Source organism: Osmerus mordax, chromosome 22 (assembly GCF_038355195.1).
Source record: "Osmerus mordax isolate fOsmMor3 chromosome 22, fOsmMor3.pri, whole genome shotgun sequence".
In the NCBI taxonomy this organism is placed as follows: domain Eukaryota; kingdom Metazoa; phylum Chordata; class Actinopteri; order Osmeriformes; family Osmeridae; genus Osmerus; species Osmerus mordax.
In genome coordinates, this window is record NC_090071.1 from 13013193 (window position 1) to 13301550 (window position 288358).

Sequence of the window (288358 nt, forward strand, 5' to 3'; positions counted from 1 at the left end):
GATTATCTTTGGAAGATATTGGGAGCTCACAAAATATTAAATTAGGAATTTGGCCATCTCAATGGAGAAAGAAATTGCTTTTCATAAAAGAAAAACTGAATGTAGAATTACAAAATAAATCATAAAGCTTTCCAGCAAAGGGAATTTAACTTCCCAAGAATTACTAAAACTTTCTTCATTACAAACAAAGTTAGACAGTATGAAGAGAAAGCAAAAGGGGCATTTATAAGATCAAGGCATATATGGCTAGAACAAGGGGAAAAGAATACTAAATCTTTTTTTATTTAGAAAAGAAATGTAGAGTTGTCTTCAGTAAACAAACTGCACATAAACGATACAGTATCGGAGGATCCTAAGGAGGTTACACAATGTTACACAATTAAAAAAAATATATGTATTTTAATTAACTGATTTGAATACGTTTTTGGGAAGTGTTATGGGGAGAGCAAAACATTAACAATGATTTAAAACTATTTTGTGATGAGGAAATAAAATTGGGAGAAATTAAGGACTGTATTTATAAAGATAACCAAACAAAAATATTCTTCACTTAGAAAACTGGAGACCTATTAGTCTTTTATGGTGCTAAAGTGTGCTCATATATTTTCTAAAAGACTGAAACAAGGATAAGATGACATTATCCATGACAGACTGGTTTCATGCAAGGACGACATATAAATGACAACATTAGATTGATACGGGATATGGTAGACTATAATGACTACATACTGGATAATAGTTTTATCTTATTCATTGATTTCCATAAGGCATTTGACACCATAGAACATGCATTTTTTTTTAAGCATGAATGAGTAAATCAGTCCTTTTTTCTTTGAAAAGCTGTAATTTAACAGATAAATGCAACATTCCAGTCAAAAGCATTGTGACCTATCTTTGGAATAATTGTATGCAAAGATTTGAATAAGCGCAGTGATTTAAACTTTGACCCAATCATAAAAAAACCAATACTAGATTTAATATGTGGTTGCAGAGGGATTTGTCGTTACAAGGGAGGATTCTTCTATCCAAGGCTGAAGGTATCTCAAGATCGGTTTAAGACAAAATGTGGAACGCCTTCCCCAACTTTATGTTTAAATGAGTACGTGACCTTGATTTCTTATTAAAGTGTAAGTATTCTTTTGACAAAATTCCAGTGAAACTTGCAAAATGTCATCATCAAACCCTCTTGGAGTGGACATTAGCTTATAACTGTAGCTTATAAAAATCCTCGAAGATGCTTTATTTGGAATAATAAATACATTTTAGACATGCATAAATCAAATTTTTTAATATCTGGTTTGAAAATAACATTATCTTAGTCAGTCAGGTAATGAATAGTGATGGATGTGTGTTATCATACACAGAATTTCTTAAGTTTAAAATCCCTATTAGGCCCAAGGAATTTGCAATTGTGATGGATGCTATACCAAAAAATATATTATTTCTTCTTAGGAATGATTGTAGTGACAACCTTAACCTTGATTAAATAAGAAGTACAATTTTTATTGGAAATGTTAACATCCTTAAATAAAAAGTTTAGAATAATTACATTAGACATGTAATACATAATGTTTAATATCCCCCAGCTAGATTCTTCTGGTCATCCATATTTGGGTATTTAATTGGCGCAATCTTGGCGAATAGCTGATAATTTTTTTATTCATAACAAAATAAAATACGTTTTGTATAAAATTATGCAACGAATTTATCCTGTGAAACACGTATTGGAACGTTTGAAATTGAATATTGATTACTCTTGTGAATTCTGCCATAGTGAGAAAGAAACTATTTTCCATCTTTTTTTTCATTGCATCTACACAAAGATATTTTGGGTTGAGATTGAACATTTTATTAAAAAGAAACTTGATATAGTTGTTAAATTGGGTGGGGCCGATATGATTTATGTTGATGACTATGGATTACAAAAAGATAGAGCATATATCGTTCAACTGTCAGTTTCACTTGGAAAACTTCATATACACAAGATGAAATGGTCTTGTGGAAAATCACATTTCTTTCATTTTATTTTAATGGTAATTTGGCAATTTTTATGTTAGTGGTTACTTTTCCTTTCTATTTGTACCACTGAGAAGAGTTGTGCACTGTTGATTGTTTGTTACTTTCTCATGTTGTTACATTTGTATTATGTTAATATAATACAAATAAAGTAGTTCTAGGCTTTCATGGTTGCCATGTAGCAGGCCAGCTAGTTTCTTCTAAATGTACTACATTGTAATGATATTCGAAATATGATAAACAATGAAAGACTTGTTAACATCCATTTCCTCCTCTTACCATTCTAACATAAACTTGCCTAACATTTCAGTATTTCTGCTTCGAATGTATAGCCGATCTGTTTACTGGATGCAAATTCCGAGGATTACCTTAGTGTGTGTGTGTGTTCTTAGTGACATAGCAAACGCTAATCCACTTTAAACCAGGGGCGGAGAGAGGATATCCATTAGTGTAATGGCCATCCGATCTCTCCTCTGCCTCACTCACCTCACCCTGACAATTCCTGTAGAGCAAATCAAAACATTAGAAACACTTTTAAATACGGAACCATTTGTGTAATTATGTATTTTAAAAAGTCACCTTAAGATAATAGTCACTTTACAAAGACAATTTAAATTGTTATCATCAATAAATAAATGTTTTGTTCTACAGTCTTTTAGTTTTTATTGGCATTTTCCATATTATTTTACAACGATGGCCACAGACTGGAAAGATATGTGTGTGAACATAAAAGATAGAGTGGCACTATTGCAAAAACTGTAATTTATCTCCTCAATATCAGGCTCAGCCCTATGTACCGAACATGCAATGGGGCTCATAGATCTACATACCTATTTATTATTCATAAGATGCTCATTCCTATGAGCTGGTTGGTCATGCCTAATTACACTCACAAGTTTCTATACCAACAGGATAAAAACATCAGTTCAGTCATACTGTATGCTAAAATGTCAACGGTAGTTTGCTAGACATCTCATTATTGATTGGTGTTTGATCTGTTGTTGTTGTTGCTGCTGCACCCACAGCCCAGTCAGGATTCATTTTTAAACAGATTGATTCTTAACTGTTAGTGACAATACAGTCAAGTCAGTCATGATGTAGACATAACTGGAGTAGCCAACAGTATTGTGGTGCTCCCAATACTGAAGTTATAGTTAACAGCATCAACAGATATTGAACAGAGATGGTCAATTAAATACATCAGTAATACCAGTGGTAGTTGCAGTGCCCTAGTGTATTGTTTATGGCTAGTAGAGTATTAGTAGTTGTAGTAGTAATAGTAGCAGTGGTAGTAGTGAAGATTGCAAAGTGAAAGGTCACAGAGTTCAGAGCTGCTGTGATTTCTCTCATCAAGTATCACATCAACAACTATACAGAGCTGCAATGTGTTCTACATGGACAACATTGGAACACTGACTACATCACAGAGAAGCATTCCTGCTGCGTGTCTGACAAGATGTACATACAATTTATGTCAAACCCACATATTATTATTATAACCTTTATTTAACCAGATAAAAAGCCCATTGAGATCAAGACCTCTTTCACAAGGGTGACCTAGATATAAAAAAAGACTAAATGAGAGAAAGAGAAAGAAAGCAAGAGATAGAGGGAGGGAGAAAAGTATAGAAAGAGAGAACACAAATTATCTAATGCCATTCAATTAGCACTATTTACAACTCTTGACAAGACAAACAAAGGGATGAAGAGGAGGGCACCATCATTTAACAGGACTGGAATTCAATAAGAACCTGAGACAGACAAATACACAAAACTACATTTTACTACTGGAGGAAGAGGAGGAGGGAGAGGAAGAGAACAGTTTGATTTGTGCAAACCTAATGTGTTAGTACCATGACAAAAGCATGTCTGCACTGCCTCAATACTATGTTGTGGAGCTGGGGGTTCAGGGAGCATAGGTAGTGAAGTGTGGTGGAGGGGGCCGTGGGGGGGGGGAGCTGTTTAGCCACTGCCCAGCATTTTTGTGGCACGCTGGTTGGCTTCGTCAATCCTGGTCTTGTTGGAGTCGGCCTGTGAGGAAGGAAGAGGAGTATCGGTGGTGTGGCATCATACCAGTCTGGTTCTGCATATTTCAGCCAGCTTGTGCTTAATGACTGAGGCATGAGAAGAGAATACAGTTGGCCAATATATTCTAGATATGAACTATTTGGGTTCTACAACTCCTATTAATAATATGTAATACTACTTCCTCTGTCACTAGGGGTATACAGTTGTACAGTATTCAATGTGGAGACATTTGTCATTTTGGACACACATTAAGGATTCTGTTGTTAGTCAGAGTTGTGACTTTTTACATTTGTGGATCAGTTGACACTGTTAGCATCCTGTTATTAAAGTACCCATTTTTAGTTAAGTTTGCTGATGTCTGCCAGGAAATACTCAACCTTTGAACCATTAACTACAACAATCTTTTTTTGCTAGCAATAGATCACTTAAGGTATCTATAAATATGACGTGTAACTTCAGTTTTGTTTCAATGTTTGCAATGTGTCCACTTTTGTTGTTTATTGCCACTTTCTCTGCCGTTGGTCCATACCTTGTCCATGATCCTGTCAATCTGCCGGTTCTGAGTGTCGATCTCCTGGCCCATGTCCAGAGCCATGTGGCGCAGGTTTCCTATGATCCCACCCACCTGCTCCAGGTTTTCATCCATCTCATTCTCCCTGGCATCGTCTGTTACCCTAGAGACACAGAGGGGGAGAGGAAGGGGCTCAAAATGGGACGGGAACAGAGTATGCAGATAGAGACATGCACATTAGCACACACAATATATACACCTTACAAACCTGACATGACACAACCATGCACAAGCTCAATCACAACTACAAAACAATTCCAGAGACATATACAGTACAAACACACCGTGTCACACACACACACATAACCACACACTTACCTGCGGATAAAGCCCCCACTGATGGCCATCTGTTCACGCTCGTCCATGACACGGGCTCCAGGCTGACTGTTCACCACTCCGTCTGTGTTGCTGCCCCATGCCTGGCCCCCTCCCTTTATCCTGCAAGCCAAGACATATCCGTCAGTGTGTGTGTGTGCGATCCATAATCTACATGGTGTAATAAAAGCTGTGTAGGAATATTAGACTGTGTTCGTGTGTGTGTTTGTGTGTGAGAGCAAACATGAAAAATACATAAAGATAATCCAGAAAGATAAGATGCAGTGCAGAGCATGAAGCCATGCAGCCTACTGAAACCACATGCCAACAATATGTTGCAGTTACAAACACGCAGATCAGATCTACAAATAATAAATAATAATTGATATTTTCTAATGATCAATTCCATACTAGTAAGTAAAAACTATGTGCGGTGATAGTGTGTCAGAGGTGCTCACTCCTGGACAGACAAGCAATAGCAACACAAACACACATAGACAAACACACACACCACGGGTATCAATCCAGACACAGAGGAGGACACTTAGTACACAGACACACATACAGAGATATAGACAGACATTCACACAAAGGGACACAGAGAGATACACAGGGAGGTTCAAACACTAATTCTCCATTCCATCAGATGACTGAAGAAAATCTCATGGTTAGATCACATGCAATATCAAAAATTAATGCACTGCTGTGCTAGTTACAGTTCTCTTAGCTCTTCGTTTTGTTAGTGACCACACTCCCAAAACCACAGGATGGAACCCTTGATAACAATAGAAAAACCCTCTTAAAAATGTTTCATATTAAGTATAAAATATATACTGTATACATATATACGGGTCAGGTGGCTGAGCGGTGAGGAAGTCGGGCTAGTAATCTGAAGGTTGCCAGTTCGCTTCCCGGCTGTGCAAAATGACGTTGTGTCCTTGGGCAAGGCACTTCACCCTACTTGCCTCGGGGGGAATGTCCCTGTACTTACTGTAAGTCGCTCTGGATAAAAGTGTCTGCTAAATGACTAAATGTAAATGTAAATATACTGAATATATTGTGGCAACCCTGGAGCTCGGGTCAGGTGATCCAGGGGAAGTACCACAGATACCCACTCCCTGGCAGGCTAATGATGGCGAGCCACTGGATAAAAGCTGACCAACAGGGGAGCAAGGAAAGAGGAAGCAACCATGGTGAGAGCTGCAGTGGACGACTAACACACCTTATCTTTTTTCATCAGGCCTAGAGTCACCAGCGAGACGGGGCCTGGCCGTGGACCTTTCCCTCCAGCGAGAAAGTATTTTTGTTTTGTTTGAACTTAAATTATGTGTTTATTTGCTTAATAAATGCCCAACCTGGGATGAACCTGTCCCTGGTTATGCTGTTCATGGTTCATACGAGGTCAAAGCCCAAGTGAGCTTCCTGGTTACCACAATATACAGTATATTTATATACACATAAATACTGTATATATATTTATTACATGTTTATATATATGTATATATATATATATATATCATATGTATATGTGTGAGTTCCAGAAAGAACGCTTTCAACTGATATGAAAGAAGTTCTAAATCGATTTATTTTTCATTTACATTGTTAAAGGGGTGATTGTGATGTTTTTTACATTACATTTTACATTTAGTCATTTAGCAGACGCTCTTATCCAGAGCGACTTACAGTAAGTACAGGGACATTCCCCCGAGGCAAGTAGGGTGAAGTGCCTTGCCCAAGGACACAACGTCAGTTGGCATGACCGGAAATCGAACTGGCAAACTTCGGATTACTAGCCCGACTGCCTCACCGCTCAGCCACCTGACCCCCTTTTTGGGGGGTATTTCACACTGTTCGGTCTCCAAATAGGGTATGTAACATTAGTTTGGCTGAAAATGGCCCGGGTGCTGTTCTATGCCCCCTGATACATCCAGTGAAATTTTCCCGGGAAAAAACGCTAGCTTTTATGGTATGCTCATGAATATATAGATGATTGGTTGGTTTACAACGAGTGAAGCTGCGGAGCAAAGACTCAACACGGCCAACAGCACTCACTGAAACAACGAAGGTGGAGACTTGAAATAAAAACGAACAAATAAATCTATTGTGTCTACACAACACTGTTTTCAACAGATTGACTAGATATCATTTGAAATGATTACGTTAGTTGTTTCCACTTCTGTTGTCGAAGCAAACAGGATGCCTTAGGTGGGTAACGTTAGCACTACAGCTTAGCAAACAAACTATCGTGATTCAACTCAGCTTCAGTTAGCTCTAGCTATCTTGCTGAAAAATAGATCTGGACAAACATGCATCTTGAATTGTAGATTTACTTGACAACACAGGTTTCTTATTTGAATGAAACACAGTCAGGAACATGAAATAACGTTATCCCCATTGCCAATAAATTAGGCTAAATCATCACACATTCTACCTATGCTCTTGCATTAGCAAGCTTAGCTAACTAGTTTACATGCCTACAGTTAACCCTACAGTGTTTTCGCTATCTAGCTGTTCTTGCATTCCTTGCAAATCAGTGTTAATAAAAAGCAGATGAGCTAGAGTCTAGCTAACATTGACGAGACGGGCATGGCTGATGTTTGTCTAGCGTAGAAGATCCCTGTGCAGTTCGACCCTCGAAACATTTGGGCGAACCATTTCACCAAGGACGGTTTTGAATACCTGGGACAATGTAAAGCAGGATTTGCTATGAAGCTGTAATAGAGAGCGTTCCGACCTTACGTTCATCACAACCGCAAGCTGTAGTATGATTTTGTCAGTAACAGTTATTAGCAATGCTAACGTATCCTGTATCTAGCACCTGCCTTTCTCCAGTTCTTTCAAATATATAATCTGGACAGGCGTTAGCAATAGGCTAGACTGCTATTAGTTTTCTGGAAGCTTCCCTTCTAATGCCGACTACAGCTAGTCTACCTAGAGTCTGGTGCCTTGGGAAGATTATGAAAAGTGTCAGCATTCCCAGTAGCCTGGAACACTGCATTTACGATGGTCCATTTTCAATATACTTTAAAAACTTTCAAACTTTCTCCTTTGTTGTTCGTGTGGAAGTACACAGAGCAGCGCGCTGCTAAACTATTGTCTAAGATCCTGGGCCAGAACACCAGAGGGTTGATCTGTATGTAAATGTTGGGGCGTGACAAAGGTGATGCTATATTTGTGACGTCACAAATACAGCTTTTTCAAAACCGATCGTTTTACAGCTGCAGTTTCAAGTTGTGAGATTTAGATAGGAAAGAGGTGTCAATGGACTTTGAGGTTCACTGTATGCCCATTTTACCCGTTATTCAACTATGACAAGGTAAAATCGGTTTCGCAATCAATGACCCCTTTAAAAAAGTTCCTTTGTACAGAAGATTATTTCTGTTTTAGAGTGTACAACTAATGTGCACAGTATACAGTAGCTGTGACAAAGAATAACATAAGCAAAAACAAACAAACCGCAACATGTTGTGTGTGCAAGGAGAGGGAGGGGGTTGCTAATAAGTGGCAGGAATGCAAATATTACATGTCATTTAGCAGACGCTCTTATCCAGAGCGACTTACAGTAAGTACAGGGACATTCCCCCGAGGCAAGTAGGGTGAAGTGCCCTTAAAAGTAGTTGTGGGTTTGACTAACCGTTTGAATTTTATAAGCAAGATAGGGTTTATGTATCGTCATTATGGCTGACCAGCATGTGACCTTACAGAACTCAACATCCCACAATGCCTCTGAGTCTTTGTTGATATTCACAATCACCTTACACATAATGCAGACAACAGAGTCTTAGGGACGCAATCTGTGTTAGGATTCAAACATCACCTCTCACTGTCAGGGTATAATTAGGCACTTCTTGTTGCAGACTATACAATACCAAGGGCCTGTGTGTGCATTTGTGTATGTCTATGTGTGTGTAGAGGAGGTATCCAGGAGCAAAAAGAAGAGAGCACAATGTGAACTAGAAGCCTAAAGAGTAACCTGCAGTTTACTAGAGAGTGGTGTCAAGAAGAATAGAATTTGGAATGGTTCTTTAAAGTCACAAAATATGTCAGATCAGTACTTCCATCTCTCTGTCTTTTAGTCACACACAAACACACAAAAACATACACATACGCGCATGTAAATACACAATCTTTCTCAAACACAAACATACACACATGCACAGGGTGACCCTGGTTTGATTTGGTGCCTTAATGGCCAGAGAGATCTTCACCATGCTCTGCAGCTATAAGGCTGAAGCAGGCCGAAAGACAGACATAAGTACAAGCAGAAAGGCACATGGTAAGGCAGGCAGTGAGACAGGCAGTAAGGCAGGCACACATGCAGTCAGGATGGGGCAGGCAGCACCTACTTGTTACAGGGACATGAACATAGACCACAGAACTGTCCTAGATTGTTCAAATTCTTTTCAGCATCCTTCATGTCCTTATTGATCTGTTCCATCCCCTCCTCAATGCGCTCCAGTTGTTCTGATTACCAACACACAGTCATTTATCCCCCCAAAGAACGTAAGCACATGAGAAAGAGAGAAAGAAAGGTGGATTGGAAGGTCGGGTTGGGGGGTAGGGGGGCACAGAGGAAGGGGGAGAGGGACGACAAAGAAAGGGGAGGAGACAAAAAGAGACATTGACTGTGACAAGAGAGACAGACATTGGACAGCAACAGCGACACACAGGCTGAAGCCTCACGGCCCCTGGCCGGTACCTACTTGGCCAAACATGGGCATATGAGGCCACAACACTGTCCTACATCTTTTAAATTTCTCTCCGCTTCCTTCAGGTCCTGGTTGACCCTGTTCATGCCATCCTCCATACGCTCCAGTTGTTCTGGTAGAGACAAAGGCATGAAAGCAGTGAAATGATATTTGTTTGGCTCGTCAATGACTGAGCTCTGAAGCGACTAGCCTATCAAACACAACCACAATGCAATGCAAAAGAAGGTTAGCAGCTCAGACAAGGAGCACAAGGAGGGTAGAGGTTAATAAAGTTAGAGTGCCTAAGTGTGTACTTGTGTGTGTGTGTGTGTGTTTATTTCAGTGGCATTACTTTGGGCATTATTAGAGACCTCCTTTTTTCTTAATAGTATGGGATCAGTTCATTTAGCAGCTATTTGTGTGTGCCTTTCTAGTAAGTATGATGAAGATATGTGTTGATGTTAACTGCATCATTGATTGAACCAGTACTTCTGAATTACCAGCCAGACTCTAACGACTCATAATGAAGCAAGTGTGATAGAGGGACACAGAGAGATCGAGAGAGAAATCAAGAGGGAAAAAGAGAGGGAGACATAGAGAGAAAAACAGAGGGAGATATAGACAGCTACAAAAAGCATTATGCGGATGGAGTGAATGAGCTATGTTAACCAATTAAAGGACAGCAGAAGAAGGTGAAAAGCACTATAGGAGGATGAGGTACACAAGCACAATGATTAGGTGCAGATTTGGGTACCGCCCTTTCCTCTCACCTCATTGGTCGAGAGAACAACAGAAGGTTCGGATTTGGTGAAGAGTAATCTGACTGATCATTGGCTAGGGGCACTGAACAGGTGGAAGGAAAAGTGTTTAGCATAAGCGAAGCAGTGGGGTGGGCGAGAGGGGGCATTTGTACAATCCCTGGGTTAAGGCAATGTGGAGAAAACCGTGTTGTCGAAAGATGCCATGTCAGGAATGGACACAGCAGCACCACGACAGAGACAGAGAAAGCTGGGGATAACATAAGTCTACATAGTCGCTACCTGCTTCTCTCTCCTGACCCTCCTCGTTGCCCTCACAGTTTATAAGCCACTCCGCCCTGACACCCTTCCCCCCACCCGGTCACCACCTTGTCTCTACCTTCCCTCACCGCTAATAGGCCTTTCCAGCTAATCCCCGGGAGAATAAAGGGGCTGGATGGCTGAGTGGTTAGGGAGTCGGGCTATTAATCAGAAGGTTTTTTGTTCGATTCCCGGCCGTGCTAAATGACGTTTTGTCCTTGGGCAAGGCACTTCACCCTACTTGCCTTGGGGAGAATGTCCCTGTACTTGTACTCCCCCCACCCCAGCCGAAACAAAGTTCTAACCCAATATTTCGGAGCAGGTTAATGTAATAGCTAATGTAATATTGCATATATTTTCGTCCTATTTCCCCTAAAGCCATAAAGTTAGGCTACTTAAAGACAACTTACACTCATAAAGTATGTTCTAAATGGCATAAATGCTGCCAATTAATAATTGACGTAACAACTTATTGTAAATGGTCAGTAGCCTAGCCTATCGATTAAGGTAGGCCACTCGGAAGCATGTACACTGTCTGCTTCATTTGATCTTGGTAGGCTAAGCATTCTGTAGCAAATAATAACAATAAACCCACTATTTATAAATTAAAACTACTTCAGCATAATAATGTACTGAAAATACAAACGTGAGCAAGGGCAGCAATCGCTATCGAATCAACAGACATGTGCAATTTAGCTAGCAGGGGAAGAATACAAACAACGAAAATCACCAGTTAACTTATGTTAAATTTGCAAGAACTATAGACTAATACAATAACAGGCTTAAATGAAATGAGGGCCGCAAAATCAACATAGAGGAAACACTGAGATGGGGTACATTTTACATTTAGTCATTTAGCAGACGCTCTTATCCAGAATGACTTACAGTAAGTACAGGGACATTCCCCCGAGGCAAGTAGGGTGAAGTGCCTTGCCCAAGGACACAACATAATTTTGCATGGCCAGGAATCCATAAGTGAGGGGTTGTTTAGGTCAACATTTTTGTAGAGGTATAGCTCAAAACTAGGCCTACCTTTAAACATAATTCATTAAATGCAAGGTATCACATCAGGGATGGTGAGCCATCACCATAACAGACTGTGGTTTGTGTGCGCATGTGTGTGAATGTGGGAATTGATTACTCAGGGAGTGATGTTAATACACGGAAAGTCTGAGTGGTAAGAGAGGTGATGATGTTACTCTGACAGGCCAATTAGGTCTCTCCATGATGCACTTCACAGAGGAACACATAACTGACAGAGGCCAGTGGAACGTGTTCCTCCTCTTTCATTCTCTCCTTTCCACTCCGCCTCTCCTCTTTTTCTCTCTATCTTTCTTCTCTCCACTTCCCCTCTTTATTCTCCTAATTTCATCCTCACCACACTGTGAAGAGAGCACCTCCATTTCAGACTGAACACTACAATAAACTGTCCATCTAGTTGCCTAACAAATAGGGCCCAAAACAGTGAATTCATCCAGAAATAATGTTCCCATGTGAAGTATATGTAAACCACGGAGACACATGAACCTATACCAAAGCCAAATCTTCCTTGTATCCCCTTCAAGAGCAGCCTCAGCACAGGCCATAGAGAGAGTAGTCCTTGACCCAGGGATCTTACACAGGCCCACAGGGAGGTTTCCACACAGGACCAGAAGTAGGAATGGAGGCGTGGATGAGATGTATTTGTCGTTACCAGTCAAACCACCGTGTCCCCAGGAAGAGGAAGGGGTGGGGATGAAGTCTACTAGCTAATCCCTGACCCTCAGAGGTTGCCCTCTGACCAGCCAACAGGGCCAATAGCAACCTACAGCTCTGGTGATATCATATCCAATGAACAAGGAGTCATAACTCCAGGTAATTTTTACATCTTACTATACAAGAATAAGTTGAAATACACTTCAATGGAATAACATAACAAAGTATAGTACAGAATAGTATAGTACAGTACAGTTGTATATAGTATAGCTAATTTATTACACAGAATAGAATAGAACAAACATATCCATATGATTGCATTTCTCCGGCTGACTTACCTCCCTGTTCATCCAACATGACCAGTGTCCTAATACCTGCATCTTTACTCTACAGCACGGGGAGGGAAAAAGGGAGAAAGGGAGAGTAAGAAATAAAGAGAGAGCGGAAGAGAAAGCAAAAGACGGGGACAAAACAAGAAGACCAAAAAGGGAAGACAAAAGTAAAGAAGACACAAGAAGACAATTAAAGAAACAAATAAATTAAGAAAAAAAACTGAAGAGAGAATGTAAACCAGATTATGAATAAGCAGGTAGGCTAGGGCAAAGGTTATTGCGAGTACATTTCATCGTTTTCAATGATGAATAGAATGAATGCAATGCCCTTTCTGGTTCACTGGAAAGACACTTACAGAGCCACAATGGAGTTAAGCCATGTTCCCCCCCCGAATTCGCTTTGCGTTACTTGCGCAATTGACCGCGGGAAGGTTTATGTTTATTGGCGCGATTCGCCTTTCTCTTTTTTTCCGTTGTCAACCATGTCCGAAATTACCACTATAAACAAGTACGTCACGCAGACGTACTTGTTTATAGCGAAAGAGGCGATAGATGCAAATAACGCGTTCATTGCGTCATTCGCACTGCCCGGTGCAAATTCATGTGTTAGCATTGACTTTATACGTAATCTCGCCATGCGAAATATTCACTTCGCTTTTGGTGTGAACACAGCATTAGACTAGCTAATCAGTTTGTAATTGTAAGGCTGCATTCCCACCGAAAGCTAAGCTAAGTTTTTTGAATGTCAAGATATATTGATTTGCGTTACTCGTGCGTTTATTCACGTGAATAGCCTTTCTCGAAGGCGAATCACGTGAATAAACGCATGATATATATATATATAACTACAAGGTTAAAAAAAACATGCATATAAGTGGTATCACACATGCCATGTCCCAGCTAGCAGCCTAAATAATTCAATGTACAAATACAAGCATCTCAATCTCAAACATATTTACTGTCTTATTTTCTAGTGTTGACTATATCTACAATCTTGCAATAATAGGCCAACAGCTTTCCAAGACCATGTTTGCAATATCATGAGTCTCAAATATTGGCCACAAATGACATTGTGACAAATGACAAACACATAAGTAATGAACACCCCATGTCTTCAACATGGAATCATTGTTTCTGACATGAATAATCAACTCTACTTTAATTGATGGTTGATCAATTATACTTATTATGAGTGTAAGATATGTCAGATGACTCAAATCAGTTTAATTGACATACAGACCCGTCCATTAGGAGTCAGGTGGCTGAGCGGTGAGGGAATCGGGCTAGTAATCCGAAGGTTGCCAGTTCGATTCCCGGTCATGCCAACTGACGTTGTGTCCTTGGGCAAGGCACTTCACCCTACTTGCCTCGGGGGAATGTCCCTGTACTTACTGTAAGTCGCTCTGGATAAGAGCGTCTGCTAAATGACTAAATGTAAATGTAAATTACATTCTCACGGTATATAAAGGAGAGGTCTAGCCTACTTCTCAAACGGAACATGGCTGCAATACAGCAAATAATATGTTTGAGAGAGGGAGAGTGACGGTGGCGGCGGCCCAGAAGTAGGCTGGTCAGACTCAATGCCTTTGTAAGGACTACTTATGAGTCCACTGGACATCCTGGATGATTCTGCCATTCTCCATAAATACCGGCTGAGGAGGACTGATATCATGATGCTCCTGAACCTGGTAGAAGCAGACCTACAGATCTTAACAAGGAGGTCCTTTGCACTGACCCCTGCAACCCAGCTCCTGGCAGTGTTAAGCTTCTATGCCACTGGCGTTTTCTGGAGGTTCTTGGAGATGGACATGGGCTCTCCAAGGCCTCACGGTCCGTGTCCACTACAGCGGAGCGGGCGGCGCGGTGCGTCGGCTTCCAATTCATTTCCAATGAAACCAGGCGTTGACGCTCGCGTAGGGCATTGTGGGAAGGCGAGTGGAGCGTTGCAAGTTAGATTTTCTCGACTTTATGTAAATGAGGAGCGTTAAAACGCTAGCGTTGGCCAATCGGATTGGTTTCTTGTTTCTTGTAATGTAGCAACTGTTGGTCATGGTAAACATTTCTATGTTTTACAATTTCAAGATGGAGGAGAAACTTATCGTATGTGTCTGCACACCCAGTTCTGTTCAGAACAAAGTTACGTAATGTGACAAGCCTGAATTTAAAGATTACATTAAACTAATAATGCATGGTGCAGGGTTGCCGACGTTGTCAGTGTCCTTAGTGTGTTTTTATACTTTTAAATTCAGTCTCGTCACATTATGTGACTGTTCTGTGCCTTTGCTAGCTTGCTAGCCCAGCCTACAAACGACTGGCTGAGTGACCTGTGGCGTAACATGTATTCTACTGTAATCTTGCACTCGTAAAAAATCTGTAATTTTACACAAATGTTGTGTAAAAGTGGTATTTTGATTGATATTGTGAGTACATGAACCCAAGTCTGCACGCTTGGCCATGACTACAAAAGTGACCTTAGAGAACTACAACTCTGTATTAACTTGTCTAACACGCCCCCGAGCGTGGTGTACTGTGGGAAGGCGATCGGTGCAGAGCGTTAAAAAACGCTGTAGTGGACACGTACCGTTAGTGTCAAGATCCGTGCAGGCTGTCACAACTGCGTTAATTCGCCATATCCTGGACCACATCCAATTCCCCACAACCAGAGGGGACAAGTATGCTTTTTTTTGTATCCCCCAAGTCATTGGGGTAATTGATGGCACCCTCATTCCCATTATCACCCCTTCCAATGAGGGCCATGTATATTTTTGTAGGAAAAGCTATGCTGCCATCAATTGCCAGGTTGTCTGTGACCATCAGGGGCTCATCACTGATCTTGTGGCGAGATGGCCTGGCAGCAGCCATGACTCTTTTTTTTTAACTCCTCTGTTGGCCAGGAGGCACAAGCTTCCAGGGATGGATGTCTGCTTCTCGAGGACAGTGGGTATCCATTAAGACCCTACCTTTTTACTCCTGTCGCCAACCCCCACAACGAGGCTGATGAGAAGTACAATGAAGCTCACCATGTGGCCAGGAGTATCATTGAGATGGAAAATAAGATTCCGAGTCTGCTGGAGGTCTTCTGTTTCACCCATCTAAATGTTGTGCAGTTATTGCAGTAACTGCAATGCTCCACAACATAGCTGTGAGAGCTACAGCACCTTTGGGTCCTCATGAAGAGCAGTTTGAGGAAGACGGTGAGGAAGAATTAGATGGGCCTCCCCTGCAGAACCCCGATCCCCGGCATGTCCAGTATGTTGCTGGCTTGGAATCACGGCAACATGTCATCAATGACTTTTTTGTGTAGGCCATCTTCAATGGCTTTTATGATTTTTGTATGAGTTTTCACTCCCTCCCAGCCAGTGGCGGCTGGTAGCATTTATTTCCAGGGGGGGCTATATTGTGCTCCGAGATCCTAGCCTTGCTCGGGGGGTCCGGGGGCATGGCCCCCCGGGGAAAAAAATGCTATCTCAACACCAGAAAGCAGTATTTTGATGCATTCCTAAATGTATTTACTAATTTGTAAATTGTAGTGCTGAAATTGCACATACTGTGTAAATGATAGTGTGTCTGACCACGCTCCTCATGTCAAACATTACAGGAATAATACACAATGTAACGGTTTTAAATAAAGTGAAAAGGTCTTTATTCTGTATAATTCTGTTGTGAAACACAACAATGTAAGTGTCTAGATAATTGGGTGTGCTCAAGGCTTCGGCGAGAGCACAACCTTTGTTCTCTCACATATATATAATTATTATTATTATTCTTTTTGCCCCCCTAAAACTCAGTCAATATTTGGCCTACATAGACAACGTAGGTGTCAAAAGTTTCGTCTTGGTAGCGATTGAGTTGCTTCTATTGGAATTTACGTTCCGTTGCATGGTTTGGGCTTAAGTTAAGTTTTTGTGGCGAAAAGTGAAGCTAACGGTGGCTAATTTGCTAGCCACAGTCACTGACGTTACTAACGTCACTGCGTCACTAACGTCACGAAAACACGCGTGACTACCTTTGGCAGAACATTCGTTTCGCATCTGTTAACTTGGGGGATAGCTAGGCTAACTATAGCTTTACTGCAAGGCAGCTGCAGAAACGCCACAAGAAAAGAGGCCAGGGTGATAACTATTTACTCATTTTACTTTGTGATATGACACACAATTGTGATGTGTAATGTACAATATAAGCTGATATTATTAAGGAAGTACATCTACTTTCGGAAACAGTAGTCTACTATTTCACTGAAGTATTAGCATCATGACATTAGCCTGTGTTGCCCGGGCAACACATACTACAGTGGTCTATGATGTAGCGTTATCTGTTTTCAATCGTTAAAATAAACATTCCTCACATATACATTTTTGTTGTAGGATTTATTCTGACATTAGTAAACGATTTGTTGGTGAAATTACCATTACCTGTGGTTTCAAACCAGTGTAGCTCACTGCAACGCTGTCGCTTACGCGAGACACACTACAAAAACATCTACAGTACACAGCTGTTTAGGAAGTCAAACGGCGACAGAACATGTTCGGCACTCCCCTTACTTAAATCAAAAGTCTATATAACTACTAACCTGAACTTCATTGCCACAGCCTAAACGTTGTCAATCTGTTCATGAAAATAATTAATTTAAGCTTAAACCGTACAACGGAACGTTAAATCCAATTCAACCAACGCAATCGCTACCAAGACGAACACAGCAGTAGTCTACTACTGTACCGTAGTAGTACAATTTACCGGGGCAGCTTCTCCACACAGGGCTATATCGCATTTTGCGTTGTTACTGACAATGATCGCTACCAGTGAGCTTTTTATGAATGAGCGATTTTCCACTAAATAAATGTCAAGCTTATGTACGTTTTTGGGGGCATATTTTCAGTTAGCAGATGGTACTGTTTGAATCGCGATTCCATCTTCTACTGCCGGTAACGTCCTTGAATAGTCTTCAAAGGGGGTTCTTTATTAATGAATGAATGCAATATGAGTAGGCTAAATGCCTGAAAATATCACGAGAAGGGAAAAACATAAAAAGGACGTTTAAGTCATAGAGATTAGGTCAATTTTTACTGCCAAATTTATTCGTTTTGATTCAGCTATGAGGCTGCCTCTTGCAGGGGAAATGAGAAGACATCTATTTCATTCTACGCTTCACTCGTATTTTGAGTTGTAAATGAGCAGCAAGAAAAAAGATGCTTTTAAATCTATGTAATCTTTATAAATAATAAGTATGCATTTTTATATAAAATACACAGGTTATATCAATATCAGTACACAATATCAGTTGTAAAAATGTAATTAAAAAACTGACCCCTGTGCAACCGACGCAAGCAAGCACACCCTACAATTTCCCCAGAAATTGTACTCTCTTTAGTTGTGAATGAAATCTGACAACACAAAACCCTGAGACAATAAACCTATGAACTTGAAATTATGAACACAGTAAGGCATAATAGAAAACAATTTTAGAAATTAAATATATACAAATTCAAATGTTATGTAAACTGACTCTGACCCATATGACAGCCAACTCGTCTTGCTATAGCAGGTCCTTGAAAACTACCTAGTGTATTGTCTTCCCCTGTCATTCGACTGTTGCTGAATTAATATGTCAGGCCAATCAGGTCCAAGCTCCTTGACTTTGAGCTTCTCTTGAAAATTTATTTTTTCAAAGGGCGTATTTTTTAGCGACTTGACTGAATTGCAAGTTTCCATCATGACGTTAACTAGCTAGCTAGCTTTATAACGTTAGAGCTAGATCGGTAGCTACAAGTTCAGTTCTGAGAGAACACCATGACAACGTAAATAAACAACTTCTTAAATGTGTTGAGTGATGTGATTGGATGTGACAGGCCCTCTAGTAAATCAGCAGTTGGGGCGCAGGTGTTCTGCGCCCCGGCAGAACACCTGCACACAGTTCGCTCCTCTCTTGCATTGAGAGGAGCAAACTACGCATGTACAACTTATAACGACAGTCAATGGGGCTCCTTGGGGGCAAGTAACTTGCGCCCAGCCGGAAATACGTAGCCTATCAGCTAACTTTAGACAACGTAGATTTTTTTTCTTCCACATTTTATTGCAGATTCAACATTCTATTAGCTATATAATATTGACTTTACTCATTAGACATGTTTTTCTTTCTTTTTAAGTCTTATTCAATTAAGTTTCAGGTCGGAATGTGATGCAGCAGTGGTGGGGCGGCGCCCTAGCGCCCTCTATGAGCCGGCCGGTGCTGCTCCCAGCCCCTTAACCCTGTGTGACTTCCCAGTCAACCCTGTGGAGTCCTTCCATTTCCTGGGAGCTACCAGCCTCTACAACATCAGGCTCGGCTCTGCCACCAGCCTCTTCATCCACCGGGCTTGGCGTGCTACCAGCCCTATAATTCTAATAAACATCTTCAATGTTCAATTGTTGTTGTGTTATTGCATTGGTAAAAGCTTTTCCTTAACGCACTTCTAGTTACTATTGCACATTACAACAGCTATATTTCAATTTCATTGTATTTTTAATTGTTTGCTAATACCTTTGTTTATTGCATGCACCAACCCACCAAATCAAAATTTACTTGAGCATAAAACGGATTCAGAAATTTATTTGGCACTAAAACTTGTATGGTTCACTAACAAATATCCCAGTTACAGCGTAACTGCTATAAAAAGAAAATTATCTTATTTTCCATCTGAAGTAGGCCTACCTTTCAGCATTAGCCAATATAGTTTTCATTGTCGTCGGCCTACGTGTGTCTCCAATGAGTCTCATTGCTTAAGAAGCACTTGGCGATCTACGACTGATCTCGTTAATCTACAGGCATTTCTCTATTACATCCGCTACGATGGATTAGGGAAACGGCCCGTAAAACTAAGATCCATCGTACAACGGATTCTACGATCAATTTAGGCTTATGATGCTTCTCTTTGAAAAGCCCCTGGCTGCAGCTTTCCCTGGCTGCAGCTTTCCCGCGGGTGAATTCAACTTTTCACGCTACCACTACCAGGCAGAGGCCGTTTATGAAGAACGTTGTTGTTGACATGTGTAGCTAACGTTATAATGGAAAGCAAGCTTGTCGGCTAGTTGGCTTGTCAGCTAACGTAAGATCAGCGAATTGTGTTGTTAGCCTAGTTCAATGTGAAGGATTTTGGCGAAGGGGTCCGTGTACGGTCCGTGTACTTTGCGGCCAATGGATTTTTGTTTGTAAATGAGAAAACCGAAATTGGGAAACAAGCTGTTTTATGGGCTCAAAACGGGGCCAAAAGTATTGCAAATGCGTATAGGACAATCCACAAATGTAAAACGTGTTCCGCAAATGTAAAACGTGTTCCGCAAATGTGAAACGTGTTCCGCAAATGTGAAACGTGTTTCGCAAATGTGAAACGTGTTCCGCAAATGTAAAACGTGTTCCGCAAATGTAAAACGTGTTCCGCAAATGTAAAACGTGTTCCGCAAATGTAAATTGCTTTCCACAAATGTAAATCAAGATCCACAAATGTGATTAACTGTCCACAAACAATCACATTTAGATTTGCCTTTGAGATTTTTTCTAACTACATATTTGCAAGACATTTTCAAGGGGATTGCGTAAAATTGGTGCCATAAAGCTTCGCAAATAGGGCATTAAAAAGCTGAACTTAGATCATGTGACTTTTGTCACCGATTTGACGCACGTGACTTTTGGCCCCGATTTTACGCTAGAGTCAAAACGGGGCCAAAAGTATTGCAAATGCGTATGACGATCCACAAATGTAAAACGCGATCCACAAATATAAAACGTGATCCACAAATGTAAAACTGGTTCCGCAAATGTGAAAGACATTCCGCAAATGTAAAACACGTTCCACAAATGTAAAATGCGATCCACAAATGTAAAACGGGATCCACAAATGTAAAACTGGTTCCGCAAATGTGAAACACATTCCGCAAATGTAAAACACGTTCCACAAATGTAAAATCGTTTTCACACATGTAGTAAATCGCACTGGACACCCGTGATGTAGCAATGTAGGTTCTATGTGCTGTACCCGGACTGTTAAAGGGGTGACACCGGGAGCTGAGTGCACCAGCTGGGCGTACGCCTGAGTGTAAAGGCCGAAATATGCTCCTGCGTCTCTGTTTACGGATGGGCGGGCGCACAGATACGCACGGATACGGACGGATAGACTTCGTTTATGGTTCTCCGTAGGCTGTGGGTGCTGAAAACAATTCACCGCCAGAAGAGTAGGTGGCGCAACGGTTTTTTGTAAGTTGTCGTGGAGTGTTTATTTACCTAGGTTATCGAGAAGTCGGAGCAAATTTACAAATTAGCAGTTTCATCAATAAAATATGCACATTTTCAGCAACTACACTGCCCATTTCTCGTCACATTTCAATTCAGATGCTGATTTACATGTACCGTTTAGCTAAAATATGAATTGTAAAAACTTACAGCAATGGCGGTCAAAGGATTCTGTTCGTCCTGTTTATCCCGGCAACCCCACCCCTGACGCAAGCGGTTCTTAATACTGACCAATCACAGCCTCCGTCTCCGTAGCTCTCCGTCGCTCTCTGAAATTACGACGGATAATTAGAAAATTCAGGAGGTGCACGTCGAGCTCTCCGGGGCTCTTCGAGGGCTGACGGAGAGCTCGTAGAGGGCGTTCCACGGAGACGAGGGGGTTCCCATGTGTCCATTTTTCGAAAAACGCAGAAGCATATATCGGCCTTAACGCTACGTCCGATGTAGAACTGAAAGTTACGACTAACTTAAAGTTACGACTAGTGCACCAGTTAGACTTAAGCCCTTTATGTGCTGCACCTGGGTGTACATTTTACGCCTAGTGGGGAGCAGGCGTAAGTTGGAAAATCGGACTAATATCCATGGTAATTATAATGTACAACAGTTTGATCGCACATGCAGCGCGTCTTGTTTATAGGCAACATATGGAAAGGGCATTAAGGCGAGAAAAAGTCGTCCGTGATCGCACAAATCCACAGTTTTTTATTGGTGATCGATTTCCAAGCTGATTGTTTCTGTTTGTTTGTGTTGATATTATAAAATTTCCCCGTGAGCACGCTTCTATTCTGAGTAAACAACTCTAGAAGTTTTCTAATTTCTCTATCAGTAAAATGTTTTTTCCTTTTCTTTTTTTTCTTTTTTAAATCATGGCTTGTTTTGAAGGGAGATAGGCTAACTAAGTGCGCTTTGGATAGGCTCTTAAATGTGTTGCTTGGCAACAATCGACGCTTTGCATTTTCACAAGGACGCGCATCTTAAAACCAGGCGTAGCTACGACCGTGGTCTGTCAAGCTTGGTGCACTCGGTGTAAATTCAAATCACAAAGTCGGACGTAGCTAAGACCGACGTAGGAGTTAAGACCAACTTTTTTACGCCCAGCTGGTGCACTCGACTCCTGGAGTTGTAGGAGCGTCTTTAGGCTGAAGCGCACCACTGACTCGGAGTCTCATTATTCACTTATTGCTTCATTAATGTAAAGTATATTTAGAACGAGATCGTGAATACAAGCGGCCGAAATGAGTTTTCTCCGCAGGGTGTCCAGGCTCTCCCTTAGAGATAGGGTGAGAAGCTCGGTCATCCGGGAGGGGCTCAGAGTAGAACTGCTGCTCCTCCGCGTCAAGAGGGGCCAGTTGAGGTGGCTCGGGCATCTGATAAGGATGCCTCCTGGACGCCTCCCTGGTGAGGTGTTCTGGGCACGTTCCACTGGGAAGAGGCCCCGGGGAAGACCCAGGACACGCTGGAGGGACTATGTCTCTCGGCTGGCCTGGGAACGCCTCGGGGTCCCCCAGGAAGAGCTGGTGGAAGTGGCCGGCGAGAGGAAAGTCTGGGCCTCCCTGCTAGGTTGCTGCCCCCGCGACCCGACCCCAGGACAAGCGGAAGATGATGGATGGATGGAACGTGTTCTACATTTGCGGAATGTGTTTCACATTTGCGGAACCAGTTTTACATTTGTGGATCACGTTTTATATTTGTGGATCGCGTTTTACATTTGTGGATCGCCATACGCATTTGCAATACTTTTGGCCCCGTTTTGACTCTAGCGTCAAATCAGGGCCAAATGTCATGTGTGTCAAATCGGTGACAAAAGTCACATGATCACATTAAAGTTCAGCTTTGTAATGCCCTATTTGCGAAGCTTTATGGCACCAATTTTACGCAATCCCCTTGAAAATGTCTTGCAAATATGTAGTTAGAAAAAAACTCAAATCAAAATTTGATTGTTTGTGGACAGTTAATCACATTTGTGGATCTTGATTTACATTTGTGGACAGCAATTTACATTTGGGGAACACGTTTTACATTTGGGGAACACGTTTTACATTTGCGGAACACGTTTTACATTTGCGGAACACGTTTTACATTTGTGGATTGTCCTATACGCATTTACATTTAGTCATTTAGCAGACGCTCTTATCCAGAGCGACTTGCAGTAAGTACAGGGACATTCCCCCCGAGGCAAGTAGGGTGAAGTGCTTTGCCCAAGGACACACAATCATTTGGCACAGCCAGGAATCGAACTGGCAACCTTCTGATTACCAGCCCGATTCCCTAATCAGTATTGCATTTGCAATACTTTTGGCCCCGTTTTGAGCCCATACTGTTTCCCGACTACCATTTAGAAGTAGGAAAACAAAAAACGTAAAACGAACCATTTTCCGTTTTTTGTTTTGATAACAGAAAACGGAAAACGAAAAAAACGACCCGTTATCTGATTTTCTTTGATGTGCTTAAACATGGAAATCGGGAACTAAAATAGTGTGTGGAAATCTTCTTTCTCAATTTTGCATAGATTTTTGTGTTGTGACCCGGAAGTTACTCCCACGAGCTTGACAGTCACATATTCAGGATGTCAGCAGAGGGCGCACTTCCATTTGTATGGAAGCTAATCAGTAACATGTTTTGAATTTTAAAAGTCATTGAATACTTAATATTGAAATTTAAACAACAACGAATTCACATATGAATATATATTTCAATGTAAAAAAAAAATCTGACCCAAAAATTCAAGGCTCGGAAATTCAGGTTGCTCAAATTCGAGCCCCCCCCAAAAACATTGAGCTTAAAAATGTCGAGCCTATACAAATTCAAGCCTAAAAATGTCTATCTTAAAAGATTTGAGCCTTATGGAACAATAGGGTCATCAATAGGAAATCGTTGTTTAAATATGATTGGTATGAAAAGGGCGTGTGTTTGTGAATGATGTTATAGATGATAATGGTAACCTTTTGGAATATAAAGCTTTCTTAGACAAATATAATTTAAACTGTACTTATAGAGAATACAACAAGATCTGTAAAGCAATACCTATACTAGTTAGTTCAAAGCACATTGTTATATGCAAGAATAAAACCCTTACCAACTTTACCAAATGTTGTTATTAATGATTGTACTTTATTTAACATTAAATGTAATAATACATATATTAGTGATGCTTTGAAATCTAAATATTTTTTTGATAACAGAGGATTGTGTGTACAGGTTCCGAATATGGTTGCATTGTCCATATTTTAAATTCATTAAATGGCCCATTTCCCCAAAAGTCAAAGAGACACACTTAATACAACAAACACAAATAATATACCCGTTTGCTGACTTGCTTAGAAAAATATTCAAATTTGGTGTAGAACCTTCTTTTTTGTGAGGTGACTGATGAGACTCTGGAACCATGCTTCAGTGAGTCCGATGTAATCAAATTTAGCATTGAGGCTCGATTTCTCTGCGAGCAATTGTATTGTTCATCTTCTCTGCTATGCGCCCTCTGCTGACATCCTGAATGCAAGCCCCCACTCCTCGCCTTGAAGCAACGGCCCCGGTGGATGTAGGTGGTATTGCATTTCTTGTTAGACTTCCGGCTCTTCCGGTCGTTTTTATTCTATTAACTCCAGTCAACATTTACAAAACTATTTCCCCCAATAATGTTTGTTCGATTCTCGAACCTGGCTCATACTACTAGCTTTTTCATAGAATAATTTTTCCAGATTTTTGATAAGTTTGAAACCATTCCGAAATGGGTAAACTAGCACCCAATTTATTTGCTTACGTCAATAAAAGTTGCCTGCAAATGTGCTCGAGGACAGGGCACGAGCACAAAAGTTCACATTGGCCGATAGCCGATTTACCTGGAGCTGAATGAGCCATATTGAATGAGCACAGGGAGAAATGGGTTGAGTTGCCTGCCCTGTTGTAAGAAGTTTAGCAAATGGTTATCACACATACATGAAATGTTGTTAATATAGTTTATTCCCGTTATTTTAAAACAGATTAGATTTTTCTGTCAAAAACGTTTTTATGTTCATGACATGATGGCAAATATTATATTATGTTAAACGTGAGCATAGATTGTTGACATGTCTATCTGGAGCAAAGACGAACATTAATACTTTCAGTCAGATGGCTGAGTGGTGAGGGAATTGGGCTAGTAATCAGAAGGTTGCTAGTTCGATTCCCGGCTATGCCAACCAAATGACGTTGTGTCCTTGGGCAAGGCATTTCACCCTACTTGCCTCGGGGGGAATGTCCCTGTACTTACTGTAAGTCGCTCTGGATAAGAGCGTCTGCTAAATGACTAAATGTAAATGTAAATACTTTAACTGATAACCACAATAAGAAATGATATAAATATGATTAGTCTTGCCTTCAGAAGCGTTTGTTAAACACACCCATTATTCTTTTTTTTAATCGTGTCATCAAGCCAGACTGCTTTTGTGGGACAATGAAGGTCCTCAGTGACTATGTTTCACCCCCACTTATATCTGATGGAAACGTCTTGTATATAGGCCTAGTTCTGTTAATATGCCCCTTTCAAAGGCAAATGTTAAATAAAGTATATTTTAGACACACTTCTCAAGCTTTTATTTATTACATTATTCCCAAGTCTTATTAGATCACGTTATATCCATTAATAGGTGTTTGGTTTTGTAGGTTGAACATATAAAACACAGGCCACATTTCTACACTGATATGTAAATTGACGGCAGTATGAATTTCGTGGCATTTCGTTTGAATATACAGTTGACAGTAAGCTATGGTAAGTCTGCATTATGGAAGATTTCTGTTACCAAAATAACTATTACGCTTTCTTTGCCTGGCGAGAACAACGACGGAGCTAGGTGTTCATGTTAACAGTTTATTTAATCCGATACAATGCGTTGGAAATCATACTCAAATCACAAGAAAAAAAGCAACATATGTGATAAGTTCCATCTAGAATAGCCCTATATGTAGCCCTATAGCCTATTTCTAAAAACCAAGTGAAAGGAATACTATACAGTGACACCATACATTTCCGTAAAGTTTGCGTCATGTCTCTGATTCTTATCGGACTTGTACCCCATTCTGCCACTGCAATGCCTTAGCTCACACGCTCGCCACCATATAAATCTATGCTCGCGACTGGTTGTCTCAAAGTATGACGTGTACAGCTAGTTGCAAGCGTGCACGAGGTCTCGGAGCTATGGAAAAAAAGAGCCACTGTTTAAAGCTAGACCGGAAGAATCGGAAGTGGAAAGATGGCGCGGTCCAGTTTCGTGCTCTCGCTTGCCTCACTGCGCCACTGAGCACTTTTCATAGAAATGAAAGACATTTTGGAAGACAAAAATTGCTTCCTCTAGTAATATTAACTCTATGCCTGAATGTGACTGTCAAGCTCGTGGGAGCAACTTCCGGGTCACAACACAAAAATCTAGGCAAAATTGAGAAATAAGTTTTCCACACACTATTTTAATTCCCGATTTCCATGTTTAAGCACATCAAAGAAAATCAGATAACGGGTCATTTTTTCAAATGACGGAAAATGGGTCGTTTTTTGTTTTCCTATTTCTAAATGGTAGTCGGGAAACAGCTTGTTTCCTGATTTTGGTTTTCTAATTTCAAAACAAAAATCCATTGGCCGCAAAGTACACGGACCCGAAGGCTATCTCCTCCACTGCATTAGTATTGTTATCAGATTTTTTATGTAGGCTATAGCTTGTCATAAGATATGAGCGAAATGAAAACGAACACGTAATGAAACAAGACCCATCGGTTTCTGGTTTAACGTTAATGAGGGATCGAAACACCTGCCCAGGCCAAAAGAGTATATAAGAGATTAGTATTTTTTATTCCCCACTCGACTAGTTTTAAGGTTGTTTTGTGCGGTGTTAATACATGTATTTGTTTTTTTTAATAATTGTATTTATTTATTATTACTTATTTTCTGAGGGGGGGGGGGGGGGGCTGTATAAAATGTGTCACCTTTTTCAGCCCTTCTGAGTTTGCATGTAACCATGTAGAAACAGAAATGAGGGAGTCAGGTGGCTGAGCGGTGAGGGAGTCGGGTTAGTAATCCGAAGGTTGCCAGTTCGATTCCCGGTCATGCCAACTGACGTTGTGTCCTTGGGCAAGGCACTTCACCCTACTTGCCTCGGGGGAATGTCCCTGTACTTACTGTAAGTCGCTCTGGATAAGAGCGTCTGCTAAATGACTAAATGTAAATGTAAATGACATGTCGTCGTGTAAATAAGATAAATAACAAGGCCATTTCGTTTGTTTAATAAAAGAGCAGGCTATAAACCTGTTTTATAGGAAAAGTAACCTTAAATGACCTTTTGTGATCGGGCGCAATATATATATACAAAAAAAACTTCCAGGGGGGGGGCGTTAACGAGGTAACTTCAGGTTCAACCCAGGGTTTTCTGTATCACGACGGTGGATCACTTGTTACTGGGGTAGATCGCCATGGTAACACATCTTTTGGTCTTATTTGTGCCTTTGGTAACATGTATATTAAGGATCAGAATAAATTGCAACGAATAGTCAAAACAGCCAGTAAGATCATTGGAGTTGATCAGGTATCTGTAGCCCAATTGTACAACGACCCTAGTCTTAAAAAGACAGAACAAATTATAAATGATTAAACCCACCCTCTTCATCAGAATTTCTTAAGAAGCAACAGGTCAAGTGGCAGACTACTGCAAAGGAAAATTAGGACCACAAGGTACAGCAATTATTTTGTGCCTATAGCAATTAGACTGTACAACAATCAGCTAGCATTCAGCTAGTTTATTTTTTTATATATTACATATGTTATAATGTTAACTGTTTTGTTTGTCTTGTCCTTGTTTTTCTTTTTCTTAAATGTTTCTTAAATGTTTTTGTATCTAATGCTTTTGTATTTATGTTTTTATGTGTATGCAGCAGGCTATTTAACAATGGAGCGTGTAATGGTGACCACATGAATTTCCTACTTGTGGATAATAAAGTTTACCTTGACCTTGACATGCTGAACGCCTAACCTGGTCGGGAGCAGTATAAGTTGGAGATCAGAGATCAACCGGTATAAAAGCACCAACCACTAACTCATTTTTGAGGATAATGACGTCACCGTTCATAGAAGATCCTGTGGAGCTTGGTGCGCGGATAGTGAGAGGTGCGCTCAGAAGAGCCAGAACATTTAGAGACCGACAAATCCCTTTGGCATTCCCTGATGAGTATCTTAATGAAAGATATAGATTCTCAGCTGAGGGAATTACGTATCTTTGCCAGCTTCTTGAGCCGTATGTTGCCATTGCAACACATCGAAGCCGTGCGCCCCCAGTCCCACAGACTGTAGGGCCTCTGCATAGCATTGCGTTATTTTGCTACGGGTACTTGTAGTGTCATGTTGATATGTTATTCCTATTCACTGGGTGTCTCCCCTTAACCCCTTCTGTTGTCCTTGGGTTGCTTTGACCCATTTTCTAATTATTTCCATATCAGAAATGTGGGTTTCCTTCAACAAAAACATTTCAAACCAAAAAGAACAATGTGTATGGTACCGTACAATGCTCTTCACAAGTTAAATAAATGATAATTTCACTACTTTCATTGAATTAGGATGTTTCATTCACTTTTATAGCATTTAAAAAAAATTGGACATTGAAAGAAAGAAATGGTGAAACCCCCCACAAAAGACTCAAAAGGCACAACAAAAAAGCCACAAAAAGGTATAAAAAGACCAAACCGTAGAAAAAAGTTTTACAAATACATCCTCATTGTTCTCCCTTTCCCAGAAACACAGAAAAAGAATGTCAGTGTAACTAAGTTTAGTGTCATTCTTTCAGTCATGTACTATCTCTTCTCATATTCCAGTTTTTCTATCTCCAGCCTTGTTTTTTTTATTAAAAGCCTCTTATACTCTATATCGAGCTCCAGGGTTCTTTTATACAGGGCCCTCACATTGTCTGCTCTAATCTGAAACAAATAATATCCCCTTTGCCCACTTGGAGAAAGCTGAAGGTGTCCATTTGACTACTATGTTTCAAGGTTCATTGCTTATACCTTGTGTCTTTGTCTTGGTCTTGAAGTGGAGGCCCTAGGCTCAGGGGGAGGAAGAAGTTCCTCTTCCTGCTGAGTTTAACACCAAGGCAATTTAATCAATTGAGTCATATTTGAAATTAGCACTTTAAGGACTTTTGTCTCATATTCAGACCACCACCAGAGGAAAATAAACTAGAAAAGAGCTCTCAAAAATGTCTCAAATGTCTCGTAGACAACAATGAGGTATGTATGATTTTCTCAAGTTGTGTGCCTCTTTTTGATCTCAGGCAGTGATATCAGAGAGCTCTCTTTATAATCTCAATCTATTCACATCCTAGTCTAATTCATGCATCTCATGCTGAGCCAGGGGCCGACTGGGGGAAAAAAGTGGCCCGGGAGTTACTGTCAGACCGGCCCAGTCAATACACGGCGCGCGGCCCACTCAGTACAAGGCGCGTTGCCCACTCAATACACGGCGCGTTGCCCACTCAATGCATCGCAGGTATCGACCAATCAGTGGCCTACTTAAAATACCCATACACTTAACATCATTTTGGATGATTACAAAGAAATTACATCATATATATTTTTTCTTACGTTGAACGTCCGAAGTCCGTAAGAACACATTTCAGAAGACACTTAAGAACATTTTCGAAAAATAGGCACCATGAGTGTTAATACAGATCGTGAGGAGGAGTATAAAACTCAGTCAGTGATTTTAAACGGGCTTACAGCAAATTATACGTGTTCAAGCTGTGTAATATGGAAAATAGTTTGAGGTGCTGGCGATGTCAGAGGGAGGGCCGGTTGGTTATGGAAGTGGGCCAGTATTTTGGACCATCCCAACCCTGTCGGCCCACCGGGGATTCCCCCGGTATCCCCGATGGCCAGTCCGCCCCTGTGCTGAGCTCAGATAGAGCAAACAAAGAGCTCTCAACAAGCACTCTCTGAATTCTCATCCATATTTATTGTTTTCTTAAAACATTTACTCAACTAGCCCATTGTAATGTTGTTTATATGCTTGTCCATGATGAAAAACAAATTCCCATGACATTTTAAACTGATTTTTAGATATTTACATGGCGAAAATTGGGGTTTAATGCAGACAAAAGCAAATGTATCAATATTTTTTCACTTTATATTTCAAAATAAATAATCTATCAATATTACTTGAACTTAAATAGGACAAATAGAAATGGAAAACAGCCCATTAGTAGAGAGGATGATAACCAATCACACTGAAAAGAAAATCCGTAATTTTAACGGTGAAAGGCATATGACTCATATATTGCCATTAGTGAGACTGAGCAAGTTATCTCCATCAAGTCTCAACTATAACTCCTGATAATATTGCTCTGTCTCACCTATTGCTCCTAGTGAATTTTAGGAGCAACACTTGAGAAATGGTTCAGACAAAATTGAAATTAAAATGATGCTGAACTGAGAGTCACAGTTTTGTCTCCTGCCTGTAGAATAGCAACCTTTGAGCAATAAATGTTTTCTCTGGGCAGTGTTGGGGTAACGCGTTACAAAGTACTCCTACAATATTCATAAATAATTGTTGAATGAACATGGTCACATAAATTACTTGAAACATACATATGCCTGGGTTTCCGAGCTGCTGCCACCAGGGTCTGAAGAAATGCCCCCTTCCACTCCTTCCATCATGGGGCGACCCTAATAGCTGGAGAGGGCCAGCTCCTCAGCAGGAGTGAAGTCCTGTGGAGGAGGGCCCCCTCCAGTTTTCTTTGCCTAATTTTTCTTCCTGTTGGCTGCAAGCGATTACATTTTTCTATAGGCCCTTTGTATACCAATATCCTACAAAAGGGACTGACTCAGGCAATTCAGCCTTGTACTTGTTAAAATATGTGCAAGTATTGCCTACTGCTAATTACTGTTTTGAATTATGTTTTTATATTTATTTTTTATTTTCTCCCACGATCGTTTGCCACTGCCAGGGTTGCAACTAAAATAATACAGCAACAAAAGTTTAACGTTATGGAATGCACAAGTGTAATTATGGTCACATCTTGTGTCTGGGGCAGTGATATCAATAAGTCATGTAGCTTACGCATTTACAGCGTCTGCTATTTTCTTCCAGCTTGGCAGCAGCGACTTTGTTGATTTTTGCCTGTATTATATGTCTGTATTCCTGATATGTTTGTATTACAATATTTCACGCAGGAGGAGTAGACAAAGTTTGTAAGATTATTGTCTGCTCCTCCTGCGTGAAATATACGGCTCTTGTTTTGTCCATGTTTGCGATTGGACATACGGTGCAAACACCGGCCCTTTATGTGAACGCGCACGTCTCTAGATTGGATTGAGTTAGAGAGTTGATAGCCGCCATTGTGATACCGCTTATCGTGATTGCGATTGTTACGCCTGGGACACACTGCCTGCGATTAGCTGCGATCTGCTGCGAAGCACCTGGAAGCGCCGCCTTTTTTCTTTCTGCGCCCATGTTATCAAATGGGACCGACCACACTGGCTGCGAAGCGCTGAGAAGCGCTGCCAAGCGCCGCGATTGCCTGCGATCGTTTCTAGTTTCTAGGCAGATAGTCAAATTTTTTCGCGAGACGCTTGCGAAATCGGCTGCAGGATGATAAAATACACCATATTAGTTGATATACTTGAATAAAAAAACATGTTATTAAGATTTTACTACATTAATTGTAGACTACGGTGAACATTCATAAAGTTGTAGACTTTATCATTATTTTTTTTATATTACTTTGGAGGCCTACGTACAATATTTTCTATATAAAACCTAACTACACAATGTTGGTAACAAACGGCCGTTCCATGTGGTTACCCTGATAAAAACGAATGAAAATGAACTGATTTATCTGTTGAGCCAGCATGCCCGTAGTTGTTTTGAAAACTAGCCACCACATTTGTTTGAGAGAAACGAGTTGTCACGCATTGCACACCACACACACGCGTGCAGACATAGTCTACCGAGAGAGAACACCCGAGAGAGAACCCCCAAGTGGATTTTGAATATCAGCGAGACGATGGACGACATCAAATTAATTCTTGAAGTTGAAAAACACAGGGAGTTGTATGACCCCCAACACCAATTTTACAAGGACAACCTAGAGAAGGATCAATGTTGGGATGCTGTTGGGGCGGCTGTTGGAATAACACGTTTCCTAAATATAGCCTATGACATGTTTATGTACAATGTCAGTGAAAAAGGAAAGCTCAGAGTAGCTGAAAGGCTTGGTGACCGGCGCGGAGAAATGTGCATCTGGTGTGAACAGCTTTTGCTCAGTTGTAGCCGATTGCGGCGCTTCGCCGGTGTGACAGTATGTTTTGTGGTGGAAGAATTCTGAAGACACTGTACGCTCAAATAATCAGGATGCCGGAATAAGACAAAATTATTTTTTCAGTACCGTAAAGTACTTAACAGAGCGCTCTGTGACCTATCCGCTGGAGGACACATAACGCAAGTGTTGTTCAGCCGAGTGATACCAACCCTAAAACATACCATGTCTTATAAAGACTCACAACATCTGGTCATCCTAAACAACAGTTAATCAATACATTATTCTCTATAATGGATTGTAAACAATAAATGTCTTAACAGGAAAAGGTTAAACAGCTGTTCAATAGCACATATTCTGAGTCTCCAACTGACCCTTTCAAGTATTTCCCCCTTAGGTCATAAGTCTTAATTGGGAGGATGTAGAAATGCCCACCCCCAAGGGTAAGTTGCCCCACAGGGAAATCAAAAGCCTCAGGACAGACAAACACTCCCTTTCGTCCTCCACCTGTTGGCCTAACTCCTTTCATGTCACAGTATGTGTCTTTAACAATGGACATAAAACCCTCGTAATTAAAATCACTCTTACATCAACATTTGTACAACCTCAAGGATCAATTTGATGGCCCTTACTCTTTAGCCTCCAGGGTTGGAGGTCGTTACGGAAGGCCCTGACTGAAAGCCCACGGTACGCTAATGGGAACACGTATATGTGAGGATGCTGTTTATTGACTACAGCTCAGCATTCAACACCATCATCCCCTCCAGACTGGTCTCCAAGCTTGTGGACCTGGGACTAAGCGCCTCCCTCTGTAAGTGGATCCTTAGTGGAACTTCCTAATGGGAAGGCCTCAGGTTCCTAGGGGTGAACATCGGCAATGACCTCACCTGATCTGCTCACACGGACAAGGCGGTCAAAGCGCCTTGAGGAGACTGAAGAAGTTTGTCATGGACTCGGTCATCCTCACTAACTTTTACAGATGCACTATAGAGAACATTCTGACTGGTTGCATCACAGTGTGGTATGGGAGCTGCACAGACAGGGACCACAAGGCCCTACGTAGTGTAGTCAGGTCTGCTGAGTTCATCATCGACAGGAAGCTCCATGCCCTACAGAACACCTACCACACACGATGCTTCAGGAAAGCTGGCAGGATTCTAAGAGACTGTAACCACCCATCCTTCAGTCTTTTTAACCCGTTGCCTTCTGGCAGGCGCTACCGTAGCATTCGGTCTCGCACCAGCAGACTGGACAATAGTTTTTATCCAAGGGTCATGAGGCTTCTGAATGGACATTGATATGGACATTGATACACTTCTCACTCGTCACTTTACATTGATACATATCTTACTAGTCACTTTACACACTGTCACTTTCAGCTCAACATTGCACTATTGCACTAACTGTACCCTACTTGTCTTAGGTTAGTATAGGTCTTGTCTTAGGTTAGTATAGGTCTGTAAGGTTAGTATAGAGAATGCAAAGTTACGTCACTGTAGGTTAACGATACACCACGCCGTGTTGCATGTTTGGATGTCGCCGCCACCTTTGCAGGTAAACGCCCTTTCCAGCTGGCCAGTCCAAATATGGGAACTTAAATTCCCATGGCTCCTGCCCTAATATCTTTGCCGTCCAATCACAAATTTTATATCTGAAAACTGCCAGATACTCATGACAACATAAGCTAAAAGCACATCTAATTTGGTTAAGGGGTTAATGGGCGTGAATTAATAAATGTATCATTATCCATCTTTTGCCTAAGCAGTAAGAGAGAATACCATGGCATGGGAGATGTCCTACAGTGTTAGATGTACTGCTTCAAATTGAAAACTGAGGCAATATTTCAAGTACACATTGCTTAATTTGACTCCTGTTAAATGTGCCTAAAAACGCCTAAACAGCATACCCAAAGTAAATTGGAAGCTGTTCTTGAACTATTTGGAGAACATGCATGTAAATGATCTCTTTTGAAAGCTGACACTCTGAAGTTATGTCCCCTGTTGTCAGGACCCCTGTCAGTCCTACTAGTGTTGAGTAATAGAAGCTTGAACACAAGGAAAGTGAAAATTTCTATTTCCGCCTAGATTTTGTTTTGAAAACAGAGGCCTGAAGAGGCCTAGAGGTGGTAGGTATTATCTGGAAGACTAAATTGGACCACAGGTTGAAGCCTTACCCAATTCAAATCAAAAGTCAAACATAATACCACAATATATTCATATTTGACACATGTTTTTATAAGAGTACATCCAGGCAGGACGCACAGACCTAGTTGGCTTTAGAGGGCTGTCAACGGGGCATGGAAGCTCCTATTGGGTCAAACAAGGTGTCAATCAAAAGGGGAGGGTTCAACGGACATTTTGATGCCTTCATATTGTAAATACTCCGTTGCTAACCGGAGAAAAGAACACTTTTATGTGAACAAGTTGTTTCTTCTGTGGGCTAACTTGCATAATGAAACAAAGGATAATGGATATTCATGAACGTAAAACATTGTATTTGGACGAATTACTTTACATGGTTAGATAATTTGAACCCTTGGGACTGTAAGCAGATCAAGTTTTGATGGCATGATTTGCACACCTGGACCTATTTGAACCACTTACGGTGAGTAAAACTTTTTTCTTTGGCATTGTTGAAGGAATGTTCACCGGAAAAAGACGTTGACTTTGCTTGCTATTGCGACTTGATCTTGAATTGGTTTATTTCAATGGAAGCACAAGAATCGTAGCTTTCCAATGATGTATAACATGTGTAGCGTCTAAAAAATATATTTGTTAGAATTTAGTGCGTCGTAACTGAGGAAGGGGGGGGGCAGCATTTTTGTAACGCGGGCGAAACAGGAGCGTAAACATATGTTGTCAATTTTGTAAATTAAAAACCTAAACGTTTTTGTTTCTGCGTTTGTGACAGGCAGCTACTGACCGTAGTAGCCTTTATGCCTCGTTGTTTGCAAATTTCTGTGAAACCTGCTAGCTACACTATGTAGGCTATCCTTTAAGCTAAATATCTATAACTTGTTTGGACAATTGGATTGTCAAAGAAAGTCAAATCTTTTTAGTTATGGAGAATTCCGGTTTATCCACTGATCACTACAAGGGTCATATCTTTCTAACCAAATAATATATTTATAATCTGTGTGCTGTTCTACATAACATTGCCAACAATTATGTATATTTCATATGCACAAAGTTGTCCTCTATCTTGTAATAAAAGTGGTTGAAAATGAAGCTGTAGCCTACGGACGGAGATTATTGTAAACATTGATGCATGAAATGTTCTTGTTTTCTCATGATTTCCCTTAAATGTCCCATGACATGAAATGTTCACTTTAGGAGGTTATTTAACATTAATATTAGTTCCCCTAGCCTGCCTTTGGTCCCCCAGTGGCTAGAAATTTCGATAGGTGTAAACCAAGCCCTGGGTAATCATCTCCGCCTTTGATCAAATGAAAGCTGAAATGCTCGGTTTTGAAAATGCTGGTTTTATGACTTCATAAGAGCGAAGGTTACCTCCCCTTTCTCTGCTTTGCCCGCACAGAGAATTTGGCCCACTAATGAGAAAATGAGCTACGACCGTGCGAGCGCTATATTGGTTTTCCTCGAGACATCCTGGCTTGCAAACGACCGAAGCATGGCAGTTAGCCCCGCCTCTTTCTTCCTCATAGCATTTAAAGCTACAGAAACAGCATGTCATGAGGAAAGCTCATTGTGGGACTGCTCGTAGTGGTTGTAATTCTGCACCAAGGCTGAATTTTGGGAAAGACACTTCGGATACAGTATTAGGGGACCACTAAGGCCTATATAAAAGCATCCAAAAACAGCATGTCATGGGATCTTTAAATATTAATACATATGGGCTCTACTACAGTCGCACGGGTGCGAGAAAGTTTTAACAATAGACATACAGTCTATGGTTTTAACCTATTGCAGCTGTCAGTTACGTAAAAAGAGGTGGTGGAACTCGAAAATACTCAAACCATTATTTGCAATGGGAAACGTTTATTCCTTTCAACTAGCAATAATCGTGACTTGGATAAACCTCATACTCATAGGCTGCATCCTGCGATAGTCTACTGCATCTGCCCTGCGCTGTAACAGCCTGGCTAGCGATCTAGCTAGCTAACCTTAACCCTCAGGGCCTCATTTACTAACATTGCGACCGCAGCTTAATCTTAACCTTTGCCCAACCGCAAATAGCGCACAGTGTATTTCCGCATTTTGCGTGGTATTTATCAAACCAGATCCTCGTCGGGCAATCAGCGCCTTACGCCGCCCTTTAGTGTTAATTAGCGTGCCGTTAAAAGACGGGAGAAATCGCCTGCATGTTACTGCCACCATGGGTGATACGAGGAAAAGAAAAAGAAGGTTCAGCGAACAGGAGATATAAATATTGGTTCACGAAGTTACATCTAACATAAACATGTTACAAGGAAGAAATAGACCTCTCCTCCCATCTCTTTGCGGCAGACACCCACTTTCCCTTATACCCTCCCAGCAGTGGTAATCTGCATTTTTACTCAAGTGCGCTGCCTTAGTCAATACGGTTTTATGTCTTTACTCGCTATTGTACGCCTGAAATGGGAGCAATCCTGTTAGTAAATGAGGCCCTCAGTGTGAACAATCGAACTAAGCAAACTAACATCCAACATTACACATATCAAAATAAACACAAGAGTTCAACAATAGAAACTTAATCAATGCTGAATAAAATTAACCCCTCAACTAAGTCCCCTTCTGTCTGCCGCAAGGCATGCTGAAAACCAAGAGCGCCCACCGTTGCGAATACAACATAAAAACTACATTTTCCATTAACGAGTAGTTTGAACCATTGACTCTAAAAACAAGGTTTGAACCCATCCACCACCGATGACCTCATTCGGATCAGTACAGAGGGGCCCTCCCTGGAAATGTTTGATGCCTCTAAATGTGCTGATCAAGACGCCCACTGATGTATGTTGTATGTCCGTTGTGTTGTCCGTTGACCTTACAAGATGGCGCCCAAACAAAACGGTTTTGCCATTTACCCAGAATTCAACGCGGCGTGACATCAACTTCGCATTCTCTATAGGTCATTATGTGTATTGAGGTCTAGTATATTGCATACTATTTTTGTATATTAGGTTTATTATTATTATATTTTTTATTTTATTTTATCTTATCATAGATGTAATCTATGCTCTTAGTACTTATATGTTATGTTATGCTAGGTTGCTTTGCGTTGTCTTGTCCCAAGAATTTCAGTGCCCAGTCTGACCTTTTGGCCTTTTAGGCAGGCAAATATATAGGCCTCTCATTAATACAATGTTTTCCAGTAGCTTATTTTTTAATACTAAGTGAGTTTTGTAATGTATATACTTGTAATGCAAATTTATTTGCCTGCCATTTATTGTAAAATTTGGAATTTATTTTATTCCCTTAATTTACTATTTTATTTTTGTTTGTATAGCATTTTGTGTTTCCTATGATGTAGTATTCATTCATGCTATGTGTGTGCTTTGTAATATGTTGGCACTTCACATTCTCCAGGAGAGTGCTCGTCTCATTTCAGAGAGGTCAAGGAAGAATTTTTACAGTTCTCCTATATTGGCCCAAATGGGTGATCGTGTTTTTTGCTTCCCTCTGGAAAATTTGTTGTCAAACGTAAGTGATTGTATTCCCCTCCCCTCTCCCTTCTGTGAAGCGCATTGTGTTGCCTTCTGGTATAAATATATAAATATATTTATATATATAAATAAAGTTTCAAGTTTAGTCCTCTAACGAGACACACAGCTGTGGCTGTATAAACATAATTAAAAAATACCTCTTCTGCATCCTGTCAAATAAAATAAAAAAACGCCTGAATAAGGCATACCCAAAGTACATTGAAAGCTGTTCTTGAACCATTTGGCGTACATGCATGGTTGTGGTCGCTTTTGAAAGGTGACACTGAAGTTATTCCCCTGTTGTCAGGACCCCTGTAAGTCCTACTGGTTTTGAGTAATAGAAGCTTGAACACAATGAAATTGAAAGTCTTTATTTCAGCCTAGATTTTGTTTAGCAAACAGAGGCCTGAAGAGGCCTATAGGTTGGAGGTATTAGTTGGAAGACACAATGGGACCATAGCATGAAGCCTTACCTAATCCAAGTCAAAAGTCGAATATAATACCACATTATATTCATATTTGACACACGATGTTCTAAGAGTATATCCAGGCGTTTTCTTTTGAAGACTTCATAACTGTTGTCTCTAATAAAAGGTGGTACTTAGAACTATCATATCTCATAGCTAAATCCCCCATTAGTATTGCTGAAACACTAGAACTGAAGCATGAACACATTAGAGTGCTTTATCTGATTCACCAGTATTGACGCAGAAAAAACTCTGCTTCTGTCAGCCATTTTGCGCCTGGACTTTTACTTTGAAAGTTCCAAAGTTACCCCTAATGTTGCCTATTGGCGTCTGCAGAATTTCAACACGCATTTCAACCAGTTCACACACTCACACGCCACACCTTGTACTTATCACACTGAGAAGGCAACGGCAACCAAGTTGTCCTGCTAACGTTGTATACATTAATGGACGAGGCGCAGGCACACGGAGTGAAGTTTCCTGCCGCCAGCACGTATCGTTTTCCCCTGTGTTAAACAGTCTCGGCCACCGTGCGTTCGTTACTAGGCAACATAGATGCGCGAACACACGGAACAGTCTCGGCCACCGTACGTTCGTTACTAGGTAAGCAACATAGACGCACGAACACACGTGACGGAGAAGGTAAGTTGGAAGAAAGCTCGTCTAACATTTTTTATATTTTCCCCAGACAGGCTAGAACGTTTGTTAATATAGCCCATTTTTGGCTAAATTATTATTGATAAAGGGGAGGCACGGAAGGATGCAAGGCAAGGAAGTGAACTTGTTGCTCTTGTGGTTAGTGGTAACTGATTTAAATTTTTGGTTCTCGCTGTGATATATTGTTTTATTACTGTTGCTTGCTTTTTCCCACAGGTACATTTGCACTTATAGCTGTTCATGTTGTTTGGTTGTGACTTGTTTAACTACATGCTCTTATGGTTCTTCCCTTTGGCACTTACTTTGGTTGTTCACAATGTGTGCTTCATGTTTTGGCTACTCGCGATGTTTTTTGGCTATCTTGTTGTTATGATCAGTGACCTATGCACTTTGTAAAGCTCTCTCTTGGAAGTCGCTTTGGATAAAAGCGTCTGCTAAATGAATAAATGTAAATGTAAATGTAAGGAAGTGGCGGCACATAACAGGTGTAGAAAAACCCGGAGGGCAGACACCAACACAAAAGTGAAAAACTGGTGATGAAACCGAAAATGAAGAGGAGACAAAGAAAAAGAAAAGACTGTTCAATGAAAATTGAATGAAATTGCTGAGTGGCTTGTAACTTTGGAAAACCACTAGCCACAGTAGCTGGTGAGCAAAAATGTTAATGTCAAGCGCTGGCTATAAGGCTAACAAGCTCATTTGTGAACCAGCTGAAGCGTATTTCAGTTTTGTACCAAAGAAAGAGTTGGGGGGGGGGGGGGGGGGGGGCTATGGACAAGGCATGGAAGATCCTATTGACACCAAGATTTCATGAGTATTCCGAAACGAACCCGAGTTATGGCCGATTGAATGTGAGTGACTGGTCTCTTCAGTTGGCAAAATCAGAATGATGCAACAAGAGTTCATTTATGGATGGAAAACATGGTTTTCGATTAAATACTTTACTTAGTTAGATAGTTTGGACCTTTGTGAATGTAACCAGACCATTTTGGTTGGGATGTTTTGCATAACTGGATAACTCTGAGCCTTGTTAGGTGAGTAGTCTCTGTTTACTTTCACGTTGTTGACAAGTTTGAGATCGGACAAAGACGTTGATTGTACCTGCTGTTGCAACTCGATCTTGAAATGGTTTACATCAATAGAATCACAAGACTCTTTCCAATGATGTATGGCATGTGTGACAGAATACAATTATATTTTAAGAATTTAGTGGGGAAGAGGGGGTGCAGCGTTTCACGGGCCTGAGGTCGTCCTGAGATCGGCAAGAGGTTGAATACTTAAATAGACAGTAATGATGTCCCACTTTGACCGTATAAGTGTCCCACATTACCAATATCACCAAGTTTGTTTAATTTTTTTAATACATTTGCTAAAATTAAGAACAAAAATATGTACATAAGTATTCACAGCCTTTGCTCAATACTGAGTTGAAGCACCTTTGGCAACAATTACAGCCTCAAGTCTTTTTGAGTATGATGCTACATGCTTGGCACATCTATTTTGGGGCAGTTTCTCCCATTCTTCAGTTTCTCCCATGACCTCTCAAGCTCCATCAGGTTGGATGGGTAGCATAGGTGCACAGCCATTTTCAGATCTCTACAGAAATGTTAAATCGGGTTCAAGTCTGGGCTCTGGCTGGGCCACTCAAGGACATTCACAGAGTTGTCCCGAAGCCACTCCTTTGATATCTTGGCTGTGTGCTTAGGGTCGTTGTCCTGTTGGAAGATGAACCTTTGCTCCAGTCTGAGGTCAAGAGTGCTCTGGAGCAGGTTTTCATCTTTCCCTCAATCCTGACAAGTCTCCCAGTTCCTGCCGCTTAAAACCATACCCACAGCATGATGCTGCCACCATCATGCTTCACTTTAGGGATGGTATTGGCCAGGTGATGAGTGGGGCTTGGTTTCTTCCTGACATGATGTTTGGCACTCACTCAGTTTGGCTGGGCAGCCAACTCTAGGAAGAGTCCTGGTGGTTCCAAACTTCTTCCATTTATGGATGATGGAGGCCACTGTGCACCTTGGGGCCTTCAATGCTGCAGATTTGTTTTTGTACCCTTCCCAGATCTATGCCTCAATACAATCCTGTCTCAGAGGTCTGTGCTCTGACATGCACTGTCAACTGTGGGACCTTATATAGACAGGTATGTACCTTTCCAAATCATGTCCAATCAACTGAATTTACCACAGGTCGACTCCGATCAAGTTGTAGAAACATCACAAAGATGATCAATGGAAACAGGACGCACCTGAGCTCAATTTTGAGTGTCATGGCAAAGGCAGTGAATACTTAAGTACATGTGATTTATTCGTTTTTTATTTTTAATAGATTTGCAAAAATGTAAAATGTTATCCATTTTGGAATACGGCTGTAACATAACAACAGGTGGAAAAAGTGAAGCGCTGTGAATACTTTCCGGATGCACTTACAGAGAGGATGCATAAATCTGAGTGTGTTCATGAATATTGAGACCTCTCCTAACAGGGGTCATAAAATGTCACTACACACCACTTACTGACAAGGCACAATTGAGCCTGAGCCTTTTTCTATCCTGAAGGTCTTTGTTGAAGAGAAAAGGTATCCTCTCTGAGCTCTGTGGGTTAATTTCTGTAGTGTGTGAAGGATGTGCGTGTGTACATGCATCATGCGCATTGTTTTCCACAGAATGTGATTATATTTGTGGCGGTAGGCAGGGGCGGAGCCAGACGTTGTAGAAATGTGGGGCTCAGCCCAAACCTATGTCCTAGTATCGGTTAGATGTGAGTGTAGATGGGGACTTCAACAAGTAATGCGAGAGAGAAATGTATTTGCATTCATTTGAGTGCTTTATATATTAATTTTTATATAATTTAACTTGAATATGTCGTTTGGACACATTTGTGCAGAGAATTATGATACTAACTGTTCGTAAACTGACGATTCTTTGAAGAAACTGTTCGTCCCGCGCATTGAGGAGTCAGGTGGCTGAGCGGTTAGGGAATCAGGCTAGTAATCTGAAGGTTGCTAGTTCGATTCCCGGCCATGTCAAATGACGTTGTGTCCTTGGGCAAGGCACTTCACCCTACTTGCCTCGGGGGGAATTGTCCCTGTACTTACTGTAATTCGCTCTGGATAAGAGCGTCTGCTAAATGACTAAATGTAAATGTAAATTGAGCGTGCACGGAGAGGGGGGCTATTCAAAGACGGGTCCGTTGTAGTGAGAGAACGCGAGCGGGGCAAGAAGGGGCTGAGCGAATCAATGCACTGCGAGCAGCACTACAATCAGATTTTTTTTTTTTTTAAACAGTATTTAAAAAAAACAAAAAATTACATTGTGGCAGTCAATTTTTTATTGTGGCGGGCTGCCACAAATAAATCTATGTATGGGAAACACTGATGCGTGTGTGTCTCTGTGTGCTGGTGTCCACCGTGTGACGTCTTACCTCCTCGACCATAGCCAGCATGCGCCGAGTGCTCTCCAGTGACTGGGTTAGAAAATACGAAAGAAAGACAGGAAAAAGAAAGCAGAACAGAAGAGAACGTTTTCAGATAAAGATCTGCATTAAATAAACTTATGCAATGGCAAACTGAAGGGGTTGGGGTTATCCTGGGTGGACTCCTTGTAGGATTAAGCTGAAATAGTGACAGTTGATGTACTACTATAAATGACCCTTATAGAACAAAGACTAATTCAGTTAATCAATATTGATTGTCCCACTCTGTTTCACACTGCTTTCCTTTTCTTTTCATTCTCTTCCTTCCTCCACCCCTTTTCTCTCTATCCCCCACTCTCCTACTTACTATCCCTCTACCTATCCCTCCTAAATGTCTTTATCTGTAGCACTATATCTTCCCTCCATGCCCTCCCCTCTCTACCTCCATCACTCGCTCCCCCTTCAATCTCTACCTACATCCCTCTGCCCTTTTCTCTCTTCCCTCCATCCTGTCTCCCCTCTCCTCCCTATGTCCCTCTCTCTAGAGCCTGTCTGAATTACATTATTTCCTCATGAATAGTTAATGGAATCATTTGGGCTGGTGCATTATTCTGGGATGTGAAGTTATGTCTCTGCCTCAGTTAATTATGGAAGTCAGGGTCATGCTGAGTGCCCTGACAGCCATATACAGCTCCACCTCTCCAGGTAAACCACCAGGCATCTTACTAGACATGGTTACAATTTGCAGATATTGCCAGATACATGGGTGTGCTTGATTTATTCAGTATCCTGTGCAATGCAACGGAGAAACTGATCTCATTAGTGACAACTGTGAGACCAATGAAATGCACCTGGCTTGGATTTGTGTGTGCATGTGTGTGTATCTGTGTGTCTTTGTGTGTGTATATATACTGTATGTGTGCCTTGCTTGTCAGTGTGTGTTTGCCAGTGTTTGAGTGCGAGTCTCAGTGTGTGTAGGCCTAAATGTGTGTATATATTTGTGTGCATGTACTGCATGTTTCAGGCTTACATAACAGTCTAGAATATGTCACACTGCATGTCTGTGTGTGTGTTGCTGTACCTCATCGGCTATCTGGTCGCCCCGTGTCTGCAGGTCAGCCAGCTCATTGCGCATGTCTGCTTCGTCTGCCATAGCTTGGTAACGAGGAGGGCGTTGGCCTCTGAGAGCGAAGACTGGATACTACTGAAAAGCCTGTAGACACAGTGAGAGAGTGAGACAGTGAGAGAGAGTGAGACAGAGGGAGAAAGATGGAGACAGAGAGGAAGACTGGGGAGGAGGGGGTAGAAGAGTTGGTGAGGCGGATTTATGCAGTGGAGAGAGATTGAGAATATCCATTATAAAGAATGTACTTTATATAAAAATGCTTAGTAGAGTGAATACAGCACTTGAGTACTGTTACGCTAATTATAGATGCAGTGCCAGTGATGCAGCTGGTGATGACAGTTCTTCTCAGTGGCTTTGATTCCTATACTTCTCAGATCACAATTGAAAGTCTCTGTCATCTCTGAAATACTTGTTCAACCTCCACATCCATCTATTCTAGTAACTTATTCATGTCATAAAAGCAATTTCTCATTATTTTAAACAAATTGCCAATGCTCTGGTACATTGTACACATGTATCCTAAGTTTGCTATGTTTATATTATCACATTCTCATAAATATGACACGACAACTGACCGAGGAGACTCAATTTGTACAAACACTGTTCCTGTCGCTATATCCATGCCTTAAGAATCTGACCAAGGAGGCTAAAGTGGTAGGAATAGTGCCCATGTCCGTGATGCGTGCTGGTGATTATAATGTCGTAGTTGATTTGGCGTTGAGAGTTTTGTGTGCAGGTAGTTTTGACATCAGTAAACACGTTAATTTATGTAACAAAATTCACTGATCTATACTAAAAGTATCCACTTTATATTGTTGTTATATGTATATACATATATATATACTGTTAGCTAGCCAGCATTTCATCCATAATGGAAACCCTTTGAAAGCAGCTGATTAAAGCAGTCAGCACTGCAAACTAATTGTAGCTAATAACCTTCCAGCTATAGGCCTACCTACTGAAAGAACCCATCCACTTTAAATATTGTATTTTTCTTAGTTAGCTAGCCAGTATTTCATCAGTAAAATAGTCTTGGATTTTCTGTATCACACTGACAAATACTATTGTTCTTGTGCCTATTTTTGGCTCGCTATATCCATATAGTTGTCTCGCGAGAGCTAGCTCAGTCAACTCAACGTGGCCGAGAGTTGAGAGCAAAAACTGGCAGCGATTTTCTTTTTTTTATGTCGAAATGCTTATTCAAACAAAGTCAATTGGGGCACTGCACAGTTGGATTATTAAAAAGGACACCTGAAAAATATGAACTTTGCAGAGTGCCCGAAATCCCATACACACAGATACACAGACAGGCAGATACACAGACACACAGAGATTCCTGGCATTATTAGGGAGATCATCCCATTTATTTGGCCATTTTGCCTACAAAATAAGTTTGATAAATTTGCATCAATGCTTTTTTTTAAAGTGAATTTCGAACTTCTGCCTAGTTGTAGCGAACAAGCCACTTTGAAGGTGCCATGCTTCATCTCTGGTGCCCTCTAATATTAATTTCCTTGAAAACAGCAACAATTCATTCATTGTGGACAATACACACTGGCAAGGGTGTAAAGTTTAGATGCTAGGGACACGTCCCTACCAAAGCCACGGAAAAACGAATCCCTACCAAACTTTGCAAGGTGAAATATAATGTTTAGGCTATTACATAAAGCTCAAACAACAGTTTTGTGCTCAAATGAGTGCTCTGCATGCTCTATTAATGTCCCTACCAAACCTGAAATCAAACCTACACCCTTACACACCGGTGTTTACAGAAATCTGTGACCTATCAAAAACTGTGACCAGGAGTCGCTGTTTTAATACTTTTCAAATATGTTCAAGCCTAACAGTGCGTGTCCACTGCAGCGACGCGATGCGAGCGACATGTTTTCCATTCATTTTCAATGGAGCCAGGCGAATCGCTTGCGTGGTGCATTGTGGGTAGCGACGCGACGCGACCGAGTTGAGATTTTCTCAACTTTATGCAAATGAGGAGCGATTTTCGTATTCATGGTAAACATTTCTAGCTTTCTAGGTTTCAAGGTGGAGGAGAAACTAATCGTTTGTGTGGCTGCTTACCCAGTCCTGTACGATACATAGTATTTGTACAGAGATGCTAATAATAAAAAAACGATGCATGGCGCAAGGTTGCTGAAGTTGTTGGTGCTTGTACTTTCTAATTCAGTCTAGTGACATTACGTAACTTCGTTCTGTAGTAACTAGCTAGCTAGCTAGCCCGGCTGGAACTCACTATCGTATCGACAGATTAGCAGAGACTGAGGAATATAGTAAAACGTTTTTTACACATGTCAACGTGTATGTCTATTAAGCAGTTTTGTATTTTGTATACAAGTTGTATTTTGATCGATGTTGCAACTACGTAACCCCAAGTCTCCACACTTGGCCATGAGAACTACAACAGTGATTTTAGAGAACTACATTCTACATTCATCTGTTTGAAACGCCCTTGAGCGTGGTGAACTGTGGGAAGGCGAGCGATGGCAAGCGATTCGCATCGCTGCAGTGGACACGCACTGTTAACCCCAATCTTTAACCCTAACATTTGCTGAACAGTATGGCGAGGCGTTAGAACAGTGAACCCTTGGTCACAGTTTTTGATAGGTCACCGATTTCGGTACAATACCGGCTTTGCAATAAGGGAAACAGGTTGGATGAATACAGTTATCGTCTATTCTTATTTGTATGCTCTATTTTTGTTGGTAACTTTTCTCTTCAGACTTTTTGAAAGTAAAAATGTTCTCTTGCCATCTAGCTTAACGGTGGTTTGTAGCATGTAGCTAACTTCACTCTGCATGCAACTTAATGGTGTACCTCCAGCAGGCAAACAATCCGGCAGCTGCCTAAGCAGGTCCAACAAGACACTAACATGGTGTTGCATTTTCCAGTGGCATTTTTTAATAAATACATTTTAAAAATTAGCCTTAAATTATGTTCTGGCCCGGCATGTAATGGCTTGGAAAATAAATTAGAAATTGGCCTGAGGCCAAACTTCCACCTTACAGCCTCCTCGGGGGTCCTCTCCTAACAGCCTCCCAGTTAATGTCAGTTTCCATACAACTCAGTCAGTTGCTATACAACTCTCTTCCCTCTAGTCTGCAATCCCCAAGCCCACAGGATCTCCTGACCCAAGAACCTTTTAGATTACATAACTCATATAGAACATAATGGACCGCTTTTACTTCAGTTAGATCATAATCTTCACCTACATAATAATTTTAGACACTGAAAGCACAGATAAACATGATATAATTTGTATCTAGCCTATATCTTATTTATATATGTACACAACTCCTTTCCTGTTAACTGCAGTGCCCATGGTAACAGACTGTATGACAGACAGGTGTGTGAATACTTTTAGGAACATGGTAAAATATGGTAAAACATGGCACACAAAACACGATCAAACAAAGTTTTGAACCATTCTATCTTGGTTTTAAGGAGGACCATCAGTGAAGACAGACACAGTCCAAATAAAATCCAACAAACTTTGAGCAGAGCGGGTAAATCGCACTAGTGTGATCCATGTCAGTTTTTTCTGTGCTTGATTTTTTGTGTTATTTATCAGACAGAATTTGAATGAAATGGTATTTAAAATAATAAATACCCTATTCTACGGTCCATTAACTTCATAAGTGGTTTATATATACAGTATATGGAATGCTTCTGTTCCTTCTGTCACACTTGAGAGTATAGCTGAAATTTGGCAATGAGTAGGTCACAGAGGATTTTGATATAAAGACCTGCACTAAAAAGTATGCCAGAGCAGAGAGGACCTATTGTCATCTGTTTGGAAGTGAGCTGAGTTTAACTTGACGCTTCTTCGATAAAGTGGATTCAAAGAAGAGCAGCTGACCTCTGAATGTCTCTATACACAAGGCGGGTCAGGTGACATCATGTTTGGATGTCAGATGAAGCCGTCCTGCTCGATCTCTCCTTCTATCAGCTTCTCCATATCTCAATATCTCTGCATTAACCCCCCACCCCACCTCTATTCAACAACCCACTCATCTTATCTTTCACTTGCCCCCTCCCTCTTTCCCTGTATCTGATCTCTCTCTTCCATTTAATAGCTCTCCCCCCCCACGTTCACTCGTTGTTCCGTGAGTCCTAGGTGTGTTGTGAATAATTGAGGGTGTGCCAGGAAAGTAGTCTATAGCTACAGTAAACAATGTATTTTAAATGCCTCTCATTTCTTTTCATCCCTTTCTTCTGTCATTTAATTTCTCTATTAGAAGTCATCTCTCTCTTTACATTCTCTTATTTTTCTGCACCCGTTAGCTCTTTTTATGCCTCCATTATTCATTCAAATCCATTTACTCTATTCTTTTCATGATCATTTAATTTCTCTCCACTTCTCTGCCCTCTTTTCTTTTCCTTCTTCACCTTTCTTGCTCCCTCTCTCTTTTTACATGCTTCTTTTACTATAGCGTCAATGCAGTACCACAGTTTGCATGGGTTGCATGGGTTAGGGTTAACCCTAACCCTAGATCTGCTGCAGAGTATGCAAACTAAAACCCAAGAGAGCAGAGGCACAGCATGCTGGGAACCAGACAAATCTGTGAGCTCTTTATTTACTCTGGCAGATGCATTTGGCCACCTACCAGTTCAGACAGATTTCCTGCTTTCACTTGGGACACACTGGCTGTGAAGCACCGCAAAGCGCCACGATCGGCCACAAATGGCCTCTGAGCTTTCCTTTTTCACATTTAAAGCTGACATGGTACAGGCTATATTTAGGCAACTTGTTAATCCAACTGCCGTCGCAACTGCATCCCAACATAGCGTAGCAACTTTTTTGCCGTAGTCTTTGTAAAATACGTGCTGTGGGTCATACAGCTCCATGTAGCTCTATAGGCTACTTCTCAACTTCGATGGTTAACTTTGTGTCGTCAATCTTCCCAAATTTCTCACAGCTTTTCTTACAGACAACTATAGTACCATAGGTAGATAGTAAGTAGATACAATTGCTAACTTGATGTGGAGTAAGTTGCGATGGACTTGGATAATTGGGTGCACGGTTTAGGTTACAACGTTTTTGTGGCAAAAAGTGCCTTAAGTCAACAAAGGGTACTCAGTGCTAGCTACGTCACCACGTCAGCACACGTTAGCAACGACGCATAGATTGATGTGCAGTTGCACAGCGAGTATCGTGCTGTGGTTTACTAGCAGCACATGTACATTTAGGCAAATCAAGACTTGAATGTACGGTAAGTAATGTCACATTAAATAATGTATTTAAACTCAAGCTTGTGTGCTGCGTCGCTGTCTTCAAGGCCACAGCCTAAACTTTATGTCAAAAGAAACATTCTCATTTCTGGCGCTTTCAAACAATCCCCTCAGTGACGTTTGGCTAGCAACAGCAGCTAGCTTGCTAGTAGCAAACTTCTTTTGAATTAGCCATTTCCCCCTAAATGAATGTCAAACTTGTTTAAGTTTTGGGGGGTATATTTTCAGTTAGCAGACGATACTGTTTGAATTGCGATTCCATCTGAAATACTGCCGGTGACAACGTTGTTACAGTAGCTTGTTTCAAAGGGGGTTCTTAAGGGGATGGACCCACCTGCAACCGACGCAAGCGAGCACACCCTACAATTTCCCCAGAAATTGTACCCTCTGAAGTTATTGTTTATTTTCGCAGCTAAGCCTTCGTCAATATTTGGACTACATAGACAACCTAGGTGTCAAAAGTTTCATCTTGGTAGCGATTGAGTTGCTTGTATTTTTATTTACGTTCCGTTGCACGGTTTAAGTAGAAATTAAGTTTTGGTGGCGAAAAGTGAAGCTAACGGTGGCTAACTTGCTAGCCACAGTCAATGACGCTACTTACGTCACAAACGTCATGAAAACTCGCGTGACTACCTCTAGCAGAGCATTAGTTTAGCAGCTCGTTAACTTCTGTGAGATAGCTAGGCTAACTGCTTTACTGCAGGGCAGCTGCAGAAACGCCACAAGCAAAGAGGCCAGGGTGATAACTATTTACTCATTGGGTGTGCTCAAGCCTTCGGCGAGAGCACAACCTTTGTTCTCTCACATATATATTATTATTATTTTTTTTATTATTTCTTTTTGCCCCCCTAAAACTCAGTCAATATTTGGCCTACATAGACAACGTAGGTGTCAAAAGTTTCGTCTTGGTAGCGATTGAGTTGCTTCTATTGGAATTTACGTTCCATTGCATGGTTTAAGCTTCAGTTAAGTTTTTCTGGCGAAAAGTGAAGCTAACGGTGGGTAATTTGCTAGCCACAGTCACTGACGTTACTAACGTCACTGCGTCACTAACGTCACGAAAACACGCGTGACTACCTTTGCCAGAACATTCGTTTAGCATCTGTTAACTTGGGGGATAGCTAGGCTAACTATAGCTTTACTGCAAGGCAGCTGCAGAAACGCCACAAGAAAAGAGGCCAGGGTGATAACTATTTACTCATTTTACTTTGTGATATGACACACAATTGTGATGTGTAATGTACAATATAACCTGATATTATTAAGGAAGTACATCTACTTTCGGAAACAGTAGTCTACTATTTCACTGAAGTATTAGCATCATGACATTAGCCTGTGTTTCCCGGGCAACACATACTACAGTGGTCTATGATGTAGCGTTATCTGTTTTCAATCCTTAAAATAAACATTCCTCACATATACATTTTCGTTGTAGGATTTATTCTGACATTAGAAAACGATTTGTTGGTGAAATTACCATTACCTGTGGTTTCAAACCAGTGTAGCTCACTGCAACGCTGTAGCTTACGCGAGACACACTACAAAAACATCTAGCTACAGTACACAGCTGTTTAGGAAGTCAAACGGCGACAGAAAATGTTCGGCACTCCCCTTACTTAAATCAAAAGTCTATCTAACGACTAACCTGAACTTCATTGCCACAGCCTAAACGTTGTCAATCTGTTCATGAAAATAATTAATTTCAGCCTAAACCGTACAACGGAACGTTAAATCCAATTCAACCAACGCAATCGCTACCAAGACGAACACAGCAGTAGTCTAGTACTGTAGTAGTACAATTTACCGGGGCAGCTTCTCCACACAGGGCTATATCGCATTTTGCGTTGTTACTGACAATGATCGCTACCAGTGAGCTTTTTATGGATGAGCAATTTTCCACTAAATAAATGTCAAGCTTATTTACGTTTTGGGGGGCATATTTTCAGTTAGCAGATGGTACCGTTTGAATCGCGATTCCATCTTCTACTGCCGGGTAACGTCATAGAATAATCTTCAAAGGGGTTGTTTATTCATGAATGAATGCAATATGAGTAGGCTTAATGCCTGAAAATATCATGAGAAGGGAAAAACTTAAAATGACGTTTAAATCATAGAGATTAGGTCAATTTTTACACCGGTCTGCACTAATGTCACGAAAACACGCGTGACTACCTTTGGCAGAACATTCGTTTCGCATCTGTTAACTTGGGGGATAGCTAGGCTAACTATAGCTTTACTGCAAGGCAGCTGCAGAAACGCCACAAGAAAAGAGGCCAGGGTGATAACTATTTACTCATTTTACTTTGTGATATGACACACAATTGTGATGTGTAATGTACAATATAAGATGATATTATTAAGGAAGTACATCTACTTTCGGAAACAGTAGTCTACTATTTCACTGAAGTATTAGCATCATGACATTAGCCTGTGTTGCCCGGGCAACACATACTACAGTGGTCTATGATGTATCTGTTTTCAATCGTTAAAATAAACATTCCTCACATATACATTTTCGTTATATGATTTATTCTGACATTAGTAAACGATTTGTTGGTGAAATTACCATTACCTGTGGTTTCAAACCAGTGTAGCTCACTGCAACGCTGTAGCCTACCCGAGACACTAGTGTGAGTAGCTAACAAAAACTCCTCAGCTGTTCAAGTCAAACGGTGACAGAACATGTTCGGCACTCCCCTTACTCAAAAGTCTTTCAATAGCTGAAACAATCTGACTACTAACCTGAACTTCATTGCCACAGCCTAAACTTTGTCAATCTGTTTATGAAAATAATTAATTTCAGCCTAAACCGTACAATGGAACGTTAAATCGAATTCAACCAACGCAATCGCTACCAAGACGAACACAGCAGTAGTCTAGTACTGTACTGTAGTAGTACAATTTACCGGGGCAGCTTCTCCACACAGGGCTATATCGCATTTTGCGTTGTTACTGACAATGATCGCTACCAGTGAGCTTTTTATGAATGAGCGATTTTCCACTAAATAAATGTCAAGCTTATTTACGTTTTTGGGGGCATATTTTCAGTTAGCAGATGGTACTGTTTGAATCGCGATTCTATCTTCTGCCGGTAAAGTCGTAGAATAATCTTCAAAGGGGGTTCTTTATTAATGAATGAATGCAATATGAGTAGGCTAAATGCCTGAAAATATCACGAGAAGGGACAACTTAAAAGGACGTTTAAGTCATAGAGATTAGGTCAATTTTTACACCGGTCTGCCAAATTCGTTTTGATTCAGCCTGTCAGCTGCCTCTTGCAGGGGAAATGAGAAGACATCATATTTCATTCGACACTTCACTCGTATTTTGAGTTGTAAATGAGCAGCAAAAAAAAGATGCTTTTAAATCTATGTAATCTTTATAAATAATAAGTAGGCCCGATGCATTTTTATATAAAATATACAGACCCCTGTGCAACCGACGCAAGCAAGCACACCCTACAATTTCCCCAGAAATTGTATCCTCTCTAGTTTTACTTTGTGATATGACACACAATTGTGATGTGTAATGTACAATATAAGCTGATATTATTAAGGAAGTACATCTACTTTCGGGAAACAGTAGTCTACTATTTCACTGAAGTATTAGCATCATGACATTAGCCTCTGTTGCCCGGGCAACACATACTACAGTGGTCTATGATGCATCTGTTTTAAATCGTTAAAATAAACATTCCTCACAAATAAATTTTTGTTGTAGGATTTATTATGACATTAGATTTAAAGTAAACGATTTGTTGGTGAAATTATCATTACTACTATCTGTGGTTTCAAACCAGTGTAGCTCACTGCAACTCTGTAGCCTACGCGAGACACACTAGTAGCTAACAAAAACATCTCCACAGCTGTTTAGGAAGTCAAACGGCGACAGAACATGTTCGGCACTCCCCATACTTAAATCAAGTCTTTCAATAGTTGAAACTATCTGACTACTAACCTGAACTTCATTGCCACAGCCTAAACTTTGTCAATCTGTTCATGAAAATAAGTAATTTCAGCCTAAACCGTACAAAGGAACGTTAAATCCAATTCAACCAAGCAATCGCTACCTAGACGAACACAGCAGTAGGGAGCTTTTCCAAAAAGTTGCGATGAAATTGCGGGAGCAAGTGAACGTTGCGATAAAAAGTTGCGAATTTCCCTCTTTGTAATTTTTATTGAGTTATTGGTTGAAAATTTAGTAATTAACAAACATTCATCAAAGAATAAAACCATTGGGAAATGGTCCCCTAAATAACCTTACCAACATGCCAATTTTCATCATATCCCATTTTTAATCCTTATCCAACCAGGATTTACATTTGCATGCATTGAAGGGAGGAATCTCCCTTTTTTAACAAAAAAGATTGAAATCTCTATCTGTCTGCAATACCGCTCTCGGCCTCTACGCAACTCGGCGCTCTCACGCTTGCCAGGCATAGACAGTAGAAGAAAGCACACGCAGCAATTGACTGGTTGGGCAACCCTGGATACAGGACTGTTAACGGTGTGTTTTTCGCCTGGAAGTCTCTAGAAATCTGGCACCTTATTGAACGAAATTAAATAGAGTGAAAGAGTTCACAGACACCAGAATGAATGCGTTCACAGTATCGTTCATCAGGCAGTAATACAGTACGTTCAGTTCACGTTCACCAAAATTATCAACAAGTTCATGAACTTTCGTTCAATGAACGTGTTCAGGCGCAACACTGGATTTAACCCCTACTGGAGAGAGTTGTGGGAGACAACGATGATTGGTCAAAGTTGCGGAAAAATTGCGGAGATTGGTTAAAATTGCAACGTCGCGCTGAATTCGCGGGGAATCGTTGAATTCGCGTGCATTGGTGGGATCGCAACATCGCGAATTCCTGGAGGGTCTGTCTAGTACTGTACTGGAGTAGTACAATTTACCGGGGCAGCTTCTCCACACAGGGCTATATCGCATTTTGCGTTGTTACTGACAATGATCGCTGCCAGTGAGCTTTTTATGAATGAGCGATTTTCCAATAAATAAATGTCGAGCTTATTTACGTTTTTGGGGGCATATTTTCAGTTAAATGAAATCAAATGTATTTGTATAGCCCTTTTTACACGCAAGCATGTCACAGAGGGCTTCACATATGCCCATAGAACTGCCCCTCAACCAACCTAAACCCTCAAGGAAGACAAGGAAAAACTCCCAAAAAACTCTCAACAGGAGAAAAATGGAAGAAACCTTGGGAGGAGCAATTCAGAGAGGGATCCCCTCCTCCAGAGACGGTTGGTGAGAGAGAGGAGCAGAACACAGGCTAAACATAGTCATACAGTGTCGGTGGGTTTTTAAAACACCAAAATCCATTGTTCAACTTTATAGATGTAGGACAGGACCGGGAGACTCGCGACCAGGTCCAGCGTTGGCTGACCGACGACCAAGCAGGTGCTGACAACTCAAACCCCCCACACCACAAGGGATGTGTGTGGGGGGGGACAGAGAGAGGAGAGCAGGGATTAGAGGATGCCAGGAGCAGATAACAGTTACAGTCATAATAGAATGAGATCCCCACCGGTCAAGTGTGGACTGGTGCAGCAATTTAACAGAGCAAAAAAGGGGAATTTGATGCAACCCCACACACCAAGACAGCGACAGCCCCCCCCCATTTGGAACATGAAATCTGTTCCAGGGGAAGAGAACTCTAAAATAAGTTATACTTATAGAATAAGGATGGAAGCAACCCGTCCCCCATTGCCTCCAACCAGGCAGTTAGCAGATGGTACTTGGTTCTACTGCCGGTAACGTTGTAGAATAATCTTCAAAGGGGGTTCTTTATTAATGAATGGATGCAATATGAGTAGGCTAAATGCCTGAAAATATCACAAGAAGGGAAAAACTTAAAAGGACGTTTAAGTCATAGAGATTAGGTACATTTTTACACCGGTCTGCCAAATGTATTCGTTTTGATTCAACTATGAGGCTGCCTCTTGCAGGGGAAATGAGAAGACATCTATTTCATTCTACACTTCACTCGTATTTTGAGTTGTAAATGAGCAGCAAAATAAATATGCTTTTAAATCTATGTAATCTTTATAAATAATAAGTATGCATTTTTATATAAAATATAAAGAAATATCAGTTGTAAAAATCATGTCATTAAAAAACGGACCCCTGTGCAACCGACGCAAACAAGCACACCCTACAATTTCTGGGGAAATTGTATCCTCTCTAGTTTATATATGTTTTCACTTTTTAATGATACAGCACTATTTTACAATTTTATAATTTATTGCAAATTATTTCACGGACCCCCTGGCGATCGTTCGCGCCAGGGGGCCAAAAATGTTGTCTTTTGACCTGCTTAGCCCCCTCATTGCTGCTTGCAGCTATATTTGTTTTAATATTTTTAGATATGTTTTATATTTCGTTTTTTTGGCAGAGTATACAGAGTATACACTACGCAGTGATTTGGAAGTTCACAGACACACACAATCAAGGATCAGAAGAGCATAGTTCTAACAGTGGTCAGAATCAAGGAACGCCCTGTATTTATCATGCGCAGTGCAAAATAACCACATCTCAGCTACCAGGCACAGCGCAACAGTAACATAACTACAATATTACACAATATAACATCAGTGCAGTGCAGCAGTCAATTCAATCTACCTCTATTTAAATTAGGCCGCCTGCATATGCAGTGGATTTGCAATCAATTGACATATCGCTTAGTCCTGCCCCTCTTAGTTGCTAGTTGCTATAATACTGTAGTGTTCTTTAAGACATTGGGTCAACAAACAAAATTAAGGCAACATTTCCACACAATGTTTTAAGTATGGTGAATTAGCTTTTAAGAGACTTTTTTACCAGGAACGTAAAACATCAGCACAAGCATTTAAGTCGATTCAACGCAATGTTTTAAGCATTGTGAATTAGATTTCAAAGTAACATGATGAACATATAAAGGAAAAGACGCCACAGAGTGAGTATGACTATGTCTATGAGTATGTCAATCCCACAGTGTTCCCACCCATGGTGACATAAAAAAAACGCAAAACATTCTACACAATAACCACATTATAATAACCAACCATATAATCACAAACACACCTGTATGAACACTACTGAATTACGTACTAGCTTACTAGCTTGATCCTTACTATTATAATCTAAAAAACATTTAGTTCACAGTCAACCGCACAGCAGAGGTAAACAACATAGGCCACTCTAATTCTCATTCACTAGTACTTAAAACATTGTTTTTTGAGTTGGCTTAACTCAAAAAGTCTAGTGGAAAACGTTGCCTTTTGGTTTTACTTTGACCTAATGTCTTATCTTTTCATGTTGACAGGAAAATTCAAATGCGTGTCGGACAAAAATGTGAAGATGTCAAACTAATTTTATTCAGTAAACAGAACTTGAATTTAGTTATTGATGAAGTCAAGATTGTAAGCTTGGGTTAGTCAAGTGTTTCCCATACATTTATTTGTTTTTTTAACAGTTTAACATGGAAAAAATAATTATAATTGTAGAGCTGTGCACAGCGCATTGATTCGCTAAGCCCATTCTTGCCCCGCTTGCATTCCTTCTCTCTCACTACAACGGACCAGTCTGTGAATAGCCCCTTCTCTCCGTGTACGCTCTGAATCAATGTGCGGGACGAACGGCTTTTTCCCCTCAAAGTCGAGAAGACGGACGGAAAGGCCTAATCCCAATGTCCACTAGTGATGGGAAGTTCGGATCATTTTACTGACTCGGTTCTTTGAATCTCGTTCAGTGAAATGAAACAATCTTTCTTCGAGTCATTCGTTCATTTCAACGGGGGGGAGGGGGGTGCTCAACATTTACATTTGATAGACAATTCCCTGGCCTGAATACATCAGCTGCAAACATTTACCATATTCTCATATATATCTTAGTGCATCTAAACCAGCCAAGATTACACAATTGTGGCAGATAAAAAAAAAAAAACTCCCGCATTAAATACAATACATCTTGACAATTTGTATGATTTGAAATGGTCATTTATTATCACACTAGCATTTAATTATCACGGCAAACAATTACACTGCACTGAACTAAGTAAAGTACAAAAAAGTTAAAATAACGAAACCTGTTATTATTACTTGTGAACGAATACCATTCACGTCTTACGTGAATTATATTCTGTCATAGCAGTGATGGCAGTCACAGTGATAGCAGTTACACGAAAGTGAATGAGGTAAACAAATCCTTTCTGTTTTCTCTTCAGAGCCTATGCAGGTCACGTGAAAAATTATCCAAAGACTCGAATGAACAAACGATTCGTTCACCTCCCAACCATGTCTTCGGGTAAAAGATTTGTTTATCTTCTGACTGAGTTTTCCGGTAAAAGATTTGTTCATCTGCCGACCGTGTCTTCGGGTAACGGATTCGTTCATCTGCCGACTGTGTCTTCGGGTAAAGGATTTGTTCATCTCCTGACTGTTTCTTCAGGTACGAGTCTTAAGCTCAGTACTACAGTAGTTGAGGAAATAGAAAGGATTTGTTCATTTCCCAACCGTGTCTTCGGGTACGAGTCTTCGGAGGATTTTTCACGTGATCTGCATAGGTTCAGAAGAGGAAACAGAAAGTATTTGTTTACCTCATTCTTTCGCGTGACTGCTAGGATTAGTATAGTAAGACGAAATGAGATTTGTTCACAAGTGATAATTACAGGTTTTGTTATTGTAACTAATTTTTACCAACTTTTTTTTACTTTACTTACAGTTCAGAGCAGTGTTATTGTTTGCCGTGATAATTCAATGCTAGTGTGATAAATGACCATTTAAAATCATACAAACTGTAATGTATTTAATGCGGGACTTTTTCTTAAAAAAATATTATCTGTCACACAAATGTGCAATTCCCTTCTATCCCACACACACTCGTACCCGAAGACACAGTCGGGAGATGACTCGAATAACTGTTTCCTCTACTGAGCCGCAACAGTCCCCATTTGCGGCCACAAGAAAATGAACAAATCGTTCACGAATAACACCTCACTAATGTCCACCCTCACAGACTTTGAGGCGCGTTCTCGCTATGTCTGTGAGGACTTAGGGCTGTCCCACCGTCAAATCGTCAAGTGCGCGAGGGCTCTTTCACAGACATTTTGAGCCCTTTTTGTTAGTCCTAATTTTTGCAGACTTTAGCTAGCCACAATTCACAGCGTTGTGACGTGAAACACGCGGGTTACCAGGGGAAGCCTGGAAGCGAGAAAAAAATTACGGCAAACCCGCCTCATAAAACAAGAATAATAGCGGTAAACAAACAAGCATGCATGGAAGGAGCAACCAACCCTGATGTAAACATAGTTAGAAAAATAAAAATTCAAACACAAAGCTCACTGATGGTTAATATAGCCAGAACTGTGTGTATCCTTTGATGATACATTCTAAATATGCTTTAATCAGATTTGATCCCAAAAACATCACTATTTTGCCGATAATGCAGCAATGTTCTGTCCCATTCCAATTTATAGTATTTTGAGCCTGTGCAGCCTCTTGCACTCAATCACTTACTAGGTGACGTCAAGTAAGTCTGTGAGGGTTCAGAGTTTAGGGTTTAGGCGGGACATTGGGATTAGGCCTTAGTATCATATTTCTCAAAACAAATTTGTCCAAAACTGATACATTCAAATTCAAGTTCAATATAATAATATTCATAGTTAAATACATTCGGCAAACATAACAATACGAGTCCAACAATGTTAATATTACATAAAGCAAAAAAAAACTATTTTGCAATCAAATTAATGCAAAAAATAAATAATGCTTTCACGCTCCGCTTGCATTGCTTGTCGAAGCCCCTATCTACACTCACATCAAGACGATGCTAGGACCTAGATTTGGGCTAAGCCCATAATGTTTACAACATCTGGCTCCGCCCCTGCCTACCACGAATCAAATTATGTGGGAAACACTGTAGTCGTTATATTATGCTGAAGCGATAGTCATTCTTTTTTTATACATAACGTAATTTTTTTTTTTACTCACAATTAAATATTTATTTAAGTACTATGGCTAAAGGTAATCTGAACAAGTTTTAACCTAAATTGTTTATTTTCTTAGGGGCGTATTATTTGAAAATGTTAAAAATGAACAAAACAGTTAACCGGAACTTTGAACCGGAAACTATGATTTTGGATTAGACCAATGTAAAAAGGCCACTTTAAACAAATGAAACGGTCGTTTCACTTTTTTCAGTGGAGGATTCCTAGAAGCTAGGCCTATAAGGTCAGCTGAAATGGTCAGCGTTATCCCTGAATTAATCTTGAAACAGGCCCTAAATGTTTATGCTAGGTCTTATCAAATATATTTTGAGCACAACAATGGGTGTCCATTCTATTCAGGGCTATCTTTCATACCCAAAATACATGGTATTGGTCACAGAAGGAACACAATTATGTGAATGATTAACAGAACAGGGTACATCATGAACAGATAATAATGTGTTAGCGGATCTACTGATTGTGATTAACATTATCACATCAAAATTCAAGATTTCCTCCACAGTATGCTCACTGCATTTTACAATGAATGGTCACCATCAACACTTATGCATTACAATGTCTGTGTGAGTGTGCGTATACCCACACACACTTGTTATGCCCATGTACTGAATGACTAAAGGCCTACACTCATTTAAGTTGCCAGGTAAATTACAGCAAGATGACAGCAAAAACACAGAACCAGGCCCTCTATGAATGAGATAAGCAACTCTTCAGGTGTGTCTGTGTATGATTGTGTTTGTGTATTTGTATGTCTGTGTATTTGTATGTCTGTGTGTGCCTATATCTACTGCTCCATGGGTCATGGGGCCATCTGGTCCCTATCCGCCCACACAGACACAAACACACACTGTCGTGTAAACCCTGGGGATCCAGCACATGCCTCTGGCTTATCCCGACAAAGCTTTACAAGGACCTGCACACACAGACACACACACACATATACACCCCCCCCCACACACACACACACACACACACACCACTCTCAAGCCAAATGCCTGCACATGCTCATTTATTCCCACATTCACAACCTGCAGACAGTAAACTGACCATGGAGATCAGCTCACAGCCTACAGCCAGAGTGAGATGGTCTACCTACTCCACACACACATGGCCACACACCATCAAGAGGTAACCGTACAAGCCAATCTTCCACCTCTGGAGAATATAGTAATATAGACAGCAACACAGTGACAGTCGCTGCCTGTCTGAGTGCATGGTAAGTCTCTGAGCCGCTGTCACTGTTGGTTGCAGTTGTTAAAGAGGAAGTGGGCTACAATGCATATACTATTAAATATTAGCCTGAGTGTTCTATTCCATATGTATACGTTGTACTTACATCGTCTTTGCTGGAGTAGGGCTGGGGCAAATCCGAGTATCCAGGGACATTGTGGACATGCATAGTAGCTTAATCTGTCCTTGGATTTTTTACGTTTTTTTTTGCAGACACCTTAGTTACAAAAGCAGTTTTGTGTTTTTCATGATATACATAGCATTCATCTTTTTGTGGATGGCAATCATTGATATTATGTGAGGAATTAGCTAGCATCATTGACAGGTCTTTAAATTTGCCAATGACTTGAATGCCTCACCGTTCATACCAGACCCCCGCCCCTCGGATTGAGGCAACGGCCCCGGTGGATGTAGGTGGTATTGCATTTCCGATTTGCTACCTGACTCGTCCGGTCGTTTTTATTCTATTAACTCCAGTCAACATATCTAAAACTATCTCCCCCAAAAAAAATTGTTCGATTCTTGAACCTGGCTCATACTGCTAGCTTTTTCATAGAAAATGTTTTCCTGATTTTTGCTCAATTTGAAACCAATCCGAAATGGGTAAACTAGCACCCCATTTATTTACTTACATCAAGAAAAGTTGCCTGGAAACGTGCTCGCGGATACGAACAGGGGACGAGCACAAAAGGGAACATCAGCAAATCGCTGATTTACCAGAGCTGAATGAGAACAAGGAGAAAGGATTTGATAATGTACAGTTGCCTGCCTTTATTGTAGCAAGTTTTATAAATGTTTGCACACACACATGTATGTGTGCAAACATTTGTGACGGTTGTTTGTAGAGTTTATTTCCGTTATTTTAAAGCAGATTTAACCATTTTGTAATGAACACTATTATGCTCATAGCATGACAAACGTAATTATAGTGTAATATAATTAGTTATAATATTATAGTGTAATATAATGAGTTATAATATCGTGGCATGTTATTGCAGAAAATTATAGATTGTTGACATGTTATTCTGGAGCAAAGACGAAGATGTATAGCTAAATCATGTCTGATAACCACAATATTGTTACGGTCGTTATAACGAATATATTCTTAGAACTTTATGTCAGTTAACACCACTACGATGGCATTAACAATAAGCTTGTAATAGTAAGCAACATCATCATCATTATAATAGTAACATATGTAGGCTTAATTTAGCTTGCTTTGCCGAGCTAGAACAACAACGTATGGAAGCAAATCGTTACCAAAATTCAAATGCAAATGCATTTCCAGAAATGCATTTGCATTTTAAGAATGTGGCTGCATTATTTGACTCAAATGAAATTAGTAATCAAACATCCTATTTGCATTTAAATTTTCTTCTTCAAGAGAGCTCAATCTTTCACTTAATTAAAATGAAAAAGAAATAGACATTTGAGATTTAATTTTCAAAACATGCCCCAGCAAATAGATAGCAAAATTCAATTTGAAATGTAAAATTTGAAAATTAAAATGCATTTCCAGAAATGTATTTTTATTTTAAGAACGTGGCTGCAAAATCGTGACGACAATTCAAATTCAAATGCATTTCCAGAAATGCATTTTCATTTTAAGAACGTGGCTGCAAAATCGTGACCACAATTGAAATTCAAATGCATTTCCAAAAATGCATTTTCATTTTAAGAACGTGGCTGTAAAATCGTGACCACAATTCAAATTCAAATGCATTTGCAGAAATGCAAAATGAACGAAAAAGCATTCTGAGCGGCGCAGCAGAGTGACGTCAGTAGCCGCTCTTCTTCAGCTCCCTGCTGACCGAGCTACCCATCTTGTTCGGTAGGGAGCGGTGTGCACATCTGCATTGCATTACATTGCAAATGTGCCGGGAAATTGATTGAATTGCCGGGTCTTTAGAGGATGCATCACAGACTGAGCAACTTGATGTCAAACAATGACTAAAACAGTGGCAGAGCTACTATTAATGTGTAAATCTGTGACGGCAGAGTATGCAGCCAAGCTCTCTATGACTTGTTCTACTCGGACACGGGCATCAGACTCAGATATATTATTAGATTCTACCTGTTCAGCTAATTCTAACAGTGTTTGCACAATTTGAGGGAGCGCCATGGTCTGTGATGCGTCCTCTAAAGCAGAGGTCCCCAACCTTTTTTGCGCCACGGACCGCTTTCATGTAAGACATATTTTCACAGACCGGCAGGACGGACTGGGAGGAAAGATAGGCCCTGGACAGCTGCGCTGCTAATGCATGCACATTCTGGGTTTTATGTGATCCTAGTTAGTGACTTCCAAACCTAATGCGAGCGCGCAGGGCGCGCAAGAAAAATAGTTTAGCTGATTTGAGCAAAAAATTGTTATTGGAGTTTTATGTAAAATAAACTGCCGTTTTTTCAATTGACCCATCTTTAAGTTTCTTAGCCTGGTTTTCCATCGTTATATTGTTACTAGCTAGCTTTAGATATGTCAGTCCCACTGTTGTGTGTGACTATAAGCTACGACAGTGACACCCGAATTGCGTTCCTTATATCCAGTTCAGGCCTATTCCATAATTTTGTTTGATTGCTGTCACGGCAGAAAATCCCGCTTGATGTTGGAAATGGAAGCAGGGTTTTCAGTGCTTTAGTGGCGATCTCAGGATAGCCTTCATCCAAAACACCGATAGAGTTGTTGTCTCAAACAGGCTTCATTGAGTGGTAACTATCACTTGTCATGTGTCAAGTGGAAGAGACGCGCATGACACTGTTCAATAAAGCCCACAAACTTGCTAAAAAAATTAGTAAACACACGTCTTTGCAGAGCTTTTTTGCTCAGGGGAAAAGGCCCGTGGAGAAGGAGAGAATTAGGTCATTTTTCAGAATAAAACGTCTTTCAGACTCTGATAATCAATTAAAAGGAAAAAATGTTATTAATTCTATTTTGTGCGGCCCGGTACGAAATGACCCACGGACCGGTACCGGTCCGCGGACCGGTGGGCACCGGTTGGGGAACGCTGCTCTAAAGACCCGGCAATTCAATCAATTTCCCGGCACATGCAATGTAATGCAATGCAGATGTGCACACCGCCCCCTACCGAACAAGATGGATAGCTCGGTCAGCAGGGAGCTGAAGAAGAGCGGCTACTGACGTCACTCTACTGCGCCGCTCAGAATGATTTTTCGTTCATTTTGCATTTCAGCAAATGCATTTGAATTTGAATTGTGGTCACGATTTTACAGCCACGTTCTTAAAATGAAAATGCATTTCTGGAAATGCATTTGAATTTCAATTGTGGTCACGATTTTGCAGCCACGTTCTTAAAATGCAAATGCATTTCTGGAAATGCATTTGAATTTGAATTGTGGTCCCGATTTTGCAGCCACGTTCTTAAAATGAAAATGCATTTCTGGAAATGCATTTTAATTTTCAAATTTTACATTTCAAATTGAATTTTGCTATCTATTTGCTGGGGCATGTTTTGAAAATTAAATCTCAAATGTCTATTTCTTTTTCATTTTAATTAAGTGAAAGATTGAGCACTCTTGAAGAAGAAAATTAAAATGCAAATAGGATGATTGATTACTAATTTCATTTATGAGTCAAATAATGCAGCCACATTCTTAAAATGCAAATGCATTTCTGGAAATGCATTCGCATTTGAATTTTGGTAACGATTTGCTTCCATAACGACGGAGCCATATATTCAAGTTTACAGTTTCTTAGTCCGACACAAAACTTAAGCAGTCCAACTAAAAACACGAAGCAAAAAGAGCAACGTATAGGCCCTGGACGTATAATACTACAGTACTAATAGTATTGATTTTCACATGTATCTGCTTCTTGATCGGACTTGTACCACATTCTGACAGTTTTCTGCAATGCCTTAGCTCCAGCTCACAAGCTCGCGACTTGTTTTCGCAAAGTATGACGCGTACAGCTAGTTGCAAGCATGCACGAGTTTCGGAGCTAGGAACAAGCTTCTGCACAAGACCGGACGAGTCAGTCTGGAAAGATGGCGCAGTCCATTTCGCGCTCTCGCTTGCCTCACTGCGCCACTGAGCACTTTTCATAGAAATGAATGGGGACGCCATCTTGGAAAAAAAATCTTGCTTGGAGATTGACATTTAGTCATTTAGCAGACGCTCTTATCCAGAGCGATTTACAGTAAGTACAGGGACATTCCCCCGAGGCAAGTAGGGTGAAGTGTCTTGCCCAAGGACACAGCGTCAGTTGGCATGACCGGGAATCGAACTGGCAACCTTCGGATTACTAGCCCGATTCCCTAACCGCTCAGCCACCTGACTCCCTCTACTGAGGAGATATGCAATGATCATTGAAATTCCTATAGGAACTAAAGTTTAAGAACATGTTTCACAGCCATAAAATAGATGTGAAAATAGTCTATCTGCCCTCAAATTGGCTGTCACTTAACTCTGTTGTGGCTACATCTCAACTTGTTTCCTTCTAACCAGTTTTTTCTTCTGTCCTGTTCTTGTTCCCACCCCTACCTTGCCTTCACCCCTACTTCTCCTGGCCTCAACTAGTAGTCACGCATCATCACCCCCATTTCTCCACCCTCTCCCGCTGCACCCACCCTCCAACAACCCTCTCCAGACTCCCCCAGCATGTTTTGTGCTAAATATTTGAAGATGTCTGAAAATGTGCGAGAACAGGGAGCCGTTAGTGAGGCCAAAGACCATAAAACAGGTGCTGACAACAGCGTGCAGCAAAACCCCATCTAACGCTGCAAACACAGTCAGGGACAGAACATTTGAATGTTTTATTTCTGTTTTCTCTTCTTAACCCTTGTGCTGCCTTCGGGTCACATGACCCAAAGGTTCACAACGAACCATCGTTGTCTTTACCCAATTTTACCCAATACAAAAACAAATAAATAGCATTTTCTTTTAACCTTCGCAATGTGGGCGGTCTGAGACAGCCCTCACTTTGTTTTTGTATGCGGTAAAGTTGTCACAATATGACGGTGGGTCACAATGACTGATGAGTCAGAATGACCCGAAGATGACACAAGGGTTAACCTTGTACTAATTCACTGACTTACTCTCTCTTTATGCATGTCTCTCCAAATGAGCTTCTTTATTTGAAATGACTATTCAGTAAAGACCTGTGGAGAGCAGGTATGACCAATATAGACTTATATTGGTGTATATAGATGTCTTTGTGTCAGTATGTGATCTCAATTTCGCTCTACTGTTTCTATCTCTTTACCTTTTTATTATCTACCTCTTTATCATCCCATCTCTCTACTGTACCTCTCTACCCCCTGGCTTTACTATTTTCTACCTCTGTCTCCTTCATTCTGTTCTACTTCTCAACTTTTCTGTCTATTTCTCCACACACTAACCACCTTTGCCGTCACATCATGTCAGGAGAAGTGAAGGAGAAAGCAGGTCAAATGAGATTAACTGCTTTTTGTAATGCTGTTTTGGGAGACGGTATGTGAAACACATTTGTAAGAATAATTTTCAACTGCTCTGATTGATAAGATAAACTCTTGTTTGGTAGTTTTATTGATCCCCATCACCATAGAGAGGTGAGGTCAGTGTGACACATCACATTTTATATAACATCCAGGATAGCAGAGTAGTGTTGTAGTGTGTGTTCGTGAGTGCATGTGTGTGTGTGCATGCGTGTTTGTGTGTGTTTGTCTCAGTGTGTGAGGAGGGTGGTGCTATAGGCCGGTCTTGGTGATGCAGTATTCAGGAGATTCAAAGCAATCATCTTTCCCAGAGGGGATTAGTGGGCTAAAGCCAGTGTCCCATTCACTAGAGGATGAAGCCCGTAGCATTAATCTACTGAAGTAGGCCTGTGCAAAACACATATTGCCTCTCCCTCTTTCTCTCTCTCAATTTCTCTTTCCCTCTCGTCTCTCATTGTTTTCTATTTCCTCCCTCCCTCTCTCTTTCTCTCTTGTATATTCTCTGTTACCAGAGCAAAGCAACAGTGCACAACTTTCATAACACTGCTTCTCTCCACATCCATGGAGTTTCAAATACAGACCATTTTTCCTTCCCTCCCTCCATCTTTCAATCGCTCCCTCCATTCCCCCTACCTGCTGTACAACACCATACATTATATGACAAAAGCTGCAGACACTTCCTTGAAGTACTAGTGTAACATATTAACCCAACTCATTGTAGTACAGTAAATAACTGTGCTTATCATACACTCAATGACACAACCATACATCCACACACAACTATTACATAGCATAGCATTCAACTCTCCTGTCAACTGCACTTGACATTCCTGATTGGCATTCCTGCACTTGGCATTTCAAGCAGCATGTCTGTGTTAAAACAAGACTAGACAAGACCCAACTCCACCCGTTCACATGGCCTAGCACCACCCGCAACCCAAACTCCCCAGCCCCGGTGTCGGGTGACTCCAGGTCTGCCTGCACATGCTAATCGATGAGGCAGCTGCATATCAGACACTGAGAGGTTAAGACTCATCTACCCGTCTGTTATAGAACAATGCGGCACAAATCATGTATCCAAAGTTGACCACAGTACAGGAGGATGTGTAGTATGACAGACCCACTGTGTAGGTGCTTGCACTGTGTTAGAAACAATTGTTAGACAGTGACTTAATTTCAGTCTTCAAGTCACAGAAAATAAGACTAAGTTGAGAATTTATATTCTTCTTTTTAAAAGGAAAAATATGACAATGACAAGCAAACATCATAGAAAATCAAAGTGATTATATATACTATATATTCTGTATGATATGTAAAACGATGTGTGTATTAAATGGTGGCTCTTAACAGATCTCTGCCTTCTTACGTTTTCCTCAATTGCTAAATACTTTTAATGTAACTGGGATCCACTTGCTTTTTGCTAAACATCAAGTCTTTTTCACATTGCTCTCACACAGACATCAATGCACACACACTATAAAACCAAAGTTGAGGAAATCGTGTCAAACTAAATTAAACTAGAGAGGGTTACAATTTCTGGGGAAATTGTAGGGTGTGCTTGCTTGCGTCGGTTGCACAGGGGTCCGTTTTTGAATGAAATGTTTACAACTGATTTATGTATATTTTATATGAAAATGCATACTTATTATTTATAAAGATTAAATAGATTTAAAGGCATTTTTTTTGCTGCTCATTTACAACTGAAAATATGAGTGTAGTGTAGAATGAAATAGATGTCTTCTCATTTCCCCTGCAAGAGGCAGCCTCATCGTTGAATCAAAACGAATAAATTTGGCAGACCGGTGTAAAAATTGACCTAATCTCTATGACTTAAACGTCATTTTAAGTTTTTCCCTTCTCGTGATATTTTCAGGCATGTAGCCTACTCATTGCATTCATTCATTAATAAAGAACCCCCTTTGAAGATTATTCTACGACGTTACCCGGCAGTAGAAGATGGAATCGCGATTCAGACAGTCCCATCTGCTAACTGAAAATATGCCCCCCAAAACGTAAATAAGCTTGACATTTATTTAGTGGAAAATCGCTCATTCATAAAAAGCTCACTGGTAGCGATCATTGTCAGTAACAACGCAAAATGCGATATAGCCCTGTGTGGAGAAGCTGCCCCGGTAAATTGTACTACTACGGTACAGTACTAGTAGACTACTGCTGTGTTCGTCTTGGTAGCGATTGCGTTGGTTGAATTGGATTTAACGTTCCATTGTACGGTTTAGGCTGAAATTAATTATTTTCATGAACAGATTGGCAACGTTTAGGCTGTGGCAATGAAGTTCAGGTTAGTAGTTAGATAGACTTTTGATTAAGTAAGGGGAGTGCCGAACATGTTCTGTCGCCGTTTGACTTCCTACAGCTGTGTAGATGTTTTTGTAGCGTCTCGCGTAGGCTACAGCATTGCAGTGAGCAACACTGGTTTGAAACCACAGGTAATGATAATTTCACCCACAAATCGTTTACTTGTAATGTAATGTCATAATAAATCCTACAACGAAAATGTATTTGTGAGGAATGTTTATTTTAAAGATTGAAAACAGATGCATCATAGACCACTGTAGTATGTGTTGCCCGGGCAACAGAGGCTAATGTCATGATGCTAATGCTTCAGTGAAATAGTAGACTACCGTTTCCAAAAGTAGATGTGGGCCTACTTCCTTAATAATATCAGCTAATATTGTACATTACATTTCATAATTGTGTTTCACATCACAAAGTAAAATGAGTAAATAGTTATCACCCTGGCCTCTTTGCTTGTGGCGTTCCTGCAGCTGCCTTGCAGTAAAGCTATAGTTAGCCTAGCTATCCCCCAAGTTAACAGATGTGAAACGAATGTTCTGCTACAGGTAGTCACGCGTGTTTTCGTGACGTTAGTGACGTAGTGACGTTAGTAACGTCAGTAACTGTGGCTAGCAAATTAGCCACCGTTAGCTTCACTTTTCACCACAAAAACGCAATTTCTACTTAAACCATGCAACGGAACGTAAATAAAAATACAACCAACGCAATCGCTACCAAGACGAACCTTTTGACACCGCCGTTGTGTATGTAGTCCAAATATATCCTTAGGGGGGCGAAAATAAATAATAATAAATAAATAAATAAATATATATGTGAGAGAACAAAGGTTGTGCTCTCGCCGAAGGCTTGAGCACACCCAATAATATGATACTTCTGACAGCATTGAAAACTTTGCACCAATTGTTCAATCAGCAATCTGTACTGATTAAAGCATAAAAGGTAGCCTAAATCTTGAAATGTACAATGTAAGGAAATATTTTCCTTACTGCATTGCGATGGAAAACATCCAGTGTGATGCTAACGAAAACATAAAGCCTGATTAACAAGAATGAATGGAGTGAATGTAGTGTGTCCTGTATTTGCGTTCTTTTCCTGTCATTGCTTGTTTTTACTGTGTTGACAGTTCATTTAAAAAGCCTTTCATTTCTGGATATTCATCTTTGGGAAATGATTTAGGGCAACAAATACAGCCCATATTGTGACATGTTTACTTTTCTTTTCTGGTATATACTATAATTAAATGAGCTACATGTAGAAAAGAGTGAGAACTATGTCAGGTTACGTGGATAGCTGTACATTTTATGTATTCGGCCATTGTGTACTGATTTGAAAAACTTGAAAGAGGTATCAAGTTGTTTATTTTAATTGAGGTAATACATTGTTGGGTATGTTTTTTTTTGGAGAGTATGTGTTCCAGTTTGGGGCAGTGTGTTTGGAAAAATGTGATCAAATAATCACAAAAAATTTACTGAGCTTTCAAACACTTGTACTTGATCTGTGTTATTGAGAATGTGTTATGTGGAGGGGGTTCCTCTTGATGAGTGTGTTGTAATGACGCTGACCCTTTTCCATTCAGTCCTGATCCTGGACAAGCCTCCCTAAGCCACCTGGATCCCTGTGGGACAACCTGAGGCGTGCCAACACACACTTCATGTCACACACACACTTACTGACACTCAAACATAACACATTGGCTATACATCAAAGTGTTTTGATCAGAAAAATCCCCACTCAACTGAAAATGATTTTGAATCTTCTGGCCACGTCAGAGAAGAGTTGGAAACTCATCTAGGCTTCACTCATACTGGGAACAACAGTAGGCTACTCACACTTATAATAACACATAGTAACAATGTTTGTGCTTGCATTAGTAAATTGGACAGTCACGTTCTAGACGCGCTTCTCACAACGTAGAAGAGCTGTCCATGGTACTGGCCGTGTCTTATTGCGCGTTCACGCGGACAGGCAACAAGCGGCAAATCCCGTTCGGTTTAGTCACGAGGAAATTAAAATGGAGTGTTTCACGTAGCAAATACGTTTCTCAGCGATTTGTAATGGAAATGATTGCTACGTTTACAGCAATTATTTATCTACAGCAATGAATACGATTCCAAATCGGGGCTTCAACTCTTTTTTGAAACAAACTGTTTCAAAGCAAACGGAATCAGGGTTGTCCGCGACCAACGCTATTTCACACTAAGCATCAAACTGCTCAATCAAGACGAATTAAGTTTGTATGCATGAATAGTTTCCTGTAACTGAAGCGAACCTACCTAAAGTAGTTTTACGGCGGAGCTTCGTCGGGTCGGAAATGATAGTCTTCTGGACGATCCCCCCTCCTTTCTTCTGCCTGGCAACAAACTGATTGATCTCGGAGTAGGCTATAGCCTCCTGAACCGCCCGGAACCGACAGCCTCCGCCCTCGTCAAAATGGCCGCGCCCTCTGTCGTCATCGTCTCATAAAGGTGAGTCTGCTAGAGGGTTAAGAAGATCTGTAGGATTGATGTGCAGTGTTACGTGTCATAACATGATTCTCTACCAAAAATTTATTTCTTTCATGCCAATTAGGCCTACTGTCTAATTTCCAAGTGTCCTAAACAAGGACAGCCTATTGACACACCAAAAATATGGCAAGCCGTTTTAACATTTATTAGCTAGACTGGATATTCATTGCAGATATGTGCAACATTATTTTGCCTAGTGAAAACTCTAATTCAAGATAGACCCTATCTGTAATTACATTTTGACAATTAAGATTCAAACTACTTTTGCCATTCATGTGTATGAGGTTTGTCATTACAGATATCTACAATTCAGTTGATGTCTGTAATTAAATTGTGGATATCTACAACTGAATTGTAGATATCAGTAATGACAAACCTCATACACATGAATGGCAAAAGTAGTTTTTTTCTATTTTTTTTTCATTTATTTTGCAGGGACAATGCACACCAATCAACAGCAAAACTGTAAGTGAGCTAGAGTTAGCCAGAGAGGCTAATTTTCATCTGCTGTCCCCGACCAGATGTTGGAAGACAGCCTAAAATTAAAAAATTTCAAATAACGATGAGACTAAAATGAGTTGATAAACAGACAGTAACGTATAGACAAAACCAATTCACATATCAAGAAAAGTGTACCTGCAGTACAAGCACATATAACACTGAGGCACATAACATATATCAACACTTAACAAGACAAATGCACATATAGGCAAACAAGCAGGACATACATTACATTAATGCTTGCAAACCTGATTGGAAACAAGCCATTCCTTAAGGCTATGTTTGAGTGTTTTGTACATGTCTTTTGTGAATATGTGTGATGGCAGAGCATTCCACATGTGTGCTGAATTCACAGAAAATGCAGATTTGCTAAAAGAGATTGACCAATGTGAAATGACACAATCACCTCTTTAAGCAAATCTAGTTTGTCTGATACTTTGAGTGCGTTGTTTAATAAAATCACTAAGCGGAGGTGGGGCAATACCATGTACAATTTTAAAAACCAGACACACATCAGTGAATTTAATGAGGTTCTCCCAACTCAAGATATGGTGTTTGATGAGGATATTGCAGTGATGGTGACTTTTGGTTTTTTATCAAGTGTTTTTAGAGCTTCTTTATGGAGAATATGGATAGATTTTAATGTTGTGCTGCTGGCTTGTGCCCAGCTGGTTAAGCAGTAGGTCAGATGGGGGATAATCATTGCATTAAATGCAGCTTGCATGGTTAGACTGTTTCTTTATATGTCTAAAATAAAAATAAACAGTTTTTTAAACGAGAGATTAGAATCAATAACAATTCCTACCGTATTTTTGTAAAGTCACACTTTTTTCCATAGTTTGGCTCGTCCTGCGACTTATAGTCAGGTGCGACTTATATATAAAAATATGTATAATTTAACATGTTTTTAAATGTTAATTCATACTGACTGACATTAACCAACAAGTTCAACGGATTCAGTGATGTGGAGATAGGGAGCTTGGTGGACTAGCTTACCGGTAACTTGCTTGTTGGACTCGCTAGCTTGTTATGTTAATTTAGCCTATTCAGCCTCCCAGGTATGTTCTTTATGCAGTGTAGCTAGCTGAATAACTGTTAATGTGTTACGTTAACATACCTGACACATATTCAGCCTGTTGTTCTGTTTGCTATTGTGTAGTTGAATAATTTGCCTTTCCAGATTAAATGTCTGTTCTTGGTCTTGGATTTTGTGAAATACTGTAGCGACAATGCTCTTGGCACACAGAACGCACCGCGGCAGGCAGAAAAGCTAAGAAGTATAAGGTTTTAGCTTAGTTAGATAAGCATTGTTTAGAGTTCTGTTGTTGTGTTCGTTCTGTTTTGATGTGTGTGATGTGATGATCTGTGGTTTGGATGGTTTGAGTGTTCACCCTGATTGTGACTGTTGGCTAGTTAGATGGCTTTACAAGCTTTCCGATGTAAAAATGTGCCTGTAATAATAAAGAGTTGTGAGCAATATTCCTTCTAAATTCTTGAACGCTAGCCAGCGCTACACAGAAGATGGAACATCCACAGTCCGGTCCTGCAAGCGAGGATCGGCGCCAGGAGAGTCCGCCCAACGCTACAACCGGAGTAGCTCGCTGCGGCGAGAGAGGAGCGGAAGAAGATCCGGGGCGGGAGAGTCTGCTCCCTGCTACAGCTTGGATGCATTACTGGGGGCACAGGCCAGCAAAGTTTTTCTACCCTGCCGTTCAAAGAGCCCCAATGGGCACGCTCCACTGCAGAGGCAGAAGACTATGCCCAGCCTCTTCATGACGGTGCAACAGCCAGTAACCCGTGGCCAAAGATGGGTTTTAAACTTCCGCGGTATGCTGGCACAGCCTCCCCTGAGCCCTACCTCGTCCAAGTCTCGTCCGTCCACTGAAGAGACAGCTGGTCATGTAGCCCTGGCTGTAGAGAGTAAGGCACTGTAGGTGCTGCTGGGCCTGACGCCAGCTGAACAAAGGAACTTCATGGCTTTGGCAACAGCCTTAGAGCGAAGGTTTGGGCAACGAACCTCGACGCAAGGTATGCAGAACCAGAGCTGGCACTAAATGCCTTTATCCAGTGGCTTGCTCCGGAGCGGCTAAGAGAACATTCCACATCCTGGCCCCTGCAACCCTCAACGCCGCGTTGGAAGAAGCCGAGAGAGTCGAGGCTGTGCTGTCCACATCACCTTTACCCCAGCCTCGAATCCGTCAAGCGGATATTGGCGACAACGAGGGCGACTACGAGACTGCCTGTCTGGCTCGACAGCAACCACCATAACGATCCCAGAGGCATCGACAATCTGAGTCCTGCTACCGCTGTGGAGAACCAGGGTGGAGAACCAGGGCACATCGCACAAGAATGTCCTGCCCCGGCGCCACGCCAACTCAACGTTCCCCACTCTGGATTAAAGAGCGGCGTGGCACTGCGGGGAGAATGCCACCCACAAGATTAATTCTAGTCCCCAACAACTGCACTGCTAAAATTGGCAGATTGGGCCATGCTCATGGGCTTTACCTTCCCTGTTCCCTTGATGGTTTTCCCTGCCGGGCTCTGGTGGACACTGGGGTCACCATCCCTCTTGTGCGCCCTTGGGTGCTGCCGGAGCGGATGGCCAACAGTTGCCAGGGTGGACCCCTACTGACTGTAAAATCCGGACAGTGATTGGGGGACTCGCAGGGATGCAGGGTAAACGACTTTTGAGGGTGCAGACTGGGACCGCTACCACTGTGAACCATGAGTTTTGGTTGGCTGACATCCAAGAACCCTGTATCATTGGGTTAGACCTCCTGATTCGTTTGAAGGCCCGGGTGGATGTGCTGAAGAATGTCATCCACCTTGACACAGAGACTGTGTATGACCAAGCTCAGCCGGTGGCCCTGGTTGTCGTGCCACCCCGGGAACCTACAGCGGAAGCTACTTGCCACCAATCAGACACTCACTGGTTCTGCCGCACCAATTAGGGCTCATCGGCTAGCACTAGCCAAGCGTGAGGCAGCCGAGCTAAAAATCAGAGAGATGGCGGCAGCAGGTGTGATCGAACCCTCCAGCAGCCCTTGGGCCGCCCCAGCCGTCCTAGTCCGGAAGAAGGACGACACGTGGCAGTTCTGCGTCGACTATCGGAGGTTGAACGCCTTGACTCGCAAAGACTCCTACCCTCTGCCCCGTATTGACGAGGCTCTGGACTGCATCGCTGGATCACGGTGGTTCAGCTCACTGGATCTCCGGAGTGGTTATTGGCAGATAGAGTTGGCACCCGATAACAAGCCTAAGACGGCATTCACCATTGGCCAGGGGCTCTGGCAGTTCCGGGTCATGCCCTTTGGCCTCTGCAATGCCCCTGCCACTTTCGAGAGGTTAATGGAGCGGCTCCTGACAGATGTTCCCCGGAGCCAGTGTGTGGTCTACCTCAACGACTTGCTGGTCCACGCCACTGACTTTGGGGGGGCCTTGGAGAACCTCCACCGGGTCTTCAAAGAGATCCGGGCAGTGAAGTGTGACCTTCTGCGGTGGGAGGTCAAGTTTTTGGGCCATGTAGTCAGGGAGGAGGGTGTGGCCACCAACCCAGCAAAGGTGGAAGCAGTGAGAAACTGGCCGGTACCTCGACACGTCGGAGAGGTGCGCAGCTTCCTGGGGCCCGCCTCGTACTACATATGTTTTGTCCAGGGGTTCGCATCCATCGCCAGTCCCCTCCACCGCCTCACTGACAAGGGGCGGGAATTCATCTGGGACGATGATTGTGCGCTGGCTTTTGGTTTGGATGGTTTGAGTGTTCACCCTGATTGTGACTGTTGGCTAGTTAGATGGCTATACAAGCTTTCCCATCTAAAAGTGTGCCTGTAATAATAAAGAGTCGTGAGCAATATTCCTTCTCAATTCTTGAACACTAGCCGGCGCTACAATACATTTCTAAATAAATGCGATTTATAGTCCAGTGCGACTTATTTATGTTTTTTTCCTCTTCATTACACATTTTTTGACTTGTACTACGGAGCGATTTACAGTCCGAAAAATATGGTAAATATTTAAAATGTGATACTACCTGTAGCCTCTTACCATCTAAGAATACAACAATTTAAATATAAAATAAAATATAGCTGCAAGCAGCGATGCGGGTTCCTCCGCAAAATGGCAAAATATTATAAACATGTACACTGTAGAAGATCGAGACTTGGACAACAAGAGAGCAAAACTACTTCATGTTTGGCCAACAACAATAGGCTGAACGGGGATTTGAACTCATGAGCATAAGGTTACTAGTCAGTCTCTCTAGCCTCTCTGCTACACACCAACTGCTGAGATTACATGATTAGTAAGGGCTGAGTATTAACTTTTTATAGGATACTGAAACTTTTTGCGTTGATCTCTTTCCAGACTCTCAATGCACAACTAACAAAAGTCATGTGGGCAACTGGGCTAGGGCAGCGCTCATAATCAGCTCCTTGCGAGAATAGCCTGTGACAGTACAGCAGCCGACTCTCTGGTCCCATTAAACTACACAACATGCACAATCAGGGTGACCAACAAGATTATATTAACTAACAAACAATAACATTACAAACATCTAACTGAACGAACACAACAACTGAAATCCCTCGCACGGCTGTTGTAACCAAACTATTTTCCACAAGTCTTTCCGTTTTTTGACATGCCGCACTGCATGCTGGGTACCCAAGGGTGCTGACGCTGATTATCTAGCTGTGCTCCGACTGTGTGATATGAGTATTAGTTTTTGGTCAGCTTTGGGACAAAGGTTAAGAAACGGTTGACATTTCAAGGTGAGATTGCATGAAATTGCGCATGGTATTTCAGAATGATGTCTGCCTGTTTAACTAAACAAGTAATCAAAATTATGACAGGCCTAACGACTGTGCCTGGATTCAAACCTGTGACTTGCACTTTGTAGGACACCGTTTCAACCCATTGAGCTACCCTGAAGGATGAGAATATGTGGTCAGTTACTGTACAAAAAAAAGAAGCCGTTTCTCCTGTAGCACGGATTGTTCGATTCGGCCAGCTGTAATTCAATGATCTTTTGACATATCAAGGTGAAATTGCGCTTGGTACTTCAGAACGATGTCATCCTGTTTAACTAAACAGATATTCAGATTTAAGACAGGCTCAACCACTGTGGTGGGGTTCGAACCTACGACCTTATACTTAGCAGGTCACCGTCCCAGCCCATTGAGCTGTTCTCTGTGTTGAATACTGTCATGTTCAGTTACTGTATGAAAAAGTAAGCTGTTTCTCCTATGGTAAGCGTTGTTAGATTCAGCCAAGGTTGAAACAGCTCTAATTCAATGATATTTTGACATATCAAGGTGAAATTGCGCATGGTACTTCAGAACGATGTCATTTACATTTACATTTATTCATTTAGCAGACGCTTTTATCCAAAGCAACTTCCAAGAGAGAGCTTTACAAAGTGCATAGGTCACTGATCATAACAACAAGATTGCCAAAAAACATCGCGAGTAGCCAAAACATGAAGCACACATTGTGAACAACCAAAGTAAGTGCCAAAGGGTAGAACCATAAGAGCATGTAGTTAAACAAGTTACAATTAAACAACATGAACCGCTATAAGTGCAAGTGTACCTGTGGAAAAAAGCAAGCAACAATAATAAAAACACTATATCACAGCGAGTACAAAAATTTTAAGTCAGTTACCACTAACCACACAAGAGCAACAAGTCTCTAAGCTAAGTGTTAAGTATGCCACACACCACAAACAATATAAAATCAGACTAGATAGTCAATTCATTGGTTGTTGGGGTTAATTAGATGTGATTTCCCAAATCACATTTAAGTGCACTTGCTAACCTGTCCCATAGGCCGAAAGACATTGGTAGGGATAGTATGCTATAGGAAGTTCTCATTAGAAATAGTGTGCCTTGGGAGAAATAAGTGTGGGTTACACTGTATGATGCTACATGAGGAATATCAGATTGCCAGATATTCCTTGAAGAAAACATCTGGATCTTCATAAACCGTACTATGTTCCGAGGGAATTCTCTCACATGGTCGCCATTGTTGTTTACATCCAGTCACGGGCTGCGCCGGCAGTGGCATGTGATGTCATCCACGAGACTGTTGCGAGAGTACAGACCCAGCACCCTGATGCAGCCATTGTGATCTCTGGAGACTTTAATCACGTTAGTCTCTCCTCCCATCTAACTGGCTTTGCGCAGTATGTATACTGTCCCACCAGGGAAAATAAGATCCTTGATCTACTGTACGCCAATGTAAAGGAGGCATACACAGCTACAGCCCTCCCACCACTCGGCAGATCAGATCACAACCTGGTCCTCCTCCAGCCCTCCTACAAACCCTGTGTTATGAGGCAGCCTGTCACCACCAGGACATTCAGGAAGTGGACACCATAGGCCAAAGAAGCTCTGCGGGCCTGCTATGAATGCACAGACTGGAATGTACTGCAAGACACAGAGGGAAATAGGGGAGTCACGGAAGTCGACAGGAGGGTTGAATGCTACACTGGCTACATGACATTCTGCAGGGACATGATTGTACCAGCGAGGACTGTGCGCTGTTTTCCAAACAATAAACCCTGGATCACCTGTGACATCAAGAGGCTCCTGAATCAGAAAAAGGCAGCTTACAGAGAGGGTGACACGGAGAAGGGAGCTGAAGAGGAGCCTGAAACAGGCCAAGGAGGAATATAGAAAGAAGGTGGAAAGGAAGCTGCAGCACAACAACACCAGAGAGGTGTGGAGGAGAATGAAGACCATCACGGGCTACAAGCAGAAGGGCATTTCCGGTTAGGTACCTGGCTCGTCCGGTCGTTTTTATTCTATTAACTCCAGTCAACCTTTCCAAAATTATCTCCCCCAATAACTTCTGTTCGATTCTCGAACCTGGCTCATACTTCTAGCTTTTCATAGAATAATTTTTCCTGATTTTTGCTAATTTTCAAACCAATCCAAAATGGGTAAACTAGCACCCCATTTATTTGCTTATGTCAAGAAAAGTTTCCTGGAAATGTGCTTGCGGATACGAACAGGGCACGAGCACAAAAGTGAACATTAGCCAATCGCTGATTTACCTGAGCTGAATGAGCACAAGGAGAAAGGGCTTCATAATCTACAGTTGCCTGACTTAGCTGTAGCCAGTTTTACAAATGTTTGCACACATACATGACGGTTGTTTGTAGAGTTTATTTCCGTTATTTTAAAGCAGATTTAACCATTTTGTATTGAACGTTATTATGTTCATGGCATGACAAATGTAACTAGAGGATACAATTTCTGGGGAAATTGTAGGGTGTGCTTGCTTGCATCGGTTGCAGATGGGTCCGTTTATGAACTGCTATTTCTGTATATTTTATATAAAAATACCTACTTATTATTTATGAAGATTGCATAGATTTAAAAGCATAGCCTACATTTGTTGCTGCTCATGTACAATTCAAAATACAAAAAGTGAAGTGTAGATCCCTGTACTTACTGTAAGCCGCTATGGACGTCACTCATATTGTATCATTAAGAACCCCCTTTGAAACAAGCTGAACCCCCTTGAAACAAGCTATTCTAAGTAACATAGGAACATTGTCACCGGCAGAAGTAGATGGAATCGCGATTGAAACGGTACCATCTGCTAACTGAAAATATGCCCTCCAAAAAACGTAAATAAGCTTGACTTTTATTTAGAGGGAAATGGCTAATTCAAAAGAAGTTTCCTGGAAGCGATCATTGTCAGTAACAATGCCAAATGCGACCATTTGATCTCAGTCTAGAGCCCTGCACGGTGGAGAAGCTGACCTCGGTAAATTGTGCTACGAGCAAGCTAGCCTAGCTGCTGTTGCTAGCCAAAATTCACTGAGGGATTGTTTGAATGCGCCGGAAATGAAAAACGTTTCTTTTGACATCAAGTTTAGGCTGTGGCACGGAAAACAGCGACACACCAAACAAGCTTGAGTTTAAATACATTATTTAATGTGACATTACTTACTGTACATGCAAGTCTTGAATTGCTTATGTATGATGCTGCCAGTACTGTGCGCAGTCTTACTAGTACATCTATGCACGTCGTATTTATGAGTCATTGTTGACGTGGGCTGACGTTGTGACTTTAGGCTTGTACTGATTCCCTTTGCCGACAAAAGGCACTTTTTGCCACAAAAACTTAATTCAAACCTAAACCGTGCAACAGAACGTAAATAAAAATACAAGCAGCTCAATCGCTACCAAGACGAAACTTTTGACACCGACGTTGTCTATGTAGTCCAAATATTGACGGATCCTTAGGGGGGCAAAAATAAATAATAATAAATATATATGTGAGAGAACAATGGTTGTGCTCGCCGAAGGCGTGAGCACACCCAATGGCAAACGTTCAATATTCCAGTAAGCCTGTGCAGGTAAATCACTTCGGAACCGGGAGTGGGGTCATGCTCTCACCAGAGGCATCTAGGCAGCCTATGTTGACCACCACGCACAGCCTATGACAGTCCTCAAGGAGGAAGGTTGATTTCGGATCCGTTGATGAAGGCGCGCCCTCTGTTGAAGTAGGCCGCTTTCCCTTCCTTTCGTGCTTTTTCCACAATTGGCCACAATTTCATTCTCCTCTCTCTGTCTGCTTTCGAGAGGTCTTCAGCAAATCGTAGATTGTTATCGCGTAAGAACGTAGATTTCTTGGCTGCTCTCCAAATGGCATCCCTATAAAACCGTGATGTGAACTGGAGAATGACACCTCTAGGCTTGGAGTCAACCTGCCGTCTCGTGCTAAGGCAATGTACAGTGTCGACAACATCCGCTAGCTTAGACTTCTCAGCAGGTAGGATAACTTGGCAGACTTTGATTGCCTCTTGCCGCATGTTCTCCCCATCAGCTTCGGGAACTCCATACGGTCTCAGGTTCCACCGTCTGGAGTAGCTTTCAAGTTCCGCAAGTCTTCTTTGGCACAAGTCCACCTATCCTTCTTCCACTTCGACACGCTTTTCGATGTGGGCTACCTTTAACTTAACATCCTTGATTCCCAAGAATACAAAGTCAACAGTTTTTTTTAAGCCCTCGATTTTCATTGCGTTGTCGTTAACCATTTTCTCTATGGAATCGGACCTTGCATTGATGAGTCTGGAAAGAGTGGTGATAACATCATCATTGGCAGTGATATCTGGGCCCAATTCAAACATATCTTTCTTGGAAGCTGGAGGTTTGCTGGGGGTTATAGGCAAAGAAGGAAAATCTTTGTCGGACACGGTAAGTGGCATAGACTCTGTCAGCCCAGTATAGTCGTGGCAATTGTCAATTAAAGCGTTTGCTACCGGTCTAGCGACATTGGGTGATGCCACATTGCTAGCCGAGGATTTAGCCACAAGATTTCTCTTTCTGTCAGCACGCTGTGACATTTTGGGAAATATAATTTTAAATAATCAAAAACCTGGTTGTTGTAAAATGGTGCGGCTCCTTTAAGAACAGCACGTACAGCGTGGGTGTGGCAGAGCGAGGGAGCGGGAGCGAGTGAAAGAGGTGATGCTAAAAACGTGTTCTGAATGTAGCGACCAGAGCAAACGTATCTGCTGTAACAGTATTTGAGTGTGAAAATAATAAATCATAGGGAAAGAATACAGTGGGCATTCATTTGCTAACCAGCAGCAGAAGGGAATTAACCCCGAAGTTATGCACTGTTACAGTTTTTCTCCATTGCTTTGGCTCAATTCTTGAAACAGAAATTACATTCTCACAGCTCTAAGTGCATTGGGCAATATAGCCTATATGGTTCAGCACAACTACATAGATCACCTTCAAAAGGTCATAACTGTAGATCTTTTTACTAACTGTAGATCTTTTTACTCGCCACGAGAGTTTGCATCATTCATTCTGGTTGGCGTCTACATGCCTCCGCAGGCTAGCGTCAACGAGGCTCAACGTGTGCTCGCCAGCCAGATACTGAGTGTGGAGCATGAAAATCCGGATTCCTTGGTTATTGTGCTAGGCGACTTTAACAAAGGCAATCTCACTCAAGAACTCCCAAAATATAGACAATTCATCAAATGCCCTACCAGAGAAGGAAACACCTTGGATCACTGCTACTCTACAATCAGCAAAGCATACCATGCGGTCCCCCGAGCAGCACTGGGTCACTCTGACCATGCCATGGTCCACCTGATTCCTGCATACAGGCAGAAGCTAAAGCGCTGTAAGCCTGCTGTGAGGACATCAAAACAGTGGACCAGTGAAGCTATGGAGGATCTGCGGGCGTGCTTGGACTGCACTGACTGGGACATGTTCACGACTGCTACCAATAGTCTGGATGAGCTCACAGAGGCTGTGACATCATACATCAGCTTCTGTGAGGACTGCTGTATACCAACACGCACCAGGGTAAGCTACAACAACGACAAACCCTGGTTTACAGCTAAACTCACAAGGTTGAGGTCAGAGAAAGAGGCCGCGTTTAGGAGTGGGGACAAAGACAGTTTCAAGGAGTCGAAGAACAGGTTTAGCAAGGCGGTGAGGGAGGCTAAACGACTGTACTCAGAGAGACTAAAGCACCAATTCTCTGCAAACGACTCTGCTTCTGTCTGGAAAGGGCTCAGGCAGATTACCAACTACAAGCCCAGAGCCCCCCACTCCACTAACGACTCCCGCCTGGCCAACGACCTGAATGAGTTCTACTGCAGATTTGAAAGACAATTGGACAGTCCTGAACTACCCCTTCCCACCCAGGAGGCCTCCCACCTCCCCCCCTCTACAGTGACGACTCTCTCCATTCAGGAGGGTGAAGTTAACAGACTTTTCAAGAGGCAGAGTCCCCCCAAAGCAGCTGGGCCGGACTCTGTCTCTCCAGCCACCCTCAAGCACTGTGCTGACCAGCTGTCTCCGGTGTTTACCTACATCTTTAACACCTCCCTTGAGACATGCCATGTGCCAGCCTGTCTCAAGTCCTCCACCATCATCCCTGTGCCCAAAAAGCCAAGGCCAACAGGACATAATGACTACAGACCCGTCGCCCTGACCTCTGTGGTAATGAAGTCTTTCGAGCGCCTGGTGCTGGCACACCTTAAATCCATCACTGACCCTCTACTGGACCCCCTGCAGTTTGCCTACAGAGCCAACAGGTCTGTGGACGATGCAGTTAACATGGCCCTCCACTTCACCCTACAGCACCTGGACTCCCCAGCATCCTATGCCAGGATCCTGTTTGTGGACTTCAGCTCTGCCTTCAATACCATCATCCCCGCCCTGCTTCAGGACAAGCTCTCCCAGCTGAACGTGCCTGATTCCACCTGCAGGTGGATCACAGACTTCCTGTCTGACAGGAAGCAGTGCGTTAAGCTGGGAACACAAGTCTCTGACTCCCGGTCCATCAGCACCGGATCACCTCAGGGCTGCGTCCTTTCTCCTCTGCTCTTCTCCCTGTACACCAACAGTTGCACCTCCAGTCATCCGTCCGTCAAACTCCTGAAGTTTGCGGACGACACCACCCTTATTGGGCTCATCTCTGGTGGAGACGAGTCTGATTATAGGTGGGAAGCGGCCAACCTGGTGACCTGGTGCAGCCAGAACAACTTAGAGCTCAATGCTCTTAAGACAGTGGAGATGGTTGTGGACTTCAGGAGGAACACAGCCCCACTCACCCCCATCACGCTGTGTGACTCCCCAGTCAACACTGTGGAGTCCTTCCGCTTCCTGGCCACTATCCTCTCCCAGGACCTCAAGTGGGAACTGAACATCAGCTCCCTCATCAAGAAAGCACAACAGAGGATGTACTTCCTTCGGCAGCTGAAGAAGTTCAACCTGCCAAAGACAATGATGGTGCACTTCTACTCAGCCATCATTGAGTCCATCCTCACCTCCTCCATCACCGTCTGGTACGCTGCTGCCACTGCCAAGGACAAGAGCAGACTGCAGCGTATCATCCGCACTGCTGAGAAGGTGATTGGCTGCAAGCTGCCTACCCTCGAGGACCTGCACACCTCGAGGACCCTGAGGCGAGCGAGGAAGATTGTGGCCGACTCCTCCCACCCTGGACACTCCCTGTTTCAGTCACTCCCCTCCGGCAGAAGGCTGCGGTCCATCAGGACCAATACCTCACGCCACAGGAACAGTTTCTTCCCTTCCGCTGTTGGCCTCTTCAACAAGGCCAAGGGACCACACTGACTCTAATGACTCTTGCTTAAAACACACTGCTTTTTGCACTGCATTACAATAATGGTATCTTGTACATTTGTATTTTTTGTAATATTTGTATTTTTGTATTTTTATATTGTAATTTACGGCAACTTATATTTTATTTCATTGTATATTTAATTATATTCTAATCCCACTTAGTACTGCTAGTTTATGTACCCTTAGTATAGATAGTCCACATATTTAAATTTTAGGTATATGTTTATTGTATGCACCTTCCTGCCAAAGCAAATTCCTTGTCTGTGCAAACTTTCATGGCGAATAAATCCCATTCTGATTCTGATTCTGATCTCATCCAAAACAGTTAACTCATGCTTCAAAACCAAATCATTTTCTCATATAAATAGTCAGTGCCCCCAAAATGAAAAGTTCCTTCTCGATTGCTTTGACTCATCTCTCAAGAAAAAAGAGGACATTCTCAAAGCTTTAAATACATTTGCCAAAATAACCTAGATGGTTCAGCAAAACACCATGGCACACCTACAAAGGGTCATCTCTCTCCTAAAACAGACAACTCATCAGTCAAAACTAAATCCTTTTCTCATACAAATAGTCAGTGCCCCCAAAATGAAAAGTCCCTTTGGCATTGTGTAAACACTGCAGGTCAAAATGTTTAGATGTTTTGTCAGTATGGCAGTGGACCTTAGAAATATCCCTTGTGCACTGTGCTACAGTTACTGTAGTAGATGTTTTCTTTCCAGAATACTATGTGTCTTCAATCTACCCAGACGCTCCCATGTTACCCCGCTCCTCATCTCTCTCCACTGGCTTCCCATCACGGCCCGTATCAGATTCAAGACCCTGGTACTGACCTTCCGAGCGGTGAACGGGACTGCACCCTCCTCTAGCCTTACACCCCCACCCGATTCTGTGCATTCTATGTTTGAACATGTCCAGATACTGTATTTAGGCACTCTTGTAAGAGAGAGTCTTCACTCATGCTAGCCACTCTGTTGTGGATTGGTGGCATGATCCGACGTTGAGCTAATAAAACCGAGTCAACCCTTTTTATAATTGTTGTGACTCTTTCCGGCCTGCCTGCTGAGATATCTCATCCTTACAGGGAGTACAACGGTACTTAGGATTGATTTGCTGGACCTGATGTTAGTTTCCTCCAGGAACACAATGACACTTATTGAGGGACTTGTTGCTCTTGTTGGTTAGTTCTAACTGATTTACTGTAACTTGTTGTACTCGCTGTGAATTATATTACGTATTGTTGCTTGCTTTCCTACAGGTACACTCTTGCACTTGTGAGGTTCATGTTGCTTACATATACTTGTAACTTGTTTAGTAACTACATGCTCTTATGTTTCTTCCCATTGGCACTTATTTGCTTTTCACAATGTATGCTTCATGTTTTGGCTACCCACAATGTTTTTTGGGCTGACTCGTTGTTTATGATCATTGACCTATGCACTTTTGTAAAGCTCTCTCTTGGAAGTCACTTTGGATAAAAGCGTCACATACAGTAAGAAAGTAAAGCAAAGCTGGAATTTCACTAGTTGTCGTCCTCACTCCTGCAACAGGGGAAGAATCGTTGTGCATGCTGCAACCATCCCCTACACTGATCTGCTGTGACATCATCACAAGCAGCATCCATTGCCTGGAGCAGGGACCTCTGGTTTTGAGCCCGATGCTCATAGACCCTCCACCTCCATACAAAAAAAAACGTCTCGATAGGATTGAGGAATGGGGAGTAAGGTGATAAGAGCACCATCAGCATTCTTGGATGGGCAGTGAACCCTGATGAGTGGGCCACGGTGGAAGCTTACATTGTCCCACACAATGACAAGTGTAAGCAAGTGAGGCCCTACCAAACCCCTCTTATGTAGAGGGATAAGATCGGAGTGCAGGCGGTCCAAGAACACCAGGTGCTTCTGGGTATTGTATGGGCCAAGACTGGGAATGTGGGTGACTACACCTTTCTCTGAAAGCATGGCAGCACACATGGTGATGTTGCCCCCGAGCTGGCCTGGGACAAGCTCTATATATTTGATGGCTGCATTTATACTCCTGGATAGCTCCTGTCAGCTAACTAAACTTACTGTGTGATTGGTGATCGGATGTGTCTCCTTGTTTAGTAAAGTTCTAGTTGCACCTGACAAAGACTGTAAGCAGATGATCCAAGAGATCCATATTACAGTATATACTATGATGTTTTTCATGGTATTATGTGCCTGAAAGATTTTGACAGTGGAGTGAACTATTGTGCAGGTGATGATGTACACAAGGAAATTATGCCAACATGTTTTGCAGAGAATAACCACTTGACTGAGAAGCAACAGTCAGTTTAAACCAGCAAGATATATTCAATTGGTAATTGGCCTAACTGAAGGCAATTGTACAATTTGATTAAAGGAATGAAAAATTCCAATCGGTTGTGAACAAGTGCCCAGTGGTTTGGAGGTTTGCACGTGTTGTTTTGAGAATGTCATTTCTGAGTCAATGAGCCAAAGCAATGGGGAAAAACTGTAATACTTCGGCCCTGGAGCGTTGAACACAGTCTCCCCTGCAATCTCTAACTACGGTCAGAGACAGACAGAGCATGAAAGGTTAACATGGTGTTCTAGCAAGAAGAGTATTAGTTTGGCAGTTCAGAAAAAAGATATTTTCACCATCTATCAAAAGTTGGTATGCAGAGCTTGGTAGGAAGCGTGCGTTCAAGCGGCCATCTTGGCAACTCCCCCCCTAGTAGTGATGTGTCGTTCGTGAATGATTCGTTCATTTTGAACAAATCCTTACAAGGACTCGGGAGTAACGAGTCCCCTCAAAGAGTGATTCGCTAATTTTCTCGTGGCCGCACATCAAGACTGTTGCATAGGCTCGTCCAAGTAAACAGAAATGATTCGTTCATTTCCCGACTCGGTCTTCGGGTACGAGTCTTTGGATCATTTTTCACGTGACCTGCATAGGCTCTGTACTGGTAGCTAGAGGAAACAAAATATTCGTTCATTTCCCGACTCGGTCTTTCTACGAGTCTTTGGATCCTTTTTTCACGTGACCCGCATTATATGTTTTAGTATTGGCATTGCAGAAAACTGTCAGAATGTGGTACATTTTACATTACATTCAGTCATTTAGCAGACGCTCTTATCCAGAGCGACTTACAGTAAGTACAGGGACATTCCCCCGAGGCAAGTAGGGTGAAGTGCCTTGCCCAAGGACACAACGTTGGCACAGCCGGGAATCGAACTGGCAACCTTATGATTACTAGCCCGATTCCCTCACCGCTCAGCCACCTGACTCCCGGTACTCTCGGTACAAGTCCGATCAAGAAGCAGATACATGTGAACTTTACAAAAATCAATACTATTAGTACTGTAGTATTATACGTGCAGGGCCTATACGTTGCTCTTTTTGCTTCGTGTTTTTAGTTGGACTGCTTAAGTTTTGTGTCGGATTAAAGAAACCGTAAACTTGAATATCTGGCTCCGTCGTTGTTCTAGCTTGGCAAAGCAAGCTAAACTAGAGAGGGTACAATTTCTGGGGAAATTGTAGGGTGTGCTTGCTTGCGTTGGTTGCACAGGGGTCCGTTTTTTTATGCCATTTTTACAAGTGATATTTCTGTATATTTTATATAAAAATGCATACTTATTATTTATAAAGATTACATATATTTAAAAGCATCTTTTTTCTTCTCATTTACAACTCAAAATACGAGTGAAGTGTAGAATGAAATAGATGTCTTCTCATTTCCCCTGCAAGAGGCAGCCTCAAAATGAATACATTTGGCAGACCGGTGTAAAAATAGACCTAATCCCTATGACTTGAATGTCCTTTTAAGTTTTTCCCTTCTCGTGATATTTTCAGGCATTTAGCCTACTCCTATTGCATTCATTCATTAACCCACTGCTACGCTGACGACACGCAGCTGTACCTGTCGTTCCCCCTGACCGATCCGGGGATCTCAGCTAGGATTGAGGCCTGCCTCACAGACATCTCCGCCTGGATGACCGAGCACCACCTCCAGCTGAACCTCGCCAAAACAGAACTTCTCGTCATCCCGGCTAAACCCTCCATCTCCCACGATCTCTCAATCACCCTGGGATCTGCGACGGTGACCCCTTCATCCTCTGCCAGGAACCTTGGGGTTACCATGGACGACGAGCTCTCCCTCACGGCCCACATTGCTGCGGTCTCCCGGTCGTGTAGATTCACCCTCTACAACATCCGGAAGATCAGGAGATACTTGTCTGAGCACTCCACCCAGCTGCTAGTCCAAGCACTTGTCCTCTCCAAGTTGGACTATTGCAACTCGCTGCTCGCTGGTCTCCCAGCATGTGCAACCCGCCCTCTTCAGAGGATTCAGAACGCAGCGGCCCGCCTGGTCTACAATCTACCCAGACGCTCCCATGTTACCCCGCTCCTCATCTCTCTCCACTGGCTACTTATCATGGCCCGTATCAGACTCAAGACCCTGGTATTGACCTTCCGAGCAGTGAACGGGACTGCACCCGTCTACATCAAGTCTGTCCTGCAGCCTTACACCCCCACCCGTCACCTACGGTCTTCTTCAGACAACCGCCTGGTGGTCCCACCGCTCAAGACCGCCCGGTCCCAACACAAGCTCTTCTCCTGTCTGGCCCCCCAGTGGTGGAATCAACTCCCCACCTCCATCAGAGATACTGACTGTCTCTCCACCTTCAAGAAAAGGCTCAAGACGCACTTGTTCCGGGAGTACAACGGTACCTAGGAATGGTTCGCTTGACCCGATGTTAGTTTCCTCAAGGATCACAATGACTCGCTTAGAGACTTGTTGCTCTTGTGGTTAGTGGTAACTGATTTAAATTTTAGTTCTCGCTGTGATATATTGTTTTTATTACTGTTGCTTGCTTTTTTCCACAGGTACACTTGCACTTATAGCGGTTCATGTTGTTTAATTGTAACTTGTTTAACTACATGCTCTTATGGTTCTTCCCTTTGGCACTTACTTTGGTTGTTCACAATGTGTGTTTCATGTTTTGGCTACTCGCGATGTTTTTTGGCTATCTTGTTGTTATGATCAGTGACCTATGCACTTTGTAAAGCTCAGAATTTCAGCATTTGCTCTCAAACTGTCAGAACAAATACACAAAACAACTAATGGTTAATTTGGAGTGTGGATTGCTTACATAGCACTATAACAGTACATTTCATTAATAATAATCACCCAACAGTCATATTTTGATGAATTAGAATGTATGAAAAAATAAAAAAGGATCAATATTATAAAAACAGAATGAAAACTTCAAAGACCACGGGGTCCATTGTTCACGTGCAATGGTAGTCCCAAAAGCAGTTCCTTTCCTCTGAAAAGCAGAGACGGAGATTGCACTTTCTGCAGAGCTTTCTAGAATATCCTTTTATGCAGTGTCTGCAGCGTCCTCTCGTTGTCTTCACAGGAAATGTGCGACCATGTCCCTGCGCACATCGGTTGGTGGTTCACATGCCCTCTTGGCTGGGACCCCATTTGGTGGACCCCATTACCTGAGGATGGTCTCTTCTGAGCAGTCACAGGTCTCTGAGGTGTCACAGTTATCGATGTCAAAGGTAGGTCTAGCTAGTATCTAACATAAGCAACACTTTTACTGAAGCTAGCTAGAGAGCATGTGTATCATAACCAGAAGTCAGTTGGCTTATAGTCTGTCAAATTAGTTCTAATTATTGGTGTTCGTTGGCATACAAAGTAAGTCTTCTATATATAGCTCTTTTTAGCCTAGTTAGTAGAGCTAGCAACAATGAATTGCAGACTAAGGGGTCCGAAGCAAGTTAGCTGGTAAATTCACGAAAATTCTGCATTTTTTCATATTTCGACCACCACATATCAATTGTTATTAGTAGTATTTTATATAGCCAGCTTTAGTTAAAGTTTATCGTAAGCTTGTTAGATTCTAAATGCAGTTGGAGCTAGACTGTAGGTCTACGTAAGCAACACTGTAACTCTAGCTAGCTGTAGGCCTACATGTATCATATCCAGAAGATCACCACAAACAAAAGGAGTGGAAGAACACTGGACATATTGTACAATAAAATGTTTTATTGAATGCAGTTGGTTGCCTTGTTTATTCTGTTCTATTTACCAAACTCCTTTCTTGTCTTAAATTGAGCAGTTGCTGGTGATAATGGTTAGATTCAACTTGCATCAAGTACTACAAATATAAGTGTTGTTAATGTGGTAAATTGTAAGTGGGCTGATGAATAAAAAGTCCCATTTACTTCAACAGTCGAAGGTTAAACGTTAAGTGGAACAATATAGTTAGTCCTCATAAGGCTACTGTTTGGTATGTACAGTATGGTACAGTACAATTGGTACCGTATGGTAACTAGCATAGCCATTTCTAGATCTGCTTCACAATATTGCGTTATGTATTATAAGTTCATGTAATACATACATGTTAATAAAGTATCAGACATACATGATACAACACACCAGTACCCAATTGACATTGGCCGGGTTTCCCAGATTCGTTAAGAGCGGCTCCTAAGAAGCTCTTGGCGTTAAGAGCTTCTTAACGAATCTGGGAAACCCGGCCATTATGTGTTAATATACCGAAAATGTCCGTGAATCGAGATGGTGCTGCTGTCTGTCCCGCCGAAAACCATTCAAACAGGTTGACAGCAGTGGGGGTTTTGTTTAACTACAGCGAGCTACCGGAACCATGTGACAAAAAAGCTCTAGCTTTTTTCCTGTGTTTCACTGGCAGTGAGTGTTCACAATGTTGTATTTCACTCCATTCTACACCAAACACGTCAGGGAGGACTGCCTTTTGTAGATACAAGTCTGCTGAAGATAGCCAGAATATCAGATTTATTTAACCGAGCCTGTTCATCATTTATTTTTATTTATTTTATTTTAGTCATTTAGCAGACGCTCTTATCCAGAGCGACTTACATTAAGTACAGGGACATTCCCCCCGAGGCAAGTAAGGTGAAGTGCCTTGCCCAAGGACACAACGTCATTTTGCACAGCCGGAGAATCGAACTGGCAACCTTCAGATTACTAGCCTGCTTCCCTAACCGCTCAGCCACCTGACTCCCCATTTGCCTGAGAAAGCGACTTCCGTTGGCCAGCTTCATTGAAATCCATTCAAACCGGTAGACAGCAGTGGGTTTTTTTGGAACTACAGCGAGCTACATGAACCACGTGATCACGTGTCGGCGAGATCAAAGCGTGTCGCAACTCTCTTTTTCTATGGCTCTGGGTGGGGCTACCGGCTCTCAGCCCCACTTGGCATCAAATTTGTGTGATCCACATTTCATTACATTCTGAGCATGCGTATTAATACTTTCCCACGTCCAATGTACATTGCATTGTGAGAGAGGGGCTAGCCCCACCAGAGCCCAACCTTCACGATTAGCCTATGGCCGACTACTACTCGAATCGGCAGAACGCAGTCTGAAGCAGCAAGGCAGGGACCAATAAATATTAAATAAAATAATAACACAAATGAATGATATGCAATTCAGGAAGATGCTATATTCATAGATAAGAAATTATACGAAGTAATCTTCGAGAAATAAAAAATAACATAATTGGGTGTGCTCAAGCCTTCGGCGAGAGCACAACCTTTGTTGTCTCACATATATATTATTATTATTATTTTTTTTATTTCTTTTTGCCCCCCTAAAACTCAGTAAATACTTGGCCTACATAGACAACGTAGGTGTCAAAAGTTTCGTCTTGGTAGCGATTGAGTTGCTTCTATTGGAATTTACGTTCCGTTGCATGGTTTAAGCGTAAGTTAAGTTTTTGTGGCGAAAAGTGAAGCTAACGTGGCTAATTTGCTAGCCACAGTCACTGACGTTACTAACGTCACTGCGTCACTAACGTCACGAAAACACGCGTGACTACCTTTGCCAGAACATTCGTTTCACATCTGTTAACTTGGGGGATAGCTAGGCTAACTATAGCTTTACTGCAAGGCAGCTGCAGAAACGCCACAAGAAAAGAGGCCAGGGTGATAACTATTTACTCATTTTACTTTGTGATATGACACACAATTGTGATGTGTAATGTACAATATAAGCTGATATTATTAAGGAAGTACATCTACTTTCGGAAACAGTAGTCTACTATTTCACTGAAGTATTAGCATCATGACATTAGCCTGTGTTTCCCGGGCAACACATACTACAGTGGTCTATGATGTAGCGTTATCTGTTTTCAATCGTTAAAATAAACATTCCTCACATATACATTTTCGTTGTAGGATTTATTCTGACATTAGAAAACGATTTGTTGGTGAAATTACCATTACCTGTGGTTTCAAACCAGTGTAGCTCACTGCAACGCTGTAGCTTACGCGAGACACACTACAAAAACATCTAGCTACAGTACACAGCTGTTTAGGAAGTCAAACGGTGACAGAAAATGTTCGGCACTCCCCTTACTTAAATCAAAAGTCTATCTAACTACTAACCTGAACTTCATTGCCACAGCCTAAACGTTGTCAATCTGTTCATGAAAATAATTAATTTCAGCCTAAACCGTACAACGGAACGTTAAATCCAATTCAACCAACGCAATCGCTACCAAGACGAACACAGCAGTAGTCTAGTACTGTACTGTAGTAGTACAATTTACCGGGGCAGCTTCTCAACACAGGGCTATATCGCATTTTGCGTTGTTACTGACAATGATCGCTACCAGTGAGCTTTTTATGAATGAGCAATTTTCCACTAAATAAATGTCAAGCTTATTTACGTTTTGGCGGGCATATTTTCAGTTAGCAGATGGTACCGTTTGAATTGCGATTCCATCTTCTACTGCCGGGTAACGTCGTAGAATAATCTTCAAAGGGGTTGTTTATTCATGAATGAATGCAATATGAGTAGGCTAAATGCCTGAAAATATCATGAGAAGAGAAAAACTTAAAATGACGTTTAAATCATAGAGATTAGGTCAATTTTTACACCGGTCTGCAATAATGTCACGAAAACACGCGTGACTACCTTTGGCAGAACATTCGTTTCGCATCTGTTAACTTGGGGGATAGCTAGGCTAACTATAGCTTTACTGCAAGGCAGCTGCAGAAACGCCACAAGCAAAGAGGCCAGGGTGATAAATATTTACTCATTTTACTTTGTGATATGACACACAATTGTGATGTGTAATGTACAATATAAGCTGATATTATTAAGGAAGTACATCTACTTTCGGAAACAGTAGTCTACTATTTCACTGACATATTAGCATCATGACATTAGCCTGTGTTGCCGGGGCAACACATACTACAGTGGTCTATGATGTATCTGTTTTCAATCGTTAAAATAAACATTCCTCACATATACATTTTCGTTGTAGGATTTATTCTGACATTAGTAAACGATTTGTTGGTGAAATTACCATTACCTGTGGTTTCAAACCAGTGTAGCTCACTGCAACGCTGTAGCCTACTGTACCCGAGACACTAGTGTGAGTAGCTAACAACAACTCCTCAGCTGTTTAAGTCAAACGGCAACAGAACATGTTCGGCACTCCCCTTACTCAAAAGTCTTTCAGTAGGGAAACTATCTGACTACTAACCTGAACTTCATTGCCACAGCCTAAACTTTGTCAATCTGTTCATGAAAATAATTAATTTCAGCCTAAACCGTACAACGGAACGTTTAATCGAATTCAACCAACGCAATCGCTATCAAGACGAACACAGCAGTAGTCTAGTACTGTACTGTAGTAGTAGAATTTACCGGGGCAGCTTCTCCACACAGGGCTATATCGCATTTTGAGTAGTTACTGACAATGATCGCTACCAGTGAGCTTTTTATGAATTAGCTATTTTCCACTAAATAAATGTCAAGCTTATTTACGTTTTTGGGGGCATATTTTCAGTTAGCAGATGGTACTGTTTGAATCGCGATTCTATCTTCTGCCGGTAAAGTCGTAGAATAATCTTAAAAGGGGGTTCTTTATTAATGAATGAATGCAATATGAGTAGTCTAAATGCCTGAAAATATCACGAGAAGGGACAACTTAAAAGGACGTTTAAGTCATAGAGATTAGGTCCATTTGTACACCGGTCTGCCAAATGTATTCGTTTTGATTCAGCCTGTCAGCTGCCTCTTGCAGGGGAAATGAGAAGACATCATATTTCATTCTACACTTCACTCATATTTTGAGTTGTAAATGAGCAGCAAAAAAAAGATGCTTTTAAATCTATGTAATCTTTATAAATAATAAGTAGGCCCGATGCATTTTTATATAAAATATACAGACCCCTGTGCAAACGACGCAAGCAAGCACACCCTACAATTTCCCCAGAAATTGTATCCTCTCTAGTTTTGTTCCAGTTCTTTCTCTTGACAACAGATGGGGCACCTGCCCCTAATGACCAGTCGCATACTCCTATTCTATAAAAAAATTATTCATAAGTATGCAGTGGCATAACGACATGTCTGACGTTGATAACAAACCAAACCGTTTAAAAATAGGTTGAAAATTGAGCAAGTTATGGTCATTTAAAAAGTACATGTAGCACCAACACAATGTTATGGGTGAGCGAGTTGACCGTAGCAAGATGGCCGCCATGCGCGGACGTTCTAGACTCTGCCGTAAGACATCTAGCCTTCATATATATCTATGGTCGCCACATTCGCCCTGCAAATGAGACACACGCAGCTTTCTTTCACAGTAGTAAAAAATGACTCGTCCTCCCATTCACTGTGAAAATACTAAGTTTTCTTTCTTTTTCTGCCATGTTTTTAGGGTAAGAAACCGCATTCAGCTCCCCATCTTCGCTGCTCCACGAATGCTAAAGTGTTGTCATGCGCACAATACTGGTTTTAACTTTTATCAATAAAAGCATTTTTATATTGTCATTTTCAAATATATATAAATGCAAGTGTGATTAAAAAAGAATAGCAACAGAATAAAATTAAATTTTTGACGCAGCTCACTGGTGAGTTGTGCTATTTTTAGAACAGGCCTGCGACTCATGTGGTCCTTGGGGGCGACCTGGTGCCCGCGGGCACCGTGTTGGTGACCCCTGTGCTAGACAGTAGGGATGGGACGTCTGGCACTGATGCATCGATGCTTGTGTCGCAAAACCAATACCCACAGTTTCGCAAAAGTGGTTTGGAGCTTGTGTCAAATTACGATGTCACGTGATTGATGACGTTCAATGCTTCAGACGTCACGAACTGGTTCAAAGTTGTGGCGCACTTCTAAACAACAACAAACAAGTAACAAATCATGTTCCTGAATAAGAACTTATAAATGTTATCAAATAAGACTGTTGCACAAACACATTCCCCCGAACCCCGTTATGGTACACTGCCTTTTCATATTGCACAAGCACATCCCCACTGTCCGAAGTATTCCCCTGATTCACAATACATATCACAAAATGTAAGGAAAGAGACAGCTATATAAGCAGAGTGGTCGTGTAGGCTACTACTCTGTATCAGCGGTCATTTAATACTTCCATACACTTAAGCATTCTACCGCCCTTATACTGTTTGCTGAACATTACAAAGTGTGGTGTAGACATTTATTCATTTAGCAGACGCTTTTATCCAAAGCGTCTGCTAAATGCTAAATGAATAAATGTAGACTAGTTGAACATCACAGTAAAACATATTTATTGTATGAAAATTACACAGTTCTAAAATACACATGTATGGTTTTAATGAATGAACACGAATATTAGACCATCACGTAGCCTTACAAAAATGAACGACATTGAATAATTAACAGGCGAAGTACCGTCAGAAACTACTGCTACATCTCATTCAGTTAGTTTAAACGGCTGCTATAATTTTATCTGACCACTAGATGTCACTGTGCTCTCCAATTTCAATGCGCCAATAGTTCGGCTCTTTGGTTCGGCACAATCCGGAAGAAACCACCAAAGCTTCACAAGGCATCGTTTGCCCATCCCTACTAGACAGTAGTCCAGGGGTAGCCTATGCGCATGGAAGAGTGAAAATCTGCGATTGTCAGTTGATTAATGTGCACTGCTTTAAAAAAAAAAACTATTTACAAAAATGCGTAGTGTTTACTGCTTCCTCTATCGTAACCCGGAAGTCGTGTTGCTGTGAAGAAAATCGGGAGATCACGGTCCACTTGGCTGTTTCTTTCAGATTCCTTTGCCAAGCTCAGAAAGTTTGAGAGAATGAGAGAGTACATGAGCATGTCCGGAACCTCTGAGGCGGGAAAGGAGATGCCAACGAAAAAACAAAAATTAAGTAGTGACGAGAATAGTAATCCTGACCTTTCCGGGGATGAAAATGTGAGTGAAATGAATTATTACAGTTCTATAGAGTTATTAGATAATTAGCGTTATATGGAAACTTTTCTGTTCGTTCATCTAGCTACTGTCTGTAGCTAGCTAATGCTAGCGAATTGGGAACTTTAGGCATCAAGGGAAAACCAAACATACATTTAAATAAATGTGATATAGTATGGTAGCTAACATTGTAGTCCGAACTACGTACTGTTTATGAATCCAAAAGTAATTGCCTACTTCTGTCTTAAATATTAGCTCTAGAGCTAGCTAAACTGCCTCTCTTACACCTTTGGTATACTCCAGTGTCCACTTTTCAGTGTAAACACATGTAATACACATTAATATCGTGTGAACTGCAGGAAACATTAGTCTATGCGACTCGTTCTAAAAAATAATTTAAAAAAGAGCATTATTTGCTCCCTTTTGTCCATGGCGCGTGGGACACGCTGGTTAACGCGGTTAACAAGCTTTAAATGCATGCTACCATTGTTCTTCGTCATGAACGTAAATTTGGAGAAGGGATAACAACAGTAGCATAGGCCTACTAGCCAAATGAGTGGTCTAACAATATAAATTGATGGTTAGATTACACCTTGGGTTATATTTCATCAACGCATAGGTTCCCAAATTCTGCTAACGAGATAATCAGCCAGCTAGCTACAGTTCTAGCTCTGGACGGAAAAAGGAACAAATATTAAACCAGCTCCACATCAGTTCTGACAGAACAGCAGGCCATTGAAGCTGAACTGAACAACTACTCGCAGACAGTGAGACAAATCTTCTGGCATGGTGGAAGATCCATGGAACATTCTTTCTCAGTTAGCTGCCTGGCAAAGTGCCACCTTTGCATGCCTACCACCAATTTCCCCGCAGAGCATGCTTTTCGCACAAGTGGTAACATTGTGACCTGCCATAGGGCAGCTTTTAAAGCCTGAGACAGTTGACAGATTACTCTTTCTTGCCAAAAAAACAAAACATGTATTGAAGTTTATAAGAATGTGACATATTGAAATAATTAGCTGTAGAATAATCATCCTCAACATTTAAGCTTTAATTAGATTTTCTAAAATCAATAGTCGGTATACTCCATCATTTTATGTGATTGTGTCTGTTGAGCGCTGTACAATGAGGCTTCAGCAGGGCTTGAAATTGCTCCCAAAATTGTCAGCAAATTATAAATATATTTGGGAGCATTTACATTGTCATTTTGCAGACACTCTTATCCAGAGCAACTTACAGTAAGTACAGGGACATTCCCCCGAGGCAAGTAGGGGGAAGTGCCTTGCCCAAGGACACAACGTCATTGGCACGGCCGGAATCGAACCGGCAACCTTATGATTAATAGCCCCATTCCCTAACCGCTCAGCCACCTGACACCAGCATTAGCATTTGTGCAAATGTTTATGGTGCAACCTGTTTTAATTTCTTTGCTTGCTAATTGGCCTATTGCACAGGATCTGCTGTGGCCAGTCCACAGTTCTATCCAACATTACATAATCAATTAAACTTCATCTTTACATTCTTAACTTTAATACAGATTTTAGATTGACGGCTAATATTAACCAATCACTTGTCACTACACTCCGTCATGTGACAGGGAACCATCTTCCGCGATAGCTAGTTAAATAGCTAGATAACTCGCTAGCTCGATGCTTCAGCCTCATTGAAGAGATTGATGGAGGAGGGACAGAGAGCCAGAAGACCACATTTCAAACCCTAGCGGCAGGATGTGTAAAGCCCCAGTGCAGGGCTCCAGACTAACTTTTTTTTACTAGGAGCACAGTAGCCCCTGACTGAAAAATTTAGGAGCACAAGCAGAAAATTTAGGGGCACACCTTATATTAACCTGCAATGCAATTATTAATGTCACTGGAGAGGGTACAATTCAGTGGCAATTTTAGACCCTTTTTAGGGGTCGCCAAGCACCCCTAAACAGCGACGCACCACATACGTTTGAGTTTAAATACATTATTTAATGTGACATTACGTACTGCAAGTCTTAGCTAAATGACTTAAATGTATGATGTGCTTTTCGATCAGTCCTCCGACACCACGACACGATACTTGCTGAGTATAACAGCGCAACAGCGCAAACACAGTCAGGGATACAGTAGCAACGGTAGTGCTAATAAGTATTTAGCTGCTCAGCTCCATGACGCTGGGTAAGAAGGGCTTGTGAAACTGCTCACCAAACGAAGGGTAACCCACTTGTCTGGCAGATTAAGACTAGCTACGATACTAATGCTGAGGACTCGCTGATATCGCTGTCTTACTAGAACGTCGTATCTATGCGTCGTTGCTAATGTGTGCTGACGTGTGCACACCCAATAAATCCGAAATTTGTAGGTTGCATATGCGCGAGTGCAATCCTATACAAGGCTCTTGTCAGAGCAAACCCAGGGCTTGACAATAACAATGGCCCGGGCCCAGTCAAAAGTAACGTTGGGACAGTTAAACTAGCAACTCACTGGCCCGATCGGGCCACTGCAAATTATTGATTGAAAAAAAAATTTGCATTGTAAAACTTAACATCCTTCATATGTTTTGCTATCTGCTAAATGCATAAATAACTTTGCAGCTCGTGCGGGGTGCACAGTTGGCAAATCAAGAGTTGAGTAGTGAGTGACGAGTGGTTGTCAAATTGGAATTCTCTAATCTCGATAAATTTTTTAACAACTGGTGCGAGACTGGCGCGAGACAATAAGGTGAAGATGGCAGCAAAGTAGAGCTACAAGCTCAAACGGAAGCAACTTTTTTTATGGAACGAAGATGCACTGTGTCGTCTGTCGTATGTTCCCGTCTAAAGCGGACAAAAGTGTATCTTTTTACACAGGCACCAACAATTTTCGAAAACAATCCTAGAGCCATGCTAGCAGACAGCACCTGGTTTGCATGACAGCTAAGCGGATGGTTGACAATCCATCTTCCAGGCCGATGACCATGCTGGTCAGAAATTTAAATGTAGATGCCCATCGTGTTATTGCACGACTTATAACAACGGCATATCAGTCAGGTGGCTGAGCGGTTAGGGAAGCGGGCTAGTAATCAGAAGGTTGCCAGTTTGATTCCCGGCCGTACCCAAATGACGTTGTGTCCTTGGGCAAGACACTTCACCCTACTTGCCTCGGGGAGAATGTCCCTGTACTTACTGTAAGTCGCTCTGGATAAGAGCGTCTGCTAAATGACTAAATGTAAATATCACGTAATTAAGAAGGGCCCGCCGTTCGTCTCGTTCCCCCAGGCTATTGAACTGCAGCAGAAGAATGGTGTCGACTTGGGTACTTAGTATGGAAGCTTTTATATATTAGCATTGAGGGACCAGAGGTTTCAGTTTCAGCCTGACAGAGCTGTGCAGAGATGGCTGTCAGCAGGGAAGAGAGCACGTCATGTTTGAGGTTAAAAGTCAATTGTTTGGCTGACTATTACCTTTTAATTTTTTATCACTAGAAATGTGATCTGTGAGAATTGTTCTTTTTATATCCAGGATGTGTTTAATAAATGGTTAAACATGTTAACAGAATAACACAACTTAGAAGTCTTTGGTTTTGTTGTAACAATTATAAATTACAACTTTTGGAGGGGGGGCCAGTAAAAATTGTCTTGGGGCCAGTAAGTTTCAAACCCACTCAGTGGGGCCAGTGCCAACATTTTTTCATGTTGAGCCCTGTAACAACATTTCTTACGTTAAACATTGATGGGGACAAGTCCCTCATGCAAATTGTATTATTAAAATAATTCCAAAAATGTTATGTTATTTAGAGCTTTGAAATGATTAAACATTTTAATTAAATTAATCACAGGTTTCTGTGGATTAATCGCGATTACCGATTTTCTTGCTCTTCTGTTTTCATGCACGTTAGTGTAAACGACTTGAACTTACCTTCATCGGTAGGGGTGTAACAATATATTGTGGAAGAATATATTGCAATACAAAAATGTTACAATATGTATCGTAGAGTTATGGCAATATTTTTACAATATGAAGTCCGTTTGATCCTATTGGTTGAGCTACCAGCACAAAACCTACTCTGCACCTGCGTCATGCGTGCATTCACAGAAATCGCTTGGAACTGATTGAACTCGAGTGTATGTACAACAAAGAAAATTATTGTCAAATGTTTTAATGTTTTGGAAAAAATCTGTTAATTGAATTTGTTTAATAAAAAATGGTGTTCAAAATATTGTGATACGTATTGTATCGTACACCCAGTATTGTGATATGTATCGAATCGTGAGCTGAGTGTATCGTTACACCCCTATTCATCGTTGATTAGATGTACACCCAGGTAGTTATTGTTACTCACAGACGTCCAGTGATCCCTTGTCAGCGCCACATGTTTCGTAGCAGCCAAGTAATTTTCCATAATTTTTTTCAGCTTCATACAGCTCGTGAATTTTTCATTATTGTGCGTCTTTGCGGTGCTTTGCTCGAGTCAAAGACTCCAAAAAGTTACGAGTACGAGCGTTCCGATTGGCTAATGCGCAGTCATGCCATCCGCGTGGTGATCTACACACAGCTCAATACGGATCCGTAATGCCCTCCGACGAAAATGTCTAAATAAGCGAAAGCGATCAGTCTGAGTTTTACTATCCATATCTAACTTTGGTTTCGGCGTATCAACCTTGTTACAGCTCGGTCGATATGTTAAAGCCTCAGTTTTATATTTCCCGGCATTGGTTACCTGCAGAATGGGTCATCAAATATGTAATTAATTGGCATCGGCATGAATGTGGTCCGCTTAGGCAAAATACACTCCGTTCCGTCAGACCAACGCAAATGTGCTTCATGGTCAAAAGAAAATAGCAAATCAAATAAAAGTTAAACTACAATTCTAAATATCGCAAGAATGCGATTTATATGATGGCTTATATACAATACAACAACCAGACATTTAATTGACACGTGTAATACAAAAATATAGTATAAAAGTATATCGCGGTTGAAACGGTATAGCCAAATCTCTACCCCTTGATCAAAATGGGTATTGGGACAGCCCATACTCTCACATGAACGCGCAAAACATAGGGGTAGGGGTAAGACAGAGAATTGGGATTCGGCCTTAGTGAGGGGCCTATGCTGTTCAGTGAGGGTGGTTTGGCGCATTCCACTTGAACTCCCCTCACCGACCAACGCATGCTTGAGGTGGTACTTTAGGCTGGTATTGCTTCGGTGAAACGATAATGTCGTCCCGCAAAGTGTGCACATCACTTTGGTTTTATTGAATGTTCCATTTTTGTTTATTTTGGAAGACGAACTTCCCATCCAGAAGGTCCTCAGGTTCATCAGAATTATCCATGTTGTTGGTTTGTTTGGATAGCAGCTGCCGTCTGACTGCATTAGAGCGGCGACTAGTGCAGATTAGGTGGAATTGTGGGTATATTACGTTAAATGTGTAAAAAAAACAAAGCTAGTTAATCCTGTAATTTAATCATAACTTGTTAACGAGTTATTTTTCACAGCTGTAGTTATAAACCACAATGAACCTTCAGGTTTCTTTTGGGTTCTGTCCTAAGGAGAATACTCTTAAAGGTCCCATGACATGAAATCTTCACTTTAGAAGGTTATTTAACATTACTATGAGTTCCCCTAGCCTGCCTTTGGTCCCCCAGTGGCTCGATATTTCGATAGGTGTAAACCAAGCCCTGGGTATTCTTTTGAGAGGTTTTGAAAATCCCTATATTGTGACGTCACAATAGGGGGTTACCTCCCCTTTCTCTGCTTTGCCCACCAATGAAAAAATTATCTACGACCGTGCAAGCGCGACATTGGTTTTTCCTCGAGACATCATGGCTTGCAAACGACCGAAGCATGGCAGTTAGCCATGCCTCTTTCTTCCTGATAGCATTTAAAACTACAGACACAGAAACGGCCAATCCTGAGGAAAGCTCATTGTGGGACTGCTCGTTGTGGCTGTAATTCTGCACCAAGGCTGAATTTCGGGAAAGAGACTTCAGATACAGTATTAGGGGACCACTAAGGCCTATGTAAAAGCATCCAAATTCGTCAGCATGTCATGGGATCTTTAACTGTAAGTTCAGCATTATTACAATAAAATATATTGTGATTATTAACATTGATGAATAAAACATTGTGATAAAAACACCCAACAACATTGTGATAAAAGTATATACTTTGGCTATCGCCAAACCCTACATTGACACTTCTCGCCAACTGTACATGGTCGTATCCAGATAACGATAGCAAACTTGACACACTGGCTGTTTATCAATCCTAAGAACGCTCAGAACGTACTTGTGTTCTTGAGAAGAATGTTCTTGCCAAGTGTTCTTGTGAGAATGGTCTTGCAAGACCGTGAGGACGGAGAACACACCTATCTAGATTGAGATGCGTACTTGGCTAATTGTGCAGACTCAACTCTTTGATGCAGTGGTATGACAACACTGGCATTATAAGCTCAATAAACATTTACTGCATAGTGTTTGTGTATTACATTTGTATCTAATGTAGGCTCATACTTAAAACTAGTCTTTCCCTCATCTGTTCCTATTTTTGTGCCGGAAGTTGAGAGATGGTTGCGGCCAGCTTCATTAGTTAAATAATGAATGGCAGTTTTTCAAAGCTCAGAATGTATAACAGGTAGGGGTGGGGACAAAGATCGATTCACATTTGAATCGCAATTCAGTCTTCTAGCGATTCACATCGTTTCAAAAATGTAAAAAAATCATTTTTTTTGTAATGTTATTTTCTTTTTTCTTTAATAAAAAATCGAGTCTCAAATTCAGAACTTTAAATTTAAGGCCTTAAAACGTCTTAAAAACTGACAGATTTTCATCTGAGGTCTTAAATTTAGTCAGGTCTAAAAAAGGTTTTACCCTTGTTCATTTCCAGAAACGCTGGCCGCAGAAAGTTATTACAAAGTAGCAAAAAAGTATTGAGTCGCAGCCTACAAAGCGGAGCTCACTGTCCTCAAAACGTTGGTTCGGAGGGTTGTAGTTCTTTCTTGGGGATATTGGTGTTGGTACGTATGCGGTGATAAAACTACAAATCCCGTGATAAATGCAATACCTGCCCGCGAAATACGTCTGCGTCTCCTCAGAGTTTGTTAAAGTTCGGTTACGTGTGGAAAATGGGAAAGTGTATTTTCAACGAGACATGGCTAGATCACAGCGATTTCCGCTGTTGGTTATAAGTGGTACCCAGCTCCAGGTACGAGGCTCGTTGCAAACTTTGCCCAAAAAATATTCAATTAGGTTACTAATGTGAATTCATTGAAATATATATTTTTCTCCAGATTTTCTTTGATTTGAATATTTTTTTGTTAATGTGTTGTGTAGGTCTTACTTTTCAATCTTTATGGTCTTAAAATGTCTTAAGGTGTTAAATTTGACTTACTGAAAACTGCAAGAACCCTGTTTCAACTTTAGACTATAAAAACATCATATAAAAGGCTATAGTTAAAATCAGTTAACCCCTTAAATTTTTTCTGCATTTCGGAGATAAGGATTAAAGTGCAAAGAAAGCTAGCTACTGTAGCTCACACCAGCAACTGCTCAATTTAAGACAAGGGGTTTGGTAAATAGAACAGAATATACAAGGCAACCAATTGCATTCAATGAAACATTTTATTATAGAATATGCAGTGTTTCCTCTGTTGATTATGGCGGCCCGCCACGGCTACATTTCTGCCGCCACGGTATCAGAAATAGGGCTGTACAAAATTTTAGGACGTCTATCAGTGATTGTTAGAGTGCATGTCGGAAAATAGCACGGACACGCACTTCACACTGCAGTTGAGATTGCGTGTGTGCGTCCTTGAGAACTGTAAGTCGTATAACATATGTTGTCAGTTCAAGGCATTTGCAATGAAATGAAACTAAGCGTAGTAAGAAATTGTATAATTCTGTTTAGTTATTTAGAAGAGAATTCGCTTTTACGACCGATATTCAGCTGCTTTCAAAGGCGCTGGCTAGCTAACAGAATGACAATATTAAGTGGATATACTCAGCATAGATCAGTGAATTTTGTTACAGAAATTAATGTGTTTACTGATGTCAAAACTGCCAGCACATTGCAAATGTACAAGCGCTGTATGGTGAATTAGGCCTACAATTATGGCCCAACCATTGTGCATGTAATGACTTCTGTTATGACCTAAATGTTTAGATGTTTGTTGTGGTAAGACAATATAACAGAGAACCAATACAGTAATGTTTTATCAACATAACTTATTTATAGGGGTGTAACGATACACTCAGCTCACGATTCGATACGTATCACGATACTGGGTGTACAATAGGGCTGTCCCCACTCAGTCGACTAGTCGATTTTCTGGTCGATATGCTCTTGGTCGAGTACATTTACATTTTACATTTAGTCATTTAGCAGACACTCTTATCCAGAGCGACTTACAGTAAGTACAGGGACATTCCCCCCAGGCAAGTAGGGTGAAGTGCCTTGCCCAAGGACACAACGTCAGTTGGCATGACCGGGAATCGAACTGGCAACCTTCGGATTACTAACCCGACTCCCTCACCGCTCAGCCACCTGACTCCTAAGTAAGATTTTTTTTAGTCAAGCTGCCGTAAGGCAGTGTGAGATCTGATTCCCGCTTGTGTCATCATTGCTGAATTAACGAAATGTTCTACAGAAATTGTAGATTATATTATTAAGGACAAATAAAGCAACTCTAAAAATATATCATTTAAAAGAAAAGGTTTTACTGTTTTACATTTACATTTATTCATTTAGCAGACGCTTTTATCCAAAGCGACTTCCAAGAGAAGTTTTCCCTTTCGTTAATCTGCGCTTTGTTTTGTTTTGGTATTTTGCACACAGCACGAGCACAATTGGCTGCCGAACTACAAACTCTGCCATAGCCTACTTTTTCAGTGTAGTCAGAATGGCAAAGAAATCTGTGGTATGGCAGCATTTCATTAAAGTACATTTACATTTACAAAGTATACCGGGTGACTCGAAAAACATGCAAACTCGCCATGCCAACAACGGTTTATTTTTCATAGTTCAACGTCGAATATGATGTAGCCTACCACCTGAAAAACGTAAGTTGGCCTAGCCCTACTTCGCTCATGCTAACGCGCTGGGTTGAAAAATGAATATGCCTATTTTAAGAATCACATCCAAATCGAATGACATTATCTTCTCCGGCCAAGACAACAAAATCTTTCTCTGTTGCACCGTTCCCCACTCAGCTTCTACGTAAGTTCGCATGCTGCAAGTTTTCAGGCAGTGATAAGCGCGCTCTGATGATTTGCATGTTAAACAAACAATATTTTTAATTTGTAGTACATTGTAAGAGATACTAAATACCATCGGCATTTGGTTACAACAGGACTGGTGATACGAGTCTTATTATTAGTAGGCTATTATTAGCGGCTGAATCGGCAATGTCCAGCAGCCATTGAGTCAGATTTGGAAAATGTTTGTACGTTCTTTTTGTGTGAAAAAAAAAAAAGCGTTTTAAATTTCGATTAGTCGATTTTCAGACGTTTTAGTCGAGTCTTGGTCGACCAAAGAAAATCTTTGTCGGGGACAGCCCTAGTGTACAATACAATATGTATCACAATATTTTGAACAACATTTTAAAGATGCTGTAAAGTTGTATGTGTTAATTACTTTGTCTTTGCATCGTACCAGCTGAGGAACAGAATGCAACTGTCTGTGATCTGATGTAGATAGGTCGCTGTGACGTAGATAGGTTGGGTTTTTGCCCCGCCTATACAAAACCTGAGCTGAAAACGTGAGAGAAACTGTTAAACGGTCTAACTCAGTGCGACAAAGTTTTCGCGCTTTGCACATTCTTTCAGGAACTCATTTCACATGTATATAATGGACTGAGAAGCAAATCATGGAATTTGCTTTACAGCATCTTTAAATAAAACTGAAATTTAATTAACAGATTATTTCCAAAACATTTAATTTTGGAATTTTAATTCCAAATTATTTCAATAATTTTCTTTGTTGTAGAATTTTGTTAACTTGGTTAGCAATTTCTGTGAATGCAATGAATGCACGCATGACGCAAGTGCAGAGTAGGTTGCGTGTTGGTAGCTCAACCAATAGGATCAAATGGACGTCATATTGTAAAAATATTGCCATAACTCTACGATACATATTGTAAAAAATGTGTATTGCGATATATTGTCCCACGATATATTGTTACACCCCTAGTTATTTATAGTAGGAAACAGACAAGTGAAGGCTTCATAATCATTTGCATTAAGGTAAGCTACCACAGCATTGGCAATTTGACTAGTATAGATGTGGAGGTTTAACAAGTACTTCAGAGATGACAGAGAATTTCAATTGTGATCTGAGAAATATAGGTACCAAAACCACTAAGAAATTTAATTACCTGCTGCATCCCGGGCACTGCTTTATTTATAATTCCAGAAACCTGTTTGTGTCAGACATCGTGGGCACTGTGCCCTATCTATAATTCCAGGAATCTGTGTGTGTGTGTCACCAATTTTATCATGGGCACGATGCACTGGTGTATCTAATTATGGCTAATCGCAAATCAGCTCATATATTTGCTTTTCAAAATGTACGGACATTCTGTAGTACTACTTTGCCGTTTCCAGTTTCCATCTCGCAGAACGTCAGAGGATCTTTCCCACAATTTCTGTTGGCATTCAACTTGCATATGCATGCACTTCATTAAGGGATTCCTTAGGAGACGTGCAATAAACTACATACAAAACGAATGCAGGATGCGTGTGGCAGCCATTATTCCCTTCATCAATAAATAAGTTAAAAATCTTCTGTCATGACTTCTGACGGTTAACAAAAGAAACGATTAAGAAAAAAAAAAGCCCTAATATAATTTTTCCATGTGAATTTTTTCCCTAACCCTATTTTTATGTGTAGGATGATGCAGTCAGCATTGAGAGTGGGACAAATGTGGAGCGTCCAGACACACCCACCAATACAGCCAATGCTCCAGGGAGAAAGAGCTGGGGAAAGGGCAAGTGGAAGTCTAAGAAATGCAAATATTCTTTCAAGTGTGTTAATAGTCTTAAGGTGAGTATCAAGATTTCTTGCAGTGTAGCTTACTCATATAGTCATTGTCCTGTACCACATTCAGTTTTATATTATCTGTAAAGAGTATAGTCATTCAGTATTAACACCTTGAAAGTTCACCTTTTTGACCCCAAAATCTTACTGCATTGCTTAGTGTAATATTGCTAGTGTCAATAAAGCCACATGACTTGTCATATTTAGCTGTACTGCATTAATTATCATCACATAAAATATTACAAGACAAAAAACCTTTCCAGGAGGACCATGGCCAGCCACTGTTTGGAGTCCAATTCAACTGGCACAGTAAAGAGGGGGACCCTCTGGTTTTTGCAACAGTGGGAAGCAATAGAGTAAGTTACTCACTACATATAGTTCTTTGAATGACTTTGGACAGTTTGCTTTTACTGTTTCAAGATGAGGATAAATACAAGGCTGCCAAATTTGACAGAATATTCAATATCTGTTCTCTGTTTAATTTAACCCTGTCTTACAACCAATGTTGGTTACAGATGTTACTCATTAGTGATGCGTGGGTACGGTACTCTACCACTGACAAAGTGTCAGAGAGATTGGTAATGACCCTAACGTTTCATAAACTACACTACGCAGAGGGCACTAACACTACGTGACTTACCTCAGATCTTGACGAATCACGTAAAGGCAAGCAGTCGGCCCACCCTATCAGAAGTTCGCATCTCCACGGACGCTAGTTCCAAAAAGCTGTCTGATGCCTGCGTAAGTGCGTAACAGAATTTTCACTGCTGAAAACGTAGAAACTAAAAAAGTGTGTAGAGTTTCGGAGTTTCTAAGTCGTTATGTTAGCCTGGCTTCAGAAAGGTACTAAAAGAACGCGTGTGCCAGAGCCAGGCACGTCAACAAAGGTCCAAGTCCAACCCAGAAACATCAGGTACGAATCATGAGCTTCAAACTTGTTTAAATAAATACATACATATGCATGGCCGCGGGAACTAGGGGTGCTGAGGGTGCTGCAGCACCCCCTGACAGCACGAGAATTTAAAATGATATGACTTGAAAATCCACCACCACGGCACAGCCCCGCAGTAGCGGACTGGCCACCAGAAGAAGAATAACTATGGAAAACCAGGCTAAGAAACGTAAGGGTGGGGCTGAAAAATTAAGGGACAAAAAGACATCACCTTCAAAAGGTTTAACTGTGTTATGTTTATTTTACATAAAGCTCCAAAAACTATTTAGGGCTCAAATAAAGGCCCAAAACGTTGGCTCGCGCGCCATCAAATAAATAATAACGATAGGAAAATGTTATATTTGCAAACACCCGTTTTCATATAATTTGGGTTGCGATGGTTTGTCATTTTGAAAATGTGTGTCAGCGAAAAAAAGTTTGAAAACCACTGTTCTAGATGATGCCACAGGTTCAGGCAAAAAGTAAAACAGCAGTGTTTTGAGTAAGTAGATAATTTACATAAAATGTGTAACTTTTAGTCCACCTTCTCTTCCCTTGTATTTTTACTCTTAAACACACACACATGCATGTGTCTGAGTGTTGAGGCTTCACCTACAATTTTTTCCATAGAAAGTGGTATTGGTGGCTTTTGGTTACACCACCTGTACCAAAATTCTTGGTCAGAAAGGGGCTACCACTAACCATATGGCTTACCTTATCAGAGAAAAGCAAAAAATCTGAGATGCTAAGGTGTAAGTACGGTGTGAGCAATGCTTGACAACTTTTTAGCTTACCAGCTGCTGTGCCGAGTGTTTTTCCAAAGTTACTAGCCACTGAGAAGTTTTCTCAGTGGCTAGTAACTTGTGTAAAAGTAGCTTGTGTGCCGCCACTTTGTAGCCTTGTTCACACTGTTAGTCACTGGCGTGCAGGCAAAGGAAATAGGCCTACATGTACCAGAATCAAACACTGTATGCAGGTAGTGTTCATGGGAGTTGTAGAATCGTACCTGTAGTGTATGGGATGACAAGGTTGAAATAGTTTGAAAGCTTTACATCTAAAGCCGGCTGCAAATTTTAAATAGTACTTTGAGACTGTTGCTTGTCAGCCTGTACGAACATCAGTGTTTCCCATACATTGATTTATTTGTGGCGGCCACAAATTGAATTTGTTTTCATGGCAAAAAAAAAATCATGGTAGATCTGCACACAGCGTATTGATTCTCAGATCCTTCTTGCCCCACTGGCCTTCTCTCTCTCTCTCTCTCTCACTACAAAGGACCCGTCTGTGAAGAGCCCCCTTTCTCCGTGCACGCTCTGAATCAATGCGCGAGACGAACGTCTTTTTCCCTCAGAAAAGACGTCCAGAGAATCAATCTGGAGTTTACAAACGGTTAGGCCCAATCCCAATGTCCACCCTCACAGACTTTGAGGGTGCATTCTTGCTAAGTCTGTAAGGGCTTAGGGCTGTCCCACTGTTTTAATTGTCAAGTGCGTGAGGGCTCTTTCGCAGACATTTTGAGCCCTTTATGCACCCTTTTCGTGAGTGCATTTTTGCAGACTTTAGCTGAGGGAATTGCCCACAATTCACAGCGTTGTGACATGAAACACGAGGGTTACCAGGGAAAGCCCAGAAGCAAGAATCCTGGTGTTTCGATGATGCATTTTGATGCTTTCATCAGATTTAAATGACTATTTATCCGATAATTCAGAAAAGTTCTGTGCCAGGAGCAGCTAACAGTTACAGTCATTTAGAATGAGATCCCCATCGGTCAAGTGTGGACTAGTGCAGCAATTTAGCAGAGCAAAAAAGGGTATTTGATGCAGCCCTAGACACTAAGACAGAGCCAGCCCCCCTTCGGTTGGAACATGAAATCGGAATCGAACTGGCAACCTTCAGATTACTAGCCTGCTTCCCTAACCGCTCAGCCACCTGACTCCCTATAAAAACTATGCCTCTGACTGGTTTTGAACCTACATCCCTTCGCTTACAAGCACAACATCTTAGCCTATTAAGCCATTCACAGACCTGAGATTTAAGTGTCCTTGTGGGACTGACCAGAGAGGTAAAGTGGTGCCAATCCATGCAGAGATTTGTAGGTTAGTAATAGAACTTTGAAATCAGCTCTGGCTTGGATAGGGAGCCAGTGTAAAGAGACGAGAGTAGATGTTATGTGATCAAACTTTCTGGTTCTAGTCAGTATTCGAGCAGCAGCATTTTGCACCCGCTGTAAATTATCTAATGTGTATATTACAGTGTTTCCCCTAGGTTTACAGCTTTTGGGGGGGGGGGGGGGGGGGGGAGGGGCGATGGCAACCGTGTAGAAACAGTAATGACATACCGTCGTGTAAATAATAAGATAAATAACATAAGGCTATTTAGTTTGTTTAATAAAAGAGAAAGCTATAGACCTGTTTTATAGGAAAGGTAACCTTAAATGACTTATTTTGTGATCGGACGCTATATATATATATACATACACAGTTAGGTCCATAAGTATTTGGACATTGACACAATTTTCATCATTTTGGCTCTGTATACCACCACAATGGATTTGAAATGAAACAATCAAGATGTGTTTTAAGTGCAGACTTTCAGCTTTAATTTCAGGGTATTTACATCCAAATCAGGTGAACGGTGTAGGAATTACAACCCATTTTATATGTGGCCCCCCCCTTTTAAAGGGACCAAAAATAATTGGACAAACTAACATAATCATAAATCTAATTGTCACTTTTAATACTTGGTTGCAAATCCTTTGCAGTCAATGACAGCCTCAAGTCTGGAACCCATAGACATCACCAGACGCTGGGTTTCGTCCCTGGTGATGCTCTGCCAGGCCTCTACTGCAACTGTCTTCAGTTCCTGCTTGTTCTTGGGGCATTTTCCCTTCAGTTTTGTCTTTAGCAAGTGAAATGCATGCTCAATTGGATTTAGGTCAGGTGATTGACTTGGCCATTGCAGAACATTCCACTTCTTTGACTTAAAAAACTCTTTGGTTGCTTTCGCAGTATGCTTCGGGTCATTGTCCATCTGCACTGTGAAGCGCCGTCCTATGAGTTCTGAAGCATTTGGCTGAATCTGAGCAGATAATATTGCCCGAAACACTTCAGAATTCATCCTACTGCTTTTGTCAGCAGTCACATCATCGATAAATACAAGGGAACCAGTTCCATTGGCAGTCATACATGCCCACGCCATAACACTACCTCCACCATGCTTCACTGATGAGGTGGTATGCTTTGGATCATGAGCAGTTCCTTCCCTTCTCCATACTCTTCTCTTCCCATCATTCTGGTACAAGTTGATCTTGGTCTCATCTGTCCATAGGATGTTGTTCCAGAACTGTACAGGCTCTTTTAGATGTTTTTTGGCAAACTCTAATCTGGTCTTCCTGTTTTTGAGACTCACCAGTGGTTTACATGTTGTGGTGAACCCTCTGTATTTACTCTGGTGAAGTCTTCTCTTAATTGTTGACTTTGACACAGATACGCCTACCTCCTGGAGAGTGTTCTTGATCTGGCCAACTGTTGTGAAGGGGTTTTTCTTCACCAGGGAAAGAATTCTTTTGTCATCCACCACAGTTGTTTTCCGTGGTCTTCCGGGTCTTTTGGTGTTGCTGAGCTCACCAGTGCGTTCTTTCTTTTTAAGAATGTACCAAACAGTTGATTTGGCCACACCTAATGTTTTTGCTATCTCTCTGATAGGTTTGTTTTGATTTTTCAGCCTAACGATGGCTTGGACTTCATATTGAGAGTTGACAGCAACAGATTCCAAACACAATTACCATACTTGAAATGAACTCTAGACCTTTTATCTGCTCCTTGTCAATGAAATAACAAACTCCCTTTATGAGGGAATAACATACACCTGGCCATGGAACAGCTGAGCAGCCAATTGTCCAATTACTTTTAGTCCCTTAAAAAGGGGGGGGCCACATATAAAATGTATTGTAATTCCTACACCGTTCACCTGATTTGGATGTAAATACCCTGAAATTAAAGCTGAAAGTCTGCACTTAAAGCACATCTTGATTGTTTCATTTCAAATTCATTGTGGTGGTATACAGAGCCAAAATGATGAAAATGGTGTCAATGTCCAAATACTTATGGACCTAACTGTATATATATATAATATATAATATATATAATAATAATAATCAAATGATTAACTTGACCTTCCAGGGGGGGGCGGGGGAGGGGGAGCCGTTAGGGGGGGCGGGGCACCACCCTAATATAATGGTAGGGGAAACACTGTATTACATAAACAGGGCTTAAAGTATTCCGGCACCGTGCCGGATGTCCGGCGTGCGGCCATGGGAAAAAAAAGTTTGGGAACTTGCATGCGGTTTAATATTTGAGTCAATTGATTTCACCTACCTATCATATGAGAGGAACGCAGCTATAACTAACGTTACAATCAGAAGCAGAGCAGGGTGGGTCCTGGCAACACAGTGTGAATGAGATCCATACATCATGTTAGCTTTGTCGGTGAAAGCATGGAGCGCAAATTCATGAAGCCTGGGGATGATGTCCTACCCATATCTATGACAACTTTTTTTATGAAAAGGTTTTGTCTGAGACTGACAGGTTTTTCTGACGCCGTTTGGTTTGATGCCGCTTGGTTTGATGCCGTTTTAGCTGATGCCGTTTCGCCTGAGACTGACAACCTTTGGTCCGAGGCCGTTATTTCCGAGACTTAATGCTGTTTTGTCTGAAGATGACAGAGGTTTTTCTGAGACTCACTGACTTTTAGGCTACTCTGATGCCATTTCACCTGAGACTTACAACTTTTGGTCCGAGACCTGATGCCTTTTCGTTTGAGTCTGACACTTGAGTTTAGGTTTGGGCTAAGCCCCTAATATTCAGTCTCGACACGAAAAACGGACGCATGGAAGAAGACGGTACAGTTTTACAATATTAATCCATGACACTTTCAGTGACAGTGAGCCGCATTCACCCTCAAATTTATAATGGTAGTTGCCAGCAAACAAAAACAAAAGGCCTATGTAGAGTTCATTTTATTGGTCTAAGTTTATCTTCTTGCTGTACAGTCCACCTGGCTCTTTTCTACATTTTCACCTGTTTGTTGTCGCATCAGGTTCTGCATTCCTATTGGTTTTTGATTTGACAATCATTGTTGGAGGAAAAAATCTTCTGACACTGCCAGAATTTAATCTGATGCTAAATTTGATTGCAACTGTCATTAATCGGGGGTCGGGGAACATGTAAAACTAGCAATCAAAGACTAGGATTTTAGCCTAGGATTATAGGAATATACCATCTGCAAATTTCTGCAAAATATGCTCCCAACAACGTAAATAAGCTTTACATCTATTTAGGGAGAAATGGCTAATTCAAAAGAAGTTTTCTACGAGCAAGCTAGTTGCGGTGGCTAGACAAACTTCACTGAGTGAGGGGATTGTTTGAAACCGCCGGAAATGAGAATGTTTGTTTTGACATAAAGTTTAGGCTGTGGCACTGAAGCCAGCGACGCACCACACAAGCTTGAGTTTAAACTTTACATACATTCTTTCATGTGACATTACTTACTGTACATGCAAGTCTTGATTTGCTTAAATGTACCAGGGCTCCAGACTAACTTGTTGCACTGGTGCGCCTAACTTTTTTATTTAGGTGCACCAGCACAAAATTTAGGTGCACCCAAATTTTTCCTTGCGTCGCCACAATTTCAAGGTCACCTTTTTATCACGCTCCATATACATTCATATATATTATGTAAATGATCTTAAACAAGAATAAGGTGTAGGTAAATATTTTTTTTTTTTGAAGCACAATCATACTGTATATATATATAAAAACATTATTTTAAGTGCTTCACTGAGCTACCAAACTAAAACATTTTAAGCAAAATAAAACATTTCAAAATAGAAAGTGCTACTGTTTAAAAGTGCTTCCCTGAACTAAGACCTAACATTTCATGGCTCAAAGTCTTATAGCGGGTCCCACCTTGCTGTCGCATGCCCTTCAGATGGCCAACACCTGTAATTTGGCCTTCTTGCCCTATGGCCTTGGCTAAATCATCTTGCCACACTCTCCCTAGCATCAAAATCCTAGCTCCATGGGTTAGCTCCATGGCCCAGCTTCGTAACTCAGGGGTCCGCAATTCATTTTTACAAGGGGCTACATGAGAAACCTGAAATGTGTTGTAGGGCCTCATCAATTTGCTCACTATTCATTTTCTCCCATTGTAAAAAGCAGTAAAGTATATATTTTGATTAGCTGCTACTGGTTATCAGAAGAATAAGGACATTCTGTAAATATTTATATAAATGTTTTGGATTTTGCTGTAGGTCAAATAGGAAAGATTATAGAAGTAATAAACAGTATAAACAACAACAAGTGTTTCATTTTATTTGTAACCAGTTAATCTTCACAAACACTGAAAAGTTGTTTTGCAGTATGTTAAAGATGTGGAATTGATCAACTTTATACAAAAAGCAATACGTTTTTTCAGTTCATTTTGTTATGTGAGAGGAATCCAGTGGGCTTGAACAAGTGCATCGAAATCTGGCTGAATGTCTGAGGTGGATATGCGAAGGACAGCTGACAGGTAATGATCAGGGTCTGCAGTTCAACTAGCAAACCATCAGCCCGCGCCCACTGAATCAGTCAAGTTCTTATTATGTCCGCGTTAGTTATTTTTCTTCACAGCTTTCACTTTGACATCAGTAAACAGATACTTAGAAGTCCATGTCTTGTTAAAAGTTAATCAGTGGCAAAGTTTTTCATTTTCGAGGGCTAACCAACAGCTAACTCTCCTGTCGGTGAGGTTGCGCAAGCGCACATATGTAAATCGCCTGATCACTGTAGTCTTTCAGGACTACATATTTACTACCGCTCAACACATTTATTTATTTTACATTTTTGATTTACCTCACGCGGGCCGGATTGAGACAGCCTGTGGCCGGTTATGGCCCGCGGGCCATACAATGCCCAGGTCTGCTAAACTGACTCTGGTGCTCAGGTCGTAATTTCAATCACACAGCACGGAGCTACAGGAATATCTGGACCACAGACAATCAGAGGCAAAGACCCGCCCCATCTCTGTCTCTGATTGGTTTAGACCACGATATGATCCAACCATGAGTGTCAGTTTCGTCTTAGGATAACAAACGCTTCGTTTGTGGCGAGACAGCGGATGCAAGGAGGTTAGGTGCACCGGTGCGACCTAGGAAAAAATGTAGTCGCACCCGTACACATTTTGGTTGCATAGAGTGCGACCAAATTGGTCGCACTCTAGAGCCCTGTGTAAATGTATCATGCTGCTAGTAGTAGCAAAGAGTCAATATAAGTTCTTTGGTAGTAGTACACCACGGCACGATACGATACTCGCTGTGCAACAGCACATCAATCCATGCGTCGTTGCTAACGTGTGCTGACGTGGTGATGTAGATAGCACTGAGTACCCTTCGTCGACTAAAGGCACTTTTTTTGCCACAAAAACGTTGTAACCTCCTAAACCGTGCAACGGAACGTAAATTAAAATACAAGCAACGCAATCGAGACCAAGACAAACATTTTGACACAGGCATTGCTGAAGGCAAAGCACACCCAATAATAATAATAAGAAAAGAGACCAAGACAAACATTTTGAGACAGGCGTTGCCGAAGGCAAAGCACACCCAATAATAATAATAAGAAAAGGTAGAAACACTAAAGGTGGCTTCGCCACTTCGCGGCTTGGCCACCAACTATGGCTTTGAAATGCAGTGACATGTGGAAGCACTTTGACAAAATTGTTTACAAAAATACAGTGCAAGTTATATAGTGCAAAGCTGCCATATAACTACTACTAGTACTATGCACCATCCCACACTAGTCCAATGTGGGGTTCAATAGCCTAATGTTCATGTTCAGGAAAATACTGTTTAATAATAATTTTTATTGGTCCAAATTACATTGTGTTATCTTAACCTTTAACCCACCAGGTTACACTGTACGAGTGTCATTCCCAAGGAGAGATACGACTTCTTCAGTCTTATGTGGATGCAGATGTATCCTTTACACTTTTTCCAAATGTGTAATTTTTTGTTCATATTTTGGGAGTAACTTACATTTACTTTACATTTAGTCATTTAGCAGACACTCTTAACCTGAGCCAAACAGCTTCAGTGTCTAGCGTTTTTGATATGCAGACTTCCCCCTCCCCCAATGACCCCAAACCAACAGGCACACCAACCCAACAGTTAAAAATTGTTGTGCTTGACTGATGTTGCATTAAGGCAGACGAGAATTTCTACACTTGTGCTTGGACATTTGACACAAGTACAAGTCATCCCCTCTTGGCAGTGGCTGGATCACGTGGAATCATTAGAGTGATCAACCACATCACCATGCAATGCATCAAGGTGAGTCTTCACATATCAAAGATCTCAATTTAACTGAGTAGCCTATATTGTTATAATTCTATACATGGACAAGTGGAAAAAACAAGTAATTGTAATAAAAAAAGTAATCAAATACAGCCATGAGCATTTTAATGTTGGAATTAACCCAGAATTGCATATTGCACATAATTTCTGTAAATGGTCAGTGGTAGAAATGGGGGAGAAACCATTGAAGATATTGGTCACACACATTGTGGAAAACGTTATACCATGGTGTTTTTAAAATGCCTTTAATTCTTACCACTGTTGTCTCTTTTTCAATGCAGCATTATGTGGGACACGGGAATGCCATAAATGAACTGAAGTTTCACCCGAGGGACCCAAACCTCTTGCTATCTGTCAGCAAAGGTAATCTTGCTGTAGTTATTTTATCCTGTGTTCCAGTGACTAATATCTTTTATTAGGCAATTGTTTATAAGCCTTTCAATTATAGAATGTCTGTAATAAAAGCTTGTTTGGACTACATTCTACATCACAAGTGAACTTTTAGAGAACATGCTCCACCCTTTGAAGGTTGGATGTCGTGTTAGCAGTTGTTTCCACATAAATTCCCATAGCACTCTTCCCCATCAGTGTTTTGACTCTTCACAAAATCTATCCACCTCTTCCTGATCTCATCATTCTTGGGAAATTTAAATATGGAGACTATTTTGTAAATTCTCGCATCCAGGGAATATGCATTTGGAGCATAGCTAGCTAGCAAACTGTAGGCTGTAGTAACATTAACTAACAGTAATGACAGTAACTCACTCACGATTGAGCAGGCAAAATTCAAAGGGAAAACCTAAAACACAAGTAAAACAATGTATTCTTCCGTACACAAACAAAATTACTAAAATACACACATTTCACAAATGCCAAGGTTATAAATGACAAATATCATTCTGTATTAAGCTCCGACCCTCATTACATATTTAATGCACAGTCAACTGATCAGCCCTATGTTGTCACTTGTCAGTCAGCTATGCCTGCCCCATAGGTAATGCCTTCTTTGAGTTGTAATGGTGGTGGTTAACTTTTTTTTAACGAGTCAGTGGACTTTTGCTTATGTTTTACATGCACCTTGCAACAATGTCTATAACAAGTATCTGTTGTGCACAAGTGTCTTTTCTTTATCTTTTTACATTCATACCGTAAGCAGGGTTTCCCGCTGAAATTTTTTTAGTTAAGGTGGTGGGGTGGGGTTTGCTGTCAGACTGGGGGGGGGGTCCTCTATCGCTTGTTGCGGGGTTTATTAGTCTATCGCTTCGCTTGTTTGTGCGATAGACTAATGCGTTCTGCAGAGAAGGGAGACTGGCGTTGGTCACGGTTTGGAATGAAAGGGAGAAAATGAATATATATATCATAATATTTTTACGACGTAGTTAAGGCGGCAGGCGTGTGTTGCTTAGGCGGCCGCCTTAGCTGCAAAGTGCTGAAGGGAAACCCTGTTAAGAAACTGTATTATTCAGATACATACTGTAAATGAATTGTGACATGTTCTCAATCATTTATTACAATTTTGAGTGCAGAAATGTTTATGATCAGAAGATGTCAAATAAACTAGTTAATAGGGGTGGGCGGTATACAGGTATGGACGTGAATACCGGTATGGCGTTGTGCCATGATATGGGTTTTGCCATATCATGGATATCACGGTATATTAATAAATGTATTAAGTAAAGTGTTTCTGTTTGGTATAAAATCAAGTGATACAGCCTAGTGGGCTAGTTCAAACTTGTTGGCTATCTTTTATTTTAAAAAAACATTTAAGCAAACGCAGCACGCATTGTGCCAGCCAATGAAAGTCAACAAACAAGCTAGCGCACCTCTAGCAAACATTCGTAAGGGATAATGCCCGTCGAGGTGTCGAATATCACCTGATAATGGACGATGCGGAGGCGTGAACCGTCCGACGCGCATTATCCCGCTTATACCATGGTCACTTGCCAACATTTATTTTATTTTTTACAAACATTAATTTGTTTTCAGGCGTTTTGCAAAATAAATTGAACGTTAGCCAACTCTGATATTTTATAGTCAACACCTAGAGATGCTCCGATCAGTATCTGCCGATCCGATAATACCGATCACCGATCACGGTGTCGATTGAAGCATTCTATTTATTGTCTAACATTATTTATAAAATTTATTATTCTTAACAACATTGGTATTGTATTTTAAGTATGTAAATTACGAGACGAGAGAGTATCATGAATTGACAACCATCCGTTCTATTGCAGGGAACGTGCAACATTCCAGTGTAGAAGCTCTCTCGCTTACTATAAAATGTGTAAATAATAATAAATATTAAAATAATAAAAATATAAATCTTTAAATAAAAATCACAACAATAGAATCACATGTGCAACATTCCACTCTCTAGAGGCTCTCAAGAGAACTTGGAGCTTATACAGTAGCTTTCCTGTGGAAAAATAATAGAAACTTAACTGCAACATAAACAGGCTATAGCCAAATATCCGGTGTCAGTTTCAAGTCAATTTGTCTGCATTTAGGAGGAGATAAGACAGAATAAAGATACAAGGTGCAGAGGAAGTCAGCAATTAAACAAAAAAACAAAACATGTAAATCTATCTGTATAGTGTCTCACTCACTCACTCTCACATCCTTTACTCACTCTCTCACTTCACGCACGCACACTCACTCGGAGAGGGGCATACTAGAGTATTCAAACCTTACTTCTGATTAAGCAGCATCACTGGAAGATTTGCCTTGATAAATATAAGCATATCAGCATTTTTAGGAGTCAACCTGTTCCTCTTCTCATCTAAAATATGTCCTGCTGTGCTGAAAAGTCGCTCGCTATCTACACTTGTACAAGGTGCGGAGAGGAAGACTCGTGCTGCTTGTGCGAGAGCAGGAAAGAGGTCTTTATTGGCCTTCCAAAAAGCAGTGGTTGTCCGTGACTGTTTTCGTTCGAATGCGGGTCTCAGAGTAACGTCGCACATGTGCGATTCTGAAAATTCCAACCGACTATTTTCCGATAGGCAAAAACTATGACAAACGCTATAGTATGGCTTCAAAATGAACAATAAGAGGCTAACAAGTAACACTAGCAGGTAGTAGCATTGCTACGAGTATTATGCTAGGTTGCTAGGTAACGGAAGCTAACTAAAGCTAGCTAGCTTCCGTTTTGGAAAACAAACTCTGGTGGAAGCGTCGGAAATATTTAGAACTCACGCATCTAAAGTTTAAATAATCATTTCTTACCATTGGCGGCCTGAAATGCCTATCTAACGTTTTATTGAAACGTCTCTGATAGTAGTTCTCGCAGATTTTATGTCATCTGATCGGCCATGTTTGATCGGCCGTTTTGAGAACGCCGATCAAAACCGATAATGGGAATATCGGCCGATATGGATCGGCGCCGATCAGATCGGAGCATCCCTACCAACACCGGCTTTCCCTTGGCTGAGCTATTAGCCCGAAAGCTAACGTTATGCTAGCAAGATTCAGAGGCAATAACATTGTGTACGGTTGACAAACAGTAAATATAATTTTACAGTATGTTTGACAATAAGATTTGCTAGCTAACCAGCCATGTCACTGTCCCAAAATCAAACAAAGTATCGGCCATACTAGTACTAGGCTACAGTACGGCCGCAGCCTGTGGAGCGAGTTGAATAGCAAATGGATGTGAGATGACCGCATCAAAGTTGACATTTTCGGCAAACAGTAATTATAATTTGACAGTATGTTTAACAACATGACTAGCCAGCTATCTAGCCATGTCATTGTCCCCAAATAGAATCAAGATTTTTAAGAATAATCGGCCATGTGTAGAGTTCCTGCTACTGTCGTGTTGGCCGCAGCCTGTCTGCAGTAGATTGACTAGCGAGCGGTTACGTGACACTGACGCACTACATTCAGAAAAGTCACTCATTGTTGTAAATACAAGTTAGCTTGTTAAAGTCTTTCAAAATTGTAAATAGAGGCTTTGACTCCGTCCCTGTTGTTATGGTTACTTATTCCAGACACTTTGTACAGGCTTATACTATGTAGCCAGCGGAATAATTTAGAACGGTGAAAATACAGTTTTGCTGCAATTACGTAGTAGGTGTCCGTTATCGGGTGATAACGGACACCCCTGCAGCCAATCAGAATCGAGTATTCACCCAGACCATGGTATAAATTGGAGTAAACTGCTTTTGTAGGCAAGTGTAAGCAAGCGTTAATGATGTCTGAAAATAACGCCAGTGGGGTTGATTTGCCGGACGAAGAAGAATTGCTAAAAAAGGGAGCCTCTTCTGTCGTTTGGAAATGGTTTGGTCTCAAGTTATCCAACATCGACCAACAAACAGCCTACTCTGTAAGTTGTCGTAGAATTGTGCTAGTCAAAGGGGGAAACACTAGCAATCTTTTTCACCACCTGAAAGCCATGCATGTGCGCGAATATGAACAATCTACCAGAATGCGTTTAACAAATCCAATGCCAGGTTGGTTAGAATTGTGAAATGTTTATTGTAGGCCAACAGAATTGAGTATTCAGCTATATAATAATTGTTTATAGCTAACTCACTACAAATATTTAAGATATCTTGCGATCCCATAAACGTTTGCTACTGTTTAACGCTAAAGTCGCTCTTCCGTGGCAAAGCACTGCAAAAGTTGGAAAATTCAACTCATGCGACACACCGGAGTTACCCAATCCAAATCCGTCCAAGTGCGGTAGATTAGCCGCTGCGGTGCGGATTTCATTGTCATGACATTTTAAGAATAACTAATATATCGTGATATATACCGTTACCGTCAGTGCTTAGGAATTATACCGTGAAACATTTTAGGCCATACCGCCCAGCCCTACTAGTTAGCATCTTAAAATCAACAGACTTACGTTTTTTATTTTATGCCGATAGCTAGTTTTGCTTAACAAAGCAAAGCTGAATACATTACCATGATGGGATGTAACATTAATTTAGGAACTTTCATGAAATCGAACTGGCTTGAATCCAAAATACACAATATTCACCTGTATGAACAACCATGAAATATCAGGGTGCTGCCTGACATGTTCTAGGAAAAAAATAGAAGCCCCTTTCTTCCTCTGGCAGTTTTGGCAGAGCTGTTCCTGGTGCACTGTGCTTATTACAATACAGCGCCACCACATTGGCGTAATGCTGCAATTGCAGTTATAAACGACAGAAATCCACCAATAGCAACGCTTATTAGCCAGCTAGCAATTATATGGCCCGCTGGCGGGTTGTAGCTTGTTAAGTTGTCTAAATCGCCCTCCCCACCAAAATAATATTTTTGACTGCTACACATGCCATATATTGTTGGAAAGCTACGATTCTTGTGATTCTATGGATATAAACCATTTCAAGATCGAGTCGCAACAGCAAGTAAAATCAATGTCTTTGTCCGACCACCAACATGTAAACAAAGCGAAAGCAAACAGCGACTACTCACCTAACAAGGTTCAGAGTTGTCCAGTTATGCAAAACATTCCAACAAAAATGGTCTGTTTACATTCCCAAAGGTCCAAACTATCTAACCAAGTACTCCGTCCAAAACAATGTATTACATCCATAAATAGCCATGATCTCTTGTTGCATCATTCTGACTTTGCCAACTGAAAAGACCAGCCTTTCACGCACAATTGGTCATAACTACAAATCACATACAGCTCAACCTAGCAACAGGAGAAAACGTTATTGTTTTGCGCGCACGTTCGGAAGGGGGAACAGGGGAACTGAATTCTCAGAACATCGGCTGCATGTAGCAGAGCACAGGCGTGACATCACACACAGGTCTGCTTTTCTTGACGACACAGTAGCCGACAGCTTTTATCGCTGTGGTTCAACTGCCTTTTTGGGCGCATAAAAGTTATGTTTTTTTCTTAATGCCAGTATCGTACTGTTCCTAAAAAGCCAGTACCTCCATACGGTACCAGTATACCGTGCAAAACACTTGTATATTAATATTAAGCTACATTTTAAAAAGTTGAACTACCACCACCACAAATGCTATAGATGCATGTTACTTCAGACAAAAGTGCAAGAAGGGTACACAATTATAAAGCAATATAATTAGGTGTGCATGCTCTCAGCCAGGGGCAAATCTTCTGGGGTGGCATGGGGTGGCAACTGCCACCCCAAGCAATTATCTATTAATGACTCAGAATAATTAGAAAAGTGCAGGGCTAACGGAGTTGCAACGTTAGTTTTCCTGTTGAATTGAGGTTAATAACGTTAACTCATGAATCCTTTGGGAAAGCAACAACAAAGATGACCGTGGTAAAGTTAGTTTGAAGTTCGACTTTCAACAGATATTCGGACACACAGTATTGTGTTATTTTAACCGGTTTTTAGCACCGCTGCGACCGGACGCTTATCCAATGCTTTTGGCTGCCTAAACAATGCGTATATTTAGGGACCATCAACAAATTACAAATTTCAAAAGCTTTTGAACAACATGAACTAGGAGCGTCAAAATAATGTAAAATTTTTGAAGATGTATGCATTCATGCTGCACAGACTTTATTTTGTTCATTTTCATCTCAGGTTGTTAAAAATAGATTTTTTTATTCAAAATAAATCTTCAAACTTCAATAGCTTTTTGGTCATGTGACCTATAATCCTCAAATTCATTTCAGAGTGTTCACTGACTATGCATACGTGTTGCACAGCCTTTAGTTTTTTCATTTTTATCTCACACACTTCTGCCACGGGGTGCCACCCCTCAAAATATCCTGCCACCCTCTTGCCACTCCATGAATATTTTTCTAGATCTGCACCTGCTCTCAGCAAGACACCCTTTTGTCGTGTCACGTGTATACTAGGGTTGGGAATCTTTTGGTACCTCATGATTCAAATTGATTCTTGGGGTCATGATTCGATAAAAAAACGATTCACGATTTTTCCGAGATTAATAAATAAATAAATGAATAACATCGTAATTTTTTTTTGATTCGCATCAATCTAAACCGTAACAGACTGAATTGTGATTCAAATGTGAATCGATTTTTTCCCCCACCCCTAGTGTATACAGTGCTTTGTATCTTGCCGTTTTTCCTATTTTGTTGCATTCCAGTGCCTTAAGGATTCCAGTTAAGGTTTTGATGAACTTTTTCTGTCATTAATTGTTTAAAAGCAGTGTTTATTTAAATAATTGTTAAGTTAGCCATAAATTTGTTAGAAAGATAACCAAGAGGTGTGCCAAGGTTGGTTAACTAGGCATTCATGTAATATGTATTTTCATTCATATAGTAGATCAGTAATGCTAGTCATCAAACTGTGAGTTATGAGTTATGTGACAGGGACGCACACAATATTGATATTGTTGTCTGAATACATTCGATAATTCCATAAATTTGGTCTTCTCAGTCTTAAATCAAATCAGATTTTATTTGTAAAACCATTTTTAGAAGCAATGTCACAGAGGGCTTCACATATGCCCATAGAACTATTTCTAATGATAATTTCACATGCTTCTATGTGAGACAGGTCACGAGGACTTACAGACTGGAAAGATGCTTGCATCAATGGCACTTACAAGACATTTACATTACGTTTTATTCTATCACAAAACAAACTGTCTCTGCTGTCTCCGGCAGAGACAATAAAAAAGCATGGGACAATAAAAGGAAAAACAAGATACAGATAACTTTATTAATACCAGGTAGGCAAATGTGGTCGATCTGGATTTTCCCTAGCTTTTGTGTTGCCGATGTTCCTTAGGTCACAGTACAGTACCCCTCGAACTTTCGTACTTATAACACTTATAGTCTAACATTCTCACCTATTCCGTGTAGGCCAGAAACAAAAGGGTTCTTCATTAAAAAATACACAATGTTTGGTAGGGTTAGTCATTCGGGAGGAGAAAAATGCTTGGTCTCGCACACGCAGCTAGCTACTAGCTGCTACTGATGATGGCAATGCAAGTTTAAAACAGTAACTGAACACATTCAAATTTCTAAAACCATTTATATACTTCCTCAGTCTCCTGTAACACAAAATACCTCATTTGAATTGAATAATATTACTAAAATACTCAACTATCACTCTCTCAGTCTCTATTAAACATCAAACATCGCAAATATTGTCAACACATGGATAACACCCAGAGACACTGAAGAGTCTTTCACCCCCAATAATGCTCTTTGGATTAGCTGAACAGCATGTCAGTTCATACTGCAAAAGCTTTGATTAGTGGGAGGGCGTCCTCCGGAGTAGTAAGTAGTATTATTTACCAGCATTAAGTCAATGCAGCCAGAGGAGGATGGAGGCTTGCTGTCCTCCTAATGTACCATAGTTTTATCACAGAGAGTGCTGTTGAGTTCCCGTGGACCTTCAGTTCAATATTGTGTATTTTTTTTAAACTTTTTTGGGTGACATATTCATATATTTGTAGTAGTTATTTGTAGTTTTATCTCAAATGTGTAACTTTTTAAGTTTCACAATTTGTAATTTTAAGAAATTTCACTGAGGAGGACGATCCTTCCCTGAATAGCCTCCACTGATACATGTGTGTATATATTAGTGGTGGGCCGTTATCGGCGTTAACGCGCTGCGACTCTTATCGGCGATAAAAAAAATATCGCTGTTAATCTATTCTCAAAGTTGGGTTGGGAGCTGGGTCTATACTACGCAAGCTATGCTGACTTTCACCTTGATATTTTAGCGCGGATGTATACCTAGCCGAATTGCACTGTAGGGGGCGAGAACGAGTCTTCGAACCTGTGTGTGTATGCCTTGTGTATGAAATTATCACATCAAACGTGACGTGCTAACATGGATGCAGCTATGAAGCCGCCTGGTTTGCTTCAGGGAAAATGTATTTTTAAGAAGCTTCCCAATTGAAACCCCGACAAGACTAAGGTTGTTTGCACCTTGTGCTATACGGAATTAGTTTACTGTAAGAGTTCTTCCAGTCTCAAATAGCACCGAAACGCAAAGCATCCCTTAGCTAATGCGGAAGATGCCGGGCCAATCACTGATGTAGCGCAGGGGAAGAGTCGTCGTCAAACTACAATGTTTGAGTGCAGCACAGCTCTATCAGCCAAGCTAACTAATCTAATAAACAGTTAATAAACACAAGTACATCTTATTGAACATAATTTATTTTCATCACCAATTATCATAGTAGAACAGCTTTCTCAAGCAGTTTGTGATGCATTTTGGAAACAGGAGATGAGCTCCTGGTCTAATGCCTCACCTGGCTTGAGAAACCCGTTCTCAAAGACTTACTTTCAGTCATTATTTGGGTAGCACACATATTCTGAATGCCTTCGGCGGAATTCAAATGAGCCATTTTAATCTAGATTAATCTAGATTAATGCCAAGATTACAGTGAGATTAATCTAGATTAAAAAAAAAAATCTATGCCCACCACTAGTATATATGTATATTCCAATAGTTTAATTACATTGAAGGGTACTTTTAATTAGGTTGGTAGTACACTTCTAAGGAGATAAAAAATACTTTAAATATACAGAACTGTTGACTTGTATTTCATGTCATCAAAATATCTCATGCCTAATATATTATACCATTTTGTGATATGAATAACTTATGGATATGCCATTTTAGATCATGCCCTTCGTCTCTGGAACATCCAGACTGATACACTGGTGGCCATATTTGGTGGTGTAGAAGGTCATCGGGATGAGGTCCTCAGTGCAGTGAGTATGTTCGGGTTTTCTTGGTAAAATAAATGTTTCATGTGAAAAATGGCTTACTGTACCTTTCCCTCAAGGATTTTGATCTTCTGGGAGAAAAAATTATGTCGTGTGGAATGGACCATTCTCTGAAGCTTTGGAGGATCAACTCTGAAAGGATGCAGAGAGCTATTCATGGTTCCTATGAGTATAACCCTTCAAAGACTAACAGGTAAAAAATAATTCTGATCACTACTAGGGATGCACCGATCCAACTTTTTCAGTACCGATGCCTGGGCTTTGTGTATCTGTCGATACTAAATACCAATCCGATACCGTTGTTGAATTAATAATAAACTGTATACTTTCCACTTTCCTTCCACAAACCTTTTTAAGAAATCTTTTTTTCACCACGTAATTAAGGCGGCAGGCGTGTGTTGCTTAGGCGGCCGCCTTAACTGAAAAGTGGGTTACACTGTGGGTCTCACAGTGTAACATCGCATATATGCGATTTCGAACATTCCAACGGAATATTTTCCGATAGACAAAAACAATGCAACAAACGCTTTATGGCTTCAAAATATTCTCACGAGAAGGCTAACAGGTAACACTAGCATGGTAGTAGCGATGATACGAGTATTATGCCAGCTAACTAAAGCTAGTTAGCTACCATTTTGGAAAAATAACTTGCGCTGTGGGGACCGTCGGAAATATTTAGAACTCACGCATCTAAAGGTTCGGTTAACTCATGCTGCTGACGAATGACGTAGGATGTGCTGCGACAGAGAAAAAACAAAACAAAACCGGATCGGCCCGTGGATCTGTAAATTTTTTCGATCCCCAATCCAGCTATCGGGGCGCCCCGATAGCTGGATTTTTGGCACTCGCAAACGACATGCTTATGATAAGTGTGCTGTAGCAGGCATATAGGGCAAACACTGGAATGGATATACTGTGTGTGTGTGTATATATATATATATATATATATATATATATATATTTTTTTTTTTTTTTTTTTTTTACAAAAGCAAACTAAGCAGGTTGAAACGGACTCTATCCTACTGTACTTTTAAATGCATTTTGCAGTTTATAAACATCTATACAAAAGAAAAAAATGACGTAAATGTGTTTACCTTGCTAGGCTGCTTCCTCATATCGAGTTCTTTTTATTAAAGTAACATGTGATCTTACCTTTTCTCTAGTCCATGATCTGTCAATGACAAACACAATTACCTATTCACAAATTTGTTGGCTAGTACGTTTTGTATTATTGTGGCAGTTAGCAGCTTAATGTCATTAAACTAAATGCTATTGATCGGCGTATCTGTTTCAGTTTCCTCTGTCTCTGAAAGGTAGCGTTACTTTTGGGTTGGTCTTCTTTGTCTTCCACGGCTATTGCGTATAATGTAACGATAGTCTAGCGCTGCACGATTTCCGCTAGTTTGCTTCGGCAGGGTGAGAAAAACCTCAGGCGGGCCTCCTAAGCCTTTTAAATACAGGAAAACCCCTGATATGGTTGTTGAGTACAAGTCAGATTTCCATCCTTCCCTTTAATTTAATTTCATTCATAAGCTCTAGTATGGATGACTACTTTGTAGTCATCTATAAACTCTTAATATTTTTCACAACTTTTGCAAACCATATAGACTTGCCCTGTGTTTTACTCAACGTTTGGGAAACAGTTGGATATAGTGTCCCATCTTCAATTGATTGTAGGGGAATTAAATTGGTTGCATCAAAGCATTTTATTATCACTGTCAGTCTTACTTGCTTGCCATCCAACTCTAACAATAAAGGACAACATATTCTAACTAGAGGGTAACATTTTGGGGGAAATTGTGAAATGTGCTTGTGCACAGTTTGTCACCTTTAAATTAATATCAAATGTCCAAATATTTGGAGACAATGTTTTCATGGGGTGTATGTACAGTATAAATAAGTATGTATAGTATATTATTATTTATAAAGATTGCATGTATAAAAAATATACAAAATTTGTGGCTTCTTGTTTACGCTTCAAAATACTGAGTGAAAGTATAGAATAAAACAAGGGTCTCTTCACATCTCCTCTGTATCATCGGGAGGTGTGTTCGTTTGAGAATATACAGTACCACTCAAAAGTTTAGACACATTTTCCCATTCAAAATGTGTCCAAACTTTTGACTGCTACTGTATATACTAATTTATTATCAAGTATTGAGTTAGAGGGGCACCACCTTGATATTGGTTTAGGCATTTAATATGTTGAATCAGTTTTCTGAAGTATTGAATTTGTTTTTAAGTGTAGAGCAGATCATAATAACGGTGAACACGCACACATAAAAATATTTTTTCAAAGAATTTCTTAGTAAGGTACAAATTATATTTTGAATTTGATTTGAGATGGATTGATTTCAGTGAAGAGAATAACTAAAAACTCTAACTTAAAAGAAGAAAGAAATAGGCTTGAGTCAACATAAGAGTTCAATCTAGTAATGGAATCTAAATTCAGAATACATACAATGATTACTTCTTTTCAAATCATAAACATGGGTCACTCCAATGCTATGGGGAGAAAAGATTGTTTGCCATAGTTATGTTTGATCAGGGTTTAACAATGTGAGGTATAGGCCTGTTTGTCCGAGGGATCATTTGAAAAAGGGCTTTAGTCAAAGCGCGGCTGCGCGGCTGATTTCAGTCCAAGTTTGCAATGAATTCTGTATTCGATACTTTCCGCGCCATTGTCGTGGCATAGCTGGATTTCATTGTTTGAGGAAACTGGTTTGCAGTGTGTTGGGGAGCTCCTTTGGAATGCCAGTCTTGGCGGCGCTTGCCGCTAGTGTTGTCACGATACCCAAATTTTGACTTTGATACCAATTCAAAGTTTTGTATCACGATGCACGATACCGAAACGATACTTGAAACTGAAACGATACTAGATACCTAATAGGTCACAAACAGACAGTACACAAGGGTTGATCACATTTTCGAATTAACAGCCAAAACGACTATGATTCTATCAACAGGCCATTTCCACTTAAACTTTACTCCAGCAACCCAACCGTTTTTTTTTGCCAGGGTCATTATGTTAACTATAGTATAGGCAATGCTATGTTTGCTAAATTTACGATGGGAGTGTGTCTTTTTTATTGGCTGTTCTGTATGAGCCACCTTACATGTAGCTAGATCATAGCTCTACTATGCTATTAAGCTAGTGACTGTAGCTTAATAAATTTGTCGTGTCATGTTTTCTAATTTGTTTTCTTGTCATGCCATTTACGATACAGTAGGGTAGGCCTGACATAAGCTATGTATTTCATTATACCAGCTGGCTAGCCAACTAGCTTATTCACTAACCTGTTGTAGTCGGCGTGTACATATGTCACTGAGGTGCTTGGCGAGATTAGAAGCATTTCCTCCCTTGCACGACACTGTTTTATAGCAGCTTTTACAAATAGGCTTCGTAATGTCTGTGCGTTAGCCATCAGCATCGACAAAGTAGTCCCACAGTAGACTTCGGAAGCCCGTTTGACCTACGTACCCAACATTTGGAATGCAAATCCTGATGGCATTTACCACGCCCTTCGTTGGTATCAATCAATTGTGGATTGTTATCTCCAGAGTTTTTAGACAGTTCAGAGAACAGGAGTCCTGTCTTTTAGGTCAGAAAATGGTTGGTGAAGCTGGGTTCTCAACTCCCCCATTTCTTCACACCTACAACAGGTGTGACCTGGTTTTAGGCTGGTATTCAATTATGGCTGGGGGCATCTTTGTACAGTTACAAAAAGTAGTTGAATGAAAGTTTTACCAAGGATGACTTGGTCATCTTGCAGGAATAAGTAGTTACTAAAGCAACACTAAAGTGTAAACAACATTTAACCTTTTAAGGAGTGAGTTCTAAATATTACCGACGCTTCCAACAGAGTTATTTTTCCAAAACGGAAACTAGCTAGTTTTAGTTAGCTTCCGTTACCTAGCAACCTAGCATAATACTCGTAGCAATGCTACTACCTGCTAGTGTTACTTGTTAGCCTCCTAATTGTAAATTTTGAAGCCATACTATAGCGTTTTTCATATAGTTTTTGTCTATCGGAAAATAGTCGGTTGGAATGTTCCGAATCACACGTGTGACGGTACTCTGGGGCCTGCTTTCGAACGATCACATATGTGTGACGCTACTCCTTAACGGGTTAAAAGAAAGTAGCAAACATCACACACAAGCTACTCTCATAATTATCCACCTTCTATTCATAAAGGACTAAAGTATTACAGTTCTGGCAAGGTATGTTCCTTGTTTGAATTCCCGCAACAAACTGGGAGAACAAACGGTGGCTGGGGATGATTTGTCTTGGGTAAAACCCGTTTGAAGTGCCTTTTCAGAAATAAGACGCCATTCCACATAGTGGAGAGGTCCCCCACTCCATTGTTCCGTTTGTATCAACATTTGGTGGGTAATAAGCATAAGGGTGTCAAGAAGGCTGATTATGTTGTTCACAGTACATTTATGTTTTCATGATCAGTATTATGATATTAAAACCATGATTAACATATACAGTGAGGTGAAAAAAGTATTTGATCCCCTGCTGATTTTGTATGTTTGCCCACTGACAAAGAAATGATCAGTCTATAATTTTAATGGTAGGTTTAATTGAACCGTGAGAGATTTAAGTTTTTGACTCCTCTGCAAAACATGACTTAGTACTTGGTGGCAAAACCCTTGTTGGCAATTACAGAGGTCAGACGTTTCTTGTCGTTGGCCACCAGGTTTGCACACATCTCAGGAGGGTTTTTGTCCCAGTCCTCTTTGCAGATCTTCTCCAAGTCATTGAGGTTTTGAGGCTGACGTTTGGCAACTCGAACCTTCAGCTCCCTCCACAGGGATCCAGGACCTTAATGTGCTTCTTCTTGAGCCACTCCTTTGTTGCCTTGGCCATGTGGTTTGGTCATTGTCATGCTGGAATACCCATCCACGAACCATTTTCCAATGCCCTGGCTGAGGCAAAGAGGTTTTCACCCAAGATTTGACTGTACATGGCCCTGTCCATCGTCCCTTTGATGTGGTGAAGTGTCCTGTCCCCTTAGCAGAAAAACGCCCCCAAAGCATAAAGTTTCCACCTCCGTGTTTGACGGTGGGGATGGCGTTCTTGGGGTCATCGGCAGCATTCCTCCACCTCCAAACACGGCGAGTTGAGTTGATGCCAAAGTGCTTGATTTTGGTCTGATCTGACCACAACACTTTTACCCAGTTCTCCTCTGAATCATTCATATGTTCGTTGGCAAACTTCAGACGGCCTGTACATATGCTTTCTTGAGCAGGGGGACCTTGCGAACGCTGCAGAATTTCAGTCCTTCATGGCGTAGTGTGTTACCAAATGTTTCTTGGTGACCATGGTCCCAGCTGCCTTGACATAATTGACAAGATCCTCCCATGTAGTTCTGGGCTGTTTCCTCACCGTTCTCATGATCATTGTAACTGAGATCTTGCATGGAGCCCCAGACCGAGGGAGATTGACAGTTATTTTGTGTTTCTTCCATTTGCATATAATCGCACCAACTGTTGTCACTCTCTCACCAAGCTGCTTGGCGATGGTCTTGTAGCCTATTCCAGGCTTGTGTAGGTCTACAATCTTGTCCCTGACATCCTTGGACAGCTCTTTGGTCTTGGCCATGGTGGAGAGTTTGGAATCTGATTGATTGCTTCTGTGGACAGGTGTCTTTTATACAGGTAACAAACTGAAATTAGGAGCATTCCCTTTTAAGTATGTGCTCCTTATCTCAGCTTGTTACCTGTATAAAAGACACTTGGGTGCCAGAAATCTTTTTGATTGAGACAGGGTCAAATACTTATTTCACTCATTAAAATGCAAATCAATTGATAAAAATGTTGACATGCGTGTTTTTCAGGATTTTGTTGGTGTTATTCTGTCTCTCACTGTTCAAATAAACAGGGTTCCCGCGGGGTCTTAAAAAGTCTAAAATTCGGAACTTTAAATTTAAGGCCTTAAAACGTCTTAAAAACTGCCTTATTTTCATCCGAGGTCTTAAATTTCATTTAGTCAGGTCTAAAAAAGGTTTTACCCTCGTTCATTTCCAGAACTGCTGGCCGCCGAAAGTTATGACAAAGTAGCAAAAAAGTATTGCGTCGCAGCCTACAAAGCGGAGCTCTACAAACAAAACCAGCAGAACGCTGCCATCAGAACGTTGGTTCGGTGTGTTGTAGTTCTTTCTGGGGGATATTGGTGTTGGTGTGTACACGGTGATCCTGTTATAAATGCAATACCTGCCCGCGAAATACGTCTTCGCTTCCTCAGAGTTGGTTAAAGTTCGGCTATGTGTGGAAAATGGGAAAGTGTACTTTCAACGAGACATGGCTAGATCACAGCGATTTCCGCTGTTGGTTACAAGCGGTACCCAGCTCCAGGTACAAGGCTCGCTGCAAACTTTGCCCAAAAAATAAAAAAAAATTACTAATGTGATTTAAAAGTGAGGACTTCATCTATAAACTGTTGGGTGATGGATCAGTGGAAAAAGGCATGACTTATGAACTGGAGCCTACTCTGATCTGTAAACTAGGGCTGCAACTAATGATTATTTTAATAATCGATTAATCTGTCGATTGTTTTTTCGATTAATCGATGAATCGGATAAAAATTGGGCTCAAGCCTTCGGCGACACAACCATTGTTCTCTCATATATATTTATGATTATTATTTTCCCACCCCTAATGATCCCTCAATATTTGGACCACATAGACAACGTCGGTGTCAAAATGTTCGTCTTGGTCCAGATTGCGTTGCTTGTATAGGGATTTACGTTCCGTTGCACGGTTTAGGCTGAAATTAAGTTTTTATGGCAAAGTGCATTGTGTGGCAGAAGGGACCTCAGTGCTAGCCTAATCTCACCACGTTAGCAACGACGCATATACGCCGTTCTAGTAAGACAGACAGCTATATCAGCGAGCCCTCTGCATTAGTACCATAGCTAAAAGTCTAGGAAAGTTCTGCGTCATGGAGCCGACCAGCTAAATACTTATTTAGCACTAGTGTTGCTACCTGCATATACCTACAGCTGTGCTCCATTTTGCTCCTGGATTCAGACATAACCCCGGTAAATTGTAGAGCTAACACTACACTTCTGTTGTGTGGTAATCGCAGCAGCTAACCAGTCGAAAGGCATACAAAAATACAGGAGCACACCCCCAATTTCCCCAGAAATTGTACCCTCTCTAGTTTAGTGTGAAATGCTCCCACACCTTGGATGACTTAGGTTATACTGATTTCTCTGTCTCCGCCATGTGTTTCAGAACAACGTTACGGGTCTCTTCGATGGTCTTTCCTCTACCTCCGCGCTCAACTCATTTTTTTTTTTTTTATATATACTCAAACATCTCCGACTTATTGAGTGGCGTAATAGTTGTGCAACACAACAAATCGATAATTAAATTTGTTGCCAACTCTTTTAATAATCACATTTTATAAATATATTCTTTGTTGCAGCCCTACTGTAAACCAAACGGATTTCTCATTTGTACCTTTCTTGACGGTAAATATACATATGTTCCAAATTAACTAATAAACTTGTTAATAGAAAACTACTGTGTAACGACAAGGTAATTCTTCAACAAAAAAATTCAACGTATAGATACTCTATGATCAACCACGATAACTAAGCAAATGCTTGTTGGGGGAGGACAGTGGGAAGGATAAAGCTGACAAACTATTTCATAGTCGTCAAATAGTCACCGAACACTCACCTTTGGCCCGGAAAAGGCTTATTGGCATCGTCTTGGTCCTCCGCTGCTGGTCTCCCTTCTAACCATACTTCGTTTTGCTCCTCCGCTTCCAATCCAGCTTCCATGCCCTGTCCTCCACCAAGACGTGCCCTGGCTCTCATACCAACGGCATACATAGGCTAGCTCGCTACACAGGCGGCGCCGCCAATCAGAGCTTCAGAGCTGAAGCGGGGCTACAGATTTAGGTACAAGAACACGAGTATCTAACAGTAGTTCCGCATTACATTAATTAATTTGCACGCAAGTTTGATTTATTTTTATACTGTGTATTCTCCGTGTAAATTCATGCACAGAACCGTGACGCCCGTACCATTTCGGTTCAATACGAATATGTGTACCGTTCCACCCCTAGTAGGTCTTATTTAGTCCTATATTTCTGTGTTTCATGCAGAACCATGGTTCTGGAGGAATGGTGCAGTTGGTTTTCCCTAGGCTACTGATAGCATGTGGGTCAATGGTCCCCTTATGATCGCTAGATGGCGCTTCTTGCATGCAGCGAAGGCAAGGTCGGAAACTGAAGTGGCCTTCGTCAATCTGTCATTTCCGTGTTGATAGTCGGTGACTAAATCATTAGAAAGATTGTTGTCTAGCCCTTCAATCATTAAGCAAAATGACATTTATTATAAAGGATGTCACACACGTTGATAGTTAGACTGCAGTTGGTCTATAAATGATGACATTATCAACATTCTATTGTCGGTTGACAATGATCGTCGTTGTTCCAAGTCAAACATATAAACACACAGGGACATCATAAACATTGAATGGTCTGATAGATCCTGTTATCCTGGCAAAGCATTTATTGTTCTTCATTTATTGTTAGGGCACAGCACAAGTATTGCAAATGTGAGAAGCAAGTGTAAGTTATTCAAAAATTTCTTCAGAAATTAGATTTATTTATTACGGTAAAATTGGGACTCCAGGTCCCTGTGTGGATCTCGAGTTACCGTATTTTACGGAAAATAAGCCGTGGCTTGTACTCCGATTTTACAGTTTTCTTGTGCGGCTTATATTTCGAAGCGGCTTTAAGTCCGGTTTTAGAACAAAAAAGTGGCTTCTCTCAAGATTTTAGGCTCAACACTTGAACGGGGGCTTATTACTTGAAAGAGGAATTATTTACTGTTTTCTCAGTTACACTATCAGGGCTTGCAAATACAGTGACTTGCTAAAGTAGGCAAATGGCTAGTAGAACATAACATTTCATAATAATTTCAGTTAATCAAACCGCTGCAAACCCAGTGAAATGTTATAGGCTAGGCTAGCTAGCAAAATAACGCTAGCATCGCTAACAACATTACTAATTCAACTTTGGTAGTCTAAACGAGCTCTTTGTAAGTTTGTTTTAGATATAATTGTATATGATAGTGTGGACAATAAGACACGGACGCGGTCTCTTCATAACTTGTATTTTACCACTGCTCTTCTTGACATCGCCATTTGAACAGCCCTCACTGATTTCACGTAATGCTTTCAGCATCAAGCCTACGGCAACTCCCGAGGGACAAAACACCCTTGTCCGTTGTCACTTAAAAAGGTCTGCTACAGTAGGCTATCCTCAGGATTTGCAAGCTAGCTAAACTTATAATATATCTAAATAATTTTGTAGACATAACAATGGATTCTGCCACTAAATGAGTGACTTGTATTTATTTCTGGACATACTATCCACAACCGAAGTGTGTTACACAATGCTGTAAGATCGCCTATACTCGTGCATTGCTCTTGGTACCCAGAATGCCCTGCGACAAGCTGAAAAGCTACTAAGTTAAAGGCATTATCTTAGTTAAATAAGCATTGTTTGGAGTTCTATTGTTGTGTTCATTCTGTTTTGATATGTCTAATGCTATGGTCTATAGTTTAGATAATTTGAGTGTTCACCCTGATTGGGAATGTTGTCTAGTTAGATCGCTATCCAAGCTGTCCGCAGCCATAGCATTAACGTGCAAGTGATCATTTGTCAGCATTGGGCCACGCAACGGTAACATTGTTTGCTTATAAAGTGCGGCTTTTACTCCAGTGCGGCTTATACTCTGATTTACAAACACAAAGTGCTCATTCTGGGAGGGTGCGGCTTATACACGATGCGGCCTATTTACCGTAAAATACGGTATGCATGAGCAGTAGCACATAATGTGTGCAAACGCATATTCATTTTTAATTGATAAATCAAATTGGCTGCCTATCTACAACTAGAAGGATAGTTAAAAGACAGTGAACATTGTCATAACAGAAGCAAACTGTTTCTTTCTAACAGGGCTCCAGACTAACTTTTTCCCTTTGTTGCACTGGTGCGCCTAACTTTTTTATTTAGGTGCACCAGCACAAAATTTAGGTGCACCAAAAAAAATTCTTGCGTCGCCACAATTTCAAGGTCACCTTTTTATCACGCTCCATATACATTCATATATATTATGTAAATTACCTAAACAAGAATAAGGTGTAGGTAAATATTGGTTTTATTTGACGCACAATTAAACTGTATATAAAAATATTTTAAGTGCTTCACTGAGCTGCCAAACTAAAACATTGCAAGCAAAATAAAACATTTTAAAATAGAAAGTGCTACTGTTTAAAAGTGCTTCCCTGAACTGAGACCTAACATTTCATGGCTCAAAGTCTTATAGCGGGTCCCCCCTTGCTGTCGCATGCCCTTCAAATGTTCAACACCTGTAATTTGGCTTTCTTGGCCTTGGCTAAACCAGCTTGTCACACTCTCCCTAACATCAACATCCTAGCTACATGGGTTAGCTCCATGGCCCAGCTCCGTAACTCAGGGGTGGGCAATTAATTTTGACAAGGGGCCACATGAGAAACATGAAATGTGTTGGAGGGCCGCATCAACGATAACTTGAACTTAATTCTGCTCACTATTCATTTTCTCCCATTGTAAAAAGCAGTAAAGTATATATTTTGATTAGCTGCCACTGGTTATCAGGTATAATAAGGATATTCTGTAAATATTTATATAAATATTTTACATGTTGGTCAACTAGGAAAAGACTATCGAAGTAACAGTAAAAACTAAAATAATCATTACATCAGTGTTTCATTTTATTTGTAACTAGTTAATCTTCACCAACACTGAAAAGTTGTTTTGCAGTATGTTGAAGATATGCAATTGATCAACTTTATACAAAAAGCAATACTTTTTTGCAGTTCATTTTGTTATGTGAGAGGAATCCAGTGGGCTTGAACAAGTGCATCGAAATCTGGCTGAATGTCTGAGGTGGATATGCGAAGGACAGCTGACAGGTGATGATCCGAGTGTGCAATTTAACTAGCAAACCATCAGCCCGCGCCCACTGAATCAGTCAAGTTCTTATTATGTCCGCGTTAGTTTTTTTCTTGAGTCCCTTAGTGCCGATTCAAATTGTAATCCTTCAACACAGCGACCTGTTCTCCAAAACTAAGAACACAGCTTTGACTTTGACCTCAGTAAACAGATACTTAGAAGTTCATGTCTTGTTAAAAACTACATTCTGTATCAACCTTTCGTTTTTCATTTTCGAGGGCTAACCACCTAACTCCTGTCGGTGAGGTTGCGCAAGCGCACATATGTAAATTGCCTGATCACTAGTGTTTCAGGACTACATATTCACAACCGCTCAACACATTTATTTATTTGTAATTTTTGATTTACCTCACGCGGGCCAGATTGGAACAGCCTGTGGGCCGGTTGTGGCCCTGCGGTCCGTACAATGCCCAGGTCTGCCATAACTGATTCTCTGGTGCTCAGGTCGTAATTTCAATCACACAGCACGGAGCAGTGTAGGCCTACAGGAATATCTGGACCACAGCCAATCAGAGGCAAAGACCCGCCCCGTCTCTGATTAGTTTAGACCACGATATGATCCAACCATGAATGCGAGTTCCGTCAAAGAAGAAACAAAGGCTTCGTTCCTGGAGAGGCAGCGGATGCGAGGAGGTTAGGTGCACTGGTGCGACCTAGTAAAAATTTTAGTGGCACCCGTACAAATTTTGGTCGCACTCTAGAGCCCTGTTCTAAGGCAGTTCCCATAGAAGTCGATCAGCCAGCCTATAATAGCTGTAATATTGTGTATGTAGTTTGTGTTTGTCTGTACTAAAAGGATAGTTAAGGATAGTGCAATATCCCATCCCCCCCCTCCTAAACACCAAGTAGTGAGTAGGCAGATTTGGTCTTGAGTCAAGTACCCTTAAAAAGGCCAATGTTTCACTAGTAAACTTTCAAGGACATCTTCTGCATGTTTGGCTTACATTTCTGGCATACGTTTTTTTCCCTTTAGCCTACATCCAAGGACTAAATAGAATGAATATGCTAATCTCGGGCATTGCATTGTGCACAGGATACCTGTAAACGGTGAATAGCCTACATCTTTCAGGCTGTTTGGAAGGTGCCATATCCCATCCCCTCTTCTAATGATTGATCGCGTAGTGAATCAATGGATTTGGTCCCTCAAGTTCCCTTCAACGTATAGGCCCTAGTTTACTCAAGTCAAGTTAACAAGTCAACATTCCAAGCATTCCAGTGCTTACACAGCTCTTTCACCATCTCAAGAATAGCAGCGTCGGAAATACACGAGGGCAAAGGGCAAAAATGCCCCTAAGAAATATAATTTTGCCCCTGATATCACTAGGAGAGGGGCAAAAATTGCCCCCAAAACAAAAGTTTTGTAATTGTTTTAATCGATCCAGTATTTGCTTCAAAAACAACTTAAATGCGATGTTTGCTCCGGAGGCAGAAGCGCTCATTGCCACAGGCAGCAGCACTCGCTGCTCACTTTGTGACGCGTTTGACGTCAAACGCGTCACAAAGCAAGGGACTCAGCAGAGAAGTTGGTCTTAACTCCTACGTCAGTCATATGTCCGACTTTGTGATTTGAATTTACAACAAGTGCACCAAGCTTGACAGACCACGGTCGTAGCTACGCATGGTTTTAAGATGCACGTTCTTGTTGAAAATGCGAAAGCGTTGCCTAGCGTTACCAAGCAAAAAATAATAATAAAAAGAATCAAAGAAAACACTTTGAATCTGTAGACTACTGCTTAGTCTTATTTTTGCCATTTGGTGACAATTGCTCATATACTAAATAAGCATATGTATTATCTTGAACAAAGGTTAAATGTTATTTCACAATTTTCAAAAAGTGCCCCCAATTTTTTTTTTATGCCCCTGGATTTCAGTCAGTGGGGGCAAAAATTGCCCCCCAAAAAATACGTAAATTTCCTACCCTGAAGAATAGTCCTGCATTTCCTTTAGCTTTCTAAGATGTTGTAGAATACTTATTTACTCAGTTATTGTAGTAATGTATGACACATTTTAAATCTTACAATCAGAGTAATAATCATAAATAATACTATCTTCATAATCTGTACAAATCTGAGAAATTACCTTGGACAACAATGGAGCCTTTTCACCAGATTGTGTCACAAATGTTCACTTTCATGCCTAATATATCCCACCCACTGACAGGTGCCATGGTAACGAGATAGTGTTGTTTACTTTATCTGTCAGTGGTCATAGTGTTATGGTTGATCGGTGTATGTGCTAGCTGTCATAAGAGTATTAGCGATCAAATGTTGAAGGAATTTGATTGTAAAATGAGAATTTGGTTCTTCAGGGTGTTGTAGAAAAAAAACATCACACTGTTGTAATTATGAAGATGGAGAATGAGTATGGATTATATGATTGAAAATTAACCTCTTAATCCCCTTTTTTTTTTTACTTTGATTTGCTATATTACTGAAAACCAGATGAAAAGCTGTTGACTGATTAGTATTGCCACTTATATGTAGGCGATATCTGGGAGTCAGGTGGCTGAGCGGTGAGTGAATCGGGATAGTAATCCGAAGGTTGCCAGTTCGATTCCCGGTCATGCCAACTGACGTTGTGTCCTTGGGCAAGGCACTTCACCCTACTTGCCTCGGGGGAATGGATAAGAGCGTCTGCTAAATGACTAAATGTAAATGGAAGTGGAAACAACTAACGTAATCATTTCAAATGGTATCTAGTCAATCTGTTGAAAACAGTGTTGTGTAGACACAATAGATTTATTTGTACATTTTTATTTCAAGTCTCCACCTTCGTTTTTCAGTGAGTGCTGTGGCCGTGTTGCGTCTTTGCTCCGCAGCTTCACTCGTTGTAAACCAACCAATCAGCGCGCAGCTCATCTATATATTCATGAGCATACCATAAAAGGAGAAAACCCAGCGTTTTTTTCCGGGAAAATTTCACTGGATGTATCGGGGCATAGAACAGCACCCGGGCCATTTTCAGCCCAACCAATGTTACATACCCTTTTCGGAGACCTTAAGGAACAGTGTGAAATACCCCCCAAAAAACGTCAATCACCCCTTTAAACGCGTTATTAACGGCGTTAACGCAAAGTCCAGTCTGAAATACCACTTGATGCCCAAGCATACAGCTGATTCGAATTCTCCGCCCCCTCGTCAAAGCCAGGCAATGTTGCGATGTTGTTTTCAATAAAAAATAAAAAACATTTGCACTAACTAAGCAATCCAATTCCATGTTGATAAAAGCATTACAATGAGAAAGAATTATGGGACAAAAAGAAATCAAGGGACATTTAGAATAGATAAAAATGTGCGAGTAATTGCGATTAATCGCGAGTTAACTATGACATTAATGTGATTAATCGCGATTAAATATTTTAATCGTTTGACAGAACTACTTGTTTTCTATTCAAATGTTGAGTAACTGAATGTTTTGTTAATAAAAAGAAAAAAGCTACATATAAAACGTTAACAAATTAAATTTTATTCTAAACTCAAAACTTTAGCTACTTTAATGCATCAACGAGACTAGTGCAGAGAATTTGGGGGTTCTTTTGGGTTACTGGACGACCGGGTCAGCATCTCCAAAATACCTTCATCATCCTTCTCTCAAACTTTCATTTTTGGAAGTATTCTTGTGACTTGTGATCGTACTCATTCTGAAAACTCTGATTTTTCCTGATTTGACTTAAGTTGGGTTTTATTGCAGCAATTTGACTGAGCCTATCTTTCAGGCTTTTGCCATATCTGAAGTCATCGTTATCCTGTAACTAATGTCTAAACCAATTTAGATAGAACAATGCAGGTTTTAGCCCATGATGTAATGTGTCAATATCTGGTTTCCTATTAAACCTGTTTACGTTCCTGTTTCGCCCGCGTTACAAAAATGCTGCCCCCCCTTCCTCAGTTACGACGCACTAAATTCTAACAAATATATTTTTTAGACGCTACACATGTTATACATCATTGGAAAGCTATGATTCTTGTGCTTCCATTGAAATAAACCAATTCAAGATCAAGTCGCAATAGCAAGCAAAGTCAACGTCTTTTTCCGGTGAACATTCCTTCAACAATGCCAAAGAAAAAAGTTTTACTCACCCTAAGTGGTTCAAATAGGTCCAGGTGTGCAAATCATGCCATCAAAACTTGATCTGCTTACAGTCCCAAGGGTTCAAATTATCTAACCATGTAAAGTAATTCGTCCAAATACAATGTTTTACGTTCATGAATATCCATTATCCTTTGGTTCATTATGCAAGTAGCCGACAGAAGAAACAACTTGTTCACATAAAAGTGTTCTTTTCTCCGGTTAGCAACGGAGTATTTACAATATGAAGGCATCCAAATGTCCGTTGAACCCTCCCCTTTTGATTGACACCTTGTTTGACCCAATAGGTCTGCCCCGTTGACAGCCCTCTAAAGCCAACTAGGTCTGTGCGTCTTGCCCCCCCCCCCCCCCCACACTCGTTCTAAACTGGCTCTGAAATTAGCTCGTTAGCCTTGTAGCTGACGGCTAGCTGAAAATGCCAATACCTCATTTGTATGTGTCTGTGGAGTCTTCAAAATAACAGTTGATTGCGCAATATGGTTGACAGAATCAGTGTTCTTTGTGCGCCAATCCTTGGAATCAGATAAAGCACTCCAATGTGTTCATGCTTCAGTTTTTGTGTTTCAGTAATACTAATTAGGGATTTAGCTATTATATATGATAGTTCTAAGTACCACCTTTCATTAGAGATAACAATTATGAAAAATAATACCTTTTTATCATGAGTATTTGACCTTGGTTACAAAGGGTCATTTTGGAGTCTCCAAAAGGCCCTTTTAGAAAATGCCTGGATGTACTCTTATAAAAACATGTGTCAAATATGAATATATTGTGGTATTATGTTTGACTTTTGATTTGAATTGGGTAAGGCTTCAACCTGTGGTCCAATTTAGTCTTCCAGATAATACCTACCACCTCTAGGCCTCTTCAGGCCTCTGTTTTCAAAACAAAATCTAGGCGGAAATAGAAATCTTCACTTTCCTTGTGTTCAAGCTTCTATTACTCAACACTAGTAGGACTGACAGGGGTCCTGAAACAGGGGACATAACTTCAGAGTGTCATCTTTCAAAAGAGATCATTTACATGCATGTACTCCAAATGGTTCAAGAACAGCTTCCAATTTACTTTGGGTATGCTGTTTAGGCGTTTTTAGGCACATTAAACAGGAGTCAAAGGGGTTAAATAAGAGATTGGATGGATTCGAAATGAAGGGTTTTGCCATCTAAACTTTCAAGACAGATCATATTTATACCTAATGGATACATGGTTATATCTTCAGAAGGAGATGATAATTGAGAGATTAAAGTTTCTGTGCATTTCAACACTTTAACTTTTTTGACAGACCATTTGTCTCGCAGAAGATTCATTTCCCTGACTTCACCACAAGAGATATTCATCGAAACTATGTAGACTGTGTACGCTGGCTTGGGGATCTAATCCTTTCCAAGGTAAGTTTCCATGGTGTGTAAATATTTAATTGTTTTTGCTGCTACATAAAACCAGTTATCCCTCTGTAGCCACTTAGCTTTCAGTTTAATGAGGGCTTCATTTAATAAAGACTAGATGGTTCTACTTTTAGTTTGAGTTGGCTGTTGTGTTGGCCTGTTTTTATTTTATTTCTATCAACCCTCTGGTCTGAGCCATTTTGTCATAGTTTCTCTTTTGGGCTAACCTTTGTGCATGGTATCATTATTTTCAGCACAGCCTGAGCTTTTAGAATACTTATATTATTATAAATATAAATAATAATAATAAATAAATATAATTAAAACATATATATTTATTATAAAGAATGTCACACACGTTGAGGGTTAGACTGCAGTTGGTCTATAAATGTGTAGTTCGACATTATCAACATTCTATTGACGGCTGACAATGATCACGTCGTTGTCCCAAGTCAAACGTATAAACACACAGGGACATCATAAACAGTCTCATAGATCCAGTTATCCTGGAAAAACATTTATTATTAATCATTTATTGTCAGCGCACGGTCTAAGTAGGCCTACAAATATGATGTTTGCTCCCTGAACAATAAATTGTACTGTGGCTTGTGTGTTTACATCAACATGAAATGCAAATACTCTATGCTAGTTTCTAATTAGGCTACTGCTCATCGCTGGTGGAGCTTATGACTGTCGTATTCACACTTGTAGTTCGGTTTTCTTGGATCTCTTGGTTGGGACCAACATTTTTTATTAGGCTATAGCCTACATTTAGTCCTGGTTCGCTAACAGAGCAATCGCATCAAAGTTTGTTTTCATCTAACCAAACAAGTGTCAACACTTAGATGCAGACTATTTTCTTTACCACTGGTATTTACAACTGTCCTGTGAGACTACATTTGCCCCAGTGCAAACGCTAAAGGCCGCAATATGCTTCTCCGACTCCATTTAGTCGGAGAAGACTCCATTTAGGGAGTCAGGAGGCTGAGCGGTGAGGGAATCGGGCTAGTAATCCGAAGGTTGCCAGTTCGATTCCCGGTCATGCCAACTGACGTTGTGTCCTTGGGCAAGGCACTTCACCCTACTTGCCTCGGGGAAATGTCCCTGTACTTACTGTAAGTCGCTCTGGATAAGAGCGTCTGCTAAATGACTAAATGTAAATGTAAATTTACGGATGGGCGGGCTTACGGATACGGACGGATAGACTGCATTTATGGTTTCTCCGTAGGCTGTGGATGCTGAAAACGATTCACCGCAGGAAGAGTTTTTTTGTACATCGTCGTCGAGTGTTTATTTACCTAGGTTATCGAGAAGTCGGAGCAAATTTACAAATTAGCTGTTTCATCAATAAAATACGCACATTTTCAGCAACTACACTGCCCATTTCTCGTCACATTTTAATTCAGATGCTGATTTACATGTACTGTTTAGCTGAAATATGAATTGTAAAAACTTACAGCAATGGCGGTCAAAGGATTCTGTTCGTCCTGTTTATCCCGGCAACCCCACCCCTGACGCAGGCGGTTCTTAATACTGACCAATCACAGCCAAGGGGGTATCCGTAACTATCCGAAATTACGACGGACAGTTAGAAAATTCAGGAGGTGCACTTCAAGCCCCCGGGGCTCTCCGAGAGGGCGTTCCCATGTGTTCGCTTTTTGGAAAACGGAGAACATCTAAAACATGCAGGACAGCGGCCCTCGAGGACCAGGATTGGAGAACCCTGGCCTAAAGGGAACAAATCTTATGGCATCTGCGAGAAATGTAAACCCAACACACTAAAGATATGCTTGACAAAGCTATTGGGAAATCTCTTGAAGGGAACTTTACTTGGTTCGATAAAAACGAACTTTGATGCGATTGCTCTGTTAGCCTACATTTAGTCCTGTTTCGCTTTTTTTCTTTTGGTCCGGACTACGAGATCCAAGAGAACCAAACTACAAGTGTGATAAGCTCCACCAGCGATGAGCAGCAGCCTAATTAGAAACAGAGTTTTTTCACCATTTCATTTTGATGTAAACACAAGCAACAGTTCAATTTATTGTTCAGGTAGCAAACATTTGAGAGCTGAATAAACGGGAAAGCAAGCAGAGATCATAGCTTCTTCGAAGTTCCAAACTAATACACTTATCTAATTTTTGCAATACTTGGACCGTGCCCTGTCAATAATGAAAGAATAACTTTTGCCAGGATAACTGGATCTATCAGACCCTTGAATTTTTTAGCTCCTCCAGTAGATCTAGGCCTACTGATCTCAAACTATAGTTTGAGTAGTTCGCCTTACACACAGTGTACATTTTTATTGGTGATTTTATTAGCTAATGATTCGTTTGACCCATGTTTGAATACATGCAAAAAAAAAATTATTAGTTATGTTTATCTGCTTTACAAAACAGCTTATTTGCAATCTACCATTGTCAATTATTGTTGCCGCTCTAAAATAATGGGACATAAGAATTGTGCTTATACATTTGTGTACGTACACAATGGTATGTGACACAATAGCACTTTGTATAATTAAATTATTTATATTATTTTGCACATATGGGAAAATATGTCAACTTTTGACTTGTACTGTATGTGTATATATACACGATACATATTAGGTCTATTCATACATTAACCTTGTCTGAATAACAGGACTCGTATACGGGAGTCAGGTGGCTGAGCGGTGAGGGAATCGGGCTAGTAATCCGAAGGTTGCCAGTTCGATTCCCGGTCATGCCAACTGATGTTGTGTCCTTGGGCAAGGCACTTCACCCTACTTGCCTCGGGGAGATGTCCCTGTACTTACTGTAAGTCGCTCTGGATAAGAGCGTCTGCTAAATGACTAAATGTAAATGTAAATGTACGGGAGCTTTTGCGACATCTGCTGATAGAAAAGAGAATCGCAGCCTGGGAATGCGGAAAAAAAATGGCAGAATTCACACCTGGCAGCAGTTTAACTGTAAACATGAGTGAAATAGCCTTAAATTAGCTTTTCCTGGTGTGATTTTGAAATGTAAAAAATATTGGGTAATAAAACAGTGGTAAGCAACAACAAATGCTAAGCCTGACAGTTAGTCCGGATTAGTTTGGTTAGTTTTGCAGCATAGATTGCTAAATTGAACTGGCTTTATGGAAACAAATCAACTGGAAATTATTCAAACTAACTGACAAAAGTCTGTCTTATTTGGTAAACTCACTTAATGGAACAGGCCTCAGGTACATTGGAATTCTTGATACTGCTCCTGTTGACAGTTTCATATTGTTTTGTGTTACAGGATTTAAAATTTTCTGACATCAGGTCGAAATTTTAGATTCAATTCAATGCCTGTTTTTTTTTGTCAATGATACTTTAAGAAGGTTTGTTCATTTGCCTATATTATTAGTCTAATTTACAGCATATTTAGGGCAATGCTCAACCTGATTGAAGCGTAACTACAGCTAAAATGCTTTTTAAACCTAGAATGAATTGGGTAAAAGCACATGTCATGTTGATCTATTCTCTGGCTTTGCCCCCTCTAGTCATGTGAGAATGCCATTGTGTGTTGGAAACCAGGAAAGATGGAAGATGACATTGACCATGTCAAACCAAATGAATCAAATGTGACAATCCTTGGGCGCTTTGATTATAGTCAGTGTGATATTTGGTACATGCGCTTCTCCATGGATTTCTGGCAGAAGGTATTTGTAAAAATGTTGCCTTCTCACTTACAATCATGCAAGTTAACACAGGAGACAATACATCTGTGTATGGAAACTTTTTTCATTAGCTGCAAAAATGTTGGTTGATCAACAGATGCTGGCTCTGGGAAACCAAGTTGGGAAACTTTACGTTTGGGATCTTGAAGTGGAGGATCCACACAAAGCAAAGTAAGTAATTTTTATCAACATTTCTGACCTCCCACATAATGCTACGCCCATGAAGCCAAAAAAAAAAGTATTATCCCTATCCTAACTCGGTATGACTGAAACATGCCCTATACCGGGAGTACTCAATAGGTCTGGGTCCGGAGCCGGACCCAGACCCAAAGCAATTTGGACCAAAGCCAAAATCAACATTCTAATTTAGTCATGATCCAAGCGAGTTTTCATTGGTGCGTGATTTTGCGCAATAGCCTATATTCTTTTCCTACTGGATGTGGTTTCTATCTTCCGTGTCCAATACAAAGGTCCAATCAGGAGCTGTAATAACTAGTCACCATGACAACTCACTCAACGTTGGCCGCAACCTCTGTGGGTTCATGCCGGTTGTGTGTGTTATTCGCAACAACGCAGGCTAATCGATTTGCTAACTGTACCTCTTTCTTCCTTAGCAAAAATCATGGCGTGATAAAAAGCAAAAAGTTGATTCAGAAAATCAAATTTCAGACAGTGAGCTGACAAGTATGCATTTGTGCTGCCGGTGGGGAGCACAAAACCGATGTGTTTAATCTGCAATGAGACGGTTGCCCTTGTCAAAAGTGGTAACGTGAAACGTCACTATGACATGACACTTTGAACAAAATTACCCCCAGAACTCTGAGGTAAGGGCCAGAAAAATAAACCATGACTGTTCCGGACCATGGACTGAATGTAAATTTGGACCTTTTGGGTTTCAAATTGAATACCCCTGCCCCTATACAAAACGTCTGATTTAAATAGAACACACCTCACGATGCCTGGCTGGTCTAATATTGTTACCCGAGTGTACGTATGAGGAGAACTAACTTAAAATGGCCAGATCTGTTATTTAAATAAATAACATGCAAAATGACATGCCTAGTGCAAACTAAACAGATTCTCAAATAAGTTACAGTGGGGCAAGTTACAGTGGCTCTTTCCTAACCACTGTTATGGCAGAATTTCAAGATCAAAAAAGAAGATCAAAGATCTTTTCCAAATCAGGGAACGCTTGAGACAAATATCCACAACAAAGATTTAAAATGAACTTGCCTTTGTCAATCTATCATTCATTTCCATGATTATTTCATCAGAACGTTTGTTGTATAGCCCCTCAATCATTCAGAGCAAACTGAATTTTAGAGCCTATAAGATGTCACACACGTTGCGGGTTAGTGGTCTATAAATGTGTAGCCCGACATCAACATTCTATTGTCCAGTTATCCTGGGAAAACATGTATATTTCTTCATTTATTGTCAGGACTCGGTCCAAGTGTTGCAAAAATTAGAGCCAAGTGTAATTAGTTTGGGAATTCTACACTATAGGCTTACTTGATGGGTAACATGTTGATGCTTAGCCTATTCAATTTAACAACCTTTCGAAGTTACAAGACATGCAGTGGATAATATCATACTGGCTGAGAATGTCTATTGCGGTTTTATGTATAACTGTAACATTGGGACTCAAGTGTGGATCATGGGATCAATGTGAGAAAAATGAAAGTTGCATTTGATAAATCAAGTGTGTGGCCTATCTACTACAGTTACCCTTGCAGATAATTTAGAACAAGTTTTCTTCCGTTTACATCTACGGACTAAATGGAATAAATAGGCTAATCTTGAGCATGGCAGTGTGCACATGATTTGTCTTGGAGCTTGTAAACTGTGAATGTATCTTTCAGGCTGTTGAAAGGTGCCATATCCCACCCCCCTTCTAAGGACTGATTGCATATAATCAATGGATTTGGTCTCAACAGTCCCTTTCAATGTAGTCTACTCAAGTCAATTAACCCAAGCATTCTGTACTGATGCTTACATCTCAAGAATACATTTAATTTAGCTTATTGTTACATTCATGCACTCCTACAGAATATGGGCATTCATTGCAGACAAACAAAAAAATTACTAATGTATTGTAAGCCATTTTATTGAGTGGCCTGTTATTATGTTAGTATAGAAACTTTAATTGTTAAGGAGGTAGTCGTGTGCGAAGAGAGGGAAACAGTGTGACAGCATTGAGGAGTCACAGGGCCCTGTAATCTGTCCGTGTCTCAAATTATTGGGTGTACTTTGCCTTCAGCCATTGCTGTAGGCAAATTGTGTTCACCAACACGATTTGTTGGTGAAATCAAGGGCGTAACCATGGTTTAGACATTGGGGGGGTCCAAATGAATACCCTTCCCCATATTATTTTTTTTGTTACGTGCATTGCCTAGAATTCTATATTTATATATGAAAATTCGCATATTTTGAACATAGTTTCGAGGACTACATTAACTATTGAATTCACATCTAAAGGAATAGTGAAATTTCTCAGAGACAGTGACTGCCTGCATTGTGACCACGTGTCATTTTATCAGAAAAACAGCGACTCATGCTTTTATGAGGCTACTCGTTTTATTTGCTTACACATTTAGCTCGGTATCAAGTTAGCTTACTTACTGTCTGAAATAAATGCGTATGCTTGGCTGCTGGTCCAGTTTTCTCCGCTTTTTAGGTAACCTCAAATCCTCCATTACTCTACCTCCTCTCCAACAAGTTAACTAACTTTACTTTCTTTGCGCTCAACTGACTGACGAAAAAATGTTAGGTAACCATGACAACGCAGAACGACGCAAGGTGGATTCAAACGAAATCACAGAAGTGTACAATTAGGAGGGGGGATTCACACACTTATGTTTTTCTTAACAAACGGAAATAAATTGAAAATAAATAAGACAACAATAGACCGATCCATTGACAAGGTTCATAAAACGTGAACATATATTTTACATATTTTCTGCTGTATATTGGGGGGGGACAGATCGGTATTTTCTCAATATTGGGGGGGACACGCCCCCCCCAAAGAATGCGTGGTTACGCCCTTGGGTGAAATGATCATTAACTGTGGTTTCAAACCAGTGTAGCTCACTGCAACGTTGTACGCGAGACACACTAGAAAAAAAAACAACTCCACAGCTGTTTAAGAAGTCAAACGGCGACAGAACATGTTCGGCACTCCCCTTAGCCTACTTAAATCAAAAGTGTTTCAATAGGTGAAACTACCTGACTACTAACCTCAACTTTAATGCCACAGCATACACTTTGTAAATCTGTTCACGAAGGTCTCTTAAGTTACAGAAACCGCAAACGAGTGCCCATTTTAAAGTGAAGTAGCTTTGAGTGTCCACTTCGACCTAGCTAGTTAGCTTGCACGGGCATTTCTCTCCCGTCTGCAGCAATAACAGATACGGACAGATGAGGGGAAATTGTGTTCCGTTTTCGGGACACAATTTCCCCAATTAATAAGTAATGGATACAACTTATTTAAATGACCCAAATATGACTTGTACAATTTAAGTTTAAAAAACACCCATCTGCAATCGACGCAAGCACACCCCACAATTTCCCCAGAAATTGTACCATCTCTAGTTATACATTTTAGAATCCTTCAAAATGCACTGAGTTACACTATTGTGAATCATAACAGCCCCCACCAATGCAGTCATCTTTTATAAGGCCAACTTCTAAGATCATAAATGGTTTAGCCTACCATTAGCAAAACTGTTGCAGAATATCAGTCATTATAATATGAGGTTTTGTGCCCATGTGTGAATATATGCAAAATGCATTTATTAGGTATGTTTATCTGCTTTACAAAACATTTGCTTTTTTATCTAGAAAAGTCAAGAAAGCAGGGATCTGGAATTGACTGAGTGCGAAGATACTTAAATTCTTTATTTCTCTTACTGGGTCAAATGACCCCCGCTTTGCGCTCGAAGTGTTAATGAGACCGAAGAGGACATACAATTATAAATTCAAGTCTGTGTATGATGTGTATGTAGTTTAGCTTAAAGATATTCACAGATTGTGTGTTTTGAGAATATCAGGTGGGCCTGGACGTCCACATCAGCAGATGTTTGATTCTTTCCTGGGGTCATCTGTTTGGTGTAAATTCTGAAAGACAACCAAAACTACAGCAGTGTTTTGGTTTACAGTTTTGCACAGTTTCTTATTGGGTGTGCTCAAGCCTTCGGCGAGCACAACCATTGTTCTCTCACATAAACCCCTCAAAAAAAGTTTGGAAATGTTATTTCGGTCGATTATTCCTCCCCTTCAGTAATACCAATTGGTATTGTATTTTATATTGTTGGAAAGCCTGATTAGTCACCTTTACAAAGAGGTACAACAACACAATCCTTACAACAGGTTGTAAGGATTGTGCATTCGTGGAACGAGCAACACAGCTAACTGTGTGGGTAGTGGCCCAAAGAAATGTGCCAAAATGCCCGGCAATATTCTTCTGTTGGTATTCACTCTCGTTTTGGGTTGCTTGGTGGATTGGATGATTGCACTCTCCCACAGTAATAAGGAAAAAACAACACACATTGGCCATTTTTACACTTAATTCATTTTACACTGTCAGGGACCTCAGTAGCGTGTGGAAGATCCATACGCAGCCACAACAGCTTGGCACCTCCTCATGCTGATCACCAGCCTGTCACACACCGCTGTGGGATGGCATCCCATTCCTCAACCAGGATTTGTCGCAAGTCAGCCAACATGTTTGCATTGGACACTGGCACGTACAGCACGGCCAAGCTGATCCCACTTGAAGCTCAAAACGAGAGTGAATACCAACAGAAGAATATTGCAGGGGATTTTGGCAAATTTGTTTGGCCCGCTACCCACACGGTTAGCTGGGTTTCTCATTCCACGAATGCATGATCCTTACAAGTTGTACCTCGTTGTAAAGGTGACTAATCAGGTTTTCCAACGATAGAAAAAAAAAAACTTTTGGTATTATTGAAGGGGAGGAATAATCGACCGAAATAACGTTTCCAAACCTTTTTTTGAGGGGTTTATATATTCTTTTTATTTTCCCACCCCTAAGGATCTCTCAATATTTGGGCTACATAGACAACGTCAGTGTCAAAAGGTTCGTCTTGTTAGCGATTGCGTTGCTTGTATTTTTATTTACGTTCTGTTGCATGGTTTAGGACAGGGCTCTTCAATTAGTTTGGAGCTGGGGCCGGTTCTTGAAACTGAGGCAAATGTCAGGGGCCGGAGGATATGAGTATTCACGGTAACAAATCAAGAAATTACAACAACATACTGAAGGAGTCAATATATTATATTTTGTAAGTGCATATAACAACATATGCCCAAGAGGCCGCATGGGCCAAAGGATTCAAAAATCCGCGTGCGTCTTGAGCCTTTTCTTGAAGGTGGAGAGACAGTCAGTATCTCTGATGGAGGTGGGGGGCCAGACAAGAGAAGAGCTTGTGTTGGGACCGGGCGGTCTTGAGCGGTGGGACCACCAGGCGGTTGTCTGAAGAAGACCGTAGGTGACGGGTGGGGTTGTAAGGCTGCTCATCCCGTTCACTGCTCAGAAGGTCAATACCAGGGTCTTGAATCTGATACGGGCCATGATAGGTAGCCAGTGGAGAGAGATGAGGAGCGGGGTAACATGGGAGCGTCTGGGTAGATTGTAGACCAGGCGGGCCGCTGCGTTCTGAATCCTCTGAAGAGGGCGGGTTGCACATGCTGGGAGACCAGCGAGCAGCGAGTTGCAATAGTCCAACTTGGAGAGGACGAGTGCTTGGACTAGCAGCTGGGTGGAGTGCTCAGACAGGTATCTCCTGATCTTCCGGATGTTGTAGAGGGTGAATCTACACGACCGGGAGACCGCAGCAATGTGGGCCGTGAGGGAGAGCTCGTCGTCCATGGTACAATTGGAGAAAATGCAATTAACTAACAAAAATTGAAGACTAAGGGCGGTGGGGGTAATTTTAGGGCCCAACTATACATTACTTTAAATAAAACAAAATGATACATACACAAGCTACTATATGTATTTAGAGATCACGATTCTGAACAAACAACTAAACAAAATAACATTATTTATGTGAATTGCTGAAGTCTATTTAAAATGTTTAATTAATCTGAATTATTAAAAAAAACTTGGTTTGAATGCATGATTCAACTACTCAAATACTTCACTTGTTTCATGGATGAATCAGCATTTTTGAACGAATCTCCTAAATTAACGATTCAATTACTAAATGTTCCCCAATGACAATTTTTTTTTAAAGTTATTAGGCGTGTTCGACATGGACTGACTTCATGCAGAACCCTTGAATCTGAGAATGCCTCTGGCTGCTTCAAGTCAGCCGGGCTGCAGACGACGCCGGCGCCGAAGTCGAACGCATCTAAAATACCATGGTCTGGGTGAATACTCGATTCTGATTGGCTGCAGCCAATCAGCCAAGTAGTTCCAGCTAAATTGTTCACCGTTCTAATTTATTGATCTGGCTATGTTGTATGAGCAAAGAACATCTTTCCTTGGTATGAGCCTGTACAAAGTGTCTGAAATAAGTAACAATAACATCAGGGACGCAGTCACGCAGTCAAAACCTCCTTTTACAATTTTGAGAAACTTTACCAAGCTAACATGTAATTACAACAATGAGTGACTTCAATATTTCTTTTAACCTATTTGGAAAATGTTCCTTTTCTGAATTTACTGTGTCAGTCTGTCACGTAACCGCTCATCTCACATCCCATTCGATTCACCTCGCTAGTCAACCTAGCTCTACTTCAGACATGCTGCGGCCAACACATAAAAATCTTGATTTGATTTGGGGACAATGACATGGCTAGATTGCTGGCTAGTCTTGTTGTTAAACATACTGTCAAATTATAATTACTGTTTGCAGAATGTCAACTTTGATGCGATCATCTCAAATCCATTTGCTATTCAACCCGCTACACATGCTGCGGCCGTACTGTAGCCTAGTACTAGTATATGGCCGATACCTTGTTCGTGAAAACCTTGATATTGATTTGGGGACAATGACATGGCTTGTTAGCTAGCTAGTCTTCTTGTCAAACATATTGTCAAATTATATTTACGGTTTGTCAACCGTACACAATGTTCTTGTCTATGAATCTTGCTAGCAACTTAGCTTTCTGGCTAATAGCTCAGTCCTCCGCTGCACGTAAACGGGCGGGGGCCCCTACAGGACGGGGCCCCGCCCAGTCAAGCCCAATGGTAAGTCCGGCCCTGGTCACGAGTGTTTTTTTTTTTTTTTTGTCATAGTCACGAACTGAATGAGGTTACCGGAGCACACTCCGGGGGCCAGTCCAAAGCTGCTCGGGGGCCGGATTCGGCCCGCGGGCCTCCTATTGAAGAGCCCTGGTTTAGGAGGTTACAACGTATTTGTGGCAAAAAGTGCCTCGTGTGCACAAAGGGAACTCAGTGGGGGCGACAGTTTACCGTATGGAGACGAAACTTTGGAAATGTCATCACGACATTTCACCTTGATATGTCAAAATATGACTGAATTACAGCTGTTTATACTTGGGTCAAATCGACAACGCTCGCCACGGGAGAAACAGCTTACTTTTTTTATAAAGTAACCGAACACAGCATTTCCCAGCAGTGAGAATAGCTCACTGGGATAAGACGGGCTCCTTTGAAACGCAAGGTCGTAGGATTGATTCCAGCCACAGTCGTCAAGCATGTCGTGATGCTGGATTATCAACTATATTTATTATTATTATTATTAAATATCTTTTTCCGCCATGGGAGTCTATGGCAGCCCCTAGAACTGTATGGTCAGAAGTTGTGAAATTTGGCACACTCTTTTGGGGCCAGTCCCCTCATCAATTTCACCAAGTTTCATGTCTCCCATTCGAACCCTCTAGCGCCACCAATGGGTAAAAAATTGAAGGTGTGTTTACACACGTTACTTTTGAACCATATGCCTCATTTTCCAAAATGAGGTATCGTTGGATTCCCTGGATCAAGACGATTTCAATGCACTCTGACGTCATACCCATTTATATAGTAAGTAAGTAAGTAAGACTTTAATTATATAGCACATTTCATACAAGAATTGTAGCTCAAGGTGCTTTACATAAAATCAATAAAAACAATAATACAAGTGATAAACAATTCAAACAAAAATAAAAATCCCAATAAGATCTCTGTTCAAGAGAGAAAACAACTTTAAAACTAGGAAAACCCTTTTGAGATAAAATTACTTAAATGCTTCGGTAAAAAGGTAGGTTTTAAGCTGTCTTTTACAAATGTCTAGAGTGTTTGCTTCCCTAATATCTATGGGTAATTTGTTCCATAGTTTTGGGGCGTAATTGACAAAGGCCGAATCACCAATCTTCTTATGACTGCTTCTGGTGACCTCCAATAGGCCTGCATTTGATGATCGCAGTGTTCTAGCTGGTGTGTAGTTTATAAAGGAGTTAGCAATATATAGATTCCCTGCCATCTTGAATTTTAACCCTTGTGTTATCTTCGGGTCATTCTGACCCATCAGTCATTGTGACCCACCGTCGTATTGCGACAAATTTACCGCATACAAAAACAAAGTGAAGCATTTTCTTTTAACCGTTGGGCTGTCTCAGATCCCCCACATTGCAAAGGTTAAAAGAAAAAAATATATATTTGTTTTTGTATTGGGTAAAATTGGGTAAACACAACGATGGTTCGTTATGAACCTTTGGGTCATGTGACCCCAAGGCAGCACAAGGGTTAAGTAAAATTTTGCTAATCCTTCTACAATTTTTGTCAAATCTTCTTCACAATTGCCAGAGATGATCTTCAGACCAAGCCTCACAAAAGTTATCCCATGGAGTTTATGGTGGCTCAAATTAATTCCTTCGATAATAATTTGTTAAACAGAACTTTATTGGAGTAAATATTAAACAATGCACTATACTAAATTCACACCCTATGCAACTACCACAGCTGTACACATTTCACATTGCATAAAAATAAAACTTAGTGCGGTATTAGCCTACTGCAGGAGACCAACCATCATTTATAACTCTAGCTGATAAAAGTCTGTTGACAAGCGTAGTCGGTCCCCTATTGGATGATCCCACCAGCCTTTCTTAACGGCAATTATGCCCTTTGAAGGTTATCAGACACTGACATTTGTGCTTTCAATTTGTGATAAGCAAATCACAGTCACGCTTTGTGTTTTTTTTATTTGATCATATACTTTGTTAACTAAAGCTAGCTACCGTTTCGGAAAAATAACTTGCGCTGTGGAGACAGTCGGAAATATTTAGAACTCACGCATCTAAAGGTTACATTTTAAAAGAAAAAGAGGGACTGTCTGAACATTTCCGATCCAGTCAGTAGCCTAACAGAAACAGTATGGCACCGTCAGCCATAGTGATCCTACTGTATGTGTATCACAGAGGGGTATCATATATTTTGTGATGAACGCTTACTGTTTGAGTAATTTTGTAGTAGGCAACATTGAGTTAGGCTTTGAAACATTTCGATCAGTGATCCTGTCGGGTGTTATTTGGCTTATTTGACACACTGGTGTTCAGAAGTGTAGCTATGCATCGTACATGGCTTGTGGTGTTTTTTTTAGGGCCGAATTATGTGAGAGCCATCAAGTATCCGTCCAGCAACTCCAGATTTTAGCATATGAGAGGTGGGGGCAGGGTGACACCCAGACATACATTTCCAACAAGGATCATGCGATCATGTGTGGAAATACTTTAAAGTTTCTGAAAAGGACATGGTTGGTTCAGCAAGAGGGGTACAGTGCCGATTTAAAAAGTTCAATATTAATTAGGGCTGTCAAGCGATTCAAATATTTAATCACGATTAATCGCATTATTTGATATGATTAATCGCAAATGTATTCAATCTATTTAATCTGTTAAAAATTTACCCCAATAAAAGATTTTTTGGGGTGAAATGACATTAAAAGGGTGTACTTTAAAACTTCAAATAACTGGAGCATAACGAGGAAATTGTATTCACTCACACAGGTTGTAGCCTACAATATTGAACATACAACACATTGTTGCTCGTGTTTCCTAGAGACGACTGTGGCTCTTGAGGGTAACTCATTAATTGGGTCATTGGACGCAATCCGAATTATGTCACGCACACCTTCGTCCTCCGCTATGTAAATCGGACTGCAGCTGTGGCGATCCATTTAGCTAACACTATGGTTAATTTGCAGGGGGTTGACGCGTGCATTGTTTTTTGTCGAACATTGTCAAGTGTTGTCTGCTGTATATTACTGGAGCGAACGCTGCTGCTGCTACCATGCAGCTGTGTGCTTATCTGAATGTTGGTAAACCTGGAAAGCTCTAGCCCAGATATTCGGCTTCAAGGATTTTAGACCCTTTGCGTTGAGCACCGGTTATTTCACCGCAGTGAAGAAAAGGAAAAAGAAAACATTCACACTCAATCAGATTCCAAGATCCTGCTTTCTTGACTTATCCTAGATATGTGTTTTTTCACCAAGTATGAGATGGGATCATACTTTGTACAGACACAAACAGCCTACATATTAAACATTTTTAAGTAGCCTAGGGATGTCTGCCCCCCGATGCAAATCACATCACGCATGACGTGCCCACAACTCAACTGGAAGCTTGGGTAAACAAGAACAGTTTAGTGATCCTAAACATGTTTATTATATTGACTGGATTGTTCAACACTAACTCTTGTAATATGCAAGAAAATGAAAATGAACGAATGCCATCAATGGCCCCTTTTCACCAGAGCGTGTCACTTTTTTTGTTGTTGCTTTTCTATGTTAACCCTTGTGTTATCTTCGGGTCGTTCTGACCCATCAGTCATTGTGACCCACTGTCGTATTGCGACAACTTTACCGCATACAAAAACAAAGTGAAGCATTTTCTTTTAACCGTTGGGCTGTCTCAGACCCCCCACATTGCGAAGGTTAAAAGAAAATTATTTTTATTTGTTTTTGTATTGGGTAAAATTGGGTAAACACAACGATGGTTCGTTATGAACCTTTGGGTCATGTGACCCGAAGGCAGCACGAGGGTTAAAATACTGGGTGATAAAACACATCTAGGAAAAGTCAATAAAGCAGAAGTTTTGTGTAAATATATATTTATTTTTTTCTCAAGACACTGCAGTCAAATTACCGGTACTCTGCATTGAGTAGTGTTGCACCAACAGCACTGCTTGTGTTGAGGCATTATGGAGTTTTGTGGATGCTGACAGGGAGGTCTTCCAAAAGCATTTATTGGGGTGTGATCAGTCATGCTAAAGGTGCCATTGCCTCTGCCACTTCCTCCAAAGTTAGTCCGCAGAACAGAGCCTGCCTTCCTGATCAGTTAAGTTCTGTTGGCATCACCTGCCTTGACGCATCAACACTTTTTAATTTTCGTTTATCTTTCCAGCCACCGATTAACATAATTCTAACAAGACCTAAGCAGCCTCAGGAAGTAGTGCTTGCTCTGTTCCTTTTTGTAGAGGGTCATGGTGTTACCAGCTCACTCTAGCCAGTTGTCCAAGTGGAATCCCGGGTACTTGAAAGTCATCCACCAGAACCCTGTACTCCCCATCCTGACCATTCCTTATACACCCATAATAGCAGTGTTTTCAGCTATTTTATTATCCATCATAACTTCTGTGGATGGCAAGTATCCAAGTTATATCCAAAGTTGGAGGTGTACAGAGTGAACAGGAAGGGGGACAATACCGTCCCTTGGGGAGCCTCTGTGCTGCTCAACACTTAAGGCCGATTTATACTTCTCCGTTTTTACGGAGACGGACACAGGGAACGCCCTCTCCGACGAGGAATTCCCTCTCCGTGCCCTCTCCGAGCCCCTCGGAGAGCTCTACGTGCACCTCCAGATTTTCCTGACTATCCGTCTGTCCGTCCGTCATTTTACGGATACCCCTTGGCTGTGATTGGTCCGTATTAAGAACCGCTTGCGTCAGGGGCGGGGTTGCCGTGATACACAGGACGAACAGAATCCTTTGACCGCCATTGCTGTAAGTTTTTAAAATTCATATTTCAGCTAAACAGTACATGTAAATCAGCATCTGAATTAAAATTTGACGAGAAATGAGCAGTGTAGTTGCTGAAAATGTGCGTATTTTATTGATGAAACGGCTAATTTGTACATTTGCTCCGACTTCTCGATAACCTAGGTAAATAAACACTCGACGACGACTTAAAAAAAAACATTGCGCCACCTACTCTTCTGGCGGTGAATTGTTTTCAGCACCCACAGCCTTCGGAGTACTATAAATTCAACCAATCCGTCCGACTCCGTCCGTCCGTCTTTCCGTAACGGAGTCGGAGAAGTATAATTCGGCCTTTAGGCACACAACTATGCAGATGCACATTGTGGCCTGTCAGGCAGTCAACAAACCAGGAGACCCAGAGGGCTTCCACTTGCATCTGCCTAATTTTCTCCCCCAACAGTTGAGGCTGTATGGTATTGAATGCACTGGACAAGTGCAAAAATATGATTCTCTCCATGCACACGGCTACATCCAGGTAAGAGTATACCCTCTGGAGCATATAGATGACGTCATTGTGCACTCTGATAAGAGGCTGGCAGGTGAATTTGTAGGGGATCCATGAAGGCACTGACCAGGTGCAAGAGGACTAGCCTCTCCGGTTTCTTCATGACGTGGGTTGTAAGCACCATCAGTCTGTAGTCATTAAGGACAGTGGCATTGCCCTTCTTGGCAGGCAGGAAGTCTTCAACATCACATGGACATTTTTAGGGCTGCAACAACTAATCGATTAAATCGATTAAAATCGATTATTAAAAGCGTTGGCAATGAATTTCATTATCGATTCGTTCTGTCTCGCGATTATTACGCCACTCAATATGTTGCGGAGATGTTTGAGTATTAAAAAAGTTTAGTTGAGGTTGGAGCGGAGGTAGAGGAAAGGCCATCGGAGAGACGTTGAGTAACGTTGTTCTGAAACACATGGCGGAGGCAGACAAATCAGTACGACCAAAGTCATCCAAGGTGTGGGAGCATTTCACACTAAATACATCGAAACAGTGTGTTAATTGACCGAGGTGAAGTTAGTTTCATATTTGACATTTGTCTCACATTCGGAAGACGCTACTTTGCAGCATCGCGTTAGGGACCGGGTGAAAACAACCCATACCATTTTGATCTTTGAAAAAACCTTGTCCCTTTGAAAAGACTATATTCCCCATATGCCCTCTGACCCATGGCTAGTGCGTAGAGCTCCCCCATTTTGTTGGCGAGAGATCTCACGTTCTCCATAATAAGAGAGAAAAGGCTTGTATCTGCTCATGTTAACTCTCATCTTTGCACCAGCCCAACATCCTTTTTCATAATGGGTAGTTTCTTCAGGATATTGATTCTATCTTGGGTGAGTAGCCTCAGGGTTCGTTGTACCAGTGCGAAAAGCTGGTCGTGGCTTAGTCCCTTTCTGTGCACTGACAAAACTTCCTGATTAATTACAAGGAGATCCAACTATCACCCAGACACAACTTGCACATCCTGGCCAGATACATATTCCTGTCACAAAATCCTGGAACCGTTTTAGAAATAAAGACAGACACTGGCATACCAGCTACAGACTCACACTCTGCCTACTCTTAAGGGCTTCTCACACACGTGCATGTTTGAATAAAAATGTCTGTTATTAAATAAGTTTGGCAGATGCTTTTATCCAAACATACATACATTTGGAAAGCTATCTTGATCTTGATGGAATTTAGCATGAGGCACAGGTCTTCTGTGAAGCAGCAACATGCAACAAAGAAGACTTCTGGAATTGACCTAATGACAAATGTATTTTGTTTAGGGAAAAACTTACTTTTGGATGCTATTGAAAGGGAGCTGGAAATTCTCAACTTGGTTTGATGTTAATAAATTGTGTCTCAATATTAAGAGAACTAATTTATGGTTTTTGGAAGTCAAAAATAAATTGATAGGGATAATGAATTCCTGAAATGGATTAAATAAAATTGGTGATTGGTGATGTTGGAATTGTTATTGAGCCAAAATTACTAAGGGTTGGGATTGATCATGAATTAACATGGAAATGTTTTTGTTTCGTTTTCAGTGTTGTGCACGTTCATACCTCTCATGAACTAGTTCAAAGTTCAGTTCATACAAGTAAATATGAGTTCACATAGTTCACCATTTAAATTCTGAACTAGTTCAGTTCATTTCATAGTTTTAAGGTGTGTGTTACTGTGTGTAAAAATCACGGCAAAAATTATAAGGTGCATCAGATCAGATGTAGTCGCTGAGTCTGCGTCTCTGCTTTCACTTGCCATTTTTATGAGACAGAGAGCTGTTGCCTTGGAATACGTTGCTTGTTTGGTCTACGTCGCTACGTAGCGAACATTTTACGGGTACTGAGCAACGATGTGGTGCAAGCATTCGATTTAGACAGCGTCTCCTCAGGAGAAGCAAAACATTCTGTAACATTTTAGCTAGACCTCAAATAATATGAACGTGTTCACCGTTCAAATTCATTATTTGTCATTAAGTTGCGTTCAGTTCATCGTTCTCATAAAAATGAACGTGTTCAATGAACGCGTTCTTTTGAACTCGTTCATGCACAACACTTTGTTTTTATAAAGTCAATGGCAATCCTGTATAAATCTAGGGACATTTTAAATATGACCTTGTATACAGTATATTGCTCACTTAAACTTCTACATATCTTATTGTGGGAGTTGACCCTACGAACGACAACTATAAGTTTAATAGCAGTGGCGGGCCGTGCGTATCTTCACACCTTTCAATACCATCAATATGACACCACGGCTTGAGAATCCATACAGAATCACTCTTACACATTACATCACCTTAATATAGGCTAGTCGAGCAACACTTAATTTCCGGAGCATTGAAAATCAATAAGCTCGCATTCACAATTAAGAGTAGTAAACTAAGATCACGGATACTGTCAAAAATAAAAGGTGATTTTAAGAGATGAGTTAACACGCTATGTGAGCTTAAAAAGTTTGTCTAATAAACTGCGCATTGTCGCCGTTTCATATAAGTCACCAACGAGATGATAACGAAACAAAGTATTAATTGCAAATCTAAGTAAACAGATTATTTGTTTTTGAGAATATGCAACAGCAAAACAATTGAACATGTTGACACTGACTGCGCCACATTATTTACATTATAAATTGCAGATGATCAGAATTTATCTGAATCTCTCGCTAACGAATTGCCCTCTTTCAGGCTCTCGCGAGTGCTTTTCCAATCACATGACGCGTATATATGTAAAGTTCAGCGTAAGGCCTTCTAGCTGGCCTTGGTGTCACAGACTCAAGATCTGATTGGCTATCGCAATTGACAGTCTCCGTTCACTTACAGCGCACGGGAGCCTGCTCTGTTGATTCTGAAGGCCTCAGTCAGATTTCATAGAACCTGACAACACAAGCTAGATGAATTATGATTGGATAACAACTCTACCATAATATACAAGACTGTCAGCAGCTCATAATATGACATGAAGAGAACAGACTACGGAGAATGTTTTTTGTTATTTATGTCAGTGTATTTATTGAATGACATTAAGATGGGGGGAAATTATGACAAAAAAATATTTATTTAAAACATTTTTATAATTTTATTTACATATTTTTTGGAGTATGTTTAGGCCAGCAGAGAAGGCCTTGCAGGCCCTTACGACCCGCCACTGTTTATTAGTCGTACCACAAAAATTAGCCATATGTATTATTAACTAGAGAGGGTCCAATTTCTGGGGAAATTGTGAGGTGTGCTTGCGTCCGTTGCAGATGGGTCAGTTTTTTTTAAACTAAAATTTTACAAATAATATTTCTGTATAATTTAGTATGCATACATATTATTTATGAAGATTGCACAGATTAAAAAGCTTACATTTGTTGCTGCTCATTTACGCTTCAAAATACTTAGTGAAGTGTAGAATGAAAGTGTTTTCTTCTAATTTCCCTGAGATTCTTCATAGCCTATCACCATTCCCTCTTGCAGGGTATGTGGCAGCCTCACATAGTTGAAACAGTTGCATGAAAACGAAGAAATTGTCCTAACCTTAAACTTCCTCTTAAATTTTTCGATGAAAAACATCACCACAGCATAACAGCTGCCACCACCATGGTTCACTGTAGGGATGGTATTGGCCAGGTGATGAACGGTGCCTGGTTTCCTCCAGACATGACGCTTGGCATTAAGGCCAAAGAGTTTAATATTTGTTTAATTCGACCAGAGAATTTTGTTTCTCATGGTCTGAGAGTGGCTTCCGTCTGGCCACTCTACCATACAGGCCTAATTGGTGGAGTGCTGCAGAGTTGGTTGTCTTTCTGGAAGGTTCTCCTCTCTTTACAGAGCAACGCTGGAGCTGTCAGAGTGACCATCGGGTTCTTTGTCACTTCCCTGACTAAGGCCCTTCTCCCCCGATCACTAGTTTGGCCTTTGCTATCCCTTGGACTTCATGGCTTGGTTTGTGCTCTGACATGCACTGTCAACTGTGGGGCCTTATATAGACAAATGTGTGCCTTTCCAAATTATGTCCAATCAACAGAATTTACCACAAGTGGACTCTAATGAAGTTGTAGAAACATCTTAAGGATGACACTGGCATTGGCAGTGGAAACAGGATGCACCTGAGCTAAATTTTGAGTGTCATGGCAAAGGCTGTGAGTACTTATGTACATGTGATATTTATTTATAGATTTTTTATAGATTTCAAAACCTTTTTTCATGTTATAGTTATGGGGTATTGTCTGTAGAATTGAGGGAAAAAATGTTTTTAATCAATTTTAGAATGTGGCTGTAACACGTGGTAAAAGTGAAGAGCTGTGAATACTTTCTGGATGCACTGTAATATTTAGGGCTCAACCAGAGTCACTCTCAGACTGTGTACTAAGGTCTTGTGCAAATGTGAATTGCGATGTTTGTAAGTTTACTTATGAAAAGAAAGAAAAGTCCTTAAAAGGAGAAGTATTTCCATTGTTGGGGTTAAATTATGGAACTATGTATGAACGTGTAATTTTTAAGGTTTACTGGTGTGAATGTTTTTTATAAAATGTTCTATTCTGGAGGGTATAATTTACAGTTACATTTATGCATTTAGCAGACGCTTTTATCCAAAGCGACTTCCATTAGAGAGCTTTACAAAAGAGCATAGGTCACTGATCATAACAACGAGATAGCCCCAACATTGCGAGCAACCAAAACATGAAGCATACATTGTGAAAAACAAAATAAGTGCCAAAGGGAAGAACCATAAGAGCATGCAGTTAAACAAGTCACAATTAAACAACATGAAACTCAAAAAGTGCAAGTGTACCTGTATAATTGACACGGTCCAGTGATAGTTTTTTTTTTTTTTTTTTACAGTTTTAATTTTCTTGCATATTCCAAAAGTTAAAGTCTTTAACCCGTGTGTTATCTTCGGGTCATTCTGACACATCAGTCATTGTGACCCACCGTCGTATTGCGACAACTTTACCGCATACAAAAACAAAGTGAAGCATTTTCTTTTAACCGTCGGGCTGTCTCAGACCCCCCACATTGCAAAGGTTAAAAGAAAATGCTATTTATTTGTTTTTGTATTGGGTAAAATTGGGTAAACACAACGATGGTTCGTTGTAAACCTTTGGGTCATGTGACCCGAAGGCAGCACAAGGGTTAAGAAGCCACTCAATATAATAAACATGTTTAGGATCACTAAATACTCATCATTTGTTCTTGTTTACCTAAGCTTTCAATTGAGTTGTGGGCGTACATTTATTCATTTAGCAGACACTTTTATCCAAAGCGACTTCCAAGAGAGAGCTTTACTAAGTGCATAGGTCACTGATCATAACAACAAGATAGCCAAAAAACATTGCGAGTAGCCAAAACATGAAGCACACATTGTGAACAACCAAAGTAAGTGCCAAAGGGAAGAACCATAAGAGCATGTAGTTAAACAAGTTACAATTAAACAACATGAACCGCTATAAGTGCAAGTGTACCTGTGGAAAAAAGCAAGCAATAGTAATAAAAACAATATATCACAGCGAGAACAAAAATTTAAATCAGTTACCACTAACCACAAGAGCAACAAGTCTTTAAGCAAGAGTCATTTTGATCCTTGAGGAAACTAACATCGGGTCAAGCGAACCATTCCGTACCGGGAGTACCGTTGTACTCCCGGAACAAGTGCGTCTTGAGACTTTTCTTGAAGGTGGAGAGACAGTCAGTATCTCTGATGGAGGTGGGGGGCCAGACAAGAGAAGAGCTTGTGTTGGGACCGGGCGGTCTTGAGCGGTGGGACCACCAGGCGGTTGTCTGAAGAAGACCGTAGGTGACGGGTGGGGGTGTAAGGCTGCAGGAGAGACTTGATGTAGACGGGTGCAGTCCCGTTCACTGCTCGGAAGGTCAATACCAGGGTCTTGAATCTGATACGGGCCATGATAGGTAGCCAGTGGAGAGAGATGAGGAGCGGGGTAACATGGGAGCGTCTGGGTAGATTGTAGACCAGGCGGGCCGCTGCGTTCTGAATCCTCTGAAGAGGGCGGGTTGCACATGCTGGGAGAGCAGCGAGTTGCAATAGTCCAACTTGGAGAGGACAAGTGCTTGGACTAGCAGCTGGGTGGAGTGCTCAGACAAATATCTCCTGATCTTCCGGATGTTGTAGAGGGTGAATCTACACGACCGGGAGACCGCAGCAATGTGGGCCATGAGGGAGAGCTCGTCGTCCATGGTAACCCCAAGGTTCCTGGCAGAGGATGAAGGGGTCACCGTCGCAGATCCCAGGGTGATTGAGAGATCGTGGGAGATGGAGGGTTTAGCCGGGATGATGAGAAGTTCTGTTTTGGCGAGGTTCAGCTGGAGGTGGTGCTCGGTCATCCAGGCGGAGATGTCTGTGAGGCAGGCCTCGATCCTAGCTGAGATCCCCGGATCGGTCGGGGGGAAAGACAGGTACAGCTGCAGGTACAGCTGCATGTTGTTTTACTGCAGGAAAAATCCTGCCGTTAAATTAACAAACTCAAATATTTCGTCTTGAATATGACACTAATCTCACCTCATATGGGTGCAAGGCTTTAGTTCAACGTTTAGTGCAAGTGGCCTGTTCTTTAGCCTGACGCGATCCTTAAAGCTAGAATGTGTAATCGTTTAATAAAAAAAATATGTACTGGTTGAAGGTCTTTTTGATAGTAATCCTATCAAGATCTGACATGACAAAATTATAGACCAGTCATCGCATTCGGACTGAATTTAATGATAGGATGTGCTTCCTGTCTGTCAATCCAGTGTTTCCTCAATGATTTTTTTCAGGGGGGGCTGTAGATTTTGTCATGTGTCAGGCCCTGCAAGGCAGTGTGAGAACCTGGCAGCGCGAACAGTAGCCTAGCAAGAGTAGCAAACCTTATTTTACACATTTATTAGGGAATTTGTGGATGAGCAGCATCAGTATGTTGCCAGACAAAACTAAACTAGCTAGCATAACACAGTATGCAAGGAAGTAGCTATTCCCATCAACTAGGGGTGGAACGGTACATGTATTCGTACCGAACCGTACGGTACGGGCGTCACGGTTCGGTGCATGAAATTACACGGAGAATACACAGTATAAAAATAAATAAAACTCACGTGCAAATTAATTAACGTAATGCGGAACTACTGTTAGATACTCGTAGCCTAAGTGCCAGCCAAACTTAGCCCACCCACAAAACAATTTGGTCGGGAAGTTGGGTTTGGGGTCGCTCGGTTGGGGAAAAACTTTGTCCGAACAAGAGCTGTTCGGACCAATCAAATTGTTTTGGCGAGGTTCAGCTGGAGGTGGTGCTCGGTCATCCAGGCGGAGATGTCTGTGAGGCAGGCCTCAATCCTAGCTGAGATCCCCGGATCGGTCGGGGGGAACGACAGGTACAGCTGCGTGTCGTCAGCGTAGCAGTGGTAGGAGAAGCCATGGGTGGTGATGATTGGTCCAAGTAAGGTGGTGTACAGAGAGAAGAGGAGGGGTCCAAGGACGGAGCCCTGTGGGACACCAGTGGAGAGCTGGCGAGGTCCTGACAGTTTGCCTCCCCAGGAAACCTGGTAGGATCTTCCCGACAGGTAGGATGAGATCTACTGGAGTGCGGTGCCAGTGATGCCCATCTCAGAAAGTCTGGCGAGCAGGATCTGGTGGTTAACCGTATCAAACGCTGCAGAAAGGTCCAGCAGAATGGTGACGGATGACCTGGAAGCCGCTCTGGCAGACTTGGAGGGCAGTGGTGACTGAAAGGAGGGCAGTCTCTGTGGAGTGGCCAGTCTTGAAGCCTGATTGGTTGGGGTCAAGCAGGTTGTTCTGAGAGATAAAGTTTGACAGTTGGTTAGATACAGCACGTTCAATTGTTTTTGAAAGGAAGGGTAACAGTGATACCGGTCTGTAGTTCTGGAAGACGGCAGGGTTAAGGGAGGGTTTTTTGAGTAGAGGGGTAACTCTAGCCTGTTTGAAGGCAGAGGGGAAGGTGCCAGAGGTAAGAGAGGAGTTTAGGACATGGAGAAGAAAAGTTATGATGGAGGGGGAGATGGTTTGAAAGAGAGGGGATAGGTTCAAGGGGACAGGAGGTGGGGCGATGAGAGAATGAGGTCAGAGATCTCTGCCTCAGACAGGGGAGAAAGAGTTTAGACATTTAGTTGGGTCAGTCATGGAGGGTGAGAGGGTAGGAAAGGTGGGTTTAGGGAACCGACTGCTAATGTCGGCGACTTTTTTCTCAAAGAAGGAGGAGAAGTCGTCTGCTTTCAGGGTGGAGGGAGGGGGTGGGGGAGGTGGGTTAAGAAGGGTGGAGAAGGTAGAAAAAAGTTTGTGGGGGTTTGAAGCGGAGTTAATTTTGTTCAGAAAGTAGAGGGTTTTAGCACCAGTTATGTGAGAAGAGAAGGATTTGAGGAGGGAGTGATACTTATCAAGGTCCAGACCACCTTTGGACTTGCGCCATCTCCTCTCAGCTGCCCGAAGGGTGGACCGTTCTTCACGAATAACATCCGCCACGGGCAGGAGGGAGAAGATCGTGCAGGCCTGGTTGACAGGGGACAGAGAGAGTCAAGTGATGCAGTTAGTGTGGTTAACAAGGTGTCTGTGGCAGTGTTAGTGGGGTGGGACGAGAACTCGTCAATGGGGGGGAGGGAGGATGTTACAATAGAGGAGAAATGGGAGGGGGATAGGGAGCGGAGGTTGCGCCGGAAAGTTACAAGGGGAGGGGAGGTAGAAGGAGTTGGAGATAGAGAATTGGATAAAGTAGTGATCAGAAATAAGTCAGTGATACAGTTACGTGTCAGGATGAGGTCTAGCTGTTTGCCTGCCTTGTGGGTCGCCGGTGTGCTCAGCAGCGTCAGGTCGAAGGAGGTCAGGAGAGACAAGAAGTCGACGGCCTGCTTTCCTTGGAGGTGGATGTTGAAGTCCCCAAGGACTATCAGGGGGGTTCCATAATCCGGGAGGACGCTGAGGAGCATGTCCAGCTCCTCCACAAAGTCGGCTAGCGTACCTGGTGGGCGATAAAGAACAATTAAGCATGCTTTGATAGGATCAGTTAGCATCACACAATGGTGTTCAAATGATTTGGCAGTAACAGGGAGTGGTGTGGATGTGTATTTAATATGTGGGGAAAGAAGCAACCCTGTCCCACCACCCCGCCCGGTTGAGCGAGTGAAGGAGTGGTTGACGGAGAGAGCAGCTGGAGTTGCAGTGTTCTCAGGGCGGATCCATGTCTCTGTCAGCGCAAGGGCATGAAGAGAAACATGAGATGCAAACGCTGGGATGAAGTCTGCCTTGTTCACAGCAGACTGGCAGTTCCAGAGCCCTATAGAAAGAGAGAGGGCAGGTGGAGAAGATCTGGATAGGTAGTGAAGGTTAGAAGTTGACCGTATATACTTTGTGATATATCTACGTCTACGAGTAGTGTAATGAACAGGAATGCTGAAGAAACACATGCTAGCTATGAATATGTTCTACATGGATTAGAATACAAATAGGGTGATGCTTATCAGAAGAGGTGATCCGCCTCGTCGGCCATCCTCGGTGGACTCCCGCAGGTAGACTCCCTGTCTTTGTTCGACCGAGTCTTTGTGCACCGAGGCTGCCAGACGAGGCTGCCTCTGCAGTGCTACTCGCCTAAAAATGCTAAAGGCGCAGCTGACAATGGCCCTAATTATGTAAACAAAGCCAGGGTCTCACTCGGCGGCAAGTACCCTGAAACTCGGGCGTATCATGTGATTTTATTTTATTTGCATCACTGTGCAGCCTGTTTTTCCCTAGGCTACTTATGCTAGCGCGGTGGTATTAGCTGTAATGTTTTGTATGTAGGCTGTTTGTCTGTGCAAAGTACGATCCCATCCCCCCTCCTAATCAAGTAGTGAATTGGCAGATTTGGTCAAGTACCCTTAAATATAATGTTTCACAAGTAGTTGTGTCAACTTTCAAGCATGCCTTCTGCATGTTTGGTGTACATTTGTCGTGCATTCGTTTTAGCCTACATCCACAGACTAAACAGAATGAATAGGCTAATCTCAGGCATTGCATCGTGCACAGGATTCATTTTTCTTTAACCTGGTAAACCATGAATACATCTTTCAGGCTGTTTTCAGAAGATGCGATTTGCACCAACAATTTAACACATAAATCACACCTCGCTTAACCCTTGTGCTGCCTTCGGGTCACATGACCCAAAGGTTCATAATGAACCATCGTTGTGTTTACCCAATTGTACCCAATACAAAAACAAATAAAAATAATTTTATTTTAACCTTTGCAATGTGGTGGGTCTAATCTTTTAAGCCGAATACCTGGCCTAGAGCTTTCTGTTTATCATCATTCATCTTCAACTATTTTCAGCTTTCAAGGTATGACACATCACTTGAAAGCTTACAATCTGCAAAAAACTAGGAAATTAGTTGGCTTCCAACTGCCCTTTTTCACCAGAGCATGAATGAACAGGCATACACTTCTGCCTGTGCCTTTTGAATCACTATTTATACACAAAATATTACGACTTCTAAAAACGTATAAGGCATGGTGATTTGATGATTGCCTAAGTTATAGTGGGCAACAATATACTGTAATGCAGTGGCGAGCTGGTCCCGTGTTCATATAATCTAAAACAGTTAAATGTGGTCTTGTATCTACAAAGCATACTAACAACTCAAATTGTGTAACCTTTTGTGTTTAGGTGCACCACCTTAACTCTCCCCAGATGTACTTCAGCCATCAGGCAAACGAGCTTCAGCCGTGACAGCGGTATCTTGATTGCCGTTTGTGACGATGCCTCAATCTGGCGTTGGGATAGACTACGATGATGCTTTAATTCACCATTCCCCTGTAATAAGGTTATTGTCCAATAGAGAAACTTTTAGCTGTGTATCACAACATTTCTACAATTGTACTTTTCTTACTTAATCAATTAAACTGTTACAGAATTCAGTTCTTTGCATTGGACATTTTTTATTTGTTAATTAGTTGTATGTATTATTTGTTGTGGGTTTGGGAGTGCATAAATGTGTGTGGTTTGCAATGCATGAACATCAAGAGTTTTTTTATTCTAAATGAACCCAAACCACTTTAAGCAATTGCCTAGCTTTTAAACATTTTTGCGATTACATTTTAGATCTTTAAGAAGTGTGATTTAGGTGTAAATTTTATGGCGAAAAAAATCTGATTTTATTGCTTGTCTGACAATCTATTGTCAAATATATATTTGGTAAAATAAGGAACAAAATGCACAGTAAATAATTGGCATGTTTTCACTTTAGTGCTTATGTTGATGAGTCAACACTGGGATAACCAAAATCATATCTCTTTTCAAGACTACCACTGAAGACAATCAAGCCCACACACTATTCCTTTCAACCCAAGGAGCATATGTGTAAATGTAAAATGAAATTTGTTCTGTTAAATTTGGATTGTATTATGGATTGTCATTTGTCAGTGTTAGGCAATTTATTATATTAGTATGCTAGGTTTAAATATTTATCTAGTTTATGTCAGGCAGATGTGATTATATAGCAATTTCTTTTTTTAATGTCAAATTCGATTTTTGCTTGATCTGGCATATTTGTGGAGTGTTCATAATCCATCGTCATCAATTAATTACGAAAAAGAAGTTTATTAACACCATTACAAATTGTATGTCCAAAATTCCCCATTAGTTCCTGTTAACTCCACCTCTGATAACTAATGTTACTGTAATCCTACATGATTTTTCCCCATTTCATTTACATGAAGAAAGTGTACAATAAAATCATGTTTTTCTCTACATGCATCTTTCATTGTAGTACACTTACAATTTCGATATTAAACAAACCTGATTTTACGCAACTTAAATCCAAAGTTTTCATGTTTAAATCGACCTAATCGATTTACGTAATTTAAATTATTCAATGTGTTTTTAAAGTTAATTCATAACTTAATATTTCCTTTGAAATATATTTTAGTAGTATCATTTGAATATTGTACATGGTTAATAACAGAAACTTTATTTTGCAACACTGCAATAAAGACATTTCAACCTTTAATCTTAAAAAAAAATAAAATAAATTGCTGTATTTACCCCATATATATAGCTAAAACAATCTCAATGAAACAAGGTGCCTATGGTAGGAATCTAAAACAAAAACGTGAACATACAGCGCTTGAGCTAGAAATGTAATACAAAGAACAATATGAATATTAAGTGTGAGCTACAATGCTTCTCAGAACACTTCAGACTTTGGCAAACACTATGCACTCCATTTTCAGTCAAATCAGACATTAGTAAACACTGTACTCCATTTTCGGTCAAATCAGGAGATTTGTTTTTCAAACATCTCACTCCATGAGTTTGAGTTTAACAATTTGTGCCCTCTTAGTAAGTAAGTAAGTAAGACTTTATTTATATAGCACATTTCATACAAGAATTGTAGCTCAAGGTGCTTTACATAAAATCAATAAAAACAATAATACAAGTGATAAATAATTCAAACAATAATAAAAATCCCAATAAGATCTCTGTTCAAGAGAGAAAACAACTTTAAAAAGTAGGAAAACCCTTTTGAGATAAAATTACTTAAATGCTTCGGTAAAAAGGTAGGTTTTAAGCTGTCTTTTAAAAATGCCTAGAGTGTTAGCTTCCCTAATATTTATGGGTAATTTGTTCCATAGTTTTGGGGCGTAATTGACAAAGGCCGAATCACCAATCTTCTTATGACTGCTTCTGGTGACCTCTAATAGGCCTGCATTTGATGATCGCAGTGTTCTAGCTGGTGTGTAGTTTATAAAGGAGTTAGCAATGTAGCTAGGTTTTTGTCCGTGTAGAGCTTTGTATGTGAGGAAAAGGACCTTAAAGTCAATTCTGAAGGTAACAGGGAGCCAGTGTAAAGTAGCTAGGACGGGACTAATGTGTTCTCTCCTTTTAGTTTTGGTTAATAATCTAGCTGCAGAATTTTGAATGAGCTGTAGTCTTTCAGTGGTTTTCTTGGGAAGACCAGTGAAAAGTGCGTTACAGTAGTCCAGCCGGCTGGATATAAAAGCATGAATTAACTTCTCTGCATCATTTTGGTTTATGAATGGTCGTACCTTTGCTATATTCCTCAGGTGAAAGAAAGCTGTTTTGGTCACTTTATTAATGTGAGAGTTGAAATTCAAATCTGAGTCCAGGATTACGCCGAGACTCGTCACCTCTGGTTTAAGACAGGGGGTTAGAAAGTGTGCTGCCTTCAACTCCAGGATTATTTTTTGTATCACCTCAAAAGGCGTACCTCAATTCAACAAGGTAGTCCAGGTTCAAATTATCAAATGAGACCAAACAGCATGTCAGCCGCAAAATCGACATTTGAAAGCTCTCGCAGTACTACATGGCCTTCAAGGACAAGTCCAATGAGTCCCGGAGTCGCCCTTGATGGTAAATATTCCCACTGTGGTGTCCTCAATGCCCTCCTGGATGAGAACATTTGCTCGAACCATTTCACAGAGGACAGTTTTGAAAACCTGGGACAATGTAAAGCAGGATTTGCTATGAAGCTGTTGCTGGAAAGAGGTGCTGTTCCGACCTTAGACTATGTTCATCACAACCGCAAGCCGTAGTATTATTTTGTCGCAAACAGTTATTGTTGGAATGCTGCTTCAGCATTCCAAGTATTGTTCTTTGAATCTTTATTCAACTTCTTATTATTCTATTTCTTCCGCGACACCTTTCAGCGCCTTCAAATCTTCAGCTATTAAAACCGTTCAGCTATCAAAAAATTCAGCAGTTTCAGGCTATGACTGCTATATCTTTTCAGCTTTGTACCTCTTATAATTGAATTAATATAAATCAATATTCATAATATTTTTAACATTGTTTTCCAATTTAGTTTTTTTTTCAAATCCTCTCAATCCTCTTAAAGTTCTTCAACTTTAAAATCCTTCTTCTTCCTCAGTCCTTCAGCTACAGCCACCATTTAAACTTTAACATGTTGACAAAACCCTAAACTATTTTTACAAAAATCTATTCAACTTTTTTAAATATCACTGATTATGTTTCATGAGTTTTTCAAACCGTTTCTGAGATTTACATGGGTGTGTATGTGAGAGCCTTACAGTGCGTGTCCACTGCAGCGACGCAAATCGCTTGCCATCGCACGCCTTCCCACAGTTCACCACGCTCGGGGGCGTTTCAAACAGATTAATGTAAAATGTAGTTCTCTAAAGTCACTGTTGTAGTTGTCATGGCCAAGTGTGCAGACTTGGGTTTACATACTCGCAACATCGATCAAAATACAACTTGTATACAAAATACAAAACTGTTTAATAGACATAAACGTTGACATGTGTAAAAAAACGTTTTATTATATTACTCAAAGTCTGCTAATCTGTCGATATGATAGGGAGTTCCAGCCGGGCTAGCTAGCTACTGTAGTTACCACAGAACGAAGTTACGTAATGTGACTAGACTGAATTTGAAAGTACAAGCACCAACAACTTCGGCAACCTTGCGCCATGCATCGTTTCTTATTAACATCTCTGTACGAATACAGAGATGTGTCGTACAACACCGGGTAAGCAGCTACACAAGCAATTATTTTCTCCTCCATTCTGAAACAGAGAGCTAGAAATGTTTACCATGGTTGCTATGTTACGAGAAACAGGAAAACAATCCGATTGGCCATCGCTAGCAAAAATCGCTTCTCATTTGCATCAAGTTGAGAAAATCTCAACTTGAATTGTGTCGCTACCCACAATGCACCACGCAAGCGATTCGCCTGGCTCCATTGAAAATGAATGGAAATCATCCACCTTGAAACCTAGAAAGCTAGAAATGTTTAACATGGTTGTTACGTTACAAGAAACAAGAAAACACTCCGATTGGCCATCGCTAGCGAAAATCGCTCCTCATTTGCATAAAGTTGAGAAAATCTCAACTCTGTCGCGTTGCTACCCACAATGTACCACGCAAGCGATTCGCCTGGCTCCATAGAAAATGAATGGAAAACATGTTGTCGCTCGCATCGCGTCGCTGCAGTGGACACGCACTGTTAGCAATCATAGCTGCACCATCACCGTGGCAACCAAACAGACATGCGCCGTCTCTTACACAGGTGATTGGTATTAGCTTATTAGTGGAGACACAAGACAAGCTAGTCAATCAACTAGTCTCATTAAAAGACTAAGAGCACCTACTAATTCTGCAGATGCTGCTAATATCTCTTTTACTACTATTGCTAATGGAACTGTTTTGTTCTACTACGCCATTGAGTGCGTTCACTTGACCATGAGAAACCCGATTACTAGCAATTGTCGGTTAATGCCAATAATACGATTAGGCTACTCCGTTTACATGTGTCTTTTATTAATCGTTGTATGCTCCACGGACAAAACTTGCACCATCATCCTTCTGCAACAAAGTGTCGCCGTGTCTTCCTGTATCGGCCCTACTGCTGTATGTTTCATTCAATCAACACATTGAATCCTACTGAGAAAGCCGAGTAAACGCACTCAATGATAGGCTACATGATCTGCTACTGCTATTACGATCCCAACTATAATTTCAGCTGTTAAAACTATAATATTCTTGTTACGACTAGCTAGCCTACTTCTTCTTCTGTTTAACAGTTCAGCTTTCAGCTTCTCCCGCATTGTAGGCTATTTACATTTAGTCATTTAGCAGACGCTCTTATCCAGAGCGACTTACAGTAAGTACAGGGACATTCTCCCCGAGGCAAGTAGGGTGAAGTGCCTTGCCCAAGGACACAACGTCAGTTGGCATGACCGGGAATCGAACTGGCAACCTTCGGATTACTAGCCCGCTTCCCTAACCGCTCAGCCACCTGACTCCCAAGCTCTTAGCTTTGTTAGATGATGTAGTTCATGCTTCCTCTTGAAATTCAACTATTTCTTCGATTGCTTCACAACGTTCAAACGTATTCTCCCGCATTGTATTTAAGCACTTAGCTTTGTTAGATGATGCAGTTCAGCTTCCACACTGCCTCTTTTGTGTGATTAAATAATAATTAAATAAAATAAAAAAATAATAAATTCATCTTTTAGCATTCCAACGCATTTTCTGCAGGAAATGCACCTTCTCGTTAGCAATGCTAACGTATCCTGTATCTAGCATAGGTAGAATGTGTGGCTAACGCGTTATTTCATTTTCCTGACTGTGTTTCATTCGAATAAATAACCCGTGTTGTCATGTAAATCTACAATTCACGATGCATGTTTGTCCAGATCTTTGTCAGTTTTTTTTTTGAGATCCTATAAGTTTCAAGACGTGAAATATTTTTGGGTGTGCTCAAGCCTTCGGCGAGAGCACAACCTTTGTTCTCTCACATATATATTTATTTATTTATTATTATTTATTTTCGCCCCCCTAAGGATCAGTCAATATTTGGACGGCGGTGTCAAAAGGTTCGTCTTGGTAGCGATTGCGTTGGTTGTATTTTTATTTACGTTCAGTTGCATGGTTTAAGTAGAAATTGCGTCTTTGTGGTGAAAAGTGAAGCTAACGGTGGCTAATTTGCTAGCCACAGTCACTGACGTTACTAACGTCACTAACGTCACGAAAACACGCGTGACTACCTGTAGCAGAACATTCGTTTCACATCTGTTAACTTGGGGGATAGCTAGGCTAACTATAGCTTTACTGCAAGGCAGCTGCAGGAACGCCACAAGCAAAGAGGCCAGGGTGATAACTATTTACTCATTTTACTTTGTGATGTGAAACACAATTATGAAATGTAATGTACAATATTAGCTGATATTATTAAGGAAGTAGGCCCACATCTACTTTTGGAAACGGTAGTCTACTATTTCACTGAAGCATTAGCATCATGACATTAGCCTCTGTTGTCCGGGCAACACATACTACAGTGGTCTATGATGCATCTGTTTTCAATCTTTAAAATAAACATTCCTCACAAATACATTTTCGTTGTAGGATTTATTATGACATTACATTACAAGTAAACGATTTGTGGGTGAAATTATCATTACCTGTGGTTTCAAACCAGTGTTGCTCACTGAAATGTTGTAGCCTACGCGAGACACTACAAAAACATCTACACAGCTGTAGGAAGTCAAACGGCGACAGAACATGTTCGGCACTCCCCTTACTTAATCAAAAGTCTATCTAACTACTAACCTGAACTTCATTGCCACAGCCTAAACGTTGCCAATCTGTTCATGAAAATAATTAATTTCAGCCTAAACCGTACAACGGAACGTTAAATCCAATTCAACCAACGCAATCGCTACCAAGACGAACACAGCAGTAGTCTACTAGTACTGTACCGTAGTAGTACAATTTACCAGGGCAGCTTCTCCACACAGGGCTATATCGCATTTTGCGTTGTTACTGACAATGATCGCTACCAGTGAGCTTTTTATGAATGAGCGATTTTCCTCTAAATAAATGTCAAGCTTATTTACGTTTTGGGGGGCATATTTTCAGTTAACAGATGGGACTGTCTGAATCGCGATTCCATCTTCTACTGCCGGGTAACGTCGTAGAATAATCTTCAAAGGGGGTTCTTTATTAATGAATGAATGCAATGAGTAGGCTACATGCCTGAAAATATCACGAGAAGGGAAAAACTTAAAATGACGTTTAAGTCATAGAGATTAGGTCCATTTTTACACCGGTCTGCCAAATTTATTCGTTTTGATTCAATGATGAGGCTGCCTCTTGCAGGGGAAATGAGAAGACATCTATTTCATTCTACACTTCACTCGTATTTTCAGTTGTAAATGAGAAGCAAAAAAAAATGCCGTTAAATCTATTTAATCTTTATAAATAATAAGTATGCATTTTCATATAAAATATACATAAATCAGTTGTAAAAATGTCATTCAAAAACGGACCCCTGTGCAACCGACGCAAGCAAGCACACCCTACAATTTCCCCAGAAATTGTACCCTCTCTAGTTTGTTTTTATTCTAAGAAAAAGATCTAGACTGTGCAAAACATAATGTTTACATTACAATAATATATTACCCGCTGATCTTTTTCTTTTCAGAGTGGAGGAGGGCAATTGGAATGTAGAGGCAGGCAGCCGAGTGGAAGGGCGCCGGACCCTTGCTCTTGTTGAGGGAGCCTCGTGGCCAGGAGTGGGGCAGTGGGCTGAGGGGCTGGCGATGGTGTTGCCAGAGATGGACAGAGCAGAGGTGCTGGGGGGTGCAGAAGCACGGCGGCTGGAGGCTAGGGGGGCCTCTTCCTGCCGGCGGTGGTTCCAGGACCAGTGGTGGTGGTGGAGGAGGTTGCGGGGGGGTTCCTCCTGCCGGTGGTGGTCCGTTGGCAGATGGTGGGGCGGGCCACCTTTAACCGGGCCCGCTCCCTCCTCTCCTCTGCCTTTTGCGCCCTGAGGGTAGCTGCCGCCTGCTCCTTCTCTTCACGCTAACGGAGGAGCTGCTGGTAGTCCTCTCCCGTGATGACTCTTGCAGCCACAGTCAGCCGCCGCTGGTTTTTTTTCATGAAGTTGCGGGGTACCAGGATCTCTGCCAGTTCCGGTGGGATGAGCCCTGCTGCCACCAGGGGATGAACAAAGGGACGAGGAGGGGAGGTGGTGAGGTCCAGGGGAGGGGATGTGGTGAGGTCCAAGGGAGGGGAGGTAGTGAGGTCCAGAGGAGGGGTGGTGGTGAGGTCCAGGGGAGGGTAGGTGACAGCAGGGGGGGCAGAGATTCCTGGCGTGGCTGCAAGGGTAGATGTGGTGGCCTCAGATGGTCCAGCGGCATCCTCCGGGGCTCTGGTGGGACCTGGAGGTGATGTCAGTGGGAGGAGGCGGGTGGTGTCCACTGCGGTGGGGTTGAAGGGGAAGATGCCGCACTTCCTGAAACCTGCAACCACAAATCTCCGGTCTCTGCACCGCTCGTACGGGCCGCCTAGGGCTAAAGAAAAATTGACCTTATTTAATAGAAACAAATTATTATAGAGGCAGAGATTGCTCCCTCACGGCATGTTTTATGAAGTGGTCCTGGAACCAACGCCGGAACAGTTCTGAGTCTATGTACCCCGAGGGACTCTTGCTAAATAAGGGGTGCTCCTGTGGTGTAGGCCCCCCCCGGGAAACCATTCCCATGGATAACAAAGGGGGGAATGTCGCCTCCAGCCGCGTTCAGGCACGCCAGCACTGTGATGTGGTCCCTGGTGCCGGGTGCCTGTTTGTAGGGGTGCTTGCACCCCTTCTTGACCAGCACCCTGTCCCTGCTCTTGTCCATATGAAACCCTGACTCGTCACAGTTATATATCTGTTGGGGTTTCTCCTTCCCTCTTCCAGTGTCTTTCCTAGGAGTTCATGGAACTTCCCCACATTTTTCTCCCTGGCACACAAGGCTCGACCTCGGTCGATGTTGTCCGGCGCCCTCATGGTGAGAATGCCACGGTGACGCTGGCGGAAGTTCCGCCACCATCTCCTGCAGAGGAGCTTGGTGGCGGTAGGGTCTCTCTTCCTCCCTTAACAGAATATAAATATATTAATTTGTTTTACAATAAGTATTTTGGGGGGTGCATATGTAATATTGAACATACCAAATGGCGGTGGCAAATGGCAGGAGTTGGGCCTTGGTGAGTGGGAACCCATGGCCTGCGCTGTAGAGGCAGTACTGGACAAGGGCTTGTTCAGTACTGGTCGGATAACAGGAGCCCTTGCCCAGACTTGTGGCCATGGGTTACCCGGCCCATTACCCTATCCGCCAGCGTCATCCGTGGCACATTGTTGATCTTGGCTGCCTGCCTCACTGATACTCCCTCCTCCTCCACTGCTCTCATAGCCTTTTGCATGTCTTCCTCCCTCCACAGCTTCCTTTTCCTAATCTGGCTCATCTAAATAAAATTTTGATGTCTGTTACTACCATAAATTAAGAAACTACTGTGTTATTTCTGTTATCTAAAGTTCCTAACAGTCATATGAATATCTATAATAAGCTTCAATAATTTAGTCTAAAACAAAATGCTTGCTTTCTAATTTGAAGAAAATTTATACTTATTATTACTAGCTCTATATTGACTATAGGCTACCTCTTTAATATATATTACACAAAACACAATTTAAATAATACGTTTTTAGCCTATACCACACTCTTAACCAACATTGTCATGTGCTTGACAGAAAATGGCATGTATCAGTTGTTATTCTATTGATATTCTCTTCTTTTAAAACCAAATCCAATAGTAATGCCTGTAATCAGAACACACCAGCTGTAACCTGGTTCGCCCTGTCGGGGCTTATTTTCCCGATAATGACCGGCGTTCTATACATTATCCCTTACATATCTCATGTGAGTAGGGGGGTAATGGCATATATGCTTAATAAGAATGTATGAAATACATAATTTAAACCAATAAAAAATATAGATATAATAATAATATGCACGGTATATACCGTCATACCGCCCAGCCCTAATACATTGTAACCTAGCCCTGTTAAAACTTTCAGTCGCAGACAGCTGCGAGAAAAACACCAATCCAAATGTTGTCATGGCATCCTATTCACTAGAGCAAGATAGTCTCCAAAATATGTAAGAAAATTGATAATCTGGATCTCTTCTTGAAGTGGGCAGTTGTCAGATACTCAGTAGATGATATGATATAAAATTAGCTTGAGGTTGACAACTGACAGTTTGATTAGCTACCCGCTAGGCTAACTAGACTATCTTTCGACTGTCGTTTTCTAGCTCTATCGCAAATTTGACACGGTCTTAAAACTAGCTGGCTAGCTACATATGTCTTTAACGGTGTATTTAAATATGAATATGTTCACGTAGGGGGCTGTAATTTGGTATAGAGACAATATAAGATATATCGATATCGGAGTTACTTACTTTTTTTGCTGCAGCAAACCGTCTTCTGAAAATTAACATTAAAAACGTTCTCATCTTGAGAGTGGACGATAATGGGGCCCCTTACACTAGCTAGACTAACTGAAGCTGAGTTGAATCACGATAGTGTTGCTAAGCTGTAACGTTACCCACCTAAGTCGATCCCGTTTGCTTCGACAACAGAAGTGGAAACAACTAACGTTATAATTTCAAATATATCTAGTCAATCTGTTGAAAACAGTGTTGTGTAGACACAATAGATTTATGTGCACGTTTTTATTTCAAGTCTCCACCTTCAATGTTTCAGTGAGTGTTGTTGGCCATGTTACGTCTTCCGCAGCTTCACTCGTAAACCAACCATTCAGCGCGCAGCTCATCTAAATATTCATGAGCATACCATAACAGGGAGAAAACAGCTTGTTTTATTCTAGGGCTATTTCACAGGGTGCATTAGGGCGCATAGAACAGCACCCGGGCCATTTTCAGCCCCACCAATGTTATACACCCTTTTCGGAGACCTTAAGGGACAGTGTGAAATACCCTATAAAATCAGTAAATGACCCCTTTAACCACTGGGCCTTCCATATGTAACACACTCCGGTACAGTAGGAGGCGGTATCTGCTTACACCTTGGTTGCGATCCGCCATAAATCAGAGAAGAAAGTTACTCAGCCGAATGTGCCGAAAACTGGATAACCTTTTATGAACTGCCTTGTTAAATAGTAAATATGTTCGGATGTGTGGTCGCTGGTAGACTGGTAAGCATCTTCCAACTGAGTTGATAGCCAACCCGTGTTCAGATTACTAGCCACAAAAGTATTCTTGTTTTAGAACGCCGGTTACCCATGTAGGCACAGATGGAGCTACCATTGAACCTTCTTGTTTACTGTTGTAATTTTGAATGTCTGGGTTGTTGTAGATTGATTGCTATTGAGAAACAAAAATGCCATACCAAAGAGGCTGTGTAATTATCGCCTGCTGATGGTTTCAATGCGTACATGAGTTGACGGCATGTTTACAGAGCTCTACTGGGGCACAGGTCTTCTTCCAAGCTTGCTGCGTACCGTACAAGAAGTGTGAAACACAATGCACTATGGGTACTTAACCGTGGTAAAGTTGGTTTGAAGTTTGATATTCAACAGGACGCCCAGTATTGTGTTAATTTAACCGGAGTAGCACCGCTACGACCGGCCGCTTAGCCAATGCTTTTGGCTGCCTAAACAACGCATGTTTAGGGAGCATCAACAAATTACACATTTCAACAGTCAATAGCTTTTCAACATCAGCATTAAAATAATGTTAAACTATTCAAGGTGTATGCATTCATGCTGCACAGCCTTTAGTTTGTTCATTTTCATCTCAGGTTATTAACAATTAATTCTTTATTCAAAATAAATCTTCAAACTTAAATAGCTTTTTGGTCATGTGACCTATATACATCCAAAAATGTCAGTGTGTTCACTGACTATGCATATGTTGCACAGCCTTTAGTTTCTACATTTTTATCTCACAATTGTAGATAAATGTTTGAAACCTTTTTGGTCATGTGACCTGTACATTTCAAAGCCCTGTTTAATTGCTAACAAAGTACATTTACACATGTCCATTTAGAGCAGGATCGGACTGGCCGTCGGGAGAGTCAGGAGATTTCCCGAACGGCCGGTCAAATGGCCGCGGCATAATGCAAAAAACGAATATATCTAATAATAATACACGGTCCCGGGCCGTTTTTCAGTCCCAGTCCAGACCTGATTTAGAGGCTGAGACTTTCTCTTATCTAATCACAATTTGTAGTTTGACAGAGACATATCCAAACTCTTAGACTCATAGGAAGTGGAGTCAGGTGTAAAACCCAAAGGCCAACTTTAAAGTCAAATAGGCCTGGACTTTTAATCTGTCATACAGGGCAAATGCCCAGTGGGCTGAGGCACCTTTTGGGCTGGTGTAAAATAAAAATGTAATAAACTGAATAATAAATAGCCCATCGACCGGCCCATGAACCAGGGTTCATCGACAGAGTTGCAGAGAAACATAAACTATTAAAAACAAAACTGCTGTTATTGTAAGGTGAGATTAAATTGATGGTTTTAAGACAAAATTATTAAAATTATGTGCCCCATGAGGGTGCATTTATTTTATGTTCAGAAAACTGGAGAGAACTGTCATTGGTTCCCCAGGGAGTGGTGAGGGCAGGGTGCCAGGATAATTCAAGGTCAGCATTGTGGTGAAGTTCTGGGTTTCTGGGGCCCAGTGGTGGTCTTGTATAGTCCTGAGACCTATCTGTGTAATGGCTTTTCAGAGGCATCTCTTTCACCCCCTGTTTCGACTGTCCCTTCTTATGACCTGCTGATAAGGGTTGAGTGACAGCAACATTCACTGCCACTGACAGACACCAGGTGTGTCTATGGTGGCTTTCCTACACACTGATCACTCTGTCTTCAACCACTGTCCCTGGTGCTTACCTGCTGCTGGCTTGTTATGGAGAGTGAAGCTTGTTGCAACACCAAGGAGTGGGGTTTGTGGTGACATCCTGATGTAATTAATATAAAGACATATATGTACAGTGTACTGTATTTATAGAAACATGACAGTTCAATGTGATGTGTCACTAAGATGTGTGTATCGGCAGCCTTTACATACTATTCCCAGACACTAGCAGGTGAGAGAATTTATAGACAACTGCTTAGATGGGTCGATGGAAGAGGAAGGCCAATGACTAAACAATCTGCTGATTTGTTGTTAGTTTTTGGTGTGTGACTGGCCAATATGTTGCACCTGACTATTATGGAGGATGCAAGAATGTTTTTAATGATTATTCCATGTAAGTGAAATGAGAGGTGTTGTATTTTTTATGTCTTGAGATGTATACCAAAAAGGTCTTGAATGGATTTCCTAATGATTTCAGCAGATTTGGTGGAGATGTAAGTGTACTGATTGGCCAATATATCTACCTTGCTTCAGAGGTGTCTAGAAAGCCTATTCGTTCCTTGCAAGCGGCTCTGTGTGTTGATGGTAGGGGTGGAACGGTACACTGAATTCACGGTTCGGTTCAATACCGCGGTTCAGACATCACAGTTCGGTACAAGGAGGGAAAAGCAAAACAAACCAGATTCCTCTACGAGTGAATACGGGCGCATTGAACATTACATATAAATTCTGATTGCGTCAGTAATGTTTTTGGCCCTATGTGTATCTAATGACTGGTTAAGCACTGTAGGGAGGAGAAGTTGGAATTTTTTTTTTTTTGTCTCGTTCCAGTGATTGGCACACCTGGGTGATGGAGTTGGATATTTTTTGTCATTTAGCACACGCCTGATGCGTTATATACGTTAGCATGTTAGATGTATTTCCACTCACATACCCCACAACTGCTGAACAACACACAGTGCTTGTCTTATCCACCACTCTCTCGCCTGTACTACTGTAACTGAATGGGAAACCAAAGTTTTCCCAAACTTGCAATCTTAAAAAGGCCGGCCGCCACCACTCGCCATACTCGTCCTTAGTGCTGCTAGCTAGCCTATCTCTGACTCACGGCGGCGCCAATCAGAGCTTCAGAGCTACAGATTAGATGTCCCTAAAGAACACAAGTATTTTAGCCTGACATTGTCATACTCATAATGGCCGGGTTTCCCAGATTCGTTAAGAAGCTCTTAACGCTAAGAGCTTTTTAGGAGCGTTCTAAGAGTGTTCTAGAGCGTTCTTAGAACGCTCTTAAGAAGCTCTTAGCGTTAAGAGCTTCTTAACGAATCTGGGAAACCCGGCCAATTCTAGTCAGAATATGAGTTTGATACCGCTCCGTTGGGCTGTGAGTATGGGGCGTGTTTCAACCGAACCTGGAAAAAAATGCCTCTTCACTCAATTGGATAGACATACAACCAATCAGAGCAACGTAGTATGTTGTTTGTTGAAAACGAATTCAACCCAAGCGCTCTTTGGTGATGTGGTTGATTACGTTACTGTTGATCATCTGTCCATCATCGTATAAAGCCCGCCCTGACAATTTGATTGGTCCGAACAGCTCTTGTTCGGACAAAGTTTTTCCCCAACCGAGCGACCCCAAACCCAACTTCCCGACCAAATTTTTTTGTGGGTGGGCTAAGTTTGGCTGGCACTTAGGCTACGAGTATCTAACAGTAGTTCCGCATTACATTAATTAATTTGCACGTGAGTTTTATTTATTTTTATACTGTGTATTCTCCGTGTAATTTCATGCACCGAACCGTGACGCCCGTACCGTACGGTTCGGTACGAATACATGTACCGTTCCACCCCTAGTTGATGGGAATAGCTACTTCCTTGCATACTGTGTTATGCTAGCTAGTTTAGTTTTGTCTGGCAACATACTGATGCTGCTCATCCACAAATTCCCTAATAAATGCGTAAAATAAGGTTTGCTACTCTTGCTAGGCTACTGTTCGCGCTGCCAGGTTCTCACACTGCCTTGCAGGGCCTGACACATGACAAAATCTACAGCCCCCCCTGAAAAAAATCATTGAGGAAACACTGGATTGACAGACAGGAAGCACATCCTATCATTAAATTCAGTCCGAATGCGATGACTGGTCTATAATTTTGTCATGTCAGATCTTGATAGGATTACTATCAAAAAGACCTTCAACCAGTACATATTTATTTTATTAAACGATTACACATTCTAGCTTTAAGGATCGCGTCAGGCTAAAGAACAGGCCACTTGCACTAAACGTTGAACTAAAGCCTTGCACCCATATGAGGTGAGATTAGTGTCATATTCAAGACGAAATATTTGACAAACGAAGTTTGTTAATTTAACTGCAGGATTTTTCCTGCAGTAAAACAACATGCAGCTGTACCTGCAGCTGTACCTGTCTTTCCCCCCGACCGATCCGGGGATCTCAGCTAGGATCGAGGCCTGCCTCACAGACATCTCCGCCTGGATGACCGAGCACCACCTCCAGCTGAACCTCGCCAAAACAAAACTCCTCATCATCCCGGCCAAACCCTCCATCTCCCACAATCTCTCAATCACCCTGGGATCTGCGACGGTGACCCCTTCATCCTCTGCTAGGAACCTCGGGGTGACCATGGATAACGAGCTCTCCCTCACAGCCCACATTGCTGCGGTCTCCCGCTCGTGTAGATTCACCCTCTACAACATCCAGAAGATCAGGAGATACCTGTCTGAGCATTCCACCCAGCTGCTAGTCCAAGCACTTGTCCTCTCAAAGTTGGACTACTGCAACTCGCTGCTCGCCGGTCTCCCAGCATGCGCAACCCGCCCTCCAGAGGATTCAGAACGCAGCGGCCCATCTGGTCTTCAATCTACCCAGACACTCCCATGTTACCCCGCTCCTCATCTCCCTCCACTGGCTTCCCATCACGGCCTGTATCAGATTCAAGACTCTGGTACTGACCTTCCGAGCGGTGAACGGGACTGCACCCGACTACATAGTCTCTCCTCCAGCCTTACACCCCCACCCGCCACCTGCCGTCTTCTTCTGACAACCGCCTGGTGGTCTCACTGCTGAAGAGCGCCCGGTCCCAACACAAGCTCTTCTCCTGTCTGGCCCCACAATGGTGGAATCAACTCCCCGCCTCCATCAGGGACACTGACTGTCTCTCCAGCTTCAAGAAAAGGCTCAAGACGCACTTGTTCCGGGAGTACAACGGCACGTAGGAATGATTGGCTGGACCTGATGTTAGTTTCCTCCAGGATCACAATGACTCTTATTGAGAGACTTGTTGGTTAGTTGTAACGGATTTAAATTCTTGTACTCGCTGTGAAATATTTTTACTGTTAATTGTTTTTCCACAGGTACAGTCTTGCACTTTGAGTTTCATGTTGTTTAATTGTGACTTGTTTAACTGCATGCTCTTATAGTTCTTCCCTTTGGCACTTATTTGGTTTTTCAAAATGTATGCTTCATGTTTTTGGTTGCTCGCAATGTTGGGGCTATCTCGTTGTTATGATCAGTGACCTATGCACTTTTTTAAAGCTCTCTCGTGGAAGTCGCTTTGGATAAAAGCGTCTGCTAAATGCATAAATGTAAATGTTAAAAGCCTAAAGGCTTTTCTCACACCGCCTAAGCCTTTTTAGTGCAAAAAATCTTAGGTTTTATGCAGTATCCGTGGAAGACAAAGAAGACAAACCTAGGTACGCTAACTTTCAGAGAATCACCTGCCTGAAATCTAGTCTGGAGAGACAGAGAAAGTGGACGCATCAATCAAAGGCATTCAGTAAGATGTTAACCGCAATTCTTTTTTTTAAATGTACAACCTTTAAAAACATGTAAATATTGTTGATTTTACTGTGCACAATTATTTTACTATAGTTAATCTGTAATTCCATTACTTTCCCCTGGCATAACTATCAAACCTATTTCAAAAAAATTACTCAAACGGTTTGTCCACCATATTCTTCCTCTGAGGATGCAGTGCAAGGCAAGCCAGTGTAAGTACATACCGTATTTCTTCGATTAAGCGCCACCCTCAAATAAATGCTGCACCAAAAATGAACATTGTGTAATAAATAGGAAGTCAGGTGGCTGAGCGGTTAGGGAATCGGGCTAGTAATCTAAAGGTTGCCAGTTCGATTCCCGGCCGTGCCAAATGACGTTGTGTCCTTGGGCAAGGCACTTCACCCTACTTGCTTCGGGGGACTGTCCCTGTACTTACTGTAAGTCGCTCTGGATAAGAGCGTCTGCTAAATGACTAAATGTAAATGTAAAACTAAACCTACAGTATAACAAGAAAATAAAGACCACATTAGGCTAATATGAACATACAATGACATGCGCAGCATGTAAATAACGTTTACCAAAGTAAAATACAGACAAAAAACCACATACATTGTTGGCTGCATGCTGTACCAAGGGAATAGAGGTTTCCTTAGATCGCAAACATCCAACATAACAACCTTAAACTTTTATCGGAGCATTAAAGGTCCCATGACATGCTGTTTTTGGATGCTTAGTGGTCCCCTAATACTGTATCTTAAGTCTCTTTCCCGAAATTCAGCCTTGGTGCAGAATTACAGACACTACGAGCAGTCCCACAATGAGCTTTCGTCAGGATGTTCTGTGTCTGTAGCTTTAAATGCTAATGAGGAGGAGAGAGGTGGCACCATGCGCTAATGTTTACATTGGATGTATCGCAATGGCTCGTAGCCCCGTTGCTGTAAGATGTCTCGAATTTGCCCATTCTCATCTTATCACCCTGGTTTGCAGAGGTGCCCACTCATAGTCATTTCAATGAGGGGAAAGGCGGATATCGCGCGCGCCATACACCAACAGCAGAATGGTTATCCAAATAACAAAGAAGTGTACAACACTCGCTTTACAGCGTGTGTATTCACACACATACTTGATGCTATCTACCTTTACATTAGCGACAGTAACTGAGGTGTTAGCTGCGGAGATAATGTTACAGCCACATTCTAAGGGTAGCAAGCTAGGTAACCATATACAGTAAAGCAACATACAAAACTTTGGGAAGTTGTGTCGGCGCATTTCCAGAGAAAATAAAATTAAGACACTGGTTCTTCAGAGGCTCGGATGAAGGAACTGTAAAAATACAAACACTGAGCAACTGTAAAAATACAAACACTGAGCAACTGTTATGCTTCGTTCGTTTGCAAGCCATGATGTCTCTCTAGGAAAAAAACGATATGGCACTCCCACGGTCGTAGCTCGGTTTCTTAAGGGCGGGCCAGATTCTCTGGGACCTATCGAATTTTCTAGCCACTGAGGGACCAAAGGCAGGCTAGGGGAACTCATATTAATGTTAAATAACCTCCTAAAGTAAAGTTTTCATGTCATGGGACCTTTTAAATTGTCCATGCTTCACTTGCTGTTAGCTTGTTTACTCTCACTCACAAGCGTTACAAAAGGCCTTCAAAATAAAGACACTGTACTCTTACCAAATAGTCAATAATACTGAATGCAATTTAATAATTATAAATTATGACATTGGTTGAAAACAAATTATACATTATCATAATGCAATTACGACAATTTCATGTACAATATTGCAAGATAGCTAACTTCAGCAGTTTTTAACACCAACACCAGTGTAGTGTGAAGACAACAACACTCAGTGTTGAAAATAACCCATACTAATACTTCTGGGTGTAAATAGGATTAACTCTATTGGGTGTAAAATTCTAGCCTGGCTCTGCCCTCCTACGTACTTCATCTCAATTTTGATTTTGCTTCTGTACTAGGTCTGGGCATGAGGTACGTAAGTCAGATGTCTCCGATTAATTTTCTACCTGTCCAATCAGCGAACAGAGGGAGTGGCTGAGAACGATGACGTTGATGTTGTGCGCTAGTTTGTGTTGTAGTTCCGTAAAGGCGGCGGAAAAAGATGCGAGCGAAGCCATTCGGTCCGTTGTGGCAACGCTGCCAAATATCCAGAAGTTAAAGCCGGAGCAAGAACAATCTTTGATCCCACGGGGTTCGTTTGATTTTCCAGCTAGCTCCGTTAGTCGTGAAGGAGTTGGCTAAAGGCCGATTTATACTACTCCGACTCCGTTACGGACAGACAGACGGACAGAGTTGGACGGATTAGTTGAATTTATAGTACTCAGAAGGCTGTGGGTGCTGAAAACAATTCACCGCCAGAAGAGTAGGTGGCGCTGCGTTGCGATGCTAGCTAGGTTATTGAAAAGTCGGAGCAAATTTACAAATTAGCCGTTTCATTAATAAAATAATCACATTTTCAGCAACTACACTGCCGATTTCTCGTCACATTTTAATTCAGATGCTGATTTACTTGTACTGTTTAGATTAAATATGAATTGTAAAAACTTGCAGCAATGGCGGTCAAGGGATTCTGTTCGTCTTGTTGGTCACGGCAACCCCGCCCCCGCACCTGATGCAAGCGGTTCTTAATACAGACCAATCACAGCCAAGGGGTATCAGTAAAATTACGGACTAGCGGACGGATATTCAGGAAAATCAGGAGGTGCACGTAGAGCTCTCCGAGGGGCTCGGAGAGGGCGTTCCACATCGGAGAGGGCGTTCCCTGTGTCCGTCTCCGTGAAAACGGAGTAGTATAATTCGGCCTTAAGGCGAACGCTAGCGATTGGTTATGGCAGATCCAATCATTTTTTACTTCAACAGAGTACCCGCCTTCAAGGAAGTTAACGCTTGTCAATGGAGCGAGCCTAGACTCTGTACAAATGAAATGTACGAGAGTCTGGTTAGGACCAGGCTATTAAAATTCCCCATACCCCACTAACTTAAATAAAAGACGAATGGCAGAAATTGGAGAGAAAATGACCTTTTGTATTTTATACATATTTGCAATTTCTGACTTTACAATTCTACGCATATCACACAAAACTGCAGTAGGGCACAATATCTGTCACACCACCCTCCTCAGCAAGCTATCTTCGATCGGCATCACCCACACTCCGTTAAACTGGTTCACATCTTACCTTTCTGACCGCACTAAGTTCCTCCAACTCAAGTCTTTTAAATCCACTCCCTCCTCTGTCACTTCAGGTCAGCCCCAGGGCTCTGCCCCTACTCTTGATCATTTACCTCCTTCCCCTTGGCAATATCTTTCGCAAATTCAACGTTCACTTTCACTGTTATGCTGATGACACCCAGCTCTACCTTTCTATCAAACCCTCGTCCACTCTCCCACCCACCTCCCTTACTGATTGCATCACTGAAATAAGAATCTGGCTCACCCAAAACTTCCTCAAATTAAAATAAAACCGAGGTTTTCCTCATTGGCACCAAATCCACTTTATCCAAAACCGACAGTTTTTCTCTCATTATTGACAACTCCTCCGTTTCACTATCCCCCAAGGTTAAGAGTCTGGGTGTCACACTATCCTTTCAACCCCACATCAATATCATTACCCAGTCCACCTACTTTCACCTCCGAAACATTAATCGCCTCCGCCCCTCCCTTAATCCCCACACTGCCGCCATTCTTGTTCACAGTTTTGTCACTTCCCGTCTGGATTACTGTAACTCTCTCCTTTTTGGTCTCCCTCACAAATCCCTCCATAAACTTAAACTGGTCCAGAATTCAGCTGCCCACATAACTCGCACCCACTCTATCCACCACATCACTCCTGTCTTGCAACAGCTCCACTGGCTCCCGGTTCAGTTCCATATACAATTCAAAATCCTCCTGTTCACATTCAAGGCCATCCACAACCTCGCCCCCCCCCCCCCCGTACTTGTCTAATCTCCTCCAGGGTCCCACTACCTCCCTCAGATCCTCTTCTTCCATACACCTCACCCGCCTCACTACCATGGGGAGTAGAGCATTCAGCCGCTCTGCTCCCAGTCTCTGGAATGCACTACAACCCCAACTCCAACTCCCCCAAATATTGACTCATTCCCCCATTTCAAATTGGAACTCAAAACCCATCTGTTTAAAACTGCATATTCCATTTAAATGTCAATTACTCTGCCTATTTCTGCTGTTTTTAATGTTGTATTCTTTATTTTTGCTGTTTTTAAATGTAATTTGTACGGTGTCCTTGAGTGTCGAGAAAGGCGCCTTTAAATAAAATGTATTATTATTTATTATTAATATATGTTCTCTCATCGTTGTCAGGTGAAAACTGCCTATCATAAGGTCTATAATAATCATTCACACAAATGACAGTGAACACATCATGCACCTCCTCAATGCTGAATGCATTCAGGTGATCATCGAAATACATTGTCATAACTTTGGTGGTCAAAATAAATGCTTCATCATCCTTGATAATGATATTGATAATCCTATTAAAAATAGGCATTTCATCTTCAACACTAGCGCAGACAAACATTACAATCTGGTACTCTGTTCCATAATATTTCACCCAGGAAGTAGTAGAGACACTAGACACATTCAAAGTTTGACAAGACCTCAAGACCTTGCTGCCCTCTAGATTGCTAGTTAGTTTAACAGGACCAAACTGATTTTTTTTTTTTATTCTCCCAATGAAAAGCCAACTGATTCTGATGTTTCTTGACCAGTGTTTTGGTTATGTTTTTGACATTTTTTACAGACTTCTTGAAGAAGTTGTGTTTCCCTTCGAACCTCATACACCATGGACCTATTTTCCTAATACGTCTGGGATAGTGAATCATCAGATGATGCTTTGGGATCAGTCTTATCTGTAAACATCAACTTAAGCACCTCGTTGTGCATCAGTTAAAGGGAAAATGCAGTACCTTCGACTGTCTTCGAGTCGCAACGGTGCCAACTCCAGCTGCCGTTGCAGGACAATCCTACTCCTCCACCCAAGGTATGCATGGTGAGCGCACCCCAACTTTGTAGCAAGTCTCCATCATTGACAATAATAAGCCAATTCAGGGCTCTACAGTGCAACTATTTCACTCGCATATGCCCCTAAAATTAAGTACGTGCGCGAAACGGAAAAATTATTTACGAGCACAGTGTGTGAGTAAAGACTAGCCTCCCCCCACCCCGCTGCTGATCATTCTCGTTTTTCCACCAAATAATATAAAAGTATCGATAAAGACTCGGATCGTTAAGGAATTTCGAAAATTGTATCGATATCAATAAAAATGTATGATCCCCATCCATAGGAACTGTCTCTATTTCCTAGACACAGACTTCACTTTGTGACTGTCAAACACATTTGGGAAAAATTGCAATGCCATCTGCAAGCCAGGCTGGATCACCCAACATCAGTACCCAACACCCCTTGTGTGCATGCACCCACACATTCATGTACACAGGTGTATCTGTGTTTATTTCCATATACACCCAATAATTTTATAACAATTTCCTTTTCTGTGTTTAGAGAATTAACACATCAATGTTCTATGGTAAAGGGAGAGTGAGAAGTCAGACAGTGGAGACTGTGATGGCTTTACCACCTGACATCAGTGAAGATGAGATAGACAGTAGTGATGAGTCTTTTGTATCATTAGGTCCTTATACCTATTAAGCTTCACTGTGTGTGGAATAACATGGATGTGTTTTTTACATACATTTACATTTATGCATTTAGCAGCCGCTTTTATCCAAAGCGACTTCCAAGAGAGAGCTTTACAAAAGAGCATAGGTCACTGATCATAACAACGAGATAGCAACAGTAAAAATATTTCACAGCGAGTACAAGAATTTGAAACCGTTACAACTAACCAACAAGAGCAACAAGTCTCTCAATATGAGTCATTGTGGTCCTGGAGGAAACTAACATCAGGTCCAGCCAAGCATTCCTAAGTGCCGTTGTACTCCCGGAACAAGTGCGTCTTGAGCCTTTTCTTGAAGGTGGGGAGACAGTCAGTGTCCCTGACGGAGGTGGGGAGTTGATTTCACCATTGGGGGGCCAGACAGGAGAAGAGCTTGTGTTGGGACCGGGTGCTCTTGAGCGGTGGGACCACCAGACGGTTGTCAGAAGAAGACCGTAGGTGGCGGGGGGGGGGGGGGGTGTAAGGCTGGAGGAGAGACTTGATGTAGTCGGGTGCTGTCCCGTTTACCGCTCGGAAGGTCAGTACCAGAGTCTTGAATCTGATACGGGCCGTGATGGGAAGCCAGTGTAGGGAGATGAGGAGTGGGGTAACATGAGAGCATCTGGGTAGATTGAAGACCAGACGGGCCGCCGCGTTCTGAATCCTCTGGAGAGGGCGGGTTGCGCATGCTGGGAGACCGGCGAGCAGCGAGTGGCAGTAGTCCAACTTTGAGAGGACAAGTGCTTGGACTAGCAGCTGGGTGGAATGCTCAGATAGGTATCTCCTGATCTTCCGGATGTTGTAGAGGGTGAATCTACACGGCCGGGAGACCGCAGCAATGTGGGCCGTGAGGGAGAGCTCGTCATCCATGAGGTTCCTGGCAGAGGATGAAGGGGTCACCGTCGCCGATCCCAGGGTGATTGAGAGATTGTGGGAGATGGAGGGTTTGATCGGGACACCATCTTGCATCCAGGGAATTTGCACCTCCCTGAACACAGATACACCTGTGTACATGAATGTGTGGGTGCATGCACGCAAGCACATCCACTGAAAACTAACAAAGCTACAGCCCTAAACAGCTAACATGGATGTGTTTCTAACATGATCATGACACTACCAATAGAACATTGATGTGTTCATTCTCTAAACAGAGAAAAAGGTTTCACTCCTGAGAAAAACTGCTTTTTTGACTTACACACACAGTGAAGCTGAATTGGTATAAGGACCTAATGATACAAAAATAATTACTGTTTGGCATTTAATAAAACAGATCATCTCTTTTAAAGCCACTGTGTGAATTCCTAATGTAAAAATTGAAATGAAAAAATATTTTGTAAAGGTTTTTTCCTTTGTTGCGCATTGTTGCTTGTAGGTAACAAACCTCCACTAAAAGGATAATTGACAGCCACTGTCTTGTTTTTTTCAGTACAGATGTTTCCATTAATTTAGTTTTTTTTTTTTTTAAGTACTTTCATAAAATGTGATAAACACATTGAAAAAAATATTAATCTATGTATTTTTTCTATTTACTACCGTTATTGCATGTTGTTGCCCCAAAGTAACATACATGTGGACCATGATAAGTTCAAAAGTCTGGCCAAAAAATGTTTTCATCCATTATTTTATAAGGCATGCAGTTGGGGGTGCACGCACACTTAGCTTGACTACTTAAATCTGACTTGAATTAGTAGGAGTGCGTGAGCTGAAATTGGCCTTTATGGAACCGCTTGAGCCCCGCTTGACTAATTAAACTAATTAAAGTCAGTTTTGGGACTTTCAGTCCAGCTTTTTTTTGAGTGGCCTTTATGGAACAGGCCTCTGCTCTGAAGCCAGAGACATTTGACAAATGTGTTTTCCTGGCTAATAACCTGGAGTATCTGCTGCTATAAGCAATGAGACTGGCTGAGTAAAGCAACACAAACGGGATTGTTGACAGTTTTAGTTTTTGCACTAAGAGTTGCACTGTTGTACTTTCATTTTTTGTGGACACAAAACAAGCCTCATACTGTTTTTTTGTGTATTTTGAGTTTCATTGTGTTTAAATCGGTAGGTGGAAAGAAGCCTGCTGTAATTGAAAGCCTCCTGTACTCACTTTGTGCAGCTTGATTTGTGCAACTTGAAAATTGTTAATTTTTCCCATTATTACAGGATTATTATTGTATTTATTTAAATAACTGACATGCAGTTGCCATACTTCTACGTGCTTTACCCCTTCAGATGCATTTATATATACATTTTAAGATGAACTAATATCCTGTGATATATATCATTACCATCAGTGCTTCAGATCAGACCATGATGTACATTTTAGGTCAGACCGACCAGCCCTAATAGGAGTCCACATCAACGAGGATCTCTCCTGGACATCAAATACACAATCCCTTGTTAAGAAGCCCCCAAAATGCCTGTATTTCCTGTTTGTCTAACAGCTACTGCTGTACAAAGCATCCAGACCAGCTGCATCTCACCAGAAAGTCCTGTTGTCAAGGTGTCCCAGCATATCACCGGTACCCAGCTCCCAGCCATAAAATACATTTATCATAAACATTGCAGGGTTTTTCCTCGCTCAAAATGTGCATGTGCACACATGCTCAAGCAAACACTTTTTAGCAATTATTAATACATCTACATTTAACAGACGCTCTTATCCAGAACGACTTACATTAAGTACAGGGACATTCCCCCCGAGGCAAGTAGGGTGAAGTGCCTTGCCCAAGGACACAACGTCAGTTGGCATGACCGGGAATCGAACTGGCAACCTTCGGATTACTAGCCCGATTCCCTCACCGCTCAGCCACCTGACCCCCTAATAATAATTAAGATTAAAGAAAATGACGATAATCACGTTAAAGCATTTTTTTTAATAAAATATAAATAAACTTTCGTTTACACGTTTCATAACCTGCTAAATGTGTCTCTGTTACAGGGTAGTTAAACATGGCATTAAAGCCATTGTTTTCCCCTACACAGTTCACAACCAGAGGCAGAACATTTCAGCCTCTTATTTCATGTTTTATAAAACCTCTTCATGAACTCCTTGTAGTCCAAGGCCTCCTGGTCTGATCCATCGATTGCCACCTTGCAACAATGTCTATAACAAGTGTCTGTTGCGCACAAGTGTTTAAACTTTTTTTTTCTTTTTTACATTTATACCTTAAACTGTATTATTATGATACATACTGTACATCAATTGTGATAGTATTCTCAATCAATTATTACAATCCTGAAAATAAAAGACGCTCTTTTCTTCCTCGGGCAGTTTTGGCAGCGCTTTTCCTGGTGCACTGATTATTACGATACAGCGCCACCACATCGGCGTAATGCCGCAATTGCAGTTATAAACAACAGAAATCCACCAATAGCAACGCTTATTAGAAAATTGTGTTTTCCATGAAGACACCATTTACATTTAGTCATTTAGCAGACGCTCTTATCCAGAGCGACTTACAGTAAGTACAGGGACATTCCCCCGAGGCAAGTAGGGTGAAGTGCCTTGCCTTGACACAACGTCAGTTGGCATGACCGGGAATCGAACTGGCATTACGGATTACTAGCCCGATTCCCTAACCACTCAGCCATCTGACTCCCACCAATCAGAGTTCTGAGCACAGACTTTGATGGAGGCGGCCGCCACTTAATTCTCTATGCAGGAAAAACCCTGCATTGCCTGCGCAGAGGTCTCAGCATTAGTAAAGATCCCACACACCCCAACCAGCCTGTTGTCGCCTCTGGAAAGCGCTTATGGAGCTTCCGACGCAAACATTCATTTTTCTCAGGCTGTTAACCAACTAAACATGACCATCCACTGAACTCTATCTCTCAACACCCCCCCCCCCCCCCATCCCTTTATTTCGCACTATTGGAATATGTTTACAATATTTTTACCAGTGTATAAAAGGATATATAGGATTTACATTATTTTGGCATGTCACTGTCCCCCCCACCATGCACTGTTTTTGGTGAAGCTGCAGCTCTCCTTACATTTACATTTAGTCATTTAGCAGACGCTCTTATCCAGAGCGACTTACAGTAAGTACAGGGACATACCCCCGAGGCAAGTAGGGTGAAGTGCCTTGCCCAAGGACACAACGTCAGTTGGCATGACCGGGAATCGAACTGGCGACCTTCGGATTACTAGCCCGACTCCCTCACCGCTCAGCCACCTGACTCCTCTCCTTGATACCTGCACATGACAAATTGAATAAGCTTAGTGTCTGAAATGTGATTTTACAGACCTAAATGATTCCATATCAAACACATAATGCAATTGATCATCAATTCTTGAACAGAAGGTAAAGAAGATAAATACATTTATCCATTGAAAATAATACATAAAAAAATCTGTAATATTATTATAACCTTTACATTAGCATCTGGGATATAGGGTTAAATACTAAGCTACCAACACCATACAATCTTTGTTATACATTCTGTTTTTACCACAGCAATTGGCATATAAAAAGGTTGAGTATGTGCCTCTTGACTACATTTTTTTTGTTATGTTTAGGTCCAAACAGACGCATTACAAGTTGCCAATGACAAGTTTGTCTTCAACCTGCCGGATTATGAGAATGTAAACCATGTGGTGGTCTTCATGCTTGGAACAGTGCCTTTTCCAGTAGGCATGGGTGGTGCTGTCTACTTTTCCTTCCCTGATCAAGTTGGTGGTCAAGTTTGGCAACTTCTAGGTTTTATTACTAATGATAAACCTAGTGCCATCTTTAAAATAGCTAGCTTAAAAGCAGGCAAGTATTAATTAGCATGCTATTAATATTTAAAATCAATCATACATTTTTCTGATGAATTGGCATGTAGCTGAAATGTGGTTCTACTTTTGTTTGTCAGGTGAGGGTGGTGAACATCCTTTTGGAATGATGGCAGCACCTCAAGCAGCCTCAGTGGCACAAGTAGGTGTGTCTATTGAGCCTCTGGATCAGCTTAGTCAGCAGACGCCAGTTTCAAGTGCTACTGTTTCATCTGTCGACTCATTTACACAGGTTAGGAAATATTCCCATGGATGCAGCAACTGCTCTACAGTGTGTGGAAAATTCATGAATATAAGCTTTGCATTAATCCTATTAATGCATGCCATAGGCCTACAAAGCCTATCGTTTTTAGTGTGCACATTTCCATCAGAGCTTGACCTGATTAAGTTTTTTTTGTTGAGACTCAAAGTGGAATATTTTTGACATCACCAATAAATCTGTCAATATATTAGTCTGCAGCAGCATTTATTGGTGATGACAAAAATATTCCACTTTGTGTATCAACAAAAAACTTAAATCAGTCAAGCTCTGATGGAAATGTGCGCACTAAAAACGATAGCCTTTGTAGGAATAATCAGGAGTTTTCCTTTATATTCAATTTATTATGCATTGCAAATTAACAGCTGTATAAGAGATGAGCACAATCCTTATTTTTGAACATAAAGCTAAAAAACGTAAACCTTTTTTATGTACAACCACCATAGTTCATTTTACAATGCCCCATCTATTTTAATATTTGAATTTAATATTTGCAAAAGGAGACAAGGGAAGAAAATGGTATACATACACTGCATAACCTTAACCCTCCTTAATGGTTTTAAGATTACAAGTATACCCTAACCCCCTAGTTGTCTATAAACACCAACAGAATGCCAGATATCTTTAGCCTGGTCCCAACCAGACCCTCGTACATTTCATTTGTATAGAGGGTCTGGGATCGCTCCATTGACAAGCGTTAACTTCCTTGAAGGCGGGTACTCTGTTGAAGTTTAAAACTATTGGATCTGCCCAGAGCCACTCTGATCTGCCATAACCAATCGCTAGCGTTCGCCTTAGCCAACGCCTTCACCACTACTATAGCGGAGCTAGCTGCCTAGCTGAAAAATCTAACTTTTTCCAAACCCCGTGGGGAGGCGGGCAACAACACCATGGCCACCAACAAAACTCAGCAAGGATTGTTCTTGCTCCGGCTTTAACTTATGGATATTCGGCAGCATTGCCACAACCGACCGAATAGCTTTTCTCACATCTTTCATCGTTCTCAGGCACTCCCTCTGTTCGCTGATTGGACCTACATATTTTTTTTTTTTCAAAAACACCGAGTAATCAGTCCCCCCAGGATTTCGCGGGCCTTTTTTGTGATAGTTGCGGGCTAAAATTCCTGATTTCGCAGGAGCTTTTCCAAAAAGTTGCATGAAAGTTGCGTGTTTTTTAGGTGTTTGTTGCGATGAAATTGCGGGAGCAAGTAAAAGTTGCCATAAAAAGTTGTGAATTTCCCTCTTTGTAATTTTAATTGAGTTATTTGGTTGAAAACTAAGTAATTAATAAACGTTCATCAAAGAATAAAACCATTGAGAAATGGTCCCCTAAATAACCTTACCAACATGCCAATTTTCATCATATCCCATTTTTTATCCTTATCCAACCAGGTTTTACATTCGCATGCATTGAAGGGAGGAATCTCCTTTTTTTTTACAAAAAGGATTGAAATCTCTATCTGTCTGCAATACCGCTCTCGGCCTCTACGCAACTCGGCGCTCTCACGCTTGCCAGGCATAGACAGTAGAAGAAAGCACACGCAGCAATTGACTGGTTGGGCAACCCTGGATACACGACTGTCAACGGTGTGTTTTTTGCCTGGAAGTCTCTAGAAATCTGGCACCTTATTGAACGAAATTAAAAAGAGTGAAAGAGTTCACAGACACCAGAATGAACGTGTTCACAGTATCGTTCATCAGGCAGTAATACAGCACGTTCACCAAAATTATCAAGGAGTTCATGAACTTTCGTTCAATGAACGCGTTCAGGCGCAACACTGTATGTAACCCCTACTGGAGAGAGTTGTGGGAGACGACGATGATTGTTCAAAGTTGCGGGAAAATTGCAGTGATTGGTTAAAATTGCAAGGTTGCGCTGAATTCGCGGGGAATCGTTGAATTCGCGTGAATTGGTGCGATCGCAACATTGCAAATTCCTGGAGGGTCTGAGTAATACACTGAAACATAGTACAAAAGCAAAATGAAAATTGAGTGGAAGTACTTAGGAGGGCAGAGCCAGGCTAAGATATCTTACCTGTCTACACAGAAATTAAAACATTATTTACAAATCGAAAAATGTTGAATATGCTTCATTATGGGTATGATTCTATTACCTTTAAATATTTAGTTATCTCCCAACAACGCAATATTTTTTTATACAGTATTAGGAAAGCTATTACCTCTCTATTTTATATTTTACAGAACAAGTGCTGCCAAAAAACATCTCACACACAAATTACAACAAAGTGAGAGTGAGCAGATCTTTTTGTTGGCGGAGGCAGCTTAAGCACATTAGGCACAGCCTGACTGTAATAGCTAAATGTATGTCTTAATGTTTTCATTCCACGAAGAGATAAGTATAGAGCAGAGCCATAGAAAAAAAAGAGAGTTGCGACACTTCTATAGACTCCCATTGTTATCGAGGAATGCAGAAGTTGAACCCCATTCATTTTCAGTGTCTCCTAAGCAAGTTAGCTGGTACATTGATGAAAATCCTGCATTATTTTATATTTCTACCACCACGTATCAATTGTTAGTTGTAGTATTTCATATAGCCAGCTTTAGATCTTGAGGGAGTCAGATGGCTGAGCGGTGAGGGAGTCGGACTAGCAATCTGAAGGTTGCCAGTTCGATTCCCAGCCGTGCCAGTTCGATTCCCAGCCGTGTAAAATGATGTTGTGTCCTTGGGCAAGGCACTTCACCCTACTTGCTTCAGGGGGAATGTCCCTGTACTTACTGTAAGTCGCTCTGGATAAGAGCGTCTGATAAATGTAAATGTAATGTAGATCAAATTTATCGTAAGATTATAGCTTGTTAGATTCTAAATGCAGTTAGAGCTAGACTGTAGGTCTAGTATCTAACGTAAGCAACACTTTTACTGTAGCTAGCTAGAGAGCATAACCAGAAGTCCGTTGGTTTATAGTCTGTCAAATTATTTCTGGTTATTGGTGTTCGTTGGCATACAAAGTTAGTCTTCTCTTATTAGCCTATAGTACATCTGATTAGAGCTAGCAAAAATGAATTGCAGATTAAGGGGTCCCCTATCGTCCAGCTAGCTCTCAATGCTCTGCAGGAATTTCAGGTCCACTCACTAGCTAGCTCAACTAGATAACATGGCTAGTTTGCATAGCAATCACCGGATCACTACGAACAAAGGAGTGGAAGAACACTGGACATATTGTACAATAAAATGTTTTATTGAAGGCAGTTGGTTGCCTTGTATATTCTGTTCTATTTACCAAACTCCTTGTCTTAACCCTCGTGCTGCCTTCGGGTCACATGACCCAAAGGTTCATAACGAACCATCGTTGTGACCTTCGCAATGTGGGGGGTCTGAGACAGCCCAACGGTTAAAAGAAAATGCTTCACTTTGTTTTTGTATGCGGTAAAGTTGTCGCAATACGACGGTGGGTCACAATGACTGATGGGTCAGAATGACCCGAAGATAACACAAGGGTTAAATTGAGCAGTTGCTGGTGATAATGGTTACCGTATTTTACGGAAAATAAGCCGCAGCTTGTACTCCGATTTTACAGTTGTCTTGTGCTTGTGCGGCTTATATTTCGAAGCGGCTTATAGTCCGGTTTTAGAACAAAAAAGTGGCTTCTCTCAAGATCTCTACTGACCGTGCAGTTAATTTTATGCTCAACACTTGAACGGGGGCTTATTACTTGAAAGAGGAATTATTTACTGTTTTCTCAGTTACACTATCAGGGCTTGGAAATACAGTGACTTGCTAAAGTAGGCAAATGGCTAGTAGAACATAACATTTCATAATAATTTCAGTTAATCAAACAGCTGCAAACCCAGTGAAATGTTATAGGCTAGCTAGCAAAATAACGCTAGCATCGCTAACAACATTACTAATTCAACTTTGGTAGTCTAACCGAGCTCTTTGTAAGTTTGTTTTAGATATAATTGTATATGATAGTGTGGACAATAAGACACGGACGCGGTCTCTTTTCATAACTTGTATTTTACCACTGCACACGCGGGGGGGGGGGGGGGGGGGGCTTATACACGATGCGGCTTATTTACCGTAAAATATGGTAGATTCAGCTTGCATCAAGTACTACAAATATAAGTGTTGTTAATGTGGTAAATTGTAAGTGGGCTGATGAATAAAAAAACGTTTAACAAGTCCCATTTACTTAAACAGTCGAAGGTTAAACGTTAAGTGGAACAATATAGTCCTCATTAGGCTACTGTTTGGTATGTACAGTATAGTACAGTTGGTACAGTATCGGTAGCTAGCATAGCCAATTCTAACTCTGCTTCACAATATTGCGTTATGTATAAGTTAATGTAGGGTGACCAGACGTCCTCTTTTACCCGGACATGTCCTCTTTTCGAGACCTAAAAAATGCGTCCGGCAGGGATTCCACATTTGTCCGGGATTTTGCCTCGTCGGATATTTGTGTTTCTCTGGGTCTTTCACAAACTATTATGCCCTTACAAGTTTTGGAAAGGGTATCTCCCTTACATTCCACCTTCTTGCGCGACCTCTGACTGTAGAGAGAACTGTAATTTTGATCAGATAGTGCGGCATGCAATACACGACCAGCACCCACCCCTACAGCGAGCTACCGGAACCACGTGACAAAAAAGCTCTAGCTTTTTTCCTGTGTTTCACTGGCAGTGAGTGTTCACAATGTTGTATTTCACGCCATTCTACACCAAAAACGTCAGGGAGGACTGCCTTTTGTAGATACGAGTCTGCTGAAGATAGCCAGAATATCGGATTTCTTTAACCAAGCCTGTTTCATTTGTCATTTGCCTGAGAAAGCGACTTCTGTTGGCCAGCTTCATTGAAAACCATTCAAACAGGTTGACAGCAGTGTTTTTTTTTTGGAACTACAGCGAGCTACTTGAACCCCCTAAATCAGCCAATCGCTGATTTAACTGAGCTGAATGAGAACAAGGAGAAAGGACTAATAATACTACAGTAATAATAGTATTGATTTTCGTAAAGTTCACATGTATCTGCTTCTTGATCGGACTTGTACCACATTCTGACAGTTTTCTGCAATGCCTTAGCTCCAGCTCACAAGCTCGCGACTGGTTGTTGCAAAGTATGACGTGTACAGCTAGTTGCAAGCATGCACGAGTTTCGGAGCTAGGAACAAGCTTCTGCGCAAGACCGGACGAGTCAGTCTGGAAAGATGGCACGGTCCATTTTGCTCTCTTGCTTGCCTCACTGTGCCACTGAGCACTTTTCATAGAAATTAATGGGGACGCCATCTTGGAAAAGAAATCTAGCTGTGTCTATTAATATATAAGTCTATGCTTGAACCATGTGATCACGTGTCGGCGAGATCAAAGCGTGTCACAACTCTCTTTTTCTATGGCTCTGGTATAGAGGTAACCCATGAAGGGGGCTTGTTATTGTTTTTTCGTCATGGTAAAGAACCATTGCAGGGGTCAGCTGGCTGACCGGTTAGGGAGTCAGACTATTAATCAGAAGGTTGTTGGTTCGATTCCTGGCTGTGCAAAATGACGTGTCCTTGGGCAAGGCACTTCACCCTACTTGCCTCGGGGAGAATGTCCCTGTACTTACTGTAAGTCGCTCTGGATAAGAGCGACTTACAGCTAAGTGACTAAATGTAAATTTAAATTGCAATAGGAATTGGAATGGAGATTTATGGAATCTTCTTGGTAGTATAATAGTTGTAACTAGCTGCGTAACTAGCTACATTTGAGCAGTTTAAAGCTTCAATTTGGTGCAATCTGAGAGAAGCTTTGATTTGCTAAAACCAGCGAGGTGAACAGAGCAAGCTATCGAACCTGACACGAGTGCTGCTGCAGCTGTGTGCATTAGCCAGATGTGATACGGAAACAAATTGCTCCTCACGTGCAACAGCCTACAATCCAACAACAATGGCCTCTCCCAAAAAGCTATTTTCTTATTGTTTGACTCAAAACACAATTTAGCTAGCTAAATAGACCTGCTAACCAGATCTGACAAGGCTGTCAACTTTCCAGAAATGTGTCCTCTCTCACTGATGTCCTCAACTTTTATACCACCCAACTAACCAATCAGTATTTACATTTATGGATTTAGCAGACGCTTTTATCCGAAACGACTTCCAGTATTTAGTAAAAAGCATTATTTAAAAAAATACATTTTTATGATTGGCTGAGCCGAAATAGACAAAATACAGTGGGGAAAAAACTAACGAAGGAAACTAAATCCGATTTTTTCCCCTTCATTTTGGTAGGGGGGCCAAAGGAAAATCATATCCAAATCACACCGGGGAAAGCAAATTTAAGGCTATTTTGCTCATGTTCTGGTTTAATTGTAGCCTGACTTTGTCATACTCATAATTCTAGTCAGAATATGAGTCTGATACCGCTCCGTTGGGCTGTGAGTATGGGGCGTGTTTCAACCGAACCCGGAAAAAAATGCCTCTTCACTCAATTGGATAGACCTACAACCAATCAGAGCAACGTAGTATGTTGTTTGTTGAAAACAAATTCAACCCAAGCGCTCTTTGGTGATGTGGTTGATTACGTTACTGTTGATCATCTGTCCATTATCGTATAAAGCCTTCCCTGACAATTTGATTGGTCCAAACAGCTCTTGTTCGGACATAGTTTTTCCCCAACCGAGCGACCCCAGACCCAACTTCCTGACCAAATTTTTTTGTGGGCGGGCTAAGTTTGGCTGGCACCCAGGCCAGTTTAATTGCGCATTCTGCAATTCTTTTTCCCTGCCTTTCAAGCTATCAGTAGATGTCGCAAGAGTTCCCTTCTACAAGTCTGTCATTCAGACAAAGGTTAAATAGCCATAATGAGATATGTGAAAAATTATGACAAATCTTTGCCAATTCTATGAAGTTCATTAGTTTCAAATGGGCGTTTGTGTGTTGACTGGTAAGCGCAATTATTATGTCATGAGGAACAATAATTGTAATCGTAAATGCAAATATGTTTGGTAAAGCGGATAAACATCGCTAACTAGACAGGCATTTCCTGCTGAAAATGCGTTGGAATGCTGAAAGATGAAATTATTTTTCTTAAATTGCAGAAAATACAGAAATGAGAAAATACCCGCAAGCTGAAATGAATGTCAAAAATGTGTGAGTCACACGAAAGAGGCAGTGTGGAAACTGAACTGCATCATCTAACAACGCTAAGAGCTGAAATACAATGCGGGAGAAGCTGAAAGCTGAACTGTTAAACAGAAGAAGAAGTAGGCCTAGGCTAGCCAGTCATAAAAATAACAGCTGAAACTAGAGAGGATACAATTTCTGGGGAAATTGTAGGGTGTGCTTGCTTGCGTCGGTTGCACAGGGGTCTGTATATTTTATATAAAAATGCATCGGGCCTACTTATTATTTATAAAGATTACATAGATTTAAAAGCATCTTTTTTTTGCTGCTCATTTACAACTCAAAATACGAGTGAAGTGTAGAATGAAATATGATGTCTTCTCATTTCCCCTGCAAGAGGCAGCTGACAGGCTGAATCAAAACGAATACATTTGGCAGACCGGTGTAAAAATTGACCTAATCTCTATGACTTAAACGTCCTTTTAAGTTGTCCCTTCTCGTGATATTTTCAGGCATTTAGCCTACTCATATTGCATTCATTCATTAATAAAGAACCCCCTTTGAAGATTATTCTACGACTTTACCGGCAGAAGATAGAATCGCGATTCAAACAGTACCATCTGCTAACTGAAAATATGCCCCCAAAAACGTAAATAAGCTTGACATTTATTTAGTGGAAAATCGCTCATTCATAAAAAGCTCACTGGTAGCGATCATGGTCAGTAACAACGAAAAATGCGATATAGCCCTGTGTGGAGAAGCTGCCCCGGTAAATTGTACTACTACGGTACAGTACTAGACTACTGCTGTGTTCGTCTTGGTAGCGATTGCGTTGGTTGAATTGGATTTAACGTTCCGTTGTACGGTTTAGGCTGAAATTAATTATTTTCATGAACAGATTGACAACGTTTAGGCTGTGGCAATGAAGTTCAGGTTAGTAGTTAGATAGACTTTTGATTTAAGTAAGGGGAGTGCCGAACATTTTCTGTCGCCGTTTGACTTCCTAAACAGCTGTGTACTGTAGCTAGATGTTTTTGTAGTGTGTCTCGCGTAAGCTACAGCGTTGCAGTGAGCTACACTGGTTTGAAACCACAGGTAATGGTAATTTCACCAACAAATCGTTTTCTAATGTCATAATAAATCCTACAACGAAAATGTATATGTGAGGAATGTTTATTTTAACGATTGAAAACAGATAACGCTACATCATAGACCACTGTAGTATGTGTTGCCCGGGCAACACAGGCTAATGTCATGATGCTAATACTTCAGTGAAATAGTAGACTACTCTTTCCGAAAGTAGATGTACTTCCTTAATAATATCAGATTATATTGTACATTACACATCACAATTGTGTGTCATATCACAAAGTAAAATGAGTAAATAGTTATCACCCTGGCCTCTTCTCTTGTGGCGTTTCTGCAGCTGCCTTGCAGTAAAGCTATAGTTAGCTTAGCTATCCCCCAAGTTAACAGATGCTAAACGAATGTTCTGGCAAAGGTAGTTACGCGTGTTTTTTGTGACGTTAGTGACGCAGTGACGTTAGTAACGTCAGTGACTGTGGCTAGCAAATTAGCCACCGTTAGCTTCACTTTTCGCCACAAAAACTTAACTTACGCTTAAACCATGCAACGGAACGTAAATTCCAATAGAAGCAATTCAATCGCTACCAAGACGAAACTTTTGACACCTACGTTGTCTATGTAGGCCAAATATTGACTGAGTTTTAGGGGGGCAAAAAGAAATAAAAAAAATAATAATAATATATATGTGAGAGAACAAAGGTTGTGCTCTCGCCGAAGGCTTGAGCACACCCAATTATAGTTGGGATAGTAATAGCAGTAGCAGATGTGTGCATTGAGTGCGTTTACTCTGCTTTCTTAGTAGGATTCAATGTGTTGATTGAATGAAACATACAGCAGTAGGGCCGATACAGGAAGACACGGCGACACTTTGTTGCTGAAGGATGATGGTGCAAGTTTCGTCCGTGGAGCATACAACGATTAATAAAAAGAATCATGTAGACGCGCTTATTGAGTAATCGCATAACTAATTACACATGTAAACGGAGTAATCGTATGGCATAAACCGACAATTGCTAGTAATCGGGTTTCTCATGGTCAAGTAAACGCACTCAGTGGCGTAGTAGAATAAAACAGTTCCATTAGCAATAGTAGTAAAAGAGATATTGGAATGCTGAAGCAGCATTCCAACAATAAATGCATTTTACATATTCACACGAGCGAAACTAATCATATGATATGACATTGTTAGTTTGCAACTATTTTACAAATGGTAGGCTAAACCATTTATGAATAGCCTTTAATAAGGTAGGCCTAATAAAAGGAGATGACGGCATGGGGCTGTTATGATCATTGGACTCAATAGTGTAACCGATCGTGCATGAATACAGGGCTCCGTGATTCCTCTCCTTCGGCCGGCCATACTTTATTGTCTCCACTCTCTTCGCACACGACTTCTGCCTTCACAATGAAAGTTCCCCATTTCTAATTCCTGCCTAACATAACAACAGCCCACTCAATAAAATAGCTTACAATAGCATTTCTGAAATATCGAGAGGTAAAAATGATTAAATGAGCATTTTACAACCTCTGGCTGCAATTAATGCCTATATTTTGTACAAAGTGTGTGAACATAACAATAGGCTAAATTAAATGTATTCTTGAGCTGTAAGTAGGCCTATCAGAATGGAATGCTTGGAATGTTTGGTAACTGGATTTGAGTAAAACAGACAACGTTGGAAGGAACTGCTTCGACCAAATCCATTGATTCACTACGCAATCGATCATTAAAAGGGGGGATGGGATTTTTCACCTTTCAAACAGCCTGAAAGATGCATTCACGGTTTACCAGCAAATAAAATATATGAATCCAGTGCACAATGCAATACCCGAGATTAGCATTATTTTATATAGTCCATAGATGTAAAGGAAACTAAACGTAGACTATTCTAAATTATGTCAGGCAAGTTGTAGTAGATAGGCCACCTCTACTTGATTTATCAAATGCAACTTTCATTTTATATGCACTACTGTCCTTGCATAACCCACCATCCACACTTGTCCCAATGTTACCGTAATAGCCTACATAAAACCAAAATACATTCTCAACCAGTATATTATCCACTGCGTATTATAGGCTACACTGCCTGTCTTGTCATTCCGAAAGTTGTTTAATTAGGCTAAGCATCAACATGTAGGCTAACATCAAGTAAACCTATAGCATATCATTTCCAAATTACACATGGCTCTCATTTTTGCAATATTTGGACCATGTCCTGAAAATAAATGAAGAACATTACATGTTTTGCCAGGATAACTGTATCTAGTTAGACCATTGAATGTTTATGATGTCCCTGTGTCTTTTTACTGGGGACAGCGTGATGTTGTCAGATGACTAAATGTTGATAATGTCGGGCTACTATAGACCAACTGCAGTCTAACCCACAATGTGTTTGACATCCTTTTGCCAATAAATTACATTTTGCTGAATGATTGGAGGGCTAGACAACAAATGCTCTAATGAAATAATCACCGACTAACAACACGGAAATAAATGACAGATTGCCGAAGACATGTTCATTTTAAGTCCGTGCCTTTGCTCCGTCGCCATCTAGCGATCATTACATGTCAGTAACAACGTCCCTGAAATGGCTCAGTGCTTCTAGTGCAGGGGTGCCCACACTTTTTTGGCTTGTGATCTACTTTTAAAATGACCAATTAAAAATGATCTACCACAAAACATCTTCATAAATAGACTATGCATGGCTAAGAAGGTAATGTATAATTAACATAGAAGCTTAATTTCAAGAAGAAAAAAACAGAACCTGAGGCCAAAACAGAGTAATGGAAACCTCAATGGCGCACATGAAATGAAAAACATAATTGTGAGAATAAAATAATATTGAAAATGTAATATATATCATGGACCCTTACACACCAGCACAAAACAATACATTTTTGTATTGATGATTTCCACGCTCACGTTTCTATCTTGACTGCAAGACTACCTATCACAGACCTATATCGTTGTTATGGTAACCTAATGTTACAACCACTATCAGTAGTAGATTGGCGGTAGATTCGCCACTTTATGTCAATGAAGGGGTATGGGGGAATCGGAGGAGATGAAATTCTTTACATTTTTTAAATGTTTCTTTAAAAAAAATTTAAGGACATGATCTACCACCATAAACTTTGCGATCGACGCATTGGGCACCCCTGTTCAAGTGGGACAGGGAACGCTGGATACGTGCGTATGCGTACACGTACTTAGCTTGAAGTATATTTTGGCCTTTAGTCATGGATTACTGCTTGTAAGTTCCTAAACACTATGATCAACTTCAAAAAGTCTAATATAAATGGAAAAACAGCCCCTGGGAATTGATGAGATCTGACCAGAAATGGATGTGGAGGGGGTGTCGTGGATGACAAGCCTCTTCAACATTGCATGGAAGTCTGGGACAGTGCCTAATGAGTGGCACGGGGAACGGGGTGGTGGTTCCCCTCTTTAAAAAGGGGGACCACTCTTCTCAGCCTCACTGGTAAGGAGTACGGGGTAAGGGCATCCCTTTAGGGCGATCCAATCCCTGTACATCCAAAGCGAAATCTGTGTCCGGGTTCTCGGCACAAATTCGAGTTTGTTCCATGTGGGGGTTGGCCTCCACCAGGTCTGCGCTTTGTCACCAATCCTGTTTGTGATATTCATGGACAAGATATCGAGGCGTCGTCAGGGTAGGGGAGGGGTGCGGTTCGTTTCGGTGGGCTGGGGATTTCATCTCTGTTTTTTGCAGATGATGTTGTCTTCCTTTCATCATCGGTCCGTGACCTTCAGCACTCACTGGATAATTTCGCAGTCAAGTGTGAAGCGGCTGGGATGAGGATTAGCACCTCTAAATCTGAGGCCTTGGTTATCAGCAGGAATCCGAAGGAGTGCTTACTCCGGGTAGAGAATGAGTTCTTACCCCAAGTGAAGGAGTTCAAGTACCTCGGGGTCTTGTTCACGAGTGAGGGGACAATGGTTAGCTGGAGAATCAGGGCAGCGGGGGTGGTATTGCATTCGTTCTATCGCAACGTTGTCACAAAAAAAGAGAGCTTTGCCTTCCGGCTCGATCTACCGGCCAACTTTTGTTCCTACCCTCACCTATGGTCATGAACGCTGGGTCATGACCGAAAGAACTAGGTCGCGAGTGTAAGGGGCCGTAATGGGTTTCCTCAGGAGGATGGCTGGCTTCTCCCTGAGGAGCTCGGAGTAGAGCCGCTGCTCCTTTGCGTCGAAAGGAACCAGTTGAGGTGGTTTGGACATCTGGTAAGGATGCCCCCTGGGCTCCAGGCACGTCCAGCTGGGAGGAGGCATCGGGGAAGACCCAGGACTAGGTGGAGAGGTTATATCTCCTTACTGGCCTGGGAATGCCTCAAGGTCCCCCAGTCAGAGCTGGTTAATGTGGCTCGGGATGGGGAAGTTTGGGGCCCCCTGCTGGAGCTGCTGCCCCAGATGGGCAGTAGCGCATTGTGTGCAAACACATTTTTTTGTTGATAAATCAAGTAGGTGGCCTATCTACTATGCCTACAATTAGAATGACTAATAATAGACAGTGAACATTGTCATAACAGAAGCAAACACTACCCCTATGTCCCAACTCCAGTTAGTAAGCTACCTTTCTAGTGAAATTCCCAAAGAAGTTGATTAACCTATAATAGCTGTAAGGTTTCATATGTAGGCTGTGTGTGTCAGTGTATTAAGTGTGATATCCCATCCCCCTCCTAATCACCAAGTAGTGAATCGGCAGATTCGTCTTGAGTACCTACATGGTCTAGTAAAAAGGTGCCTTTGTAGGGTAAGGCCATTTCTCAGTTTTTTAACTTTCTGTGGAAAAAAAAGTGTAGCTGAACAAGCAACAACATTCTGAATGCCGACAATGGCACCTTTTCACCAGACCCTGTCAACATTATTATTATAATTTATTTTTTAACCCTTTGGGTCATTGTGACCCCCCCCCCCACGTGTTGCGACAACTTTACCTCATACAACAAAAAGTATTTTCTTTTAACCGTCGGGCTGTCTCCCGGGCTGTCTCCCAGAAAATGCTTTTTATTTGTTTTTGTATTGGGTAAAGTTGTCACAGCACAATGGGTCATTGTGATCCGAAGGCAGCAGCACAAAGGTTAAGTAGTTTAAACAACTTTAAAGCACATATTCTGTGTGTTTGCAAGCCCCTTACTGACCTAACTGAAAGTACAGCCTCAAACAAAAATTGCAAAAAATACCCACAATTGCTGCTTATTGCTCATGTAATCAATAGGCATTAACAATTCCACACAAAATGCACAGTGAGCCAGTTCACATAAATTTAACATAACTAAAAGCTGCTTATTTTAACCCTTAAGTCGACCGGAAAGAAAGAATACTGAAAATTATGATTAGTTGCACCCCCTGTGTACACCGTTTCATACAGCTGGAGGTCAGACTTAACAGTTCAGTTGTATAGGTCCATCTTTAACCCTTATGTCCCTCTCCAATCCTGGTCAGCGAGATCTGTGATGAGGGTGAGGACTCTTAGGTTCACCGACAGCTGCTTCTTGTTCTTCTTTGTCTCAACTTTTGGGGATGTGGTCATTCACAACCTTACCATCTACACTCAGCATAAACTGTCTTGAGGCATAGCAAGATGTTCCTGCAAAGAACAGATAGGTTGAATAGCAGACCAGCCATTACCATCCAGAAGTCTTACCAAAATTGCTAGGCTTTGAAGCAGCACTTCGAAACATGACAATGCATGACAGTTTTCATGTAATACTTCCTAACATTAGCTTAGTGAAACTGATTATCAACACTTACCACATACATGCATGGTGTCACAGGCAAGCTTTCCACTTGTACTTCTTTTGCCAGACATGTTTGTTCAACATAGTGGAAGAGGTTCTCCTCTTTTTCACCAAAGTAGGAGAGAAGAAGGAGCACCATATCTTCTGAGCAGCCCTCCAACGGTCCTCTCAGAATTTCCATCTTTGTGACAGGCTGAAGAACTCTTTTGCTCTTGTCTGCACAAATGGTTCTCATGAAGTCCAGAAGCTGTTGCCCTTTTTTTTCTCGACATTTGTGAGGAAAGTCTCTTTCAGCGATATCCCAGCGAAGTTACGTAATGTGACGAGACTGAATTTGAAAGTACAAGCACCAACAACTTCGGCAACCTTGCGCCATGCATCGTTTTTTTTGTATTAACATTTCTGTACGAATACAGCTATGTATCGTACAGTAAGCAGCCACACAAACGATTAGTTTCTCCTCCACCTTGAAACCTAGAAAAGCTAGAAATGTTTACCATGGTTGCTACGTTACGAGAAACAAGAAAACACTCCGATTGGCCATCGCTAGCGAAAATCGCTCCTCATTTGCATAAAGTTGAGAAAATCTAAACTCGGTCGCGTCGCTACCCACAATGCACCACGCAAGCGATTCGCCTGGCTCCATTGAAAATGAATGGAAAACATGTTGTCGCTCGCATCGCGTCGCTGCAGTGGACACGCACTGTAACAATCACTGCTGATAGACGGCCAAAGATTTTGTACAGCCTGATTTCTGATACCGTGGTGGCAGAAATTTAGCCATAGAGGAAACACTGCACTTTATATTATCATTCCTGGTTAAAAATACTAGGCCGTAAGGTGATCGGTGACCTGTTATCGTTTCAACCCGCTCCACAGTCTGGCATCTACACAATCTTTAGCTCATAAAAAAGAACGAGTCCTGCTAAGCTACCAAAAAAAAGTTTGTTGCTGAAATTCCAGTCGATTGTCGATGCGTCTATGTTTTATGCAGAACTAGTTTCTTCAGAGCGTAATAGGATTTTGGTGGCACGGTTCGACACGTGATCCTTCTACACCAATAAGGTAGCTGCTTTTTGTCAACATGGATGGATATGGTTGTCAAATAGAGGATGGGACCATGCACGTTAGTGTTTCCTATGTTTATTTTGCCGTGGCGGCCCACCACGACTACAGTTCTGCCGCCATGGTATCAGAAATAGGGCTGTACAAAATTTTAGGACGTCTATGTGATTGTTAGAGTGCGGAGAATAGCATGGATACGCGCTTCACACCGCAGTTGAGATTGTGCGTCTTTGAGAAGTCGTATAGCTAACTTGTCAGTTAATTTAAGCCTGTTATTGTATTAGTCTATATTTTTGCTCATTTAAATTAAGTTAACTGGTGATCTGTATTATTCCCCTGCTAGCTAAATTGCACGTCTGTTGATTCGATAGCGATTGCTGCCTTTGCTTACGTTTGTATTTTCGGTGCATTGCTATGCAGAAGTAGTTTTAATTAATAAATAGTGGGTTTATTGTTATTATTTGCTACAGAATGCTTAGCCTCTCAAGCTCAAATGAAGCAGACAGTGTACATGCTTTCGAGTACCTTAATCGATAGGCTACTGACCAACGTCAATTATTAATACGTCAATTAATAATTGGCAGCATTTATGCCATTTAGAACATACTTTATGAGTGGAAGGTCTCTAAGTAGCCTAACCTTATTGCTTTAGGGGAAATCTGTGCAATATTACGTTAGTTATTAAACTAGGCTATTACATTAACCTGGGGGGGGGGGGGGGAGACAGACTTATGTCGTTGTTGTAACATTCATTAATTCATTCTTCCACAAATGAAAACACTGATCAACCATAAAAACAATCGTAATAAAAAATATGAAATATGATAGCCTATATAAAACTGTACAAAACAGAATAAGGAATAACAGATTAAGGACACTCAGTCCTCACTGTCAGTGTCAGGACAGTTATCTCCTAGTTCCTCAGTTTATTTTGTGTTGGCACAATTACAACAACGACATAAGTCTGTGCAACACAGTCCTGCAGAAAAACATGAACATCTGCCTGTCTCACACGCACTTTTGCAGCCGCAGTGTATCACATGCAAAACACTGTCAGGGGCCGAATTTCTGTTACGTGCAAGGTCCCATCCTCTATTTGCCAAACATATCCATCCATGTTGACAAAAAGCAGCTACCTTATTGGTGTAGAACGATCACGTGTCGAACCGTGCCATCAAAATTCTATTACGCTCTGAAGAAACTAGTTCTGCATAAAACATAGACGCAACGATAATCGACTGGAATTTCAGCGACTAACTTTTTTTTGGTAGCTTAGCACGAATCGTTCTTTTTTATTAGCTAAATATTGTGTAGATGCCAGACTGTGGAGCAGGAATCATTTTCTAAAAGACTTTTCGTGGTTCACCTTGCAGCCTATACCAATGGAGGCTGCGTTGGAAATTGTAAATCAAACTTTTGTCAGCATTTTGAGTGGAAATTTCATTTGCATTTGTACAGGTGTATTCGTGCACGTCGGGCTGGCCCTCGCAGCGGAACGACAGTTTAGTGGCCACTGTCCATTCGCGCACCTCACAGTTGCATATTGATCAGACAAGAAGACACGCTTATCAACTCGATTACTATTGATCAAAACAGAACGAGGGTTCGACTGTAGCCTACTTGAAACATACTATTGAGAACATATTCGCTGACATGCATTGCACGCGGGATGAACACAGCTTTTTTCTTTTCTTCATAGCGGACTTTTTTCATTAAATGAACATCTCACTGTGTACAACATCTTTGCTCGGTTCAATAGGATCAGTATGTGCAAATCATTTTCTATTCATTATTCTCATAATTTCAGTGTAGCTGAAAATTCCACACAAGCCTGTAAATAAAAGTACTAAGAGAACTACCAGTAGCTACCATACTTTGGCATCTCTGCATCCATCTCTGCGGCAGTAGTCAATTTCTCTTCATCCTCTTAATCATCATCATCCTGTGATGAAAAGCATTCTGTTGGGGGTTACTGCTACTACAATTTGAAATAGGCACCAACTGATATTTACTTTTGTATCATGTCAAATATCATTAAAACCAAGGTGACGTAGAGAGTGGAAAAAATGAAAATGTGAAAAAAATCTGCAGATTTTGTTTGGGCTTGGTCATCACCCTCAGAAAGAGTTATTACAGATAGCCATCTGTCCTACCATAAACAATCCCCCAACAGTTCCTAACACTTTACAAACTCTTCAAAACTCAACTTCATTATCTCCCCTTCCTGCAAACAACATAAGTTGTTCCAGCATGTTTCTTTATCAAGGATCCACATTTAAAACACATTCATTTGACATACATTCAAAAATTCTATTACACCTTCAACATTCAAAAATGCAACATTTCAATTTATGACATGTCATTTGAAAGTTTACAATCTGCACTTTAATAATCTGTAAAGAACGGAGAAATTACTTCTTTGTTATTTCTATCAACAACATGTACATTTGCAATGCATATTATAGCAGTGGTACAAGATATTTGTATTCTGAAAGTGGCCCGCTGCCTATGTGCAACCAGAATTGGCTGCTTTACATTACATTTTAGCAGCAGACGCTCTTATCAAGAGCGACTTACAGTAAGTACAGGGACATTCCCCCGAGGCAAGTAGGGTGAAGTGCCTTGCCCAAGGACACAATGTCATTTGGCAGAGCCGGGGATCGAACCAGCAACCTTCTGATTACTAGCCCGATTGCCTAACCGCTCAGCCACCTGACTCCTTTTGCTTTATCAACAATAGCTACAAAAACTGTTTTTTAACCATCTAGGTATCATAGTATTTTCGGTATTTTATATTCTGTTCAATCAGTAAAAATAAATGCTTAATTTCTGCAGTGGTTTATTTATTTATTTTTTTCTCATCCATTACCCACATGGATGCAAACACTAGGACCGCAGTCTCACAGCTATGGAAGTAGTTGCTATACTTAATTAATTTTGGTTTGTTAACAATTGTATTTACGATAATGTGATGTTTTCTTCTTTCTATCTCTTTTCACAGTTCACTCAAAAGATGTTGGACAATTTGTATAATTTCACCTTGTCGTTCGCGGTGACACAGTCACAGATGACATCAAATCCATCAGAGGTGTTTATCCCTGCCAGTTCTATCCTGAAATGGTAAACGTATATCTGTACTACTGTTAGTGTACCCAGTGAAAGTCAGTCTAAATGTTAGCAACACATACACACTTAAGACCCTCCTGTCTAGGGTAAAGGAAGGGCCTAACACTATATACTGGTAGTAATCGCCTGGGTGCAAGGCAACACAAATGCCAAGAAACGTAACTAAAATGCAGATATTTATTAACAACCCAAAAAATAATCACCACTGGGGAAAAGGTAACTGAATGGTAAAACTTTTTTTTTTACCTAATTACCTAATCAAACACTTTAATACGTAGGGTGGCACCTATTCCTAACCTTATGTTTTTAACAAAGATATGGCTACGTGATGCAATGGGCCGCTTTCATATCCTTTTTTCCCTGCCCGTTAAAACCAAAACAAAAGCACTAAACCGTGTACAAGACACGTAACTAGATCAAGAACCAAATTACAAACACTCCAAATCACTTCCTGTCAATCACATTGTCACGAACAACAATGGAGCAACAGCAGCGTACGGTGATACTATCTGTAATAGTTATGATTGTGTTACTACCATGTTTTGTGGGTTGCTCGTTGGTCTTGTACCAAGGATTATATCCAGGTCATCAAACCATGAGAATAACATTTTTCGTCCACCGAGCTACCACTTTTCCGTAGAACCTTTATGTATTGCTGCTTACGTTTTTTTTAACTTTCAACAGACATTGGTCCACTTCAGTTTATCACTGAAGAATTGGAATATCTTGCTATTCTTATGTGTTTTCCCAAACATCTCTGCAATAGGATCATCAGACCATATTTGCAGAAGTGCCTTCACTGCATCACTTCCCCACGTTTTCCGTCAGACTCCTGTTCTACTACATTGCCTAAAAAGGAGAACACACATTTCTTGATCATAAGCACGTACTCTAACACGTGTTGAATCTGCCACAACAGGTCCAAACTAAATATTTGGTCATGTTTATAACAGACCTGCGATGCCCACATATATCAGATTTATTTTTTATTTATAATTTCTACAAAACCTTGAGACCTATTGGTTGCTATCTTGATGTGAAGTTATCTCCGTAACAATGGACACAAAATGCTTTACTTAGACGGCCGTTGTCTTCCCAGGGGGATTTGTTGATGGAAGTGTTGACATTACTGATGAGGTTGCTCGAAATTGATGTGTCGCAAGGGAGAGAGGAGGATTAAGGCTGAATTGAAGAGGCGGTGGGATGTTGAGGTGAAGGGCCTCCACTTACATTCAGTTAAGCGTAATGTCCAGGTCAGTGGTATAGCTTAGTCATGGGAGAAAAACAAATTACAAGCCCCTATCACCATCCATATTTACCTTAAAGGGATGATTGACTGGGTTTTTGGGGTATTTCACACTGTTCCTTAAAGGTGAAATGACATGAAAACTTCAGTTTAGGAGGTTATTTAACATTAATATGAGTTCCCCTAGCCTGCCTTTGGTCCCCCAGTGGCTAGAATTTTTGATAGGTGTAAACCAAGCCCTGGGTGTTCTTCTACGCCTTTGAGAAAATTAAGGCTCAATTGCTCTGTTTGAAAATCTCCTCCTTGTGACAAGGAGGAGATTTTCACCTTGGTTTACACCTATCAAAAATTCTAGCCACTGGGGGACCAAAGGCAGGCTAGGGGAACTCATATTAATGTTAAATAACCTCATTTGAAATTATTACGTTAGTTGTTTCCACTTCTGTTGTCGAAGCAAACAGGACACACTGCCTGCGATCGGCTGCGACGCGCCTGGAAGCGCTTCCTTTTTTCATTTGGCGCCCATGTTATCTAATTGGACCGCGATCGTTTCGGCAGCTGCTCAAATCTTTTCGCGAGACGCTTGCAAAATCGGTTGCACGATGATGAAATACACCATATTAGTTGATATATTTGAATAAAAAAACATGTTATTAAGATTTTACTCCATTAATTGTAGACTACGGTGAACATTTGTAAAGTTGTAGACTTTATAATTACACAATGTTGGTAACGAACGTCTTTTACATGTGGTTACCCTGATGAAAACGAATGCAAATCAACGGATTGATCCGTTGAGCTAGCAGTTGCCCGTAGTTGTTTTGTTTGTTTGAGAGAAACAAGTTGTCACGTGTTGCACACAACACACACGCGTGTAGACATAGCCTACCGAGAGAGAACCCCCAGGTCGATTTCTAAAATCAGCATCAAATGAATTCTCGAAGTTGAAAAGCACAGGGAGTTGTTGTAGGACCCCCAGCAACAATTTTACAAGGACAACGTAGATAAGGATCAATGCTGGGATATAGCCAGTGCCATGTTTATGTACCATGTCAGCGTAAAGGAAAGCTCAGAGTCGCTGAAAGGCTTGGTGACCGGCGCGGAGAAATGCGTGTCTGGTGTGAACAGCTTTTGCTCAGTCGTAGTCGATCGTTGCCGATCGTGGCGCTGCGCGTCCAGGCGCTTCGCAGCCAGTGTCCCAGGCGTTAGTTAACGTTAACGAGTAACGTTAGCACTACAGCTTAGCAAACAAACTATCGTGATTCAACTCAGCTTCAGTTAGCTCTAGCTATCTTGCTGAAAAATAGATCTGGACAAACATGCATCTTGAATTGTAGATTTACATAACACGGGTTATTTATTTGAATGAAACACAGTCAGAATAACGTCAAAAAACGTTAGCTCCATTGCCAATAAACTAGGCTAAATCATCACACATTCTACCTATGCTCTTGCGTTAGCAAGCTAAACTAGTTTACATGCCTACAGTCTAGGTGTTTTCACTATCTAGCTGTTCTTGCATTCCTTGCAAATCAGCATTAATAAAAAGCAGATGAGCTCGAGTAGAGTCTACAGTAGCTAACATTGACTCGACGGGCATGGCTGATGTTTGTCTATACCGTAGCGGAGAAGATCCCTGTGCAGTTCAACCCTCGACACATTTGCGTGAACCATTTCACCAAGGACGGTGACCTGGGACAATGTAAAGCAGGATTTGCTATGAAGCTATTGCTGAAAAGAGGTATGTTCATCACAACCGCAAGCTGTAGTATGATTTTGTCGGTAACAGTTATTAGCAATGCTAACGTATCCTGTATCTAGCACCTGCCTTTCTCCAGTTCTTTCAAATAGATAATCTAGACAGGCGTTAGCAATAGGCTAGACTGCTATTCGTTTTCTGGCTATTTTTTCGGAAGCTTCCCTTCTAATGCCGACTACAGCTATTCTAGCTAGAGTCATTTGCTTAGTAAGGTATGTTGATGTGTTTAGAAACATATTTAGCATTCTACCTATGCTAGATACAGGAGACGTTAGCATTGCCAATAGGCTACTAACTGTTACTGCGACAAAATCATACTTACAGCTTGCGTTTGTGATGAGCATACAGTTGGAACAGCACCTCTTTTTAGCAACAGCGGCTTAGCAAATCCTTCTTTAAATTGTCCAAGGTTTTCATTCGAAACTGTCTTTGGTGAAAAGGTTCGAGCAAATGAATAAATGATTGTCGAACTTCACTGGGATCTTCTCATAGAAAAACATCAGCCATGCCCGTCGAGTGTCTGGTTCCTTGGGAAGGTTATGAAAAGTGTCAACATTCCCAGTACATCCTGGAACACTGCATTTACGATGGTCCATTTTCAATATACTTAAAACACTTTCAAACTTTCTCCTTTGTTGTTCGTGAGCTTGCTAGAATGCTATTTAGCAAAGCAATCAGTCTGTAGAGACTTTACATCAGGCTATTTTTGGAATACGAACTGTATTCCATACACCGAAAGTGAGGGGCTGCATGGTGTTGAATAACGTCATACAAATTTCTAGCACATGTTTAGTTTTTGAATGTTTATATCCTTACGAATATCTCCCAGCACACATATGGAAAAATCGACGTTAGTATCATCAGCGTCTTCTCTCATGCTTCTCCAGTGTAGTTGTTGAACATGTCGCTCAGCCTGAACTCCCGCCCCTCATATTTTAGATGTTTTTTCATTGGCCAGTATTCATGCATATGGCCAAGACTGTCAGCAAATAGCCGACTGCGTGGTAGGGGTGGCACCAGTGGTGGCCAATCACTTTTCAGTGGTGGCCAGTGCCACCATAGACATAATAAAGAGTAGACGCCGCATTGGCTGCTGGGTGCGAGAAATGCGGCCGCCATCTTGCACAGGGCAAATTCCTAGTTGCCAATCTCAGGGCTCGGGGGATTACTTTTCACAAGTAAGATTTAACATTACCATACTATTGGTTGTATTTTGTGAAAAGAATAACCATGTCCTGTATCATAGCTAAATGTATGACCTTTGCAGCAAAGCAAACCGCGTGAAAATCAGTTCGGTATGATTAATTAAATGCGCTGACAGCTCATTGCCCCAGCCAAACAGATCACACTGAGTGGAGCGGCTGCCCATTCCAAGATGGAGGCCCCACGGCTCGTCAGTGCCAGTAGGCAGTGTCTATGAGTTCCACCCCTGGCCACTCCCTCAGACATCCCAAGTCTCCCAGAAGTTCCGGGAGTCTCCCGCATTTCAATAGCGGCTCCCTGACTGCAAATGCTATACAATCTCCCGTAAATTGGCGATTTTGTATTTATAGCGAGCGAAAGACTGTCCAATGGTCATTTCTGGTAGAGACAGGTTCAAATCGCGCGTTCTGAATGCGTCTCGGGGGGGTTTGGGGGAGTACGTGCTGGTTGAGGGGGTACATCATGTGTCTGGATTGCGTCCCGGGGGGGGAAGCCACCTCCCTGAAATGAGTCTCTGCAGGATGGGATGTCTGTTCCCTGAACACGCCCCTGGATGCGCGGACTGCTGCGGCAGCCGAATGTCAACCAAACAGAAAACTGTTACCATGACAGTGCACACTGAACAGACGCTTTTGAGACGGGTGACGAGGCAGGACGCGTCGATCACGTCCGCTTGCCTAGCCGCGCGCCTGCGATTTTAGAATATGGATGGCGTTGTCCAAACTAGCGTAAAACAGGAAAAGGCGTGGATTCTTTTCTTTTCTTTTTCTTCCTTTTCCCTCTTTAGCTTTTCTCTGTCTTAACCAGTTTGGTTAACAGGTTCATGTCTGTGCTCTGTCTTAACCAGCACGGTTATCTCACAAGCTTCTCCTTGATGTTTATAAACAAGCATAACAGACATCAGACATTCATGCCAGGAAATCGTCCAGCTCGATACGTTACTCGGGAAACACATCGCACAGCATATCACGGTAGGCTACACGCCAGCAACGTTCAATTCGGCCAAAGTTCTTAGACATCATAATGTCGCTGCCTTCAGTAATACAGATTCTTAGAAGGTATGCTGACTTATTGCATTCCTCTTCTCACGAAAGGACACATTTTCTTGAGAATGGCCCTCTCTCAGTCACATTCTGGTGCATAATCATACGTTTGGAATATATGTTCATCATTATTATTACACATTTTGGTATATCTTAAGTATTGATTGTCTTTTTATGTGTAACAGAGACATAGAACATATGAAATAGCAGCATGGATTAGTGTTACGGTCGTCGTTGTCTAGGGGGGGACAGTAGTCGACTGACCCGATGCTGGAGCTAACCGCGGCGGGCCCAGACAAGTGAAGAGTGGAAGGAGAAACTGGAACACTCACCCCAGCCAGGTAGACTCCCACCCCGGTCTCCAGGACAGCCCAAGCCGCTGTTCCGTTCGGCGAACAGCTCGCTCGCGGTTGGTAGTGTTGATCAGGTTACATATATATTCGGTACATTAAGCACGGCGTTTGCACAAGAGAGAAAGATCGGCAGCAGTGGGGAAACAGAAAAACAGGGACAACCGGTCGGCATCGATGGTGACGTTCACTCACAACAACTCTGAGGTTCCCCCCATCTTTCCGCCATCCGGGAGTTCAAAAAGGATAAACCCCTCCCCTTAATTACCTGGGCCCCAATCAGGACACAGTCCCACTCCCCTTTCCAATCACCACCATGTGCAAGGCCACCGCGCCCCTAAAGTGTTATCTTTAAAAGTTACTCCCGAGAAAGGAATATAAACCTCCCTCTCACCCTGCCACTAGGCGTGCGCGTAACAGGATTAGCATCATAGACTTCATTCCTCCACAGGACATATCCCCGCTAGGGATGTTCATGAATTATCATTAATCGATTAGTTGCCGTTAAGGATTTATCCGGTTAAGTGTAAGCTATTAGCCGATAACGCCTGACTCGGCACCCCGAGTTTTCACCGACCCCATCGGTGCAGGGCTCCTTGGACAGAAAACCATCAGGCAGCAGCTTGAAACCTTCGTCCAGATCCCCCATAATGCACACACTGTCCGGGACAGAAGAGACAGACATGGAAACGTGAACAACAGACAGGCCAACACAACAGACAGAACGGGAAGCGACCAGCAATGGCAGAATCGAAGAACACTAATGTTAGCGAGGACGGGTGTGCATGCATGTGTGCGACTTTATAGCGTCGTCTATCAAGCTAAGCCTTTGGGTTAAGAACACAGCGATGGGTGATATGACACGCGCTGCCCAAGTGCCATGCCTGAACTAGCTTTGCTCATAGCATGGGCGTAGATTTAGGGGGGGACGCTAGGTACTAGTCCCCACCAATATTTTAAGATGACAAAATTGTCCCCACCAATATTTTAGCGAACTCCTTTGTGCTGTAATTTGGATCGATTCCGAAAAAATATTTTGCACAATATATTTGCAAAACTCATTAGTATTATTGTTTGTCGCCCAGAAAAGTGAAAAATACATTTTCAAGTTATCCAATGCGCCCTCGAGCCTCCGAGACGAGATTATGTAATTTAATTGGCTGAAGTGGCAGTCAGAAACACTTTGTGAATCTTGACTTGCAGAAAGAGAGCTGTCAGTAGTCTGACACGGTAAACTACTAAATACGCCAGGAAATAATAAAGCCTCATATTAGTATTTCGTTTGGTCTCAGCATTGATATTTTTGACCCTTTTGTGCTTTGTAGATTGTTCTTGTTGAAGCCAGAAGGATAAAGCTAACCTACCCACATAATGGGACCGTGCTAGTTTAGCCTAGTACCAGCAGGCTAGCAACTTAAAAGTGATATTAACTGGTAATAAGTAGGCCTATATAATCCCTTGGATAGTAATATGGCTATCCCTGTAATCTCGACCAATGTCAGCAGTCAACTAAGCATGGTTAGTGTCTGTTTTAAATTGATGAATTACTGTGCAGGAAAAACAGCACTCTGAAGCTACAGATGTAGAGCAGGTTGGTGATGAATCAGCATCAGGGGTTCAGGTGAGAAGTTGAATTTGTCCATTTTGGTAAAGATTGCATTAAATTGCTGTTTTGAAGGGATATTTAGACAATGTTACCCATGAATGTTACCATTCACACTTATACTTGTAGGTAGTAAAAAGGTGCTATAAATTGGGATGCCCAAATATAAATAATTATTTCATTGCTCAGAAGTCCAGTACAGATGATGTAGGCCTAGTACAGTGTCCCTACCAAAGTTGAGACCAAACCTACGCCCTTGGCTCATAGTATGCATACTATTCTTATAGCCTAGTTAAACGTATAGGCTATGATGACAATTACAGTAAATGTCTCAGCAGCTGGGCACGATGGTTTCCAAAGACAGATCGAGCATAGTCGTAGTTAGTAGAAGTTTCTTCTGGCATGATGGAACAACTTGGTCTTGGCTCACTTGACCCGCTAAAAATGTCTGCTGGCAATGTATCATCATCCTCCTCTTCTAGTCCCGCAAGTACAGTAGTGCATTGCTTGTGCTAACATTGGCTGCACTACACTGGTAAACTATTGCATAATATAATTTATTTAGCAAGTTGATTTATTGTCTTCAAATCACCAAAATATCATGCAGTGGAAAACAACATTTTGTTGGTGAAACCATCAGTAGGATCATTTACCATATGTCCTACTTTAAATTAAGATTATTTTGTTGGTAATTTGTCTATTTTTCTTCTGAGACGCGGCTTCACATTCTCTGGCCCATGTACGTCTCAGGCCCTGGTGTGACCGCACTGGCTGCACCGCTTAATCTCCGCCATTGGTCCAGGTAGGGAGGGTGTGTGGTGAGACTCAGAGTAAAGAAGTGAGATTCGGTCAGTAGTTTGAATTTGTCACAGATGGTTGTTGGGTGTCACAGTAATGGGTAACTAGAAAGGGTACAATTTCTGGGGAAATTGTAGGGTGTGCTTGCTTGCGTCGGTTGCAGGTGTGCAAGTGATTCCAAAAAGTCAATGCAAATTGTATTTGAGGCAGATAGCAGCATGCAGTGCATGTTTGTTTTTAGGGGGGTTTACCGGTAGTACTGTCAGGCAACTGGGGGTACGGAGGAGGTATTGCTGCCTATCCTCACCACCTGGGGCCTGCCCATCAGGAAGTCCAGAATCCTGTTGCAAAAGTTGTTGTTTTAAGACCCAGGCCCCAGAGCTTGGTAATAAGTTTTGAGGGAATAATTCAGTGAATGTCCAACTGTCGTCAACAAACGACATTCTCACATAGGTATTCCTCTTGTACAGATGGGATAAAACTGTGTGGTATGCTATTGGGATGGCATCATCTATAGGTATATTTGGGCAGTAAACAAACTGGAGTGGGTCCAGTGTTTTTGGTAGTGTGGTGTTGATGTGGGTGTGACAGAACGCAATGCGTCTGCCACGTAAATCGGTGGCTCTCGGCCGATTCCATGGAACTGACCAGTTTCGGCGGGTGTGGCGGTGTCCTTCCCTGTTGCCGTGTCTGCCAGTGAGGTGGGGGCAAACCAGGGTGCAGGGCGGGGAAAGTGATTTATGTGTATTGTGCGCACCGGGGGCGGAGAGCGATCCGGGGAGCAGGGGTGCGCACTGTTTTAAAGAAACTAATGTATGTGATTGTAAGTGATTTTATGGCAGTCCGTGATAAAGACATAATGTATATGTGTGAAATGTGTCATGTCAATATGGTGTTAAAGGGGGAAAACCAGGTGAGCAGGTTAATTGATTGTGATGCACGTCATATGGTAAATAAAGGTGTGCCGCACAGCTCAGTTAGGAGGCTGGTTGGCAGGAGCACCTGGTTGGGAGGCTCGACTATCTCTGGACATGAAGGGCATTATGAAGCTGAAACATTTAAAACTGTAAAATTTTAGTTATATGGGTGTTGAGATTGCTCAGAACCAGGGACATGCAGTAATGAGTGTGAAGTTGTGGAAGAGCGGTTCGCGAGAAATTAATACAAACACGTTTGCCACCATGTTGAGCTGTACTATGCCATTGAGCCATGGATCACTCCAATATGGTATCCTTCCGCCCACGCTTAAGGACCCACTTTGTTTGCCAGATTACAAATGTTTTTTTGGGCACTGCACTAGTTTAACAGTATAAGTGAAAGGCACTTGAACAGTGAAAAAATTTACGATTTTTGCACTCAAATTCCAGGACACTTTACATTTCATACCGGAAAAAGCTAGTTTAAAGCGAAATTTTCTTCTGCCTGTCAATAGTCCAGGCAAAGTAACTCATTTTGGAGCCAAAAATAGAAGTAATTGTAAAATAATTTTTTTCAGCATAGATCATTTCTATGAGGTGTCCAGAACAACATACTAAAAGTCCTAAGAAATCCTAGTTGTGGAAATATGTTTAATTCTCATCAATCCGAGATGTGTGCCATTAAGGCCAGGCAACATTACACCCCAATGGGGCTATTTTTTTTCCTTTACTCGTATCAAAATGAAACTTGACACAAACTACCCATGAAAAGTAACATTTTGTGTATTACAAGTTTCTTTGAAAATGAATTTGAATATGCAAATGAGCTATACAGTAATCGAATATGCCCAAAATACACCCAAATAGGCTTAATTTTTTCCTTTACTCTTACCACAATAAAACTTTACATAGTAAAAGTATACATGAAAATAATTATGATGTTAATTATAAGTTTAAATACTTTCTGTCAGAGTCACCAGCAAGTCTCCAGCAACACCGGAAAAAGTTGCTAGATTTATCGGTAGTCACTTCTGACAAAAGTCGCCAGGAGGGTTTGGAACGTCGCCAGATATAGCGAGAGTGTTGCTAAGTTGGAAACACTGCTCTCCAGTTACTTCCAGTACGTTACTCGTCATTGATATACTGACACTTAATTGGACAGCTACTCTCCGGGAAAGGACAAAGGGTGTTACGTTGTGTTTTCTTGTAGATCCGAAAAACCGCGGTTTACATGTAAAAACCGAACCGTGGTTTGTGTGTTGACCAATTAATTTTTTTTCGGTTCGGTTTTGCACCCCTAGTATTTACCACCTTGGTACCAATCAGTAATACCCAATAATACGCAAAACATACCCTTTATTTTCTACGTAAATACTTAGTACTTAAGGGACTGTAAAAGGAAGGGTTACCCCAAAGAATTCAGCATGAGGTGTCCAGAACAACATACTAAAATTCCTAAGAAATCCTAGTTGAGGAAATATGTTTAATTGTCATCAATCCAATCGGAACATTCTAAGTTTCCAACTCCTTTCTAACTAGACATTTTACGGTAAACACATTTTGCTTAAGGCCAAAACTACTTTTCATCTTGAAGTAGCATCGCCTAGCCTACTAAAACAAACTAACGTTAGCTTGCTAGCACTGGCAAATTCTATTGGGCTTAATTTCATTTTTAGACAACACTGTTTTCTTTTCTGTTTATGCAGTGTGTAATGTATATAAACAGGGAGAAATGGAGAAGTGTCAAATATGTAATGAGTCATTCAGTGATGAAAACACATTGGTTGTTCTACGAGCAAAAGGCAGCAATGGTGTGAACTGTGCCAGTGCTCAACGTGGAAGTAGCTTAGTGACAATTCCTGGAGATAGAGTACACATTGAATGCCGCCGCAGCTATTGTAAAGCAGAAAATATTGTACGTGATAATGTAATACCATCTTTGCAACAACCACAAATCAAACATAATCTCTGCTCAGAACAGAACTTCAATTTTCAAGAGCATTGCTTGTTCTGTGGACAGCCAACTGAAATAGATGATTACAAAAAGTATAGAGAGAACATTTATATCTACCCAGTAAAAACAGGAGTCTTCCAGGAAAGGATTGTGCAGGTTTGCCACTTAAGGAACGATGAATGGTCTGATACAGTTTTGGGGAGAATATCATCTGTCCATGACCTTCATGCAGCCGATGCAATGTTCCACAACGTATGCAACACTAACTTTCTAAATATGAAGAATATTCAGAGTCAATTCTCTGCAAACCATGGCAACAAACCCAAAAGAATCAAAGTCGGAAGACCTGAAGATTATGAGAGAACAACAGCATTCCTAAAAGTGGCAAACCTTTTAGAAGAATACGATGATGAACATATTACTATTCAAGACCTTATGGTAAAGATGACAGAGTACTTGCAAGACACAGGTTGTGAACCATATTGTGCAAAGTGGATGAAAATTAAAATAAAGGAACACTTTGGAGATAGAGTAATAATGACTGGCCTGGAAAATCAATGTGTGCTCACATTGCGAGACAAAGCCCACTCAATTCTTCGTGAATTTCTCAAGCAACAAAAATCTAATAATCCAGAAGACGAGAAGCTGAATATAATTAAAACCGCTGCAAAGTTAATTGGAAGTGATGTCAAATTCATGGAAGTCCTAAACGATTCTTACCCAGACTCAAGTGACATTGCAGCTGCTGCAAGCTATCTTCCAGAGTCACTACAAGTTCTACTGAGGAATATGTTTGCTGGTAAAAACATTGATACAAAGGTTGCATCAATCGGACAGTCCATCATGCAAGCAATAAGCCTAGGGGTCCAGATGCATCACCATTTTGCGTCACGCTTTTTGGTAAACACACTCCATGAGCATGGTTTTGCCTGTTCCTATGCAGATGTGGCACAAGGGACTGAGATCCCTGGATTCACAGAAGAGCATCATATACAATATGTTGCAGACAACGTCGACCTCAATGTGGCAACTATTGATGGTACTGGGACGTTCCATGGAATGGGTATAATGGCTTGTATTACACCAGGAATGCAACAAAACAAACCTGTTCCAAAGATCCAAGTGACTGCTGCAGATATTGCTGCGGTTGGTCGCATAAACATTCAGTACTTTAAGATTCCTCCTATACGTGAACCTATTGTGTATCAGCCACTGGTTCTGTTGCTGGCAGATAACAAAACATCACAGCTGGATGTTTTGTGGAAGACATCCCTACTCCTTCACTCTCAAAGGCCATGATGGTCTGGTATGATGCAGATGCTGCATCTAGGTGAAAACCCTGAGAGAGCTTCAGTAACATTCCTTCCAATGATTGATCTTGATCCCAGTGATGAATCCTGCATATACTCAACATTGAGGTTTGTGGCAACTCCAGCTCTGCAGTATGATGTGCCCCCTGTTCTGATGTTCGACCAACCCCTTTTCTGGAAAGCCTTGACCATTATCCAGTCTCAGCCAAGCAACAATGAACTCAAGTGAATAGTCCTCAGGCTTGGGGGATTTCACATGCAAATTAGCTTTTTGGGTAGCATTGGACATTTAATGGCAGGGTCTGGACTAGAGGAGCTACTAGAGGTGGTGTATAATGGAAATACAGTGTGCCACATGATGTCTGGCAAGGCTGTATCCAGGGAAGTTCGTGGTCACATGCTAGTGGATGCCGCACTTAACACCATGTTGCTGGCTGAAGATTACAATGTGCCACTACCGACCAAAGACACAGTAGAACAACATCCAGTTGAGATGACAACTGCTGCTGATACTGAGCCAGATGAGGAAGTTCCCGATACCCAAGAAACAGTCACAACTGACATGAGTCATGTCCTCTAATATGCCAATGGAAGAACTTTGTTTTGCTGAGGTTTTGGAGAGAATCCAGAGTGCACTCAACAACAAGAAGGAAACAATGCATATGAGGACAGCACAGCTTTGGCTGCAGTACGTGGACATGATTGATATTTTGAGAAACTTCATCAAAGCTGAGAGGACAGGCAACTGGAGATTGCACCTTCAGTGTGTTCATGATATGCTACCCTACTTTGCTGCTTCTGGACACAGAATATATGCAAAGTCAGCCTATGTATACCTGCAAATGATGACAGCCTTACCTGAAACACATCCAGATGTCCACAAGAAATTTGAGGTCACCCGCCTGCTTTGTTTGAATCATCCTACCTCCCCCTACAGGCAAACAAGGCAATTTTTGCCGATGTCCTCTGGAAATCATTGAGCAGCAGCAAGGACAACCCAGCAGTGATGTCCAGCATGTCCTTGATTGGGGTGCATTACTACATCGTCTACCATGGACACAAGGGTCCACTTATGACAATGTGTTTGAAATGTATGTCAGATATGTCACACAGAAATATGGTACGGCTACTGTCATAGTCTTTGATGGCTTTAAAGAAGAACCAACAATAAAAGACGCCACTCAACTGCGTCGAACTGGTGTTACTCCCGGTGTGACTGTACACTTCTCTGGTGACATGATCATCCAATCCAAAAAGGACCACTTCCTTAACAATAAGGAAAACAAACAACGGTTCTTGGTTTATCTCAGTGATAAACTTGAGAGGGCTGGGTGTATCACAGACCATGCAAAGCACGATGCAGATGTGCTCATTGTCCAAACTGCTATTGCCTCTGCCAAAACAAAAGACACAGTCTTAGTAGGTGATGACACAGACTTGTTAGTACTCTTGTTGCATCATGCTGATCTGAATGCACAGCAGCTGTTTCTGGCACCAGAACCAAAGAAAGCAACAAAAACCAGACGGATAGGGTGCATAAAGGAGACAAAGGAGTTACAATCTCCTCTTTATCCATGCCATTTTAGGGTGTGATTCTACGTCTCGTCTATTTGGCATAGGAAAGGATATGGCACTGAAAAAAGTTAAGAATGACACTAGCTTTCTCGAACAAGCTAAGGTGTTCAGCCAGTCACAGGAAAATGTGGGAAAAGGCATCATCATTGCAGCAGGTGAAAAAGCTCTAGTATCACTGTATGGGGGCAAAAAAGAAGAATCACTGGATATGCTGAGATACAGGAGATTCTGTGATAAAGTAACTCAGAACTCATCTCCAGTGGAACCTCAAACTCTCCCTCCAACGTCAACAGCTGCAAAGTTCCATAGTCTTCGGGTATTTTACCAAATGATGGAGTGGAAAGGGGCAAGTGAACGTATGGACCCAAAAGACTGGGGGTGGCATGTTTTGGATGGGAGATTTATGCCAATAATGACCGATCAGCCTGCGGCACCACCAGAAATACTAGATGTAGTCCGCTGTAGTTGCAAGAAAGACTGCAGCACAAAGAGATGCACATGCAAAAAACATGGACTCCCTTGCACTGCCATTTGCGGAGAATGTTGTGGTACTAGCTGCACAAACTCACAGTTGCCTGATTTACCAGATGAATATGACCCAGAGGGGAAGAACTAAGCAAAGAACAAACCAGGAACTGATATAGGGGGTGCCAGAACCAAGAGCCACGGAGAAGGGGTCGAGGATCCAGGCTGGATAAAAAATAAAAAACATTAAAAAAACTTTAAAAACTAAAATTAAAAACACAAAAAAAGTCCTCCCCTGTTGTTGCTACCTTGTCGTGGTGGGGAGGCTTGTGTGCCTCCGTGACCCTGAAGACTATACCGGCAGGGGTTATACCCCTGGCAGGTACTACCAAGCCAGGAAGTTTTCAGGTTAGAGGCCAGTCTAAAAGCAGCATTTCCATCACCCATTGGCAGTAGGATGATTGGATGAAGATTGGGCCGTTGTATTGGTCATACATATGAATGGTGTTTCTGCCTATGCAAATTAGGACATATTCAATAAGCTCATGTGCATATTCAAATACATTTCAAAAGAAACTTGTAATACAAACAAAGTTACTTTTCATGTATACTTTTACTATGTAAAGTTTTATTGTGGTAGGAGTAAAGGAAAAAATTAAGCCTATTTTGGCGTATTCGACTAGTGTATAGCTAATTTACATATTCAAATAAATTTTCAAAGAAACTTGTAATACAATTTTTTTTAACTTTTCATGGGTAGTTCCATGGTGTCAAGTTTAATTTTGATAGGAGTAAAGGAAAAAAATAGCCCCATTGGGGTGTAATGTTGCCTGGACTACAAGACCGCAATTTTCTTCTCTCATCAGATGGCATAGGGCAGCCATCCTTAAAAATCTGACCAGCGCAAACAAAAAATTGCAAGCATGTTAACATCATACAAGCACTCGGTTTTAACTATGTGTAAAATGACATCGGCACAAGAGAGCGCAACAGCTGCCTCATTACACGTTTCTTGGAAGCTTGCAAGAGCTAAGAAGCTATTCGCCGATGCGGAATTAATTAAACAATGCAATCGACATGGTTGCCTAAGAGAAAAAGAAAAAAAAGGTTGTTGAGCTGTTCCGCTGCAAGTTCCGTTGTCGGCTAACACGGCAACCAGAAGAGTCGAAGTTTTAGCGGAAGTGTTTTTCCAGTCTACTCACCGATTTGAGGAAAACCGAAGCATTCTCACTCGTAATAGACTCGTCCTGTGACCGAACCGACGTGGAACAGCTGTCTGTTGTGTTTGCTGGAATTTTTGTTTGCTCACTGTTTGCAAAGAATATGCTCCAGGAGCATTTCATAATTAAATAGTCGGTTTTGGACAAATTTGGTTTCAAGAGTAAATCTTTCTCTTGTGTGACTCCCAACACCACTACTAATAATTATAAAATCATAATAGAAGTAACATCTGTGCATAAAACTGTCGCCCCCAAAAAATACATGTTGGCCCTTGGCTTGGCATGCCTGAACAAATTTGGCCCTTTTGGAAATTTAATTGGGGAACCCTGGCATAGGGGTTCCCTTGTTTCTGTCATTCAGACAAATTAATCTTGTTGAGAAGAAGATGTATATTTCCAGCATAGTATGTAGGGTTAATATAAATATTAGGGTTTGTAAGAATATATCGCTATGCAAAAATGTTACAATATCTATTAGTGCTGTCAGTTAATCGCGTTATTAACGGCGTTAACGCAAACCCATTTTAACAGCGTACATTTTTTATTGTGAGATTAACGTTCTTTTTGGCCTAGCAAACTTTGTAGTTTTTTTCACATGCTGTTGCAACAACTAGTGACGTTAGAAAACTACAACACCGTTTTATCCTGTTGGTTGAGCTACCAACACGTGACCTACTTTGCACCTGCGTCACAATGAAATAAATAAATCTCCATCCATCCATTCACCATCAACCACTTATCCGTTTTTGGGTCGCGGGGGCAGCAGCTCCAGCAGAGGGCCCCAAACTTCCCTATCCCGAGCCACATTGACCAGCTCTGACTGGGGGACCCCAAGGCGTTCCCAGGCCAGTGTGGAGATATAATCTCTCCACCTAGTCCTGGGTCTTCCCCGAGGCCTCCTCCCAGCTGGACGTGCCTGGAACACCTACCTAGGGAGGCACGCAGGGGGCATCCTTACCAGGTGTCCAAACACCTCAACAGGCTCTTTTCGACGCAAAGGAGCAGGGGCTCTACTCCGAGCTCCTCACGGATGACTTAGCTCCTCACCCTATCTCTAAGGGAGAAGCCCGCCACCCTCCTGAGGAAACCCATTTCGGCCGCTTGTACTCGCGACCTTGTTCTTTCGGTCATGACCCAACTTTCATGACCATAGGTGAGGGTAGGAACGAGAATTGACCGGTAGATCGAGAGCTTTGCCTTCAGGCTCAGCTATCTATTTGTGACAACAGTGCGATACAGCGAATGCAGTACTACCCCCGATTCTCCGGCCAAACTCCCGCTCCATTTTCCCCTTACTCGCGAACAAGACTCTGAGGTACTTGAACTCCTTGACTTGGGGTAAGAACTCCATCTGTTTCCTGCTGAGAACCATGGCCTCAGATTTAGAGGTGCTGATCCTCATCCCAGCTGCTTCACACTTGACTGCAAAATGATCCAGTGAGTGTTGAAGGTCACGGACCGATGATGACAGGAAGACCACATCATTCGCAAAAATCTGCGATGAAATCCCCAGCCCACCAAACCGCAACCCTTCCCCACCACGACTACGCCTCTATATCCTGTCCATGAATATCACAGGATTGGTGACACAGCATGAAGTTTTGGTCCTGATTGACCACAGCCTTCTGCCGGAGGGGAGTAGCTGGAACAGAGTGTTCAGGGTGGGAGCAGTCGGCCACAATCTTCCTCACTCGCCTCAGGGTCCTCAAGGTGTGCAGGTCCTCAAGGGTAGGCAGATTGCAGCCAATCACCTTCTCAGCAGTGCGGATGATACGCTGCAGTCTGCTCTTGTCCTTGGCAGTGGCAGCAGCGTACCAGATGGTGATGAAGGAGATGAGGATGGACTCAATGATGGCTGTGTAGAAGTGCACCATCATTGTCTTTGAACAACAACTTGGCACCTCCTCCTCATGCTGGTCACCAGCCTGGTCACACACTGCTGTGGGATGGCATCCCATTCCTCAACCAGGATTTGTCGCAAGTCAGCCAACATGTGCGTTGGTCACTCTAGAGGCTAATACATCAAAACAGTAAACGCAGTAAACAGTAAAAGCAGTAGCCTACAGCCGCTGCTGTTAGCACAGCCACATCTTTTCTTCCATACTAGTCTGTTTGAAACGATCTGACAATTTTTCCGATGCGCCGCCGCGTGTTTTGTTTGTTTGAGAGAAACGAGTTGTCACCCGTTGCACACAACACACACGCGTGCAGACATAGCCTACCGAGAGAGAACCCCCAAGTCGATTTCTAAAATCAGCGAGAAATTCAAGGAGATGGACGACATAAAATTCATTTTCAAAGTTGAAAAGCACAGGGAGTTGTATGATCCCCACCAACAATTTTACAAGGACAACGTAGGCTAGATAAGGATCAATGCTGGGATATAGCCAATGCCATGTTTATGTACCATGTCATGTAAAGGAAAGCTCAGAGTAGCTGAAAGGCTTGGTGACCGGCGCAGAGAAATGCGCGTCTGGTGTGAACAGCCGATCGTAGCGCTGCGGGGCGCTTCGCAGTCAGTGTGTCCCAGGCGTAAGGGCGATATCGCAGCAAATCGCAGCCAATGTGTCCCAGGCGTTAGGGTGTACATAGCTAGCTACATCTGACCAAATATGTAGATGGCTACATCTGCAAAATCACCCTGTTTGTTCTACATTTACATTTGTTCTGCAGTTGTTTCACAGTTTAAGTTAACTAGCTAGTTAGCTTCCGGGAGAGAGCTAGAGCTAGCAAGCTAAAACTGAAAGACTAGCACAACTATCTGCAAGTCAGAACAAACACCACAGGAACAGGGTGAAAATATTGCATACGATGCTAGCTATGTTTCCTGCGATATCAAAACCTTGTATTTTTGGGGTTCAGTTTTAGCTGGGTATGTAGGCAGCAAAATGACTTTAACCTTACCTTTAAACAAGAATCCACAAATATTATGGTTTATGTATGTACACTTTAATCTGTGCAATCAGTAATATATATTTTAAATATCTGATTTATGTCAGTTGTGTTTGACCTTTAGTAACTTGAAAATGTAAGTACACCCAATTTAATCTTTTGTCTTTCTCCTTACGTTTAATATTAAGTAAAGTTTGGAGGTGGTAGTAAAAATAAATAACTGCAGGGCTGCCAACTTTTCCAAAAACCTTGGCGTGAGATTTGGTAGCAAGGATCAGCCATAAGCTATCATTTTGAATGTGTTGACTAGACCCCAAAGCCATTTGTTTTGAGAATAATGGCTGGCTGATGAAGTTATTGGCTGGCTAGCCACCTCAGCCAAAACCTAAATGGCTGCTGCAGCCGCCAAAATGTTCATAGCTACAAATGGCTGAAGCTGCCACTTAATGTCTACAGATGTGTGTGTTATACTGATTTACTAGATCTCAATATTTTCAAGTCCTAAAAGAGTATCTATCACATACACACACAAAAAATTAATGATAAAAAGAGTACAAAAATATCGATAAAACACTAGTCCTGACACAACGACAAAACGGCCTTCTAGTCCTGATAAAACGGCTTTCTTACTTCCAAAAACTGAAGATCTAACAAAAGTTTGAGTATCCTACGTAGAAATTAGGAAAGTATGTGAGAACAACACAATTACCATTTCTAGTTGTTTCTGCCATTTCAGTTCAGCGTGAGACAAAAATGCATTGCTTCTTTTACTGTCTACGTCTATGATCATCACTATCGGAAAACGCGCAATTTTAATTGGTCATCAATTCACTGTGAGTCCTGTGTATCATAGCAAAGATTACGAGACTGTGGCGAATCCGGTGTGAAAAATTGATTTAGTTTATCATTTATTTTTCGTGTGTGAATGTCTCTATGTGATAGATAGAATTATTGTTTGATGCAAATCATTTCAGCTGGCTCAGCCAAAAAATATCAGATGGCGGCTCAATTTGGCTTACAAATTATTAGCTGGCTTTGGCTGAAACTCTAAATGGCACCGCTTGGCGGCGGCTTCGGGGTGTACTGCAGCTGGTGGTTGGATCAGGGTCACTCTTGGTGGCATAGAGTGGAGCACAAGCAATGAGTGGTAAATAGTTACTATGCATATATGAAACCAGAAAACCTAGTTTGGAGAATCTTAATGTTTTCTTTTGATATTTCAATTTTTCTATAATATCTCTTTTGCCTTCAATCCCCAGGTATGAGAACTTTCAAAGACGCATGGCCCATAACCCACATTTTTGGAAGATGTGACTCATCAGTATTGAAAGAAGTGATTGACAAGACACATTCGAGACCAAATACTTTTTTTTCTGCAAAAGAGTTTCAGCTACAGCACATACAGTAGGCAGTATTGATTTTTGTGATGTATGACATCTTGTCAGTTCAAATTCTGAAATAAAAAAAACAAGATTGAATTACTGAAATGGCGGGTAGGGGTTCATTCACAATTTAATAGCTTAATCAAGTTTACGTCATATTTACTTCATACTTTGAATTGCAATATAGAATACATTTACATTTATTCATTTTGCAGATGCTTTTATCCAAAGCGACTTCCAAGAGAGAGCTTTACAAAAGTGCGTAGGTCACTGATCATAACAACGAGATAGCCCCAAAACATTGCGGGTGGCCCAAGGGCGTAACCATGGTTTAGACATTGGGGGGGTCAAAATGAATACCCTTTCCCATATTATTTTTTTTGTTACGTGCATTGCCTAGAATTCTATATTTATATATGAAAATTCGCATATTTTGAACATAGTTTCGAGGACTACATTAACCATTGAATTCACATCTAATGGAATAGTGAAATGTCTCAGAGACAGTGACTGCCTGCATTGTGACCACATGTCATTTTATCAGAAAAACAGCGACTCATGCTTTTATGAGGCTACTCGTTTTATTTGCTTACACATTTAGCTCGGTATCAAGTTAGCTTACTTACTGTCTGAAAAAAAACGTGTATGCTTGGCTGCTGGTCCAGTTTTCTCCGCTTTTTAGGTAACCTCAAATCCTCCATTACTCTACCTCCTCTCCAACAAGTTAACTAACTTTACTTTCTTTGTGCTCAACTGACTGACGAAAAAGTGTTAGGTAACCATGACAACGCAGAACGACGCAAGGTGGATTCAAACGAAATCACAGAAGTGTACAATTAGGAGGGGTGATTCACACACTTATGTTTTTCTAAAAGATCCTGTAAAGTTAATTCCATGTTTTGCTTCTAAGTACATTATATACGTGTGAAATGAGTTCCTGAAAGCATGTGCAAAGCGCTAAAACTTTGTCGCACTGAAATGTGGAGTTAGACCGAAGAACAGCTTCTCTTCCGTTTTCAGATCAGGTTTTAATGGGCGGAGCCCAAAAATTCCCTATCTACGTCATTTCGCCCCATCTATGTCAGATCACTGAATGGCTCCTCCTGCTGTACTGTTATTGTAGCTTACATCAGCTAGCTAGCTAGCTTCAGGATGTCTCCCACCACCCGCAACTGCATCTTCCCTGGATGCAAGAACTAGCTGCGCTGCAACGCCATTTAAGTTCCCTGTTGATAATGAAAGGAAAAATAGGTGGATAGATAGTTCTGTACAACAGGAAAAGCAACAAATCGCAAATGCTAGGCTTCTTTTCATATTATTCAATGCCACAGCCTAAGCTTTTGTCAATCTGTACATGAAAGTCTCGTCTACATGATGTGAAAATGGCTAACATTTTTAGGGGCCAAGCAGCTATGCTGCGAAGGCACCTGTTGTTGGTGGCCAAGCAGCGAAGCGGCGGAGCCACTGTTTCTACCTTTTCTTATTAGGATTCCTTTAGGATTCCTCTGTCAGGAACATCAAGTGTAGCTAACAGTTACAGTAATATTAGAATGATGTCCCCACCGGTCAAGTGTGGACTAGTGCAGCAATTTAGCAGAGCAAAAAGGGTATTTGATGCAGCCCTAGACACTAAGATAGCGCCAGCCCCCCTCGGTTGGAACATGAAATCAATTCCAGGGAAGAGAAAAAGATATAACATTATACAGGGAATATGTAAAATATCACATTATGCAATAGCATTTTTTTATTATATATAGTAGCCTATCAATATTATATAATTGAGACAGTGCAAATTATGTAGTCATGGGTTAAATTATCTTATACATCTTACTTGAGCCACGTTATAAATGTACATGGTAAATGGACTGCATTTACAGTTAGGTCCATAAGTATTTGGACATTGACACAATATCAAATGTATTGTAATTCCTACACTGTTCATCTGATTTGGATGTAAATACCCTGAAATTAAAGCTGAAAGTCTGCACTTAAAGCACATCTTGATTGTTTCATTTCAAATCCATTGTGGTGGTATACAGTGCCAAAATGATGAAAATTGTGTCAATGTCCAAATACTTATGGACCTAACTGTATATGGCTATTTTATACCATAGCGGCATAAAAGCTTCATTCACACACACACACACACACACACACACACACACACACACACACACACACACACTGTGTGTGCATGCCAGCTCATCAGGAGCAACTTGGGTTTCAGCATCTTATTCAAGGACACTTGAAGAGGAGGAGTCGGGAATAAACCGCCAATCTTGTGGTTAGTGGTTGATCCTCTCTACCCTTTGAGACACAGCCGCCCTACATGAGCATTCTTACCATCACTGAGGCATGGGAAAGGATGATCACCTTTTAGACACATAACATTGTAAGACGATGCAAAATACAAGGTATTTTACATTTGCCATTCACTGACATTTAAAAATAATAATCCTTCACATGATTGCTTTTTTTTGGAGATGGGATTAACAGTAAAAACCTAGAAACAATTGCAAACTCTTTGATTCAAGTGTATTTTGTTGTTTTCTACTCCTTCTCTTAGGTGAAAGTAGTCTATGAAGAGTTGTAGCTTGACAGATTTACTGTAGAGGCTAAATGTTCAGAATGTGGTTTACTTGGCACATTGCTTTGGCTGTTCAATGCTGACAGAGATGATGTTGACCACATTATTATGTCCAGAAGCGTCATTGTACGGTTGAGAAAATTGTATGGTGATCCAAACCTGTGAATTAGAATTAAAATACACGTGAAAACTAAATAGTATAACTTTTAGAAAAATACGTCAAATTAAGAAAGTACACTTACAACTCTTTTAAGTTTAACATTCTTAATTAAACAGAATATCTATCTACAATTTAACAATGTGTTGTATTAAAAAAAAAAGTATGTTTGCGCTGCCTCAATGAATGAATAATTTAATTCCCAGTGTCTGTTATATATACCCATCCCATCCCCTACAGTTCAATGTTATGCTCTCCTTACAACCACCCCCACCCCAAAACCTTAGTACGTGGACGCTATTTGACATAAATCATATATATAAATTGTATTATATAGAACACATACGGACTGTATCTTAATGGTCAATATCTTAAATATCAATGAACAACATTTACATGAAGGAAATTTGTATTACATTTAGACATTACATTTAGTCATTTAGCAGACGCTCTTATCCAGAGCGACTTACAGTAAGTACTGGACATTCTCCCTGAGGCAAGTAGGGTGAAGTGCCTTGCCCAAGGACACAACATCAGTTGGCATGACCGGGAATCGAACTGGCAACCTTCGGATTACTAGCCCGATTCCCTCACCGCATGTTGTCTGAATAATACACACCCACTCCACCTCTTTGTTGTTGTTTCAGTTCTGTAAGGAGTGGCTCTGCGTCATCGTAACAGTTGCTCTTGGATGTGGAAAATTATTGCAAGTATAATAATAGTGTGTAAGCTATATGAAAAGACAAAAGTTTTTATTAACATCACAATTTTTTGTGTATTCTGTATCGAGAGTGGAAATCAGAGAAGCGGCTAAAAAAGACGCAGCAAAATTCAAACGGCTAGTTCTAGCAAAGAGTATAGAAGCACTGAAGCAACTAGAAGTGCTATAGTCTTTGGTTCTAGTGCAACGCTCAAGACAACATAGCGACTAGTCAAACAAACAATTATGGCAAAGCGCCAGGGCAGTGGCGGATCTAGAACATTTTACATGGGGTGGCAAAGGGGGGGCAAGAGGTCTTGGCAGGGTGGCATGGCTAAACGGTACGTGGGAATCCCTATGTAATAACCTGATCTTCATCAGTTATTTGGATTTTCATCACTCAAACTCCTGAAGTTTGCGGACGACACCACCCTTATTGGGCTCATCTCTGGTGGAGACGAGTCTGATTATAGGTGGGAAGCGGCCAACCTGGTGACCTGGTGCAGCCAGAACAACTTAGAGCTCAATGCCCTTAAGACAGTGGAGATGGTTGTGGACTTCAGGAGGAACACAGCCCCACTCACCCCCATCACCCTGTGTGACTCCCCAGTCAACACTGTGGAGTCCTTCCGCTTCCTGGGCACTATCCTCTCCCAGGACCTCAAGTGGGAACTGAACATCAGCTCCCTCATCAAGAAAGCACAACAGAAGATGTACTTCCTTCGGCAGCTGAAGAAGTTCAACCTGCCAAAGACAATGATGGTGCACTTCTACTCAGCCATCATTGAGTCCATCCTCACCTCCTCCATCACCGTCTGGTACGCTGCTGCCACTGCCAAGGACAAGAGCAGACTGCAGCGTATCATCCGTACTGCTGAGAAGGTGATTGGCTGCAATCTGCCTACCCTCGAGGACCTGCACACCTCGAGGACCCTGAGGCGAGCGAGGAAGATTGTGGCCGACTCCTCCCACCCTGGACACTCCCTGTTTCAGTCACTCCCCTCCGGCAGAAGGCTGCGGTCTATCAGGACCAATACCTCACGCCACAAAAACAGTTTCTTCCCTTCCGCTGTTGGCCTCTTCAACAAGGCCAAGGGACCACACTGACTCAAATGACTCATTGCCTAAATCACTCTGCTTTTGCACTGCACCATAACATGGTATCTTGTACATTTGTATTTTTTGTAATATTTGTATTTTTGTATTTTATATTGTAATTTACGGCAACTTATATTTATCCCACTTAGTACTGCTAGTTTATGTACCCTTAGTATAGTTAGTCCACATATTTAAATTTTAGGTATATGTTTATTGTATGCACCTTCCTGCCAAAGCAAATTCCTTGTCTGTGCAAACTTTCATGGCGAATAAATCCCTTTCTGATTCTGATTCTGACTTTGAAATATGTGTTAGTTTTTTGGAAATGTAACTTGATTTTTAAAATGTACAGTTATATATATTGTTCAGAGAATGACCCGGAAGAGAAGGGCGAGTGAAAGAGTCTTGTTTGGTTGTCAAGGAGACAGACACATTGTTGTTGGTTGGCTAGTTTGATGACGCGGTGGACGGGAGTTGGCGAGACCGGACTGTCGACGGCAACTGGAGCGGGTTTGTGTTTACCTTTCTGTGGAGACGTGGATTGACTGTACTTTGCACAGTCAAGGATATACAATTCATACATCTGTTACGAGCTCCAACGTTAAGCGCGCCACCAAAGCAAGCTTGCTAAAACGAACTCTAACCTAAGACAAAAAAAAACCCTGGGGTGGTTTATTGTTTTTCATATTGTGGTTTTCTTTGTTACAAACGTATGCCAAGATAATGTTGATCAATATATGGATGAACAGAGATTCTGTGTCTGTCCTGATTTAATCCATGTTTTTCTTCACTAGTTTGTGTCATGTGTCATTAAGCAAAGAGAATCACAGGTCACCCTAGACCGTTATTGTACTGGAATGTTCCCCACTATTGTCCCAAGTTGGATTCATTTAAATGTTGTGTTTTACGGAGCGTAGTGCATATCACGAGCCTATAGTGGGAGGGTTACACCTATACAGGGGTCTTTCCTACAGGCGGTATAGGCAGTCGCCTAGGGCGCCACTCAGAAGGGGGCGCAACAAAACAATAATTATTTTTCCTTTTTTTGCCCCCTTCTATATCTCCAACCAATATTGGAGACACTGGTCACATGCACTCCCTGGAGTGAATGTGGAGTGAATCCCTGGAGTGAATGTGACCGTGCACCAGGGCCGGGGTGGGTAATCGGGAGAATCGGGACAGTTCCTGGTGGGCCGCTTCACTTTTGGGCCGGTCGAGGATTTTTTTGTTGTTGACATTTGTCAAGTTGGCTATCTTCTCTTAAAGTAGGCTACACACGTTCCGCATTCTGACACCTCAGCCTCTGCATGGGTTGTACCATGTGAGGGAGTTCTCCCCTCCCAAATAGAGTTGGTTGGGTCCATAGCCCATCTTTTCCAAAAAGGTTTTCTCAGATCGGCTACTGATAGCTGGGACGGGCGGCCCTACCGTAACGATACGCGTCAGGGAGGACGGATGGGAGCAGGGCCGGAGTGATGGCATCACTAGACAAGGTTTTGCCAATTGAAAAACGTCTGTTTATTTTACATAAAGCTCAAAAAACTATTTTGCACTCAAATAATGGCCAAAAATGTTCGCTCGCACGCTATGTGCGCTAGCATTAAGTGTAGAAGTCCCTATCTTGCATCACATCAAACCCATACGTCCTAGGTTGGGGCAAAGCTCCGAATGTTTACAACGTCTGGCTCCTGATTAACACTCGGATCATTAAGCAGTCTCAAAAATTGTATCAATATAAAAAATTATACGATCCCTTTCTGTAATCATGATACCCCCCAGAAAAGTTGACTGCACCCCCAGTCAAAGCAGGCTGCATCCGGCCCTGTTTAGTATACAAAAAAAAGGGCCGGTCTTGGGCCTGAAACTCCCGGGCTGAAAAGTGGCCCCACTCCGGCCCTGCCGTGCACCGTGTATGCACCGTTGAACAGGGGGGCGTGGGGGGAACAGCACAGACGTGACATTTTCTCAGGGATTTTGTTCTTTATTTAATGTTTGTTCATCGTTTTGATGTGATTTGAAATTGGAACTTCACATTCCACTTCACACAAAAAAAATTGCATTCATTTCAGTCCAAAATAGTTTTTTGTATTTTGCTTTATGTAATATGAACATTACGTTGGACTCATATTGTTATATTTCCGGAAATTACAACCAACATTTTTACCTGAAAGATTCAGGGCTTTTGAGAAAACATTTTTCCCAGCCTTGCAGGAACCTAGATTTATGAAGTGACAGATCTTTCTTTTTTTACCTGGCTTTTTCAGTTCCTCCTGGAATCTTTTTCCCATCCATATTATTTTTTTCGCATCATCTTGCTAACTCCCTCCACAACAATTAATGACGGTTTAGGGTTGTCTCCATGACAACAACCTTGGTACACACACTTTTGTTTGAGAAAGAGAGCATGGGTGACAACTGAAAACGGCACTTTTAATGCATGGTCTGATCATGCGTTTATTTAAATTAAAACCTAGTGTAGCTTATTAGCTTACTTATCAGTCACATAGTAGTTAACAAACTTAACACATCGTTTTATTCGGTGTGTGAAAAAACAAAGTTAAAGCAGGCAATCTGCTGGTCCAATTTATGAGCGGGCAGAGCGAACCACCTGGAATTCTCCCGATGGCCACTCCGGGCCTGAGCCCAGTGTTCAAACAAAACAAAACTGTGCATCTTTTAAAAAGTCAGAGTATAAAAAGCTAAATGAAAATTCAAAGTACAATATTTGTGTCCAAGATGCAGTGGACTACAGTAGCCTATAAAACAGCAGACAATGCTCAAGTAGGTTATTATAATTAAAAACTAATCATTAGTCCACAAATGACCCATGATCACCCATCTTTTTTATGAAATCTTAAGGCGACAGGTGTTATGCTTTGCAGCTAACATTTCACAAACGATATGTGAGAGTAAGTGGATTTTATAGGACAGCTTAGCTAATCATATAAATGATCAATCTCTCAACTGGAGAGTGGGGGGGGCAGCTGCCCCCCCATTTTCCAGAAAACTTCTACTGTGGCAGATGAAGCAGTAGTTCACGATTGAAACTGGTGGCTGTTGAAAGGCTAGTTGCCGGCAGACATCTCACTGAAAGTCTGGGGTTGCGCTTCATAAACAAGCTAAACCAATCAGGCTCTGCCATTTTCTTCTCATCCCAGGTTTGTAGATACTGTATGACGAATTCCACCGCAAGTTCATAGGCAAACTTTCTGACCTAAAATAAATCATAACACGATGTCTGAGTGGGACACACATTTTTTAGAAATTGTCTAAATGTATGTGTTGGTATTTATTACAATTTTACCTGATTTTAAATGTTATTCATCATTCACAAACATAAAATTGAGTTTGCATGAAAGGTCCAATACATTTAGTCATTTAGCAGACGCTCTTAATCAGAGCGACTTACAGTGAGTACAGGGACATTCTCCCTGAGGCAAGTAGGGTGAAGTGCCTTGCCCAAGGACACACCGTCATTTGGCACGGCCGGTAATCGAACTGACAACCTTCAGATTACTAGCCCGCTTCCCTAACCACTCAGCCACCTGATCCTAACATGTCTGGAATCATGCCTTTTCTACCCTGTTCTCAAGACGCTTATTCATCATGCTCACCTCACGTGGAGTTATCCCATAGTATATATCGGCTGCCTGGCTTATAGTGATGGGAAGTTCGGATCATTTTACTGACTCGGTTCTTTGAATCTTGTTCAGTAAATGAACAAATCTTTTTTTGAGTCATTCGTTCATTTCAACGGGGGGGGGGGGGAGGTAAACATTTATCATATTCTCATGTAGGCCTATATGTTAGTGCATGTAAACCAGCAGATACTATTTAAAAATAAATTCCCCCTTTAAAATAATGCATCGTGACAGTTTGTATGATTTGAAATGGTCATTTCACAATAGCATTCAATTATCGCGGCAAACAATTACACTGCACTGAACTGTAAGTAAAGTACAAAAAAGTTAAAATAACAAAACCTGTAATTATTAGTTGTGAACGAATATCATTCACGTCTTACTAAACCTAGTCACGCGAAAGTGAACGAGGTAAACTAATCCTTTCTGTTTCCTCTTCTGAGCCTGTGCAGGTCACGTGAAATGATCCAAAGACTCGTACCCGGCAGATGAACGAATCGTTCACCACCAACCGTGTCTTCGGATCAATGTTTCGTTCTTCTGCCAACCGAGTCTTCGGATAAATGATTTGTTCATCTGCCGAGAAAATGAACGAATCGCTCTCTGAGACTACTCGTTACTCCCGAGTCATACTAATGAACGAATCGTTCACGGACACATCACTACTGGCTTATATACTGTGACGAAGTCTCCTGCTCCCGGTGAAGACCTGGGGCCTCATGTATAAAAGATTGCGCAGCTTTCATACCAGAAGATGGAGTACGGCCAAAACTTAAAAAGAACCTATGCACAGAAATATTCACATGCATAAACGGTCGTACACCAGGTCCTGCGCACCTTTCCTTTATAAATCACATCAACGTGAGATTGACCGCACGTGAACGAGCCACTGACCCCGCCTTGCCTCCTCCCATAAATGAATATGCAGATGGCCTATAAATGCGCTCCTGAGGTCATTTCTTTGTCTGAAGTCAAATGGCTAAACATGCAAAAAAGAAACATTTCACTGACTGTGAGATTGAGTTTCTAACAACAGAGGCGAAAAATGTGTCCTGTTTGGCGGCCTGTCATCAGGTATTAACAACAAAAGAAAGTCGGCGGAGTGGAAAACTGTCACTATTTGCAACCTTTATTGTTTTTAACCTGTAGGCCTAACACTTAGCTAAATATAACGTGCGTAAATGCTGTGGATTCGGAGAACCGGACCATGGCAGACATTAAGAAGAAATGGTCCGAGGTAAAACTAGAAATTAAGAAACGAATGGTGGCGCATCGTACAGCATGGCAGCTATAGGGTTAGCGTGACATGCATGCGAGTGATTTTGTCATTCGTTTGACACCCTCAAATTTAACAGAAGTTATTAAGTGATGGCGGATTAATCAGTAGCATTTCCCGTTCGGGTTTTGCATTTTGATGTGATCATCTAGCCTGGCTCTGCCCTCCTACGTACTTCTTCTTCCGGAGAAAGATGCGAGCGAAGCCATTCGGGCCGTTGTGGCAACGCTGCCGAATATCCATAAGCTAAAGCCGGAGCAAGAACAAGTTTTGCTGAGTTTTGTTGGTGGCCATGATGTTGAGGCCCTCCTCCCCACGGGGTTTGGGAACAGTTTGATTTTCCAGCTACGGCAGCTAGCTCTCTTACAGTAGTGGTGAAGGAATTGGCTAAGGCGAACGCTAGCGATTGGTTATGGCAGATCAGAGTGGCTCTAGGCAGATCCAATAGTTTTAAACTTCAACAGAGTACCCGCCTACAAGGAAGTCAACGCTTGTCAATGGAGCGAGCCCAGACTCTCTGTTCAAATGAAATGTACCAGAGTCTTGTTAGGACCAGGCTAATGATCATCCACATTAATGATCAAACTTTAATTTTTTATGTTTTTTGAATAGTCAACGTCATAGACGTATGACGGTAAATAAGCGTAGCTAGTTCAGGCAGGGCAATCGGGCAGCGCGCGTCATCCGCTCATTACCACACCTGTGTTAGCCAGCACAAGCCCATTGGGCCACGTCCGATAAGACGCCATTAAAAGGCCACGCAGATACGCACACACACGCACACACTCAGCCCTTTTGTTGCATGATCAGTGCTGCTGCCACCCTCCACCGTCCCCTTCTCCCCCATGCTGTCTGTATGTTCTATCCATCAGGGGGACTATATCTCTATTGCTCCCTGCCTCATATGTCATGTATTTATGTGTTGCATCGAGGAGGGCTTCCCTTAGATCATCCACTCCGCCAAAGTCAAATCTACATGTCCATGTCATGTAACAATAAATGCTCAAATCTAATACGTGATTGTCTTGACTGAACTGTAGTGGAAACTTTATTTTGTCATGTTTGGTGAGTTTTGGCACTTTTCAGTTAGAATTCACCACGTTACAGAGCCAGACAAGATTTGCGGACAGCCTGCACTTTCTCACGTCTGCTCAAAAGTTTCCGTGACTGCCCGCACATTCTCACGTCAAGTTAATTTTTAGACATCACACTGTGTGTGTGAAAACCAGCGTACACAAGCTTTTCATGCGTACGCAACGTTTATACATGAGGCCCTTGGTGAGGACTGTGGTATCCTACTCTAGGAAGTTCACTCGATCCCTGGTCTTTCAGTTTTTTTTATTTCTGCCAATATCTGTTCAAGGTGACATGGCAGATTACGTGGGATTTTGCCACTGCCCTGACAGACTTTCCTTTCCCAACCTCCTCTGCTGCTCTTTCTAAAAGACTGGCATCGACTCCATGATCTGATTTTCTCACCCAAGTTCTAGACATTCTGTAGAATTATTAAAATAAAAAAATGTCTTAGTTGTATGTAAGTGGATGGTTGTAACACTTTCAAAATATGTGTTACAGCCTGCCACTGACACCCATTGTTTAGATACAGTTAGGTCCATAAGTATTTGGACATTGACACAATTTTCATCATTTTGAAATGAAACAATCATGTGCTTTAAGTGCAGACTTGCAGCTTTAATTTCAGGGTATTTACATCCAAATCAGGTGAACGGTGTAGGAATTACAACACATTTTATATGTGCCCCCCCCCCTTTTTAAGGGACCAAAAATAATTGGACAAACTAACAATCATAAATCTAATTGTCACTTTTAATATTTGGTTGCAAATCCTTTGCAGTCAATGACAGCCTGAAGTCTGGAACCCATAGACATCACCAGACGCTGGGTTTCGTCCCTGGTGATGCTCTGCCAGGCCTCTACTGCAACCGTCTTCAGTTCCTGCTTGTTCTTGGGGCATTTTCCCTTCAGTTTTGTCTTTAGCAAGTGAAATGCATGCTCAATTGGATTTAGGTCAGGTGATTGACTTGGCCATTGCAGAACATTCCACTTCTTTGCCTTAAAAAACTCTTTGGTTGCTATCGCAGTATGCTTCGGGTCATTGTCCATCTGCACTGTGAAGCGCCGTCCTATGAGTTCTGAAGCATTTGGCTGAATCTGAGCAGAAAATATTGCCCAAAACACTTCAGAATTCATCCCACTGCTTTTGTCAGCAGTCACATCATCGATAAATACAAGGGAACCAGTTCCATTGGCAGCCATACATGCCCACGCCATAACACTACCTCCACCATGCTTCACTGATGAGGTGGTATGCTTTGGATCATGAGCAGTTCCTTCCCTTCTCCATACTCTTCTCTTCCTATCATTCTGGTACAAGTTGATCTTGGTCTCATCTGTCCATAGGATGTTGTTCCAGAACTGTACAGGCTCTTTTAGATGTTTTTTGGCAAACTCTAATCTGGTCTTCCTGTTTTTGAGACTCACCAATGGTTTACATCTTGTGGTGAACCCTCTGTATTTACTCTGGTGAAGTCTTCTCTTAATGGTTGACTTTGACACAGATACGCCTACCTCCTGTAGAGTGTTCTTGATCTAGCCAACTGTTGTGAAGGGGTTTTTCTTCACCAGGGAAAGAATTCTTCTGTCATCCACCACAGTTGTTTTCCGTGTTCTTCCGGGTCTTTTGGTGTTGCTGAGCTCACCAGTGCGTTCTTTCTTTTTAAGAATGTACCAAACAGTTGATTTGGCCACACCTAATGTTTTTGCTATCTCTCTGATAGGTTTGTTTTGATTTTTCAGCCTAACGATGGCTTGCTTCACTGATGGTGACAGCTCTTTGGACTTCATATTGAGAGTTGACAGCAACAGATTCCAAACACAAATACCATACTTGAAATGAACTCTAGACCTTTTATCTGCTCCTTGTCAATGAAATAACGAACTCTCTTTATGAGGGAATAACATACACCTGGCCATGGAACAGCTGAGCAGCCAATTACTTTTGGTCTCTTAAAAAAGGGGGGGGCACATATAAAATGTATTGTAATTCCTACACCGTTCACCTGATTTGGATGTAAATACCCTGAAATTAAAGCTGAAAGTCTGCACTTAAAGCACATCTTGATTGTTTCATTTCAAATCCATTGTGGTGGTATACAGAGCCAAAATGATGAAAATTGTGTCAATGTCCAAATACTTATGGACCTAACTGTAGCTATATTATAGGGATGGGAAGATTCACCGGTTCGCATCGATGCATCGGCATAAAAGCTCACGATGCGATGGCCCGGATCAAAAAAGTGTGCAACGGATACAATGTGGGATGAATCGCGATGCATCGTTTCTAACATTTTTGCATCGGTATAATCCGATGTATTTATATAGAATCGTGTGTAGGCGAACACCCATTTAGTATTTAGAAATGTGACCAATAATTTTATATTTAGATAGATTCCTCCTCTCGCGCTCTCATCTCCACTGCTGTCAGTGGCCGATTCTCGTCAAGTCTCGCGCGAGTTGGAGGCGTGTTCGGGCGAGTGTTATCATGGCGAATTACACGTTCCTACGAATTGCAATAAATCCAAGGTTTGGCAACACTTCGGATTTTACAAGAAAGATGGGCAATTTGACAAGACCCATGCAATTGGCAAGATATATCGTGCTGCTATAAAGTACACAGGGAGCACGGCTAATTTAGGTAGTCACCTGAAGAGGCTACATGGTATTTGTGTGGAGACGTCTGCCTCCCCCTCGGGTTCAGCTATGGCTACAGTCAGTGGCTAGCTCCACCGGTACCCCTAGCAAGAATAGGAAGCTATTCTCCGAGAAACAAATCCCTGTTGTGTACAACAAAGTAAGACGAGAGATAGCTGAGTCATTGAGAAAAACCTTAAATTAGGACATATGAGTTCAATTTAGTGTGTGGTGTTATGACTGTTTACAGCAGCTTGTGACTGCCAGTAATAGTTTACCCTTTTTTATATTCAGAGAGCACAACAGGAAAGAAGGACTGGTTTAAGGCAAGGTCCAGGCCTGATGTTATTTTATCTTTTGTCAGAGACTGCTTAATATGTGAAGTAAACCTTTCACTTGTTTAGTTAATTGATGATTTGCTGTCTGACAAATAAATCTATGTACCATAGTAAATTGCATAGCATCATATTCTTTTGCATCGCATCTCATTGAATCGCATCGTGTCGAATCGCACTGCATCGCAATAGGGGTGAATCGTATCGCATTAGTAGTTGCTTTTATGTATCTTTAATGTATCGGATCGTTGGCAGTGCATCGAGATGTGTATCGCATCGTCCTCAGTGATGGAGATGCACATCCCTACTATATTAGCATGGTGCTTTGAAATTAGCATGAGGTTGATACACCATTCTTTACTAGAGAAACTACAGTTTGACCTGATATAACTCATACAACATTACCTACAACGGTAGAAGTACTAAACAAAATATTATCATTTTTTTTACTTTCTTACCTCAGAATTAAATTTTCTGCTGTAGCTTCAGGAGAGATAGCAACACAGACTGGAAAACCTCCATGTGGGATTGTAAAGGAAGCCTGAGGAAACTGAAACTGTCACATCAGAATCAGAATGGGTTTTTATTCGCCATGAAAGTTTGCACAGACAAGGAATTTACTTTGGCAGGAGAGCCTACCTAGGCAGCCATTTTCGGCGCCAACTAGAAAGTTACAGCATAACATGAGGAGAGAGGAGGAGAGAAAAAGGCAACACCCAGACAATACTCCTAGAAGAGTACAGTGTGGGAACAGACAAAAACCTCAGCACATAAGCACAACAACATTTACAAAAACACGTGACTTGCAACGGGGAGTGGGGGGGGGTAAACAAGCAGCATCTGGACCTGCAGCCATGAGTAGGCGCTGGACACAGACCCGCCCGCCACCCTGGGGAAAAAAGCAGGCAAAGGCGTTGGATGGGGGTGGGGGGGTGGTGATATCTGTAGTAGGTGAAAGTTAATGTGTGAGTAGGTCTGGGTTGTCGCCCTCGACCTAGGCCACAATCAGTCCGATTCTCCCTATGCAGATTGTGTTGGCCAGGAGACATCCTTGGTCATGACCCGGGAAGAGACCAAACCACTGATGTCGGTGGGGGGGGGAGGAGTAAGATAGTCTCGCTTCAGCGCTCTCCAGGGGAGTTGTTTTCCAGCCACGACCTTGGCCAGGGCCTGTGCTGGTTACGGGGCCGAAAGTGGATAGGATTGGGGTAGTTGTTTTGACGAGTAGCCGCAACTCAATTTTCACGTCCACCCTTCAGGAAGGTCTCCATGTCCTCCATCTTCCATGTCCTCCTATCTTATCCCTGATTCGTGGAACTGGTAGTGTTACAACTCTCCCCGTGTTACAACCATACCCTACTCATTGCATATGTACAGTACATTGAAGACGCCGAAATAAAGCAGGACATTCTTCAGTCTACTAATTTGTCAACAACGACATGGGGAGAAGATATTTTCAATGCGAGTGCTACGTACTTTACCAAGCAAAACATTCCCTATAATAATTTAGTTGCGTGCTGCACAGATGGAAGTCAGAGGGAGTCAGGTGGCTGAGTGGTGAGGGAATCGGGCTAGTAATCCGAAGGTTGCCAGTTCGATTCCCGGTCATGCAAACTGACGCTGTGTCCTTGGGCAAGACACTTCACCCTGCTTGCCTCGGGGGAATGTCCCTGTACTTACTGTAAGTCGCTCTGGATAAGAGCGTCTGCTAAATGACTAAATGTAAATGGAGCTGCTTCAATGATGGGGAAAAATAAGGGCTTTAATGCACGAGTAAAGGAAAAGGCTCCTCAGTTTCACTGTATGATACACTGTCAAGCCCTGGCCAGCAAACACCTCTCTGATGAGCTGAATGAATACAAGACATGACTAAATATCTGTATTTCTTTTTAATATGCAGATACTGTAACATTCATCTGGCAAAATTATTGTTTTAAAATTAATTGATATAAGCTTTGTTTTTTGGGGGGTTATAATTCAATTGCTACATTTGTTCCATAAGTGATTTCTCTAACTGAACATGAGTAGATTATGATTTGCTCCTATTATAATTTTATTATTATAAATATGAGCAACAAGTGGAGCCTGATGCTGCAAGAAAAAATTATCCTTCTGAATCGTTGCGTGTTGTGCAGTGTTGGTGACCGTAGGTGGCGGGTGGGGGTGTAAGGCTGGAGGAGAGACTTGATGTAGTCGGGTGCAGTCCCGTTCACCGCTCGGAAGGTCAGTACCAGGGTCTTGAATCTGATACGGGCCATGATGGGAAGCCAGTGGGGGGAGATGAGGAGTGGGATAACATGGGAGCATCTGTAATGTAACATAGTTACATTACTAGTTACATTACTTTTGGATTACTCCGTAACATCACCTGAGATGCACTTGCCAAATAACAATATAAGTACCATATATATGCCCAAATCAACTCAAATTCTTATTATAATGAGGACATACACAAGATCTCTCTTTTATGCTTTTTAATACCACAAAGCTTTCAAAAAGGTTGTGAACATCAACCTAAAAGTTGTCAAGCATTTACATTTAGTCATTTAGCAGACGCTCTTATCCAGAGCGACTTACAGTAAGTACAGGGACATTCCCCCGAGGCAAGTAGGGTTAGTTGCCCAAGGACACAACGTCATTTGACATGGCCGGGAATCGAACCAGCGACCTTCTGATTACTAGCCTGATTCTCTAACCACTCTGCCACCTGACTCCCTAAGCATAAAATAAGAAGGCTACAGTAGGCTACTGGCAGTAAGCAAAATGTCTCAAAATAAAATAATGCTTAAAACTTTAAATGGCAACATTTCCTCTACTATATATGCTGCTATAAGCCTGTTTATCTCTGCTTTGGTAACCTGCTGTTGAAAGTCAAGTCGTGGCTGCTTGGCTGGTGTCGGCAACAATGGCAACGGCAACCTTTTATCAGTGTCAGTGTCACTCAGGGTCCGGGGATCTTTAGCTACTAGTCTTGAGTTAGCATGTTTCATTAAGGATTTTGAATGTTAAATTAGGGGCCTCCGGGGAAAGGTTGGGAACCCCTGTTCTAAGTCAATGTTGTCTTCCAGCAACTGTTTGGCTCTATCGATTTCATAGCTTTCTTTTTCAAATAAAGCTTTGTTAGAATCAACAATTAACTTTAGATACCTAAGGATTTTGAATGTTAAATCAGGGGTCTCCTGGGGAAAAGGTTGGTGTTATGTTCTGTCTTGTCCAGTCCTGATTTTGCGTGTGTCTGTCCAGTCTATGTTCCAGGTCACATACCCCAACACTCCGGTTCACATCTTCCAGTTCACCTCCCAACCAGACGCACCTGTTACCCATCTATCGTTACCTGCACAGTTCATCTACCCTGGCTTCCCACAGACTCATTGCCAGTTCAACGTTGCTACTTTGATGGTAGTTGGTCCTGGCCTCGCCTTGAAGATCACTAACCTGCCTCTGTCCCTGTGTGCTACAGACACCACCATCCACAACTCCGTCCCCGCTCCCTCCTGTCTGGAATCCACGGACCACACCATCATTACCCTCTGTGTGGCTACAATAAACCTGGTTCATATCATCAGCATCTGAGTGTTGCATTTGGGTTCACCTGTCACTCCCCGGACAGCCGGGATCACAACAGTTGGAAACCCCTGTTCTAAGTCAATGTTGTCTTCCAGCAACTGTTTGGCTCTATCGATTTCATAGCTTTCTTTTTCAAATAAAGCTTTATTAGAATCAACAATTAACTTTAGTAATTTCACCAGCAGTAAGTTTCATGCCACTATACATACGGGGATCCGTTACAGTGTGCATACATCTTCAATATGTGTGCCTCATGGCCTTATTCAGTGCAGAATTCTGCACTGTACGTATTACACTAAAGATAGGCTGGCTAGGATCTACAAAGATATATCCCCAGAATGTGATAGATGTAAGCAAACCCCAGCCAATCTAATTCACATGTTATGGCTCTGCCCATCTCTGTAACTACTGGACGGATATTTTAAAAACTCTCAGACATAGTTGGAGAGGGTCGAGCCGAATGCTCTCACTGCATTGTTTTGTGTCTCCTCCTTTGTGCCTTCCCTTTCAAAATCTAATAGAGATGTTATTGCCTTTGTCACCTTATTAGCAAAAACACTAATTTTAACTAAATGGAAATTAAGAACCCCCCCCTTGTCATGCACACTGGTTGGTGGATCTCCTTTATTTCCTTCCATTGGAAAATATTTGACTTTCTACAAGTTCTTCTCAATTATTTTGGAAGGTATGGGGCCAATTTTTTCTATATTTTGAAAATACTACTTTCTCACACATCCCTGACTAGATTAGCCTAAACCTGGCAATATGTCCTATGTTGTACTCTGTTAGGGTGACTACCTAATGTAATGTTTTGCTGAATTTGTATGTGTCTGTATTTTTGTATGTAATCCTCATTATTGAATGTGGGGGGGTTGTTGTTGTGTTTTGGTTTGCTTTGATTGGTTGTTTATTTTATTTTGTGTGTTTACGCAAAAAAGAAAAAGAGGAAACTTGTTTTTATACATATTTTTTTCAACTGCTTTTGTATTGCTGTTTCGAATGTAATAAAAAAAAAGAATCAACAATTAACTGCACTCTTTGGATATCACTGCCACATTTCATTGCACCATTCTTGTAGAAATCCTCGTATGTATCAAACTGGTCCGGCTTAAGGTGACAGTCATTAGAATATGGCAAAAGAAAGTTGCAATAACGAATGAAAATACTTTTCTGGGTTTTTGTGGGAGAAAATCTGATACCTCACAACAGCAGGGTCAGTTTGGGTCCTTTGCTTCAAAAATCGACAGTTGTTGTTTAGCTTGATTATGTAATCTGAATCTTTTTCTGTGGAAACTTGTGACTTTCTAATTGTGCTGTCCTGGGTCTGTTCTTATATCTCTCAACTGCATTGGTCATCCAAAGACTGTTTTCATCATCACTCCCTTGATGTTGACATTTATTTTGGAGTATGTGCAAAGGAAAACTCATCCAAATGGGTATATACTGTACATATACTGAGTCAGGTGGCAGAGCGGTTAGGGAAGTGGGCTTGTAATCAGAAGGTTGCCAGGTCGATTCCCGGCCGTGCCAGATGACGTTGTGTCCTTGGGCAAGGCACTTCACCCTACTTGCCTCGGGGGAATGTCCCTGTACTTACTGTAAGTCGCTCTGGATAAGAGCGTCTGCTAAATGACTAAATGTAAATGTACTTGACTAGAGCATTCTTTCAGTTGCATATGTGTTAATCGATACACTGCCTCTTGGGCTGAAACTTCTCTGTTGTGCATACGCTTCCCAGCTGTTTGAATGCTGCTTTTGCATCAACATTTCCATTCATTCCCTCATTTTGTGCACGTTGTAACAGCAATCCTATGTCTTGTTCTGCTTTTGTGATATACGTCAGTATATAGACCACTACTGAAAATGCATTTGTGACACACTGGATATCTATATTGCCATGCACGCAATAAGTCTTTGTTGTACTGATTTACCCAAATGTCTTTTGGACTTCGCTTTAGCACAATGCTCTTATTTTTGGAACATATGTTGTATGCTCTTTCAAACAAACCTTTATCAATTCCAATAGACTCAAAAAATACATCTGTTGAATTGAAATTAATATCAGGCTTTGTCAACGCAGTTTTGACTTTCTTCATAATTCCAGTTGCACTTGTATTTTCATCTTTGCCATTCAAGTTCTCTGAGTTACCTCCTCTTGTGACAAAAGAATGGTTGGATGGTGGTCGTGGGAAATTAAATCTGCACACTGTTTTTCTTACGGCATGTCTTGGAATGTCTTGTGCTGTGTTTCTGCACACAATTCACAGTCTCATAAAGCTCTTTGTCAGTTTCAGGTGGAGTCTCACAAGTGATGTATGTATCTATGAAATGTGTTACTTCAGCATCACTTTCTTTGTCAATCTTTGGAGCATTCTCAACCCAAAAAAGACAGTGGACATGTGGTGAGCCATGTTGTTGAAATTCAACACGGTAAAAGTAATCTTTGATTTTCCCAATGGGTTCAGCTGGAGACATGATTACGTCACGCAGAAAACAATGCCATCTTTGATCAAACATTCTTGCTGCTGTGACAGGTTTGCGTCACATTTTTCAGACCAGTCAAGCTCATCAACATTTAACTGTTTTCCTTCTATCTTTAGGATAGAGTTCACCATTTCAAGCCATCTCAAATCAGCAGAGCTAAAAAATGCAAAAAAAAGTGGGTATGTAAATTTGTCTAATCATGGCAAAAAGGTATTTCTGTACTGACATCCAGAATGGAGGTGTGCCACGAATTCCTCTTAAGAAATTCATTATTACTTCATTACTCATTATTACGTAATATTTTACTTAGCGAGTCTCAGTTTGTTAGCATGTCTTGTGTCACTTTTTTCAGAGAACTATTACCTTCACCTTTGCGTAATGCGACCATAGGCGGAAATCGTAGGAAAAATAGGATTTGTCCCCCCCAATAAATCACTGTAAACATAAGGAAATGTAAATAATATTAATAATATACATTTAACTTATTACAATGTAGGCTATGTGTTACATCAGTAATGTTGGTGTCCCCCTCAGGAATTGCTCTTGAGAAAATGTCATATAATTGTCCCCCCCAAAATTGATAGCACTGAATGCAACTGAAACACTAGACACAACTTGATTAACCTGATATGTACTGTGCATAAAAAAATTCAGATAACGTAACAGTTATTTTTTCCTCTATTTCAGCATGTAAAGTAGGCTCACCAGTAGGATAGAGGACTTGGAAACATTTTGCTTCATTGGTTTGATCTGATAGTATCCTAACAGTATTGTTGCCTTCACCTGGTGCCACATTTAGTATGTCCTGGAAATGCTGATCAATGATCTCTGAATCAAGATCAACCGGCTGTAATGACGTATCTGACAAAAGTCCATTCTGTCCTTTAATATATGTCAAATCTTCCTTTGGTTGCTCTTCAGGAATATTCTCTTCATTACTCTCTTCTACTGTTTCATCTTTGTTATATGCTTCTTTCTCAGCATCATCAGTTTCAGTCAAAGTATTAACCCAGTCTTCATTGAACTTCACATCATCATTCCATTTATTGTGCGTCATTAAATATTAAATATCATTAAATATCATTAAATATTCATTAAATATCTCAGAGCATTAAATATTGCTCAGAGCATTTCTGACACGGTCAGTATGGACATACATACTCATAATGCCCTTTGTATGTCATTTTCCGTTTCCATTTTACTCTTATCATTTTGTCGTCACATTCATGTCTTGGAAGTATGTTACATTTACATTACATTTAGTCATTTAGCAGAAGCTCTTATCCCGAACGACTTACAGTAAGTACAGGGACATTCCCCCGAGGCAAGTAGGGTGAAGTGTCTTGCCCAAGGACACAACGTCATTTGGCACGGCCGGGAATCGAACTAGCAACCTTCTGATTACTAGCCCACATTATCCTACTTCTGATATTCATGGCAAGGTAACCCTAACAGGTAACCAGCTGTTTTGGATGAACCCCAAACCAAGTAACCTCAAAAGTTACCTGGATGTTAGATGTAATAATTGTTTATACTTCATACAAACATGTGTAGTGCTTCACATAATAAAGACAATATGATGGCTTTACAGGAGTGTTGTGTGTTTGTTTGACATAAAATACAAATGTATGTATCATAGAAACCTCACAAAGTTTCCTGGACACTGGTCACAAATAAATTCGACACCTTCAGTACTGTGTTGCGGGTAAAATATTACTACATATACAGGCTACTACAAATACGTAATGAGTAGCCTACATTCGGGTAGTGTCTACGGTAACTAGTTGATTCAGAAGAACCAAAACAACATGTTGCCTGAAGGCCAACGTAGTTAATACATTTGTGACTGAATTCCTGATGTGCTTCAGTAGCTCGCGATGTAATGCAAAGGATTACAACAACGGATGTGTTTTTGCTCGTGGGATCGAATTCCACTCGAATTACATTTGTTCAGAATATAAAATTATTAAATGAATTGATTTCAAAAGATATAGCGAAGAAACACTCAGCCATAGGCTACACGAAATCTCATAGGAAGTAGTGATGGGTCGTTCGCGAACGAAGAGCCGGCTCTTGAAGGTGAACGTCGGGAGCTGGCTCGCATATCTGAAGAGCCGACTCTATTTTTAATAGATTAATACAGCCTATAAAAACTAAATGTATTATGAAATAATGAATTTTAATTGTATTTTAAATAATTGACTAATTCAAAGAACAACAAAAAAATACTTGTAGGCTTAAAGGCGCACACGATCATCCTCACATTCTGTTCCTGTCAATCCTGCATGAGGGAGGGCCGAGCCAATTCACACACAGTCAGAGTAGTCAAAACTCGGAGGAGAGCCATGACAAATCAATGCATTTTTAAAGTTATGTGGTTACGGTCGAGTATGATTTCATAATTTAATTGGGTAACCTGGGTTAACCTTTGTTCTCTCACATATATATTATTATTTTTCTTTTTTTTCTTTTTGCCCCCCTAAAACTCAGTCAATATTTGGCCTACATAGACAACGTAGGTGTCAAAAGGTTCGTCTTGGTAGCGATTGAGTTGCTTCTATTGGAATTTACGTTCCGTTGCATGGTTTAGGCTGAAGTTAAGTTTTTGTGGCGAAAAGTGAAGCTAACGGTGGCTAATTTGCTAGCCACAGTCACTGACGTTACTAACGTCACTACGTCACTAACGTCACGAAAACACGCGTGACTACCTTTGGCAGAACATTTATTTCGCATCTGTTAACTTGGGGGATAGCTAGGCTAACTATAGCTTTATTGCAAGGCAGCTGCAGAAACGCCACAAGCAAAGAGGCCAGGGTGATAACTATTTACTCATTTTACTTTGTGATATGACACACAATTGTGATGTGTAATGTACAGTATAAGCTGATATTATTAAGGAAGTACATCTACTTTCGGAAACAGTAGTCTACTATTTCACTGAAGTATTAGCATCATGACATTAGCCTGTGTTGCCCGGGCAACACATACTACAGTGGTCTGGTATGATGTAGCGTTATCTGTTTTCAATCGTTAAAATAAACATTCCTCACATATACATTTTCGTTGTAGGATTTATTCTGACATTAGTAAACGATTTGTTGGTGAAATTATCATTACCTGTGGTTTCAAACCAGTGTAGCTCACTGCAACGCTGTAGCTTACGCGAGACACACTACAAAAACATCTACACTACACAGCTGTTTAGGAAGTCAAACAGCGACAGAACATGTTCGCCACTCCCCTTACTTAAATCAAGTCTATCTAACTACTAACCTGAACTTCATTGCCACAGCCTAAACGTTGTCAATCTGTTCATGAAAATAATTAATTTCAGCTTAAACCGTACAACGGAACGTTAAATCCAATTCAACCAACGCAATCGCTACCAAGACGAACACAGCAGTAGTCTAGTACTGTACCGTAGTAGTACAATTTACCGGGGCAGCTTCTCCACACAGGGCTATATCGCATTTTGCGTTGTTACTGACAATGATCGCTACCAGTGAGCTTTTTATGAATGAGCGATTTTCCACTAAATAAATGTCAAGCTTATTTACGTTTTGGGGGGCATATTTTCAGTTAGCAGATGGTACTGTTTGAATCGCGATTCCATCTTCTACTGCCGGGTAACGTCGTAGAATAATCTTCAAAGGGGGTTCTTTATTAATGAATGAATGCAATGAGTAGGCTAAATGCCTGAAAATATCATGAGAAGGGAAAAACTTAAAATGACGTTTAAATCATAGAGATTAGGTAAATTTTTACACCGGTCTGCCAAATGTATTTGTTTTGTTTCAACGATGAGGCTGCCTCTTGCAGGGGAAATGAGAAGACATCTATTTCATTCTACACTTCACTCGTATTTTCAGTTGTAAATGAGCAGCAAAAAAAATGCTTTTAAATCTTTATAAATAAGTATGCATTTTTATATAAAATATACAGAAATATCAGTTGTAAAAATGTCATTCAAAAACGGACCCCTGTGCAACCGACGCAAGCAAGCACACCCTACAATTTCCCCAGAAATTGTACCCTCTCTAGTTCAAATTGTTTTTACACCCATCATAGTCAAATTCATAGTTAAAACATGTATTTTTTAACCCTCGTGCTGCCTTCGGGTCACATGACCCAAAGGTTCATAACGAACCATCGTTGTGTTTACCCAATTTTACCCAATACAAAAACAAATAAAAATAATTTTCTTTTAACCATTCCAATGTGGGGGGTCTGAGACAGCCCGACAGTTAAAAGAAAATGCTTCACTTTGTTTTTGTATGAGGTAAATTTGTCGCAATACGAAGGTGGGTCACAATGAGTGATGGGTCAGAATGACCCGAAGATAACACAAGGGTTAAAGAGCCGTTCGGGAGCCAAAAGAGCCGGCTCTTTTTGGTGAGCTGAGCCATACGAGCCGGCTCATGAAAAAGAGCCGGAATGCCCATCACTAATAGGAAGCTTTGATGGAAGGAAGGAGCTTTGATGTCGGTGTAAATACGGCTATTGCCTCGGAACAAACCCCAAAAACGTGATTAGTAGCCTACATTCGGGTAGTGTCTATGGTAACCAGTTGTTCCAGAAGAAGCCAAATCAAGATGTTACCTGAAGGCCAAGGTGGTTACTAAGTACGTAACTGATTTGAGTAATTTCCATAAGCTAGAATAGCTTGTGGTATAAAGCACTGGCCTTTAGTGTATTACGTGTTTTGCTCTAGTGCGTCGAATCCCAGTTCCTGCGAGTCTGCAAATGTTTTATTTTGTCTCCATTTATTTTGTCGTAAATGGTAATGTAGTGCTTACGTAGCTTATACTTTCATATTCGCCGCAGCAAATATGAGATCCGACTTAAAAATAGCCAGTAATATGTTTGTGAATTTGTGACGAATATGGTGATAAAGGCAGACTGATAGGTGCACGCACCGCTGGGAGACCAGTTAGTTCGGAAACCAGTAGGGACACAAAACCGGTAACGTCGTTGCTAGAATAAGGGGGTTCTTTATTAATGAATGAATGCAGTATGAGTAGGCTAAATGCCTGAAAATATCACGAGAAGGGAAAAACTTAAAAGGACGTTTAAGTCATAGAGATTAGGTAAATGTTTACACCGTTCTGCCAAATGTATTCGTTTTGATCACCATTCCCTCTTGCAGGGGAAATGAGAAGACAACTATTTCATTCTACACTTCACTCTTAGTATTTTCAGTTGTAAATGAGCAGCAAAAAAATTATGCTTTTAAATCTATGTAATCTTTATAAATAATAAGTATGCATTTAATATCAAATATACAGAAATATCAGTTGTAAAGATGTCATAAAAAAACGGACCCCTCTGCAACCGACGCAAGCAAGCACACCCTACAATCATTACCTACAAAAACACACTACAAAAACATCTACACAGCTGTTTAGGAAGTAAAACGGCGACAGAACATGTTCGGCACTCCCCTTACATAAATCACAAGTCTATACTAACCTGAACTTCATTAGCCTGGTCCTAACCATACTCTGGTACATTTCATTTGTACAGAGAGTCTGGCCTCACTCCATTGACAAGCGTTGACTTCCTTGTCGGCGGGTACTCTGTTGAAGTTTAAAACTATTGGATCTGCCCAGAGCCACTCTGATCTGCCATAACCAATCGCTAGCGTTCGCCTTAGCCAGTTCCTTCACCACTACTGTAACAGAGCTAGCTGCCGTAGCTGGAAAATCAAACTTTTCCCGAACCCCGTGGGGAGGAGGGCCACAACATCATGGCCACCAACAAAACTCAGCAAAACTTGTTCTTGCTCCGGCTTTAGTTTATAGATATTCGACAGCGTTGCCACAACGGACCAAATGGCTTCGCTCGCATCTTTCTCCGCCGCCATTACGGAACTACAACACAAACTAGCGCACAACATCAACGTCATCGTTCTCAGCCACTCCCTCTGTTCGCTGATTCGCCGGTAGAAAATCAACCGGAGACATCTAACTTACGTACCTCATGGCCAGACCTAGTACAGAAGCAAAATCAAAATTGAGCGGAAGTGCGTAGGAGGGCAGAGCCAGGCTAGAACTTCATTGCCGCAGCCAACTTTGTCAATCTGTTCATGAAAATAATTTATTTCAGCCTAAACCGTACTACGGAACGTTAAATCGAATTCATCCAACGCAATTGCTACCAAGACGAACACAGCAGTACTGTAGTCTAGTACTGTACTGTAGTAGTACAATTTACCGGGGCAGCTTCCAGTGAGCTTTTTATGAATGAGCGATTTTCCACTAAATAAATGTCAAGCTTATTTACGTTTTTGGGGGCATATTTTCAGTTAGCAGACGGTACTGTTTGAATCGCGATTCCATCTTCTACTGCCGGTAACGTCGTAGAATAATCTTCAAAGGGGGTTCTTTATTAATGAATGAATGCAATATGAGTAGACTAAATGCCTGAAAATATCACGAGAAGGGAAAAACTTAAAAGGACGTTTAAGTCATAGAGATTAGGTACATTTTTACACCGGTCTGCCAAATGTATTCGTTTTGATTCAACTATGAGGCTGACTCTTGCAGAGGAAATGAGAAGACATCTATTTCATTTTACACTTAACTCGTATTTTGAGTTGTAAATGAGCAGCAAAAGAAATATGCTTTTAAATCTATATAATCTTTATAAATAATAAGTATGCATTTTTATATAAAATATACAGAAATATCAGTTGTAAAAATGTCATTAAAAAACAGACCCCTGTGCAACCGACGCAAGCAAGCACACCCTACAATTTCCCCAGAAATTGTACCCTCTCTAGTTATTGGGTGTGCCTGCCTTCGGCAAGGGCACAACCTTTGTTCTCTATCATATATATTTATTTATTATTATTGTTTATTTTCCCACCCCTAAGCCTTCGTCAATATTTGGACTACATAGACAACTTAGGTGTCAAAACTTTCGTCTTGGTAGCGATTGAGTTGCTTGTATTTTTATTTACGTTCCGTTGAACGGTTTTAGTAGAAATTACGTTTTTGTGGCGAAAAGTAAAGCTATGACGCAACTTATGTCACTAACGTCACGAAAACTCGCGTGACTACCAGGCTGTAGCAGAACATTAGTTTAGCAGCTCGTTAACTTCTGGGAGATAGCTAGGCTAACTAGAAACACCACAAGCAAAGAGGCCAGGGTGATAACTATTTACTCATTTAACATTGTCATAGAAAACAACATTCTGAAATGTTATGTACAATATCATATATGCTGATATTATTAAGTACATATATTTTCGGAAACAGTAGTCTGCTATGGAGGACCAAACCTAAAAATAAATGAATAAATAAATGTATCAATAAATGTACTTATACCTTAAAACTATACATTTATAAAGAAAATGTATGAAAAAATATTAATTACGTATTTATTTATTTACATGGCCATTTATTTCTGTATTTATTTATTTTTGCATTCATTTATTTCTTTCCTAATTTATTTCTGTATTTATTTATTTATGTGCTCATTTATTTCTGTATTTCCTTGTCCTTAAGCTAATGAGGTAAGCTGTCAATCAATGTATGTCATGGTGTCACCTTAACCCCATTGGTTGATCGGTATCAGAGTGCGAATATGGATTTTCCATGCCTGGGGTTGCTATGACTACCTTAGTAAACAAATGACTGCACACACGCAACAGATAGCCAGAGATTTGGGAGTTTTGTCTAGCTCCAGCTGAAAAAGTGCAGGTCCAGATGTTTTACTTTTTTGCGTCGAGACTGGATACTAATTTGTGCTATTTAGCTGCATCCAGAGTCATAGATAGAAAGAGTTGCGTCGACCTTCTATCATCACCGTTATTTTTACGTTCATGGTAGGTTACTGTAGATATTAGAACTCACTAGCATTAGTTTCAAACACAGCAGCATCGTCGTTGAGGAACAGTTGTACTCTACTGTATGATGGAGCTGTGCCAAGGTAAGAAGTTACATTTGCACTACTGTATGTTTAGTCAAATGGAGGCATCAAAATAGTTTTAGCATTAATTCTTGGCCCATTTTCTGGCATATAACTAGTACATTTAACGTTACAGTATCAGTACGGAGATCTTTGATGCTAGTAGGCTAATGTACTAAAGTAGAAGTTAGAACGTAGCCAAAACAGTGTGCTACAAAGTGAGGGATGAACTGTTTATGTAATGTTTAGTGTAGCTAATTTAGTGCACTATTTATATTTATTGAGAGACTAATGCCTACAAACAAGTTTGTAAGAGAAAATATGTATTCAATTCTTAATCCATAACTGTGGTCGCTTTGCACCAATAATCTGTGAGTTGGTACAGTAAGAAATTGGATGATATTATACAGCAGGGGTCGGCAACAGGCGGCCCAATTGTGGCCCGCCAGCGATTTTATTTGTCCCGTCAAAATATTTCTGATAATACTTTTTTTTGGATCTTTTTAAAATTTATTTATTATTTAACAAATAGCCAGTAAACGTGGCGTAATAACATCAGCACAGATCTGTAAAACAATATATCTGTATGACAATGATGATCGGAAAGTCACGCAACACCCGTGGTGGATTCGCCATGCTCCTGAAACGAAACAAGTATAGGCCTAAGGACAAATATTTCAGACCAATCTCAGTGACTGACATTCGAGATGAATTCTCGTAGGATTAGGTTAGGTTACTCACTTAATGGGAAAATTGGCATTTTCCACTCGTCACGATTTTTTTTATGTCTGGTGTTACAGACGTCACTGAAATCCGCAGGCAGTTTTCCAGGTTTTCATTTGTAAGTCTGTTCCTCTCGTATGTCTTGGTTGCATTCATTATGCTGACTCGCAGAGTCAGCATAATGAATGCGGAGAATGCGGAGAATGCGGAGAATGCCGACTCGCATGTGTATGTGGAGGGGAACATTGTTAAGACGTACATCGCCAGTTTCTTTATGGCCCCGTACTCCTCTGAACATGCGATCCAGAAGTCACTCAATGATCCTGCTGATCTGTAGGCGTCTTTGACCAAAGAGGTTGTTTGGAAATCTATGAGCTCCATCTCAAATTTGGCCTCATCCAAAGAGGGCAGTACTGTTTTAGCCAGCGAGAAGAGTTCTCCACTTGGTCGGATTGCGAGAGGGTCACACACAAAAGTAAGTACGTCTCTTGGGACAGAAAAGTCCTCCAGCCTAGATGCGAAGTTTGCGCGTAGTTGCTTGATGAACTCAACCATCAGACCGGTCACTCTCCCTGCTGCCCGTGTTTTCAGTGTGTTAAAATGCAGTAGCCTGCCAGTTGACATGTCTGAGTCCAACAACTCCAGCTTTGCCGTGAATGATTGGAGTTTTTCCACTATGTCCACGATGGTTTTCCCCCTCCCCTGTAGCTGCAATGATTTCCTATTGATTACAATGACCCTATTGTTCCATAAGGCTCAAATTAGTTGAGATTGAATTTTTTTGTCTCGAATTTGATAGGCTCGAAATTTTTAAGCTCGAATTTTTGGGGGGGCTCGAATTTGAGCAACCTCAATTGCCGAGTCTTGAATTTTTGAGTCAGATTTTTTTCATTGAAATATGTGAATTCGGTGTTGTTTAAATTATTCAAAGTATTCAATGCCTTTTAAAATTCAAAACATTATGTCACTGATTTGCTTCCATACAAATGGCAGCGCGCCCTCTGCTGACATCCTGAATATGTGACAGTCAAACTCGTGGGAGCAACTTCCGGGTCACAACACTAAAATCTATGCAAAATTGAGAAAGGAGATTTCTACACACTATTTTAATTCCCGATTTCCATGTTTAAGCACATCAAAGAAAATCAGATAACGGGTCATTTTTTCGTTTTCCGTTTTCCATTATCGAAACAAAAACGGAAAATGGGTAGTTTTCCGTTTTTGTATTTCTAAATGGTAGTCGGGAAACAGCTCTTTTCCCGATTTTGGTTTTCTTATTTAAAAAAGAAAATCCATTGGCCGCAAAGTACACGGACCGGCTTCGTCTTCCGATGATTCCCCATCTTCATCCACAGGAGGCGGCTCATCTGCTTCAACACGCACTGCTATGTTGTGCAGCACGGCTGTGACAACAATCACGCGGCAACATTTCACAGGTGACAAGCGCAGCCCCCCCGACGAACGATGGATACATCGGTAACGACACTTCCACCTGCCAAACACCTGTTCAATGTGGGTCCTGTTGTGTGTGTGGGCCTCATTGAACCTGTCCTCCTGTGGTGTTGCTGGGTTGATTATCGGTGTCATGAGGTAACTCCGGAGAGGGTAGCCACTGTCCCCGAGGAAGATGCTCCTGCTGAACTCTCCTCTGCCAGCCTTCTGCCCCACAGCTGAGTTGGCCCACACAAAGCTGTCGTGTGTGCCTCCTGGCCACGATGTCCGTGATGAGGCCATCGTGGTCCACTGCCACCTGGGTGTTGATGGCAGCGTAATGTTTCCTCCCAATCCAGCATGGATCCACCAGGGAAGGATTGTGGATTGGGATCAGTGTGCCATCCACGACACCAATTACCCGGGGGATCCCAGCCATGGCATGAAATCCAGTGTGGACCTGGCGGACCATGTCCCGTGTGGTGGGCATTCGGATGTGTGTCCGGGCATGGCGTAGGAGGATCGGTGTCACGGCTGCCACACTCCGTGAAACCGATGCCTTGCTGAGGCCGGTGCCGTCCCCCACCACCTCCAGGAAGCTCCCCACTGCGTAAAAACGCAGCGTGGCCAGGAGCTGCACCTCCGGGCTGAGGGCAAAATTGCAGCGGGTTGCCCTCCGGATGTGTGGTGACACTAGCGTGACGAGGCGTTGGATCTCCACACGGGGCAACCGGTACTTGGACTGGACAGCCCGGTCCGACAGCACATTCAGTGGGGAGAAGTGCTGACACACATAGGCATTTATATAAACTGTCTGGCTTTGCGCACGGCGACGCTGTTGATTAGCAGCGAGAATATGCTGTATTGCAGTCATGGTGACTCACACGCGTGGACTTTAGCAACGCCTTTATATAGACTAGCAGGTGGAGCCTCTCTTGATGAGGTTCCAGCCGAGTTCAATTACACCTGTCAGTTTCCTGATATCTGTGGGTTGTTGATGTTTTTATAGGTAATGTAAAATCATATGCAGATGCCGAATGTGTGTGAAAACGTAATGAGTGATAGTAATGATGATTCATTTTATTTATGTGCTACAGGAGCACATGGGCAATTATTTATTTTATATCGTTATTTTTCTTCTTATGCTATTATTGGGTGTGCTCAAGCCTTCGGCGAGAGCACAACCTTTGTTCTCTCACATATTTATTTATTATTATTATTTCTTTTCGCCCCCCTAAGGATCAGTCAATATTTGGACTACATACACAACGGCGGTGTCAAAAGGTTCGTCTTGGTAGCGATTGCGTTGGTTGTATTTTTATTTACGTTCCGTTGCATGGTTTAACCCTTGTGTTATCTTCGGGTCATTCTGACCCATCAGTCATTGTGACCCACCGTCGTATTGCGACAGATTTACCGCATACAAAGACAAAGTGAAGCATTTTCTTTTAACAGCTAGGCTGTCTCAGACCCCCCAAATTGCAAAGGTTAAAAGAAAATTATTTTAATTTGTTTTTGTATTGGGTAAAATTGGGTAAACACAATGATGGTTCGTTATGAACCTTTGGGTCATGTGACCCGAAGGCAGCACGAGGGTTAAGTAGGAATTGCGTTTTTGTGGTGAAAAGTGAAGCTAACAGTGGCTAATTTGCTAGCCACAGTCACTGACGTTACTAATTGTACTACTACAGTACAGTACTAGACTGTTCGTCTTTGTAGCGATTGCGTTGGTTGAATTCGATTTAACGTTCCGTTGTACGGTTTAGGCTGAAATGAATCATTTTCATGAACAGATTGACAAAGTTTAGGCTGTGGCAATGGAGTTCAGGTTAGTAGTCACTAATCAGATAGTTTCACCTATTGAAAGACTTTTGATTTAAGTAAGGGTAGTGCCGAACATGTGCCGCCGTTTGACTTCCTACTGTAAACAGCTGTGGAGATGTTTTTGTTAGCTACTAGACTAGGCTACAGTGTTGCAGTGAGCTACACTGGTTTGACACCACAGGTAATGATAATTTCACCCACAAATCATTTACTTGTAATCTAATGTCATAATAAATCCTAAAACGAAAATTTATTTGTGAGGAATGTTTATTTTAACGATTGAAAACAGATGCATCATAGACCGCTGTCGTATGTATTGCCCGTGCAACAGAGGCTAATGTCATGATGCTAATGCTTCGGTAAAATAGTAGACTACTGTTTCCGAAAGTAGACGTACTTCCTAAAAAATATCAGCTTATATTGTACATTATACTTCACAATTGTGTTTCATATCACAAAGTAAAATTAGTAAATAATAGTAGTTATCACCCTGGCCTCTTTGCTTGTGGCGTTTCTGCAGCTGCCTTGCAGTAAAGCAGTTAGCCTAGCTATCTCCCAGAAGTTAACGAGCTGCTAAACTAATGTTCTGCTAGAGATAGTCACGCGGGTGTTAGTGACGTTAGTAGCGTCAGTGACTGTGGCTAGCAAGTTAGCCACCGTTAGCTTCACTTTTCGCCACAAAAACTTAATTTCTACTTAAACCGTGCAACGGAACGTAAATACAAATACTAGCAACTCAATCGCTACCAAGACGCAACTTTTGACACCTACATTGTCTATGTAGTCCACATATTGACTGAGGCTTAGGGGGGCAAAAATAAATAATAACTAGAAAAGGCTGTTCCTGCGAAACAGCAGTGAGAATGCTGAAAACCTGAATGGGAATAGCTGACCATGCTAAAAAAGCTGAAAATAGTTAACATTTAGTAGAAAGTTATAAGCTGAAGCTTCTAAGCGCCCGAAAGGTATTTTTGAAAGGGGCTGGAGCTGGACGAAGGCATAAAACTACAGAAAAGAGAAGAAAAATGCTAAAAGACAAATAATTCAGAAGAATTTGAAAATTTTGTAGAAAGTCATTTGCTCAGGTTTCAAAAGGTCTGAAATGTATTTTAGAGAGGACCTGGAGCCAACTCTGATTAAAATGCTGCTGCAAAAAAAGCTGAACTATTGTAGGTAGTAAATAAGATCATGCTACATCTAACCAGCGGATCATCTTGCAAGTGTGTCAAAGTGGTATTTTTACAGACTGTATTTATGGGGGGTGATTAGTGCCATGCAATGTTAACAAAACTAGCAACCGTCGCTACGCCTGACAATCATGGACGCCGCTACGCCAAGCGTCTGCAATGATGCACGCCGCTACGCCAAGCGTCTGCAATGATGCACGCCGCTACGCCAAGCGTCTGTATGGAAGGCCAACTGTGCCAAAACGTCTGAATTCTCGTTTGTTTACAGACGTCAATTTTTTACGTCTGTACACGTTTTGACGTCTGTACACGGCCGTTTTTAACGTCTGTACACGTTTAAAATTGGGTGCTACCACTTCATTCGTTTCTGAGGAGAAACCAGATAACGATCATTGCAAGAGAGAAAACCTGTCCACACTCAACTGATCTTGATTGAATTAAGGTTAAGAAATAGGCTAATATAAATTGGCAGTGACATTATCAACAACTAAGCTATTTTGTAAGCTACTGAAAAAATAACTATGTTTCTTCTATACTCGTGTAATAATTGGACCAATACGCTGTTCCTATTGGTCTAGAAGACGTTCTCAAAAGTGAATAAATCCGTCTATATACCTCCTGAAAGTTCGCAGAGGTAAATAAACGTTTTACGGACCTAGCAACAACCCAGCTAACACAATTACGTTGCCCTTACGTTGCCGCAACGTCACTCGATGACCAAACATACGTTGCCGCAACGTCTTTGGCGACGTTGCGGGACTGTGCATCTGTGGGACGCCAGAACGTAACCGCAACGTAATCTTTTGACGTTGCCAGTCCGTAACCGCGACGTTGTGGCAACGTTATTTTCCGACGTTGCCAGTCTGTAACCGCGACCTCCTAGCAACGTCATTTTCCGACGTTGCCAGTCCGTAACCGCGACCTCCTAGCAACGTTCTTTTGTGACGTTGCCAGTCCGTAACTGCAACGTTAACTAAGTAACCTATATTTCTCAATTCTACTGCTTATATTGGGGCGGTTCATATGCAGACCTAATTTGCTCAAAATGCTACTTGTTCTTGTATAATAGGCTACATGGTAGCCAACTTTAGGAGGACTATGTTTGTGTGATGTGTAGCCTAACTCCAGCTAATCATAAACAAGGCAGCATTTCCATGTAACATTGTCATTTTATTTCAAACAAAGTGCCAAACAGTGAATTAAAATCTTCTGCCAGTCCCCGCTACAGGTCCTGTCTGTTGGCCCTGACAATGAAGCACAAAATAAGTTAGTGTTCTATCAACATAATTGCACGTGTAAAAAGGCGCTATACAAGTCATAAAAAAATCACATCTAAAAAAATATACATCATCAAAAAAATATGTGATTCTAGATTTTTGTCACATGGAAGCTGCAATCATGATTCATTCACCTGGCTTGTTTTGAATGGGCTGCCGGGGTGTGTTTGAGTGTCTGCTCTATGAGGAGCTCCACAGCTTTCTCTCCCAGTCCCGTCTTCCACTTCATCACAGCGTCTGGAATTAGAAGTCATGAACTTATTGTCAACACCAATGTGAAAGTTGAACGCTGCATGTAAGCCATAGTTCATGGCATCTCCAAACACTTACCACTCTCTTTCGCAACTCCAGCACCTTAAGGCGCTCCTCAAGGTCTTGGAGTTCAGCCTGTGTTTGGGCCACCTGTAGGTCCATCACTGGCACCTCTTCAGTGTCTGCCCTGTAGTCGCCTGAATAGGAGAGCCTCTCGCTGGTTCTCCTCCAATGTATCCATCTTCCAGAGCATAACCTGTAATGTGTCTGTCATTAAAGACAAGTAAAACAAGTTTACAAGAGTTAGCATGATTGGCATACACTGTGGTTCTTCTAGATTAGCTGTAACATTGATGTAAATAACAAATGTTACCTTGAATGGTTGTATACAAAGCATATATATTTTTGAGTGTCTTATATTTGCACTTGCCTGGCTACCAACTGTTTTCCTGGGCCCCCAATGGGTTCACCTCCACCAGACCAGAGTTGACATCTAGGGGTATGGAATCTGGTGATGCAAAAGCTTTAAGTCATGCTTTTGCTTCAAAACATAGCCTTTAGGGTTGCCATGGCTCATACAATTATTGTCACTGTTTTAAACGGTCATTCATTACTTTACCATCATTTCCCAGGGACACAGTGCTAGGCCGTGTGACGGTGGTAGGATAATCTGTACAGAAATGAAAGTGGAATGTAATTTATGTACATAGTTTTAGCATATTGATATTAAAGGAGTAGCATTGCACATGTGATCGTTCGAAAGCAGGGCCCCACATCGTAGTGTCGCACATGTGTGATTCTGAACATTCAAACCGACTATTTTCCGATAGACAAAAACTATATGACAAACGCTATAATATGGCTTCAGAATTTACAATTAGTAGGCTAACAACTAACACTAGCAGGTAGTAGCATTGCTACGAGTATTATGCTAGGTTGCTAGGTAACGGAAGCTAATTAAAGCTACCTAGCTGCCGTTTTGGAAAAATAACTGGTGGAAGCGTCGGAAATATTTAGAACTCACGCATCTAAAGGTTAAAACGAATAAACTTATGTCATGTACAAATTGGAAAAATTTGTGATACTTTTAAAGATGTCATTGCTATGCATGCCATGACCGACTGTGATTAAAACGTGATCAGCCACGCTAGCTCCACAGTCTTTGAAAATTCCGGGCTAAATAACTATTTTGGGACAAGGTTTCTTAACAGTTCTGAACGTTTATTTTCACTGATTCTTTTGTGGGTGATTTGTGAGACGCTAAACTTTTATAACATGTAGGCCTATGCATTTTCAGTATTTCAACATAACTTTCTGGAGGGGTTAACCTCTACTGTACTGTAGCTAGCGAAATCCTAACGTAAACAATGTGAATCTGATAGCACATAAACAGGCTAAATAGCCTAAATTTAAAAACATATACCTATTAGCATGCCCCATCCAATTTCTGAAAATATGTTTCTATATTTAAAACTATTTCTGTAAAGAAACTTACCTTTGAAGTAGCTAATTTCCAGTTGAAATCCAATGCGTACAATACGGTGTTGAACCCCTGCAAAATCTCTTCTGAAACCCCAGTTTCAGCGATGCGTTGAAATGGGCATGCGCAAAGTTGTTGCTCAGGGGCAGACTGAGGGGCAGGTTTGCTAAGGAAAAATTGTAATATTCTGTGATGACTTTGGAAATGAAACTCTTAAGAGTCGCTTACCTTTTGGTCACATTTAACAATTTTGTATTACAAAAATTATTGGAGCACAAATTTGCATTGTGTGTCATACAGCTTTGGTGTGCTATACAAAGAATGTTTGCTTAACCATGTTACACATCACACATTAATTGCTTTTGTACATGTTTATAGTAAAGAATGAAAGACTAAATTATATTCCAAATTCAGTCTTTTATTTATTAAAGCTATGTTTCTGCATATGAGAACATTGATGACCAATGACATGCTGGGGCTGAGCTGCACATGAATTACATGCATTGTGTACATTTATACGTGCTGGGTGCAACATTTAATATTGTGTGTGATTGAAATTCATGTAGACTATGGCTACATTGCAAAAGTGTCAGAACTGAGAGCAGTCCAGTGTGATCTCTCCATCTCTGGATAAACCACTATATTGCACTCGAGATCCGTTGTCCTGCGACCAAAGAGCGACGTAACCGCAACTTAACCCATGGTACCAAAATTAATGTATCCAGGGAGTCAGGTGGCTGAGCGGTTAGGGAATCGGGCTAGTAATCTGAAGGTTGCCAGTTCGATTCCCAGTCATGCCATCTGACGTTGTGTCCTTGGGCAAGGCACTTCACCCTACTTGCCTCGGGGGAATGTCCCTGTACTTACTGTAAGTCGCTCTGGATAAGAGCGTCTGCTAAATGACTAAATGTAAATGTAAAATGTAAATCTCTCCATCTCTGGATAAACCACTATATTGCACTCGAGATCCGTTGTCCTGCGACCAAAGAGCGACGTAACCGCAACTTAACCCATGGTACCAAAATTAATGTATCCAGCCGACCAAGGTACGACGTCGCGGCAACGATGTCCATGGGACCAAATAATAACGTAACCAGCCGACCAAGGTACAACGTCGCGGCAACGTTGCCCACGGGTCAAAAAATAACGTAACCAGCCGACCAAGGTACAACGTTGCGGCAACGTTGTCAAGGGGACCAAAAAATAATGTAACCAGCCGACCAAGGTACGACATCGCGGCAACGTTGTCCACGGGTCTAAAAATAACGTAACCAGCCGACCAAGGTACAACTTCGTGGCAACGTTGTCCATGGGACCAACTGGCAACATTCCCTTTATAACGTTGCTACGACGTTGCCACGACGTTGCCAGAAGGTAACGTCGCGGGTTACCAACTGTGCACTTACTGGCAACGTTGCCGCAAAGTCATGTGTTAGCTGGGAAGCGGTTTCCTTGGAGATGTAGCCATTGACCTTAACAACGTTGCATCTGCTCGGCAACAAAGTAGCCTAAAAAGCCTTTTAAAAAGCCTAAAACAACCAAATACGGTTTTTGCACAGGTCCGCAAACGCCCCGCAATCGCTTCCCGTTTTAAAGAAGCATCTGAAGCAGACAGAAGACGAATTGATGTTGTTGATATGTTGCGTTGGAGATGTAGTGACGTCACCAGTGCAAGTGCAGCTGATTGCTCTAACAACATGGCGTCTGCTCCAGATTTGACGTGTTTGATTTGGGATCTTCCCACGCATTGTTGTAGTATATATAAGAAACCAAATGTTTACTCCTCGACAGGTCAGCAAACGCTTTGTCGCCTCGATTTGTTAAAACGATTTAACAAATCTCGGTTTACAACGGTGTTTGCAGACCTGTCGAGGAGTAAACATTTGCTGTTTGTATACTATATCATTCACATTTCGAAAAAGGTATACATTTAAGTTCGCTAAAGTGCCCACTAGATGGCAGTGTGAGAGCACAAATAGTAAGGGCAAAGCCTCTGGTCAATGTGATGGGTATACCCAATGATAAATTGTGGCGCAACAGCAAGCAGAACTAGAGAGGGTACAATTTCTGGGGAAATTGTAGGGTGTGCTTGCTTGCGTCGGTGGCACAGGGGTCCGTTTTTGAATGACATTTTTACAACTGATTTCAGTATATTTTATATGAAAATGCATACTTATTATTTATAAAGATTAAATAGATTTAAAAGCATTTTTTCTTTGCTGCTCATTTACAACTGAAAATACGAGTGAAGTGTAGAATGAACAGTACACTGGTTTGAAACCACAGGTAATGGTAATTTTACCAACAAATCGTTTACTAATGTCAGAATAAATCCTACAACGAAAATGTATATGTGAGGAATGTTTATTTTAACGATTGAAAACAGATAACGCTACATCATAGACCACCGTAGTATGTGTTGCCCGGGCAACATAGGCTAATGTCATGATGCTAATACTTCAGTGAAATAGTAGACTACTGTTTCCGAAAGTAGATGTACTTCCTTAATAATATCAGCTTATATTGTACATTACACATCACAATTGTGTGTCATATCACAAAGTAAAATGAGTAAATAGTTATCACCCTGGCCTCTTTGCTTGTGGCGTTTCTGCAGCTGCCTTGCAGTAAAGCTATAGTTAGCCTAGCTATCCCCCAAGTTAACAGATGCGAAACGAATGTTCTGCCAAAGGTAATCACGCGTGTTTTCGTGACGTTAGTGACGTAGTGACGTTAGTAACGTCAGTGACTGTGGCTAGCAAATTAGCCACCGTTAGCTTCACTTTTCGCCACAAAAACGTAACTTGAGCCTAAACCATGCAACGGAACGTAAATCCCAATAGAAGCAACTCAATCGCTACCAAGACGAAACTTTTGACACCTAGGTTGTCTATGTAGGCCAAATATTGACTGAGTTTTAGGGGGGCAAAAAGAATAATAATAATATATATGTGAGAGAACAAAGGTTGTGCTCTCGCCGAAGGCTTGAGCACACCCAATTACACATGTAAACGGAGTAATCGTATTATTGGCATAAACCGACAATTGCTAGTAATCGTGTTTCTCATGGTCAAGTAAACGCACCAATCACGTGTGTGAGAGACTGAGTGGTGCGTGTCTGTCGTTACGGCGATGGTGCAGCTATGATTGCTAATGCGCTGAGGGCAGAGAATAAGAGAAATGTAGCTAGAATCCATACCTCAAACAAGATAACCTAGACGCAAAACTGTACGTCCAATCCAAAATATAAGGATATTTTCCGAGACCCAAGACTCTGCCGAAACCAGAGATGTCCTTTATATGTCTGTGCGGTCAGAAATACTAGGAGGAATAATCAATAATAAGTTGATATAATAAGTTCCTGCGAAACAGCAGTGAGAATGCTGAAAACCTGAATGTGGATAGCTGACCATGCTAAAAAAGCTGAAAATAGTGATTTTTTTTAGAAAGTTATAAGCTGAAGCTTCAAAGCGCCCGAAAGGTATTTTTGAAAGGGGCAGGAGCTGGACGAAGGCATAAAACTACAGAAAAGAGAACAATGCAAAAAAAGAAATAATTCAGAAGAATTTGAAAATTTAGTAGAAAGTCATTTGCTCAGGTTTCAAAAGGTCTAAAATGTATTTTAGAGATGACCTGGAGCTAACTGATTAAAATGCTGCAGCAAAAAAAGTTGAACTATTGTGGGTAGTAAATAAGATCATGCTACATCTAACCAGCGGATCATCTTGCAAGTGTGTCAAAGTGGTATTTTTACAGACTGTATTAACACCGTAGGCGTGAATAATGCATGCATCGTGATTGTCGTCCATCTCTAGCCGAAGCTAAACTAGAGAGAGGATGCAATGGAACATTTCCTACATAAGCTACATCTACTGCTTCAAATTGAAAACGGAGACCATCTTTTAATTAAAGACAAGTTCCTTAACCTCTGTTGTCAATATCGCCAATACAAAGTAAATACTGTTCAGTTACGAAGCATTTGTTTGTAGCTAGGTAACGAATATTATGTCTGGAAAAACGTAGCTAGCTATGTGACCTGGTTTCGCCATATGATGACAGTCGTAGCGTCACTAGAATGGAGGCTAGATTATGTACACTTTAAGCTCAATGTAGCTACATACCTTGTTTGGCCAATTTGGTCGATTGTGGAAAAAAATCGACCCGTTTTTAGTTATGGAGAGCCATCGCGCTAGCTTGATTATAAGAGAGAACAACAGAAATGTAGCTAGACTCCATACCTCAAACAAGTTAACCTAGACGCAAAACTGTACGTCCAATACAAAAAATAATGATATTTTCCGTGACCCAAGACTGCCGAAACCAGAGATATCCTTTATATGTCTGTGCGGTCAGAAATACAACTCTTGGCAGTTTCGAAAACGTGTACCCAATTCTGCTTTCATGTTGCGTGTCTGTTTGGTTGCCACGGTGATGGCGCAGCTGTGATAGCTAACGAGCTAGGCAGAGAGAAAAACGAACATTTACCTAGCATCCACACCTCAAACAAGTTGACCTAGACACAAAACTACACGTCCAATCAATAAAATGAGGATATTTTCCGAGACCCAAGACTCTGCCGAAACTAGAGATGTCCTTTATATGTATGTGCGGTCAGAAATATGTCTCTACCGGCAGTTTCGAAATCGTCTTCCTTCCTGCTTTCTCTGACGGATTTTACCCACCTCTCCATTGAAGTTAGTGAGAGAATTTGAAAGGCTACTCTCGCTTCAAGGCCCATAGCTGAAAATCTGTTAATGTGAGCTCTTTAGTAGTTACATTGGCTGAAAGAGGACAATTTTTCCTACATTTTAAGGTATAACTTGTTTCTGTACGTTAAACTATATGAACGTTAGAGGAATTTGTTTGACAATTTAGTTGAATATCAGAAAAAGAGCAGCCAGCAGTGTGCCACTCTGCTTGCTTCTCATTCATAAAAATCAAGAAGGAGCAAACATTTTAATGTATTTCAAACTGTCATAATTCAAAATTGGCTGAATATTTGAAGGTTGAATGGTGTCTCTAGCTGAAAGTATGCTGAAGTAGTTACGTTTGAAAGAGGAGGAAGCTTTTTAATGATTTGAAAGGATTTACCATTACTTTTAATGGGAGAATAATTTGCACAAAAACCTTAATGTCTTAAAAAGTATAAAAGTGAGAAATACCAAAAGTCATAGCCAACATCTCCTGAAGGAGCTGAACGTTTTGATACAAGAATTGTAGGAATCGGTGAAAGTATGCAGAACTAGTTAAAGGCCGAAAAACGGCGGAAGAACTAAGAAGTTGATATAATAATAACTAGAAACGGCTGTTCCTGCGAAACAGCAGTGAGAATGCTGAAAACCTGAATGGGGATAGCTGACCATGCTAAAAAAGCGGAAAATTGTGAAACTTTAGTAGAAAGTTATAAGCTGAAGCTTCAAAGCAACCGAAAGGTTTTTAAAGGGGCTGGAGCACCATTCCAACAATGATTTGAAAGGATTTACCATTACTTTTAAAGGGAGAATAATTTGCACAAAAACCTTAATATTTAAAAAAGTATAAAAGTGATAAATGAGAAAATACCCGCAAGCTGAAAGCTGAAATGAATTTCAAAAATGTGTGAGTCACACGAAAGAGGCAGTGTGGAATCTGAACTGCATCATCTAACAACGCTAACAGCTAAAATAGCCTACAATGCGGGAGAAGCTGAAAGCTGAACTGTTAAACAGAAGAAGTAGGCTAGCTAGTCGTAACAAGAATATTATCGTTTTAACAGCTGAAATTATAGTTGGGATAGTAATAGCAGTACCAGATGTAGCCTACCATTGAGTGTGTTTACTCGGCTTTCTTAGTAGGATTCAATGTGTTGATGGAATGAAACATACAGCAGTAGAGCCGATACAGGAAGACACGGCGACACTTTGTTGCAGAAGGATGATGGTGCAAGTTTTGGCCGTGGAGCATACAACGATTAATAAAAAAGAATCATGTAGACGCGTTTATTGAGTAATCGCATAACTAATTACACATGTAAGCGGAGTAATCGTATTATTGGTATAAACCGACAATTGCTAGTAATCGGGTTTCTCATGGTCAAGTAAACGTACCAATCACCTGTGTGAGAGACTGAGTGGTGCGTGTCTGTCGTTATGGTGATGGTGCAGCTATGATTGCTAACGCGCTGAGGGCAGAGAATAAGAGAAATGTAGCTAGAATCCACACCTCAAACAAGATAACCTAGACGCAAAACTGTACGTCCAAACCAAAATATAAGGATATTTTCCGAGACCCAAGACTCTGCCGAAACCAGAGATATTCTTTATATGTCTGTGCAGTCAGAAATACGACTCTACCTGCAGTTTCAAAAACGTGTTCCTTTTGCTTTCCTGGTGCTTGTTTGTTTGGTTGCCACGGTGATGGCGCAGCTGTGATAGCTAACGAGCTAGGCAGAGAGAAAAACGAACATTTACCTAGCATCCACACCTCAAACAAGTTGACCTAGACGCAAAACTATACGTCCAATCCAAAATATAAGGATATTTTCCGAGACCCAAGACTCTGACGAAACCAGAGATGTCCTTTATATGTCTGTGCGGTCAGAAATATGTCTCTACCGGCAGTTTCGAAATCGTCTTCCTTCCTGCTTTCTCTGACGGATTTTACCCACCTCTCCATTGAAGTTAGTGAGAGAATTTGAAAGGCTGCTCTCGCTTCAAGGCCCATAGCTGAAAATCTGTAAATGTGAGCTCTTTAGTAGTTACATTGGCTGAAAGAGGACAATTTTTCCTACATTTTAAGGTATAACCTGTTTCTGTACGTTAAACTATATGAACGTTAGAGGAATTTGTTTGACAATTTAGTTGAATATCAGAAAAAGAGCAGCCAGCAGTGTGCCACTCTGCTTGCTGCTCCTTCATAAAAATCAAAAAGGAGCAAAAATTTTAATGTATTTCAAACTGTCATAATTCAAAATTGGCTGAATATTTGAAAAAGCTGAATCATTTGGGAATAGCTGAATGTCTTGTGAACATTTTAAAGGTTGAATGGTGTCTCTAGCTGAAAGTATGCTGAAGTAGTTACGTTTGAAAGAGGAGGAAGCTTTTTAATGATTTGAAAGGATTTACCATTACTTTTAATGGGAGAATAATTTGCACAAAAACCTTAATGTCTTAAAAAGTATAAAAGTGAGAAATACCACAAGTCATAGCCAACATCTCCTGAAGGAGCTGAACGTTTTGATACAAGAATTGTAGGAATCGGTGAAAGTATGCAGAACTAGTTAAAGGCCAAAAAACGGCGGAAGAACTAAGAAGTTGATATAATAATAATAATAAAGAGAAACAGGAAAACAATAGTGAGAATGCTTAACAGCATTCTCACAATAATAATAATAATAATAAAGAGAAACAGGAAAACAATAGTGAGAATGCTTAACAGCATTCTCACAATAATAATAAAGAGAAACAGGAAAACAATAGTGAGAATGCTTAACAGCATTCTCACAATAAAGAGAAACAGGAAAACAATAGTGAGAATGCTTAACAGCATCTCCTGAAGGACATCTCCAACATCTCCTGAAGGAGCTGAACGTTTTGATACAAAAATTGTAGGAATCGGTGAAAGTATGCAGAACTAGTTAAAGGCCAAAAAACGGCGGAAGAACTAAGAAGTTGATATAATAATAATAATAATAAAGAGAAACAGGAAAACAATAGTGAGAATGCTTAACAGCATTCTCACAATAATAATAATAATAAAGAGAAACAGGAAAACAATAGTGAGAATGCTTAACAGCATTCTCACTATTCTCACAATAATGCTTAACAGCATTATTGTGAGAATGCTTAACAGCATTCTCACAATAAATAAATATATATGTGAGAGAACAAAGGTTGCGCTCTCGCCGAAGGCTTGAGCACACCCAATAACATTACAACAAAACAGGTTAGGAATACACAGGGTTGAAGACAGCTGGGCCCCGTTCGTCGTAAGGGTTGAAGCTAAGTTAATCAATTGTCCCTTTAGCCCGTTAACATTAGCGAGATGAGTGAGAAAAGCAAATATCGGTTCGTCAACGGCTGATCCGCATCCAAATCATGTGGTTAATTTCAATCAGGCTAAACTTATCAGGGAAATTGCACGTGCACGTCCTACTTCAAAAGGCAGGAAAGGTCGATCACCAAAACCGTGATTTTCTAACGGTATGATGGCGGAAAAGACGAAAGAGAGAGCGGTGATAGGCTATTCTCGCCATCCGAGCAAACTATTATAATGAGTCTCTAGACAATAAGCATATTATCATGGCTACGTCAAACACCGCTGCCAGAGCAAAACAAGCATCTTGGGAAAAAATTGCCGATAAGCTAAATGCGAAAGTTTTGGGGAAATGTAGGCTATAGGCTCATCTTAAGTGCCTCATTACCCCAATCAATCAGATCACATTTCTTTAATTGTGCCTGCTGGTATAGGTGTAGCACAGTCCACAGACAAAGCACAGTACCATCACACCTTCTCCTACCCCCGACAAGGAGAGGGTCTTCCCCCTTTGTCCTTCTCCCAGAGGAGAAGCTTCAAAGCTTCTGGCCCAGCATGGGGTCAGAAACAGGGGCCACACGGCCCACAGTATCAGACAAAGGATTTATAAGGAAGAACTTTCTTATGTGGATTTACAAACATATTCTCAAGGACTACATGGCTCATGGACACTATTTCAATGACAGTAGTTGATGTGTTATAATGTGTGTTTTTCTCATTTACTTAGAACGTTGTTTAATTGAGGTTTGATTATAACTTCCCTTCAAGTATAGTTAAGTCAGTCAATCTTGATATCAAAATGATTGTACCATACTAACAAAACCATTTATGAATGTTGTATTGTTATATTCTGAAGTTTAAGCATTCCATGGACAGTTGAAATAACGGAACTCAAAAAGGTACAGCTACTTCACACCTAGGCAGATCTCAGGACGATGCCCAGGTGGGGGGAAACTGACCAATGAAAGAGGTCACCTTCACGGGGACCCCCCCCCCCCCCTTGTTCTTTTGGAGTATAAAACCCCCAAACGTACAATCACCCTCGCTTGTTCGTAGGATTAAACTGAGGTGAACGCGTCACTCTCTAACCTATTCCTCTCAATTGGCACATTCACTGAGCGCCCGGAACTTTGACGAGAGATTCCGCTTTCTATTCGTTGGACATAACGAACCTTTGACTCCTTCTTCAAACCGACAAAAGTAACTACGATTTGCAATATTTCTTACTTGTGACATATTGGCATGTTGTGATTAAATTGTTGATGTTTGATTGTATTTTACAAATGAAATAGCTTAACCCTTGTTAAGTTAGTTGCCCTTGCTCGTCCATTGTTACCAGAAAGGCCTACCTGTCCCTCTCTACCCCTCTCTCTCTCCCTCCCCCCTTCACACACGCTCTACACAGCCATTGTGTTGCTCGCCCTCATTTGCATCCAGCCACTGTACTACTCTGACTAACCCATATCTGGTATTTGTTCATTATAATTCAATTTTCCTAAATAAATCATTGTGTATAATATTCGCGTATCACTCCCGTTATCTGATCTGCTCTACTTTCATAGAATTCACTACTTAAGATTAGACTGATTATTACGAAGGCTATTATTTCAATATTATTCAATAAGGTTTCCTCTATCCCTTTAACAATAAGAGGTGGTGCCCCCAAGAACTACATACTTTATTATAAATTAAGTATTGCTAATATTAAACGAGCAAACCCCGCTACATAGGCTTAATGGAAATTAATAATCGAATGAGATCTTGCGAGCGAAAATAATGATCTCAACTCTTTCAGAATAAGTAGGCTAAATAAAAACAAGGCCAAAGAGTATCTAATTGATACGAATTCATAGACAATTATGAGGATATATGTAGGCTACTGCGCTTATATCATGTACTATATATGTGTATATGCATGTAGGCATATGTGTAAATCCCTCTTTGATGGCCAGGGAATATGATGAATTGATTCATCAGCTGGTTAAGCGCCAAGTACACTTTTCTTACAGCAACGCATGCTGCGGCTTTGCCAATGTTTTCTGCATCGCCTATACTGTATAAAAATGTAGCCTATAGCCTACCTGACGCAAAAAACCTCAAGGCTATGCAGTCTGAAGCACAGTTAAAGTTTCAAGTAGCTTTATTGTCAATTTCTTCACATGTCAAGACATAAAAAGGAATCGATACGACGTTTCCCACTCTCCCACAGTGAAACATATAAAAAGCACAGGCACAACAGATAAGACAAGACATTTCCTAAAACATAGCGTTACATATTCACATACAGCAGCATAAGCTCATAATAAAGCATAAAGCTTGCTGCGGCGTGTGATATTTGCAATGTACGGCCCGAGAAGGTCTTGCAAATAAATGAGTCCATCGATATCGCTCAAACAAGAACTCATCCGTGTGAAATAAAAGATCTTGGCAATTGCGAAGAACTCTATTGGTGTGGAAAGCTAATCTAACTAAATTATAGCTCCTTGGTCAACTGGGTCTCTCAAAAAGGGAGCTGCCATGTTATTTTCTGGGGGTGTGGCAAGCTTATCCAGCTACACTTACGTTAGCCTGCTCTGGAGCAGGTTAGTGCTAATTGATATGTTACTATGGTGATTTATCGAAAGTTGCTTCCACAAACCAAAAAGAGGGGCGTTTTTTATCTTAGCCTGAAAATTAGCTCGCTAAACCGCTTAGCGTGCTACGACGAATACCCCCCTGGACAGTACACAGAGTAGCCTTATTCAAGAAATAAAACATGTAATACCCATGGCCAGGGATGTAGTGGGGGCTAAACGTAAACCAATCTCGGTTTACAAAGGTGTTTGCAGACCTGTCGAGGAGTAAACATTTGCTGTTTACGCACCTCCCGAAATTCGGAAATAGCGTTTATCCACCTCTAAATTGTAGAAATTTCGTTTATCCACCTCTAACGGTGCTTGTCCACTGCAGCGACGCGATGCGAGCGACGCAATGCGAGCAACGCAATGTTTTCCATTCATTTTCAATAGAGCCAGGCGAATCGCTTGCGTGGTGCATTGTGGGTAGCGACGCGACGCGATTCGAGTTGAGATTTTCTCAACTTGATGCAAATGAGGAGCGATTTTCGCTAGCGATGGCCAATCGGATTGTTTTCCTGTTTCTCGTAACGTAGCAACCATGGTAAACATTTCTAGCTCTCAGTTTCAGAATGGAGGAGAAAATAATTGCTTGTGTAGCTGCTTACCCGGTGTTGTACGACACATCTCTGTATTCGTACAGAGATGTTAATAAAAAAACGATGCATGGCGCAAGGTTGCCGAAGTTGTTGGTGCTTGTACTTTCAAATTCAGTCTAGTCACATTACGTAACTTCGTTCTGTGGTAACTACAGTAGCTAGCTAGCCCGGCTGGAACTCCCTATCGTATCGACAGATTAGCAGACTTTAACGTTTTTTACACATGTCAACGTTTATGTCTATTAAACAGTTTTGTATTTTGTATACAAGTTGTATTTTGATCGATGTTGCGAGTATGTAAACCCAAGTCTGCACACTTGGCCATGACAACTACAACAGTGACTTTAGAGAACTACATTTTACATTAATCTGTTTGAAACGCCCCCGAGCGTGGTGAACTGTGGGAAGGCGAGCGATGGCAAGCGATTCGCGTCGCTGCAGTGGACACGCACAGTAAATAGTGTTTATGCGCGTTTACGCACATCTAAGTGAGCCTCGTATTCTGCCGTTGGAATAATCCGAAATAAATTTGGTTTAATTTTAAAACACCAAAGACTAAATTTCATATTGTTTAACATATAAACGCTGTAGTCTGAATCATTTCTTCTGCGCTGTAGGGTCTGTGACCCTCCAATCAATGCGTTGCGGCGGCGACACCAATCAGGATCCACAAAGTATGTACACACACGTGGTGGATTAGTTTACCTGTTCGGAATGGATTAATTAGCCATGGATATCAGGCGATTTTTGAAGAGACCATCGAGTGCTCCCACAGATGCCCGCAAAAGGCCTCAAGTACAGAGTGATCAATTCACGTTTGTACGTTTGGTTTGCACAACATCGCATTAAGACAGGGACAAACGGCTAGCCTACTATTATTAACGTTCTTTTAATTACGATGATGCAGATACAAGCCGGGGGGGGGGGGGGGGGGGATGAGACAGGCGTGAAAGCTCGTCTGGGGGGGGGGGGGGGCTGAAAATAAATAAATAATAAAATTCATAGTTTACCCACCTCTATTTTTACCACTACACCACTGCCCATGGCGATATAGAGTAATATCCAACACAGGGAATGTACAAAATACTTTTAATGTAATTGAGAGTAAATGAAAATGTACAGGGTCTGGTGTTTTCCCCCTGGATAGGAATGGGAACCTATCAGTAGTGGTAGTGGTTCCCAGCCCTGGTCCTCAGGGCACCCCTGTCCTGCGTGTTTGAGATGTTTCCCTGCTCCGACACCTGATTCAAATGAATTGTTATAAGCAGGCTTCTGCAGAGCTGGTTAACGACCCATTCATTTGAATCAGGTGTGTTGGAGCAGGGAAACATCTCATTCTAACCCAAGGGGGTTAGTATATTATGCAGTTTATATAATGCACTGTACATTTAAACATCAGTTCTCGGCCAAACACACCACAAAACAAGGCTACAGAAAAATATAGGCTATTGACTTGACTAGGAATTAATTAGCCTACGCACTATAGAGGCTTAATTGTTATTATTATAACATGTATATATTGCATATTTCCGGTACAGCCAGAGCTCACCTTTCTCTACCCAGAAGATGGACTGGCCACGTTCCCAAAGGCAAACACGTGCGCGCTGGTGCTATACGTACCTGTGGGCCAGACTTATGACAACTTTAAAAGAAAGGTGGAGCTTGGAATAGGTTGGAATAGGTTCTGCAGATCAGATTGGGGAGGGCTAAATGTAGTCGTAATGAATGTATTTTGTTCTGTTTAAATGTATGGATTTCAAAGGCGTGATACTCATCTTCCAATTTGTTATGTATATGATCCTGCTGATCCATTGGGAGGGCTGAATATTGTTCGTCCTACATGTATCCTATTTTCATAGTTACATAATGCAATAACATTAAACACACACAAAATTGTATTTGGTCTGCTCATCTTTATTACATCGACATGATTGAGACTGCTTACTCATTCCAAGGCCTATTGACAATGTGATTACAACATATAAATGATGTGTGTCCACTGTATTTAAGACAGGACATTGAGGACCTGATCAGTTCCCAAACTGTCTCTATCTCCACCCAAAGGATTGTGTGTTGCCTGAGGTGTTCCAGCTGTTCGTCACTTGGTTGAAATTGGTTTAGGGGAACCACAACTCTTTGTAGCCAGTCAAAGGCAAGTGCAGCTGCCCCCTGGTCGACCACCCCCTGGAACTGGTTGCTCCAAATATACCTTGGATACCAGTCTGATGTTGCAACTGTTGTGTCAAGACAACCTTGCACAAAAATCTGATATGGGGACATGTATCTGGCAGTCCTCAGTAGGTGGTGATTCCATTGATTGCAAAACAATCCAAGGTCACGTTTTATACGAGGCAGGTAAACGAAGTGAAGAGCCCAAAGATGCCTTTCGTTGTTGGCAATAATGATTCCTTCATTTTCTCTATAGATATGTAAACAAGGAGTGGTAGACATTTGTTTCAAGTCTTATTGTCCGGTACACAGAACACCACAAAGTCAGACTGGGCACTGACATTTTTGGGACAAGTCAATGCAAAGCAACCTGGCATAACATAATAAGTACTTAGATCTATGATAAGCTAAAAGAAATTATAATAACAAATTATAAACCTCCTAAATATACAAAATAGTATACAATATATTAGACTTCTAATACAGATAATGACCTATACTAACCTTAGACCTATACTAACCTAAGACAAGTGGGGTACATTTAGTGCAATATTGCTGATAATGCAACCAGTAGCTGAAAGTGACAGTGTGTAAAGTGACTAGTGAGAAATGCATCAATGTAAAGTGGCTAGTGGTGGCCTGCCGATGTTAAACTCAGCAGACCTGACCACACTACGTAGGACCTTGCGGTTTTTTTTGTCACGCCTCTCCAGACATCGCCCCACAGTCTTTCAATGCGTTGATTATGAGTGCTCATCCCACTTCAAGCACTCCCTCGGGTTGATCCTCGGAAGACATCCATGAAGAGACAAATGGCGTTGTTTTCCCCTCCAGAGTCACATCTGACTCTGGATGGGACACCAAACTGGGCGACTGCTTCCGAAAACAGGTCCATTACAATGTCACTTCTGTTGTTGTTAGAAGCCTTCAGGAAAACCACCAGTCGGCTGAACCCATCGATTCCTCCATGGATTACAATCCTCCACCTAAGAGATGAAGGAAGGGAAAATAAAAGATTTCACTTGCACATCTTATTTTATAAATAACAAAAAATATATAAATGGCTTGAATGCAGCTAAAATGATTTGTATACATTTCTATGCAACATGTTGGGCGTTTAATAGAAAGAAAAATCCTAAACTCTATTGCATTCATGTGACGCAGAAAATCTAATTTTCAATTCAAAACTCATAAAATAATCAGCTTGTCATTGGCTAGGGACACAGTTAGGGCAAATGAACGAATCACAGTAAAACAAGCCACTTACTTTATGAGCTTGTGGTTGCCATCAAGATGCCACAGCGAAATTGACTCTGCCACTCGATATGTTCTTCGCCGAAGCCTGTGGGACATACTCCAAATAGCAGCACCTTCAGATCAAGAGCATCATCTGTTAGATCCGTGTAGCGACCTCTAAAAGAGAAATTTGTACTGTCTATGGAAGACAATGTATACATATTAGAACTTAGATACATGTTTTACATTCATCCCTAGTAGTAACTCTAAACAAAACAATGCCTTTAAGGAACAGTGACAAGGCAGCTATGTGGTACATGCACATGACATTTTTTTCTCCAAAGATATGGGATATGAAAGAGTTCTATCACAGTATATCGATTTCTTTATGAAATGTATAGAAAGGGTAATTCTGCAGTGTTTTTGTCTTTGTAAAGAAAAACTAAATTGTGTATGGCTCAGTGAGAAAGGGGTTACATTATTCAGACCCTCCAGGAATTCGCGATGTTGCGATCGCACCAATTCACGCGAATTCAACGATTCCCCGCGAATTCAGCGCGACGTTGCAATTTTCCCGCAACTTTGACCAATCATCGTCGTCTCCCACAACTATCTCCAGTAGGGGTTAAATCAAGTGTTGCGCCTGAACTCGTTCATTGAACGAAAGTTCATGAACTTGTTGATAATTTGGGTGAACGTGAACTGAACGTACTGTATTACGGCCTGATGAACGATACTGTGAACGCGTTCATTCTGGTGTCTGTGAACTCTTTCACTCTTTTTAATTTCGTTCAATAAGGTGCCAGATTTCTAGAGACTTCCAGGTGAAAAACACACCGTTAACAGTCCTGTATCCAGGGTTGTCCAACCAGTCAATTGCTGCGTGTGCTTTCTTCTACTGTCTATGCCTGGCAAGCGTGAGAGCGCCGAGTTGCGTAGAGGCCGAGAGCGGTATTGCAGACAGATAGAGATTTCAATCTTTTTTGTTAAAAAAAGGGAGATTCCTCCCTTCAATGCATGCAAATGTAAATCCTGGTTGGATAAGGATTAAGAATGGGATATGATGAAAATGGGCATGTTGGTAAGGTTATTTAGGGGACCATTTCTCAATGGTTTTATTATTTGATGAATGTTTGTTAATTACTTAATTTTCAACCAATAACTCAATTAAAATTACAAAGAGGTAGGCCGCAAGGTGAACCACAAAGTATTTTAGAAAATGATTCCCGCTCCACAGTCTGGCATCTACACAATATTTAGCTCATAAAAAAGAACGAGTCGTGCTAAGCTACCAAAAAAAGTTTGTCGCTGAAATTCCAGTCGATTATCGTTGCGTCTATGTTTTATGCAGAACTAGTTTCTTCAGAGCGTAATAGGATTTTGGTGGCACGGTTCGACACGTGATCCTTCTACACCAATAAGGTAGCTGCTTTTTGTCAACATGGATGGATATGTTTGGCAAATAGAGGATGGGACCTTGCACGTAACAGAAATTCGGCCCCTGACAGTGTTTTGCATGTGATACACTGCGGCTGCAAAAGTGCGTGTGAGACAGGCAGATTTTCATGTTTTTCTGCAGGACTGTGTTGCACAGACTTATGTCGTTGTTGTAATTGTGCCAAAACAAAAGAAACTGAGGAACTGGAAGATAACTGTCCTGACACTGACAGTGAGGACTGAGTGTCCTTAATCTGTTATTCCTTATTCTGTTTTGTACAGTTTTATATATCATATTTCATATTTTTTATTACGATTGTCTTTATGGTTGATCAGTGTTTTCATTTGTGGAAGAATGAATGAATGAATGTTACAACAACGACATAAGTCTGTCTGTCTGTCCCCCCCAGGTTAATGTAATAGCCTAGTTTAATAACTAATGTAATATTGCACACTTTTTCGTACTATTTCCCCTAAAGCAATAAGGTTAGGCTACTTAGAGACCTTCCACTCATAAAGTATGTTCTAAATGGCATAAATGCTGCCAATTATTAATTGACGTATTATTAATTGACGTATTAAGGGGGGGCGTATAAGGGGTCAGATGGCTGAGCGGTTAGGGAGTCGGGCTATTAATCAGAAGGTTGCCGGTTCGATTCCCAGCCATGCAAAAATGACGTTGTGTCCTTGGGCAAGGCACTTCACCCTACTTGCCTCGGGGAGAATGTCCCTGTACTTACTGTAAGTCGCTCTGGATAAGAGTGTCTGCCAAATGAATAAATGTAAAAGTCGGGTACATTCTGCAAAAGTCTGGGCAGAAAGTTTGTGGTTTCATTTTCTGCTATTTGCCTCCACTAGTGATGGGTCGTTTGCGAACGATCCGGCTCCAAGAGCCGTCTCTTGAAGGTGAACGTCGGGAGCTGGCTCGCATATCTGAAGAGCCGACTCTATTTTTAATAGATTAATACAGCCTATAAAAACTAAATGATTATGAAATAATGAATTTTAATTGTATTTAATATAATTGACTAATTCAAAGACCAACAAAAAAATACTTGTAGGCTTAAAGGCGCACACGATCATCCTCACATTCTGTTCCTGTCAATCCTGCATGAGGGAGGGCCAAGCCAACTCACACACAGTCAGAGAGTAGTCAAAACTCGGAGGACAGCCATGACAAATCAATGCATTTTTAAAGATATGTGGTTACGGTCAAGTATGATTTAATTTCATAATTTAACCCTTGTGCTGCCTTCGGGTCACATGACCCAAAGGTTCATAACGAACCATCGTTGTGTTTACCCAATTTTACCCAATACAAAAACAACTAAAAATAATTTTCTTTTAACCTTCGCAATGTGGGGGGTCTGAGACAGCCCAACGGTTAAAAGAAAATGCTTCACTTTGTTTTTGTATGCGGTAAAGTTGTCGCAATATGACGGTGGGTCACAATGACTGATGGGTCAGAATGACCCGAAGATAACACAAGGGTTAATTCAAATTGTTTTCACACCTATCATAGTCAAATTCATAGTTAAAACACGTATTTTTTAAAGAGCCGTTCGGGAGCCAAAAGAGCCGGCTCTTTTTAGTGAGCTGAGCCATACGAGCCGGCTCACGAAAAAGAGCCGGAATGCCCATCACTAGCCTCCACCTGAATTTGAAATCACACACAACATGTTCGTCTTCTTCTTTGGTTCTTTTAATGGCGGTTGGCAAACAAGGTATAGGTGCATCATCGCCACCTACTGGACTGGAGTGTGATACAGGATAAACCACACAAGTTGTTATTCCCCACACAAATGGACTGTCCCAAATACTAAATGATAGCTACGTAAGAGCCCACATGATCACAGTAGGACTACGTACAGCCTAGCGCAGACACTAGGTCAAAATGGGGGGTGGCTATGTTGGTCCCAACCAATAGCATGGAAGCATAGATGGTCCAAACGTGTACAGACGTTAAAAACGGCCGTGTACAGACGTTAAAAATGGCCGTGTACAGACGTCAAAACGTGTACAGACGTCTGTATACATTAAAATGTAACGTCTGTACACAAACGAGAATTCAGACGTTTTGGCACAGTTGGCGTTCCATACAGTTGGCGTTCCATACGTCTGCAATGATGCACGCCGCTACGCCAAGCGTCTGCAATGATGCACGCCGCTACGCCAAGCGTCTGCCATTATGTGGTAAGTTAGCTATGCTTATTGCTCTAGCATAATGAAAGTACATCTTCAGTGTGGCTGTTTCGGCTAGCTAGTGTTTGGCTGTATTGGCAAACCTGAATTAGACTCCGAAATTACCATAGAAAATTGTGTTGTGTGTAAATATAGTTTAATGCCAGTTTTCATGTCATGTTTATTATGTATTAATTTCGTATTGTATGCATCACATTCTAGTAATGTTTTCAGTGTTGTAAAATGTATATTTGCTGGTTTTAGAGCCTAGATTTTTGTCGTGCAGAGGCCCAAAATGTGTTTACATATTCTCTTGTCTTGCAAAGGCTCATTTACTGCAGCCACCAAGTACCGGTGATGGTCCATTTTAATTTGTATGTGTCAGGCAATTGTTCTTTCATATATCCGGCGTCGCTATTTTAGTCTGCAGGATGGGTTAACAAAAGGAGAAGCTAAACCGATCACTGAGTTTGATTAGCCTCCTATACTTGCTCAGGTCAGGTGCGCTATAGGTTTACCTTTGTACCTTTGTTATTGTTTGCTCTGAAGGTAGCGTTTGTTTCTGTATTGATTTTGTTACCTTGTCATAATGTATTGATTATCTTACTATTTTGATAATAAACAATGTTTTTACATTTAAAGTAGTGGTGGGCATAGATTATTTTTTAAAATCTAGATTAATCTCACTGTAATCTTGGCGTTAATATAGATTAATCTAGATTAAAATGGCTCATATGAATTTCGCCGAAGGCATTCAGAATATGTGTGCTACCCAAATAATGACTAAAAGTAAGTGTTTGAGAACGGGTTTCTCAAACCAGGTGGTGCATTAGACCAGGAGCTCATCTCCTGTTTCCAAAATGCATCACAAACTGCTTGAGAAAGCTGTTCTACTATGATAATTGGTGATGAAAATAAATTATGTTCAATAAGATGTACTTGTGTTTATTAACTGTTTATTAGATTAACGTTAGTTAGCTTGGCTGATAGAGCTGTGCTGACGGGCTTGCCTCGGTTGCATTCAAACATCGTAGATTGACGACAACTCTTCCCCTGCGCTACATCAGTGCTTGGCCCGGCATCTTCCGCATTAGCTAAGGGATGCTTTGCGTTTAGGTGGTATTTGAGACTGGAAGAACTCCTACAGTAAACTAATTCCGCATAGCACAAGGTGCAAACAACCTTAGTCTTGTCGAGGTTTCCATTGGGAAGCTTCTTAAAAATACATTATCCCTGAAGCAAACCAGGCGG

General features: G+C 41.3%; 3 protein-coding genes, 2 long non-coding RNA genes and 1 pseudogene across 5 annotated transcripts; 2 read left to right on the forward strand and 4 right to left on the reverse strand.

Moving 5' to 3' along the window:
* Positions 1-3522: 3522 nt before the first annotated feature.
* On the reverse strand, positions 3523-70059 carry snap25b (synaptosome associated protein 25b). Its single transcript, XM_067260311.1, has 8 exons — positions 70024-70059; positions 43487-43618; positions 42415-42456; positions 12710-12758; positions 9634-9751; positions 4934-5053; positions 4574-4718; positions 3523-4047 (listed from the first exon to the last, which is right to left on the reverse strand). Exons 2-8 carry the CDS (start codon positions 43556-43558, stop codon positions 3979-3981), a joined length of 615 nt encoding a protein of 204 aa, XP_067116412.1. The 5' UTR covers positions 43559-43618; positions 70024-70059; the 3' UTR covers positions 3523-3978.
* Positions 70060-94948: 24889 nt separating this feature from the next.
* eed (embryonic ectoderm development) lies at positions 94949-169458 on the forward strand. The gene is made up of 12 exons (XM_067260824.1): positions 94949-95107; positions 105954-106106; positions 106364-106456; positions 114980-115045; positions 115274-115399; positions 115705-115786; positions 124969-125060; positions 125135-125268; positions 141471-141576; positions 145081-145239; positions 145355-145428; positions 168376-169458. The coding sequence occupies exons 1-12, from the start codon at positions 94991-94993 to the stop codon at positions 168500-168502; spliced, it is 1329 nt and encodes a 442-aa protein (XP_067116925.1). The 5' UTR covers positions 94949-94990; the 3' UTR covers positions 168503-169458.
* On the reverse strand, positions 129711-130684 carry LOC136966409 (uncharacterized; annotated as a pseudogene).
* Positions 169459-179131: 9673 nt separating the features above from the next.
* Positions 179132-233304, forward strand: hikeshi (heat shock protein nuclear import factor hikeshi). Its single transcript, XM_067260833.1, has 5 exons — positions 179132-179227; positions 194895-195132; positions 195233-195384; positions 213375-213493; positions 233094-233304. The coding sequence occupies exons 1-5, from the start codon at positions 179198-179200 to the stop codon at positions 233146-233148; spliced, it is 594 nt and encodes a 197-aa protein (XP_067116934.1). The 5' UTR covers positions 179132-179197; the 3' UTR covers positions 233149-233304.
* Positions 233305-266999: 33695 nt separating this feature from the next.
* LOC136966345 (uncharacterized) lies at positions 267000-267658 on the reverse strand. The gene is made up of 3 exons (XR_010879373.1): positions 267456-267658; positions 267260-267362; positions 267000-267092 (listed from the first exon to the last, which is right to left on the reverse strand). It is a non-coding gene; the product is annotated as an uncharacterized lncRNA (long non-coding RNA).
* A 146-nt stretch (positions 267659-267804) lies between these two features.
* LOC136965770 (uncharacterized) lies at positions 267805-268912 on the reverse strand. The gene is made up of 3 exons (XR_010879345.1): positions 268873-268912; positions 267997-268047; positions 267805-267885 (listed from the first exon to the last, which is right to left on the reverse strand). It is a non-coding gene; the product is annotated as an uncharacterized lncRNA (long non-coding RNA).
* Positions 268913-288358: the final 19446 nt, after the last annotated feature.

Bases quoted from the DNA above. Each gene is read 5' to 3' on its own strand.
- snap25b (XM_067260311.1), bottom strand. From the start codon at position 43,558: ATGGCAGACGAAGCAGACATGCGCAATGAGCTGGCTGACCTGCAGACA. The intron at 12,759-42,414 runs GTAAGACGTCAC...CCCGTGCTGTAG, and splicing joins TGCTGGCTATGGTCGAGGAG to AGTAAAGATGCAGGTATTAG. The intron at 9,752-12,709 runs GTAAGTCAGCCG...TGTCTCTACCAG, and splicing joins CATGTTGGATGAACAGGGAG to AACAACTGGAGCGTATGGAG.
- eed (XM_067260824.1), top strand. From the start codon at position 94,991: ATGAGAGAGTACATGAGCATGTCCGGAACCTCTGAGGCGGGAAAGGAG. The intron at 115,046-115,273 runs GTATCCTTTACA...TGTTGCATTAAG, and splicing joins AGTCTTATGTGGATGCAGAT to GCAGACGAGAATTTCTACAC. The intron at 115,400-115,704 runs GTGAGTCTTCAC...TTTTCAATGCAG, and splicing joins TCACCATGCAATGCATCAAG to CATTATGTGGGACACGGGAA.
- hikeshi (XM_067260833.1), top strand. From the start codon at position 179,198: ATGTTCGGATGTGTGGTCGCTGGTAGACTG. The intron at 179,228-194,894 runs GTAAGCATCTTC...TGTTATGTTTAG, and splicing joins GTGTGGTCGCTGGTAGACTG to GTCCAAACAGACGCATTACA. The intron at 195,133-195,232 runs GCAAGTATTAAT...TTTGTTTGTCAG, and splicing joins AATAGCTAGCTTAAAAGCAG to GTGAGGGTGGTGAACATCCT.